General features: G+C 43.9%; 4 protein-coding genes, 2 long non-coding RNA genes, 1 other non-coding gene and 1 pseudogene across 18 annotated transcripts in view; 4 read left to right on the plus strand and 4 right to left on the minus strand.

Moving 5' to 3' along the window:
* Window positions 1–2589: 2589 nt before the first annotated feature.
* On the plus strand, window positions 2590–32766 carry LOC146892052 (uncharacterized). The gene is made up of 6 exons (XR_015005162.2): window positions 2590–2685; window positions 25876–26006; window positions 30005–30121; window positions 30869–31312; window positions 31664–31784; window positions 32547–32766. It is a non-coding gene; the product is annotated as an uncharacterized LOC146892052 (long non-coding RNA).
* Window positions 18136–119529, minus strand: Gfod1 (Gfo/Idh/MocA-like oxidoreductase domain containing 1). Of its 6 annotated transcripts, XM_087896545.1 has the most exons (3): window positions 100804–101010; window positions 65602–65774; window positions 18136–24376 (listed from the first exon to the last, which is right to left on the minus strand). In XM_087896545.1, exon 3 carries the CDS (start codon window positions 24318–24320, stop codon window positions 23457–23459), a length of 864 nt encoding a protein of 287 aa, XP_087752671.1. In that variant the 5' UTR covers window positions 24321–24376; window positions 65602–65774; window positions 100804–101010; the 3' UTR covers window positions 18136–23456. The 6 variants fall into 6 exon arrangements, with proteins under 6 accessions (XP_087752671.1, XP_048274040.1, XP_048274277.1 ...); XM_048418083.3 differs by lacking the exons at window positions 65602–65774; window positions 100804–101010 and adding an exon at window positions 118539–119529; XM_048418320.3 differs by lacking the exons at window positions 65602–65774; window positions 100804–101010 and adding an exon at window positions 118125–118499.
* Window positions 61054–62825, plus strand: LOC125389740 (uncharacterized). The gene is made up of 2 exons (XR_007228524.3): window positions 61054–61409; window positions 62696–62825. It is a non-coding gene; the product is annotated as an uncharacterized LOC125389740 (long non-coding RNA).
* A 65853-nt stretch (window positions 119530–185382) lies between the features above and the next one.
* Window positions 185383–208038, plus strand: Sirt5 (sirtuin 5). Of its 7 annotated transcripts, none has more exons than XM_048417704.3 (9): window positions 185383–185535; window positions 193691–193839; window positions 194658–194791; window positions 197220–197445; window positions 198462–198549; window positions 199260–199313; window positions 201098–201221; window positions 203923–204038; window positions 207594–208038. In XM_048417704.3, the coding sequence occupies exons 2-9, from the start codon at window positions 193725–193727 to the stop codon at window positions 207667–207669; spliced, it is 933 nt and encodes a 310-aa protein (XP_048273661.2). In that variant the 5' UTR covers window positions 185383–185535; window positions 193691–193724; the 3' UTR covers window positions 207670–208038. The 7 variants fall into 7 exon arrangements, with proteins under 7 accessions (XP_048273661.2, XP_048273612.2, XP_048273958.2 ...); XM_048417655.3 differs by lacking the exon at window positions 185383–185535 and adding an exon at window positions 185542–185647; XM_048417937.3 differs by lacking the exon at window positions 185383–185535 and adding an exon at window positions 185618–185722.
* Window positions 208039–210957: 2919 nt separating this feature from the next.
* Nol7 (nucleolar protein 7) lies at window positions 210958–215102 on the plus strand. The gene is made up of 8 exons (XM_048417545.3): window positions 210958–211229; window positions 211313–211373; window positions 212245–212303; window positions 213362–213390; window positions 213613–213694; window positions 214208–214329; window positions 214596–214673; window positions 214871–215102. Exons 1-8 carry the CDS (start codon window positions 210976–210978, stop codon window positions 214948–214950), a joined length of 765 nt encoding a protein of 254 aa, XP_048273502.1. The 5' UTR covers window positions 210958–210975; the 3' UTR covers window positions 214951–215102.
* A 693-nt stretch (window positions 215103–215795) lies between these two features.
* Ranbp9 (RAN binding protein 9) overlaps window positions 215796–288358 on the minus strand; it is an 81854-nt gene continuing 9291 nt past the window's right edge. The window contains exons 2-14 of the mRNA XM_048417438.3: window positions 280850–280961; window positions 252524–252576; window positions 251092–251259; window positions 246633–246655; window positions 242742–242926; window positions 240498–240610; window positions 239097–239205; window positions 237092–237282; window positions 233820–233964; window positions 230750–230871; window positions 229085–229236; window positions 219790–219901; window positions 215796–216787 (exon numbers count right to left, since the gene is read on the minus strand). Coding sequence (XP_048273395.3) covers window positions 216657–216787; window positions 219790–219901; window positions 229085–229236; window positions 230750–230871; window positions 233820–233964; window positions 237092–237282; window positions 239097–239205; window positions 240498–240610; window positions 242742–242926; window positions 246633–246655; window positions 251092–251259; window positions 252524–252576; window positions 280850–280961 — 1616 coding nt within the window. The 3' untranslated portion in view covers window positions 215796–216656. The remainder of the gene's footprint in view (window positions 216788–219789; window positions 219902–229084; window positions 229237–230749; window positions 230872–233819; window positions 233965–237091; window positions 237283–239096; window positions 239206–240497; window positions 240611–242741; window positions 242927–246632; window positions 246656–251091; window positions 251260–252523; window positions 252577–280849; window positions 280962–288358) is intronic.
* LOC125398116 (U6 spliceosomal RNA) lies at window positions 243482–243582 on the minus strand (annotated as a pseudogene).
* On the minus strand, window positions 262200–262306 carry LOC125398132 (U6 spliceosomal RNA). The gene has a single exon (XR_015005269.1). It is a non-coding gene; the product is annotated as a U6 spliceosomal RNA (small nuclear RNA).

A 288358-nucleotide genomic window follows, 5' to 3' on the forward strand; every position in this document is an offset into this window, starting at 1 on the left:
TGCAGAGGACCTGGTTTGGTTCCTATTACCCGTGTGGTGGTTTTAAAACACCCATAACTCCAGCTCTACGTGATCAGACACCCTCTTCTGATCTACATGCCACCAGACACACGTGTGGAGCACATACATACATACATACGGGCAAAACACTCATACACATAAAGGAAATCTTAAAACAAAAAACAAGGAGGCTAGCGTGTTTGGGGTGGAGAGGGAAACAGCAGAGCTGCAGTGGTCATCGGGAAAGTTCATGGGAAGGGGCAGGTCAGTTTAGTTCAGGTGAGAATGTGGCCATTCCTCGGCTGAAATGAGAAACTCTGAACAGAGACTTGTTCTGCGCCGAGTCTTGTTTTCAAGGCACTGTGTTGGTTGCTACGCTGAGAACAGACTCAAGGGCACTTGGATACAAGCTCCCGGGGCTACTCTAGACAACTGGACAGAGGATGATGCTGACAATAACTTGGACCAGGTAGATAGCAAGGTCACCGTGTGTGTGCAAATACGGGTACACATACATGTCTGTGCAGATGTTTATGTGTTTGTGTGTGCATGTAGAGGCCAGAGGTTGGTGTCCTGTGCCTTTCTCAGTCACTTCCCATCTTAGTATTCGAGACAGGTTCTCTCACTGCTCCCGGAGCTCACCAGTTTAGCTAGACCGTGCGGCAGGCAGGTATCAGGGATCTTCCTGTCACCACCTCCCGACGCTGGGATAACAGGCCTGTGTGTCTCTGCCTTGCTTTTGCATGAGTGCTGGGGACCAAATAGGCCCTTATGTCCCCTGCCCCTAGATATACTTTTAAGCCAAAGTCAGCTGGATGTCCTCTCGATTTTGATATGAAATGTGAAAGAAATAAGAGTCAGCGAGGTCTAGTGTTGGGCCAGAGCAACCAGAACAGTGGGAAAGGTTGCTGAAGAAGACCTTTGGAATACCAGTTCCAAATGGGTGGAGATGGAGTTAGTGGGCCATGCGTCTGGAGAGGATAACTTAGGTACTTCCAGTGGCAAGCCCACCTTCATTGTCTGTCTACGGTAATGGAGCTGGCTCCTGTGAAGCTTTGCACTTTGTCTTCTAGCATGCTATCCTAGGTTCTTAGCAAAATGTATCAGAGGGGTGAACACAGCGAGCAGGAATGAATGCATCCCATAAATGTTTCACGGCAGACCCCCGCAGTAGAGCGTCTACAGGGCACAGTGCCTGCAGAGGTTGACAGCCCACAGAACGTGGCACTCCCTGTGGGTAGCTTTCTCAGATCTTCCTGTGTTATTCTGTACAAGTTCTTATGTGACGCATCAACCAATGGATAGTTTCCCCCAGTGCCTAAAAGGACTGTTCTCCCTGAGTCTAATTAAGGCAACAGCCCTGCAAACATCATCCTATAGAGCCGGTTGGTGGTAGCACACACCTTTAATCCCAGCACTTGGGAGGCAGAGGCAGGCGGATCTCTGTGAGTTCAAGGCCAGTTGAGTCTACAAGAGCTAGTTCCAGGACAGACTCCAAAACTACAGAGAAACCCTGTCTCAGGAAAAAAAAAAAAAGCAAAACAAAAAAAAAATCATCCTATGGACTACACCTGCACCCCCAACTGAACCTGGAACTCAGCCCTGGGATGTGACTAAAGGCACCGGCTTCCAGACATGTATCTTCTTTTCCTGCTCCATCTCAGCCCTCGGGTGGGGGCTACTCCCCAATTCACCATTCCTTTTTTTTTTCTTAGTGTTTACCCACTGCTAGCCAACTCTCTACCACTCCAGTCTCCCACAATAATTACATTAAACTGTCCCTGTCCAAATGACTTAAGGACTCTGTCTCCTGGTTAGGTCTTGACTGGTATGTCGGGTTCAGCGGAGAGATTCAGGAAGGCTGGAGACGATTGAGAGCCGCCATCAGATAAAGCCTGCTTAGCACCATGTGGTCACCATGGAAGAGACGCCAAAGGGAAACAGGAACATTTCCACAAAAGTCAAGAAAGAAATAACAACACAGAGGGATGGAAAGGAAGGTTTTCCTGGAAATCAAGATGAATAAGTTTACAGGGTAAAAGTAATCAGTGGGGTCAAATATTACTTGATGGAGTCAAAGCTGTTAAGCTCTGTGAAGAGTTCATTCTGGACGGGTCTTAGGCTCCTGTCTGGGCATCTGAGCCTTCTGAAGGGGGCTGGAGCCTGGTGAGTCAGATCAGAAGCTCTTCAGGTGAGAACAGGGCATGCAGCCGGCTGACTGCCTTTCTCTAGAAAGGGGTTTCTTAATTAGGACCAAAAAGAAGGCAGCCACTTATTTATTTACTTACTTGCTGGTTTTTCTAGACAGGGTTTCTGTATGTAGCTTTGGAGCCTGTCCTGGCATTTACTCTGTAAACCAGGCTGCCCTCGAACAGAGATCCTGCCTGCCTCTGCCTACCGAGTGCTGGGATTAAAGGCATGCACCACCCCACCTGGTTTAGAAGGCAATCTTAATGAGGGACAGATGGGGTAAGAATCCACCTGGAGCTGAGCCCGCAGCAAGCATGCCCTAGACACACCTGGAGGCTTTCCTCAGGCCCTGCCCAATGTCTCAGCCTCTGTTTGTTTGCTCCACCCCCATCCCGCCAGGGCTGGAGAGCAAGGACTTGTCTGTCCGCCATCAAACTCCCTCTGCTGTTCACCTCTGCAGCCACTGGAATCTCATGGACAGCTGCCAGTCTTAAGGTAACCTCAAATTACTCTCGAATGGTCGCTGGAGACGTTTGGTACAGCAAGGTGTCCTTGGGGTGTGGAGGTAGAAAAGTGGCTATTTCTGGTTAAGCGTCTGGGCAAAATGATTACAGAATAGAGAGCTCAAATCATAGAGAATGTGCTGTGTCTCGCTTACCTGCGGCAGAACAAGGTGGCCAGCCTGTGACCCAGGACAGAAAAGCAAGAACAGTATGGATTTTATGTGTTTCCTTTAAACACACACCACGTTATTCATTTGGTGAGCGTGTGTATACACTGGGGAAACAAAGGAGGGTGCAGCAAGAAGTTAGGCGTCAAGGACAACTTGCAGGAATCAGTTCTCGCCCATGTGGGTCCTAAGGCCCAAACTCGGGTCATCAAGCTTGGGAGTGCACACCTGTACCCACTGAACTAACTTTGGGAAAACAGTTTTGCAACAGCTGTAAGCAGTCTATGATCAGCTCGATGGCAGGCAGCAACTGGAGCAAGACCTTTCTCTTCAAAAACATCAAGAGATTCAGGGCTGTTTCCACCTCTGAAGAGCTTGGCCCCCCGATGCTGTCTCTTACCTAGGGCCGGGACTACAGACGCAAGGGGAGGCCAGCCTGGGAGTGGATTTCAGCGATGTGCTCTGAAACAGCTTTTTCTTCCCTCCATCCTGCCCTGCTCCTGAGGCTGTGGGTCAGTAGAGCTCCAACGAACCGAGACGTGAGCCGTGCGTCGCAGGGGATTTAACTTATCTGAACACATCGCTTGTGAAAGGGCTTTTTGTAAGCCCTTTATCTGGGTCAAGGATGCTGAATCCCTGCTAAAGAAAGTACGCGAAGCCTTCACAGATAGGGGAATCACAGGTTTCCTTGCGGAATTGGCTGCTGCAGACTCTGGCCTCTGTGGCCAACCTTGAATGACTCTGGCCTCGTTTCTGCGGCTTTCAATGTCGGGGATGAAAGGCAGTTCAGAGCTGGAAAGGGTTCTGTCGTGGAATTCCTAGCTGTCAGTGCTAACGAGCTGTCTGCAGAACTCTGCCAGGCTTGGAAGGAGCCTTTCCTGTACTCCCCGTGTTAACAATCACTGTGCAGTGGCGCATTTGCGGCCCTAGTGGAGTACGACTGCCCTTTTTTGCTTTGAGGATCTCCAAGATAAGAGGGTTCAGAATGGTGGCAGAACAGACAAAATGAGAATATCCATTCCCAAAATGTTAGCCTGGCTGCCCTGGCCATGGCCAGAAGGGGGCACTGTGGTTCAATTGCTTGAGATGCTTTCATACTGGGGTTTCTCCCACAGCAGGAAAATATGCATAATGAAAGTTTCATTATTTTAGGTGTATAGTTCAGTAGCATTTACTAATTTGTATTTCTGTGCAGCTGTGGCTCAAATTTCTCCAGAACCTTATGTTAGCTTTGTTTTAATGAAGCTTTTTGTTGTTGTTAATTTCTTTGCATCTTTGCACTTTGATAATAACCTTGGCCTAAGATTCTTCGTCAGAATCCTTAACCACTACACGGCTGCAGACAGCCACATAGCAGATCAATTTTGCAGAGGAGAGGATTCTCCTAGTTTCTTGGTGTCATCATCTTAATTGGGTTGACTTGGTATTCTGCCCAACGGGCCTTCACTAAACTGACATACACAGGTTCATCACACAAAGATGGGCTTGGCTTCCGGATCCCACATGCTAGACCATCATAGATGAGGGCAGTCTCCCACACCTCTCGTAAAACAGTGCTAATACATCCATCACATCTCTAGCAACAATGCCTTCCTTAGCTACGGTGGCAGGTAATGGGTAACATGAACCCCAAGCTTCCAGGTCTGCTCCACTTAGGAATGCCATACAAAGAGCTGTATCTTATTTTTTTTAATTATTTTTATGTGTATGTGTGTTTTACCTGCATGTGTGTCAATGTATCACATGAGAGCACTGTCCCCAGGGACCAGAGGAGGGCAATGGAGTCTATGGGACTGGAATTTCAGGCTGTTAGGAGCCTGTGGTGCTTTGACTAAGAACTGCCCCCATAGACTCATATATTTGAATGTTTACTCATCAGGGAGTAGATGAAAGGATTAAGAGGTGTGGCCTTGTTGGAGTGGGTGTGGCCTTGTTGGAGGAATTGTGTCCCTGGGGGTGGGTTTTGAGGTTTCTAAAGCCACAGCCAGGGCCAGTGACTGTCTCCCTGCTGCCTGAGGATCTGGTTATAGAACTCTCAGCTGTCACGTCTGCTGCCATAGCAATATGCTTGGAGATACTGGACTAAACCTCTGAATCTGTAAGCAAGTCCTTTTTGTAAGAGTTGTCATGGTCATTGTGCCCCTTCACAACAATAGAACACTGACTAAGACAGAGCCACAGTGTGGGTGCTGGGAATTGAACTCAGGTCCAGCGCTTTTCACTGCTGAGTCAACTCTCCAGCCCCAGCATTTTCATTTTTAATGAACGTGTAATTGTACAAGTGTGTACAGATGAGGTCACCATCTCAGATATTTATCATTTCTTTGTGTTTGGAACTCTAAAAATCGCATTTTAAAATACTCAGTTACACACACACACACACATGCACACAAGCACACACACACACACACACACACACACATGCACGCGCTAGCAGATCAAATGGCAGCTCTCTCTATTCTGCTTCTCCGCAGCACTCAGAGTGTTCTCTATGATAACTGTGCTAATTTACATCCCCACGCAGCGTATTATAAGACTTGGCTTCACTTTCGTCCTCATTGCCATCTGAGCGGAGAGAGAGAACCTAGGGCGAGTTTCGCACTGCTCTAATAATGAGCAGTATTTAATATTTTGTCAGGTACCTGCTGGAGATAGATAGATAGATAGATAGATAGATAGATAGACAGACAGACAGACAGACAGACAGACAGACAGACAGACAGACGGACGGACGGACGGATGGATGTGTGTGTGTGTTCTGCTGAGAAATAAATATCTATTCAGGTCATTTGTCCATTTTTTAAATCGTATTGCTGGCGTTTTGTTTTTGTTTTTGCTGTTGCATTGAGTTTTGACGATAACCCCCCCTAGAGAGACATAGTTACAAGTCTCCCATTCTATGTGCCATCTCCTCACTCTGTTTCCTTTGCTCTCCAGAGCTTTAGTTTGATGAAATTCTATCTATCAGTTTTTACTTTCATTGACTATACTTTTAGGGTCATATTTTAAAAAAAAACAAAAATAATTGCTCTAACAAGTGTTCTGAAGTTTGTCCTCTGCATAAGCTTACTAGTGTTGTAGTCTGCATCTTCCATGTGAGCCTCTAATTGTGTGTGTTGAAGAGACAGCTCCACTTATCTCCATGGCAACGCCATTTGACAGACAAGGTGCAATCAACCTAGAAAGCCACCAAGCCTATGTCTTACAGATAAAGAACACTTGGGTGTGAATGTGTAGGGCTGTTCTGTGTGCTCTGTTCCCTTCTGTCCTCATGGTCTCTTTGTGTGTGGGTGCCACGAATCTCTGGTTGCCATGATTTGTAGTTTGTCTTGAAGACAGGTACGGTAATGCCTCCAGGTTTGTTCCTTTTGCTGAGAATTGCTTTGGTTTGGCTGAATCTTCGGTCATTCCATACCAATTCTAAGAATGTTTTTGTTGCTTCTGTGGTATTTTGGCAGAAGTTGACTGGAGTTCATAGACATAAGGATATTTTAGTTTTTACTGTTTTTAAGGTTAGTATGTGGTGCCGCGAGTTTCATCATAACGTCATACATCTGTGCCACTATATCTCCTCGCTTGCTCCCTTCTCCCACGTCCCTCTCCCCACTCCAGCTGGTTGCCTTTCTTCCGCCAATTAGTTTCTCCTTCTGCTTTATTATCACATGGATTTAGTTATCCTCTCTATTTCCTGCCTCCCCTTAGTTCTCTTTCTAGAAAGATGGCTTAAGTGGTTAAGAATGCTGGCTGCTCTTTGAGAGGATTCAGGTTGAATTCCCAGCATCCACATAGTAATTTGTGACTTTTTATAACTTCAGTCTCTAGGTGATCCAACACTTCTTTCTGGCCTTTGCAGGCCTCCATGCTTGTAGTGCACAGACAGACAGACAGGCAAAATACTCATACATATAAAAATAGCAAATCTCAAATTCCCCTCCCCCCATTTTTTTTAAAAAGATCTCTTTCTCCCATTTTATAATCTTTCTAGTTTTGTGACCTATATACACACAGTCACACACATACACACATAAATATAACACATGAAATTGTAAATCTAAATTCTATGTAGAAAAGAAAACATCACATCTGTCTTTCTCAGTCTGGCTTGCTCCTCTTAGCACAGTAATCTCGATTTACATCCATTTTTCTGCAGTTGCTATGATCACAGTTTTCTTTATATAATCCCATTGGATGTAAGTACTGTGAATGTTACTCAATCACCTCTTGACTGATACCCAGAATGGTTCTATTTCCTGACTGTTGTGAGCAGGTGCAACAGTCAACACGGATGTGCACGTATCTCCGTGGTGTGCTGACTTAGAGTCCTCTGAGGAATCTCCCTGCCTATTTCCATAATGGCTGCACAAGTTTGCATTCCACTGGCAGTGAGTAAGGGTTCCTCTCTCATGTTCTCATCATTTGATGCCACTTGATATTTTAACCATTCTAACTGGGGTGAGATGGAACCTCAAAGCAGTCTTAATTTTCATTTCCCTGATGGATGAGAGTGTTGAAAACTTTTTAAAACATGTTTATTGACCATTTCTAGTTCTTCTCTTGAGAGCCGTTCATTAGTCCATTTATTGGCCAGGTGATTCCCATTTTCTCGTATTTACCTTCTGCAGCCCTTTGTGTACCCTAGATATTAATTCCTTGTCTGATGTGTAGTTGGCAGAGATTCTCTCCAATGCTGTAGGCTGTCTCATCTGGAAGTTTCCTCTATTGTGTAAAAGTCTTTTAATTTAATAAATACCATTAGTTCTTGGCACTGTTTCCTTTTAGAGTCCTTTTCAGAAAGTCCTGACCGATACCTAAGTCTTTTCCAATTTTATGGGAAACTCTAGCAGTTTCAGAATCTCAGGTCTTATATTAAAGCCTTTGATCAACTGCGAATGGATTTGTATGCAAGGTGAAAGATCCATGTCTCATTTCATTTTTTGATGTTTGACTAGCCATTTTCCTAGCATCATTTGTTGAAGAGGCTCTTTTTGTTTTTTTAATGCTTACATTAATTAACTTATTTGAGGAGTGCGTGTGTGGGGGTGTATATACGCCACAGCTTGCAACTGGAGGTCAGAGAACAACATGATTGAGGAAAGGAGTTGGTTCTCTCCTTCAACCATGTGGGTTCTAGGGATCGATTCTAGGTTGTCAGGATTGGTGGTCCCAATGTATGTTTTTGAAAGCTTTGCTAAAGGTTTGATGTCTGCAAAGATGTGAATTTATTTCTGGCTACTCTGTTCTGTTTCGCTGATCTGTATGTCTGTCTTTCTGCCAGCACTGTGTTTTGTCACTATGGCTCTGTAATACAGTTTGAGATCAGGTATTTTAATACCTCCAGCTCTATTCTGTCTACCTAGAGTTACTTCCATATGAACTTTAGGATTTTTTTTTTAGTTCTGTGAAGAATGCCATTAGCAGTTTCATGGAGATTACTTTTGGAAATAAAATTTTCACAATATTATTTCTACCAAATCCATGATCACTGTGAGGTTTTTTTTTCCAAATCTTTTAGTCTTTTCAATATTTTTTATTTAGTATCTTTAAGTTGTCATTGTAAAAGTCTTTCATATCCAGGACTGGGAGATGGTTCAGCCGTTTAGAACTCTTTCAGAGGACCCAAATTCGATCCCACGTCCCTACTTGGTAGTCCCTGAAGTCATCTGTTATTTCAGATCCAAGGGCTCCAACACCCTCTTCTCATCTCTGTGGGCACAAGACACAGGGTGCACAGACACACAGGCAGTCATACAAAACACTCAAACATTTTAAAAAGTCTTTTATTTCTCTGCTTAGGTCTATTCCTAGGGGTTTGGGTGGTTTCGTTTGGTTCGTTTGTGGTTTGTTGTTTGCTTGTTTAGCTGCTGTGAATTTTTTTTTCCTGATCTCCTTTCTCAGCAAGTTTGTTATGTAGAAAAACTACTTTCCTTGCCTGTCAACTTTGTATATTACCATCTGACTGAGAGTGTTTATCATATTCACTAGTTTGATGATGGAATCCTTAGGGTCTTTGAAATACAAGATGGTCTTCAAATAGGGATAATTGGAATTTCCCCCCCATTTGTATCCCTCTTATTGTTTTGTCAAATCATTGCAAGGCTTTTGAGTCCTATATTTAAAGAGTGGGGAGGCTGACTCCCTTGTCTCCTCCTACCTTTTAAAGGCCCTGTTCTGTTTTTACCATTAGTGTTGGCTGTCCCTTTGTCATACATGACCTTTATCATGTGCAGATATGTTCCTTTTAGCCCTAGTTTCTTGAAGTCGTTTTTTAATTTGTATTTTTATGTATATGGATATTTTGGCTATATATATGTCTGTGCACCATATGTATGTAGTGCCCATGGCCAGAAGAGGGTATTAGATCCCCTGGAACAGAACTTAACAGATAGTTATGAGCCACCATGTGGATGCTGGGAGTGGAACCCTGGTCCCCTAGAAGAGCAGTCACTGATTTTAACTGCTGAGTCCTCTTGAGGTCTTTTATTATGAAGGGCTGTTGAACTTTGTCAGAAGCCTGCTCTGCTTTGAAATAATCAGGAGATTTCTATCTGTAAACATAAGGATCAGTAAATGCATACTGGGTTGCTTTTACTGACTCATGAATCAAACTTGCATCTCTGTGACAAAACCATGATCTCAGTGTGCCACTGAATTTGGTTTGCGGGCGTTTTATTGAGAATTTCTGTGTCTTCATTCATTGGAGAAGTTGGCATACAGTTTTCTCCTGTGTCCTTATCCAGTTTTGTTCTCAGGGCAATTCTGTGGGATGGTTTTAATGATGTCTCTTCTCCTTCTGATTTACAGGGACAGTTTGGTGAGTAATACGGTTAGCTTTTCTTCAAAGATTTTGGGGAGGTTTATTACTGCCTCAGTCCTATTGGTTGGTGTGAACTTGCTTGTTTATATCTCTTGATTTAATTTTGATAGGTCATACATACCTGTGAACTTTTCTATTTCTTCTTTAGTTCTAGTGGTTTTTGTTTGTTTCTGTTGTGGGTAGCAGTGGTGTTGTTTTGTTTAATTAAAGTATGCCCTCTAATGGCATTTCGCTAGACTTTGCAGTAATATGGAGGGGATTTTTTTGGTTGTTTTGATTTTGGTCTCTAATTTTATTCATTTGGATCTTCTCTCACTTTCTGTTTTTGTTAGACTAAGGATTTGTCAATCCTGTAAGGTAGGTGTGTGTGTGTGTGTGTGTGTGTGTGTGTGTGTGTGTGTGTGTGTGTGTGTGTGTGTGTGTGTGATTCTCTCCCACCCATCACCAAATACCAGCACTTTGGTCAATTCTTTTAATCTTCATTTCATTCATTTCTGGCCAGACCTTTTCAATTACCTTTTTGCCTCCTTCATGGGTGGCCAGAGTTCTTCTCTGTCCCTTTCTTTGGGACAGCTTTCATTTTTCTTACTCTGGCTCCATCCTTCACCAACTCATAGAAGCAGCCCCTAGCCCTCAGCCATCTTCCCTGGCAGCGTGGACATGTTAACAATACCACTTCTCCCAATCCACTAATGTGAGGTATCATTTTGGCTTTGTATTTGTATACTCATTAGTGTTTGTCATTTTTATTGCCAAGATCATCAGTTGTTCGGTTAAATTGAGTCCTAGGTTGTCGGTTTGTTTCTTTAAAACTATCATGACTAGGGTTCTTTTCTGGATTTCTTTCTCAGCAATTTTGTCATTATTTTAAAAGTTACTGGTTTGTGCTTGATTTTATGATGTTGGCTATGATTTGTCATATATAATGTATATTGTATGTTCCTTCTAGTACTAATTCTTTTAGTTTTGATCATTGTCAGTTTTGATTGAATGCTTTTTTCGCATCTATTCAGATAATTGTGTGATTCTAAGCAATCACTGTGTCAACTGTGTTCTCACAGTGTTCTCAGTGTATAATCTTTTTGATGTGCTGTTGCTAGTATTTTTAAAAGTATTTATTAGTGTGTTCATTTATATGTGTATGTGTATGATGTACACGTGTGTGGGCATGTGCATGCTGTGATGGTTCTGTGAAGGTCAGAGGACAACTTTTGGGAATGTTCTCTTCTTCCATCACTAATGTCCCAAAATTGAAGCTTACTGTTTTCACTGATGAAGTGGCCTTCTCATAGGCAGTATGCCACTGGATCGTTTTAAAAGTCCAATCAGCAAGTCTGTATATTTTTTCTTGGGAGATTTAATTCATTCAGATCAAGGTTATTATTGAAAAGTATAGACATACTGTCATCATTTTTGGTTGTTGTTGCTATTGTGGTTTTTTTTGTTTTGTTTTTTGTTTTTTGGTTTTGTTGTTGTTGTTGGTTTGTTTTTTTTTCTTTTTTGGAGACGTGGTTTCTCTGCGTGGCCCTGCTCTCCTGGATTTGCTCTGTAGACCAGGGTGGCCTTGAACTCAGAGATCCACATGTTTCTGACTCCCAAGAACTGGGATTAAAGATGTGTGCTGCCACTGTCTGCTCATCATTGCTTTTATTGGTGGTTTTGCATACCCTTTGTTCCTTTCCTGCTTTATTGTCTTTGTACTTTCCTTTATTGATAAAGGTTGATTCTCTTAACTAATTAAACTTTTAAGGTAGACGTCCTTCAATAAAGCCATTCATAACAATGAGACCAATCTAAATTCTGATTTGCCAAAACGTTAAGTAATGCTTAGTAAGAGAAAACGAAGGGGCCACACAGAGCAGTGTGTGCAGTGCACAGTATAAACATTTGTGCCTGTGCAGCTTTAGGAACAGAACACACATCACTGAGGAGGGTTGCCTGTAGAAAACAGGAATGTGGAGCTGCAGAGAAGCCTCAGAGGTTAAGGGCTTGCTGCTGTTCCAGGGATCCCAGGCTTGATTCCCATCGCCCACATGGTGGCTTGCCACCACCTGTAACTCTGGCTCCAAGGATCTGATGCCCTTTTCTGGCCCCCATGGGCACCTCTGCTCACATGTGTGCATCTACCTACCCACAAACATATGTCTGCTTAGTTAAAGATAAAATTTTAAAAAAACCTCTAAAAAAGGAAAATAGGATCACATTTCTGGGATAGAAAGGATTTTAACTTTATTATGTGTTTTGTGCTGTTTGGATTACTTAATTGATCACTGTGTTATTTGCATTTAAAAATTTTAACTCTTGTAATTTTTAGTCTCTATTTTTTCTTTAATGTTTAACATTTCCACTAATTTCAAGTTTCATTTCTTTTAGTTTTCATGAGTTATATTGTCAAGTTCTTTATTTGAAATTTTTTCTCATTTTTTATGTAAGCATGCAATGCCATAAACTTACTTCTTAGTATTAATTTTTTGCTATATCCCATAAGATGGTGTGTTGTACTTTGAAATTTATTTATAGAAATTTAAATTTCTTTTTGATTTCTTCATTCATTTGTTAATCACTCAAGAGAATATGCCTAGTTCCTATACTTGTACAGTTTTCTAAAGTTTCCTTGTTTAAGTTTTCTAGTATTATTATATTGCTATATTAGAAGAAGTACACACAATGGTTTTCATTTTAAATATTTTCATGAGTACATTATTATTTGCACATTACACAAAATTGTATATTATAAAATTATACATTTAATTTTGATATTTCATACATAAATATACCATACTTTGGTTATAAAAATTTAATTTTTGTTTTGTTTTTCGAGACTGAGTTTCCTGTGCCTTGCATGTCATAGAACTCACTTTATAGACCAGAATGTCCTTGAACTCACAGAGAAATAACTGCCTTTGTCTCCTGAGTGTTGGAACTAAAGGTATGTGCCACCATGCCCAACTTAGTTTTTAATTTTTTAAAAATTTATTGAGACTCATTTTGTGACCTAAGATATATTCTATCCTGGGCAGTGTTCCTTGTGTAATGAGAAGAATATCTTCTCCACAACTGTTGAATGTCACATTCTGTATCATGTTTTATCTTAGCCAAAAGGCTGAGAAGTGGCAGAATGCCATGTTCTGTCAATGTCTGTCTGGTCTGTTTAGTCTGTAGTATAATTTAACTCTGATGGTCTTTGTTGACTTATGTAATCGCTTTGGATTTTTCATAAGTCCATTGATAAACGTGGCTGCTTAAGTTCCCAACAGTTGTATTAGCATCCATTTCTTCCTGTAGATCTAATCATGTGTTCAAGAGGACAGGGACTAGGGAAAGAGGTGAGGTGAGGAACTAAGGAAGGCTGGGAAGGAGATCCATCAAAAGCAGGGAAGGATGATGCTTACTTTGTTTCTCTATGTAAAATGAAGTGAGAGGGTACACCTTGTGTCAGGTGAGCAGGAAACAAAAAAAAAGGGACTTACTAAAATGAGCTCAGTTTATATGGGTGGATTAGATGCATGGCTGGATGCATGGCTGAATGGATTAGATTAATGAATGGGTGAATTAGATGCATGGCTGAATGGATTAGATGCATGGTTGGATACATGGTTAGATGAATTAGATACATGGTTGGATGGATTATCTGCATTGCTGGATACATATAGATGGATGGATTAGATGCATGGCTAGATGGATTAGCTGCATTGCTGGATGAATTAGCTGCATGGATGGATACATGACAGAAGCCTAGATGAATGAATACGACCAAGTAAGAGAGCCTTCTTACAAATAAGGGAGAATCTGGATGTCACAGGAAATCCAGCAAGACAGGAGATCTAGACCCGACCCAGGGACAGAGTTAGGGAGTTCAAGAAAAGGAGCCAGAGACTCACCTGACGAGCTTCCAGTTTGTGGATCAGGCCCGCTATGCTGGGAACTTTCCCGGAAATGTCTCGTATAGGAAGAGGAGGGAGACTGGAGTGACAGGCTTGTGGGCAGGTTCTCTGAAAGCCAAGGAGGGTCCAGAAAGCCCCATGAATGCCAAAAGACCCAGGACAGGGTGACAGGAGAGGGTGAAATGGCAGCCTTTGTGTCCTTGCCAAGTTTGGGGAATTCACAATAGGAAAAGCAACAAGAAAGGAGGAAGCGCAAGAGGTGTCCCTCACTTAAAGCCCAGTGGGAGATAATGAACATTTTTCCGTAAATGCCAACAGCTTGTAGCTTTAGACAGCCAGATTTCATAAACTTCCTGCAGGAACTCCTCCGCCATTCCTTCTCGTCGCCATCCTCCTCCTCATCCAAGCTGTTCTTAGAACACAGATTACGGCCTGCTATCTGCAAGGGGCTCTTCCTCCACAGCTCGCGTGGCAATGGCTTATCTTTATAGCCTTCCATAGCTTGAGTGCCTCACTCTCTGGCCTTTCATCTGCTGTCTCCCTTCCCATCTATTTTTACCCTTGCCATGATACTATCATTTTTCTACTGCCCATCCCCCTTACTGTCCTGTCATTGTCATTCCTCCCCTATTCCCCTCCCAATGCGGCCTCTTCCACGATCTGAATAGTGCTGTCTTTTCACAGCTGGATTCCCACGCAACTGCTACTTTGGGGTTAGTTCTGTCTCTTGTTTTGTGCCAGAAACCTGAGTATCAAGCCCAGATTCCTCATCTTAGCACACAAAAGAGCCACCTCACCTGTTGGCAAACTTGTCCCAGATGGAGCCCAAGAACACAGTGGTTCTCTAGGCTTACTGTCTTCCCCAGGGTGACCTAGATAATAGATGTGCTTGGTCTTTTCTGGTGAGATAGCTGAAGTGATTAACCCTTTTCCCAAGAGGGTAACGTCTTACCCTAACCTGACCGAGACCCTTTCATTCTAAGAATTAGTGACTTCGAGGTGGTTTTGACTGAGCCTTGACTTTGGATGCAAGCTCTGTCCAACAGATGATTCACGCAGGGTCATCTGGTGGTTCCTTCTCCTTAGGGCGCTGATGGCCAGTAAGAAATGGGTGAAGACAATGGTATAGATAAGATTGTGGTTTTTATGAATGAGACCCATTGATGATCAAGAAATGAATCCATCTGTACCTCTTGTTAAACTGTGCATTGACACTTCGTGGGGTCACCTAACTGAATATACTGGCCACCAAAACATGGCAACAGTAAAGGTTTATCAATGTGCTATCACCAAAACTTAATTCAAAACCAAGTCCAGGTGTTCTGAGCAGTACTCACCCACATAGTACATTGAACTTTACTGCCTTGGTTCTGAGCATACAACATGTGTACTTTACACAGAGCATGCTCTCATCATGCTACATGCTACTAAGGAATGCTGTTCAAAACTCTCAGCTTGGAACCAAGGCTGTCCTGTGTTTGGGACTGCAGTGTTTCCATCGCGCAAACATTTCTGCTTATAGAAGCAGTGGTGTAGGCACAGAAAAGGCGACTTTTAATGTCTCCTCCTATCATTCTTCAGCAAGTAAATATCAAATTAGCTTATCTTTGGATTGGATTGTAGTAGAATTCCAGATTGCAAAAAATCAGTTTGAGTTGCTGATCATGAAATGTGGGCTGGCCATTACAGATTATCGCATTGCTATTCCTTATGCAATAAGACTTAACAGTTATTTGCATAGCATTGACATTGCCTTTGATATTTTAAAACATTTGAGGTGTGTGTGTGTGTGTGTATGCGTGTGTGTGTAAACATGCACACAGATTATGTACCACATCATGCATGTGGAGGTCCAAGAGGACAACCCTTGAAAGTTGGTTTTTCCCTTTTACCATCCACATGACCCTCAGGAATCAAACTCAGGTCGCCAGGCTTAGCAGTGAGCACCCTCACCCACTGAGTCATCTCAGCCACCTCTGTGTTTGGTATATAAGTAACCCAGGAACGATTTAAAGTGTATGGGAGGCTAGTCTAGGTTCTGTGCAACAGCATGCCATTTTACAGAAGGACCTAAGCACTCGTGGGCTTGGGTATATGTAGGGATGCGGACCAAATCCCCTTGGACACTACGGGACACCTGTAACTGCCCTAGAAAATCTCCCCTTATTTCATCTTCTGTTTTCACAGATAACTGAAGGGAAAAAAGTATGGTTTGATCCAAGGCAATCTGAATCTGTTTGTAATTAGGAGATAAAGGTATTTCTGTAATTAGTACAACATTTTAGAGGAAATCCAGGCACACCAGGTTAGATTCTGAGGGGTTTATCTTGCAGGCCTGTGGTTGGGTCTCCGTCTTGCCACAAAGGCAGTCATAGCTCAAGTCACCTCTCAGGAATTTACCCAGCAGCTGCAGACTCAGAGATAAGAGTCAAAGGAAGCCCAGACTTGAATGAGAGGGCAGAGGCATTTGAAGGGTTTCCACTGGCACCAGCTTTCTGGGAACAAGGTTTGGTGGCAGAGAGCTGTAAAGCTGTGTTCGTGACTTGGCGCCAGCTCTGTGGAAGGATGCCCTTTTCATCTCATCTAGGTGTCTTGAACAGCCTTTCAACAGGGCATGGGACAAAATCTGGGGAGACCCAGGCAAAGGGACCTTTTCTGCTCAGGCAAGAATAAGGCAGACATGATTCAGTAAGTGGGACCTTATTGCTTAGTGATTTTCCCGTTTTAACACAGATTTCCACATACTATGTTTACATGTAATTCACCATAAAATATGGCAATATGATGTTCTTAAATGAAACCAACCAGATTTGTCATAATAGATATTGAAATACAGGATGGTGATGATGATGATGTAGGTTAATCCCAGTACTTAAGAGACAAGCCTGGTCTACTTAGTGAGTTCCAGGACAACTAGGGCTATGTAGAATTAAAAAAAAAAACAAAAACCCTGCCTCAAAAAAAGTTAGGAAAGGAAAAATAGAAGGTGAGGCTATTTGTAGGGCTGGGATGGGGTTGTCAGACAGATATGGGAGGATACACGGAGTTCCCGTTTGGCCTGTGAGGAACCTGAATAGAGTGCTGGAAAACTGGCTGTTGCATAGGGCAGTAGTCAAGAGCCTGGAAGCAGTCCTAGTCTACGGCTCAGCATGACGCTTGACAGATGGAGTAGTCCTAACCCATGCTTGACCCCTGTGGACTTCAGATTCTCGGACGTGCTTCACTTGTTGGCTTTAGGGGATTGTTTTGGTTGATGTTTACAGATTTGGGAATACGTGCATACTGGTTGAACATCCCTAATCTGAAAATCCAAAGCCGAAATGCTGCAGAGTTCATCACGCTGGTGCTCAAAAGGTTTCAGATTTTTCCGGCTAGGAATGCTCAGCCTCTATGATTCTGGTTTACAAAGGAAGAAATGATCCCAATTTGGGAGCAGTGAGCATCACACAGAAAGCAAACAACCTGGGAAACAATAATTAGCCCCTAGACTGAAAATGTTTAGAAGTGCTTAGGTTTACGATGTGCAGAGTGCTGGTTCCCAGGATAGTTCACTGGGAGAAGAGGAGAGGCTGGAGTCCTGTCTCAACAAGCTCCATGATTTGGGCTCTTTAATTTTTTTGCATTGCCTTGATTAGGAGTGGAGAGGTTCACTGAAGAATCCTAAGGTGTGGTACCGTCCTGGGGGTACCGTACTCATGTGTGTGGATGCAGAAATTTGCTGCTTAAAAAAAATGTTATGAGGATATGGATTTGTGTGTGTGTGTGTGTGTGTGTGTGTGTGTGTGTGTGTGTTGGTATCTGTGAATAAGGAGGTTTTGGATTGTGTGGTCCTAATTATCTTTTTGAACTGGTCAAGTAAAGGGTGCTACAGACCAGAAGAAATGATTGTGCACTTTCTGCTAAGACACAGCAGAGGGAAGGCCAAGCCCATCATGAGATTCCATGCCGCACAACGTTTCCAATTAAGTTGAACTCAGTCCAAAATGGCCACTCTCGGATGCTCCTAAAACACAAGGCAGACAAAGCCGCTCTTAAGAAAGCTTGTCAGGAAATGCCTTTTCATTGGTTTGGGGGTTTTTGAGACAGGATTTCATGGAACCCAGGCTGGCCTCAAACTTGCTTTGTGGCCGAGGTTGGACTTAAACTTTTGATTCTCCTGTTTCTATATCTGGAATACTGGGATTATAGGCATGTGTCACTAAACCAACTTTATTTTATTGAATGAGAAAATTCTAAAAATCTGCTCCTCTGATGTAAAAGCTGTGCTTTTATCTTCCCTAGTCTAGCCCCCCCCCCTCTCTCTCTCTCTCTCTCTCTCTCTCACTCACACACACAGCTATGCATACATGCCCAAAGTCTAAGTAGTCTCTATTTTAACAATTTCAGAATAATTTGAAGCAGATTGCTCCAGTACATACTCAATGATTTCCACACCTTTGTAGCTTCATGAATGCTGACAGAGCCTCACCCCAAACCCCCCATCTCGAATGTACCCCCTTTCTGCTTCAGAGCCCACACACTGAGCTGACCCCCAAGTCCAGAGCATTTGGGGTTAGAAGAACACGACCAGGCAGGAATCACCTCTTCTTTGAAGACTTTATTTTCCACGTTCATCCTTTTTCCCACTGATGCTCACCCCAGCAAACCCATTCATGAACAGCTGGAAGCAATGTCGGCACAGCCCAGACAGCTGGCTGGCACGCCTACCCTGGGCCAGAGCATCGTACAGGCATCAGTGGGTCCCATAGACTCAGCCTGGAACTGCAGAGGGCGGTCAGGCCACCTCCATCTCCCTAATGGTTTGCCTTAAAAATACTGAGCACTGTTGCATTTGTTCTCCTGTATCTTTTAAATACCTTTTAAAATTCTTTCCTTTTTTTTCATTTAATAATAGAAAACAAAAAGTAAAACCTTCTATAATTTATAAGCTATCATTTGCTATCTACATTATATATAAAATATAGACTCTGTTTTACTTTATAACACACATCTTTTCCCTTTGATAAATAACTTTAAAATATCTAGTATACATGCCTCGACTTTTTATATATAGGTTTGGTTTTATACATATACATACATATATACTCACATTTGTAAAACAATAAATATACACTTGACAGTGACAACCAAACCGATGCAATTTTGGTTTTAGAAAAGGAAATGACATACTATAAAAGCACCAGGCAGCAAACAAAGCCATAATTGCTAGAAAGTTCTCCCTCCCCTAAACAAGGGGCAGGGCAGACTAAAGGGGCAGGTCAGGTCATGGGCTTTTGCTTCTTCACCTGGATGTCACTCAGCACTACAAATAAGCCATTGCATTTCTTAGAAGCTAGAGGGCTCATTGAACAGCCTAGCCCTTGTGGTGGCTGCAGGGGACAGCAGAGAGCTGAACAGGGCACAGGAGACAACAGTGACACAGTGACTCCACGGCCATGATGACTTCCCTGCTCCACTGGCCCAGGCAAGCTTTGATCGCTGCACTAAGCATCAAGCATTTCCGCTATAATGTTCTTTTTATCACCCTGTTCTCTGCTGGTGTAAACAAAAGGTTGCAGCAGATTTGAGAGTATTCAGTAGTGCAACATGTCAGTAGCTTGGAGGAGAGCCAGAGGCTTCATTGGCTCTCTCAAGAACTCCAGCACATAAGACCCTGATGCAGGGGAGAAAAGGCCAGTGGGGTTGGCTACCATCTCTTTACTGATGCCATCATTCACATCACCAAGCTCCAAGGAGACCACCAACCTCTCACTTTTACAGAAGTACAAGGTGGCATTAACAGCTCTGCAGAGAAGTTCTGGAAGCCCCAGCTAAACTCAGAGCATAGGCCAGGGTGGGCCAGCAGAACAGCGTAAGTGCTGAAGACCCTGGAGCCACCCTGCTGATGCCTGAAATGGTCCCTTCTTCACCCCCTTCCCTTGCCCAAAGGAAACGAACAGGATGGTCTGGCAGGTGCTGTTTTCTCCAACTAGTTCCCCAGTGTCATCACCCTGCCCTGCAACCTTCAGGGATTTGGTGGGCAAAGGAAATCAGCAGTGGATGGAACAAGAGTCATAGGCTAGTCAGGGTCAAGCTTCATATCCAGCACGGCACAGCAGGCAATGATGGTAGAGTGGGCCTCAAGTCTCCCTCAAGGAGTACATCTGACTCTGTGTTCCCTCGCCTCCATAAAGGCGCAAAGTTAGAGATGACCCTTCTGCTATAGTCACAAGTTTTTTGAATACTTCCAAGACACAGCTGAGGATGGGTGGTAGAGAGCATGCCTAGTGCACAAAACCTTGGGTTCTGTCCCTAACACACACACAGTCTTGTATCACATTTGTAAAATATGGGCTTATCTGTCACAGCTCAGTGAATACTGTCCGGTGTGGGTCTGTGCTCTCACCCTGGCCTCTCTATCACCTAGCCAGATTGATTGTCTGGATGAGCCTCCCTTCCCTGTGTGGTAGCCCAAAAGGGGCAGTTCAGTCAGGAAGGAACCAAGACTCAGGAAAATGGGCTTCTCAACCCTGGCTCTACCATGAAAGAAGGGGACGACCTTGGCCATTACATTTCTCTCTGGGATTTCAAAGGAAGAACCTGACAGATGCCACCCTGAAGTCCTCTCGTGTGCTATTGGGTTGACTTTCTCCTCAGGGCATCCTTAACACAGCCTAGTTCCTCCAGTACTCACTGGGAAAAGAGACCAGATCAGAAACCTAATTTATAGCCACAGGTCAAGCTCAATAGCTACAGTCATTTGGACAAGATGAAGTAAGAGAGTGTTTGATGGAATGACACACACAGCTTCAATCCAAGTCCCAAATAAACCCCGAAGCCCCGTTTTCTGGGAAAAGATGTTTTCCTATGCTACACTAAGGCCCCAGCAACAACAAAAGCCAAGGCCAGCTATCACAGCCGACAATGCTTAGAAAGTTCCCCGTGTCCAGGGTGGCTGAGTCATTCACATTTAAAAATCAACATAGGAAATCCATCTTAAAAGAAGCTGAGTGACATTTCCACTTGGGAAGCGGAAGACCAACCAGCTGCATCTGCTGGTAACTGTAATTGTCAACTGGCTGGCAGGACATCACAGTTTGCATCCTGCTCAACAAGGAGAGCCCTGTGGATCTCAGACCATGCCTCTTACATTTGCTCCTTGGGGTGGGAGCATGCCCCCTACAGGGCTTCATGAGAAATGCTTCTCCTGGCAAGAACAACAGAAGTGCACATTGTGTTTCGCTCACTCATTTGTGGCTTTGGACATGGTACATCGTCATATATACAGAGAGGGAGTGGGGCAGTACCCAATACTATTTTATAGATAATAAGATGATGCACCTACAATACTCTGCATTTGGTGGGAAGGCCAGGTGACGCTGTACCTTGAGTGTTTACAGGACCTGACACTGGGGGATATGCTGCCAGAGACAAAGGAGCTTTGAAGGAACCCCAAGATGCAATTTGCAATTTTACCAATGAGGGGAGAAGTCTTAGCGGAACTGACAGTAGCCACAGAGGAGTTCTAGATTCCAAACTTTGCAGATAAACCTGGGGCATTCCCAAACCCTTGTTTTAAAATCTCTGGGAGTCCAAACTTTCATTCATATATATATATATATATATATATATATATATATATATATATATATCAAGAAGGAAAGGGAGAAATGAATAAAAAAGCCCCAAACAGCTTCCATTCCATCAAGCCTTTAAACCATGTAAAAGAAATTAGGAGTGGCTGGGTTGCTGCCAAGACTTAGATCAAAGTCTGTTTGCAGAATGTTGTGAAAAGCTTGGGATTCCAGCCTTACATTGCTGCAGCCGATCAAGAATCAGCACGTGGGACCCCAAGGGCCGAAGGAACACTTCAGAAGCCCCTGAAACCATCTGTTGTCGTTCAGATTCAGAGAAGCCCCTGCCTGCCTGCCTCTCCCTCCTGTTTCCACCTCTACCACATGCCTTCCAGGAGAAACAATTTCAGTCTGCTTCCTACTTTCCCATGCTGCCTTCAAAGAACGCATATTCTTTCTGCAGCCCCTAGCCTCAAATGAGTTCTAGTTTTAGACCCGGCATGTTTATTACAGAGATCAGGGGTCTTTGGAGGGAAAGCCTCCAAAATCATGGGGGAAGGAAGGAGAGAAACAAATTGAACTCTCAAGAACATCTACTTAGATAAATGATTTGGAAAAATGAACTCCATGGAGTCATCTACCATGCCCCTGATTTTACCTTCAATCACAGTTGTTCAAGGTAGATGGGGGGAAATTACTTCCTAGAGAGCAATTTATGAAAGCAGGAACCCCCCTAAAAGTCTATAATGTGGCCCTGCACACAGACTCCCAGTTTCAGCTGACCAACTTTATCATATTGCAGGAGGTTTCCCTACCAAGGCAACACCCGCTCCTTCCTGCTAAAAAATGACCGCCATTCCACTGGTGTGTGGCTTCCAGTATGGCGGTGCCCAGGAATTATTACCAAGAAGGAGTACTGATTGTTCCAAGAACCAGTCTACACATCCAGCCTCAAAACTTCCCCACGCTGGGTGAACATTAGCGAGGTCAACCGAGAAAAAGACAAGTCCCTGTTTTCAAACTGGATGTGACTGACCTTTCTTTCAAGACCGGACTCAAATTTTAAGGACTGCTTTAGTGATATTTGAGGATAGCGAACATTTACAAGGGTGTGTCTGTAGGCTTGGACTCTGCCTATTTCTAAGCCAGTACTTGGTCATCTCTAGTTTCTCACGGAGGGTAAAAGGACAAGGGGATTTGGAGAGGAAGATTCCCCCACACACACAATGTGAACCTTCTCCACCTATGTATACCCCCTCTTGGGGATCTCAAGCCCCATTCTAGAAACACTGAGAATATGATCCTTGTTGACTTTTTGTCTTAATACCTAGTCAAAAGTTTCCAGCTATCGGAATCCTGAAAACCAAGGCCAAGGGTAAGGGAAAGAGCCCGACTCTTAAGGGAAAAGGATTCTATGGGTGTGAGGCGCATGGCTTCCTATCTAAACTCACAAATGTCTAATGTCTTTCCTCCGCTTGGCGGCTGGGCTTACAGCAACTCTGGGGCTGGGCTTGTGATCCCTTCTTTTGGAGAGCTCATACTGTAACACCCAGGAATGTAGCTGCCCTGACCCAGGCAGGCTGCTACAGTCAAGCCCGTGCTATGTGTGGCATTCTTCGCACTGCCTAGAGAGTCTTGTGGCAGGACGGGTTGACTGCCACTCATGCTAGCTCCACCCCCTTCTGAAGGGGCTCCTTAAGCCTGTCTGTGGTCTTGGTCACCTCAGGGGTTCAGATTACCACTTGCTTGCTCTCCGTTACAGACGCCCTTTACCAAGTAAACAGCATTGAGCCGGTTAGGCCCTAATGCTTCCTAGGACACAAGGCAACCAAGGAAACTGAGCACTTTGCTACCAAGTACTTTTCCTTCACATCCTTAAAGTAAAACACACAGTGGCTTCCCCAATGACAACTTTCTCACCAGCCCCACCCACCTCCTCTACCTCCCTACACCCCCCCCCCAAAAAAACCTTGAAGACATTTGATGAAGTGCCCTCTCCTGCCAGTGGGGGGCGCTGACAGAGAGCCTAGCTCCCACAGCCTTGGCTTGCAAAGATGGCCGACATGGATGGATGAGGTAGGGTGGGAGCGGCCCCTCCTTGCTTCTCACAGTAATGGACAGAGGTGCTAGTTATACCCCCTTCCTTTCACACGCCTTCCTGAATACGAAATCTTGGGGTCACCACCACCTTGACTGGGGCCCTCTACCTAGGATGGGGACTACCTTCTTAAGTGCTGCGCATTCATGCTGCCCCTCCCACAATCCCCACCCACGGCTACCCTCTCCACAGTGCATTTCCCCCTAACTGGCACCATGCAGCAGGTCGAGTTCACTAGGTCCCAGTGCTAACAGTAGAGGGACATTCTGCTTCTGCGCATGGCCTCGCTGATCAGGTAGGCGGGGCTCAGCTCTGGCTCCTCGGTCATGATGGCAATGTTCTGCCACTCTCCAGTCTGGCTGGACCTCTTGATGGTGTCTACCACGCAGAGCGCATACAGGCAGTCGTCAAAAGTGGCGGCCATGGTGAGAGGCCGGCCATCCCACGTGCGCCGGTCATCCTGATCCTGGAAAGCCTGGCGCACTGCCTGCATCATCTTCATGGTGCCCCGCAGATAGGGCGAGGGAATGTCACTGAATGCCTTCTCGGGCAGCAGGGAGTTGCTCACGGATGTAGTGTCCTGCAACAGCAGCTCCTGCTCCGGGGCGCTATTGCGCTGCCCATAGAGGTCGGTGCCCACTGCCAGGAGCCGCCCTGCAGAGCCCACCACGGTCACGTCCTGCTTGAACTCTCCAGGAACATTGAAGTTCAGGGTCACGGTGCAGCACACGCCACCCTCCAGGACCATCTGGAAGGTGCAGAAGTCGTCGCTGGTAATCTGACGGATACCCTTGATGTGGTCCGTCTGCTTTACAAAGGTCTTGAGCAGCCCGTGGACTTTAACCGCCTTCTGGCCAGTGAGGAAGGTGAGCAGGTCGATGATGTAGGTGCCCACGGAGTGCAGGCCGCCGCCGCCCATCAGGTCGTCGCAGCTCCAGTTGTACTTCTTGCCCAGCAGGCTCCCGCTGTGCACCTGCACCTCACACACCAGCAGCTCGCCCACATAGCCCTCCTCGATCAGCTGCTTCATGCGGACGAAGGCTGGCAGGAAGCGCAGCACGTTGCCCATGATGCTCATGAGCTTGGGGTAGTAGTGGGCTGCTGACATCATGCGGAAGGCGTCCAGCGGCGTGGCGGTGCGGTCACAAATGACATTCTTGCCTATGCCTGAGGAGAGCAAAAAAAACGGTAGATCAGAGTGCTGTAGAGGAGAGAGCCACCCCAGGGGGAGCAGAGCCCTGTGTCCGTTTTCACACTCTTTCCTAACATATAAAAGTAATTCATCCAATGACCTAGCATGTGCAAGGTTCTGGGTTCGATCACCGGCACCAAACACACAATTTCATCCTACATATTTCAATGTTACTTGAATTATTCTTACCATTAAGCTATTGACATTGATCTAAAGAGTAATGCTTAATATACTATATCACCTGCCTGCATTTAAAAATATGCTGAATTTCTAAATGAATATAAAATGCCTTATTTGATGCTTTTACAAATGTGTAAAGAATAAAAAATGTTTATTTGCAGCTGGGCGGTGGTGGCACACACCTTTAATCCCAGCACTTGGGAGGCAGAGGTAGGTGGACCTACAAGTTTAAGGCCAGCCTGGTCTACAAAGACCTGGGACAGCCAGGACTGCATAGAGAAACCCTGCCTCGAAAAAAAAATTCATTACTTACAAACTGCTTTTGAAATCTTTAGTTACACAGTATCTTTTTCCGTGTAAAATATATTTCACTAAAATTATCTCATAGGTAAAAGTTATTAAGTTTATATGTTGCATGAAGTTTTAATAAAGTTATGTTATTAAAAATGGCCTTTTCGGGGGCTGGTGAGATGGCTCCGTGGTTAAGAGCACTGACTGCTCCTCCAGAGGACCCAGGTTCAATTCCCAGCACCCACATGGCAGCTCACAGCTGTCTGTAACTCCATTTCCAGAGAATCTGACATCGTTATACAAATGCACATGAAATAAAGTTAAATAAAGTTTAAAAAAATAAAAAAATAAAAATAGCCTTTTCCAGAAAGGAAAGAGAATACTGTATAGAACCAGGGTATGTAAGTTCAGGTCCTAGCCAGCTAAGGCAAGTCCCAACATGAGGATGCGCTTCCTTTGGAGGAGAGAAAGCTGACACAGGAGTTCATGCTGTAGCCCAAGCCTGGCCTGGATACCTTCCTGCTTCGGCCCCCAGGGCTGAGATACCAGGCATGAGCCTCCAGACTCAACCAAGGGAGTCTTAATGGCACTCTGAAAACTTTGTGGCTGACTAGAATCCTAGGGTGGGGTGGGGGAGGAACAGAGTTTAATTTGCATTCTGTTGAAATGGTTGGATTTGGTCACTGGCAATGCTTAGTTGAATATTTTTCTCATGCCATCAAGAGCCCAGCATTCATTCCATTTTAGGGGTGGGTGGTACCTGCTTCCTCTTCCATCCCCATCTGTCTCTGGATGGTCTTATTGCTTTCAGCCAGTAGAGCTTGGCCAAGTAAGAATGGGCATCCTACTATGTCAGTAGTGGGTGTATAAATTATAGGGCACGGCAAGATGCCTCTTGGAGCCCTTTATAGACTAAATGCTTCTGGGTCTACAGCAGAAACAGATCAAAGGAAGAGAGAGAACCACAGAGACTGAGGTTTATTCTGTACGGTTTATTCTGCAGAAGTCAGGAACCTGAGAGGAGGAACAACTCTGCTGGACCTGGAGAAACGGCAACCGGAGTGTGAGCACACAGACCTGCTAACCATCCAGATGAGATGTAGAGGGAGCTACCGAGTCAATGCATGGCCTGATGTATGTAGACCCTCAGCTGGAGATATGGTCACTCAAGCTGCAGAAGAGAGAGGGACCCCAGGGGAAGAGGACTCTGATGACTCACAAGCCCAAAATTCACTTGTCCAGACTATGGGTTTCGCAAAATCCTTGATCTCCTTAACCAAGCTGAGTTTGTGGAAGCCCTGTAATTATAGATGCCTGAAATACGGGGTTGCCAGGACAAGGGGTCCTCTCATTTTCCCTTTGGACAAGTTAGCCAAACAGAAGTGATTGTTCTGTGGTTTTTTCCCCCACCTTGTGCCAGAGACCCATGATTGTAGTGTGAATTCTAATTGGTCTTAATAATAAAACCCAGAGTCAGATATAAGGGGGAGAAAACTGAAAGATCAGAGAAGTCAGCCACTAGAGTTCTTTTTACCTCTACCAAATCCTCAGATGGAAGGGGGCGAGATTCTGTCTCCCTGAATCCTCAGACTGAATGCCCTGAGCTCCTGTCTCTCCTGCTTTATATTCCTCTCTTTGCAGAACCATATCTCTGCCTGTCTCCACCTCCTTAGTGCTAGGATTAAAGGAGAGTGACTCTCAAGTACTGGGTGAGCCACCACCACCTGGCTCTGTTTCTCTTTTAGACTGAATCAATCTTCACGTAGCCCATAGTGGCCTTGAACTCAGAGATCTACCTGCCTCTGCCTTCCTTCCGAGTGCTAGGATTAAAGGTGTGCACCACCACTGCCTGGCCTCTAGGGCTAACTAGTGACTAGCTCCACACTCCGATCTTTAGGCAAGCTTTATTTGTTAGATCACAAACAAAGTATCACCACACATGATCTTCCACACGCACACCGAGTTGCAGCCCTCAGTGCCAGCATTGAGCATGGAGAGTGCCTGACTCTGCTTGCTAGTTCCATCTGGCAATTTGGCTGTCCCTTCTGAGGATGGAGGGTCCAGTGGTGGGATGAGGTAACCACAGCTTGCATCACCAGATGCCATCTCCGTATATCACACAGTGTTCTGACAACAGGTTCGTGTTTCCAAGGACGGATATGCGTGTAAACAGATTATCCCTTCGAGGATGGGTGACAAATACTGCCAACATCTGTATTACTCCTGTGGAGCATGGGTTCTGGCAGATGCTAGACCCTACCCCCAAGTTCCCCAGAATCAAGCCATCTCTCTTGCACGTGTGAATGACACTTTTGGAAATGGTTTCTAGTGTGAAAACAAAACCAAATCCACTTCACCACATGTACCCCAAATGAGCCATGAAAGGGCACCTGTGTAGGTGAAAGGCCTCCGAGGAGTGTTCTGGAAAACGGAGGATGAGTATACACAGAATACCACCCCATCCCCAAATCCGCAGATAGATCCTCGTGGGTACAGCATCCCTCCCATTGGGCTATTGCTGCAGGCCATGGGTTCCCACATCCAGTAAGATCCTCAAGGCTATAAACTTAATATTGTCAATGGTATGGTCATACCTAGCCCTTGGCCTGCAGTCTGGGACAGCCATGCTTTGCAGATGGGTTTTAGTAACACCTTTGTATACTGTCCTTGAACATTGTAAGCAACTTCTAGAAATCAAAGAAAAAAATCCAAAGCACAAACAGTTGCTGCTCCAAAGGTGCTTTGTACGTTTTATTTATAGAGCAAAAACCTGGGAACTGCATAGGTGACCAAGAATGGATAAGGAAACTGGGGTGCAGCCTTGCAACAGAATAGCGAGCACCCACAGGAGACGGCACCCACGAGGTTCAAAGACACGCAAGATGACTGCGCTGCAGCAGTGTGTGAACAGGCTGCATGCTATGACACCATCGCCCTTGAAGGAGACAGAAGCGTGCATTGGCAGGGAACCCTCACAGTGGTTTACTCTTATTTTGTTTTTATTTCAGTGGTTTACTCTAACTCTGGTCACTAGAGTTTTGTAGTCTAGAGGCTGAACGAGGGCTTGACACAGCCATCGTGGGTACTCTCTCCCTGAGCTGAAGTACTTCCAATTTTATTTGTTCTTCGTTGCCTGCAATGATCAGGGGAAAAAAAATGCCTTTTTTTTTTTTTTGGTTTTGTTTTCTACACTTGAAGGAGACAGGGAGACTCTACTCAGAGTGATGGGAAAAGACCCTTATCTCTTGGACTCCTTGAATTTACTGAGTTTCAGAGGCTCAGGCTCTGTGCATGCTCCCCCAGCCCTGCTCCAGCTGTTAGAATCTCTTTGCATGTGGTGCTGGTAGGTAAAATACAAGGTCTCATGGCATGCTAGGAAAGACCTCTGCCAGTGATCCAATGCCCGCCCTCCCTTCCTTTTTTTGAGGCAGGGTTTGGCTAGGTTACCCAGGCAGAACTTTAATAGCCCCGTTAGTCCACTGAGTTGATCTTCCTGCCTCAACTTCCCAAGTAGCTGGGATCAGAGAGCTGCATCACCAGAGAACATGCTGTTTTGGACTCACCATATGCAGTCAGACAGACTGTGCCTTCTCTAAGGAAAGGATGGGAAAGCCATGGCCACCACCCCATATCCTTGTGGCAGTATGCCACATAAGGTGTAATAGCACACCTCATAGCGAATGTATCTGCCCTCAAGGGCAGAGGACCCCGACCCTGGGAACGTCCAACAATCTCCTAGAATATTCATACTGTGGTGAACTCAACAAAAGCACTTGGAACACATGGATTCCATCTCTCTGCACACACAGGAAGGGCAAAGTGGATGAAAGGCAAAAGAAGTGACTGAGAAGAAGTCTTTGTGGTTTTGCAAACCCTAAACATTTTGCAAACACTGGGAGAGTTCCATCAAAGTCCTCTGGTGTTCCCAGCAATGGGATCCGGCAGGCATTCTGCATGCCCACTGCAGCTGTGACCAATACTAGCCACCCTGTAACTTCACCCCAGTGGCTACAGACTGTTCTCACAGCTCCAAACTCAGCTGCCTCACTGAGAGACCTGTCCCCATGCCCAGAAATAAGTAGCTTGGGATACTGCCACATCTGTCCATGTGGTTCTGTGTGACCAAGAGTTAGTGTGAGAACACATCTTGGTCTTCTGGGGAAGGCTTCTTAACTGTCCTTTTCAGAATGATGCAGACCTTAAGACAGGTCTTTGGAGACCTCTGTATCTAACCTAACTTCATTTTTAGGACTGGAACCCCCCCCCCCACACCAACAAATAAGGTGAGAGCTACATGGTTATTAAGGAGAAAAAGTAGGAACCTTCCCCTGTAGGCATGGGGCTGAAACCGGGAGCCTAATGGATGGTAAACATACTCTTGGCAGGAGGTGGGAGGGGCTCGTCATCAGAAGCAGAAGCTTGATGCCCTCCTAAGGTCCCTCACAGTTTCTTCCAACCCGCTGAGTGTGTTTCCTGTCACTGGGCTAAATGCCCATGGCCTTCACAAGGAATTGATGCTACAGATGGAAGACATTTCCAACTGTAAGATACTAAAGCCATCTGTAAGCAGCGGTTTCCCTCATCTCCTTCATGCTCAGGATCTCCAAGTTGTGACTGAGTTCTGACTCAGGTCTTGACCACCAAAAGACCAGAACTTCTGCGGGTCATCCTTTATCAAATAGTGCCTACACATCCTGGGAACCTAGGTGAGGAGTTTCCCATGGACACTCTGGGGAAAGACGCCTACATTCTGAGCTCTTGAGGAGCAGGCAGAGGATGGTGGCCACCCAGGAACCAGAGTCATCCAGGCAGAAGCAGCCAGGATCCTCAAAGTACCCCAACCCCACATCTACTGCCACTGGCATAGTTCCAACTACGCAGTCCCTTATCTAATCGGGTGGAATCTTCAAGACCAATGCCAGGTTCCCAAGCTTCTTCCTGGTCATTCCACTCGTGCTGACGGCCGCTTATGATCTGGAAGTCCTGGGCAACTGTCACAGCAGACTGGCAAAACCCCCAAAAGACATTCCACCAGATGGGCTTTCCTCCCCTTGTCAGAGGATATAGAGCAGTCATTTTTGCAGATAACTCCTTACCCTAACTTATACCCTGACTCTTGACCTTTTCTGCAGGTAACACTTTATCCTAACTTATAGTTGAACCTTCAACACTCCCAGACCCTGGGACCAAGAAGTGAGGAAGATGGATAGGAGCTCCCAATCCAATCAGCAGAGGAAACCAACCAGGCAGTGAGTGATTACAGGGTGCAGGTCATCCAAGAGATGAGCAAGCAATGCAGTATGGCATGAAAGAGGGGCTGTCCAACTGTTCTGGGCAAGTGAGAAAGCTATATTCAAGAGGTAACATTTTGGCTGGGTTCTGAAGCTTGTGTAGGAGTTTGCCTATTCAACCTTAAGATGATGGCTCCTTTAAAAAATGATCTAAAACAAAGGTTCTTATTTGAGATCCTAGCAGCCACCAAATCTGGATTGTTTACAAAAACACTGTGCCTATTGTGGAGTGCAATTTTCTCAAGGTTAGACTCATTAGATTCCTAAAAGAACCTGTCATTCAAAAGTAATTGTGTTGGGGGTCTAGAGAAATGGTTCAGTGGTTAAGAACATGGACTTCTCTTCCAGAGGACCTGAGCTCAGTTCTGAGCACTCCATGCCAGATGGCTCACAACAGCCTGTAACTCCAGCCACCCCCCGGGGGTGGGGGACTTGACACCTCTGATTTCCATACATACTAATACACATAAAATTTTTGTGTTTTTTTTTCCTGGGTTTTGTTTTGTTTATTTTGAGACAGGGTCTTCCTATGTAGCTCTGGCTGGCCTGGAACTCTCAATATAGACCAGGCTAGCCTTAAACTCACAGAGATCCACCTGCCTCTGCCTCCAGAGTCTGGGACTGGAGGCATGCATGCATGCATCGCCACACCTAGCACTATTTTTTTTTTTAAAAATAAAGTCTTTCTGTTGTTATTTTTTAAAGGTGAAGCAGAACCAGGTCTTGAAGTGAAGGAGACAAAGGAGTGAGAGCCAAAGTCCTGGACACAATAGATGCCAACCTCTCACTGTCTGTCACCCAGAGGTGGGGCAGGTGGGACAGGTGGCCAGCTCCCGCTCACAGCAGCTTGCCCTTTAGTCTAGCTTTGTCTCCATCTATCCTTTCTCTCCTCTCCCAACTCTTCCCCGGCCCTGCTCCACCCCCACTTTCAACCCTCCAGCCTCCCTCACCCCCCACATACTTTAAGAAGTAAAAGCCTCAACACAGGTGGCTCATCCAGTCCCCCTCCCTGCCCCGACCTCTTCCCTGTACAAACTCCACTGAAGAGACAAACCCCACTCCTCATCTGCCTGGGCATCTGACAGGGGCAACTTCCCGATTCAGAAGACTCATCTGATCCTGGAAAACAAATGCCACTGCTTTCAAATAGTAAGTACACGGGACTGGAGAGCTGGCTCAGTGGTTAAGAGCACATACCGTTCTGGCAAAGGACCTGAGTGAGGTCTATCCCTAGCACCTGCATGGGGCAACTCACAACTGCCTGTCACTAACTGTAGGGGTCTCTGAGGCCTCTTGGCCTCTGCAGGCACCTATAGCCACATGCACATACCCTACCCCCTGACACACACGTCATTTAAAATATTTTTAAAAATAGCAGCCGCCGCCTTGAGTTAAGCATTTACTTTCTGCCAGAGGAGCCTCCACGCTTTACTTACACTTCTACAGTTCAGCCTGTACCAATCCTGGGAAGCAGACACAAATACCATCCCCTTCTTACAGATGGGATCTCTGGAGGTCACCGGTCAGATCTGGGATTTGAACTGGAGCCCATCTGATCTTGTACACGACCCCTGTCTCTGAGCACCCCAGTTTAAGACTGGAGTGGTGGTTCTTTGCACAGGTATGCACCCTGCTATGTGTTCCCCATCATCACTGGTTATGGGGGGGTCTATGCGCACAAGCAATGTCTGCAGCATGCAGCCCCAAAGGACGCTGGGAAGAGAGTGTGTGACTGTAGTGAGCGAGCATCGGAAATCAGGGCAGAGGGGGCTGGGGAGCCTCATGCAGAGCTCGGTGGCATTGCAAGTCTCAGAGCAACTTGATTAAGTTTCCACCCTAATTCTGAACTTGAGATGGAAATGGGTCAGGGTGACCCATATTCAGCTCCTTTGTCACAGCCCTGGGTGCCGTCGCCGGGCTCGGAAAGAGGGTCACCATTAATGAAAGGAAATGGGTATGGTTGACAGTGATGGGGCCTGGAACTGAACTGAAGTAGCCGTGTAGACTTGTCTACACTGGATGCACCCCAAGTCTAGCGTGTGTGTGTCTCCCTCCACCCCGTATTCATTACAGACCCTCCCCACGGAGGCAGGATAGAAAGATGATGGAAAATTCCGGGGACACGGGAAGGGCAAGCAGCCCTCTACTCTGGAGTCTGCTTGGAGCTGCTCACCAGCACAACTCACAACGGTTGCCTGCACACAATATTTATGTAGAAATCCTGATAAATAAGAATGCTAAAATATCAATAAACCCAGCTCAAGGCCTTAGTGGATGTAACCTAAGGAAGGGCCTCACGCCTTGCAAACAAGCCTATTAATGTGTTGATAGTGGAGGGGCTCTAGCTTCCTGCACCCCAATGATCCAGAGTTCACCTTTATAGCCCCGTCAGGTGCCAGCACCTCAGGAACAAAACTGCGATTCCTAACCAGAAATAACTGAAATCCCACGCATAACTGTTGTAAAGACGGTGCCTCCTTCCAGAAGCCCACACCTGGGTAAGTCGCCTTCATTCCCTAACACCTTCCTGTTGACTTGGCTTCTTGCATTTACTAAAAAATGCCTTTTAATAAACTCCAGCTGGGCTTCTTACTGGCTCATCCTGAAATTCTTTTCTTCAACAAAGCCAAGGATGGGGCTTTACCCAAGCTAAGATCTCTAAAGGCAGACTCCTCTGGTCCTGGTGGCAGCACAGAGTGGGTCTCCATGCCCAACAATGCTATGACTCCAGTCCGTTGCCCCAGTTCCCTTTTGAACAGGCGCCCTGTGTGAAATAGAAATTTCCTATGCTGTTTTGTGAGCATTACTATAACAGAATGAGTAGCGGGGATCATACCCCAAACGCCAAACATCTCCACGAGGCAACAGTAACACTAAAAATGTGCTGCTGGGAAATCTCCAGACAGCTCCTCCCAGCCTGGACATTCCCAGATGTTTTGTTTTAGATGTGAAATCTCTCCCTTCCTCTGTGGGCTCACGGTGTTTGTTTGGAAGGTTGTGGAACTTTGGGAAGTGGGACCTAGCGAGAGGAAGTGGGTCATGGAAGGCCTTGAGGTTTATAGTGCACTTCCGCTTCCTGCCTCATCTCTGTTTCCTGTTTCTTGGAGTTCCACTTGCATGCTCCCTGCTGCTATGCATTCCCTTCCCTAAAGGACAGAATCCCCTCAGACTGCTAACCAAGATAAGCCTCTCCTCCCTTAAGTGGTTTCTGTCAGGGATTTGGTGACAGCAACCAGATGCTGCTTCTGGCCTAGGGGAGGTGTAAGAGAGGTGTGGAGACCGCAGGGGAGTCTGCCAGAACCAAGCTCTGAGTAGTGGCCAGGTCCCCAGGTAGGCGGATCTGGGGAAGTCTTTCCATGCCATCAGGTTACAGATGTGGACTCGCCTAGAAGGGCAGAAAGATGGAGGGGTGGAGTACGGAGCCGGCCAGGACTGTGGACACTCAGCAGTTGAGGCCTGCTAAATAACCAGATGATGCCGAGGAGCAGCCACTCACGAGTCTTGACCACCATCCCCCACTCAGACAGGACAGAGTCCAAGGCACCCGCTGGATCTCAGGAACAGAGAAAAGAAAAGCGATGGCGGCCATAATTTCCTCTATCGAAGTAGTCACTCGGGGCAGTGATGGAAGATGGGGCAAAAGGCAGAGTGTCATCAGTCAGTAGAAAAGAGAACAGAAACGGATGGGTTCCGTGAGGTTACCAGGTCCGACAACAATTTCATTCCCCCTCCATGGGTGGAGTGTGAGTTCTCACCGCAACTCCTGGTGTCTCCAGAGGCCCTCATAGCCTTTAACACAAACTACCTGCTGCTTGAAGCCAGTGTTGTCAAGAGAAACACTATCCTCCCTGTAGGTAAGGAAAGACCATAGACTTCAAATTAGGCAACATCTCAAAGAAGGGAGGCTGGGGGAGAGCAGCTGCTTAGCATGGCCTTCGCTCCATCCCCAGGACTGAAACAAAAGCAGTAAAAGAAGGCTAACTCCTCCTCCTACTGGCCATCTGACTTCCTCTGGAGCGCTGGCTAGTTGGAACATTCTGCCTTAGACACGCTTCAGTTAGATCAGTTATTGTTACCCAAGGTCTCCTTTCTGCCACTGAGCTGGTAAAGGGAGTGCTACCGAGGGGCAGAGGTCATCCACCAGTGGGCGGGTGGAGGGGCGCTCTCCACCAGTGACTCCCAGCTGTCTGCTCATTTGCACCTCCTGCGGGGAGCTCTAGGGAGCAGCTCTGAGGCTGCAGTCATAGGAAGCATGGAGCCTTTGGCATCTGCCAGCGTGGTGCCCCCTCCCTGCGTCTGTCTTGCACGCCCTTCCCAACGCTAGCTCTTTCGGGAGCTGTTACTCCATCAGAGAGACACAGTGAGGTACTCCAGGGTTTTAAAAAGAACCTATTATTAACCTATTATTAGTCTCCTTGTTACCAAGGTGACTGTGTCCCCACTCTGGCTCTCTCCACACAGCATTAGCAGGTGCTGGGTGGGGCAGCAGTAGGAAGGAAAAGAGAACTCGAGCTACTCTGTGCCCGCAAAGCACCACACTAGTGCCATGTGGCTTGCTTCTGGCAGAATGGGGGAAAGTTGAGGCTTTCCAATTGTGGCTAAGACCAGCGATACACACCAGGTCCATGCTGTGTGGCAGGGTTATGATCTCCGAGACCTAGGCTTCTCATTAATTTTTAAAAAGGATTTTGTTTACATTCATCATTTGCTGGGTGCGCATGTACCATGGCACAGTTGTGGAGGTCAGAGGATAACTAGGGTAGTTGGTTCTCTCCTCCCTACCACCAGTCAAGCCAGGAAGTTAGGCATGGTGGAGGGCGTCTTTACCTGCTGACCCATCTCGCCAGCCCCAATGCCTCCCATTTTCTGGCTAGACAGTGGCTGCTTGGGAAAGGATTTGTACCAAATGTCGGAGCCTCGGGGCTGCCAGAAGCATTCAGGAAGAAGTTCCCAGCTCATGAGATGTGGGTGAGGGGCCACGGAGGTGGCAAAGCCTGGGGCTTGAAGAGCAGAGGGGGAAAGTAAGAAGGAGAAAGAGGTTGCCCACAGGACAAGAGGGCCGTTGCTCTGTCTTCCTGAGGTCAACTGTCTGATTACTCCACATCTGAGGCAATAAACTGGCCAGATGAACTGAGAGATTACTCTCAGGGAGGAGGGTGGCTGAGGAGACCGGCCATGGTGGTGACAGGGCTCCACAGCAAACACACGCCAAGGCTCTGCCCTCCACAAGTCAGCACTAGCTCTCTTGGCCAAAGGTGCTTTGTGACTTCATCTTTGCCCGAGGCTTTACCTCAAGGCTGGGTCCCATGAGAAAAACATTGCTGGGTCATGTTCATAACACCTAGGGCATCAAGACTCACAGTATTGCAGGCCCTTGCAAGAACCAAAGCACCTCAGGTGGCCAAATCCTACCCAAGGAAGTGAAGAACCCTCATTCTCATTCCTCAGTCAGGGGAGACAGGTGACATACACCGTGAGGACCCTGGGCCTTATAGCCCCTAACCCAAAAAGAGCCTTAGCTAGGAGACGGCCACAATCCCCTCCCATAGCCCCAGGCAAACCAGAGCCTGCGCCACTCAGGACAGCTGGGGATAATTATCAACAAGCCACCTCCTAGAGCACCGTCACCGACATTGTCAGCCCGCGGCTGTCCAGTCTGGGACCAAGCTCAAGGACAGTCATCCAAGGGTATGTGTGCATGTTTGGACACCCAGGAAGAGTCGTTTGGGGAGTGTGCCCAGCCCCTCTATCTTCTTGGTGTGTTGGGATGTGCCCCACACCTAAGGTTCTTGGTAGGAGGCACAGTTGCTGTATGTTAGGTCTCACAAGAGGTCCGAATATCCAGAAATGAGCTCAGGCTGGACTACAGAAGGATTTCTGTCTTGGATAAAAGCCAGCCTTCCTCAGGAACTTGTGAAACAGGTTTTCTGTTCCCCCCCAAAGGAGTCAGTTCCCTTACTTCTGGCAGAGGGGACAGATGGCTCTCCAGCTGACATATACCTGTGGCACTCAATAGTGTGTCAAAACCCATGCTGGCCTCCGGGCTCCCTCAGCATCACAAGTATCTGGTCCACATTTCATGGTCCACAGCAGCATCCTGGCCTTGCAGCCTCTCTCAGCTACTCTTCTAATCCACAGGATTTGCCCACCCCACGCTCCGTCTATAGCTCTTCTTGGTCTATCTTTTGCTATTCTCTCTCTCTCCGCCCACTCTTGTTCTCTCTCTGTGCCGCATTCCCTATCTCTTGCTATCTTTCTATCGCCATTACTCTCTCCCATGGCCTCATGTCCAGTCTGCTTTCTTCTTTCTCTGCCCTAGACTCTTCTAGATGCCCCTGAATATTTTCTCTCTACTCGTCACAGTAAAAAACCTTCCCCCTCATAATGGAGTGGTCATGTCAGCAGTGTCTTTACCATTCCCCCTCTCACACACTGTATTGAAGCCAAGCCAGTGGCTCTCTTCCCCAGTAGCCTTTGCCGTGAAAGCGGGGGCACACCCGTGGGTTTGCCCAATCACAGATCTCACCTGATCCCCATACATGAGGAGGGAGGGAGAAAGGTGGAGACCCATGCTGATGGGGGGGGGGGAGGCAGCCATAGCACCTCATTTGCAGGCTGAGGTGGCAGGGATGCTAACAAGGGCTTTGGATGCTCTGTACCAGCACCACTCCCTGACACAAATTCTATCCTTATTGGTTGAGGTTCTTGGTGGGTTGGGGACTGTCATTCTAGCCATCTACTTCCCCTGCCTCCTGGAGATGTCTGTAAAAGAACCACCCCCTCTTTAAAAAATCCCAGTCAGCTAAGCTCAGCCCTCTGGCCTCTGTGTGGGCAGGTAAAATGCTCCTCAAATACCACATGTTTCCTAGCTTTCTAGAGCCCTCCTGGGATTAGGCAGGGGAAGCACTGCACACCTACTAAAAATACAACATGTGCCAAGTGGTGGTGGCGCACGCCTTTAATCCCAGCATTAGGGAGGCAGAGATAGACGGATCTCAGTGAGTTCGAGGCCAACCTGGTCTACAGAGCAAGTTCCAGGACAGGTTCCAAAGCTACACAGAGAAACCCTGTCTCAAAGCCCCACCCCCTCCCCGCAAAAAAGAACCCAACATGCAGAAGACAGAATAGAGAAGAATGGGGGCCATGTGATACAGGCTCCGGTTTGCAAATGCTGTAAGCACAGCCACTGGACACGGAGGAAGCTTGCTTGGTTGCTATGTGTATAAAGTTAAAGTCCTTACACCCATTTCTAAGGGCTGCAGTGAGCACAGAGCAAGGGCAACCGACCCGAGGCACAGAAATGCTCCTAATGGCCTGCTGAGGTCAATAAGGGATGCAAAAAAAAACTGCACAAGTCAGCGGTTACTGCTGGAATTCAAAACAAGTCATTGGCTGAGCGCTAAGGGAGTGACAGTGTAGAGGAGGGGGTGGGAGGGGAAGGTCTGTAAATCCCAGAGCTCCTGGGACCTGGCTGCAAAGACAATAACAGGTGGCCTGCAAGCTCCCTAAGAGGCTGAAGAGGGTGAAGTGAGCCACATATAAGAATTAGACACGGTAACCAATGCCAAGTTCACTTTACGCTATGCAGAGCCCAGGCAGAGGCTTTGAAAGCTTTACTATCTGTCTGGAGTGGCCACGGGGAGGCCAGGCTGGCCAAATGTAGGGCAAAGGTTGCCCATTAGCTGCTTCTGGTAAATAAGGGAGGCTTGGCTAGCTATGAGAGAGGCAAATTTCTCTGGCTAAATCATAAAACTCAGCTTGGGTTGCTGCTCATGATTCGATCTGTTTTGAGATGGGGGTCTCCGGCAACTCAGGCTGGCCTCGAGCTCCCTGTGTAGGGAGACCTTCCAATCCTCCTGCCTCCACCTCCCACGCTCTGGGATTACAGGCACACACCCACAAACTGTGTTTATACTGGGGGTCAGACTGCATGCCCCTCAATAATTATATCCTGCCAGCCGAGCTCAGAGCCTTAAAAACTGAAGGTGAGGGGGCTGGAGAGATGGCTCAGAGGTTAAGGGCACTGACAGCTTGCTCTTCCAGAGGTTTTGAGTTCAATTCCCAGCAACCACATGTTGGCTCACAGCCATCTGTAATGAGATCTGGTGCCCTCTTCTGGTATGCAAGCATACATGGAAGGAATGTTGTATACCTAATAAATAAATAAATCTTAAAAAAAAAAAAAAAACTGAAGGTGAGGAATGGCTTGAGAGGGTTTTCACAAAGTACTTGACTCCAGGCAGCCCGGAAGCCAGTTGATATCTTCTCTTCTGTAGCCTTTATCTCTTAAAGGGACAGCACTTAATTTTCTCCCTGAGGTGAGAGTTTGGGCAACCCTAATCATCCAAAGGAAGGCAGACCACCTGGGGGAACTGAGAGGAGACTCATTGCCTTGGCACAGGCTAGAAAGAGGCCTGGCTGTTTGTTTTCTTTTGCAAGCATTTCCAAGCACAGCAGGCTGTGTGGTGTAAGCAGTCCCTAAAAAACGAAGTGCCTGGGCTTACATGGCCCCAACAAGTCTCCTTCAGAGCTAGAGCAGCCTGTGGCCCTCATGTGACTTGTCAGGTATGGAGGACCCTACCTGTAGTTGAAGAAGTGGGGTAGGAATAGACTATTTAAAACTAACTCTCTCTCTCTCTCTCTCTCTCTCTCTCTCTCTCTCTCTCTCTGTGTGTGTGTGTGTGTGTGTGTGTGTGTGTGTGTACACATGAATGCATGACATGGCACACACATGAAAGTCAGAAGATACCTTGTAGGTTCAGTTCTATCCTGCCACCTCTTGGGTTCTGGATATGGAACTCAGATCCTCAGGCTTGGTGAGAGTCATCTTGCTAACTCTGCAATGCCATGCCATTTTTGCTTATTTATTTTTATTGTGCTTGTTTATTTGTTTGTTTGTGACAGGATCTCTTTACATAGCCCTGGCTGTCTTGGAACTCACTCTGTAGACCAGGCTTCCCTGGAATTCAGAGAGATTCACCTACCTCTGCCTCCCGAGTGCTGGCAGTAAAGGTGTGCACCACCACACCAGGTCTGGAGTGACAGTTTAATACTTTTTCATCCCTATGATGCTCTGAGGCCCTTAAAAAGAGGTCAGGATGAGAAAAAGACAGGCTCTGTCCCCAGAGTCCCAACAGGGCTGTAATGCTCTCCTGCATATTAAAAGGCACAGTAAATAGAGACTAGGAAGCTGTGTTCTAGAACATTCTGTGTCACAGCACCTACCCACCTATCAAGGCACAACAACCAATTTTTTAGAAAGGAGATCGTTTTATGCCAGTCAGTACTTCAGGTTGCCCCTACTGTAGTATTTGAGTTTCGCAGGGGCTCTTTAATACTTACTGGTAATTTATAATAAAACTGGGAACTTGGCTATAAGAAGCTTAGCAATGAGTGGAGCTCCAAGGAGGCGTGAGAAAGAAGGAAAACAATGACTGTGTATGCAGGACCCCTGAGGAGGGAGTCTGATGAGGTTAGCACCTTCTTGACCTCCAAAATAAAGTTTCCTGAGCTCTCTGGTACAAAGTAAAATAACCAGCTACCCTTTGGGTGGGTTTTTAATATAAAGGAAGATAGAGAATTTTGTTGTAAATCATCTTGAATTCCTCTATAATTAGTAAACTTCTTGGCCCATGTAGTTAAAGTTTGAATCGATCATTTCATAACTCTAGAATTTTCCACCATGTCAAAAGGCAGACCCAAGCCACAAGAAGAAGAAGCCCCTAGGAGCTCAGATGTTAATACGCAGCAGAGTTCACGTTCCAGCCCCTGGGGTATCTCACAGCTGGAAGTCTCTGATAGGAATTGTGGTGTTGGTCTTGTCTTCTGCATCTGCTGACCAACCAGGCACTGCTACAGATACGTTGTTGCTTAGCAACTACTGCAACCCAATGCCAGGGGAGAGCAGAGAAGGTGAGTGTTGGATGCAAGGTTGATGGTCTGATGTCAGGCATGTGTTATCTCAAGATAGGACAGTCAAGAAAAAAATTCCACACAGGCACCTGCTCCTATGAGCTTACCGTAGAAGAGATCAGGCAGCCAAGAGTACCCCTGGAAACCGTCGTCCTCAGTACTGTCCTTCACAATGGGAAGAGTGGCTGTGATGGGAAAGGCCCTTAAAGACCATCCTACCTTCATGATGAACATGGAGTCCACAAAGGACTCTGATCCTGCACTTGAGCTTAGAGAGAGAAGCATTGCTCTGCTTTTATCAGTGGTTTTGTGAGAACTGGCAGGATCGTCCAGTTCACTGAATAGCTGTGTGCTTGCTATGTGCAGGCTCAGACTCCACAGGTATTAAACAGAGTGCTATAGGTGAGGCATGGTGTGGGCAAATCAAAGCACCTGAGATAAAGGCAATTCAAGCCCCCTCCCATCCTACCCCTACCCCCACGTCTAGGACTTAGGTCCTAGAACAATTCTGGGTATGATGCTATCTATACACCTGGAGTCCCAGGTCAAAAGTTGAAGGTCACCCTCAGCACAAAGCGGGGATTTCAAGGCAAGCCTGGGCTATACGAAACTCTGTCTTAAGCCTCTTCCACCACAATCAAATAAACAAAATCCTAAAGAACACTGGCTGAAAATTGAAGCACTGTTCCAGAGAAGAATAAGAGCTAACAGTTGGTAAGAATAGCACCACGTTGGCAGCTTTCTGTTCCCATAACAGAGAGCTGAGATGAATGACTTATAAAGAGAAATGTTGGCTTTGGCTCCATCTTGAAGGTTTCAGCTCACAATCAGTTGGTTCCGTTCTCGAAGCCTGTGGGGCACATGATGCCAGGGACACATGGAGATGTAAGGCTGTTAATATCATGACTGGGAAGCAAAAGAATCAAAGAGAGGAAGGGCCTGGAGTCTATCCCATTATCCTCCTCACGAGCATATGTCCCAGTGACTGGGCCCACCCTATGAGCCAAACAGTATACACTGTCCAGCCCCAGGTGTTGTGTTATAGCAACACAAAATGGACCAAGACGGGGCCTGTGTTTTTAGAGGGAATTGTCAAAATGGATTAAATAGGAAAAGGACATATCTATCTGATGAAAGGCATGGCCTTCAGCGCTGTCCTCAAACAGGAAGCACGGGCTAGGAAATGAAGAGCCTATAAACCCCGATAAATTATTACAGCCTTGCCATAGAGACAAAGGGGGCAAAACTAAAGGCAGAAGTTCCCAGACCTTAACAACCAGACCCTGACTATCTGGAGCCTGACCTCAATGCCTCGAGATGTTTTTAACACAACTCTTTAGAGTCTAGCTCCTCCAGACCCATGACCCTTACCCCCATCAGCCAATCTTAGTAGACAATGGGAGCTGCAAAATTATGTGACAAGATAGCACCCTCATCTATCTGGATAAGGACCCCATAGAATCATGAGACAAGATCAAATACTTTCTCTTAACTGTGGCAAGCGAAGGCCTAGTCCTTCCCAGAATCAGTCACCGCCACCCTGTTGCTCTGCCCACCGGCTATAGCTCTGCCTCTCCAAGCGGTATATTTTCCTTAATAAATTTTCTCCAACTAATCCTTTCTATACTTGTTCTTGTCTGGTAAGATCCCTCTCCCATCCCCAGTGACATTTGTCTCCTACAGGGGTATCTCGTTTTTCCTTTCTTGTAGTGTAACACGAGGTTCCTGGCTTAGGCTGGCATTCAGGCACTAGAGAAGCCACACTTGACCCTGGGAAGGCAGATGAGGAAGTCAGTCCCTTCCTCAGCTTCTAGCTTCCTCCTAGATAGGCATAGAGAGTAACATCCTGATTAGCAAAGCCAGCTTACCTAACACTGACGCACAAATGTCAGCCCCCTTCCACTTGGCCTAAGGACTCCAAAAGGATGCGGTTTGGAGACCTTGTGACCTCCTTCCCCTTCCTTCCCACCAAAGAAACCTTCCCACATAAATGTTTCCATCCAATGTACAAACCCTGGGGGGAGCAAGCAATCATGTCTGCCATCTGCCAAACACTGTCCACCAGCCACTGTGCCAAGTGCTTCATCTTTGAGCGTCCCCGCGGTTAGATCGCTGTCTCCGTTTTATAGGATGAGGAAATTGAAGTTCAGGGGTCATATATTTACCCTGTGCCACATCACAGAACCAATACAGCAACCAGGTCAGAATTTGAACTTGAGTAATGGGGTCAAGGTGTGGGGGTGATAATAACATAGCAGCACCATCACCTGCAGGGATAGGGACCTTTTCCCAAGAGCTGGAGACACCCTCAGTCCTACTGAGGGTGAGAAAAAGATACCTTCCTGACAGGACGGCTAGCACAATAGCCAACTCTGAATCCAACATCTTCCCATCTCCCATCTTCTCTTGATATACACAGACACAGACACAGACACAGACACACACACACACACACACACACACACACACACACTGCTTCTGGGACAGGAATCGACTTTCTTCAAAGCTTCCTTATCTGCCTGCCTTCAGGCTTCTTACTGGAAAGCTAGTGACCACAGAAGACTGGACCCAACAGCAGACTCATCCACGCACCTGGACAGAGTCCTATTACTCACTATGATCCTCAATTCCTCTTCTACAGGACCAATACGCTGTCTCTAGTCACCGAATGGTCTCCAAGTCCATTGAGTTCCCCTAAAACCCACTAACTCTTATCCTAAAAGTTACTGACGTTTCTCCCTCCCTCCCTCCCCTACAGAAAGGGTGTATAGTTTCCCAAGAGATGCTGGACCAAAAACATTTAACAGCCTACCCTGCCCCCGTGAGTGTAATACATTTGTGAGTCTTCTGTGTCTCCTTGTCTCGCTCTGACTGTTTGTTCTAAAAATCCTTCAGACTGGAGGGGACAATTCCTTGTTGTCCCTACAGTCCTGAGGTAGTGCAGGTTTCAGAGTGTCAGTCAGTATCCTAACCCCCAGAACCTGTGAGCATTCCCCTCTGTGAGGGGGAGAAAGGGGACTTTGCGGATGGGATTAAGCCAAGGGTCATGAGAAAGTAAGGAGCCCAGATTACCCAGGTGGCCCACTGTAATCACAGTGCCCAGCCCAGGAAGGAGGCGAGAGATGAGCAGGAGTAACCAGAGGTTGTAGAGCAAGTCACTGGGATGAGCTCACACAGAGGTCACAAGTCAAGATGTGTAGGCGGCTGCTTGAAGCTCCCGGAGCAAGCCCGGTCCGCCACCATGCTATGGTTAGAGAACACATCTTTACTGTTTCAAAGACACCACACCCACAACAGCAGCCAGAGGAGAGTCAGAGGTAGATATGGGGATGTGTTGTATCAGGGGAGAGGTACTCACCTCCCAGGAATGGACAGGGAGCTGAGCGGTACCGACCGCAAATGTGCATGGTGGCCCTCAAAGACCCACACTTGCAGAGTCACGGAGAGGCCAGGTGTCAGAGAACACTCCAGGGAAGGGGCAAGGGCACCTGAGACAGGTGGCTACCTGGACAGGGCCTAGAAATAGGCCAGGGAGCAGGCTTCGGGACCATGGTCTCTACACCTGAGGACAGTGGCCTGCTGTGAGAAATTGCCCCAAACTTCCCAGGTGACCTTTTGCTTTCTCTTTCATTTTCAGTCCTTGGCCTGATCCTGAAAGGCTGGAAGCTATATCAAATCATAAATCAGAGAGACGGCTGGGGAAGGCCTGAGGCCCTAGTACCAACTGGTGAACAAGCATCTGGCTTCATTCTTGGCTAGACACTAAGCCAAAATAAGAGGGCAGGGTGGGAACAGGAAACACCTCTGGCCAAGGGCCAGCAAAGGCTTGGGAATCCTGAAATGGCAGTGGTTACCTGCAGCAGAGGTGTCAGGAAAGACACATGGCCACTGGCATCCCTCCAGAGTGTCCTTTGATGAGTCTGATGAGTTTCAAGACAGAAGAGTGGGCTTTGGCTTTTTTTCCCCTTTAATACAATGTATTTTATATGAAAAGGAACCAAATGCATTTGGAACTAAATCGAAAACTCTGCATTATTACTATTGGGTTTTAGAGCTAGGATCCCATTATGTTCCTGGGGTTGCCCTGGAACCGCAGTGCAGCCCAGACTGGCCTGCAAATCTAATTCCCCTGCCTCAGTCTCCTAAGTGCTGGGATTATAGGCCTTTGATATCACCCCAGTTTTGCATTTATTATATTTTCAGCAGTGTAGTGGCACGGGGTGGGGTGGGGGGCAACAGATAGGCCTAAACGTACAGTTTAGACTGACTTCAAACCCACAGCAAGCTTCTTGTCTCAGCCTCTCCTGAATACTGAACTCTGCATTAGTCTCATTTTTATTGTATATGTATGTATACCTGTGTGTGTCCAGGTGTGTGTGTGTATGTGTTAGAGGCTGATATTCAGTATCTCCCTCCATCACTCTCTATCTCTTCCTTTTATTACTCTTATTTAGAGTGGGCGGGTGACACACGCCGCAGCACGTAGCCTGTAGGAGCTGGTTCTCTCCATCAAGCCATCTCAAAGGCCCTTATGTTTACATTTTATGGTTTATTTGTATGTCTGGACACGTATGCACACATGGAGGTCAGAAAAGGACAACCGGGTCCCTCAGAACTAGAGCACACAGGCCCTCGTGGGATGCCAGTCTATTAAACAGGTGCCGGGACCTTCACTTCAGTCCTCATGATTGAGCAGTAAAGGCCCTGAACCTCTGACTCACCTCTTAGTCCTACCAGCTTGTCTTTTGAGGCAGGGTCTCTCAATCGAACCTAGAGCTCACTGATTAGGCCAGACTGACCGGGCTGCAGACGCCATCTCTGCCTGCCTGACCCAAGCCCTGAAGGCCCACACCACGGCAGCTGCACTTTATGTGAGCACTAAGACTGAATTCGGGTTTTATGCTTGCACAACAAGGCTGTCAGTGACTGAGCCATTTCCTCAACCCCTGCATTCAAATTTAAAAACGGAAATGTTTGGGGGCTGGAGAACGGCTCAGCAGTTAAAAGCAAGGGCTGCTCTTCCAGAGGACCCAAGTTCAATTCCCAGCACCCACGTGGCAGCTCACAACTGTCTGTAATTCCAGTTCCAGGGGATCTAACACCCTCACACAGACATACACACAGGCAAAATACCAATGCACATAAAATAAAAATCAATTACTTAAAAAAAAACACAAATTGTTTAGAGAGAGAGGTCAGAATCTAAGTCACATCCTCAGACACTCTGTCCTTCAAAGGACACATTCCCTTTTCTCCGTCCTCAACAACATTACAAAAGAAAACAAGAAGCAGCTAGAAGGAGGCACAAAGCACAGAAGCTGGGTGCTGGCCAGGTTTACCTGCAGGCTCCGCAGGGGACGAGCCCTATCTCGCTGGCTGCTGCCCTGTGCATGTACTGGTCACTGGTCCAGTTTGCTCTGTTCTGTTTCCACGTCTACAGAGGAGAAACGGAACTCTGACCTCACAGGCCTTGTCTGAGCACTGAATGTGATCAAGTACAAGGATGCCCCATGCTGCTCCCAGGCACTTTGGTTCCTATCAGTCGGAGGTTTGTGGCAACTCTAAATTGGCTGAATCTATGCATGCATGGCATTTTTCCCAATAATTCACATGACCAGGAGCAACTACGTTTTTTTTAAAATTTATACTTATTGTGTGTGTGCACATGCATGTTCCTGTGTCTGTGTGCATACATGCCATAGTATGAATGGAGGCCAGAGGACACCTGCAGCGAGTTGTTTCTATCTCATGCACACTAGGAATCAAACACAAACCAGCACACTTGGTGGCAAGTGCCTGTAATCTTCTGAGCATCCCTCCAGCCCTCAGTAGCATTCTCTCTCTTTCTCTCTCTCTCTCTCTCTCTCTCTCTCTCAGCAATAAAATATTTTTAAGTTAAGGCATGAACAGTTTCTGAAATTCTGCTAATAATAATGTCTCTTTTCCTTTGTGTATGCGTGCATGCGTGCACACCCATCAGTGTCTGTTCGTGTCCACATCAACGTGTGTGCTCTCAGGTCAGAGGCTAGCTAACCTGCAGAAGCTGTCGTCTTCTCCCTCAGTCTCTTCTTCCTATCCTTCTCTCCCCCTTCTCCTTCCTGAAAGAGTCTCTCACTAAGTCCTAGGCTCCCTTGTCTTGTCTCCCTATCAATGGGATCACAAGCATGTGTCACCATATCTGGCTTTGTAAGTAGGGGCTAGGGATTGAACTCAGGTCCTTGTGCTTGTCCAGCCCAGCAAGTCCTTTATTGACAAAGCCACCTCCCCAGAATGATCATTTGGTAATGACATCAGGCCATTGCTTAACAGACTGCAATAGACTATAAATATAACTTTTATAAGCCCTAGGAAACAAAAACAAAAAGCAAAACTATGTAACTTACTTTATGGTCATAAGCACTTTACTGCACTTCCTAGAGCAGAGCCCTAAGTATCCCAGAGATACGCCTATCCTAAACAGTTGTCCCCATGCTCCTGGCATTAACTAACACCTGAGTCAGATCTGTCACAAGACTCACTTCCCCTTTCAATCCTGGGCTGGCAATGCAGGGATCAGGAAAATGCCTGGTCCCCGAAGTCTACGTGTGTTCTCCTTTTCAAACGTATCCCTTTGGCATATTAATATGACTTTTATTTGCTTGCTTGTTTGTGAGATAAGAATTCACACTATGGCCCAGGCAGGCTTGGAACTCAATCTTGCTGCCTCAGCCTCCCAAATATTAGGATTGCATATACCAATCACCTTGTATAGTTATAGATCTGTTCAAACCTTGACTGGAGTTGTTATTTGAGTGTATATTTATAAAAAATTTAAACTTTACACTTATTACCTTATATTTCCTTGCATGCAAACTCGCCTCAATACAATTATTTTAATGTTCCTTTGTTCTCAAGCATGCACTTAGCATGTTTAGCACAGGATGTTCCCCGTCACTGCACAAATTCAACATCCAAGGAGCTCACATCAGGTGTCGAGTTTTGATTAATGGGCTTTCCCTGAACTCATAAAAGAAAGTCATTTAGACTCTCAGTGCCTGGAGGCAGAGCAAGGTTCTGTAGAACAATCAGACACACACACACACACACACACGTACACATGAAATATACATGCATGCAAGCATAGGCAACAGATTCTCTCTCCTAGTCTTATTGGCCATCACCAAGAGTAACACGCAGGTGGGACCCAGGAGCAACATCCAGAGACGTAGGGCTGTTTCTCTGTTTAAACCACCGTGAATATAACTGAATCCACTCCTCTCTATTTCAAGCATAGGACAGGAGAGTTAGTTCCAGGAACCCTGCACATTTGGAAGAGATGCGCTAGTCAGGTGTGGTGGTTACATCCCTGCAACCCCAGCATTCAAGAACCTGAGGCAGGAGAATTGCCATGAGGATTGAAGGCCAGCCTGGGCTAATGAGTGAGTACCACATCAGGCAGGATATAATATGTTGACCTGTCTTAAACAAAAAAAACAAAAAAACAAAAAAACTAAAAAAATAAAGTAAGGCCGGGCAAATAGCTCAGTGGATAAAGTGTTTGCCACACAAGCCTGAGGACTAGAGTTCAGATCCCCAGAATTCACATAAAGACTGGATAAGGCACCCTAGCCACCTGTTATCTCAGCACTGGGGATTAAGACAGGAAGTCCCAGGTCAAGCAGGCTAGCTGGAGCAACCAGAACTGATGAACTCCAGTTTCAAAGGGAGATCCTGACTCAATAGGATAAAGTGAAGGGCAATGGACGAAAACACCTGCTATCAACTTCGGGTCTCCACATATATGAACAGCACATGCATGTGAACATAAACACACAAAGAGATAGACAGGCTGTACGACCACTTTGGCAACTAGACCAGGAACACCGAGTATCCACTCAAAAGCTCAACAATTTCACTCCCAGGAATTCACTGATGAAAATGAACGAATCCAACCACCCAATTGTGCAAAGAATGAAGCTAGACCCACCCCCACCCCCCATGTCACATACCAAAGGCATAAATTTATATAAGGAGAAAGCATGAAGGGGATGGCTGATATCTTTGATGGTTGCTCTTTCAGAGAGGCCAAAATGACATGCTGTCAATAAGGAAAAACAGCAATAAAAGTAGGAAGCAAACTCTTCAATTTCTCTCTTCCTGAGCTCCACTTTGGTCTTAACTGCACACTAGTGTCTCTCTTTTAGATATTAAGGAAAGAGTCTTGGAGGACCGGCGAAGGGCAATGTCTGGAGTTAGAGGAAGCAGAAAGCATGGACAGGGAGGCCTTGAATGAATAACTCTTTCCATAGGGCAGGGTGGGTGGGGAGTATGGTTCTAAATATAGAACCACCCTATTAGCACCCTATTAAAGAAGATGAGATGACTGAGGTCTCTCTCCATCACTCTGTATAACAATTCCTCATTGATTCAAATGCTGGGGGTGGAGAAGGAGAGACAATAGGATTCTATCCAATGTCTTCAGTAAGGATTATGATTCCCTAGCAGGTGTCAAAGTGGTGGGGGTATCAATCACAGCACCATCTACTTAAGTAGCCAAGAACTAGGAGAGAAAATAATTCCATGTGTTGAGTTTCTTCCTGTGGAGTGAAAAGGGGAAAAACCAAGATCAGCAGACTATAGGTGTTAGACTATGCGAACACACGGGCCCACTGTGCCCAAATAATAGGCATTTAAATAGGCAAAGCACAACAAAGGAAAGGAAAAAAAAAGGACTACCAGAGAATGGAGGTGAGTTGAGCTGTGTTGTTCTGGAGTATAAGACATGGGCTAATTTAGATCCTAACTGAGGGAAAAACAGCCATACATACACCGTATCTTCAGCACAAATCAGAGAAATGAGAAAAGATGAAGGAAACAAAGTCTATACTCTGAAAACTGAAGTCATTATTGAAAGAAACTAATAGTGTTAATTGGGATGCATAGTGAATAACTGTAATGGCGTCCTGTGTCGATGAATCAGAAGACTTAGTAACGTTAAGGTGGTAGTATTTCCTGAGCTGAGTGACACATTCACCGTGGTTCCTACTTACCAACTTGCTTTATGCAGAAATTGATTAAAATGGCTCTAAATTTCACACAAAAATACGGAAGATGTAGCAAAAATAATCTTGACAGAGAATTAAGGAGAGCTGGGTTTTGTGATTTCATAGCTTACTACAGAGCTGCAGTCAAAAAGATGAATAATAGATCCACAGAAAAGAACTAAGTCTATAAATGAATCCTAGCTTTTATATCCCCCCCATTTCTTTCATCATTTTGTGTGTATACGCATGTGAGTAAGCACAATCTATCGTGTGTGTGTGTGTGTGTGTGTGTGTGTGTGTGTAAGGCCAAAGGGCGACCAGTGCGAGTCCGTTCTCTCTTTCTGCCATGTGGGTGGGAGTCTCAGGATACCACTCAGGTTACCAGGCTTGGTGGCAGGAGTCTTTACCAATTGAGCCATCTCTCCAGCACCCAGCAACTGATTTTTAATAAGGGTGCCAAGAAAACTCAGTGGAAGAAGAGTAGTCTTTTCAAGATATAATTCCAGTAAAACTGGGTATCCACATGCAGAGGAATGGCCCTGGATCCTTCCTTATGCCATATGCAGATAAGTACGTAAGATGGACCAACAGCCTCCATATAAGAGCTGATGCTCCAAACTCTTGGAGGAAAATTTGAAACCATGGGTAAGGGAAACCCTTTTTAGACTTGACACCAAATACAAGGGAGAGGGAAGAGGGAGGGAGTGAAACTGGGCTTTTTCAACACAGAAAGTTTGTGCTTGGAAAGACATCATCAAGAAAACAAAGCAACCGGAGACAATATTCCCAAGTCATACATCTGAAATGGAAATAGTGTTCATAATATACAAATCCTTCTATAATTTCATAATAGCAAGAAAACCCAAATAAACACTGATTGAGTAAAGGGCCCAAGTAGATGTCTCCAAGAAACACCTAAAAATAACCAACTCAAATCAAAACACAGTGAGATACCAACTCACATCGACTAAGGTGACCAAAGCTACAATCACAACCAAAGTCACAAGTGCTGGCCTGGCTATCACTAGAATATCCAAACCCTGCTGGCAGGATGGATGACGGTGTACTTACTTGGGAAACATTCCAGCAGTCTCTCCAAAGGTTAATGGTACTATGACTCTCTGGCCCATTAAGTGCATTCCTGGGTGTATATCAAAAAGAACCCAAGGCTACACTCTAGCACACACTTGCACGTTAAGTCTTCATAGCCCCAGTTTTTATTGTAGCCAGCATCTGAAACCACCCCAATGTCTCCCAGCCAAGGAATGCATAAACAAGACAGTTTATCTGCACGGCAGAATTCGAGCAGCCACAGAGAGGAATGAGGTGCTGATGCATGCTACACCATGGATCAACTTTGGAAATGTTATGACATGTCCAAGGCCGTGCACACTCAAAAACCCACATGTTACAGGATGATTTCATTGATGTGATTTTTCCAAAGCTGGCAAACCTGTAGACACAGAAAAAACCTAGGGTTTTCTAGGATTTCAGTAGAGGGAAGTTGAGAAAGTAGTTGACAATGGATATAGGGTTTTCTTTGGAGAGGATAAAATGTTCTAACGTGAATTACAGTGATGGTTATAAACTGAAAACTGGTTGGGGGTGTGGCACAGAAAAGTGGAAAGCTAAAAGATAAAACACATATAGCAAAATGTTTGACATTTTCACATTTTTAAAGATCTATTTTTATTTTATGAGTGTTTTGCTTGTGTATAGGTCTGTGTATCATGTGTGTGCAGTACCCACAGAGGCCAGAAGAGGGCATTGAATATTCTGTAACTGGAGTTATATTTGTAAGTGGCCATGTGGGTGGTGGAAACTGAACCTGGTCCTCTGGAAGAGTACCCCGTTTTCTTAACTGGAGCCACCTCTCCAGGCCCCATGTTTTCACATTTTTTTAAAAAAAATTGTAGGGTGCTAAACAAAATAGTTGGAAATCAAAATCTAATTCTAAGTGAAAGTTGAAATAAATTTCTATGGAGTGAGAGATGCTGACTACCGTGTAATGCACAGGAGAGGGCTCTGTGAGTGCCATATAAACAAGCTGAGGGGTTCCCAGTGGAAGGATCTCCTCCAATACAACATTTTCTTTTTAGGGGTAAGGATGTGGATACGGGGCTATGAAGCCCAGGTTGATTTCAAAGTCACCATCCCCCTGACTCAGTCTCCCAAACGCTGGGGCAAGGCAACATGTGTGCACACCACCAGGCTAGCCCTTTTCTCTACCTCGGAAGTCACAAAGTCACTAGTTTAGCATACATGTAAGTCTATCCCCTTCTTGGAGTGGAGGGAAATCACAGACAGACAGACAGACCATGAGAGAGAAGACTGGCCTGAGCCTCCTACCTTTCACAAGGGCATCTGTAAGGATCCATAAGGTCGTGTATGATGAAGCTTTTTAAATCCTTGTGATTAGGGCACTGGCATCTAAAATATGTAGGCCTCAATCCTGGGTCTACTTTCTCACATTGATCAAATAAGAAGTTTAGCTTCCTGAGCCCCAAAGGGTAGCCAATTGGATTTTTTTTTTTCGGACAGTGCACTGTCTTTAAGCCAGTATACCCCTATTTTTTAAAGGAGCATGTAATCATATAAACATTTGAGATATATGTGCGGCATCCAAACTATCCCTTGGAAATCTGGTGCCTATCTTACACGTATTGTGTGTGTGAAGGTGGCCCGCTCGAGTGCTCAGGAACCACATGTGGCTCCCAAACTGCACAGCACAGATGAGGACACAGGCATGTGCTATGTGACCTTGGAGGAGGAGATAGAGCAGTTCAGGAAAAAGACCACCACCCCAGAAGTTGCTCACACACCATCTCTGTGGTGACTAAGGTGCCGTATCTCACTATCCTAGAAAGAGGGTAGGGGGAAGGGGGATGGTTGTACCCAGGCTTTTGCGTTTTGTTTTTTCGTTTGTTTTTGTTTTTCCTGCTGCAATCCTTCCTTCTGTCATTACTTTTCTCCAAGTAACCAGGGTGTAGAGGTCATAAGATGAAGGTGGGCATAAACTCACCGTTCCTGGTCTACCTTCACTTCAAGCCCTGTCTTCGGAGGCCTGAAGGATTCTGGGAGGCCTGAGAAGGCTGCTTCCTGTCACTTCCACACACACCCCCCCGCCCCGTCCCCAGCTTCTGAGGCAGCATCCTCTATCACCAAAGAACAGGCCTCCTGTTCTGCTATTCATGGCATACTCTGTTCTCCCAACTGTGATATTTTGGGTCCTTTCAGCAGGAGGTGGGGATGGGCAGGGGTGGAAAGAACCCCCGAATGTTCTCGCACGGACATCTGGTGCTTGGATTTTGCTGGCTCCAGGGACAGCATCATAAACCCACTAACAGTAATTGCTTTCCTGTCTGCCTCCATTTCTAGTGGAAATAAAATGCCTCTCTAGCTAATGGAAAACGAAACGCCCATGCACCGATTTACCTCCTTACATAAGGGCTCTCGGCATCTGTTCGCCCTCCCCTTCCCCCTTCCCCCGCCACCCTGCCCCTGTCTTATCCAAAGCCCTCAAGGCCTCTACAGGAACAGCAGAACAGGGCTCCAAAAGGGCACCCCGTGCCTTTAAGGACTGTAGAACTGCACCCTAACCTGTGTGGGTGGCAAGGGAAGAAGAGGTGGGCAAAGGGAGAAGGGAAAAAGAGGCAAAAAAAACCCCTCTTTGTTGTAAATTCAAGCTTCCAGGAATATTTTGTCTATCCCGATTTAATGTTAATATAAAAAGACATAAAAACGTTTACGGACTGTCCTCCTCCAAGTTCAGCTGCCTGGTAAAAGGGTAAATAACAGAAATCACTGAGACTGAGGTTCAAGAAAAGGTCCTGGTGTTAGGTTTAATACTATGGTCATGGAGCCAGGTGGTGATGGCGCACACCTTTAATCTCTGCACTCGGATCTCTGTGAGTTCGAGGCCAGCTTGGTCTACAAAAATGAGTCCCAGGACAGCTAGAACTGTTGCACAGCAAAACCTTATCTTGAAAAACAAACAGACAAAAAAGTTCTAGTTGATTGCCTGTTTTAGATCTCACCACAAAAAGTGGAGGCCAGTGAAGAGACACTCCCATCCCTCCTACCCTTGGCTATCTATCGCCCACCCACAATAAGCCACTTCCTGCTTCACTAACAAAACTGCGCATTTTTAAAGCTGTCAGCAATAAGAACTACACTTCCCAGTTTCCCTTACAATAAAGAATGACCATGTGACTAAATCTGGCCAGTATGATGTGCCAAGGAAAAGCTCCCCTTGAATTCTACCAGGAATGAGGCCATATTGGACCCCAGAAGGCAGGCCAACGCAGTAGGATGGTGGAGCAACAAGACAGAATCCTGATCACCGATGCTGTAGAGCTGCTTGCCATACTGCACACAGAGGGACAGCAATGTGCAAGAAAAAGTGGGTTTGGGTCTGGGTTATGAGAGCTGAAATCATATCCTTGGGTTTTTGTCTGCTGGAGAGAATAAGGGAGGATACTCTTGAAATAGATGATCCCTCCACCCAATTTGGCTTCCTCCCTCCAGCCAGCATCTAGCTCTTGCCGCCTTCTATCCCGAATGAAGAGTCTTTCCTTTCCTGACTCCTGAGATGCAGAGACTCTCGTCAGCCTCACAGCCTTCTTCATCCCCCATCTCCCTCTGCTCACGAGAGCATCACTCTTTGACCAGCCCAGCTCTGGCATTTAGAATAAAGGTTCTCGTTAAAAACAAAGCCCTCTGTCAATGTCTCTTTGGCCTGCCTTTGAGGCACCCAGTTAAAACGGCCCAGACAATAAGTTTATCCAGGAAGCTAAACCTTCAGAGCCAACACTGGGTTTTTGTTTAAACACCGCTTTCTGCGCGTCTCTGAAGTCAGTCGGAGCAAGTGTGGAGGGAAATCGAGATCAGATGGGTGCAGGGAATCAGCTATTACAACAGGACTCACTGGGTACCTTTGTCCGAGTCACTGGGTTTCGTCAGCAGAGAACTACAAACACAAGCCCTTTGTTTAATGGAGCTGGCGATGAAGTAAGCGGGTGACTCCCAGCCCCACCACTCCTCTCGCCAAGCGCACCCAACTGACTTTTGGAGATTGATCAACCAATGAACACAAGTTCACAGAATCTCCTCTTGGGTCAGCTCCCAAAGGATAGGAATGCTTGGCTCAGCTCCCAGAAAAAATAAAATAAAATAAAAATAAAATAAAATTTAAAAAAAAAAAACCAAACCACTGAGGCTGCCAAAGGTATGTGAGAAATGTCTCCTTCCCCACTGAGCACGGCAGAAGAGAGTAGCCTGCAGCCCTGTCAAGTGGCATTTGTCCTCCACGTGGAGAGTGCCTGTACGAAATGACAAGTTCTCTCTCCCAGCTCCGGAAATAGCTGCCTGACCCAGGACACAATTGAATGCAACCTTGAGCCAGGCTGTGGCGGGCAGAGGTTAATGTCCCTTCCATCTGAGGGGCAGGACCCAGTTCCAGTTGTTTTGTTTTGACTAATTAAATTTGCTGCACAGCATAGCAAGTGCTTTAGCTTGGGTGCGGAGGCCAACGGCTCCCCCAGGCCCCGATCTTCACTGTGATGTCAGGTGCAAGTGAGACGGCGGGCACATTTGGTCTCACAACCAACATTGATTTCAAACAGAGTGGCTCTTGTCCGTTGGTGCTGCTGGCCTCTAAACACTGGTGTTGACCTGTAAGGACCTCCCATGTGGCCTGACAGAAAGAACAGTCCTGTAAAGGAGCTGAGGTGAACCACTCAGGCCCCAAAGGAAAGTAGGCCAGTGGGTCGAAATAAAATCCAACCAGAAGCAAACAAAAGCTCTAGTACACATAGGTGCTAAGCAGATGTCCAGCACAGCCCTCAGGCCTCTGCCCTCCGTGACTTCATGGCTGACTCACTCTCAGGGCCATTCTAGTTCTTTGTTTTTAAATATATTTATCTTAGAATGACTTGTTTTGAGAGAAATGACATTGCCTCCTTTTTCTCCTCCTCCTTCCTCCTTTTCTTCTTCATTAAAGCAATGTAAGCACATTTGAAGAAAATTAATATAGTCCCCAGATCCCAGCACCCAATCTAGGATCTAGCACTGGGTTTCTTTTTTTTTTAAGATTTATTTTATTGTGCACACAGTGCTCTGTCTGCCATTGTTTCTTTGCAGTGCAGAAGAAGACATCAGATCTGATGGCTGTAAGCCACCATGTGGTTGTTGGGAACTGAACTCAGGACCTTTGGAGGAGCAGTCAGTGCTCTTAACCTCTGAGCCATTTCTCCAGCCCTACCATTAGGTTTCTTAGCCACTGATCCATCTCTCCAGCTTAGCATCAGTTTTCTAAAACTGTGATTTGAGTTACTTCTTCCTCCACAGACACCTGGGAAGATGGAGATGTTTATAGGCAGAAACAATTTTAAAGGGGGTATACTACATTTTTTTTCTCCAATAAAGAAGAGTCTGTTATTAGAACTTAGGTAAGTAAGAAACTGACAGAAGACTCCACAGGGTTTCTGTAACCATATAGAGATAGACACGTCCAACCAGTCTATCCCAGGATAGCTGTGGTGGATGATACACCATATCACAGTGTCACAAGGCTAACAACCTCCCCTAGCCCCACCCTGAGACGTCTAGTTTTTTTCTAAACTGACAGAATCCTGAAGGCGGCGGGGTAGAGGTCACAGTCAACTGAGGTCACCAGAAAGGCTGGTAACAGAAGAAATAAAGCCCCCAAGCCCCAGGGGTTTGAAAATATTTTCCTTGGCATTCTAGCGAGATGCCTGAACTTCAGACGAACGTCACAAGCGGCGTTGGAATCTGCACTCCAACAATGCAGCGCTTTGCTCTAACAATGCAGCGGGCTCACCCTCTGCGCTCGACTGGGTTATCGGACTTTTTCAGGAAAGAGTGTACCTCTCATATTTAGGAAATCCTTACAACAGCAGTTGGAAAGAAAGGGCATCCATCACCCTGTTGGTTGGCAGGAAAGCAGTGGAGGCCGAGTTACAAGCTCAGGTCAACTTCACCAGGCTCCTGGGATAGACCCGGGTAGGCTTGACCAGAAGAAAAGGAAAAGAGGAAAGAGAAGGCAGAGCAGAGACCCACTCCGAACATTGACCGTGAGAACCAAAGCATCCCCTGCCCCACTCTTCCCAACTTTCCCGTGGCCACTGGCTGTGACAGCAAAGCAAGACTCAAGGACATGGTGGGAACTCTCTTAGCACCACAAGGAACACTGACACAATTTTGTGGTGACGCCGTAAGTTCTTTCTAGAAGAATCCACGAACCTACAAACAGCCTAGCATGGATGTAGCCCTCATGTTCACTGTCAGTGCTTCCCAGAACAACTCGCACCAGCAGAAGCATGGTGAAAAGCAGGAGACTCCAGGCAGAGCAGCCAACTCAATCCTGATAGGATTCGCCCGAGGCAGCTGGGTCTGCCTCCTCTGTGTGAAGATGAATGGACACATCATGGTCATTCTCATCCAGCTGCAGTCACTATCGGAGAGACTCCTGCTTTCAGGACTGCTGGCCTCACAGAGGAATCAGCTGAGGCCACAACAGGAACCAGGTAACGTGGAAGGGCGACTCAACATGCCCTTCTCACCAAGGGGCTTGGGCCAAGCCTTTCTATGGCTAGCACCGGCAGGGTACCCGAGAGAGACCCGGGTGGAGCGCCAACTTCAGAGGCCACATGGCAATCTCAGGGCACTAGCTGTACAGTGTGTGTGGCTCTGTGAGCAAGGCCATGCGCAGACCCAGATCTGGGAAGCCATTGAGAGTCCTGTCTGCTTCACAGAGAGTGTGTTTTGAGTACTATGACAGGGTCACAGCAATGATGACCACGGTCGTGTTTGCTCAACACTGCTCATGCTTGAATGGCCTCAGTGACACTCACTGTCTTCATAGAAAGTCCAAAGGCACACCCCTCCCTGGGAAAACCCCTCACCCAGACTGTCACATAAACCCAGGCTGACAGTGGAACGGCCATTTCTGCCACTAGACAGAGCTTTGCCAACACATCCCCTCAAATGTCTGCATCTAAGATGTATGCCCCTCAAGCCTGATAGCCCCCCTCATTTTGTACAGTACAGAATTTGGTGGAGCATCTGCTGACAGTGGTCCAAGCTTCCATGGTTTTCTGGGGAGCAGGCAAAAAGGAAGAGAGGATGTTTGTCTTAAACATCTGCCTGGGGACAGGCACCATGGCCAAGGTACCCACTGCCCTGTCTCTGGCCTGCAGTTCTGTCTCCTGCTACTCAGCACTTGAGTACAGCCGGAGCTGGCACTCATGATGACAACCAATAAGTATATGTTCCCCATTCAAGGGTAATCAAAAGACAAGAGACCTGATCTAAGAAAAGCCAATAAAAACCCTTGCTAAGGGATAGGACCCTTAGGGCTATTTGCCTCCAGCAGGACCAAAAGAGCTCCCCTACTGGGTGCGGCTCAGACCTTTACTTTCCTCCAGTAAGGTAAGCCCAGGGTGGTACAGGCAGAAAGACAGGGTATTCCTTACCAAAACAGAGGTAGAGACACCCCTCCCCTATGGAACCATTGACCCATCTCTTCAAGGCTGCACCTGCTACTAGCTCCGGGGCCATCAGACAGCCTGGCTGCCGTGTTAGACAAGCCTGTGTGCAAAGCAACACAGCAAAGTCAAAGGACAACCTGGTAGATGTGTCACAACCCCCTGGGAGGTTTGACCAAGCAAACCAGGTTCATCTGTGGAGCGCCCTCTGGTTCTGTCCTCGGCACAGAGTAGCAGGAGCAGCAGCCCCCCTGGATGCAATGCAGCACAAAGACGCCTGCTAGAAAGGGTGCAACACAACTGCACACAGAATGGCCAGGCCCCTGCAATTCACACAGAAACCAGGGCTGGTGTTTTGTCTCTGCCGTGCAGTTGCCGAAGCAACCTCCTCTGTTCTCAGAGGAGATAAGAGCTTCTCATCCCAGACGCTCTCCAGGCAGGCTTTTATCTGCCACCACAGAGCTGGCACTTCAGAGCAGGCCAGTCCATTTCCCAGCCGAGCTAAGTGTCATGAAAGTATTTCTAGGGACTAGGACATGTATGTGCATGCATGTGCATGTGTAGGCATACACAACGGGGGGGGGGCATGCTCACACCTTTAATCCCAGCACTCGGGAGGCAGAGGCAGGCAGATTTCTGAGTTCCAGGCCAACATTGTTTACAGAGTGAGTTCCAGCACCACCAGAGCTACATAGAGAAGCCGTGTCTTGAAAAACATATAAGATAAAATACAGTTTTCCCATGTCCTCTTAAAGCCAGTCCTTTCCCCCTCCCATCTTTTCCATGACTTGAGCACACACACGGCTATAGAACATGCTTCGCTATGAGAAACTTGACCTTTCTCTATTTGCTCTGGCTTTCATCCCCCAAACCCCTTATCTGAGGCAGGGGGCCAGCTCAGCCTTCCCAGTGGGTGCCTGAGACTAAGATAGCACTAAACCTACACACGCCCTCCTTTCCCCTACACACATATATTGCATCCATGATAAAGCTTAATTTGTAAATTATCATATGAGATGCGTAGACGGGGCAAAGGGACATGTCACACCCAGAGTGGTACAGAGTCAGACGGTGTGAGAGTCCATCATATGGCTCAGAATGGCACACAATTTAAGACACGGTTTACTCCTGGAATTTTCCATGCAATATTTTTGAACTGCAGCTGACTGTAAATAATTCAAAGTCTAGATTTGGAGGGGGGGGGGAGTGAGCGGCCTACAGTACTGGAGAGCTCCCTAGCACTCTATGCTTGGAGATTTGTTACCCACTTCTGGTGGCTGAGCCAAGCAAAAACTGTTCCTAAAGAACGTGACAGCTGTTCAATGGTCCGATTGATTGAACTTGGCTCCGAGGACAAACAGAGACTTCGGCTCAAGACACAAGTACTAGTGTTGTCCGCCGACAGGGATGGTGCCGTGGATGCAGCCAGCAGAAGTGAAGGTGGCGGGGCACTCACTGCTTCACACACCTGTCACACAAACACCGGGGACAATGACAGGCTCCAAACAGGAACAAAACCAGGGACACTTCTCATAATTACAGCAGGAAAAGAATTGCCGGAACACAGCCCTTTCAGCCGCAGCCTGAATAGCCCTGTCGGTGGTCACGTCATTGTTTAGACAATAATAGACATTTGCATTCAGAGCCTGCTGGGAAAAGATTAAGCTAAAAGAGAATAACACGCCTCAGTGTAGAGACATGTGGACACACCCCCCAAAGACACGTCCTTAGGTAAGAATCCATTCTGGAAAACACTGTCCCTTTAACACGCGGGAGGATTTCACAGCAATATTTATCAGTCGTAGCAGGAAACCAAAGCAAAGCGAGAGGAGAAAGAGCCCTCAATTCCCCTGTCTCTCCTCCAGCTAGACCTGAGAGGAAGGTGTTAGCGTCCAGGTAAGATGAAAGGTATCGATCTGGTTTACCAGACCGAACTCCGCCCAGGCTGGACTATGGCTCTCATTTTGGAAGTTAGCCATTTTCCTACTTCAACTTTATACAGCCAAGCACCTGCTAGGGACAAACAAGACCAACAGATAGAACGAGATGTGAACCAAAAATGCAATCTTAAAGGCTGGTGCTGATGGGAGCAGACCTGCTGGGGGGAGGGTGGGGGCTAATTGTGCCATTTTCATGCATCATTACCCTCAAAGGTGAACCGGCAACCTCGACTGGCAAGACCAGGATCGGATGCAGAGCATATAGCTACCAGGAACAAGTCTCCTTTCACGGAGGTTCACTTTCTTTTCCTAGCCGTGGGTTTGCTCATCTTTTCAACAGAAAACACTCAATTGTACAGAATTAATATCCCAAGGGGAGGGAAAAATGTGGAGGATTAATGGGTACCGAGGAGCTGCTCGGAATTCGAACCTGGGCCACCCCTGTCAGGAACCTCCCACGGGAGTGTGTCGGTTCCATCTGCCACCTCTGTTCCTTATTTCTTATTTATACTTATCACTTAGAATTGTAAGATGTTAAAGCTGGCAGCGTCTTAGAAATTTAGCTGGCTGGGACTCATGTTCAAGTTGAAGACAAAGTCCCCAAAGGGATCCATGTTCCCAACCACACACCTGGCCAACTAACAGAACAGCAATGGGAATCCAGACTCCTGAGCAGGGCTCTAGTAAGGGCTGCCGTCACCCTGGGAAATGTTCCTGTCTTAGTTACTTTTCTGTTGCCATGAAAGAATTTTGTGTTTCCTGGCTGGACTCTTCGATATGGGCACCCCTGCAGGTGGTTCCTGGCTTTGTGACTTTTCTAAGTTCCTGTCCAACAGAAGGTTTGACACGGAGGACAAACAAGCCCTGACTACCATGTCGGACATCCACCACAACTGCTCATAAAGAACTTGGTGGGGCTGGAGAGATGGCTCAGTGGTTAAGAGCACTGACTGCTCTTCCAGAGGACCCGGGTTCAATTCCCAGCACCCAAATGGCAGCTCACAACTGTCTGAAAATCCAGTTCCAGGACATCTGACACCTTCACACTAATGTACATAAAATAAAGTTAAATAAACCATGAAAAATATAAAAAAAAAAAAGAAAGAAAGAACTTGGTAAGAAAGGCATGCGCCCATTTGAAATGGTGAGCTTCTCTCCAGAATGGCTGAGAGGGAGGGGTTGTTGAAAACTGTGATGGAGACCCGGAGTCAAGATTCCAAGGAGCAAGCTGACGATTACACAAGCCATTACTCCTCCCTAGGGGAGGGGAGGCTGCCAGAGAAGGCCACCATGTCTACTCCTAGCTAGAGCTCTCCCACAGAGTACTGAGAAGTCTACAGCATGCCCTGAATGGGCCACTTCGCACACTCCACAACTCCCACTGCCTCGCCTCTACAAGCTATCAAGAACCAACACCCCTTTGCTGCCATTTCTGCCAACTATTAAGGCAGAGCCAGACCCAACCTCTTCAAACCACCTCTTACTTACCATCAACATTCTGGTCAGTGTATTGTAGAATATAGAACCCCAAGTTCTCATAATGGCTTTTTAGGCTTTTACCCACAGTCCCAAGCCTCCACTCCTCTTCCTTCTCCTTCTAGTCTCCTTGCTAGGAAGGGAAATCCTCCTGTACTCTGGTGGCCTTTGAGCTACTGTTGCTTCCATCTGGAACCTGCTGTCCCCAAATACTCACGCCTCATGCCCCAACTCCCTTCTCGTTTCCACCTGTCAGTGCTACCCTAATACCTCAACCCCATTGTTCCCTATGACCCCCTTAACTGCATGACTTTTGGTCACAAGCTTAGCTTCAGCAGAGGGAGACAAGCCTCTCTTTAGTGTGTATCTTCATCCTTCTAGAAGGTGGGTAAGTATCATGTGGTCAAGACATGGCCTGTCTGTTTCAGGGTTCAGTGTGTGGTTCAGAGAAGACACTCAGTGCATGCTTCCTGACCATGTGGTTCAGAGAAGACACTCAGTACATGCTTCCTGGCATGTGTACAGCCCCTTTCGTGCTTTTAAACTAGATTTGCCGGGGAGAAAGTTTCTTCCGGGGGAAACCCAAAGCCAACAGGCCCCAAGCTTCTTTGTAGACACAGCTTTGAGTCTGAATGCACATCCTCCAACCTTTCAAAGGTAACAACAAGCCCGGGGTGCACTGCAGAGGAGGCTGGCAGGGGCCCGAGAACACCGAAGCAGCCATTTACTTTGGGGACAGGGGTGTTGGAAGGTTAGGGGAATCATCTAGATTCCCGGGCATCTCCTTAGAGAGGAGCCCATATCTGAGGCCTGCCAGATACAGCCAGCTGAAAGGGCAACATGCCAGGCATCTGGAGCAGAGAGAAGAGCGGAGGGGAGGCAGGAATGAACCTGGAGCAGTGCACTTCCTCTTTTCTCTGTGATACCTTGAACTTGCAGCTGAAAAGAATCCAATCAGAGGGCAGCTCTTCCTAGTCCTAAGTCTCTAGGGCAGTGGTTCTCAACCTTGGGGTCACAACTCCCTTAGAGTTGACTGACCCTGTCACAGGGGTCACCTAAGACCATCGGAAAACACAAATACTAACATTACAACTCATAACCGTAGCAAAAATGCAGTTATAAAGAAGCAACAAACATAATTTTATGGTTGGGGGTCACCATAGCATGAGGAGCTGTACTAAAGGGGTTGAGCATTAGGAAGGTTGAGAACCACTGCTGTAGAATAAACGCAGCTGGGTTTTTGACTTAAATGACCAAGACGCTGAGTCATACAACTGGCTGACGGCTCGCTGTCAACAAAGGGCTGGTTTCTCTAAGTCTTTGGGAGGAAGTAGGCATGGGTGTGCTCTTTCGAGTGGGACTGTAACATCACACTGAAGCAAGCCTGCAATGCATTTCAAGGTTTTTTTTTTTTTTAATTCCATGCCCAGTAATTGTGCTTGAAAGAATCAACTCTAAACAGGATGCTGTAAATCACACAATTATATGAAAAGATATTCATATATGTACTACTTACAGCCAGAGGGGAAAAAAACCTTGAAAACAACCTAAGTATCTAAAAATCGGGATGATGATGTACAAAAAAAATCCTAGCCCAATGCCTGGCCAGATATCACATTTGCGTTTTGAATCATTAGAGGACATTTTTACCACCATCTCTACTTGCATTTTCAGAAGGTCCTCATCAGTCTCCCCATCAATTTTCCCAACCTCTGTGTTTGACAATTGCGCAAGAACCACGGACCACCATCTACTGCAGTCTTTGTGAGTCTTCCCCGTGAAAAGAAAAAGATCCCTAATTTCACTGACACTGTTTTATTGTTATTGTCATTTTAGCATCTGTGGGGAATGTATATATGTACGTATGCAAGGATGTATGCATGCATGTACTGTGTATGTATGTATGTATGCGGGCATGTATGTATGAACTTAAACTTCTGATTCTCCTGCCTCTACCTTAGTGTATATGTGCTACTATGCGCTATGCCCAGCTTACAAAGTGCTGAACATCAAGCACAAGGCTTCTTGTATATTAGGGCTCAACCCTGGGATCAAACCCAGGGCTTCGAAGCATACAGCTGCGCGCATCTACAGTATTCTGCAGAGATAAACATTAACAGAAGCAACTGCTCGAACTATTGGGCTGGAGGCCAGATCCATCGACAGAGGTTTCTCAATGGAGGAGGGGGACGCAAAGGAGTTTTCTGGGAAAGCATGGCCTTCTTCCAGAGCTGTCAGTCAAGCACATCTCAATCTGTAATGGAAAAGACAAGCGAGAGTTTCTCCCCTAGGAGGCACAGTGAGCTCAAACACGAAATCAGGGACTATAGTTCCTTTAAGGAGAAATATATCCAGTGAAGGAGGGAAAGAAATCAATAGAAAACTGCGATTGGTTAGGATTCAGTCCCTTTTCACCTACCTACACACACACACACACACACACACACACACACACACACACACAGGCATGTACACATGCACACATATGAGCATGCACACGTGCACCCTCGAACACGCCACACGCTGATACACAGATGCACACGCATAAACACATGCACGTATGCTCTCCATCCCCTTTCATCAGGCCTGTCTTTCATTTAGGCTGCCATTCAGTCTCTAGAATCTGGGGACAATAAAATGAACAAGAGGCTCCCTCAGATGGCAAAGTAAACATCCCCAAATGATCAAGAGGTCCACGGTGTACAAGTTGCCAGGCTAGGCTTTTAAGAGAGCTAAGATGAGCCAGGCATCTTTAATATCAGCCCTGGGGAGGTAAAGATGGGGAAGTCTCTGTAACTGTGAGTCCAGGCTGCTCTATCTAACAAGTTCAAGGCTAGCTAATAAGACCCTGTCTCAAAACATAAAAAATAAAGAAAGCAAGAATGAACCAAGAGGATAACCCTAAAGATGCAGAATGACATGGCCAGAAGGGACAAGAGACCACACACTGTGACAAGGAGCAAACTGAGGTTCATTAAACAATTTCAGTGTCCCCCAAACTGCTACATGGACACCTCTCTTTCCTCCTCATCCACAGCCCCCCCACTCATCCTTTCCCTGTATATTCTACTTACTCACAATTTTTTTTTAAGTAATGCCTTGAGAGCACAGGTGCAGAGAGCACATTGCCCAATAGTAGAGATGCCTGTGTTTCTACACCACGACCCTTCACAGCGAGCCACTAGCGCTCAGAGGTGAATGAGGCAAAGGAAAAGGAAAGGAAGGAGAAAAGACTCAGGTCATTTCTATCCGGGTGGGAAGCCTGTGCGAATCCAGATACCCAGGACTTGTTTCTTTGTCAAACAATAGACTCCCCCCCACCAAGGCTGTGGGAACCAGGGGCAAGACTTCCCAGCACAAAGTTTCCCTTAGGGAAAGAGCATGGTGGGATGCCTTCACCTGGTTTTGCGATGTTGGGAGTTAGGGGCTTCAGGAAAACTTTGGGTGACTGTGTGTGCTGAGCAGGCACATTGGAAGCAACACTTGCAAACCTGTGTGCCTTAACTAGCAAGTCTTAGCTGGCAAGCCCATGTCATTTTAGGTGCACATGCTCAAGGTGGAAGAGCACAGTTGGCAATGAGCACGGTGTACAGACAGTGCCGCATGCCCAAGGGTGGCAGAGATACCCCTGCAGCTGGATTGCTGGACACTTAACCAAGGGAAGATGAAAGTCTGTTCTCCTTACAAGGTAAATGATGGAAAGAAACCCCACGTAGCACTATATTTGAGATTAAATAGGTATTTGACATAGAGCCTGATATGGAAGAAAATAACATGCAAATACTAGGGCCGGGGTGTGGCTCAGTGGTAGAGCACCTGCCTAGAACACAGAGAAAGGCTGGAAGGTGTGGCTCAGTGGTAGAGAGCTTGCCTAGAACCCACCTTGGAGGGGCTTGGGGGCATGGCTCTACAATGGAGAACTTGCTTAGCATGCACAAGACCCAAGGTCCCTATTCTACCTCTTCAACAAGCAAACCAATCCCAGAACCTTGAACTCCAGCACTGAGATTGGAGTGCTGTTGACTGCTGAAACTACTCACAGAGATCACAGACATGGGCTTGCCTGGGGAACAGAATAGTTGATTCGGGTATTGAACACTGAGGAGGTAGATACAAGACTTGCAGGTGGCTAGCCACCTCCCATTGGCGTCACACATCACCCCGAGGATATGCTCAGAGCCATTCTATCACACGGGGTTGGGGGGGGTATTCCAAAGGCACCCAGATATGGAGCCATGGATACTCAGAAACTAAGAACAGATTAAGGCCGGCTCTACTGCTGTCTGGAATGTACATCTTCCATATCTTGCACCATCTCCCATAAAGCATATCTTGCACCATCTCCCATAAAGGAGCTTCATGAAGTATCTCAGAGATGGGCCCTTTCTTTGAGACCTGCCTGCTACCCGAAGTAAAACCATCTCCACAGAATCCCATTCATGTTATTCTGAAATAAGGAGTGACGGTGGGCTCAGACAGTCAACACTCCATCACTGAGTTGAGATCTAGGAGCCATTCTTAGACATGGATGAGAACACAAAAGCCAGACAAGGTCACTTTCCCAAGGCCCCAGAACTTACCAGAGGCAAGACTTAAACCCGGGTAGTCTGGACACAAGAGGCCATGTTTGAGCCACCAATTAGGGATTGTTTTCTCCAGGGCTGGGCTAAAATGGATAGGAGTCAGAAAGGCAGGAAGCAGCTCCAGACCCCACCTGGAAGTTGTGAGCTTGTTAAAGTTCTTTCTGGAGCAGCTGGAGAGAAAAAGCAGAGTCAGCAGCCCTCATTTAGACCTGAAAGCTTCAAGTTCTCCATTCCACACTGCTTCCTGACGGTCAGATATTACCTAATTCCCCCACCCCAGCCCCTGCCGATCTCGCCAGAAAACCAAGCACTAAGAGGTCTCCATGTAACTCTCATAAGAACTAAAATTAAGGTGACAGTGTGTTCACCAGTTGTTCCCTGAAGGAGGAAAAGGACTCAGACCTTCCGGCTCACATACAGCAGGCACAACCCAAGGACCACGGCTGAGGTTTGGGCCCCTATTATATGGCTCCACTGCAGATACGCAGGACACAAGAAACACCTTCCTGAAGCCCAGGAGGCGGGCTGAGGCAGTCTTTCCTGCTCTCTTGCCTTCCTTTTGGTTCAGTGGGGCCTCTAGGAAAGTTCTGGATAAAAAAAAAAGCCACTTGTCCAAGGCTATACACACAGCTTGATGGGTCCAGGCTTGACCTACAGTGAAGAGAAGCAATTGCCAGGAAGCCATAGAAACAGCCAACAGTGGGGGTTGGTGTCCCCAACACAACACCTGATTGATCCTACTGCTGCTGTTCTTCCTATGTCATGTAGGCTACCACAGGAAAGCGTGAACAGAACTCAGGCCTGGCCTGTTCCTGTCAATGATGGGGGCATCTCCTTCACTTTTGGGCAGCCTGGCAGGATACAAGTTTCTACCCATCTTTATGACTTTGTGGTCCTGGGGAGGGGGTGGATGGATGGATGGATGGATGGAGAGAAGAACGGACAAACAGATGGAAGGTTCTCAAGGGTGAACTCTGTAGATCACAGTAGTTATATCAAAAGTTGGAACTTAGTAGGGTGGTGCCTCGGGTCACCCTCAAAATGGACAGGGTTATAGCAGAAAGTGAAACCCCTCTGAGAACCCAGAAGCAGAGGTCTGGGTCACTGGAGAGGGTAATCACTTGAGCTGGGCACAGAGCTTTCAGGCAGAATGGAGACCAAGAGAGAAACCTGGTGACATAGCCATTTGCCAAATGCTTCAGAGTCTCCTCAGATTTCTTTTGCTCTGGCAAAGGCTGGCTGTGTCCATTGGGAAGAGCATGCTTGTCTTAGTGGCAGCAGACAGGCTCTGTTTCATTATCTCTGTCTTGGGACACATCCCTACACTTCTCTGCCCTCCCATCTTTGCCTCTGTGAAGCTCTGTCTATGTCATAGTTGTGATAAACAAAACTGCACGGCAGAGCATCTTTCTGTAAACCACGAGGAAGTCGGCAATACCATAATGTGTTCTGACAACCCACTGGACACAGCAGAGGTGACAGAGGACCATAATACACCAGTCTTTGAAGTTGGCTTTAATCGTCTCCAAAGTCACACTTTCAAGGGCACACACTCTTCCCAGAAGTCACGACATGTTTACCCCAAGCCTCTGAGAGAGGACATGCCTACAGAAGGGCTTGGCTCTCAGAAAATCCAACACCTTCGCAAACATTTGACAAGTGGGAGGGGTAAGTAAGGAGATGGGAGGGAAGCAGAATAGTTTAAAACATAATGATAAAAAAACAAAATCAACCTACCACTGTTGCAAGCTTTTCCTGTGTCTTTCTAAACTCTGTTCGCATTTTTGATAGCTCCATTCATAAAGGTCACATCCCATGGACTAATAAAAACTTTACCCCACTCTCTGCCAGGCCTGATGCTTCCTTGGACTTGTGCATCAAGACTCCAAGCGTCCCTGGCTGGTATCTTTCCAGACTCCAAGGAATCTTTAACAGGCCCCAAGTCACCAGGATAAGCCTCGTGACACTGTGTCCACCAAGTGTGAGAGAGAAGACTATATTTTGAGATCAGCTTGTCCAAAACAGAACATGACCAGTCCTGGTGGGAAGCTATTCATTACACCCTTTCCAGAGGCTGCTACCTCTTGACTGAGAACTGAGGCCTAAAAACTCTCCCAAGCTGTTTGCACACGAGCAACATCTAAAGACTGGGAGGGCTGGGTACTGGTTGGCTTTGTCAACTTGACACAAACCTAGACATAGCTGGGAGAGGGGGTCCTAATGGTGAAAGTGCCTCCATAGGAGTAGCCTGTAGGCAAGTCTGTGGGGTGTCATCTTGGTTAGTGATTGGCACGAGAGGGCCCAGCTCGCTATGGGCAATGCCAGCCTTGGGCAGGTAGTTCTGGTTGTATAAGAAAGCAGGCTGAGAAATCCAGTAAGCAACGTCCCTCCATGGGCCTGCTTCAGTTCCTGCCTTGAGTTTTTGCGCTTCCCTGGACGATGGATTGTTATCTGGAAGTGTAACCCTTTCCTCCCTGAGGGGCTTTTGATCGTGGTGCTTTACCAAGCAACAGAAAACTAAAAGAGACTGTGTACCTTGGAGATACAAACTGCTGATGGAAACAAGTGGTTTTTCGCTTTTTTTTTTTAATGCCTTACATATTTTGGGCAGGCATGCTACCTCAGGGCTGTATCCCCAGCCCCAAAGCAGCCTTTTCCTATGGGCCGCATTTGAGTTCTGAAAACAACTTCTTAGACTCAGAAAGAAAACGAATGGCCGCTCTCATCTCAAGTGGTCATTAGGAGACCAAAGTCCTTTCTGTAACCTCTCAGGCTCACATCGATGGTCCCCCGTTCTGGTCCTATTGACAAGATGTGAGTTTCCCTCAGCCTAGAGAGACACTAGGCACCGTGCCCTGTGAGGACTGGGGGCGGAAATGAGGAGAGGAGTCCACCCGAGGCCCTTGGGGCTAGCAGTGGAAACACCAACTTGACATTTACATTTTCCTAAGGGCTGATCTCAGGCGCCAGGGCGGGTCCATGTGAGCTGCTCATATCCAGCACCCTTCACACCTCCACTGCTAATGAGGGCTGTGAGCTGAAGTCTTAAACCATGAAGCCAGCACACAGCTCCTCTTTCAGGAATTCCCAGCGGTCTCCTGACCTGCGGGTGGTGATGGTGGAGGACTGAGCTCTCATTTTTAAAAATGCTTTCCCACCTACATGCATAATCTCATTTATCATCTTTGTGTTTTCTTATATTTATCCTGCCACTCTTTCGTGTGACCGTCCATGTATGTGTATATACATTTGTGGACAACCTCAGCTGGGAGATGTCAGTCCCCTTGGTTTTGGAGACAAGTCTCTCCTTGGCCTGGTACTCACCAAATAGGCCAGACCGCAAAGCAAGCCCCAGGGATGTGTCTGTATCCACCTCCCCAGTATTGGGATTACAAGCCCATGCCACTGTGCCTGGCATAGCTGTGCTGTGTGGGTTCTGGGGGATCTTGTACAGCAAGCACTTTACCGCCTGAGCCATTACCCAGCCCTCATTCATTACATCTTGGGTTCATTAAGCATTTACACTTCTAATGACCGATTTTTATGACCGACACTTCTATAGCACAGTTTGCCATTCTCATTCTGAATGCCACAGCCTGCTGAGTTCCTGCTGGTCCTCCCTCTGGAGGAGTGGACTTGCTGATTATTCACACATCCCAAGATGGAAGGAGGGTTGCTGGTCTGATTTTGTTCTGAACTGGTTAAAATGCACTGTGTTGAGCATTCATCCTCTTAGGCACGTGAAAAAAAAAATGGTACCAAACATTTTCATTGACACCAGGGTCCCTGAACATGTACCAACTTACTGGAAACTCATATAAAGTCCTAAGAATCTGAACCCAAGTCATCTCTCTCTTTTTTAATTTTTCATTTTTCTGAGGATGGACCCCAGGGCCTCACCCATGCTAGGCAAGTGCTCTTCTACTGAGTCACATCCCCACTCTCTCAAGCGATGTTTATGAAGCAGCGTTCAGGGAAGGGGCCCCAAATGAAACTTTAGGAAAGGGCGCCAACAAAAACTTAAACACAGAGATCTGTCTGTGAAAGACAAAAAATTAGGGTTCTCTCTCTCTCTCTCTCTCTCTCTCTCTGCAACAGCAAAGCCAGGGGAGATGGGATAAGTAATGACTATGTCCTAGGGTCTCTTCCATCAAGTCTTTCAGTAACTCACACAACCCTGGACTTATTAATAGGTCCTAAAAATCACCTAACCCTAATCCACCTCGTAAGATGGAACATCAGAGAGGAGACAATTGAAGTGGCCCCTGTGTAACCGAGCGCGGACCCAAATCCAGCACACCAGCTCCCATGTCAGCCCTTCTCGCCCCACACCACCCGTGACGTGCTTCGCAGACCCAAACAATTTCCTTCTAGAATAAACGACACAACCCAGTGCGGGAGGTTGGCCATCATGGAGTCATCTCTCGGGTCACACAGTTTATGCACCAGTCCAGCCTGGTGAGGGACCCAGACTTTCTTCCGCCTGGACCTTCCCCAGGCCTAGCTAGGGTGAAGCAGCTTGTAAAACAACTCAGCCACATACCTGCCCCAGATCCCTGCATGCCTGCAGAGTCTGTCCTCACACTCCCAAAGGCCTGGCTCAAGTCTCACAGCCTGTTCCCCACAGCTTCACCTACTATGATGTCCCCAAGCCCCCAGGCCTAGCTAAGGTCACCAGTCTAGCCAGGCGAATGTGCCAGATCCCTGCCAGCAGCCCTGTCCTTGTCCCCACACGGCTTGTATACTAACTGACCCAGTCAAGTGAGTGACCCAGATCCCCAGCTCCCTGTGTGGCCCCCTCACTTCCAGAAGCCCTGCCTCACCTCAGGTGAGGGGGCACAGCCTGTACACCAGCCTGTTCTAGTGAATGACCCCATCCCTGCCCACCTGACCCTTCCTCATTCTCTAAGGCAATGGTTCTCAAACTTTCTAACACCACGACCATTTAATACAGTTCCTCATGTTGTAGTGACCCCCAACCCTAAAACTATTTCCTTGTGGGGGGGAGCAAAACTCTTCCATTGCGACTTCATAACTGTAATTTTGTTACTTTTGTGAACTGCAATGTAAACATTTTTGGAGACAGAGGTTTGGCGAAGAGGTCATGACCCCTGGCTCTAAGTCCTAGCTGGTAGTACAACTTACACACCAGGACTGCCAGAATAATTACCCAAATAAAAAAAAATGAAATCACAAAACTTGCAAACAAATGGATGGAGCTGGAAGGTGTATTGAGTGAGGTGACCACAGGACCGGGAAAACAAAGGCTGCAGGTTCTCTCTTGTTTGTGGTCCCAGCTCCAAACCCCTGGGTTTGTATAGATAACCAATAGCTGCAAAAGCCGGGAAAGCAAAAAGGAAGGAGTGTGGGGGCTGAGGCGGAGGAAGTAGTTCTAGAAATGGGGGCAGAAGGACACTGGTGTGATGAAGGGGGAAAGAGAAAACCAGGGATGGGGTTTAAGTAGGAAAACGGAGAGGGAGAGGGAAATGGAGTGGGGAATGGAGGGGGGATGGAGGGGGGAAGGAGGGAGGGAGAGAGGGAAGGAGGGAGGGGAGATAAATAACACCAAGGACGTCTCTGAAAGCCACAGGGAAACCTATTATTTTAGAAGCTTACCTAAAATACATATAAGGGTCTCGCTGTGTAACCCTGGCTAGTCTGGAACTTGCTATGGCGACCAGAATAACCTTAAACTCAAACAGATCTGCCCCTCCACCCAAGTGCTGGAGTTGAAGGTATACACCACCAAACCCGGCTACCTGTTTTATTTCTAGAGACAGGGTCCCTCAGTGGCCTGGGACTTACTAATTAAGCTAAATTGGTGGGCCAGCAAGCTTGAGATCTGCCTGTAATCTGTCTCCCCAGAGCTGAGATTACAAACACATGCCACTGTGTCTGACTTTGTTTTTTTAGCATTAGTTTGGGGTATAAAACTCAGGTCCAACTGAACAATCTCCCAGTCCCTGTGAACCGCATTTTAAGAATCCTACTTTTCATTAATTATGAGGAAAGTCCCAAAGTAATAATCCCACACCTCAATACAAACTTGAATGGCCATTCCCATGTGGCTCCTGGTTTGTCCTTAGTGAAGCATCACCAGCTAAGGACCACTGATAAGACTCTTCTCTCCCAGGTTCTCCCAACTTCCCTTCTGAAGCCTGACAGAAACAGCTGCTTGCTCAGTGCCTGCGGCATAACGACACATTCCGTTTAAAAAGCAACTCCCCCCTCCACAGCAATACTCAAAACCACTAAACAAGACCATTCCCCTGGTACACCCAGACTCTCTCTTCCTGTAGGTGCAGGAGGAGCTTCCTGGCTTCTAGGTCAGTCATTCCCAGCCTGGCTGGCACTGCACCGTGGTTTCTGAGCCACTGCACAGTTGGATGGCCAGAAGTCAAAACAATGAGCCCAGGGACCACGTGGATCTATCGACAGGCAGAAAACAGTCGTCATTGCCTGACCTTGTCACCGGACCTTAACCCTGGTTACATGGTGTCTGTCCTAAAGAAGCAAGTGACTTTGGAATAGAGCAGAAGAGAAGGCAAGACAAAAGACCCATTTCCGCATCAGCCATGATGATGCTTCTGCTAATGTACTCTTTCAGGGATGGGAGAGAAAAAAGTAAAAAAAATAACCTGCCCACCCTCCTCTCACAAGCACCCCTTCCATCCTGAGATCTCCCCTCACCTTCTCTTCAGCACCCCTCTATCCTGGACTCCCCCACCTTCTTCTCTTCAGCATCCCTCCTATCCTGAGATCTCCCTGCAACCTTCTCATCAGCACCCTTCTATCCTGGGCTCTACCCCCACCTTCTTCTTACCAGCACCCCTCCTATCCTGAGATCTACCCCACCTTCTCACCAGCACCTCCCTTCTATCCTGGGCTCTCCCCCACCTTCCTCTCATCAGCACCCTCCTATCCTGAGATCTCCCCCACCTTCTCACCAGCACCCCTTCTATCCTGGGATCTCCCCCACCTTCTTCTCTTCAGCACCCCTTCTATCTTGAGGTCTCCCCCACCTTCTTCTCTTCAGCACCCCTTCTATCTTGAGGTCTCCCCCACCTTCCTCTCTTCAGCACCCCTTCTATCTTGAGGTCTCCCCCCTAAGGCTCCAGCCTATCACGTCCCACCCCAGCACCACGGCTCTTGCTGGAGGGGCAGCAACAGGAGGCCACAGCCTGTCCTCACACCCTGCTCTGCCATCGCAGCGTCTTCTCTCACACTCTGACCACATCTTCCACCAAAGCGAGACCACTGGGGAGGGAAGGCCGACAGCCCAAGCGAAACAGCACCTCCGCCCACACCCACTTCCTCTCCTTGTGTCTGGTCAGAAAATGCTCCCCGGAGAGCGTAGTCAGTCAAACACGGGCATGTGTTGGCTCGAAACATTCTACACAGAAGCCCCGTCTACGTGGATTCTACATTGCTGGTCTCCCATCAGCTACACACAGCTGCCCAGTTATGTGGCTATGATGATGACCCTTGCCTGGGGTGCCTGTCGGGGACTGGAGGCCACAGACCAGTGGATGTCCAATAGGGTGGGTGGACAGGATAAAAAAAAACCTGAAATCTGTCTCCATACAGGGCACTTTTTGTTTGCAGACTTAACCATTGAGCTAAAGATGCCTACCAACTGCCATGGCAGGAACAGCAGACCATAAACAGAGGGGGGGAAAGTGGCAGTACCTGAGTTTGCAGAAAGGGTGGGAGAATGTCCTTCCTCTTTACTAGAAAGCCCCTCTCCCACTTAGCGGGCATCTGGCACAGCTCGACTATGGAGCACAGAGGCCGGTTTGCAAACTGAGGCTACTCCTTGGCCACTCTTCAGATACAGATTAAGCGTTCACCTCCTGTTACCACGCCTCCTGAGTCATCGACTTTATCAAACAGCAGAAGAATCGAACCCTTCTCTCCTTGCATGAATACCAAGATGGAGTAAGCGCAGCCGTGAACAGTTCCCGAGCCAAGGAGAACAATAGTTACAGACAGTGTCCCGCAGCCTGGTGCAGAGTGCTGGGCAGCACAGGAGAGCAGAAGCTGAGCGCAAGGCATCATGGGAACGCTGATGGTAAGTTCCAGATTCTTAGTATAAGGGGAGAGGAGAAAGAGTCAGAAATAAAAGCAGGTGTACAGCCCAGACCTTAAAAGATCACAAGGAAGCAGGGAAGAGACGGAGTAGGGTAGACATTCCATGAAATGGGTTAAATGAAGCATAGTATGTTCTCAGAACAGCAGGATAGCACCCAGGAGGCAGCAGGTCAACCAAACAAACGTCAGGATGAGATGTGGTGGGAAAGTCTGGGAGGCAGCTCAGGTGATGGAGGGCTTACTGGCTAAGTGCAGCCATGGGTTTAATCCCTGGCACCACATAAACTTTGCCGTGGGGTTCACACCCATAATCCCAGCACTTGGGAGGTGGAGGCAGGAGAATCGGAAGTTCAAGATCATCCTTGGCTACATGGTGAGTTACAACCCTGTCTCCTGGAATTGTCATGCACTCAGCAGGCATCCAGCTCACCTCAGCAGAGCGTGTATCACAGCAGATCGCCATAGAGCACAGGCTCAAGCCAAACATCCCCAGGGTGTCTTCAGAGCTGTCACCTCCCACATGGAGTTTCTCTATGTAGCTCTGATTGTCCTGAATTTACTCTGTAGACCAGGCTGGCCTTGAACTCACAGAAATCCATCTGCCTCTGCCTCCTGAGTGCTGGGATTAAAAGCATGTGCCACCACTGCCTGGCCAGAGCTGCCTCTTCCTAGAACCTGCTTTGTCTGGGCACCTCTAAGCACACAATCACCCTACCCTTCAGTTCCACATAAAAAGATGCTTTGAGTCTGCAACTTCCTACACGGATTTTTTTCCTCTTTTTTCTAATATTGTTTGTTTTTATATTGTGTGCATAGATACATTGTGGTCACGTGTGCCATGGCACGCTTGGAGGTCAGAGGACAGCCAGTAATACTTACTCATGCCTAAGCCTGACCACCTGATTTCAGGAGTCACACATTAGACCGAGAGAATCATTTGGTGGGAGAATTCTAGCCAGAAAGGCAGACAGGCAGATCCCCAAAGCTTGTGGGCCAGAAAGATAGCCTCGCTGATATGGCAAGCTCCAAGCCCACTGAAAAGACTCTATCTAATAAATAGTAATAATAATAATAATAAGAAGAAGAAGAAGAAGAAGAAGGACACTGCTGATCTCTGACCTCCCAGGCACACACAGAGATGTGCTGCTGCATACACACACACACACACACACACACACACACACACACACACCACAAACACACCAATGAGTAAATGGCTCAAGTAGCCAAGCCTTGTGGCACAGGTCTGTCGTCCCAGTCACTAGAACCACAAGTTCAAGGTCATCCTGGACAATTTAGTGACATTGTTTTCTAAAAAGAAAAATAGGGGGCAAGTCGGTGGTGATGGACACTTTTAATTCCAGCACTGGAGAGGCAGAGGCAGGCAGATCTCTGCGAGTTTGAGGCCAGCCTGATCTACAAGAACTAATTCAGAGCTAAGGCTGTCCTAGAAACCAAAGAAACCCTGTCTTGAAAGATAGGACTGGCATACAGTTCAGTCGTCAGTGGTAAAGTGTCATCTAGCATATATGAGGTAAAATTCCAGGAACTGAGAATAAGCATCATCTACCTATTTGAAATTTCAGATCTTAAGTTTCCTCATAATATGCCTTAGGTGCTGTCTTAGTTATTTTTCTAATGCCATGACCAAGGCCAACTTATAAAAGAGTTTGAGACTCATGGCTCCAGAGAGTTTGAGTCCATGACTATCACGGTGAGAGCACAGCAGCAGGCAGGCATGGTGCTGGGGCAGTAGCTGAGAGCTCACATCTTGATCCACAAAGCACAGGCAGAGAGAACTAATGGGGAATGGTGTGGGCTTTTAAAACCTCAAAGTCTACCACTAATGACACACCTTCTCCAACAAGGCCACACTGCCTATTCATTCCCAAACAGTCCCACCAGCTGGGGACCAAACATCCAAACCTAAGCACCTATGGGGGTCATTCTTATTCCAACCACCACAGACACCTTTTCATGCCAGGATATGCAAATCTAAATTCTAGTTTTCTGGCCTCTGTAATCTTATACACAGGTCACTTAACCTGCTCTCCTACGCATAGACACAGAGGGATAACGGCTTCAATTATTCAGTATCATAACCAATGTTGCAATAAACAACTGCATTCAAGCAGCTAAGAAAATTCCCAGGAGTCGATTTGCAGTAGTGGAGGGCGGTGTGATTTTCACCTCTGACAACGATTCCTACTGCCCACTTGCCAGGCACCTACTTCATTATTCTGTGGCTTTATTTTCTTCGTTTGTAAATGAGAGAAAGTATTGACTGGCTCTTTGGTTACCCCTATAAATATCTGGTGAGCCTAAGAAATAGAAGGACGATGATAGGGGAGTTCAGCCAATCACGTTCTGTTTGGGGGGCGTGTCGCCCTTAGACTAAAGCTTGCCTATAAACCTGCTCTCTTTTTTTGCCTGGCTCCTGCTTCTGGAAGGATTGCTTGGACTCTGGTGTAAGCTGTTGTAAGTCTTACTTATGTTTATTAAAGTTGTATATTTTGTATCAAGATAGTCTGGGGACCTTTCATTACCAAGCGCCCTGCTGCTTCATCTGGCGCCCAACGTGGGGCCCCAAGGCCTTTACCCTGAGTAGCCAGTTCCTAGCTTAAGTGTGAACCATATTCGCGCAACTGCGGCCGAAACAGTAGGCAGCTACCTAAAGCCTGCACTGGATCCCAGCTCCATTCAATAGAATCGGGGCAGGGACTTTCCGGCTTCTGCAAAAACCGCGGAACTCAGGCAAGCGGCAGCTCTATCCCCCCTTGGGCAGTATATTCCCTGCAGCTCCGGCTGAGTTTGGCATGCGTCACCACTGCCTGACCAGTTTTCATGTTACAGGACGATATTCCCACAGGACGTTGTGTCAGAGATGTTGTGTTAGTGCAAAACCTCAGCTCAAGAACCCTGCCTGGGTCAGCTCACACTGATAGCCGAAGGGAAGACTTCTAGTCCCATCAGTCTCAGGTGTTCAGGGCAGGTAAGCCTTGTGCATCCAGAATCCTAGAGGACCCCACACTTACTCCTTCCAGTCATGTTCAGTGAAAACCGTGCAGTCATGAGGTAAGAAGAAGAAGAATGAGGCCACCCTGAAGGGCAGGTAAAGGTCATGCAGCAAGGATAGCTCAATAGCCCACCTTCAGATCCCAAGCTTGTCCCAGATTTCTGCTGCTCTCCTTGTCCCTGCACTGGGACATATCTTGACACACCCTTGCTCCTCTGCAGGAGACTGGCGTGCAGAACAGTCTGCAGACTAGAGCTGTTTTCTATCCTAATGGCCCACCTGGGAGCCTCCAGCCCACATAAACACTGAGTCCTAGGAAGGTCACTACTTGGAATGAGGCAGAGAAGAAGCTGAGTCTTTCACCCTAGTTTCTTTTGATTAATCACAATGTAAATGAGTATAATGACAATCTGTGGCTAGCAGCTCCTGCTGGGCAGAGCCATTTTACTGGTTCCTAGAGTGTAGGTGACTTTTCAGTCCACATAAATCAAGGTCAAGGTACCTAAAAGAAGAACTCAATTAGCAACCCCACCCTTTATTTGGTGACAAGATCTTATCCCAGGCTGTCCTTAAACTCACTAGCCCAGGATGCTCTTTAAATTCCCCCCCCCCCCACACACATACACACATACACACACACACACACACACACACACAAACCAAAAATCATAAAAGCACACATATTATACACAGGGAGATTAAAGAGAGAAAGAAAGGAGTGAATGAAAAAACAAAATGAATAAAGATCACCTGCCTTTTCAAAGAGACCGCGGTGTGCCCCCAGGCCTGAGAAAGCCTGGACACAGCGGGTGGCTGTCCTCAGGAGGCCAAGTTCATAGACACTCAAGAATTCAGCTCTCTAATTCAACTTCTCTACAACATCACCACAGGCTTAGAGTCTGTTTGTCTGTCTGCCAGTTTCAAATAAACCTTCACGCCCTCCCTTTAGTAGATACGAGACATCTTGCTTGCATTTCAGAAGCTTCATTTGAACTTAAGAGATTCCAAGTGAGTGACGTAGGCCGGGCTTTGCCCCGCATTTTCCATGCGCTTGGAGGTGGATGAAGTACCACGCATAGACTGTCTCCTCCAGCCTACACAGAACCACCTGTATTGGACAACAGATTCCCTCTTTCCAGCGAGCACTGAGCTGTGAAGTATCATTGTCTAACATAACCAGGGTTTTTCAAGGCATCAGCCTCCCCCGCCACGGGAGGTCCCCATCGTCCTGGCTGTAGGATGCAGAGTGGGCAGCCGGCCGTCGGGGCAGGAGTTCTCAGGGTGACTTTTAAGTTAATCCGTGTTTGGGGAACGGGGCTATGACTAACCAACCAGAAAAGGTTCCCAGTGCCAGACTGGCTCAGAAAGTGTCCCCAAAACAGAAAACAAAACAAAAAGACTATCAAAAAACAAACACGGCTGGGTTCCACCCAAGCAGTGGAGTATCAAATGGTGAGGTCAAAGAAAAGGAGGCACAACTCTGTGCATCACACAGCTGCCCACATCTGCAGAGCAGTAACTGCACAGTGAGACATCACATGCATAGGGGCTCACCCTAAGAACCGCCGAGGACGGAACACCGACCAATCAGGGCTGCCTCCATTGACATGGCGGGAATTGTTGCTGAAAAACTAACGCAAAGTGACTCTTCTAACCAAGTCAACATGGACTCCTCCAAAATGAATGCCTCCATGCCCTGCCCACTGCCATATATCTGAGGCTTTCCTGAAGTGTGTACTAAATAAGCTTAATTTCTTTCTACTGGGTTTTCAAGGGTGACATTTTTTCACCAACCACTAGAATCCCTCAATCTGATTAAACTCCAGCTTGCCTAGCATTTGCAAGGCCCTGGCCTCCATCCCCAACATCACAGTGTGAAGACTGAGACTCACTCCACAGGACCAAGCCTGTGTGGGCAGAACTCAGAGCCATTCCACAGGACCAGGTCTGTGCAGACAGCACTGTTTGCACCAAGGTCTCTCCAGTCCCCATCCAAGACCATTACTGCTGGCCAGACATTGCCCTCCGGGCTGAAATGAAAAAACTCTGGGCTCTAGAAATCAATGAAAATAGTTCCAAGGAAAGTAAGGCCACCACCACCACCTCAGGCTACCTGACGTTCCTGAGTAGTTGAAGCCTATACCACAATTACTGTAAGTCCTTTACTATTAGAGCATCCTCCTCCTGGACCATCGCCCCATGGATCCTGGATGATCCCAGATCATCACTGCCCACAGAGCTCTCTGACCAGCTGTCCTCATCTCCAGAAGACTTTGAGTTCAGACTGCTCCTTTTCTAGGGCTGGCCTGGTCTGCTGGAAGCAATTTTGCTAACAAATGTTTTCGGAAGTCAAAACCGGACATGTTTCCTATTAAATCAGAGAACAGCTTTCAATGTAAACAGTGCTGAGGCTTTTATCCAAGCATCGCTGGCTCACTCCAAGACATGCAGAGCCCTTGAAACACTTCAGAATAGATGCTCCTGCTGTTATCTTTTGCCCAGATCAGCCTGGTATGTGTCTGTCCTGCACCGGACACATTCCCCAGTCTTCTGAGCCTCCTCACAGGAAGGCAGGAGCCCTGGCAACTATTGATGGTCAGGGTGAAAAAGAAGAGCTGGGCCTGGTACAGCTCAGCTGCTGAACATACTCCAATCATAGGACCCGTTCTACAGTCCATACCTGCTCGGGCTGGTTTCATAATGTCACTAACATTTACTGCGAAGCTCTTCTGAACGCCCTCTCCACAGGCTGGCCTAGTGGCTGCCCCACAGTAGGACTCGCTTCCTCATGGACTCTAAGATCCATTCCCACTTTTAGCTCCAGAGCACTACAAGACCCACTATGACGTCATCTCTCCGTCCTCTGCAGCCATGCTACCAATACAGACCTCGAGATCTGGACCTTCCTTGTTTCTGAGCTGGTGAGAGCTGGGATGAAAACGGCCTATAGGAGCAAGAAATCTGATGTTCTTGCAAATGGCAAACCTCATGCAAATGACATGAAGCCCACGTTACTGACGTGTCCCATAGATAAACACCTAGGCCTGTAGAAAAGAGGGAAATATCTGAGCTTAGAGTTCTTTCCGATTTCATGCTTTATATATAAAAAGTACGCTATTTTATGAAAACTGCTGAGAGTTCTTGACAGAAACAGGGGCTGGGGAGGGAGAGGAGAGAGAGAGAGAGAAGGAGAGGAAGAGAAAGGGAGCAGTGGGGCATTGTACATGTATTCCACAATCATGACACACAGACAGACACACACATACATACATACACACACACACACACACACACACACAGAGAGAGAGAGAGAGAGAGAGAGAGAGAGAGAGAAGGAGAGGAAGAGAAAGGGAGCAGTGGGGCATTGTACATGTATTCCACAATCATGACACACAGATACACACACACACACACACAGGGAATGGGAGAGAGAGGGAGAGAGAGAGAGAGAGAGAGAGAGAGAGAGAGAAGTAAGGTAGAGTATTCCACAATGGATGCATATTTCAAAGCAATACAGCGTGGCCCAGCAACCCCCATTTCTAGTCACATGCTAAAGAATCTCAGCCATCAGGCTGGAGACCTCTGAACAATGCTGAAATGAAATGCAGAGTGCACAGTCAATACATGAAACTAGCACTGATGAACAAGTCCACAAAATGAGGTATAAATAACAGGATGCTATGTGGCTTGCTTTCTTGCTTTTTTGGGGGGTTGGTTTATTGTTGTGGTGGTGGTGGTGGGTGTTTTGTGGGGTTTTTATTTTGTTAGCTCTGGCTGGCCTCAGACTCACAGAGATCCACCTACCTCTGCCACCCACATGCCAGGATTAAAGGTGTGTGCCATTACATCTGGTCATATAGCCTTTCAAAAGGACATTTTTGGTGGGACTGGAGAGATTGTTCAGCAGTTAAGAGGACCTAATGCTCTTGCAGAGGACCCAAGCTTGGCTTCCAGTATCCAGTTTACAACCATCTATAACTCTAGCTCCAGGAGAATGGAAACCATAGGCACCTGTGTTCACACACACACACACACACACACACACACACACACACACACCCTACAAGACAGACACACATACACAAAATTTTTTTTAAAATCCTGTTTTTTAAAGGACTTCTTGATACTTAAGACAATGAGTGGACAAACTGGGGGACATGAAGCTAAGTGACACAGGTCAAACCCCAAAAGACAGGTCCCTTACTTAAAGCTGGGGCTACAACGAAGCAGTGTTGTAGAAAGACTGTTTTCAGAGGTAGGGGTGGGGAACAAGAGGCAGGGTAGGACAAAGGGGAGAGGCTGCTCAAAGGAAGCACAGTCCCCACTAGACTGGAAGGAGCTGCTTATGAAGAGACTGTCTTTAGTGTTCTCACCACAGAGGTGTTGATCAGGTGATGGAGACACTAATTTGCTTGACTGACTTTTTTTATAACATGTACAAAGATCAAAGCCATGTATTGTAGCCCACAACAACAAGAACAAAACCATCTTAGAAATAACTTTGTCAGTAGGAAGAGGTGTTATAATACGTGTATGTATGTATGTATATATATGTGTGTGTATATGTATGTATATATATGTGTGTGTATACATGTATGTATATATGTGAATATGATTTGGATACACACACACACACACACACACACACACACACACAAATACCAATCCTGCTATGGCAGCACTGATGTCAGTAATAGGATGACATAGGGACACCTGCATCCATGAATTGAGACTAAACACAGTAAAGGCAACAGGCTTAGTAGCTGCCACAGGGGGCACAGGCGAGTAAGGGGTAGTGGTTAGCATTCCAGTGTCCAGGGCTGGCAGCCTTAGGATCTTACAGTAGATCCTGTCTTCCTAGGGGGCCAGACTCCCCGATACTCTTAGGTTTTCTCATGCTTACAGCTGGACAAGGAGGAAATGATATGCATCTAAATGAGATCTCCAAGCCACCCTGACTGTGAGCTTCCTCAACTGTAGTATTAATGTTCTATTCTTGCACTGTGCCCATAATCTAAAGGGACTAAGCTCCTGTCCGATGTATCCCTATATCCAAATAGCCACAGAATTAAAACAGTCTAAGGCTGTTGTTGCTGCATACTTCCCAGAGCCAAGAGCAGGTATCTCCTGTCCTTTGGCAACACCCTAGCTTCTATATAGCCAAGGAGCAGGAGGGAGAGTGAGCAGAGTCTAGACTCCTGCTAACAGATCCGCTTTACATTGCCCTTAATTTTGTAGAATCAAGGTTTAGCCTACACCAAGGACTCTTCCTGCCTCTTAGACTCCTATACCCCGGACACCTGTCTAAGCTTAAAGAGACCAGCAACAATCAGGCTACATGGGGCACAGCTTTGCCCAAATGCCCAACAGCAGACCGTCTGAACCTCTGGAGTGTGACACTAATGTGTAATCTGATCGCTCAAGACAGCACCCCTGGAGAGGGGCAGAGCATAGAAGTCATGGAGAGAAGATGTGTGCCAGTCAGGAGGGAGAAGCAGGAGGAACGGGAGTTCAAGGCCCTAAAATAAATGAATGAATAAATAGATAGATAAATAAATAAATAAATAAGCTCAAGCATGTATCTGTTTGCCGTAGCTTCCAGAACTGTGCCCTAGAACTAACAGGCTGACTGCCCCTGCAGGACTTCACAGAAGTGAAGTGTTAGCTTGTGGTCACGTGGGGAGCTGACTGGGATCACACAGTGGCCCTGGGCTTTAAACTAGAAGCCGTGCAGCGCAGGGAGCACAGACTTTCTGAGAAAGTCATTCAACACAGAAGAACCTGGGGTGCAGGTATAGCCAGACCAGGCCTGAAAAGTGGGGAGAACAGTAGCCAATGGTCACACCAGGCCGGTGTGGCCATCTATGAGTCTCAGAGTGACCTTCATGTGGGCATGCATGTGGGTACATGTATGTACAAACATGCGTGTGCAAATGTATGTACATGCCCATGGAGGCCAGATAAGCTCTGGTGACATTCTTCAGGTACCTTGGCTTTTGAGACCAGGACTCTCGCTGGCCTGGATCTCACTCAGTGGGCTAGGCTGGCCAGCCAGCCCCAGGGTTCCATCCTTTTCTGCTTCCCTAGCATTGGGCATTACGAGTGTGTGTGTCACCATGCCTAGCTTTACATGGGTTCTGGGGATCAAACACAGGTCTTCATACTTCTTCGGCAAGCACTTTAGAAATGAGCCATCTCCCCAGTCCATCATGGTGGCCTACTTAAACAGTGTCATCTGTCAGACACACCCCCACCGTGGGCCATCAAATCCCATCTACCCCACAAATGTACACGTCTGTGAATGTCAGGGAAGCCCTGTGTGTAAGTCTCTCTTGGTCTAACCCAAACACCTAGAGCATTCACTCTCCAGAGGATTTATTTATTTAGGCTCATGGCTTCAGGGGATTTTCATCCAGCATGGTAGGGAGAACATGGCAGAAAGGCTGGGTCTGTGGCATCACGTAGCATGGTGGAGTACGTAATGGACACTGTTCAGATGGTAACCAACCAGGTGGCAGAAATCATGACAGAGCCAAGTGTAAGGGTACAACCTTCAAAGGCCCCCCATAGTGACCTGCTTCTGCCACCCAGATCCCACCCACCCCCAACTATCACAGCCTTCTAACACAGTGCCACCAGCTGGGAGAACAAGCATTCAAAACATGAGCCTGTCGGGGGCATTTCAGATCCAAGCCAGAACAAGGAAATGGGATTCCAAATAGCAGGAGAAGTCTGACATGACGTCACTTGTCTGTCTTGCCAATCAGGGTAAGGGATTTCGGAAACCACACGTGCCAGCCAAGCCTTTCATCTCACCACTGGCCACTGCCACATCCCCTCTTTTTCCCCAGACTCTTCTCTGCCCACATTCCAGCTGTCCAAAGCTGAAGCCACTTCCAGAATTCTGGGGCCACCCAGCTTTAGGTGGCAAAGCTAGATTTGTCCATCCGAAAGGAGGATTTTTGGAACCCGTGTGCTAGGACTTGAAGCCTAGATGCTAAAGTAAGCAGTTTGCTGATTTTTCCACCCTTGCAAAAAGAACAGAGAAGATTCGAGGTGGCAGACAAGTTAGTTGTCAAGGGCTCCTAGGACAAAGCACCACAGTCTCATAGTGCTAGAGAGCCAGGAGAGCCTGTCAGTGTGGGCCCATATGACTCCCCCTGGGAGATCTGAAGGGAAATCTGTCCAGCATCTCTCCACAGCTTCTGGAAGGTTTTTCATCTCTTTCCTTTTTTCTTGTGGAATTGAATCCAGGACTTTGTGCGTGCCGGGTAAGCACTTTACCACTAAGCCACACCCCAGCCCAAGCCAGCCTTCTTAGTTTTCACACACTTTGATCATGTGGTGGATGTCTTTCTGTGCCTGGCATAGTCCACTGGCCCGGCTGCCAGGCCTGCTGACCATGTTGCCACACGTGACGGGAAGTTATTCCTTACGGCTGAACACGTTCTAGCCAGTGTGTGTGAGTTTCCCAGGCAAAGTCGCTAGGAAGAAATGAAATAGATGAGCAGAACAGGGGCGTGCAAGCAGCGTACGTCTGAGGCGTACCACAAGCTAAGTACATCCATGATGGCAGCAGACAAGGTCAGTGAGGGGGAGGGGTCAGCCAGCTGAAGAAGCACAGAGGACCTGAGACAAGGGGATAGGTGAGTTCCTTCTTGAGGAAGGAGATACAGAAACGTGTATCTGTATTGTAATAGTCTTTCCTGTACCTTTAACAGACAAGCCCCGCCCACTTCCTTCCCTGTCCACCAAGGCAAGAGGATCTTCCTTCCCAATCTTCCTTCTGCTTCCAGCCTAAGCCCCTTTTCGTTTTTCCTGGCTCTTTCCAGAAGACACAGCTTTTGCCTCTCTCCCTTCTCCCCTCCTCTCTTCTCTCTCTCTCTGGCTCTCTCTCTCTCTCTGCTCTTCTCCCTTCTGCCCTTCTCCCCTTTTCCTTTCCCCTCCATAACCCACTAAATAAGCACCCACTTTCTCTGCATGGCATGCCTATCTGTCTCTGTCTCTCATGGGCCTTGTGGCTCCCTGCCTGGGACCCGCTGCCCCTGTGGCTGCGGGGCCCTCAGGAAATGGCACTGGTTTTAGTTTTACCATTACATGTATCCCTTATCTGAACTTGGTCTCTGCAGTTTCGATATTCATGGCTAACCACAGTCCAAAATATATTACATGGAAAATTCCAGAAATAAACAATTTGTGTGAGTTTTAAACTGTGAGCTGTGATGGAACCTCGCAGCATCCCACTCCATCCCACCCAGGATGTGAGTCATGCCTCTGTCCGGCAAACCCGCTCCGTCTTTGCCACCTGCACCTGCTTGTCACTTGTATGTAGGAAAGGGGCGCCTTGAGTCCCCACCCCATCACTGCTTTTGCTCTTACTGGTCTTCCACCAAATAAGGATATTGAGAACAATTCTAAAAAGGAAATGGAAGTTTCCAAATGCCATAGCAACATGCAGCCTTCCTCACAAATGCCAAGAGGGGCAGTCTCTGCCGCCTCTTTGTATGTTCCTAATAATCACTTCGACTATGACTTCACCACTTCCTCGGAGCACTTATAGGCAAACTCAGTGACTTCTGCTATTCAACTGTCCTGTAATATAAAAACTCTCATCTCAGTGCAACCTTGGAGGGCAGGCAACACTTCTACCTGGGGTTGGGGTGACAGCCTGGTTGTCCCTCGGATGCCTTCTGGATAAAGCAGCCAGCCAGCCCCGCCTGTGGAGATGGAGCCAATGGCTCTCTACAGCAGAGCTAATTTTAAATGCTGGAATACAAAGCCTCCTGGAATGACTCCTTCTGACCTTGGAGAGTCAAACATCAGGGCAACCTGGGACAACTTGGACCAACTACAAGCAAAAAAGGGATTGCCTGAAGAATCAACCTGACATTCCTCAGCTTACAGAGTGCTGACGTCCTGCCCTGTATCATCGCTGTAAACTGAAAATATCCTAAGGTGAAAAGTGCACCATTTATTGTGCCTAGCCTGTGGAACATTCTAGCTTAGACCCTCAGAAGATAATCCTGCAGTGTCATGACTGTGTGACTGGCCAAGAGCTTGCTACGACCACTCTGGAGGGCCAAAAATGTGAGCCTACCTCTACCTTGTCTGATGGTTAGAGAGTTTGGAGGTTGCTCAAAATGGTTGACACATGATTTGGGAAGTGATTACTCGGTTCTTTATAGCTCATACTAGTAGATCCACTCCATCCTGACAGATGGTCAGGATATACAAGCATACTTCTGCTCCTTCTTTTGTAATATGAGGTTACTTGGGGAGTGGCTGCCTTCAGGATACTTGGTCTAAAGTGGCTTCACTGCCTAAACAACAGAATGCTAATGACTTGATGTCTCAAAGTGTTGAAGCAATTGACTGTTCAAGTTGTCCTTTGTATCATGTTAAAGCAGTCTTTTGTTGCCTTCTTCCCCCTTTGTTATCGGGTATAAAAGTGTCTGGAAAATTAGGAGCAGATGATTTCAGTACTCTCTGGACCACCCTTCCAGTACTATCCTGCAGTTTCTGTTTGATTATTTTTCATGTGTCTTAATATTCTTTACTTATATTTCTAAATCCCCACACCCCTACCCTGGCAAGAAGTGTTTTTGTCTAGGTTGGCCCCGACACACCACCCAACATCACAGGAGAGGCCTGGAGTGCTTATCACTGCCTGGGAAAGACCTCAAACCAAAATTCTACGTACCCCAAACCAATATTCTATGTATGCATCTTACTAAATGTGTGCTGCTTTCCCACCATAGTAAAGTTAAAAAAAAAATCATTAGGCGGGACCATTAAGCCATGTACAGTCCCTGCCTATACTGAAACTTGGCTTCTTGTGGTCCACAGCCAAATGTGAGGGCCTGAATTGTTCTCAACAGTTCCTGTCACTCTAGGCACAAATCTTACCCTTCCCTCACCGCACTCTCACTGGGAGCAGGTATGTGATTTAGTCAGAAGTCATAGCCACTGCCTTAAGTGTGCTTAATGGCGACACCACACTTGCTCCCACTGGTCTTCCAGCAATATTACTCCCTTACTTACAGGAGGCTGGGCTCCGGGGCATAGATAGCCACTGGGCTGCTAAACAATCCTGGGGTGACTTGAAACTCATCCCCCAGAGTGAAGCAGGGAAAAAGGCAGGTGAGAGAGAGCGTGCACGCACACATCACCACTGTCCCCCACCCAGTTCTGTTCCAGACACATCCCTCCATGGTCGAGAACGTCCAGCTGGGCCGTGACTTCCTTACTGATTTCCCCCTGGCATTTCCCCACCCCATTTGGAGGTGTGCTGGGGGTGGAACCCAGAGCATCACGCCTTCCAGGCAAGGACTCTCCTAACTGAGCTGCATCTCCAGCCACACCAGCACACTCTTTAATAAAGCTGAAGTTCCCGTGAGAACAGGCCCTGACCACAAATCCACTCCTAACACTCCCACTGGATGGCTTAGCTCTCCCAGCACCCAGAGGTGACCAAGAATGTGAAGGGCTGTCTAATGGCAAGCTTGTCACGAATCCAACTCTCTTATCACAGACCCAGTTGTTGGGGTCTTAATGTGTGTCTGCTCTGCTTGTACCAGCCCTGGATTCCAGACTCCCACATGGAAAGCGAATGAAAGCGAGTGTCCAGCAGACTGTTTGCAGGATGGAGGCACAGGGAGCTCTGCGTATTGTTTAGCAAAGGGAACCGTCCACCAGTAGCCAGGTCTCGTGCCCCCAAGCAGGTTGCTCCAAGCACAGTGTCTTACTTAACCAGGTGGGTGAAGTCCAAACACCAGGTCGTGTAATCATCTTGCCACACCTTGACATTAGCGTGGCTCTCACCTGTGGCTGGTTCAATCCAATGCGATGCTGGGGTGATGCCCATGCTAGGGACCAGCTTTGGCAATCCTGGCAATCCTGACCATCCTGACCATCCTGGCAAATCGTTAATAGACATTAAAGCTTCTCAGAACCAGAGGGCCCCGAAAGGAACTCAGAGTCATTCCCCTGGGAATACAAAGGAGGAACAAATTCAGGTGTGCCTAGTGTTGAAAATCTTTCTCCTTTGCCAGATGCTTCCAGCCCTCAACATGTGAAGGACTTTGTGTGAGCTGGTTAGTATGTGTGCACTGTATCCATGTGTAAACACACATATGTGCATGTGGAGGCCAGAAGCTGACTTCAAGCGTCGTCTTCTACCCACTCTCTACCTTCACTGCTGAGATTGAGATTGAGTCCCTTACTGACCCTGGGGCTCACTGTTTGGACCATACTGGCTCACTAGTACATCCCAGGGATCCTCCTGTCTCTGCCGCCATCTCAATCCCTTCCCATAGTGCCGGACTAACAGATGAATGTTGCCAGGCCCAACTTGATATGGGTTCCTGGGATCTGAACTCAGGCTCTCGCGCTGGAGTGGAAAGCAATTGACTCACCTTCCCCACCTTGGAAGGGATTTTGACGCTGTCTAGGCCCTAATCCACGGCCCTCAGCATGACCCAAAAGATCTAGGAAGAAAGGAATGGAAAAATAGCACAGAGGCCTGGTTGAGGTAGTAGCCTGGCTGGGCAACTAACTGGGCCTGCTGAGGTCAGGGAGAGGAGCTGGGAGTTCAGCTGTAAGCAACAAGAGGTCAAAGAGAACAAGGGCTCTGTCAAGATCACTCCGTCATGAAAAACACAGAGCCCCAGGAGAGCTTGGGACTTGATGGGAGAAAGCCTCCCAGAAGCTTAAGGGATGAAGACAATCAAAGACCAACCTTTCTTGTCATGGACCAGGAGCACAGTCTTCACTACTGCGGCAGTTTGAATGTCATTGGCCGCCATAATATCATAGGGAGTGGCACTATTAGGAGATTTGGCTTTGTTAGAATGGGTATGGCCTTGTTGGAGGAAGTACGTCACTGTAGGGGGTAGGCTTTAAGGTTCCTTGTGCTCAGGATACCGTCCAGTGTATCTCAGTTGACTTCCTGTTGCCTGCAAGGTGTAGAACTCTCAGCTCCAGCACCACGTCTGCCTGCATGCTGCCATGCTCCCCACCATAATGATAAAATGAACTGAACCCATGAAACTGTAAGTGAACCACCCCAAATAAATGTTTTCTTTATAGGAGTTGCCATGGTCACGGTGTCTCTTCACAGCAATGAAAACCATAAGACAACTGCCATTTCAGGGGACGGTGGTACAAGACTAACAAGGGAACCAACGGCATCAGTTAGAGCAGTGAGAACCAAGGGCAGGAATGTTCACTCCAAAGATACTGGACACTACGCTAAGGTCAGCAGGTTACACTCACCCCAGGAGTGAGGGTACTACATGGAGACCCACGCTGCGTGTTCTGTCCACTAAACCACACCCAGAACCTCTATTTTCACCCTCTCAAGTGAGAGAAACAGGCATGTATCACCTCAGTTTCACCACAGAGAACTTCCTGAACATTCTATGTCATGCAGGAAACAGTAAAACAATACCCTGAGCCCTACTGGAGTTGCCTCCAGTCTTGTGAGCATGTGTTTGCATCAAAACTACCAAATAAAAAAATTCATTTCCAGGTGACTTTCTGTCACGTTTTTAAAATGCAGGTTGAGGAGAAGGGACTGTATTGCCCTCCATGAGGTTGTTTCCAAGACTGCCTTGATTGAGGCAGAGCCACAGGGCGCAGCCAGGCTCCCCGCTTCGGTACCCACCTGGCATTGTGTCTCCTGCACTTGGCTACAGGCATCTCAAACCCAGAGACAATAATATCTTTGCTATTCCGTAGTCACCTCAGCACCGAGCAAAGTGGTTTGCGCTTAGCAACACTTGAATAAGTGTTTATTAGATGAATGGAGCAAGTTACAAAAGGTAATCTTTTTCAATATCCAAAATACAATGGGTCCTTGCAGATTCCCTGCAGGGACAATTACTGAATCATTTGCCGACGTCTAGATCTAGACACACAGGCAGCAGTGTCCTAACTTCTTTCAAATCACCACTTCTTAAGGTTTCCCCAATAATAGTATGTTTTCATAACTTCAAACAAACAAGCAGACTAGCTGGGGGTGGGGGGAAATCCCAACAGGAAGCCAGGCATCCCACCCGGTGCATGCTGCAATTCTGCCCTTGAGAGACTGAAGCAGGAGGATCATGAACTCAAGGGTAGCCTAAGAGCCATAGTGAGACCCTATAACCGTGGGTCTCAGCCTGTGGGTCTCGACCCCTTATGGGGAGGGGCAAATGACCCTTCCATAGAGGCTGCCTAAGACCATTGGAAAACACATATTTACATTACAATTCCGAACAGTAGCAAAATGACAGTTATAAAGTTGGGGTCCCCACAATATGAGGAACTGAATTGAAGGGTCGCAGCATTAGGAAGGTTGGGAAGCACTGCTCTATGCCAAAGAGTAAAAATAAGGTAGCAGTAGGAGTAACTCAGACTTAGGTCAGAGCTACACTAAGGCAAATATACAGAGAGAACTATACACAGAGAAAGAGAAAGATTCGAGAGAGAGAGAGATTATACAGAGAGGGGAAAGAGAGAGACACGTACACACCACACACATACAGACAAACATACCACCCACGTACACACATACAAGCGCTCACGTACACTTATCTGAAGCTGTTAATCATTTTCTTTTTAATCTGCCCGTTTGCTGATGTGGACGCATGGCAGGCACACTGCACAGAGACACAGTCTATCAGGGGCGGCCATCCTTCCCTGGCCGTCGCCCTACAGCCTACATCTCCATGGCCCTCTCACATAAGGAGAGCATGAAACTCCATCTGTCCTCACTATCAGCTGGATTCGTGCCTCTCCCAAAGCTGCTGGCACCCTAGCCCCTGACATCCGTGAAGGCTACCTTATTTGAAAATGAAGTTGCCCCAGTCAGAGTGGCTGACATCAGGGTAACAAATGATGGTGAGGCTGTGGGGAAAGAGAAAATCATATTCAGAGTGGTTGAAAGGGCAAACTGGTACAGTCATTACAGAAATCAGTAACAGGGTTTCTCAGATGCTCAAAACTGAGCTACTGCATGGTCCAGCCACAGCACGCCCGCACATACACCCAGAGAAAGCTAAGTCCATCCACCACGGAGATACTTGGGTATGCATGTTTATTGCTGCTACAGGCAACGATGAACAAGATATGGAACCAGGCTGATCAAACAGATAGATGCGTAAATAAAATGTAATACACACACACATAATTAATTGTAGGCATCTATAATGAAAAATGAATTCATGACATTTGCAGGAAAATGGATGGTACTAAAAATTTTATGTTAAGCAAATTAAGCCAGACTCAGACAAATAATGCATATTTTCTCACACATGCAGATATCACTATTTTAATGTGTGAGTATGTGTACACATGCATGCATATGGTAAAGGTCATGAAACTAGAAAGGGGGCCATGACGTAGGAGGATATGATTCTGGGAGCAGGAGTCTAGGGCAAGGAGGAAATGTAATACATGTGACAGGAAAGTAGAAATAGGTTCAGCAGGGGGTTGGGGAAAAGCAGGAGTTGAGCAGGGGACCAAGAATGCTGACAAAGAAGACAAATAAGAACAAAGTATAGATAAAAATTCCACTCATAAAACCCACGACTTGGTATGCTCATTTAAAAAGCTAACCGAAAAAAAAAAAAGGTTGTCACAGGCACAATTAGCTCAGATTAAGTCCTTAAGGTAGGCCCTATCCAATATGACTTGTATTCTCATAAAAGGGGGGAGATTCAGAGACAGACATACACACCAAGGAAACACCATTTCAAATTAAAATAGAGGCTAGGCATGGTAGCGTACATCTTTAACCCCAACACTCAGAGGCAGAGGCAGGCAGATCCCTGTGAGTTAGAGTCAGCCTTGTCTACATAGTGAGTTCCAGACCAGTTGAGCTACACAATGAGGTCCTGTCTCAAGAAAAAGAAGAAGAGGAAGAGGGAGAAGGAGAGGGAGATGGAGATGAAGATGAAGACGACGAAGAAGAAGAAGAAATAAACAAAATTAAAAACAGGCATAAGTGGATGCTGCTATGCACCAAGATCCCCCACAGACCCCCTCAGTCCTGAAGAGGACCACCCTCAAAGCTCCTGGATTTCCCTGGCTCCTGCCTTGCAAATTTAAACCTCTGTTGGTCAAGCACAAGTCAGTCCCTCTACATTTTGTTACAATGGCTCTTAGAAAAGAATACAAGCCCATCAAGTGGCTAAAACCTTCAAGAGCAACGTGCAATCTTACAGACAGCACATGCAAAGGATAATCCTTCCACCCTGTCACACTACAGGAAAAGAGATGGGACACTAACAGAGCCCTCCCCTGTCCTGCCATCTACGAAACCAAATCAAACCAAACAACTCCTGAGCCCACTGGTACAGCTCTGTGAGCTTAGCCAATTTAGGAGGCTGAGACAGGAGGATTACACATTCAAGACCAGCCTTGAACTACTTAGTGAGAGAGTTCATCTTAAAACGGAAACAGTAAAAACAAGGGCCAGGGATAGACAGGGCTCAGTGGCAGAGCGCATGCCTAGTGCGTGAGGCCTTAGGTTCAGTCAATCCCCAGTATCTCACAAACGAAAACAAGAAACAATTTTTAAAAATAAATAAGAAGTGCACACCAGCTCCTCTGAATGAGAAAAGTACAGCCCTGCCCGCCTGGGATCACATGGGTCCCCACACTCACATGTCATTTACAGAGCGGACACCTCCCGCTCTCCAGTTCACTAACAGTGTTCTCCACCCACCCACGTGCCACCCAGGTGGACAGCTGGCAGCCAGGAATGGATGTCAACACTGCCCAGTCCTATGTAGGCTGCAGAGAGGGAAGCGAGGGGACTCTAGGGAAGGAACCACAGAAGCTCCTCAGACCCCAGGGTCTTGACTTCACCTCTAGCTACCACTGACAGGAAAGTTCTAGTTGCGTGGAGGTGAAAACCCTCAAATACACGATGAATGCATTTAGGGGAGACTTTCTGCCATCTGATTCTGGGGCTCTCACTGGAGCTGGGGAGTGAATCATCGGAGGTGCTCAGACCTAGATCCCTCTGCACATGCACGATACACACATGCACTCGTGGCCCCAAGCTCTTGTCCTTGCAAGCATCTAGCAGGAGTGTATGCCTCCTGAGAATTCCGGAAGCTTGGCAGTGAGTGGATGAGTGTAGGGGTGTGTGTGCGGTGTGTGGGGGGGTCAAGTTTCTGACCCAGTTGAACTGAGGGCACACCCACAATTGCTTCTCTCAGAAGTCCCTATCACTGAATCACCTCAGTAATTCCAGACGCCACCCTTTGCCCTTCTCGGGTTTGGTTTCCTGAAAGGGAAAGCCAACCCCAGGCTCAGAGAAACTCAGAAGCTCCTTGTGAGTAGGAAGGAAAGCCACCTTGTCACTGCCTTTGCAGGCAGGCACCAAAGACCAGAGCAGTGTTATTTTAAAGAGGAAACCCCACCCTAGCTCACCGATGCTCTGACAGTTTGACAGGGGTGACAGAGATGAGAAGGGCTATCATTAAGCCATAACCATTGTAAACACCAAGTCCCCCACGGATGCCTGTCAACTGTCAATGCGTCACCTGACGTCCTGTCTGAACTCAAGAAGCCTGTAAGAAACAAACAGTTCTGCCCAATGAAGCTCAGACGCCCACACACAGAGCTAGAGATGAAACACTCAAAGGTCAAATTGTGATGTCACCTGCCTACACTACCTGTCCCCACACCCACACACTAGAATCTACCCCATCCATCACCGCCTGCATTCCCAGCTAGTCAGCCCTTGGGGGGCCATAGGAAAAGACTCAGTTTCTCACTCACTAACTGCAGAATCCTGATGTCAGGCGTGGGTGGGGTCTCCCCACCCATAACTAAGCCACAGCTGCAGCAGCCAACGCCAGCTGGGTGTCCTTTAACATAATTTCATTTTGACAGGGTGAGCCTGGACTTTGTGGCAGGTCCCATAGGCTGAGGGCTGAGCCCCAGGACTTTCTCCACATACGAACACACATGCTTTAGATGTTAACTACAAGCCCAGGCTGTCCTGTCTGCCTCTGGCTCTCCTGCTTTAAAATAGGGCTCTATTAAAAATAGTAAAAATAAAATAAATAGGCTATGAAATAGCTTAATGGTAGTGTACATAAACAGTCCTGGGCTCAATCCCCAGCATCACTTAAAAAACAAACAAACAAAACCAAATGAATGAATGAATGAATGAATGATTCCCGATTCTATATCTGAGAGTGATAGTGCGCATGTGTAAATCCCAGCATTTGAAGGATGCAGACAGCAGGATTGCATGTTTAAGGCCAGCCTGAGCTGTGTAGGGAGAGTGCGGCTCAAAATTAAATTAATTATTCAAACCAGGATTAGTTAATTAATTAAACCAAGGTTCCTGTCACCTCTTCCTCTGGTTCAATTAATATGCTTGAACAGTTCAGAGAACCCTGGGAAATGCGTCTAGTGGTTTATCAGAAAGGGTTGCAGGGCTAAGTGACAAAGTACTTGCTTCGTGTGAATGAGGCCCTAAATTCAACTCCTAATACACACACACACACACACACACACACACACACAAAGAAATTACAAAGGACACTAATCCTGGGGCGGGGGTGCTTGGAGCTCCTCCATGCCGTTCCGGAAGTGCCACTCCCTCGATGTGTTCCCCCCAGAAAAATGGGGGTCTATAGAGACTTCATTACAAAGACTTGGTGATAAAAGCCATCAAGAGTCAACTTGGGCTTCACCCTTTCTCTCTTTCTGGAGGCAGTGGGTAGAGCTGAGAGCCTCACCTCTAACCCTGCCAGTCTTTCCTATGACCGTCCTCAGCCTGAAGCCGTGCAGACGCTGCCAGTCTTTGGTCCATTCATTCGCTTTCAAAAGCCACTCAGCACTGTGTGATTCTAAGGCTCTTAGGACGTGTGCCAGGAAAAAAGAAGAGATATCAGATATCTGTGATCTACACTACCCCAGGATCCTTCGGCAGGACTTCCAAACAAGACAGGACTTGGCTCAGTGACTCCTCTAGCTTACCTACTATTCGGATCCATGAGTGTATATTGCTGGACATGATCTGGGCACAGCTGCCCGGGGCTGGGAGTTCTCTACACACTCGGCCCAGTTCCCACCCAAGACCATCCTCGGCTCAACACTGCTTGCCCCAATATGGATGTGGGGTGCAGGAGAACACAGACAGCAGTGCCTCCACCTTGCAGTGAAACCCCACAGTGTAAAAGCGACGTGAGGTTTCTGGGCTAGAGTGTAGCTCAGTCGTCCTTCAGCTGACTGGCATGCACAAGGCTCTATTCTCTAGTCCTGCGAAAGAAAAGTGGAGATTTTAGCTGAGCATGATGGTGTACGCCGTTAATCCTAGCAATCAGGAGGCCAAGGCAGGTGGGTCTCTGAGTTGGAGGCCAACCTAGTCTACAAGAAAAGACAGACAGAAAAAAAAGGAAGAAAAAATGGAGTTTTTAAGAAAATGCTCTAATCTTTCAAATATATACATATATATTATATATATATAATATATATATAAAACCAAGTGTGGTTGTACATACCTGCCATCCCAGCATTCAAGAGGCTTGGGCAGGCAGACACACATACACACACACACATGAGGGAGAAGGAGGGACAAGGAGGGGGAGGGAGGGGAGGGAGCGGGAGGGAGAGACCCTGTCCTGCTCCCCATCCACTCCTCCATCAAATTTTTGTTTATCAGTATTGCCATGGAGACAGATGTAGGCTTGTTTCACTTGCTTTTGTCCACTGGACACAAGTTAACTTTTTAACTACCCAGTGAAGCAAAATTGAAACACAGATACAGGCAGAACTTGAGTGTTCTTTTGCGACAGATGTTAATGCTGAGCAGCTGTTGACTCTTGACCTATGACCTCATGGGCTTTATGGACTGTGGTACCCTTACCATTCCAGAGTAGGCCTTAGAAGCCAGGACAGACTCCAGGGGTAAAAGCTGTCCCATTCAGTCCTCCAGGTACTAGTAAAAAAAAAAAAAAAAAAAAAAAAAAAAAAATTCCCAGATAAAATCAGGAGACTCAGAAACAACAAGGCTAACCCTGCAGGAAGCTGAGCTATGTCCTGCCCCACTTAGGGATCCAAGAGCAGGAAATGGGGAGCCCATCCAGAGCATTCTGTTGAAATATGGGGAACACTTCAGCCCCTCCCTGCTCCCAGTAACTAACAGGTAGGTTAGCAGGCATGGGGAAATCAAAGATGGAGTTTTCTGTCACAAATAAGAAACACATGGCCAGGGCTGCTCTGCCCACAGCTCAGTGGAGCACAACCTTGGGGCCCAGCTGAGGAAGTTGGGAAGGTGGCAAGGACAGCGCAACCTTCCCAGGCACACTCCCCACTGTGCATCCTGACTCAGACTTCGCCAGAAGCAAATGGGCACTTGCCAGGGATCTGAGCCATGGCCTGGAATTTTCCATGGCCTAAAATGGAAGAACGATGGCTAGAAAGACTCATGACACCAGAACTGCAGTCTGCAGATAGCAGGTGCTTGGTAACTATTTGTGGGTGAGGGTTAAAGTGGCCTTTCATTGAGCCAAGAGCCAAGGAGAGGGCTTGACTGCTCAGGGGCCAGTAGCCCCCAGTGGAGGGATGGAGAGTCACCGTCACACCCCCAGTCTAAGGCTTCGTGAGGTGGCTTGGGGTGCACCTGAGAAGCCCCTGAGCATGAGGGAGCCTGGTCTGGATAGTGCTTGGTTCTCTTCTTGGAACCATAAAAACAACTGATTATCGATAGAGCCAGGGCATCACTGCTATCTCTAACCTAAAGCTGAATATGACTCAGAGCAGGCAGCTGATCCTCCATGCATAGACAACCCCATGACTGATGTTCTCCACAGCTCAGGCAGAGCCAGTTCTTGCAAGAAAAACTGAACCTGGGGCCTTCCACTGGCTTGGTTGTGGGTGTCCTCAATCATTTTCTTGACTGTTGGGAGGACGGTGAAGCTGGGCTCTGGGTGCTTCTCACCCTTCCCATGAGGCATCTCTTTCTCTTAACTCCCATGCTAAACTATTACAGTCTCTCCTCCAACTCCGACTCAGCCCCCTAGGGTTCATCCTGAAATCCTGTTCTGCAGCAAAGTCAAGAATCCTGGCTTCACTTGAGTGGTGTCTCAGACAGGAACCTCATTCCGGGCTCAGTTCTTCCCAGCAAACACACCAAGCCAGACTCAGCCTTTGCCGAGCAAGCGGCAGCTCAGAAGACCAGCAGCCCACCTCTCAGAATGGCGGTTACTGTGACTGTCACACTGCCACATGAGTGTAACAGGGACAGAGAATCAGGGAATGCTCATCAGTGCTCCAGGCAGGCTTCAGAGAGTCAGGACAACACTTCAAAATCCTCAGCAAACAGTCTGAATTCCAACTGCCCTGGGGTCTAGAACGCCAGGTGTCTAAGTAAAACACTGGCCAAAAGCAACTTGGGGAGGAAAGGGTTAGTTACAGTGCCACATCACAGTTCCCTTCTGAGGGAAGTCAGGGTAGGAACTTGGGCAAGAAACCACCAAGCTTTTTGGCTGTGTTTCTAACTCTTCCATAACCACCTGCCTAAGAATGGTATCACCCACAGTGAGAGAGGTGCTCCCATCAAGAATGCCTATAGAGCTGGGAAGTGGTAGCTCGCCTCTTTACCCTGCACTTGGAAGGCAGAGGCAGATGGATCTAGCCAGGACAGCCAGAGTTAAACAGAGAAACTCCGTCTGGACAAAACAAACAAACAAAAAGGAAAGCCAACAGACACGCCCCCAGGCCAATCTGATAGAGGTGATTCTTCACAGGGGGTTCTCTCCGCCCAGATGACTCTGGATTGTGAATGGGTAACATAAAAGCAAATAGTACTGCAAGCAAAATTCTAGAGCCCCAGGTCGTCCCATCCCAGGTGATCTACTTCTCCTCCCTGAAGGGTCCGGTCTGTTTAACAAAGTGACAATAGGTAGATTAGCAGGAGAAAGGAGAGAGCTTCATTAACATGTGTGGGGACATCACTCAGGTGATTGCCCGAGAAGCAGCGAGATTCAGAAACACACCACCCTCCCCCATAAGCAGAGGGAGAGATGTGACATCCTTCATAAGAGCCGATATGTAGCACCTCCTGTCACTTCTGGCCTGGATGAATATTATTGTCTTCACACCACTTGCCAATTCACCTTCAGTCAGGTCAAACATGAGGGCTGGGAGCAGAACCCACGCAAGCTCTGCCAAAACCAAGCCTTGGTACATGGGGCCAATCCCTCATTTCCCCAACAGGATTCTGAAATCATCGGGAAACCTGACCAGGCTGGAATTTAAACAAACTCAAGTTCAAGCTGAACCACTGGCTTACAAACGTCATAGGACACCAACAAACATGTGGCTCAACCCGGGCCCCCAGTCCCCACCCTCATCCTCCTGTCGGTCAGCCCCAGTCCGGCCAGTAGACTTGCTCCTTTCAATCAGGAAGCAACTGATGGGCTGCTGGAGGTGTGGCTCAGTGTAGGGAGTGCTTGTCTAGCAAGAAACAGCTAGGGCTTGCATGTAAGCCAGGCAATACATAAACCAGGCAAAACGGCACACACACACACACACACACACACACACACACACACACACACACACACTGCAATCCCAGCACTCAGGAGGCAAAAGTAGAAAAATCAGAAGTTCAAAGTCATTCTCAGCTCCATAGTGAGTATGAAGCCAGGCTGGGCTACCACAAAAGGAGCAATCAGAGCAAAACATGCCCAGCATCACCTGCTCCTTACAAGTTGCCCTCACAGAGTTCAGCAAGTCAGTGCCCAGGAGCTGCCGAGATGTCATTAGGTGGAGAGCACCCATCTTTCCGAGCACAGTCTCACATGGTGAGCAATTAAGCAGCATGAACGGAGGAAGAAGAAGGTCTAGGAGCATTCAAAGAGGCAAAGCACAGTTACCTGCAACACAGTCCAGCACGCTTCCCTAACTGTATCATAACATAGCATAGACATCTCCAGCGGGGTTTTTTCAGACCCCCAGGATGTAGAATAGAAGACCCGGCAAGGAGTGTTGCTTAGAGGTTTTGTATGGACGTAGGCATTATTGCCTTTTTGCTAGGCAGTACCCTGAACCTTGCCACGGGAGCCACAGGTTAGTCTAAGTGAAACTTTAAATAATTTAGATGAGCAAAAATTTACATTTAAATGAACTAAAACTTACGTCCAGCTCATCATTTGCACTAACTATAACTGGGGGATCTAGGGCGGGGCTCCTCTGGACAGAACTGTCCGTCATCACAGAAGCATCCGCTGGGCAGCACTGTTTCAGCTCGCAGGACTGGGCTCTCTTATCTCCCAGCAGGTACCCGCACACTTGGCACTGTAAAAGGGGTGCAAGAGGTCATGGCCGGTACCTCTACTTCTTAGTAAAATGGAAAAACTAGGATGTTCCATAGGCCATCATATGTCAGGGGAAGAAGGGTGCATGCCATGAGACCTCGATCCCTCCTTATTCATCTATTAGATACAGGCTGCCCTGCCCTGGTGCCTGAGTGATCCCGTGCTTACTCCTTTTCCCCTTTCCATATGACTGATCCGGAGCACGAGTTCTCCTCCGTAAGTGAATGTTCATGTGCTTCCCCTAGAATCCATTTCCTCGTGGCATAGACCCGGGCAACTGGAGAGCTTCATATACTCATCGGGGCTCCTGTCTCCATAGGTGGGAAGTGGCACATACACTCAGCTGAGCCCATGCCCAGCTGTGTGAGAGAGGAACAAAGGCTCACCATAGCATCCACAGCAAAGACCATGAAGTGCCCAGATATGAGTCTTGCTCCCCTGGATCATAGGTCTTCCCTTGCCAGCTATGGTTATATAGTACTATAGTGTGTGGGCACACGCGCACACACATACATACACACACACACACACACACACACACACACACACCATAGAGGGCTTGTTCCCCCACTATGATGATTCCATGTCTATGTGGACAAGCCACAATATTCAAACATATAGTCAAACCCATTTCTAAATGTTTTCTTCTTCTTCTTCTTCTTCTTCTTCTTCTTCTTCTTCTTCTTCTTCTTCTTCTTCTTCTTTTTTATGGACGATTCTTGTTGAAATCTGAGTAAAGTAGATTCTCTGAACCCCGTGGGTGGACCTCATCCAATCCTTAATTTAAAACGTTTTTTAAAGGCTGACCTGTGAAAAGACAGCCTGTGGACCAGCAGGGCAATTCTTCCCTAGGGCTGGAGTGGCCCACTCCACTCCCAAGCCCACTGGCTGTGTTATTCTCTTTCCCCCAGTTCTCTCTGTCCTTTTCCCTTCCTACTTTGACTCTGTTTCCCCTGGAGAGCCCAGGTTTCCTTGACTTCTCGCTTCATCATTCAGTGCTCTCTCAAATGCCTCCTCCTCTTGGTAACCATCCCTGATATCCTCCACCAGAAATAAGAGTTCTTCCTCCTGGGATCATTCTGGTATTTTATTGCTGATATCCCTTCTGTGAATGCATATCTGTATGCTAGTGGGGGTGCATGCTTGCATGTGTGCATGTATAAAGTGCATACCTGCATGCTAGTGGGTGTGCATGCCTGCACGTGTGCATGATGCACGTACCTGCGAGTTTACGGGTATATATGCCTGTATGTGTGCATGTATAAAGTGCATACTTGCATGCTTGTGCATGTGCATGTCTGTATGTGTAAATGTATGATGTATATACCTACATGTTTGGGGATATGCATGTGTGCATTATGATATACATACCTGCATGCTTGTGGGTATGCATGCTTGCATGTGTGCATGTATGAGGCTGGTGATTGAACCCAGGCCATCCGGTGTGCTAGGCAAGCAATTTAACACCAACTACATTCCAGCCCCTATGTCACATTTTCACAAACAGCACTGTGCCTCATATTACTGTTAACCGATCTATGCTTATTTAAAACCCAGTCTTCAAAGCCCGGTTCACGAATCAGCTACATCCATCTCTTATGATGCAGGCCAGAGATGCTTCTTGGGCCACCTCGAACCTACAGAGCTTAAATCTACAGGGGGCGCCTCTGTATGTCATACTTTGTAAACTCTGCAAAGTATGGCATGTGCCCCTTGCAAGTGAGTGCTTCTTGATTCAGAGAGAAAAAGAAAAAAAATCCATACCTTCTGCTCTATCGTGAAAGAATAGGATCCTATCCCAGGCGGGACAGTATGCTATCAACATACCCAAGGATCTCACAGGTAAAGAAGCAGCATCAGAGGTCACTAGCATAAAAAGAATGACTCCGTTTAGGATGGATTGTAGGAAGCCAGGTCGTACACAAAAACCATCGAACACTGAAACGATGTGTAAAACGAGTCCTGGGAAAGATCTGTGCCACCCCTGGCGTAGGGTGACCCAAATGTGACCTGCGTGGCAGCAGATGAGCTTCCATTGGCTCCTCGGCTCTCTGCTGAGCCTCATGACTCACGGTTACATAACGTTTTTGGAAGCTACGAGGCAATACTGTGCCTTCTGTGGGTGGCCATATGGCCTGGGTTTTCATCATAGTCAGGAGAAGGCAGATGTAAAAAACAAGAGAAATAAACCTGATCGCTTTCCCTTCAAGTGAGCTGAGTGATTAGGGGTCTGAATCAGTAGAAAAGGCTTCTCATTCCCTGAATGTCCTCTGGCTTTTAGAACAGTGAGGGCATTCCTGAGAGCCAGCTGCAGCAGAGGGTGCCAGGACAGCACCTACTAGCTGCAAGCACCTCTCCAACTTCAGTTGTTATCAGCTATCTGACCCGGGCTTGGCCACCACCACTCTGCTCAGGACGTGCCAAGAGCACATTGTTCCCTAGTCTGGTGGAGCCCATACTTACGGAGGATCTAACAGAAAATACTAACACATCTCCAACACCTACTGGGCTGATAAATTTGTGCCCAGAAATTATACAGAACCCCCACTGAACTGCCGGTCTGGCAGTGGGTGGGAGCAGCTACCCACACGGATGCGTTCTCAGCAGTGTGCTTAAAGAAATTCTACAAAAACACCACCGAGGGCACAACACACATGGGCTGGTGTACTGTGTGCACATGTATGCTTCTACCACACAGGTGCATGCATGCACACACACACGCATGCATGGACAAGCGTGTACACACATGCACACACCACAGACACACGCACACAGTACTAACAAGCAGCCTTTCCACTAATCCTCATAAGTCCTATGACTTTGCCCTGGGAATTCATCTCCTCCCTCGCAGAGAGAGGGAAGGTCGCTTCCTGGTACAGAGCCTACGGAGCCAAACTGTTGTGTTTATCTAAAGGACTAAAGAAGAAGCAGCAGCCAAACTCATCAACTACATGACAGAAATGGCAACGAAACTGCCCCTAAAAATAGCTGCAGAACCAAATGATTGGGTCCATTGGTGCAAGTTATTCGAATTGATATTCAAAGTGGGAACTAAACTAGAGAGGTAGTTTTAAAATCTACTCTAGCACCTGCCTGTTACAGGAAAAAAACAAACAAGCAAACAAGCAAACAAACAAACAAAAAACTCAGTTGCAAGAAGGCCACCGGCTCAAGGTGTGGGAATGACGACCACCACCCTTCCAGCCTCCCGCACCACCTTTTCTGTGCTCGGCTTGCTACCCAGGACTGTCTTGGCTTGAGGCTCTCATTCTATGGTTTTTGGTTTTATTGCTTTTGTTTTAATGTTTTAGTTGTTTAATGGTCTCACGCATCCAGAGAATGACTCTTAGCCTTCTTCACCACGCTCTCCCCTCTCACTCCCCACCTTCTCCCCCCTGGAATTCTTCTCAATGCCCTACTCTCATGTCTTCTTGGGTGTGGTCCGCAGAATTTAGTAAGAGTCGTCCCCAAGTGTGGGTGGGAGGGGATTCAATGAATCAAGCGCATTTTGGTTGCACCTACATCATTGAAGAGAATGGCACCCATCCCCTCAAAACCACTAACTGCCAGTGAGAGAACTGGGACTTCATGTGCCCCTTCCCCAGCAATGATGAAGATGTGATGGCCCAATCCCAGCAATTAACCACCTGCTGTTATTGTCGGTGTCTCGTGATGCCCAGGCTGACACTAAATCTGCAGTGTGGCTGAGCATGGCCTTGACCTCCTGATGCTCCCATCTCCACCTCCTCAGAGCTGAGATTACAGAGGTACACCATGCCCTCCCCCCATTCCTATATCCTTCGAAGGCAGAAGCTAATGAAACCTTCATTTTTCATACAAGTTCCAGCAGCAAAGGAAAGGCTGAAAACAGAGCAATACCCTCCGGCTGTGCTCGGGTTTGGGCCACACAAAGCTAGGGTTCTAAGCAGTCACCCTTCAGCCAGGAGTCTAGGCTTCTCCCCAAAGTGAGGGGCAGGTACATATCACTCACCTAAACACCACAGGCCCATAGTCACCCTTGTGCCTCTGCAAGTCTGTCTACGCCTTTACGTTAGATTCACATTCCTGTGTTAAACACATGTGTGCGTGGGTTGCCTAGCTGTTCCAAGCCCAAAGGGTACAGCATCAGCCAGGGGGTCCCAGCACTGGGGAGGCAGAGGCAGGTGGATATTGGTAAATTTGATGCCAGCCACAGAGTGAGTTCCAGGACAGTCAAAGCTACATAGAGGAACCCTTTCTCAAAAAACAAAAACAAAACAGAAAAGGAGGATACAGAATCAAAGTGCTAGGGAGGGAGTCACTCATTGTCACCCGCCCTGGTTTCTGGGCTTTGTTTTGTGGTACTGTGAGCACTGAGTCACATCCCCTGCTTTTTTCTCCCTGGGGAAAAAAAATGTATTTTTCCCACTATTCCTGTCCTACTTAGGTTTCTACTGCTGTGATGAACATCATGACCAAAAGCTGGGGAGGAAAAGGTTGATTTGGCTTGTCCTTCTGGATCACAGTTCATCCCTGAGAGAGGTCAAGGCAGGAACTCAAGCAGGGCAGGAACCTGGAGGTCAGAACTGAAGCAGAGGCCATGCAGGAATGCTGCTTACTGGGCTGGTCCTCAGTCCTTGCTTGGCCTGGTTTCGCAGGACCACCTACCTGCCCAGGGATGATTTCACCGACAGTGAGCTGGGCCTTTCCATAGCAACTGTCAATCAGGAAGGAGCCCCACAAGCCAATCCGATGAGAGCATTTTCTCATTTGGGGTTCTCTCTTCCCAGAAATTGACAAAAAGCTAACTAGGATAATGGCCATGTTTTTATAAATTCAAAATCTAGGGAAATAGTCCATATTTTACTACTTTACAAAACCATCCTCAGGATTTGCGCTGATCACCTACCAGGCTTTCCTTGTATATTGATTAAGGGTGTGCAAGTATGTGGGGTTAAGGGGATTAAACAAGGTTATCACTGTCAGGTCCAAAGGAAACTCCATTCCCCCAAATTCCAAAAGGCAGAGGGGAAAACGGCTGTGGTGCCTCTTAGCAAATCAGAGTGCATGCCAGCCTCCAGGCCCCCTCAGCAGCACAAGTACCCTTTACACATCCCAAAGTCTACCCTGGCTCTTCTCACCTTCTCCCTTACTCTAAACTCCCCGTCCCAGCTCAGGAAATGCCCCCACCCCCAGCTCCCCACTTGCCTCATAACTGCTATTTCTCAAAACCCCTCTCTGCTCTCCCACGCTCTCCCTCTCTCTGTGCTTCTTGCTCTCTCTCCGGTCCAGTTTTACTGGCTATGCTCAGCCTATTACTATCTCACTCTCTGCTCTGGTCTTTTCCAGTCGCCTCTGGCTCTTCTCTCTTTCACATCAACAACAAAAACCTTCCCCTTAACCATACCATGGTGCAGACAAGTCAGTTCATTCAATCATCGATACACACAAATATCTGTATTCTTTTTCTTTTCCTATAATTATAAAGTGTTTCATTTTTGCTACCGGCTTCCCAATAAAGAATTCCAGTGGCTACATGTAGCATATAATCTGTGCACTCCCCATGTTTAAATAAGTGTCCCCACCACAAACCCTAAGCTTCTAGAGATCTACTAATTATAAACAAGATTCACTGAAGTGAAGTACTGACTAGGGAGACGTCTTTTGTTACTGTTACTTTGTTACATCCTTAGAAGAGCTTCCTAGAAGTCAGCTCCTCATTTTCCTCCTTGTTAGAGAAGCACACGTGCCAACTGACAAACTAATCCCATAGCGTACATACGAGGCTCCTCTCAGGAGACCTGGGTTTGGTCCTGATGTGATTGTTAGAGATTAGGTATAAGAACACTGACAAGCCACTCAGCTCTTCTGAGACTTGGTTTCCTGAGGCATTAGTTAAGAGACAGGTATGACAGCACCCCTCCCCCAGCCCCCAGGACCTGCCTGAGGTGCCTGACTGTCAGCAGGCTTCTCTTTCCACTATTCCATGGGGTCTCCTGTCTGAGGCACCAGATCTCATATCTACCCTCCCTTCTTGGCTGGCTTTTCCTATAGCTGTCCGGGAAAATGACTTAGACAAAGCCCACTGTAGGACTATGCTAATGGAAGCATGGCCCTGCAAGTCGAATCAAGGGTGTACAAAACCCAGGGGTGGAACTGGCTGTTCCTCCTCTTACAGCCTCCTAGCTGCTGCCTCCTTAACCCAGAACAGCTCTGGATTTCCACAAGCTTCCATCTGTCTGGAAGAGATGGCCCCAGGACACTGTGGCAATAAACACATTCAGGCCTTCACTTGGGAACTTCCCAGAATTCGACGAGCAAGGAAGGGAGTTGCCTGTGTCCCTTCTCATGGCTATGTGCCCCATAGCTCTGTGTTCCACCTTGATCCTCAGGGACAGTAAAGCAGCACTAGCCAAATCCCTGATAAACCCAACAAATAAAATCCCCAAACTTTCCCCTAGAACCTGGTGCAAAGGGAGGTAAACATCAAGCGGCTCCGTTTGTACTTTACACAAATGTTGGCCATTTAATCGAGCTTCTTTATAAGGGGGACTGGGTTCAGTTCCCAGCACCCACATCCTCAGCTCACAACTGCCTATAACTCCAGGAGATCCGCTGGTCTCTTCTAGCCTCTATACAGGAACCTGCACATGCCCATAAACACACACACACACACACACACACACACACACACACACACACACACACAAATCAAGAAATGTAAAAACTGACAAGCTCCCAAGCCAGGGACCAGGAAATTCAATGCAGGTCTCCTCAGGACCCAAAGGAGACAGTATAATCCCACTAGAGGCCAAAAGGCTAGAAAGAGCCAATAAGGACTCAGGATACAGATGACTCTGGAATCCCCCAAGCCCTGGGCTGTGGATGGAGGCAGCTGCATTCAGTCAGGAAGGAGTGGCTAAATCTCACTTCCACAGACAAACATAGCATTGTGGTACCCATGGGCCTTAGGGGGAAAGCCAGGCTCTCTGTACTCTGGACGTGAATAGCCCTGCATATTAAATCAGACAAGCGCATCCCCTAGGGCTCCAACCTTGTCTCCCAGGACTCTCTGAGAGCGACATCATGATGGGGTGTAAACAATTGTCCCTCTCACTGGAGCCGGAGGAAACAGACGCCTTTGCAAACGCAGCGTGCAGCATCTCCCTCCTGCTTTTATGGCTACTGTTCTTCTCTCCTCAGATGCCCTAACTCTAAGAGCAGAGAAGCAGAAATCATTTTCTACCACCCGGTTATTCATATTCCTAGAGGAGACAAGCAGAGTTCCCTCCAAACAGCCAGCAATCCAAACTGAGTGCTGTCCACTCGGCTTCAGTGGAGAGCCACTCTACACACACTCAACTCTGTCACGTGTGTTCGCGCTCTCAAATACACACTTCTCTCCTCCACCACCCCCACTCACCCCGCACCTCACATGCAGGCTCTCTCCTCTCTGCTCTTCTCTTCTACCCCCTCCAAGCTCTGACAAGCTAGGATGCAACAGCCTAGGTTCCCTAAGGAATGTTCACACCAATGGATCGGGCTGCCTTGGCCTTAACAGGACTCAAAGGGGGAGCGGCGGCGGGGGGGGGGGGGGGGGAGGAGCCATAATAATCAAGCAAAATAGTGATGACCCTTCAGTTGAGGCTCTGTGCTCTAGATTGCTAAAGCCTCTCCCCACAGATGAAGGATGGGGGGATGGAGAGAGGAAGACCAAAGATAGAAGCCACGCTTTTCCTGGCATCTTCCAGTTTGTTGGCAGGAGGCAAGGATGAAGTTACTGTGAAGTCTAATTTCCCTCAGCCCAGATCCCAGGACTTGGCTGCCAAATATGCTCACAGGTTCTTTCAGGATCAAGAGGCCTGGCACTAACTGGGCGGTGGTGGCACACACCTTTATTCCCAACACTCAGGGGGCAGAGACAGGCAGGTCTCTTGTCTACAGAGTGAGCTCCAGGACAGCCAGGGCTACACAGAAAAAAACCCCATCTCAAAAAACAAACAAACAAAAACCACCATCACCAACAAAAGAGGCCTGGCAATGAGCTGGGGAGATGTTGCTAAGTGAGGCACTTGCCATGCAAGCCCAAGGACCCAAGTTTGATCCTCAGAAGCCACTTAAACAGTCCCATACCATGGTACACTTGTAAGCCCATCACTGGAGGAGGTAGAGACAGGCAGATCTCTAGGGGCCCACTAACCACTAGCCAGCCTAGCCTGCATAGAGTGCCAGGTCAAGTGATAGACCTTGCCTCAAAAACTCGGAGTGGACAAGAGCCTGAAAGTTGAGCTCTGACCTCCACATGCCCACGGGGGGACCACGGGGGGTTGGGGGAGGCGCTGGTATCTGCCCCCCTGCACATGAAGTCCCTTTGTTCCTCTGCTTCTCTCTCTAGTGACTAGAAAGCCCAGTCCTTACAGGTTTGCTAAGTGTTCCCAACATGGCAGCCTTCCTTGGGTACCCTTGCTACTAAAGTCCTATAGTGCTCAGGGAGGGTGGAAGAATCTATTTTTAAGTTCATTCCCAATATCTCAGGGTGAATTTAGGAAAACGCTTCAGAACATGTTTCCTTCTGATTAATAATAGAATCCTTGCTAATAAACTGAGAGGGCTGCACCCAGACCTTGTGAAACCGCCACTAATTAGTTCTGAGACACCAATCCCCCAATGTGTACACTCCCAACCACCCTGTCCCTTGGAGAAGAGGAAGCACACATGAATGGATTAATTTTGCATGAAGGCAGGGCCCCAGTTCTCTCTGAAAGATCCCACATGGTCCAGCTTCTTACACTCCTATTATGGAGATTAAATTTCAATGGGCGTTCCCAAGAAGATATTCAACCTCAGCAAAGCTCGGGGCAGCAGCACGGGCCGGACCGAGCCCCTTTGCAGCACCCTCTCTTCCCCATCCAGCACCCCTACTCTGCCACACATGGAGCATTGCCTTGAAGTCTTTCGGGGTGAATTCATTTTTGCAGGGCTTTTCACACTCACTAAGGCAGCCACTTGGGCTCCTCTCAACCCAATTCCTCCCAACGCTCCTGCGAGCTATCGCCCTAGCTGACCCTAGAGATCTGTCACCAGCTCCCATCACAACTGGAACCTGAGCAGAGAGAATGATGCAAGTAGCATTGACAGTAGCTCCAAAAAATTTTTTTTTAATTTTGGATATTCTTTAAAATTTTATGATTATTAGCAAATGACACGAATATTTAAGAGACACAGAGTGGTAATTTGACACAGGTCTACATATGTGATGCTCAAGCCAGGGTAATTAGCATTTCTGTTGCCTCAACTCTCAACCATTCTGCAGGTGGGGAACCTTCAAACTCTTCACTTCTGACTTTTTTGACAAAGCTGGACATTCTCAATCCACTGTGTCCTGGGCGGTGGGGATCATACAGAGGGAGCTCAGCAGAGTTGGACAGGGCCTCTGGGTGACTCTACTCATGGGGCCTTTTCTTTCTTAAATGCATTTTTGTATTCTCATTGTTTACTCATTTGGGATTTTTTTAGTGTATTTGTCTATATGTGTGCATGTGTATCGTGCATACAGTGCCTGCGAGGCCAGAAGGCTTCAGATACCCCAGAAGAAGAAGTGCAGGTAGATGTGAGCTGCCATAGAGGGGCTAGGAACGAGATCTTCTATAAGAGCAGTAAGTGCTCTTAACTGCTGAGCCATCTATACAGCCCCTCGTGTATATATTTATTCATTTATTTAGAGAGAAGGGTCTCGGCATGTAGACTGATGGTTCTCAACCTGTGGGTCGTGATCCCTTGGAGGGGGAACAAATGGCCCTTTCACAGAGGTCATCTAAGACCATCAAAAACACAGAGATTTACAATACAATTCATAACAGTTGCAAAATTACAGATATGAAGTAGCAATGAAATAATTTCATGGTTGGCGGTTACCACAACATGAGGGTCGCAGCATTAGGAAGGTTGAGAACCACTGGTGTAGACCAAACTGACTTTGACCCTCTTGCCTCGGCCTCCTAAATCCTAGAATTACAGGCAAGCATACCTTTCTTTAAATTATTTAAGTCCTGTCCTCTCTTCTTAGTCAAAGGGAAGCCCAAACTCATCCCAAGCCCGCACAAACTAGGCCCAGCCTTCCATGCTCTCTGCTCCAATTAAAGAGATAGGCAGCAGTGAGGAGCAGAGAAAGGAGGCCCCGCAGCTGGAGAGAGACCAAAGGCAAGAGCACTGGCTGCCTTTGCAAAGGGGTCCGTTCTCAGCACTCACATGGGGGCTCACAACCAGCCCTAGGGGCTTCAACGCCCTCTTCTGACTTCTGTGGGTACCAATACACACTGAGTATACACACATACATGTAGGCACACTCTCACACACACACAAAATAAAAATAAATAACTCTTTTGAGAGGGGGAGAAGGAGAGAGAGAGAGAGAGAGAGGGAGGGAGGGAGAGGGAGGGAGGGAGAGAGAGAGAGATATCTATTCAATGTGGCCACCTGAGGAAGAGGAACAAAAGGAGGTCCAGTGACAGCCGCCCTACCCCTGCACATCCTTCTTCCAGGTTCTGAGATGGGTATTCAATTTAAATACAAAGCAAGAGGCATGCATAACTAAGCAGTCCTGGCCAGGTGTGGCCATGCCCATCACGAACAAGCTCCAGTTTCTCTTGCAAGGTGGTCGGACAGGTTTTCACAGCTGTGTGAAATCCCTTCCTGGGAGACAATTTCCCACTCCGGCTGGCTAGATGTCAGCCTTCTCCTTCCAACAGGAATTCCTAGAGATATGCTAATTCTTTGAGGGCCTTTGTTTGAGTACACAGACAGCTGAAGGCATAAGCAGCTTCCTTTAGATTATCCCCCCAGGACAATTACACTGGATTAGAGTGCTTAAATCCTGGGTCTCAGCCTCAGTACAGTATCTATGTATGCGTCTATGTTATATATGTGCATATATAAGACATATACATGACCTTATATTAGCAATAAGCGGTCTCACCGGATCTCACATACATCAGTTCTTTTTACTGTTTTGCTATGATCAACTAGAAAGGCAATGCAACGATGCATTTCATTAAGTAAAGGTTGAGAACCACTTCTCTATCCAAACACTAAAGGTAACCATAGAAATGACAGCCAGGAGACAGCACCAGACAGAAGCAGGGAGACGTGGGAAGAGGGGAGGGGCAGCATTTCCCAGGTGGCTGAACCTGTAATGTGTGTAGCAGGCAGCCAGACAGCTTTCGTCTACCACATTAGAAGCCGAGGAGGCTGCTGCGAGCAGAGATGAATGACAGTGTTGACGCATGTAGAGAAGCAAAATTTACTCTAGGAATACACAGCCAAGGTGCCCAAGATCAGCTCTTGGATTCCGTGAGATGCCCTCCAGCCCTGTCACAAGCAATAGGCAGAATGAGGATATGGTAACTTCCGTGCCTCCTGCTGATCACCGTGAAGCTAGTATGGCGGTCCCTCAGATCTTCAGCGCGGGCTTACTGTCCTGGAGAATGCCAAAGTCTTTGCTCAAACCCTCTTTGTGAAAAAAAAAAACCCAAAAGCAGAACATTGTTTGCACAGAACCTACACATATTCCCAATGCACCTGAATCCCATCTAGATGTAAGCACCGTTTAAACTGGGGGATAATGACAAGAAAAGGTTTGTGTGTTCAGTACAGATGCAATTTCTTTTTATGGATAATTTCCACTTGTAATTTAATTGATCTGAGAGTGTGGAATCTGTAGACCTTGAATGCTGACTGTACTGAGTTTGTAGCAAACACAAAATGGAAAAAAAAAAAACTTGGCTTAGATATCTTCCCTTTGGGGAAGGGAGGAAGGGAGGATGGAGGGAAGGAGGGAGGGTGAGAGGGAAAGAGGAAGGAAGGAGGGAGGGAGGAAAACTTGCAAATGTTATTTTCTGAATCTGGCAGAAAATATAAAAAAAAATTTCAAAAGCACCATGGGGCTTGGTAGAGTACCCACCTGGCATGCACAAAGACCTGTGTTCTATCCCCTGCACTGCATAAAAACCAGGCATGGTAGTGCATGTCCGCAATCTAGTACAGGAGGTATAGACAAGAGATCAGAAGGTCAAAGTCATCCGCAGCTACATTGTGAGTTCAAGTCCCACCTGGGATGCACAAGATGAGGTCTCAAAAAGAGATGTTTTTAGTTGAAAAATAAGAACCATTCACTCTAGGCACGGATGATGACTGACACCTGTAATCCCGGTACCCAGGAGGCTGAAGCAAGGGGACTGCCCCAAGTTCGAGGCCAGTCTGCACTATAAGGTGAGACACTATCTCAACACCTACCCCTCCCCGGAAAAAAAAAAAGCATCATATATATAAGTCAACTAGAGAGTGGATCACATGAGACAAAACGAAATGAATATTTGTTGAGCCCATACATATAACCGAATGGAGACAACTGACCAGGTCGGGACATAATCCTCCTCATTTTAAATGCTCCATTTCACTGGGGAGACTAACGGAGGCTCAGGAGCAATAGATACTGGGTGGGGCTGATGAGAAGGCTCAGTAGGTGAAATTCCTTACTGAGTTGGATCCTTAGAACTCAAGGTGGAAAGTAGAGAACTGATCCCCAACAGTTGTGTTCTGACCGCCACATGATTGCCGTGACACACGGATACCCACACACAGTAACAACTTCCAAAGGGCTGGTGAGATGGCTCGGGGCATAAAAGGGCTTTACTGCGCAAGCCTCGAAACCTGAGTTTGACCCCCAGAACCCACGTCACAAGTAGAAAGGGAGACCAACTCAAAGTTGTCCTCAGACCTGCACATACACACGATAAGAATAGTTTTGAATTTTTAGTAATCATTTTGAAGACGACTACCTCGCCCAAAGTCACACAGGAGTGGCCCGCCAACCGCTTCTCTAACGAGTTACTTTAACCATTCACGACATGTTAAGTGGTAAAGCTCCTTCCTAGGTCACAGCTAGCAAAAGTGTCACCATAGGCTTGCATACCAAACATGCCTTTTCATTTCCTCTTTCCTGCCACTCTCCCAGCTCAGGTATCAAAATGCTCAACTTCTTCATCTACTTTCTCCTTCCATGATACACTGCAGAATTATCCACCTCCAAAGTCCAACACATCCGGCAAATGGTCATTCAAGTGCACCTAATACCAGTTGGATGCAATGAGCCTGGTCACGCTTGGGTTTTCCTAACCATAAACAGAGTAATTTCTCTCATTTACATAAGACCCAAGGGCTTCCTCAATTCTGCACCAAACTGATAGACCAAAAATCATTTCCTGCTGTGCACAGGGGCAGGAACCCGGAGAACACAATCACTTCTTCTTCTTCTTCTTTTTTTTTTTTTTCAGTGTTAAGATAGGAAGAGATCCAAAAGAAACTCCAGGAAAGAACTGGAAATTCAGGGGCTGCTAGAATTTCAGAACGGCTCCCCTCAAGTCCAAGTCCGCCCTTGCCGTTATCTGCAGCCCGGATGAGCACTGGACAGGCAACAATGGGCCTGAGACGTCAATCCTCACCTCTCTCCCCCCCAGTCCCCCTCAGTGCCAAAGTCTCCACTGCTGCCAGGAAGCAGTGGACTGCTCCAGGTCCTTAGCTGAGGATGCCAAACTGCTAAACAAGTTGAGGCAAGATTCAGGCGCGGGAAGATCAGAGAGCTCAAGGAACATCAGCCTCCAGCCTTACCCGCCGCCCCAGGGAAGCCTTCCATTCCCATGGGTCTTCACAGCCACCTCCAACCGTGAGGACACGGAGCATGACAGCAAGTGTCATCACATTCCACACAAGGCAGCAGGTATTTCTGGTGCAGTCCTGTATGATAATTACTCAGGGAGGGGAGGCCCCCTTCTGTTCCCAAAGGCGGAGTGTCTTAGTAACTCCGGTGTCTAGCTGGTCCAGGATTGCAACCATGAGCTAGGCAGAAATGGTTCAGCTGTTACCTCTCAGGAATCTATATTGTGAAATGTTCCCCAGAGAACACTAGTGACCAGTGAAGTGCCCACATAGGGCACAAAATATTCTGTTGATAGGTGTAGCCTATTCCTAATCTGTGACTCCTGAGGTCACATGTTCATACAATGAAAAGGTGCCGCGTTCGCTGGTCATTTAACAGGTATTTCAGCCTGTGTGCTAGATGGCTGGGTATGTGGCGCTGTCTAGGGGGTACGAAGAGTTATACAGGGAGCAAGACAGACAAAAGCTCAGCCCTCAAAGAGCTGCCTTCCAGCAGAGGGACAAAGAGCAGTTAAGAGGACACCGTGAGGCTCCCCAGCTGTGAGAATGCCACCAAGAACAGAAAAGAGGCAGCAGGGACAGAGATGAACCCAGAGGTGGAAGGGGAGGCCCGAAAAGTCACTCCCTCAAAATACAGATCTGTAGAGAAAGAGTTAGCCATTCAAAGGGAGGGGAGGGAGTCGTCCAACCATTCAAAGGCAGGGGAGTGAGCCATCTAGACAATCTTCAGAGCCAGTGCAATGATCCAGAGAGTCAGATAAGTGGCTGGGGAATTCCAGGAACATAACAGAGGCCTTAGTACGGGCGGGTGGGGCATCCAAGACTGAGCCCCAATTTCTTAAGAAGTAAGAGGCAGAGAGGAGGCAGGGCAACTTGAATCCAAATACCTCCTAAGTATGAGTCCAAGAGAACCATGGACATGCCATTTGCGGCTGTGATTATGTCCAGACTCCTACACATTCACCTCTCCCATGCTACAGAGAATCCCCTGGGCCTACACAGGCAGCCAGACAGCTTGCCACATTACCTAAGGGAAGAGAACCGTTGCAGGGGGACAATGTTTTGACAGGCTCGGACTGACCCAGGGCTAGCTAGAAGGTGGTACTGGCTTGTGATACTGGCCCGAGCTACTAGTCTGTCTGGACTGAACAATGTGAACCAAACTATACTAGACCTCCAGGGACCTGTAAGTCCAGGGCCTTGCTGGGAGCAGCTCAGGAGACTGACAAAATGCAGTATGTCAGATGCTGGCTCATCTGGCAGTATCTATGTCACATGAAATGAGACTATGCCCCGCTGACCGGCTCTCAGCTTGTTTATTTATGCTACAAATACATTAGTGTATACAAAATGTCAGCATCTCACGATGACTCATTCCACGCTTGTGTAAGACAGGAAACAACCTAAATGTTGAATAACAGGGAACGGGTCAAATACGCTCTCATTTCACCCATACCATGAAACCCCATATAGCCCAAAATATGACAGGGATGGATTCACATTCTAAATATATGTATGTGTATGCATATATTTGTGTATACATAAATATATTACATACACAGACATATGTATTCAATTACCCCTATTTCCAAGTATTGGTTCCAGAATCCCCAAGGGTACACAAAGGCTCATGGATGCTCAAGTCCCTCACTTAGGACAGCTTGGCATTTGTGTGTGACCTGCGTGTATGCTCCCTGCTTTCGCCCTCTCTAGATTGCCTAGAATAGCTATTAGGGTAGAAAGTATGTAGTGGTCTTGCTAGGTTCTTCAGGGGGAGATGATGAGACAAACATTTGCAGTTGTTCCGTGCAGGCACAATTTTTTTGGTTTTTGAGTATTTTTGATTGCTGGTTGATTGAATTCATATACGAGCCAACAACGTCACGATAAAAAGCAGGTTTCCAGTAGCGCGAATGAGACTTTACCAATCACCCAAAGGGGACATGAAAACTCTTAACACTTTTTGTTGTTGTTGTTGTTGTTTTTGGTTTTTTGTTTTGTTTTGTTTTGCTTTCAAGATGGGGTTTCTCTGCAGGTTTGGAGCTGGTCCTGGAACTCACTCTGTAGACCAGGTCTCGAACTCATCTGTCTCTGCCTCCCAAGTGCTGGGATTAAAGGCATATGCCACCACCACACATCCAATATGAAAATCTTACATATATATTTACTACTGTGGCCAGAAAATCTTGAATAGAAGACATTGGAAGAAGTAGTAAGGTTGATTGCCTCAGAATGGGGAGCACTTACTCTAATGTAGTGTGTCATTTATAGTGTTTGAAATTTATACCATGTAAATATATAACCTATTCAAACTAACTGAACACAATTTGGGTTTTAAACAAACACATTCAAATGGGTTCTAGAAAGTACAAGGGTTCCTGGTACTGAGAGCTTAGAAGGGAGCGCAGGGGAAGGGGTGGGATCGAGAAGCAGACGCACAACACTCAGGAGGTGCCAACAGATGATCGGTTTTGAACGCTGCACAATTCTTAGTCCAACTACAGGGACAATAGAGATCCTGACGGAAGCTTGAGCAGATGAATGGACCAAGAGTCTCTCCAAGAACTCCCCACTGGTAGCTTAACTGTGACTCACGAAGTTCTACTGTATGTGCGTGATGAGTTCTAAGATATTAGGGAGAAAACCTGATAAAGCAAAGCAGTAGCAGAGGAGCAACCAGCTGGTCTTCTCTCCATACTTCCCAGATCAAATAGGACCGGGAATCTTTTTCAAGCTCCACCCTACTCCTTCCTGTGCCTCTCTATCATATCCTGGGTCCTCCAAAATCTCTATGGTCAATTCTTGTCACTGACCCTGCCCTGCTGATTCTAATTTAACTTTTTTAAACACAGGCTCGGCGTGTCACAGTATGATCAAATATCCCTAAACGTGTGTGTGTGTGTGTGTGTGTGTGTGTGTGTGTGTGTGTGTGTACACTTATGCTACAGTGCATACATGATAGAGTCAGGGCATTTCATGAAATCAGTTCTCTCATTCTATCTGCTTGTGGGTTCTAAGGATCAAACTGATGTCTTCAGACTTGCATGGCAAGCCATCACTACCCAATGAGCCATCTTGATGACCGAAGCTCACAGGATTCTGAATGCCTTACAGGACATAAGCCTCAAGTCTTATCAGGGACTTGTTGGCCAGTCTCATCAGAGGCCAGTTCTTGAGTGTCGTGCTAAGGCTTTTCCTAAAAACAAAGACAATGGAGCACTATCTATGGTGCTGTACTATAACCTGAAGCACTGTGAAGGATGACTCAGCAGGGGTGAGCCAGGACTGTCTGAAAAATTCAGAAACTAGTCGAGGACCTTGACGTCTATAGTGGGATGCAACTCAGCAAAAAAGGGTAACAACGACAGAAGGATTCAGGAGATAGCAGGGACACAATGTGGGGAACTGATTCCAGCGGCGCAGTAGAAAGCAACACTGGACCTCCCCAGCGATCTGCGACAGAAGGAACTGTGGTAATGGAGCAGGCTTCAGAAAGAACTGGAGAGGCTGGCTGGTGGGTGCAGCTCTCAAGGTATATGGCCATAGGTAGCTCGGACTCAGCTTTCTGAATCAGGGTAGCCTCATTTGTAAAATCAGTCAGATGTCCACCTTAGAGACCCGTTTTCATCACAGGGAATGTTTTCTACACAGCAAACTACCACCCAGGCCGGCCCACAAGAAGTTCTCGTTTAAAGACAGCCCTGAATGGTGTACAAATTGTGTGTGACAGAAAGATCTCTACAGCAGCTACACCACTGAGGCAGTGTAACTGGCCTGAACAGAATGAAGCTGTTCTACAGAGACAGGCCTCACTTCAGCTATCAGACGATTAAAACAATAAACCCCCAAGAAGCTGGAATTCCCCTCGGAATCTCATGATCGGAGAAGAGAAAGCCTAAAACCTGAGTCAGCCAGAGGGGAAACTTTTCTCAAGGAATGAGGTGAGGTTCGCAGCTTGTTAGTCCACCTGGCAGGAGGGGGTGGAGCCAAAACAATGGATAGCCTAATTTGGGTGTTTTGATTGACTTATGGAGGACAGGTGGTAGAACCTGGCTTGCTGGGGAAGGGTGTGACCCAAAGTCTGGCAGAGGTAGGGCTTTGGAGGAAGTTTCTGGAACTCAAAGGAGAATATGTGTGATTCCACTAACTTCACTTGTCTGGTGCCCTCTCCTAATCGGGCCATGGCATGGACTGAGCCACACAGGTCTATCACTTTTGCTGGCTGTGGAAAAAGAAGCACAATTCACCCGGACTTGTTGAAGGGTGGCTCATTCAAATTCCAGGTAAACGTTAGTATGTGTAAACCCCCCAAAGGCCAAGGCCAGACTGACAACTGTTTGGGGTTTTCCACTTCCTGTGTTGTGTGTGTACAACCTCCTAACCACGACTGTGGAGCCAGTCAAGAACGGCCTCCAAGGCACAAGCAGGAGGCACCTCATGGGGTTTCCAGGGAAGTCGGCGAGCGCTTGTGCGGCCACTTCTAAATCCAGTGCCACTACGTTTTCCATCATCATAGACTACCTCGAGCCACAGGGAAACGCGCTCACAAAGGAAGAGAAGAAAGCCTGCAGCCCATCACGAAAGCACGAAGCCTTGGCTATGCCCCTATCACACAATAAACTCCGATAATAGGATAATAGCACCTCTGCTTCATTAAGAAAATGTAACTCACCTCGGTTTTGTCAATAACAAAAACTTAGAAAATTCTTTTCTCCTTGCTGAGAGTTGAAACCGAATGCCTTGTGCATGCCAGACAGGTGTTCTACCATAATGCAACACACACACACACACACACACACACACACACACACACACACGTTCAGGAGCTTTTACTCTTTCTTCACCAATTAAGACTTTAACATCCAAGGGTGCGCAATTAACGCCTGGGACTCGCCAAGTGGGGTTGTTTTAGGTATGGAAGAGAGCTGCTGATGGACAGGCTTGCTCAAGACATTCCTCTGAGCACAGCAGAGTCCCAACCTACTTGTAAACACAGCGTCTGGGAATATTCCGGAGGCAAAACACGGAGGTGCCATCGCACGTTTCCAAAGGAAATTGCAGCGTCTGGCCTGTTACCACACAAAGCATCCCTGCCTCTGAAACAGCAACGCCCATCTCCCAAGAATATAAGGTATATTATTCCCAATTGGAGCAGAAGACAGCTCTGGGAGGCTCTGCCCAAAGGTTAAATTACAATCTTTACTAACCTCTGACACATCTGAGAATGTTCTAATAGACCCGCCCACTCTCACTTCCACCGTCCTTCCTTGCTTGCTTCCAGAGCAGAAAAAGGTCATTCCGACCAGCTGTCACGTCTCTCATCTCACACTAAACTCACTTACAGTGGAAACAAATGACCCAAATAGGGTGCCACAGCTGCTGACAACAGGTACCTTGGGGAAAACCCCTGCCACGTGTGCGGTCCTTTATTCAAGGGTTCCTGGCCGCGCGCTTGCCTCTCCCAGGCGCGCACGCACCAAGACACCGGAGCACTAACACACAGCTGGGGACCGAGTTTCCTCTCCCGGAACAGCAACCCATCTTCAGATCTCTGCATCTGATCCACCTGGTTCCTATACCTGGAACCCAAGCCTATTCCAGCCTCCGCACCACACACGTGGGGATAAGCTTCCAGGTGGTGCCAGGAGCGAAGCGTGGAGGTGGGGAAGGCCACGGACTGGGAATGATAAAGCTGGGAGTAACATGCATGGGTTTGGAATCCCTGGGGTGTACGCTTCTGCCATTGGAGAGGGTGCGAAGCGAAGACCCGGGCTAATGAAGAGAGGGCTGGAGGAGGGGTCGCTCACCCAGGGTTTTGACAGCGATTTGCCTGGTGAGCGGCGGCGGCAGGTTGATGCACACCAAATCTACATCCTGATGCAGCAGCACCTCATCGATGCGGCTAGTGTAGAAAGGAACACTCATCTCCTTGGCCAGCTCCTCGGCTTCTTCCTGAGTGCGGCCCCACAGTGCCTTCACGGCGAAGCCCTCATCTTTCAGCAGCGGGATGATGACACGGGCCGTGAGGCTGGTGCCGAACACGCCCACCCCGGGAAGCATGGCTGCTCAGGTCCGTCCGGCTCTGCTTCTGCCGGGATCTCCAGTCGAACACCCGCGCGCACGCCTCTCCGGCTAGTCCCGCAGTCCCCGGCTCCTGCAGCCGACCTCCCTGCGCTGCGCCAGTAGCCGAGCCCCGGGCAAGGCGCCCGCGTGCGGCGGTGTGACAGCACACCGAACCGCAGACCCTGTAGGCTCCGAGAGCCTCAGTGCTGTGAGCGCTGCAGTGTCCGCCACGCAGGTATCGTGTCCTTCCCGGAGACAGCGTCAGGGACTCCGCTGGGACGCACGAGGCCCCGAAGTCCCGTGGAGCCCGGGCTCAAGCAGCGGTCCCGCCGATGCGCCGGCCGTCTCCGTGCGCCCCGCCGAGGCCGCCCCATGGCCGGCTCATCCCCGCAGAATCTCTCCCAGGTCGCGCTCCCGCTTCCTAGCTCCCTCTCTGGGCTACGGATCTCCCTTTTCCGCGGTCCTTGGTGCGGAATGAAATAACCCGGAGGCCGACTAAGAATGCTGTTCGTGGCGTGCCAAACGCGGATTGCGAGCTGCAGCACCGCAGCGGCGACCACCACCCGGCGCAAGGCTCCTCATTCTGCTGCCATATTCGCTTGCTCGCAGCGCGCTTTGGGCGGCCTCAGCCCCGCTAGGGCTCGGGCTCCGGGATCCCGCGGGTACTAGGGCGGAGTTGGTTACTTTGACTGTCAGCGGCTGGGGTTCCTGCACCGCCCTTGCGGTAGCGCCGAGCACCATTGGCTGACAAGCGTCGCCCCCGCCCCTGTCTCCGCCGCCCGAGGCTCTCGTTGCGCGCAGCGCCGGGCGGCTGGAACCCGGCTTGACTCCTCCCCAGCCCCGCCTGGCTAGCCTGCTGCCCCGGGGTGGCTTCCCTTTCTCTGCGCTCTCCGCCTCCGCCTCCTCCTTGTTGTGCTCCAAGCTCCGCCCAAGCAAGCAAATAAATATATGAAAGCGGGACTCGCCCTTAATGGGCTAGGACCGGGTCCTTTGAAAAAGATTGGCTGTCGCCGGGACCCCGGGGAGGCCGAAGAACCCCACGAGGTGTGAGCAGCGTGGTTCACTGCCTCCTTTCCCGAGTATTTTTCTATATGGGTACTGCGCGGGGGAAGGTTTCCAGGCACTTAACCCTAGGGTTGTTGGAAACCCATTTCACTGATATAGAAAATGAGGTACGGGAAGGTTAAGAGATTTGCTCAAGATAACACACATAAACAACAGTCCTGGAATCGGAATCCACACACCAGCATCTCAGCCCTGACTCCCTAGAGTTTTGACTCCTAAATGTGCCCAGTCCAAGCCCAACCAAGCCAATTCTGGCTGCGCAAGCTCCACCGGTTTCCCATGCCATGCTTGTGACCCATGTAACACGGGCGGGCGACCTCACCCAGAACGGGGTCGTCGCACTGCCTGTGGAGTCTGGTTTCCAGAGACTTAGGGCACTCCCTGCCCTCTGCTTCGGTTCCCAGTCTCTTATCTTCTTTACTGAATCTGAGGCCCAGAGGAGGCTGGAGACCCTCAGACAGAACTGCATGGTAAGTCCTAACGGTGGTGGTGACTGAGTGGGCCTCTTATCTCCCGCCATATCCTCCGCATTTATCACACGGCCTAACTTGTCCAAAGTAGGTGCTCAACTAGATAAATGAAAGAATAATCACCACCTGTCCCTTGGTGTCCACTTAGTGCTGGGAGGAAGGAATCAGTGTCAAAGGGCAAGGGCACCTGCCCTCTAGCACAAAGTTTCTGGAAAGATCAGGTTACTACTGTCTGTCATGCTCACCCCAGCCTTCAGCTCTCAGCTAAAGAGGCACGTGGCCTGCTTCAACAGAAACGTGGAGAACATGACACTCCGCAGCGTTCAAAGCAACTTGTAACAAACGGCAGCGAGGCAGGGCTGGTAGAGAGAGCTAGACGCCATAAAAAAAAACTTGTGTGTGGCAATGGGAGGAGGCAGAGCTGACCTCAGGACGTTAGTAGAAGGGACAAAGTGCTCCAGGACTGGTAAAGGCCTGAGCAGGGTTGAGACAAAAGAGAAAACAAGATCTGCTGAAGGCTGGCTGAGAAGCGTTAGGGGGAAAGAAAGGAGGGTGTGCCACCAGCCCTGCCAGAGCAAGAACCACGGCAGGAGCACCCACTGGGCCGATGCTGGCGTTAGCAGCAGACAGGAGTGTTCAGCGTCCTGCGTCAGAGGCGGGGAAGCTCACTCGCTGTCTGGTGTGTGTGTGTCTTGAAAGTCAGAGGTGGAAGCTGATTCTTGGCTCTGCCATTTACTAGCTGTGGGACCAAGGACAAATAACTTTGCCGTGCTCCTCTGCAAAGGGGGGACAGGATTAACTATGGAGTACTATGTAACCTGACATTCGTAAAGTCCTAAAAAGGATACTCCCTAGAAAAATGCTTCATGTGATATATATGCCCTCTATTTTGGTATTCATTTCTATTTATTACATCTGCCCTATTTAAAAATATTGGTCTGTGTACGTAATCTGTATGGATTCTGTTATAATTTTGTTGTTGTTTGGGGGTTTTTGTTTATTGGTGGGTTTGGTTTTCATTTTTTTTATATGTATAGGTGTGGGTTTGTACAACTTGAGTGCATATGCCCTCGGAGGTCAACAGAGGGCATTGGCGCCCCTGGAGCTGGAGGTGAAAGGTAATTGTAAGCCACCCTGTATGAGTGTCAGGAACAGAACTCAAATACTCTGGAAGGACAGTGAGCACTTTTACTTTCTGGGCCATCTTTCCAGTCCTTAGTTTGGTTTTTTCAAGATAGCGTCTCATGTAGTCCAGCCTGGCATCCAACATACTCTCTAGGGGAGGATGACCTTGAATGAACTTCTGGTCCTCCTGTCTCCATCTTCCGTATTACAGGCTTGTGCATATACACCTTCTCAGTCCCCTGATACACCAGCAGTTCCTGGTGTCCACAAAGGAGATAAGAGGGCCTTTTGTTGATGTCTTTTAAAAGAAGGCTAGGGCTGGCAAGATGGCCTAGTGGCTAAGGGTGCATGCCACTAAGTCTGATGACTTAACTCCAATCCCTGGAACTTCCATTGTAGAAGGAGAAAACTGACCTCCATGAGTGTGCTATAGCTTGTGTGTGCACACATATACACACAATAGTTAATAAAATTTATTAATTAAAAAAGAAGTATAGTCAGGCCATAGTGGTGCATGCCTTTAATCTCAACACTCAGGAGGCAGAGGCAGGTGGATCTCTGTGAATTTGAGGCTAGATTGGTCTGTAGACTTGTTCCAGGACAGCCAGGACTATAAAGAGAAACTCTGTCTCAAAAAACCAATAATAATAATAATAATAAATTAAAATTAAAATGTGTTGTACAAAACTATCTCCCAAACCTTACTGCCTTCAGGAATTTGGCTGGGTCTGCTAGAAAAATATCAGTATAGCTGAGCTTGTTTCCTCATAGAAAGAACAGGTATTTGGGGGATCATTAAGGGTCACCTAAGTATATAGCCTACCCTGCCCTACTGCATATAAGTCTACCCTAACAGAATGTAGCCTTGGGGTCTTTGGGAAGGACTGGAGAACATTTAGGTGGGAACCAAAAAGAAGAGGAACCTCTGTCCACACAATTAGGAGTCACCACCCATGCTGAACACAGGCTGTCCAATGTGGCTATTTTAAGAATACCCACGCTCCTTCTGGTGACCCCTTGCCCATGGTTCTGCAAGTTGGCCGAATAAATTCATTGGTTCCCACCTTGGTTTGTCACTGGGACAACTTCTGGCTACAGACTCTGTAGCCTAGCATGTTGACCTGCTAGCTGCACACCCAGAAGGCAGAGTTGCTCTTATCTCGGTGCCTTTACACTAGCTGTTCCCCCGACACACACACACACACACACACACACACACACACACACACGGTGTGGGGGGGAGGGGCTAACTACTCACTTCACTCAGGTTTGTGTCCGGGTATCTCCTCCTTAGATCAGCCCTTGCCTGACCACCTCATCTGAAATGATGTCCTTGTCACATTTCTTCCTTTATCACTGCCTCCCACCACGTCATCTGCTTATCCCCCCCATTGCCTCACAGATTACAGACTCCCTGAGCTCATAAGTACACGCGTCTCCTTCTAAATGCCCGGCGGCTGCAGACAAAGTGTGGCCTTTGAGAGGTGACGAGGGTTTGATAAAGTCATCAGAGGAGAGTCCCACAATTGGATCCCGGAGACTTCATAAAAGGAGAGAAGCCAGGAGAGACAGACATGTGTGTTGTCTGTCTCTTTCCCCAATGACGCCTGGAACCATTCCAGGAAACTGCTAGAAGGCGGCCAGCATCCCCAGATGTGGCCCTCACCCTGGGATCAAACCCTTTTTCTTTATATTGACCTGTTACATATCACTGCATTATTACCCGGAGATTACTATAGCTGAGAATATGTAAAATCTTTAGGACTAAGCCAAGCACATGCACAAGAGGGACATGGGCACTGGAAATGCCAGACCGCCTCTCCCTCGGGTGCTAACATTGAGAGGCTTTTGGTTTAGTACACAAATTGAGACAACATAGGGCTGCAGGGGCTCACAGGGGTGGGAGCGGGTGGGAGTAGGTAAGGCCTTCCAAGTTGAAAACGAGAGATTGAGAACATGTGCAGAAAAAAAAAAAAAAAAAGGGAGCTGGACCTGGGTTTCAGGAGGCACGCTGGAGTTAGGAGGGAGAATTTTCTAGACTGATGGAGGCTATACTCGAGGTGGAGGAGCCTGTGGAGTCTGGATAGGACCCAGAATTGCTGAAAGAGTTAAACCACATCTTTGAGCCTCCAGTATGGGTAGCTTGCGAGGGGCCTAAGACACAGCCCTGAGAGAGACCCCTGTAGGCACCCAGGTCTGAAGGGAAGAAAGGCCTGGGAAGGGATGAACGTGCTCAGGGAGTGAGAAGTGGTTAGATGATTTCTCAGAAGGGGATGTCATCTGGGCGTGCACTTGTGTCCTACGGGTTTGGCAGGTCTTGCTTCATCTGCTCCAGCGCGGGATGACTCTGAGTATATCCTCCACCCAGGCCGTGAAAGAACCAAATGTCAAAGAATGGACAACGTTAGCGCACGCGCAGCTTTTAAAGCGATCGGTGTGGTCTTACATGAAAGCCTCGCCCTGGATTCCACCCAATACAGCCTGACATTTAGACATTTCCAGACAGTGCCGACAGGGACTGGAGAGCGTGCACTTGTAGAGGCCCTGAGTTTGGTGCCCAGTGATCATATCAGGCTCACAATCACCTTTCACTCCAGTTCTGGGGGATTCAATGCCCTCTTGTGGACTCAGTGGCTCTGTGCACATGCTTGGGCACATGCAGGCACACACACAGGCATGCATGTGCATGTGTGTGTTGAATGTCCTCCCCAAGTTCCATTGTGCTTAAGGCTCGTTCCCCCAGAGTGGCATTGTGGGAAACACTGAAATCTTTAGGAGCTGCGGCCTAGTGGGAGGTCCTTATGTCACTCCTATAGGGAGTGCTTCTATAGGGACCTATGGAACCCTGGCCTCTCTCTCCCTTTATGGTCATAAGATGACCATTTTTGCTCTGTGGCATCTTCCACTGCCACTCCACCAGTGACCAAAGCAATGGATCTTCTTGACCACGGTCTAGAGTCTCCAAAAACCAAGAGCCTAGCTCAATCTTTTTTTTCTTGACTCATTTCCTCAGGTATCTTAATATGGTTTTTAAAAAAAACACACACACACACACAAACACACACACACACATTGTGTAAAAAAAAAAAGGCTCCACCCTTTTCCCCAGGATTCACCTCCCAACCTCTGTTCCTTTCATCTGGTGGAGAGTTTAGCCCCCTTTGAGTGTAATTTAAAATAATATGGGATTGGGGAGATAGTTGTTCTTCCCATACAAACACGAGGCCTGGAGTTCAGATAAAAACTGGCTGTAATCAGGGCTGTAGCTGGTTGTGCTTGTCTGTAACTCCAGGGCTGGGGAGGGTAAGGCAGAAGATCCCTGGACTAACTGGCCAACCAGCCTAACCAAACTGGTGAGCTACCGGCTCAGTGAAAGACCTCGTCTGAAAAGGTAGAAGGCCTGCAGAGACTACTCAGGGAATAAGAGTGCTGACTGCCCTTCCAGCGGTTCTGAGTTCAATTCCCAGCCACCACATGGCAGCTTGCAACCATCTATAATGAGATCCAATGGCCTCTTCTGGTGTGTAGAAATGTATGCAGACCAAGCACCCATTGACAAACATAAATACATAAGTGGATCTTTTTTTTTAAAAAAATATTTACTTTATTATGTATACAATATTCTTTCTGTGTGTATGCCTGAAGGCCAGAAGAGGGCACCAGACCTCATTACAGATGGTTGTGAGCCACCATGTGGTTGCTGGGAATTGAACTCAGGACCTTTGGAAGAGCAGGCAATGCTCTTAACCGCTGAGTCATCTCTCCAGCCCCATAAGTGGATCTTTAAAAAAATAATACCTGAGGAAAACACTCCACTCTTGGGAACATTGAGTTACAGCCTCCACGCACATGTGCATATACATGGATACTACATGGGTACCCCCCCACGTGTTTACACACAAAACACGTGCACACATCACACAAAAGTAATTGTCACATGACTAAATTTCAGGACCTTTTGCAATTTTAGAAATAAAAATGGAGAATTGGCTCAGTGGCTAGGAGCATTTGCTGCTCTTCTAAAAGATTCGATTTCAGTTCCCAGCACACACGGCCAACAGCTTACAGTCACTTGTAACTCCAGTTCCTGGAGTCGGACATCTCCTGGCCTGTGCAGTCACACACATATACCCAAACACATATAAAGGTTAATCCAAAAGGTTCAGTAATAATTTAACACACCTTTCAGTGCAAAAGACACATTTGTAAATATTATGGCAATTTCTGAAAAGGAGATGTGATGGCCAGATAGGGTGATGCACACCTAAAATCCTTGCCTGCTCTGAGTGAAGGCAAGAGGGTCACAGGTCAACACAGGCCACACAGTGAGATCTTGTCTCAAGAGCAAAAGCAAAACCTACTCCACCTCCAGAAAAGAGGGAAAATGGGACATGCCACTTCACACTGACATAGCCAAGATAAACAACTGGGTTTTTATGCTCGAGGATTTTAAGAAATATGTTAGTATTTTAATAAAACACAAAGGAAGAATGCCTTGCTATTAGATATGGTTTTTATTCCTTTTTGACACAGAATGAAAACAGGCTTCGGTTATTTTTAACCGAGTGGCCCCAAATAGGCAATAACTTCATAAATAGTATCTACCGCGTGACATGGTTTTGGCCTTTGCAGAACGTAAGCTGTATCAGATTGAAGAGTGGAACTAAGTTATGACACTGGAAGCCATACAGCAGATCTACTGAGCAGTTTACAAGCTCGGTCCTGAAGCAGAGCGCTAAGATGGTTTGCAAACTCGGTCCTGAACTGAGTGCTAAGACAGTTCGCAGTAGCTGAGTCTTTTAAAGTAGCCACCCATCTTTAACTTTCAACTCTTTTCCCCTAGATTGAAAGCAGCTGCCACTTGCTGAGGACTTGCCATGTGTGGGGCACTAAGTTCAGCTGGCGGAATGTGTCATTCCTCCTGGCTCCTTCAGGCAGGCACAGCTCTCTCCATCATTACACCCAAGAAACTGGTTTTGAGATTTTAGTAACTTGGGGTTGGCAGCATAGCTCAGTTGCTTTGCTTGCCTAGTACACACAGAATAAAGCCAGGAAGAACAGTGACACACACCTACAATCCCAGCTCCCAGCAGATGGATACGGGACCAGGAGTTCAACATCATCCTCATTCTTGGTTATGTGATAAACTGAAGGCTAACTTGGACTACAAGAGACCACGCAGGCAAGTGCACAAGCCTGGGTAGCAACCATCTTGCCTGCCCTGGACTCCTCATAGGACAGCCCTTCATGCTTTTGCTCCACCAAACCATAGGTAATTTGAGAACTTTACAAAGCACTGGGTAGCCGCTGACAGGTTTAAAGCCCCTCTTTCCCGTTGCAATCCGTTCAAATCCCCCAATAGATGGAGCAGGTTCCATGAGCTGCCCCACCACTCTGATCAATACGAAGTACTTTTGCCCCAGTGACTCTTCTACTCTTGTCATATTTGCGCCCTTTGGTCCCTCGGGCTTACCCGGTTCTACTGCAGGGCCTTTGTACTTTATGCTCCCTGCCCCAGGAATACTCTTTCTTCTGCCCTTCATCTTCAGAACGGGTTCACTTTTAGCCACAGGACTCGCTCAGTGTCTCCCCAACCATTGGTGGTGGCCAACTGCTGTGGTTTAGATATGAAATGTCTCCCATAGGTTCCTATGTTTGTACACCACATGACCAGCAGGTGACCCAGTCTTGGGAGCTTGTAAAACACTTAAGAAAGGAGATTTCCTACAAGAAGTGAGTCACTGGGGACGGGCCTTCAGATGTCTTAGCATGGTTCTACTTCCTGTCTGTTCTCTGCTAGCTTGCTGCTTGCTGCTTGCTTGATTTTCATTTTTTTCAGGTTGGAAACTGGTGTCTCAAAAACATGAACCAAAACCAGGACCTCACTTGGGGATCTTTAGGACTAAGCAGGCGGCGTCACATTCCCCTCCTTATAGACAAAGAAATGTCCTGGGCCCATCGGTCCTTTTTGATGTCACCACTCATTGGTACACTAATGTCTTTTTTTTTTTCCCTTAGTTTTTTGAGACAGGGTTTCTCTGTGAGCTTTGAAGCCTGTCCTGGCACTAGTTTTTGTAGACCAGGCTGGTCTCCTACTCACAGAGATCTACCTGCCTCTGCGCCCCAAGTGCTGAGATTAAAGGCGTGTGCCACTACTGCTTGGCTGGTACACTAATGTCTTAAGTAGGATGAACGATTCCTAGAAATGACCTCAGGGTGAGTATGGCTGGACTAAAAACAGTATCTAGGGAGACATCAAATCTGCAGAGGCCTTGAAGCCGGAACTGGTCTGGTTTTGCAGGTGTTTGATGCGCACCATCTTCTTGGCAGGGGTGGGGGGGTTACGGTTATGGACGGCGGCTGCGGCTCTGGATAGGACCTTGAGCTGCAGTTGGATCGAGGAAGCGGGAGAGAATACTAGCTCTTATCGCAGGAGCTGAGTCTGCGGTGCCTTCAAATGGCTACAGATTGAACTGATTCTGCGGCTTCTGTTGATGGAAATGGGCCTTGAGTTGCTGCAGCCCTGGCTTGGCCAGCCAGCACCACACCCAGAAATTCCCCCGGGTTGATCAAACCTGGAGAAGGGCTGGGAAGACACTAGAGGAGCTGACTTGAGGAAGGAAACCAACATCTGGCAGGCCTGGGCACACAGGATCACTGGCGGCAGGGGCGTTGCCAGGAACACAATCGCTGGGGCTGGCACACTGAGCGGGGGTCTTCCACCTTATTTCCCGGGATTTTCTAGGTGTTCTTGGGGATGCTTCTGAGATTGACCACCCCTGCGTCTGGCGGTGAACCACCCCTTCAAGTGAATCTTTTTGTCCCTTCCACACGTTGTTGAAGGTCAGATACTTGTACACTCTGAAATCAGATGCTTTCAGCTCACGCCTTTGTTCCCTGGTGTACCAGGTACACTTTCTCCTTTATTGGAGCCTTGAGGAGATTTGTGACCTCGGAGGGACTTGAGGACCCAGAGCGGGGAGACATAGGGTGCATCTGAGAGACATGGGTAAACCTGGAGGCATTTGGAGACCTGTAGGTAAGTGGGAGGGGGACTTTGGGACATTTTGAGACAATGGGGCATTAGGATGTCTGGAGGCATTTGGAGACTTGGCATTGGAGGTCCAGAGAGCAAATGTGTATTTGGAAACATTGATGGAGCTTCCTGCATTGGAAAGCGTGGGAGGTTAACAGGATTCTGCGTCTTGCCACACTACGCTCTGGGGTTTGAGGATTCTGTCACAGGACCTGGCTTAAATCACCTCTGATTGGTGGACTCTCCCTGCCCATCCACTCCGCAGCTTCCCCACCCTGCAGTCCCTGACACTTACTCTCCGCTTTCCGACTGGGATTGCAACGTGACCAGCCTTCTCGTGTTTCTGCCTTCTTCTTCATCATGAACCTAAACTGTGGTGATGATGGTGATGATGATGATGATGATGATGATGATATGATGATAAAAAACTGGGTGTGGTGGCACACACCTTTAATCCCAGCACTCAGGAAGCAGAGACCGGGGGATCTCTGTGAATTTGAGGCCAGCCTGGTCTACAAAGCAAGTTCCAGGACAGCTATGGCTTCAAAGAGAAACCCTGTCTCAATAAACCAATAAATAAATAAATAAATAAATACTAGATAAATCCTTCTGTCCTTAAATTGCCCCCTGACTGTGTTCGGCACAGCCCATAATTAGTACATAGCCCTTTCCAAGCCCCAACAACCGCTGCCCAGCCACACCCTGCTTAGTTCCATTTGCAGCACTTGCCACAGTGTTTGGTTTGCTGCGTTGATGGTGCATTCGCCCAGATGGAATGCAAGCACCTTCCAACAAGAACTCAAACTGGTTGCCTGGTAGCTCTACCCAGAGCCTCAGCCAGTCAGCCCTTCCTGCCTCACTAGAGGACAACACAAAAGCTGTTGGAGGGACAAATTAGCCTTAGAGGCCTGAAAAGCCAAGTGGTGGGATTTGGTTCTCTCCTTCCACCACGTGGATCTGGAGTATGAAACTCAGGACATCAGTTTACAAGCTCCTTTACACACTGAGCCATCTTGCTGGCCCTCTTTCTTTCTTTTGAATTAATATTTTTTGTTAGTATACAAAATAATGGGTTTCATTATGGCATTTGCCTACATACATGTCATCATCTCTCTCTGGTGTTCAGAACTCTCCTGATCCCTTCCCCCACCCAGTGGTTCCCTTTTCTCTCCAGACAATCTCATTTTTACTTCCATTCACCTGTATACAGTTACATTGCACATATGAATTCATATATATATATATATATATATATATATATATATATATATATATGAAGGCGTAAGTCACAGACAATCCCACACCAGTTTGGAATTATGATTAATAGAATGGTTATTTATTCAAAGGGGAAAAAACTTACAGATTACCGTCCCAGACAACAGCCCCTCCGCACGAACAGGAAAGGAGTCCAGGGGCCGGAAACGGAGCCGGAAGACAAAGAGAGAGTGGAGGACAGCCGCTGCTTTTTTTAAAGGGAGAGACCACGCCCCAATGGGCTGGTAACTCAGCGGAGATTGGCTGAAGGAGCTGAAGGAACTCCCACAGCATCTCCCCCTTTTGTTTAAGTAAGAGAGTTCTAAGCCTACTACGCAATTATATACAATAAGTACAAACCTACGAAATTATATACAATAAATACAAATATCCTATTCTAACTAGCTTAAGTCTTGTATAACAAATAACTTGGCCAAGTCATGAAAGGAAAGTAACTACATTTATATAATCTTCAATCCCATCGAAGATCTGAGAAGGGAAATAATGTTATCTGAGTAATTAGGAAGTGCAATCAAACAACTTCCAGAACATGTACCAAATCGCAGAGACAACTGGCTACCTGGACAAACACCCAAAGTCACATTTGCAGCGTTGAAGCAACCAACTTTGGCTAAGGCCTGATGTAACTGACATACCATTTTCAAAGGCAAGAAACTTCAAAACTATCTTACCCTGTCTTGGCAGGATATGACAGTCTTGTTTTATCCATTTACGGATATTCTGTAACTCTGTCAGTAGTTGAGGTATGAGCATTTTTTTACCCAAAGGCCAGTTCTGCCAAGAAGAAAGGCTCCAGGTGGAGTGTCTTTGGTGCTCAACATTCTCTCGGGCATAGATCAGTGTTGCCAGGAGTGATTGTGTCTCCCTACCATAGAACTCTGAATTAGATTAAAGGCCATTTTCTACAGCTCTTTGAAGAGGTTGAAGATTATCTATCTATACTGAATATAATCTCTATATATCTAAAGAACCTGATTAGTCTAATTATAAATGACAAACTTAGATGACTGTTGATCTATATAATTCTCAATATCTATCTAACTTAAAGACTGAGATAATAAACAAGTGTGCAATAAATGAGGACAATGAGACCTCCAAATATAAACAATGTGCAAGTATACATTGCAATATGGTAAATATATATCAATACATAAACAATATATAAGTATCTTAATCAGAGGTAGAAGTGTACAATGCAATATGGTAAATATACATATATCAATACAATATATATATACAAATACATAAAAATGTTTTAAACAGAGGTAGAAGCATGAAGCATGCATGCATAAAATAGTCAACATAATTTAACTTTGTATCAATATATAAGAATCGATACCAATATGTTTGTCTAAAAGCAATAACTCACAAGTACAAATCTATTTATCCCATAATCCAATTATCCCTCCTTTTTTTTTTTTTTTTTTTTTTTTTTTAGGATTCCTGTGCTTATAAAATTCCTCCCCCAACCCTCAACCGTATACTAATTATAACCAACCCCTAAATGATGTCCCTAAACCCAAGGACAAACTTTATTGGGAGAGGGGACGTCGTTCTCTAGAATTACTTCCAGCTGTCATGGGGGCGACGTTCTTTCTGGGGGATCCTGTGAAAGTAAAATGATGGTTAAATTTCAAGATCAATGTCTTTTAAAATTGCAAATAGTCTCTGAGTATTTTGTGGAGGTCTGGCCAGAATGTTGTACAAGATGTGCACCATTTCAGCACGTTGGAACCGTCTTGTGCAGCTGGTACCCAAAACAGGTCTTGTAGTAGCGCTATCAGTATCATGACGTCATATCAACCAGGTGGAGTTGTTGTTATGGGGCCCCATCTTCTTCCTGGAAACTTCAAATGTCACTGTAGGAAAAACTCATTGTTCATTGTGGAAAACTTAAACATTAATTATATAGACATATACATGAATACCTATATTCAATGAGAGACATGATAGATATATTTAATGAAGGTATGATAGATATGAAGAAAAGTAAAGATGTTTTCTAAACTCATATTTCTTTCTGTCCCATATCATGGCTCTTGACATGAGACAGAAACTCCAGAAACTCTGGGTTTTTCTTTAAACAACAGGCTTGGAATTAGAGAGGGACTGAGCCAGAGTCCAACTCTAAAACCAGCTCTATAAATTTAGAAATATGATTTGGTATATGGTACTTACAGAACCTATTCAGTTTTCTTGATAGTCCCTATTGGGCCGTTATTTTCCATCTGTCAGTATTCAAATATCCAGGGTCCCTTGAACTTTTCAAAGATCAGTGTTTTCCTGTGGAGATAAGAACAGAACCCTGCCCCCATTCTATATGCTTTTCTTACCACCTGTATGGTTATCATCATTGTAGATGCTGTCATTTCTCCTTTCCAAGAGGTTTCTCCTCTTCAAATCGAACCTTTATTAATTTTGATGGTATCCACAATTTTTCTTCTCCTGTGGAAACAAGAGCAAAACCCCTTCCCCAACGTAGCACATCTCCTGGCTTCCATTGAGAGGTCAGCACGTCTTTGAAATAAACAGGTTGGTTTAGTTCAGAAGTTTTTTCCATTATCCAATGCCTCTCTGCTGCTGTTGTTCCTTTCTCATTAGCATTAAGAAAATTCAAGGTTAATAAAGCATTATGCAATCTATTTCTGGGGGTATCTTTCATCCCTTTCTGTTTGTTTAGCATATCCTTTATAGTACGATTTGATCTTTCTATAACTGCCTGACCTGTAGGATTATTTGGTATACCTGTAACGTGTTTTATATTATAATAAGCAAAGAAGCGTTTCATTTTCTTAGATACATATGCTGGACCATTGTCTGTCTTTATTTGTGCAGGTATACCCATGATGGCCATAACTTCCAATAAATGTGTGATTACCGAATCAGCCTTTTCTGAGCTCAGGGCAGTTGCCCATTGAAAACCTGAATACGTGTCTATGGTGTGGTGTACATATTTTAATTTACCAAATTCCATAAAGTGGAACACATCCATCTGCCAGATTTCATTCCTTTGAGTACCCTTTGGGTTACTCCCTGCAGGCAATGGTGTTTGATTATAGAAAGAACAAGTAGGACATCTCTTTATAATGTCCTTAGCTTGTTGCCATGTAATGGAAAACTCTTTCTTTAAGCCTTTACTATTGACATGATGTTTTTTATGAAATTCTGAGGCCTGCAGAACGCTTCCAATCAATAATTGGTCAATTTCAGCGTTACCTTGTGCTAGAGGCCCAGGCAGACCGGTATGGGACCGGATGTGTGTTATGTACATTGGACAAAGCCTATTCCTAATTATGTCCTGTACCTCGATAAACAATGAAGTCAACTCTGTGTCATCTGGTATGAATTCAGCGGTTTCAATATGCAAGATAACTCTTTCTGCATATTGTGAATCTGTAACTATATTAAGAGGTTCTTTAAAATCCCTTAGCACCATAAGAATGGCATATAATTCTGCCTTCTGGACAGAATTATAAGGGCTTTGTTCCACCTTACTCAATTCTTCTGATTTATAACCTGCTTTCCCTGATTTATTTGCATCGGTATAAAATGTCCGAGCTCCAGTTATTGGAGCATCACGTACAATTCTAGGAAGAATCCAAGAAGTTCTCTTTATGAGGTTAAGTCTATCACTTTTGGGATAGTTGCTGCTAATTTCTCCCAAAAAATTAGCACAAGCTCTTTGCCATGGTTCATTATCTTCCCATAACTTTCTTATTTCCTCAGTAGTAAAAGGCACTATAATTTCTGCTGGGTCTATACCTGCTAGTTGACGAAGTCTCAGTTTACCTTTTATAATTAATTCTGAAACCTTTTCTACATAAGTTTTTAATTTTTTACTTGGTTTATGAGGTATAAATATCCACTCTAAAATAATATCTTCCCTCTGCATTAAAATCCCTGTAGGAGAAATTCTGGAAGGCAGTATGACTAGGATGGAACTAAGATTCGGGTTGACCCTATCCACATGTGCCTCCTGTAATTTTTCCTCAATCATTGTTAGTTCCTTTTCTGCTTCAACTGTCAATTTTCTGGGACTATTCAAATCCTTATCACCATCTAAGGTTTTGTTTAAATGAACTATTAGATCAGGTGTTATCCCAACAGCTGGTCGTAGACTGGAAATATCTCCTAACAATCTTTGGAAGTCATTAAGAGTCCGTAACCGGTCTCTCCTAATTTGTGCCTTTTGTGTTCGAATTTTCTCTAACCCTATTCTGTAGCCTAGGTAATTAATAGAATCTCCTCTTTGAATCTTTTCAGGGGCAATTTGTAATCCCCACCTAGGCAAAACTTTCTTTACTTCTTCAAACATACTTTCCAAAGTATCTTTATTTGAATCAGATATTAAAATGTCATCCATGTAATGATAAATTATGGACTTGGGAAATTGCTTACGAATTATTTCCAGTGGCTTATTAACAAAATATTGACACAATGTGGGACTATTGAGCATCCCCTGTGGGAGGACAGTCCATTGATATCTCCTAGTAGGCTGAGAATTATTATAAGTAGGCACTGTGAAGGCAAATTTTTCTCTATCCTTTTTTTGCAAAGGTATAGTGAAAAAACAATCTTTCAAATCAATAACTATAAGAGGCCATCCTCTTGGTAATAGAGAAGGCAAAGGAATTCCAGATTGTAGCGGACCCATAGGCTGAATTACCTTGTTGACAGCTCTTAGATCTGTCACCATTCTCCATTTACCAGATTTCTTTTTTACAACAAACACAGGAGAATTCCAAGGGCTGGTTGATTCTTCAATATGGTTAGCATCTAGTTGCTCTTGTACCAGCTGTTCCAAAGCCTGTAACTTATCTTCAGCTAGAGGCCACTGCTTGATCCATATTGGCTTCTCAGTTAGCCATTTTAAAGGTAGGGCTGTTGGTACCTCTAAAGGTTTGCTATTGGCTGTGTGTTCTTGTACAGCCTGAATGGCTGGTGACCTTTTTCCATAATACCTCATTATATCCTTCCCAGAATTGTGAGTTCCTGGAACTACAGGAATGTTAATCTGAGTATTCCATTGCTGTAGCAGGTCACGGCCCCATAAATTTATTGCAATATTTGCTATATATGGCCTTAATCTTCCTATTTGCCCTTCAGGCCCTATGCATTCCACCCATCTTGTGCTTTGTTTTACACGAGATAGGGTTCCAATTCCCAGGAACTGAACATCTACCTCATGAAGAGGCCAATTCGGATGCCAGGATTCTGGAGTAATTATACTTACATCCGCACCTGTGTCTAATAAGCCTTCAATAAAAATGCCATTTATACAGACTCTTAGCTTTGGTCTTTGATCGTTAATATACGTTTGCCAAAATATACGTTTACTCTGTCCTCCTGAATTTTTTGACTCATTCTCCACATGTAATTCATCATTTAGACCAGTATTACTTTTTACGGCAGACATTGGAGTTTTTAATTTTCTTGGTGAGACACATTTTCGACTGTAACTGGGAATGACTGGGCCACTTTTGGCTTGGGGGCCTGCGAGAGGCCCCTCAAGGAGTTTCCCGATGGTATCGGGTTGCCTTGTCTGTCTGTTGTTGACCTGCATTCGTTGGACCAATGTCGGCCTTTACCGCATCTTCTGCATATACCTGAAGGCTGAGATCTCCTACTTTTGTCATTCCCAGAGGAGATATTATTCCTAGGATTTCTTTGCCTGCAATCCCTTTTCAGATGTCCTAATTTACCACAATTAAAACACCTGGTAGTTTGATGTCTCCTCATAGCTTTGGAAATCGCTTCTCCTACCCAGGATTCATCGTTATAGCTAACCATCTCAACATTCATTGTATGCTGTATCCATTCTTCCATTGGTGCTGATCTAGATCTTAAAGGCCCAATTATCTTTTTACATTCAGTATTTGCATTTTCAAAAGCTAGAGATTCAAGAAGTATTCGTCTAGCTTCTGGGTCTGTTACCCCTATGTCCAGAGCCTTAATTAATCTTTGCACAAAGTCAGTAAAGGGTTCTCTCTGTCCCTGCCTAACCCTGGTATATGATTCGACCCTTTTTGCTGGATCTTGTATTCTATTCAAAGCATTCAAGGCTGCTTTGTGACATAAGGACAGCACTTCTTCATCATAAAGAGCTTGGACCTGTGGATCAGCATATGCTCCTACACCAAGAATTTGATCTTGGGAAACCTCCACACCTTTTGCTCTTCCTTGCTGTTCCATATGTTTGGATTCTTCTCTGAAATAAATTCCAAACATCAAGGAAGGCCCATCATCTAAAACTGCAGACACTAGCTGAGAGAAATCATGGGGGGTAGCTCTGACATTAGAAGCCCAAGTCCTTATCATTTCCTTAACAAATGCAGAGTGCAAGCCAAAGTTAACGACAGCTTGCTTAATTTCTTTTAAATCATTCATTGCTATTGGTGTCCATCTAGCTTCTTTAACTCCCTTTGAGCCTTTGGAAGTTAACCCTTTGTCAGAATAAATTACAGGGTATGTTGTTAGGACCCTGGGTAAGCCAGTTCTAACAGCTGGTGGTGGCATTGTATCCTGTCCTTGTGCCTTCTTACTCTGTTCATCAGCTCCAATAGTTTCTTCAATCATTTCTAATCTTTTTATCATTGTATCCCTTAAATCCTGAATCTCCTGACCTACCCGTGTTTCTAGTAATTTCACTAAGGTATCAGTTTTTTGGTTCCCATTCTGGAGGTTCATTCTATCTGTTACCTTATCAAAACTTTGTGGTAACATCTGAACGTCAAATTCAACAGCCTGTACCCTTTCAGGTAACTTCCTAGTACCCTTGGACATGGAGTCAATTTTGTCTATCATAGTATCCACTTGTTCAGATAACCCCTGATTTTCAATAATTTTAATCCTTTCAACTAGTTGTTCAATATTAGTCCGTAAAAATCGTATCTTTCTTAATGATAAAATATTGAAAAGAAAACTGAAACCTAGTAACAAGTAAATTAATATATTCCCATAGTCATATAAACCTTGCATGACATAATCCATTGTATTAATAAAGAAAACAGTAAAATTGGCGTTGGAAACAAAAACTGCCATATTACCTCTTGTCTAGTTGGTGGCGCTGTTGCCAAGTTGCGACTAGAACCACTGCAAAGGTGACTTAAACAGGTCCTGTTTCAGTGTCTGCCTTAGTATTTGTTAAAAACTAGGAAATATAAGTTGCTCAAGAAAGAAAGTTTAATTAAATCAATTCCATACACGGAACCAGAAACCCAGAATCCAGGGGTAGAAAAGAGCAACCCGGAAGCCGCGTATGCCTCCACGTGACCGAGTCGTTCTGATTCACGCCACTAAAGCGCCGCACTTACAAGGGAAATTTGAAAACAACTCAGAAAAGAGCAAACCAGGCAGGCAGAGACTGTCCCGAGCCTGTGGAGCTTGGGAGGCGTGGGGTTTAACTGAACTGCTGGCTCCACACACAGGGCACAGGCCGCAGCTGAGGGAGGTCTCGTGACTAGCCGAGCTGGTAGCAAGCAGTTGAGTGGGGGGGAAGGGGGGGTTCTACAACCAAACGTGGGGCGCCAGATGAAGGCGTAAGTCACAGACAATCCCACACCAGTTTGGAATTATGATTAATAGAATGGTTATTTATTCAAAGGGGAAAAAACTTACAGATTACCGTCCCAGACAACAGCCCCTCCGCACGAACAGGAAAGGAGTCCAGGGGCCGGAAACGGAGCCGGAAGACAAAGAGAGAGTGGAGGACAGCCGCTGCTTTTTTTAAAGGGAGAGACCACGCCCCAATGGGCTGGTAACTCAGCGGAGATTGGCTGAAGGAGCTGAAGGAACTCCCACAGCATATATATATATAAAACTTTTGATTATGCATATGAGAGAGAACGTGATATTTGTCTTTCTAAGTCTGGCTGCTTTTACCAAACATGATGCCCTCCAGTCACATTCATTTTTCTGCAAAATTTATTCTTTATGGCTGACTAAAACTCAAAGAAGCCGGGTAGTGGTGGTGCATGCCTTTAATCCCAGGCAGATACAGGTATATCTGCATGAGTTCAAGGCCAGCCTGGTCTACTAATGGCGAATCAATCCCACACCAGTTAGGTTTTAAAGGGGTATTTATTTTGGGGGGTAAAACTTACATACACACAAACCGTCAGGAAAGGAGCCTAGTTGCTGGAGCAGGAGCTGGAACCAAGCACCGGAACCAAGAGAGCAACCCGAGGCTTGCCGCTCCTTTTTAAAGAGAAATATACCACACCCCAGTGGGCTCGCACTTCAGCGACTATTGGCTGAAGGAGTGGAAGGTACTCCCACAGCAGTCTACAGAGTGAGTTCCAGGACAGTCTTCAAAGTTACAAAGAAACTTCAAAGTTATAAAGTTACAAAAAAGCCAAAACAAACAACAACAACAAAAAAAAACAAAGGATGGATGGATAGATAGATAGATAGATAGATAGATAGATAGATAGATGGATAGATAGATAGATAGATAAGCAAATAAATAAATGAATACATGCCAGCAATGGCTCAGTAGATAAAAGGGTTACACCAGTGTCGGGTCCCAGGAACCCATGAGAGAGAGAACTGACTCCTGAAATCTGTCTTCTGACTCCTGAAATCTGTCTTTTGACCTCCACACACACTTGACACAGGCATGCACACACATGTATGCACACACACACACTAATAGATAAATTAGCAAATTTTAAAAAGGCATTCCAGTACAATTTAGCTCCTTGTTTTCTTTGTTTTTAAAAGTACAAGTTGACATGGTTACATATGTTCTCTGTTGTGTGGGCCATATGTGTGTGTGTGTGTGTGTGTGTGTGTGTGTATGATTAAGAAGAAATAGAATAAACAAAAAAGTAGCATCTATCTGCCTGCGTGTCTGCATCCCTTTTTGTTTTACAGTCACGATAAAGAGAAAGAGCATTTGAATGTGAAGGCGACTTCCCAGTCCCTGGCCCTGTGGCTAGAAGCCTTTTGCCTCCAGTCCCAGCTCAGGGCCCTGTCTGTGGCCGCATCATGCAGAGCAGTCTCAGGGGTCCTCCTGTGTCACACTGGATCCTGCTGGTCACAGGGAGCCCATGGATGTCAGTCTTCAGCCCACGCGTTTAAAGTCCAGCAGGATCCCATGTTGGGATTCAGATACATCCAAGGTGCTCCGTGAAGGCCTCAGAGCTGGGATGGCGCTGAGCTCTATACGGTACACATACACTTACCAGGAGATAACCTCCTACAGGAGGCACAAACAGTAACTAATAATAACGGTGACGATAGCATGCTGGACTATAAATTTCTTAAAACTTAGGAACTGTTTTGTTTCTGGAATTTTCCACTTAGTGACGGCGTAGGAATATCCTGGGAGCTTCTGGAAAGACATTCAGAACTTTTCATACTGAGGTGTGAAAGTCTTCAGCACACTTGGTCCTTCCCAGTGTATAATTTCTCGGATTTAATGCTGTTCTGTTAACTTTTTTTCTGCCTCAGTCTGCCGGGGAGGGGGACAGCACCATTGCTGTGTAAGTAAACAGGAAGCAAGTGTGGCGTGCTGTCTCTATAGATCAGTAAGCATCAACAAAAGCTGCTTAGAAAACCATTAAACATGTGGGGGAAAGTGAGAGAGGAAAGAAGAGAGAGAGAACAGAAACGAAAACATATATACACGCACACACATACATATGAATACATGCACAGAGACAGACAGGCAGGCAGGCAGGCAGGCAGATGGACAGGCAGGCAGAGGTTTTTATTCTGCAGCCTTTGGCTGGCCTGGAATTTGCTCTGTTGACCAGACTGGCTTCAGACTCACGGAGATCCTCCTGTCTTTGTCTCCCAGTACTACAATCAAAGCACACGCCACTATGTTCATCTGTTTATGTTTTTTGTTGTTTGTTTGTTTGTTAAGGGATAATCTTTTTGTTCACTGTGAAGGTGTGTCTTTGCCAAGGGGTCTTCTGATGGGATAAATAAAGAGTTAACTGGCCAATAGCTAGGCAGAAAGAAGTTAGGTAGGAAAGTCAAACTGAGAGGATGCTGGGAAGAAGAGGGCCGAGTCATGGGATTGTCAGCCAGAAGCAGAAGCAGCATGAGATGAACATATCATGTTGAAAAAAAGGTATTGCCATAAGGTAGAACTTAGATAAGAAGTATGGGTTAATTTAAGATGTAAGAGCTAGTTAGTAACAAGCCTAAGCTGTCGGCAAAGCATTTATAGTTAATAATAAGTCTCTGTATGGTTATTTGGTGAGCTGGCTGGCAGGAAAGAGTTGAGTAGTGGGACAGAAAAACTCTGCCTACATTTGTTTTCTTGTTTGTTTGTTTGGTTTTGGTTCTTTTGAGACAGGGTTTTTATGTGTATCCCTGGCTATCCTGAAACTCAATCTTTAGGGTGGTCTCCAACTCGAAGATCTTCCTGCCTCTGCCTCACCCATTGAATGGCTCATTAAGGGCCTGTAACTTTAACTTTAGCTCCAAGGGAAGCCCTCCTCTGACCTTGCAAGATACCTGATCTCATGTGCACACATAAACACACATGCGTTCGTGCACACACATACACAATTTTAAAATAAAAATTTTATAATATATATATACACATTGTTTTAATACATATATACATGTTATATAGAAAGATATATATATATATAAATTGTTTTTAAAGATTGTTTCTCTGTGTAGCATTGGCTATTCTGGAATTCACTCTGTAGACCAGGTTGACCTTGAATGAAGACCTTAATTGATTTGTATTTGTAGTGTAGCATGAATAATAAAAACCCACAGACAGAAATTGGGGTTCAACCTGAAAATTAGAAAAGCAAAACAGCCAAACCACTAGAGAAGTCATGTTTACCAAGGCTGGGCAACTGCAGATTAAGCAGACTAAGCAGAGCCTCTCGCTCCTCCCATTTTATATTCCCTCTAATACTGGGATTAAAGGTGTAGGCCACCACCACTTAGATTTATTTCTGCATTGATCTTGCTGATCTTGTGCAACCCAGGGTGGCCTTGAGCCCACAGAGATCCATCTGACCCTAACTCTTAAAAACTGGATTAAAGGTGTATTCCACCCCTGCCTGACCTCTAGTGGCTTTAGCTTTGCCTCTGGTCTTCAGACAAGATTTATTTATCAAAATACACATAATATACCACTACATTGTGGTTCTATAATCAGGCAACTTATCCAATAGAATTTGTTCCACTAAGTCAGGCAAAGGAATCTGTTTTTACAGACAGAAAAAGGGAGAGAGAGAGAGAGAGAGAGAGAGAGAGAGAGAGAGAGAGAGAGAGAAGAGAGAGAAGCAGCTGGTCACTTGAAAGCTGTTTTCCTTGTAAGGTTAAAGTAGAGAGGCATTCTCCTCTTCCTGCTGTCACTTCTGGGAAGGACACTTAAGCACCCTAACTTAGGCTTCAGGATGTTGGCTTGCTCTGTTTTCCTCTGTGTCTTGGTTGTCCTGGAACTTGCATGGTAGATAGACCAGTCTGGCCTTGAACTCACTGAGATCCACAGGTTTCTGCCTCCCGAGTGCTGGGATTAACAGCGTGTTCACCACCACCACACTGCCAGGATGTTGGCTTGCTCTATAGGGCCCAGGCCAAAACTTTGTCCAAATCAATGACTCCTATCATTTTATGTGTATTTATGTATTTATTTTATGTGTGATGGTGCTGGAAACATAGTCACTGACGGAAGCTATGGTTCTTTGGAGTCTGTCTCTCAGGTTCATAGCCTTAGATATCTGTCTGTGTCCCCTGGAAGAGGCCTCTTGACTTCCCGGACAGATTATCCTTCAGGTTCTAACTCTGAAAGCCTTTTTCTGCTCCTGATAAGGCCAGGCTCCTAAAAGCTACATGTGTGTTCTTTCTTTTTTTCTTTTTTTCAAACAACAATACTGTTTGTTATGAAAGCATGAATTTCAGAAAGGCTATTCCCAAAACAAATAAGCAAGATACCTTTAAGGGACTGGGAGTTAGATTCCCTAGTAGCCAAACAACTAGAAAGAGCGGCCACAACTTGGTAATAAAGATAACAAACTTCCAAGATGGCTGGCTTCTTTTTCCCCCTTCTGACCCAAGAAAAAAGCTTGGCAGTTTAAACAAGGACTTGAAGGCTCTTTGTCAAGTGAGCAGAACCCCTGCTGATGGACTGGCCAAGCAAGTTCAAGGCCAGATCAGGAAGTGTCACACAACAGTTGTGGACCTATCGGCCAGCTTCTTTCTTCAAAGGGAAACTCTAAGTTAGGGGAGGGAAACCTTCGGGAATTTAAAAAACTCTGAACCTTAAATCGAGACTGGAGTTTTGACTTCCCAGGTCCTCCCTGCTTTGCTTTGCAGAGGGTCTTTATGTCTGTGTTTCTGCTGTGTGTGTGCATGCGTGCGTGTGTGCATGTGTGTGTGTGTGTGTGTGTGTGTGTGCATGCATGTGTGTGTGTTGTTCTCACCTTCAAGGCAATATACAGCAAGCCAACAGCCAACGTCAAATTAAATGGAGAGAAACTCAAAGCGACCCCACTGAACAAGACAGGGTAGTCCATCTCCATATCTATCCAATATAGTACTTGAAGTTCTAGCTAAAGCAATAAGACAACAAAAGGAGATCCAGGGATACAAATTGGAAAAGAAGAAGTCAAACTCTCTCTGTTTGCTGATGATATGATAGTATACATAAGCGATCACAAAAATTCTACCAAGGAATATCTACAACTCATAAACACTTTCAGTAATGTAGCAAGATACAAGATTAACTCCAAAAAATGAGTAGCCCTCCTGTACTCAAATGATAAAAGGCCTGAGAAAAAAAATAAGAGAAACATCACCCTTCACAATGGCCACAAATAACATAAAATATCTTGGAGTAACTCTAACCAAACAAGTGGAAGACCTGTATGACAAGAACTTTTAATCTTTGAAGAAAGAAATTGAAGAAGACACAAGAAAATGGGAAGCTCTCCCATGCTCTTGGGTAGGTAGAATTAACATAGTAAAAAATGGCAATCTTACCCAAAGCAATCTACAGATTCAATACAATGCCCAGCAAAATTCTTTATAGACCTTGAAAGAACAATAAAAGCCTTTTTAAAAAACTGTCATTCCCTCGGCTCCTGTCTGCTGTGTCTGAGATTTTTCTGACACTGCCCGTTAAGCAGAGAAAACATACCTGTTCAAGACCCCTAGACAGGAACACCTTTTTCTAAATTGTTGCTGGCCATTGAACCCAGAGTCTTGCACCTGCTCAGGACATGCTTAACCATGTGCTATAACCCAGGCCTTGGAGGATACCCAACCAGAACATTCATACACTTGGTCATTTATCGGACCACAAAGGAAATCACAAGACATTCCAAAGGAATGATGTCATTGGTTCACGTTCTTTTACCACAGTACACTGGAAACAGAAACCAAGAATAGAAATGCATTCTTCTATCCCGTGACTCTGACAATTAAAATCACCCCCTAAATAGTCTCTACACTGCAAAGAAAACTATGATGAAAAGAAATATTTAGAATGGAATGCAATGAAATCATGCATACAAAAATGTCCATGTGTCAGCTAAAAATTGTACCCAATGAGAGATTTAGATCTTAAACACATTCTTTAGATACAAAATACACTTTAAATTTAATGAGTTAAATGTTCACGTAACTCAGAAGGAGAAAATGAAAAAAAAATCTAGGAGAATAGAGAAATAAATATAAACACAAAAATAATAGACTAAAACCCAAGAATATAAAAATTGTCAATTATGCTAAAATATTGTTAATTAAAAGACTAGTGAGGTGTGGCTCAGTGGGTAGAAGTGCTTGATGTTCAAACCTGACCACCTGAATTGGTCCTCTGAACTCATATGAATAGAGGAGAGAACCGACCCTTACAAAACTGTCCTCTGACCTATCCACACACACACACATGATGACATGTACTTCCCAACACACACACACTGATATGCACCCCCAGCACACACACACACTGACATGTACTCCCAACAACACACATACACACACTGACATGCACCCCAACACACACACACATATACACACACTGACATGCATTCCCAACACACACATACACACACCGACATGCACCCCCAACACACACACATACATACACTGACATGCAGTCCCAACACACAAACACACACTGACATATACTCCCAATACACACACACACACATACACACTGTGATATATACACTCCAACACACATACATGCTCAATAACAACACACAAAAGTAAATTTAAATTACTTTTGTTTCAGTCTGCCCAGACCCGAATAATCACACAGAAACTATATTAATTACAGCACTGTTTGGCCTATTAGCTCAATCTTCTTATTAACTAACTCTTATATCTTAAATTAACCCATTTTTATTAATCTGTGTATCGCCATGAGGCTGTGGCCCACCAGTAAGGTAGGCCTTACATCTGCCTCCTCTGACAACTACATGGCATCTCTCTGACACCGCCTACTCTATATACCTCTTCCAGCCTGGCTATATTCTGCCCTGCCATAGGCCAAAATAGGTTTATTAATTAACCAATAAAAACAACACATATACAGAAGGACATCTCATATTAATTTTTACAGATTTATTTACTTATTATGTATACAATATTCCTTCCATGTATGCCTGCAGACCAGAGGAGGGCACCGGATCTCATAGATGGTTGTAAGCCACAATGTGGTTGCTGGGAATTGAACTCAGGACCTCTAGGAAGAACAGTCAGTGCTCCTAACCGCTAAGCCATCTCTCCAGCCCGACATTCCATATTATTAAAGGAATATACCACCACTGCCTGACTCTATAAAATGTTTATGGTTTAAGCTTAGAAAAAAAATGTATCAATTTGTTCAAAAATATGAGATGTTAGCCAAAGGAAACCTACATGATTACCTTAACAGATATTTTTTAAAAGGTAGAAGATGAAATTCAACATGTTCCACTGGGGCTCAGTGCTTACGAACTGCTGCCGTTCTGGCAGGGGACCCAGGTTGGGTTTCCAGCACCAACATGGTGGCTCCCAACCACCTGTAACTGCAGTCCCAGGTGATTCACTGCCCTCTTCTGGCCTCCTTGGGTACTGCACACACATTGTGCACAGATACACAGGCAAGCAGAACACCCATACATGTGAAATAAATTAAAATAAAATTAAATAAAAATAAGTATTTTTAAAAAGGAAATGCCAGTCTGTGTCAGTGAGAAAAGGGCGGACTTTGAAAGCAAACTGAGTAGGGGTGGATTACATCGCTTTCTACCAGGAGTGGGTTGTAAGCATCATGGCTCTCTGCCGATCCTTCTTCCCCCACCCACTGAGTGTGGCTAGACAGTGACTCACTAAGTGAGTAGAAGGGCTAGTGTATGACTTTGGAAGCTATGTCACAAGCGGAACTGCAGCTTCCTGCTCACTCATCCTGACTGGGAAGCCAGCTACCATATCATGAGGACTCTTGGGGGGGGAGGGGGACCCTGGGAAAGAGAGGAGAGTGAGTGCCTGTGAGTGCATCTTCTTCGAAGTAGTTCTCCTGTGGACTTCAGATGTGCCTCCATCAACTGGATCTGCTGAATAAAATGTCACAGCCCAGATGGTTAAACATTGCACACACTCCTCAGAGCTCTGGAAGCTGAGGGTCTGAGATTAGACCTGGTATCTAATGAAGACCTGTTTTTTGGGGGGAGGGGTGTGGTGTGTAGGGAAAGGATCTCTTCCTGTCCTTCTGAGGGTATTAATCCATCACATGGCTCACTCCCATGGTCTCATCTACACCTAATTACTTCCCAAAGATCCGACTTTCTAATACCATCATGTTTCAGAGTGGATCTTCAATAAGTTGGGCCTATAGAGGATAATTGATGTATCATGTGCAATTTATAGCCTTGGGAGAGGAACCAAGTTGCCTTCAGATTTCTGCCTTCCAGAAGCTATGGGATAATAAATGTAGCTCTAAACTGTTAAATTTGGGGGCAATTTTTATGTAGCAGTGGATAACTGATATATCACATATCACACCAATAAAGAAAAAAGAGTGGATTCTCTCTTCACATGCAGAACTTTATATTTTTTGTTTGCTTATTTTTTTATTTTTGTCTGGTTTTGTTTTTTATTGTTGCTGTTGTTTGTTTTGTTTTGTTTTTCGAGAAAGGGTTTCTCTGTGTAACAGCCCTACCTGTCCTGGAACTTGCTCTGTAGACCAGGCTGGCCTTGAACTTACAGAGATCCATCTGCCTCTGCCTCTCAAATGCTAGAATTAAAGGCATGGTGGTATACACATCTGCCCAGCAATTTTAGACCTTTGTAAAAAAGACCAAATGGGCAAATTGCTACAGTCATAGAAATTCTGATACATATATAGACATAAAAAGACCTGACACACACATATTTTATTAGATTTTATTGTTGTAACAAAATGTTTGAGAAAACCAACTTAAATGAAGGAAGATGTATTTTGTTTTGTTTGGTTTTGGCTCTGGTTTTGGTTCATGGTCTTTTGGTCTCTTTGCTTTGGGCCTGAAGTGGGGTGTGCCTCATGGTGGGGGTTGTGTAGCAGAGCAAAGATGTTTATCTCCTAGTGGACAGGAAATAGAGACCAACTCTACTCTTCAAAGACACACTCCCTGTGACCCACTTCCTCTAATTATGACCCACTGCTAAAAGGCACATCAGGGTAAGAGCTTATCAGTGGGTTAGTATAACAGTGGCTGGATCATGACGACCCAAAGAACGGTTTCATGTGGCTGAAGCCCCTGTCGGACTATCACTCTGAAGTGTGTTACTGGATGTTCATAGTTCTAACACGCGAGTCTTGGGGGCGGGGTATTTCATATCCAACGCACAATACACAGGAATACCATAAATGCAAACAAATTGAGGGGCCGGAAAGATAACTCTGCAGTTAAGAGCACTTGCTCCTCTTACAGAGGACCCGAGTTTGGGTCCCAGCACCTATGTCACAACTGCTTGTAACTGAGGCTCCAAGCTGATGCTCGATTCAGGTTCCATGACATCTGCATACACATGTATATGTATATGTATATGTATATGTATATGTATATGCTCACACAGAGACACATGTTTAAAAATAAAATCCTTTTTTAAAAAATTAGCAGATCAGGATGTGAGCAAAAGGAGCTCTCAAACATTGCTAGTAGAAGCACAAACCGTGACGGGCAATGTGAAAGCCATTAGGTAGGACGCAGGAAAGCTGACTATGTACACACTCCATAATTGGACAATCTTGAGCAGTCCCAGCTGTTCCTCTGGGAATACTGAGATTTCCCATGAAAAGGCCCAGCTCACGATAGCTGTAGCTGAGCTTACTGTAGCAGGGAAATGCCAATGGACTAGAGGAATGGACTAACAAAAGATGTTATGTTAAACCAATAACACACCAGGGCAAAGGAATAAAGAGCATTTTGCATAGCAAGATGGTTGGTCTCAGGAAAGTAACTTTCCCCGGACACTTCTTGAGGTTTATAATTGATGAATAAAAATTGTATATGATATTGATTAAAATTAAAAATTTTAATCAAAAATTGCTTTTACGTTGATTTTAAAACCATATGCTGCCAGGTGATGGTGGTGGTGCACGCCTTTAATCCCAGCACTCAGGAGGCAGAGGCAGGCGGATATCTGAGTTTTGAGGCCAGCCTGGTCTTCAAAACCAGTTCTAGAACAGACAGGGCTACACAGAGACACCAAAAACAAAAACACTGAAAACAACAACAACAACAACAACAACAACAAAAACACAAAAAGAGGAGCTGGAGAAATGGCTCAGTGGTTAAGAGTACTGACTGCTCTTCCAGAGGACCTGGGTTCAATTCCCAGCACCCACATGGCAGCTCACAACTGTCTGAAAATCCAGTTCCAGGGGATCTGACACCTTCACACCAATGCACATAAAACAAAAGATAAATAAATCATAAAATTTACAAAAAAAACCCCACAAAAACAAAAACGCACTACAGACTAACAATTCTATGTTCTTTCGGGTATGTGATTTGTGTGTATTTGAAAAATTTGGAAGAATTCCCAGGCCTGTGCATTTAAAACTGTGTGTGAATTGCTGGGCCCAGTGCCAAGGGTCTGTGGTCCCAGGGACTCTGGAGGAGAATGTGGGAGGATCCAGTGGATCTAGGAGTTTGAGACCAGCCTGGGCGAATCAAAGAGACCTAGTCTTACAAAAGAAAGGAAGGGAGGGAAGAAGAGAGAAGGGAAAAAGAAACAAATTAAACATTAATATTTCCTGCTGGGAATTGTAGTTCAGTGGCAGAGACTTTGGCCAACGTGCACTAGTTTCTACATTTCGGTCCCTGGTAGGAGCAGATAAATCATCAACCTTATTATTTAATGTTTTAGAAGGACTGAGATGACCTTGGCAGTCAGCCTTCTATGTGCACTTGATTGGGCCACAGGGTGACCAGGTATTTGGTCCAAGTTTCTGGATGTTTCTTTGAAGTTCACACTGGGAGCCACAAGCTGTTTTTCATATTGCTCTTCCTAGAGATGAGGGCAGGCCTCTTCCTACCCGCTGAAGACCAGGCTAGAAAGTAAGGAAGGGCTAACTTCCCCAGAGTAAGAAGGGATTCCTCCTGCCAACCCTTCCCCTGCCTCAAACCAAATCTAACCAATCTTCCTCCTGGGTGTCAAATGTGCCACCCTCTGACTCCCTTGTCTCCCAGGTCTTCAGACTGAAGCTCACTCCTTCAAGGCTTTTGAGGCTTCCTTCATCTTGTTGATCAGTCTGGAGCTTTTGGGGCCCGCCCACCTCCAGAATCACATCTATCACTTCTCTCTGATCAATCTGTTCCTATCTACATTGATGTACAAACACACACGGAGTCACTATCAGTATCTATGGTGACTGGTTCCAGACTTCCGAGGATACTACATGCGGCTGCTCGTGCCCCCTCATAATATGGCATAGTGTTTTCACAGAGCCGGCACACCCTCCTGTAAGATAAAGATTACTTATGATCCCTAGATTACTCTAGATTACTTATGATCCCAAATATAATAAAAATGCTATGTATAAAATTCTTCAATTGCAGTTCTTAGGGGAAAATGACTAAAAAGTTTGTATGTATTCAGTACAGCTATATTTTTTCCAAATACACACACACACACACACACACACACACACAATATTTTCACCTGCATTTTCACGTGGAGGGCAGAGATAAACTTTGAGTGTTGTCCCGAGAAACTGTCCACCTTGGTTTTTGAGACAGGGCTAACTCACACGGCCTAGAATTCTTCCTTCCCGGCACTAGGACTACAACCATGTGCCACAGCTTCCAGCTCTTTAACAACCTTACTTGTTTATTTATTTTATGTGTATGGGTATTTTGCCTACATGTCCATACGTGCACCACTTGTGTGCTTGAAGAAGACAGAAGAGAGCATCTGATCCTTGGAACTAGAGTGAGCTGTCATGAGGGTACTGGGACCAAATTAAGCAAGTATCCTTCCCTGAGCCATCTTGCCAACCCCCACATCCAGCTTTCCTTTGACGGTTCCGGGGATCAATCTCGGGTTCTTCATTTGCTCAGCAAGCACTTTATCAAGTGAGCTATCCCCCAGACTCTGAAACCCAGGGTTTTGGTTCACAGTTGTTTGAAACCACAGACACAGACAACTGAACACACACACACACACACACACACACACACACACACACACACATCTTATTGGTCCTGTTTCTCAGGAAATACAGGGAACATAAGTCACAGTAAAGATAGTGATGGGATCTTCAGATAGGGAGGGGGATGGGAGCAGCAACATGAACTTTAATGTCTTTATTAAACAGTGTCGGAAGCAGGTGTAATGAAGTGCTGGCACTCAGCATTCCTGGCTTGTGGTTATCAGATTGCTGCGCTATTATCCATCTTTTTCTTTATTTTTTGGGAAATGTCTCCTCAGATTGTGTTCATTATACAAAATTCGGGGAGTAAGGTACAAAGATGAAAATAAATATGCCTCCTGACTCCACCGGAACTGACATTGTGGGTTACCTGTTCCTAAGCATACTGCACACACACTTTATTTTTTGAGACCAAGATCTTGCCGTATACCCCAGGCTGGCCTCAAGCTCAGGAGTCTCTGCTCTTCCCCGCTGGGATTATGGCTGTGTGTCATGCATCCAACTATTCACTACACTTTGTAACAATGAATTCATCCTGCCTCTTCGAGAGACCATGACATGAAGGTAGGGTCTCACTTGGCCTGGATCTTGCTGAAGAGGCCAGGTTAATCTCAAACTCATAGTCCTGCCTCAGCCGTCCAAGTGCTGAGATTATAGGCATACACCACCACACCCAGCGCCATCTTGTTTTTCTCGGTGTGTTTTGTTGTTGTTATTGAGACAGTCTCTGGTGTATCTTAGGCTAGCCTTGAACTTACTTTTGGCTGAGGATGACCTTGAATTTCTGATCCTCCTGTCTTCAGCTCCCAGATGCTAGAATTATGGCTGTGTGTCATCATAATTTATGCACTGCTGATGACCAAACTCATGACTTCATGCATACTGAGCAAGCCCTTTGTCAACTGAGCTATCCTCAGCTCCATCTTTGTGATGATCTTAACAACCATCTATCACAGCAATATCTTCTCAGACTGGGTAATGTTTCAGAGAGTGTTTTGAGTTGAATATATTTAACAAATCTCTTATTTTTAACTTAAAATTAGTGTGTGTGTGTGTGTGTGTGTGTGTGTGTGTGTGTGTTTGTCTAGCAGTGGAAGCCAGAAAAGGGGGCATGTCATAGCCTCTGGAGCTAGAGTTACAAGCAATTATGGGCTGCTCAATGTGGGCTCTGAGAACCAACCCTGGTCCTCTGCAAGAGCAGCCAGTGCTCTTAATATTGAACCGTCTCTCCAGCCCCAGCAAATCTCTTATTCATATGGCCGTAAGTTGTTTCCTGCTTTGTTAGTTTGGCTTTGAGTAAGCAGATATTGTTGCTCGGCAGAGGCAAATGGACCTCTGTGTGTTTAAAGGCCGGCCTGGCTCACACAGTGAGTGATGCAATGAGACTCTGTCTGAAATATTAAAGAGAAAACCTACAAACAATATCACAACGAAAAATTTTATACATCGTATTTATTTTTATTGCTCTCTGAAGTAGAATTGCTTAATCCAGGAACAGTTCCTCTTGAATAACTTTTGAAACCCACTGCCAACCCCCACTGCCCTCTGGGAAGCGGTACTGGTTTACACTTTCATCCCTCTCAGATCCCTTCAGACTGTTTGACCAACATCTCTGTGGCTTATCCATCACCTCCAGGAAGGGTCCTGCTTCCTGGCGACTAATAAAACCTCAAGCTTTTAACGAATAACATAGGCTTTCATTTATTTAACTTGCTCTTTTAACCTTACGTGCAAAACTGAAGATTGTGACAGGCAAGCATTTTAACTCCTACGTAAACTTTTTATTTATAGCCATACCGATTTTTTAAAAATCACACCAGTATGTGTTGCATTATATTTCAACAATGGGTGGGTGTATATTGAGTCAATGTTGTGCTTGTTTATAGGTGCTCTGAGTCCGTTTCCTTCTAACAATTGGACTGTCCTCCTGTTTAGGAGCTACGTATTTTCATTTCACATCTTCTTTGAAAGTATCCAGCATTGCTCAGCATATTCAGGATCCTTTCTGAAACAAGACTGGCATTCACGGAGGACATAGCATGCCCAGTGTTCTGTGCCTACCTGGGCACCCTGTGAGGTCTGTAATCTCTGAGCACTTACAGGCAGGGGCTCACCCAGGATACAATTGCTACCCTGTGGGCTGCAGAAATAGAAGCGCCCATTTCATCATTAGTTAATCAGTCCTCCAGTGGCCCAGGATTCCTAACCCCCTCCTGACAAGTTTTGGCTTTGATCATTTTCAACCTTTGAAAGCCTCTCCTGTAGCTGAGTCCTGAGCAGGTGGCCTAGCTTGTTTTGCCCAGTTCACAGAAATACAGAGTTGTGTCTTTGTTGCATGGCACAAGAAGAATCAGTAAAACACATGTGTGCATCCCAGCCCTGTGGAGAAGACAGGAAGACTCCAGGGGTCACTGACCACATGGCCTAGACATTGTCTCAAAAAATGAGTTGGAGGGCTGGGGAGATGCCTTGATCAGTAAAGTACATTACAAGCATGAGGTTCTGAGATTGGAGCGACAGAGACCAAATGGAAAGTCAGGCAGGCCAATGCATACTTGTTATCTGGCATAAAGGGGACAGAGACAGGATGACATGGGGCTTGCTGACCACCACCCAGTCTGGAACTGGGGAGCTCCAGGTTCAGTAAGAAACCTTATCTCCAAAACGTGAGGTAGACAACAATCAAGGAAGACACTGATACCAATTTCTGGGCATGCGTGCACACAAGTGTATGCACACACACGCACACACATACACACATGCACTCACATGCACGTGCTCTTGAGAAATGACACCCATGATTGTCTTACAGCCTCCACATGCATGTGCACCTGCCCACATATGTGTATAATACACACAAACGCATAATACAGGACATTTGCTCTTGTTTTTGTTTTTTTGAGATAAGGTTTCTCTGTGTAACCCTGGCTGTCCTGGAACTCACTCAGTAGACCAGACTGACCTCGAACTCACAGAGACCTGCCTGCCTCTGCCTTCTGAGTGCTGGGATCAAAGGCGTGCATGCATCACCTCTGCCAGCAGTACAGAAATTTTTTTGGTGGCATTGTAAATTGTGGCTTCTGAGGCAAGCTTGAGAATGGGAGAGTGAGAAACTTCTCAAGGCATCTTCTTTATGCAGAACTGGGCAGTGGAAGCAAGGATGGAAAGGCCTGAGCAGAGGCCTCCGCCAGTTAGAACTCACTTCCTAAGCCCATATGTACGCCTTACTCAAATGTCCACTAAGAACTGTGCTGGGCACTATGCACATGGCGGAAGGAGAGAAACTCAGATCGTTGAACCAACTTTCCTACCCAGTGCATCAGCCGTCAACCCTACCCTACCCAGTGTTTCAGCTGTCAGCACTGCACTACCAGCAAGAAGATGGAAGCTGATCAGCCAAAGGTCACAGCATGCTCTCTCCATCTCTATGGCCAGCTACTGTTGACTGACCTGGCCTACAGACCCCTTAGCTGAGAGAGGAGGGGATTATGGTCGAGGGCGTCTACTCAGAGAGTGTTCATAAACTCCTAGCTGCTACGCCACAAACAGCAAACACTTTCCGGCATCGCAATGGACCATTCTGCAACTTCAAGCATCTTAGGAGAAGAGAGGAGCAGTGAAAGTCACTGAACCAGTCCATTTTAATGAACATTTGCATTGTGTGTGTGTGCGCATGTGTGTGCGTGTGCGCGTGCTTACATGCATGCGCATGTATGTGTGAATACAGCTGTGCATTTGCACACCTATGTGTAGGTCAGAAGACAGTTCAAGGGAGTTGATTCTCTCTTTCCATCAGGTGAGTTCTAAGGACAAAACACAGGTCGCTGGGCTTGGCGGCAAGCACACTTACTTGCTGAGTCATCTCTCCAGCCCTGGATTTAGAAAAATAATAATATACATAAAAGTATAGTCTGTGGCAGATATCCAGATGGACCCTGACCTCAGTGGAGAAGGCACCAAGCTGCCATTTCATTTGTTCCCTGTGGCTCCGTCTGGCTGTCAGGTCTCTCTAACAGCTGTGTGTACACAGATTGGTGGCCCAGTGGAGCACACCTTGAGAGCTGGCTCCCAAGCACTGCCACCACCTTTTTCTCTGAGAACAATGGAAGCACTTATTACCATGTCCACGGCGTAGAGAGCTAACCACACAAAGACACCAGGACCCGACACAGTGCCAACATCATGAAGGCACGCTCTCTCCAAAGATTCTAGAACTTTGAAGGAAGACTAAAGAACTCAATAAGCAGCCGGGTGGTGGTGGTGCATGCCTTTAATCCCAGCACTTGGGAGGCAGAGGCAGGTGGATCTCTGTGAATTCGAGGCCAGCCTGGTTTACAAGAGCTAGTCCCAGGACAGGCTTTAAAGCTACAGAGAAACCCTGTCTTAAGAAAACAAAACAAAACAAAAGAACTCAATAAACACCCTCTTATCAAGAGTGTGGCTCAGAAAGCAACTGTCACACACAGGATTCAAAAGAAATTCTCCCTATCCATGCAAGACTGGTCCCACACACATCCCCAAACCTGTGGATACTCACGTTCCTTACACAGATTTATTTTTGGTATGTACACAAGTGCAGGTGCTCACGGAGGCCAGGGCATCAGACCTCCTGAAGCTGAGCTACAAGAAGCTATGAACTGTGCAATATGGGTACCTGGAATTGGGTTGAGGTTCTCTGAAAGAGCGGTACTGTTCTTAATCACTGAGGCAGCTCTCCAGCCCCTCAAGTCCTTTACATAAAATGTCATGGTGTGGGGCTGGAGAGGTGGCTCAGTGGTTAAGCGCACTTGCTGCTCTCACAGAGGACCTGGGTTCAGTTCCTTGTACCTACGTGGTAGTTCACAACTTTCTCTTATCTGCAATTCCAGTTGTTGGAAATTTGGACCCCAGTCTCTTTAGACACTAGCCATGTATGCAGTATACATACATAAGTACATATTCAGGAAGCATAAAATAAAATAAACGATCGTTTTTAAAATGGCATGGTATTTGTACTGAGCCCTCACACCTTCCCATACATTTAAGACATCTCTGGGTTACTTACAGCACTTCATACAATGGAAATGTTATGTAAATCTCTATTCTACTACATTGCTTAAGAAATAATGACAGGAAGCTGGGAGATATTGTCACATGCCTTTCATCCCACCACTCAGGAGGCAAAGGCAGGCAGATCTCTGTGAGCTTGAGGCCAGCCTGGGCTATAAAGTGAGTTCCAAGACAGTTGGGGCTGTTATACAGAGAAATCCTGTCTTGAAAAACCAATTAGGAAATAAATAATGACAAGGAAAATAATTATTCAATAAAAATGCACACACCAACTACTGTAGGTCTAACCGTGGAGTGCAAGGCTGAGGAAATGTTCAAACACAGGCAGAAGGGGAGTGTGGGTTTGGAAAATGTATGAGAAGCATTTCTGCATACTCCCTCACACTGTGGGGTCAGAGCTGGTGTCTTAGTAGAGTCTTTTATTGCTGGGAAGAGACACCATGGCCACGGCAAGTCTTATGAAGTAAAGCATTTAATTGAGATGGTGGCTTACAGTTTCAGAGGTTCAGTCCATTATCACCAAGACAGGGAGCATGGTGGCATGCAGGCCGACTTGGTGCTGGAAAAACAGCTGTGAGCCCTACATCTTGCAAGCCACAGGAAGTCGGCTGACAGTCACACAGAGGGAAACTTGAGCAAAAGAGACCTTAAGGCCCGCCCACACAGTGACACACTTCCTCCAACAAGGCCACGCCTCCTAATAGTGCCAAAATCCTTTGGGGAGCCATTTTCTTTCAAACCACTACAGCTGTGCTCAGAGAACAGCAAATTCAAGTTTTACTTTCTGGAATTCTTCTTTCAACTGTTTTTGGTCCAAGGTAGTCCAATTTGTAGTGTGGATTCTGGGGGATTGGCAGGTTGATTGTACCGATGTCATTGTTTGACGATGCAGACCTTTTCTTTATATATATCTAACTTTATGGCAAGATTCAGAACACTGTACTGCATGAGACAAGAGGTGAATTTTCTAAAGGTCAGTTCTTTTCAACTAAAAGAAAAAGAAGTGCTTTAATGAATTATAAAAAAAAAATCATCTCTAGGGCTGGAGAGATGGCTCAATGAATAAGAATACTGGCCGCTCTTCCAGAGGAACCAGGTTCAATTTCCAGCACACACATAGTGACTCACAATCATCTGTTAACTCCAGTTTCAGACACAAGACATACACATGGTACAGACATACATGCCCACAAAACACACACATGTAAATTAGAAATAAAAGCAAAGAACACATTAAAAGATGAACTCTGTGTCAGGAGCTGCAGTGGGCCTTAGCTAAACAATGATAGCCAGGCTATGAACTATTTTGTTCTAATCTAAACTGAACACACTAAATTATTTATGTTTGAAACAGAGACTATATAAATACACATGTGTTCACTTCTGTGTGTTCACATACAGCACAGTTATGTACTTTACCGTGAAGACTATTGTCTATTAGATAAAGGGGATGGGACATGAAGAAATGAATGGATTTTCTCAAACTTATGTTTATCTCTAAAAATATTAATACTTATGATATTTAATGTACTTTTTGTTTTTACTGTTTTTTACTATTAAAAATGCTTTTAAAAATACTATAAGTATCCTAGAGACATAACTGTTGTTAGAATGTATGTGTGCCTCCCACCATCTGGTGGTTCAGTCCCCAGCACCATATAAAACTGAGTGCAACAGCTCTCAAGCGATGGAGGCAGTTAAGTCGGGGGCATCCGTGTGCTTGCTGTGTAATATTTCATCCTACAACTTATTCATTCGTCCTGTCATTCACGGAGATCTGGTTTCTTTGCAGTTCGAGATTGCTACGGTTTGTGCATGCAGGAAGAATCAGACGCATGCCGTTTGGTGCACCTGGCGCTGCACCTACTTCTGCTGAGGGTGTATACACTGTGGAATACAATGGCAGGGTCACAGGCTACACAAAGATTCAATTTTGAGAAATAATGCCAAATGGTTTTACAAAGTGGTCGTGAAGCTTTATTTATTCTTGGCAGCCACTTTCTGTGTTTCTGGCAAAGGTAACAGTGATTTTTTTAATGTCTTACAGCTTTCTTGGAAGTTTCTTTTCTGCAAACACCATTTGAATGAATGAAGTGGAAAGTTAACCAGAGGCCTAGGATGGAATTTCTTTCCAAACGACAGACTTGAAGGAAAAACAAAAAAACAAAACAAAACAAAAATCCAAACCAAACCCAGAAGTGTAACAGTGCTCCAGGCAAAATACACTGGGGATTGTCTTGTTGCCAAAATAGCTGATAAGTGATTCCAGACGGTCAGCTCAGAATGCGGACAGCTGAGCTGGCCAGTCCGGGCCTAATCTCCTCCTGTGGTTTTCAACAGAACAACAAAATACATAGAGAGAGTGTAATCACCAATATCACGGCACTGCCACTCACAGACACCTAAGCAAATAATTAGCCCTCCAACAGAACCACAGCTGCATCAGGAAGGAGAACAGGTTTGAGAGAGGAAAAAACCTAGCACCCGACTTCATCCCTACCACTAAAGCTAAGACAGATACCAAACTGGAAGCTTCAGTCCGTGTTCTCAAAACGCCGTTGGAAACGGAAAAGGAAGACGTCTTCCACAGGACACTAACACTGCCTTTGCAGTGACCTGGGAAGAACCGGGCATCCGCATCACTCCAGAGAAGCTTTGAAGGCACTCTTTCTCAGGACTGGGCAAGAATGAGCTCACCAGCGTCCCCAAGGCTCTTCAACAGATGGGTAAGGTCTCCATATAACCAATTAATTTTGCTATGGAAGGTGGTATGGAGGCTAATAGCTAGCTGAGAAAATTGTCAAGATATCCCAGTGTCAAAGGTAAATATCTGCCTGTCCTGGTGGCTCAGGCTTTTAATCCCAGCACTAGGGAGGCAGAGGCAGGCAGATCTCTGTGAGCTTGAGGCCAGCCTGGTTTATATAGTGAGTTCCAGGCTGTCTAGGCCTACATAGTAAGACTCTGTCTCTCTCTCTCTCACACACACACATAAACACACACACACAAGGGAATAACTTTTTGGAGTTTGCAATTAAAAGCATTTATTCGTAAATGTTAATACTTGCAAAAAAAAGTGTATGATACAATAGAACAATAAGTAGCAATGAGATTAATTGAGCTACTACTATAGGGAAGGATGTGGACAGACCGTAAACACGAGTTAAAGAAGTGAGACATCTTGCAAGCCTGTACTTGTTTTTTCTTTGCTTTTGTTTTATTTAATTTTTGAAGATACTAGAGTGGAATCAAGGTCCTGCCATAGACTTAGTATTGAGCTACACTCTTAGCCCTGGGCTGTCTTTAGTTGTGGGTTTTCAGTTTTGTTTTGTACTCCGAGTAGCTTGACATAGCCAATGCTTGCTCAGGAGAACTAAGCTGCCCTGAATTTTGGGTGGTAATAATGACTATTTTATGGAATTGGGAAGTTAAGAACTAGTTGTAAGGACCCAAGTATATAATACTAGCATTTGGAAGGGGTCCAAAGTTTGAGGCTATACTGTGCTATACAGCAAGTTCCAGGCCAGTTTGAGATACACAGTGAGACATCATCTTAAAAAAAAAAAAAAAGAATTTATGTGAGATGTCTCTCTGTAGGCTGTGAATATGTTTTATTTCCATTGGTTAATAAAGAAGTGGATTTGGCCAAAAGCCAGGCAGAATAGAGCCAGGCAGGAAATCCAAACAGAGATAAAGTGAGAAAAGGGCGGAGTCAGGGAGATGCCAGCAGCCATTGAAGAAGCAAGATGTAAGGTAACAAGCCATGAGTGTAGATTAATCGAAATGGGTTAATTTAAGTTGTAAGAGATAGTTAATAATAAGTCTCAATTAATAGGCCAAACAGTTTATAATCAATATTAAACATCAGAGTGGCTATTTGGGAACTGGCAGGTGGGAGAGAAACCTCCAATTACAAAGAATATTAGGTATTTGGCTTTATCTTAAATCTTAGATCCTGTCCATCCCATATATCCAGTCTTCAGGTTTATTTTGTGTGTACCATATGAGGGCCTAGAGTTATAGATTGCTGTGAGCCACCATGTGGGTGCTGGGAATCGACCCTAGGTTCTCTGCAAGAGCCATAAGCACTCTTAACTGCTGAGCCATCTCTCCAGACCCCAGATCCAACCTTTAAAGCAGACATTCCCAAACAGGCAATACTGTCCTCAGTTTGGACAGGAAAATTGAGCTCTAAGATGTTTAGCCATTTGCCCTGAGCCCTGCAGCCACTAGGTGTCTGAACTGATGCCAAGGTCTTTTTTAAAGCATACGCCCTGCAAAATTCCCCTGTGGGCAGCTGTCCCACCCTGCTTGCCACTGTGGGCAACCGGGGTGAGTTCAGTTTCCTTAAGCCACACAGAAGAAAGCACCCACAGTCTGACACACAGGTATGCTGGAGCCCCCACTGCCAACCTCATTAGTATTGACTAAATGCACAAAACTCAGTTTCTGTGTGTGGGTGTGTGTGTGTGTGTGTGTGTGTGTGTGTGTGTGTGTGTCCCCGCTCAAAACGTGTTACTTTGTTCTTCATCGCCTTCCAGCTGGTGAAGAAGTCCTTGGTGAGGCGTAGTGGTTCGCAAGTGGGCCCCAAAGATGGCGTGGGACATACGGTTTCTAAGTAAAAAAGGAAATCAGAACGGGCAGGCAGTTTGCGGGGACACCCTCCAGGTGCCTAGTTTTGACATTTCAGTCTTTTCCTCCATAGCTGACCATCTTTCTCTGTTCTGGAATACGTGCCATAAACCAAGAGTTACGTCCTGCCCAACCATGGGTGTACTTCCTGTCAACAAATCTCCTGTGGTGTGTTACCAACAGGGGCTGCATGAACGCCCAAGTTACAGACACACAATACTCAGCTTCTTCATCAAATGAAAAAGCCATGTCTGTAATCTCAATACTTAGGGGAGACTGTTTGGATTTATACATTAGTCTGGACTTAAAAGTGTGTGTGTGTGTGTGTGTGTGTGTGTGTGTGTGTGTGTGTGTGTAAGAGAAAGAGACAGAAACAGACAAACAGACACACACACAGAGAACACACCTAGGAGGAGTGAGTCAGAGTAAGATCCTGTCTGAAAAAGAAAGGAAGGAAGAAAAGAAAGGAAGGGAGGGTGCTGGAGGGTTGTGGTGCAGGAGAATCTGTATTCTGTCCATCATATTTTAATAAAACGCTGATTGGCCAGGCAGGCAGTATAGGCGGGAAAGCCAGACAGGAAGTAGGGGTGGAGCAAAGAGACTGGGAGTATTCTGGAAGCAGAAGCTCCCTCAGCCACTCCTGTGCAGACCACCAAAGAGGCAGCATGTAACCTGACCAGCTGAGAAAGGTACTGAGCTGTGTGGCTAACATAGATAAGGATAATGGGGTAACAAAAGTTATAAGAGCTAATAAGTAGCCTGACCTAATGGGCCAATCAGTTTATAATCTTATGGAGTCTTGTGAGTGATTTCTCTTTGGGATTTGCCGGTTGTGGGGTACTGGGCGGGATGGAAACCCCAACAAGCCGGCCCTCATGTTACAGGGTTGGATCAGTGGTTGAGAGTACGAAAGTATTGGTTTTGCAGAGGATCCTGGTTCGGTTTTCAGCACCCATGTCAGGCAGCTCACAGGCACCTGTAATTCCAGCTCCAGGAGAATCCAGCACTCTCTTCTAGCTTCCAATAGCACTGCACTCCTATAGAGCAAATCTACACACCTACACAGAATTAGAAATAAAACCAAGCCTGATGCAGTGGTGCCCATTCTAAGCCTAGCGCTCAGGAGGCAGAGGCAGGTAGATCTCTGGGTCCGAGGCCAGTCTGGTCTACAAATCAAGTTCTGGGACAACCAAAGCTACATAGGGAAACTCTGTTTTGAAAAACCAAAATCAACCAAACAAATAAATAAATACAAAAATCTTAAAAAGGAAGAAAGGACAAAGGGGGAAAAAAGACATCTAGGAAGGAAGGTGAGTCATTCAGTGGCTACAGAGAGTGGCCCTATCTCAAAAGAAAACTTGAAGAGAGATAGAAAAAGAAAAAAGGATTATGGGAAATAGGAAATACATCATTCAGCTACCTTTTAAAAATACCTAAGCAGGGCCATAGACTCCTCCTGTCGTCCCATGGCAAGAGGAGATGCACACACACAGAAGAATATGAGAGGGGAGGAAGAGCCCAATATGTATTTGGGTCACTCAGATGCTGGCATAATCGTCCTGAAGAGACAGAGCTGGTAGAGCCACATAAATGCCCTTGGTCGCTTGCCAGTCACAGTATTGTGTCAGGCCACTGGCACCTCAGGAAGACAGACGGAAGTCCCATGGTCTCAGGACACATGCGGGGAAGTCAGCAAGATCGTAGAGGAGCTGAGGCAGCAGAATCTTCCAGAAATCTTCCTGGGGATTTCTTCCTGAAGTCTCTCTGTACCCGCAGTGTGTATAGGCAGAGTCACCTGGGGACACGGCGCCTGTCCTCCCCACTCGGCATCTTGTAAAGAGAGTCCCACTTAGGAGGAACTGTAAACCCCAAGTTACATGGGACAGGGCCTGAGACTCCCATCCGGTCCTGGGTTCCACTTAGGCTAAGCCACCCATGAACTGCCGATCTGGTACCATCAGTTAGCCAGAATGGCCGCTGCAAGCCCTCTAACTCTCTATCCAGTCCTGCTGGGCTGGGCTGTCTCCATCCTGACCACCAAACGTTCAAGGTCTGCTCTGGGTCTACCATTTCTGGTCCTCGTGGCAGACAAAGTCAGCGAGCGCCAGCTTCAGGCTTCTAAGGAACAAGGGATCTTCAGGGAGCTGCCGGAGCAATCGCACCTTACCTGCCATTCCCTCCATTTCCGTCACAAGTGCCCTCATAACCCATAACCGCACCCCCCCCCCCGTTTTAGTCTCCTCTTTGGCCAAGGAGGAGCCTGAGAAAACACCCACTTACGGCACGAAAGGGATCTGGGACCGGTGTGTGGGCAGGCCGCCTTCTATTTGCACAGCGTTTTAGTGTCTACAAACATCCCACACGGGATCATATTTTTGTCTGCCGACCGATAAGCGAGCCAAGTAGTGCTAGCCCCACCCTGCGAATGTAGAAACTTAAACTTGAAAGGGCTTATGCAACAGCCCTAAGGTCAACCCACTACTTGGTGCCAAAGCTGGAAGGCAAACCCTGTCATTTAATACCAATTATAATCCTGTCTCTGATAAAATAATAGCTGCCATAAATTGAACACTTGCTCTCATGGCTATGCTCCTGCCTTATATGTTAAATTTAGTTAGCTGCCATGTAAACCCTATCAGTAAGGTAACTCTAATTGTGTCCATTTTAGGGATGAGGAAAACTGAGGCTCAAAAGAGATTAAGCAATTGCACGAGGTCACATAGCGACACTACATATTGCTACCTAAATTTTTCCTCTTCACATTTTTTTTTTTTTTACAAATCAGGAGCCCAGCCAGGAAAGAAAGTAATAAACAGATGAGAATCCTGAGAGAAAAACTGAAAAGTACAGAATCCACAGTTAGCAACTGGGCCCAGGAGCAAGGGCTGTGATCTCTGTTACTCATGAGATTGAGGCAGGAGGATCTGAAGGTCAAGGTCCACCTGCCTTACAACGGGGGGTAGGAAGAGGTTGTTCAAAATAAAACACACAAAAGGCACACAGGAGGCACAAGGTGGGGTGGAGATGGCTCAGTTAGCAAAGTACCTGTGGACAAGCGGAGGATCTAAGCTCAGTCCCCTGTATGTCCCCCAGTATGGAGGTGTACACTTGTGACCTCAGTGATGGGGAGCAGTAATGGAAGAATTTCTAGAATTGCTGGCCAGCCAGCCTAATGGAATGAATTCTAAGCTTGACCTATAGCTTGCAAACACCACACACACACTCGCGCACACACACATACACACCACACACACATATACACACACCACACACACCACACACATGCACACACCACACACACACGCGCGCACACACACACATACACACCACACACACGTGCACACACACACCACACACACACACATACACACCACGCACACACTACACAAACACACATACACACACCACACACACATGCACATGCGCACACACACACGCACCACACACGCACACACATACACACCACACACACACACACACACACACACACACACACACACGGACCTTGTCATAGGCTCTTTATTCGGAAGTGTGGACCTCAGCAGGAAGCTGCAGGCTACATCTATTAAATCTGCAGACAGACATCCCCAGGTTACTGTAAACCTGAATGAAAAGCACAGTAGTGACAACGGTGGCCAGAGCCTGATAGGAAACAGATGGAATATTTCAAAGTATTTAACTGCAGGAAAGATATTGAAAGAGTTCCGTACAGAAGTGTGGGCAGGGAATGGCTACCCCCTCTAGGTCTGAAGGGGTGTGGTAGTCAGTTCTTCCACACTATGACAAAACAACCGACCCGGTCACATTATAAAGAGGAAAGGACACTTAGCCCATGGTTCCAGTGGTTTCGGGCTGTGGCTGGTAGGCGCTTACTTCTGGGCTCACGGTGAACCGGGATACCACACCAGGAAGTAGTCGTTCACCACAGGGAAGCTGGGATGAGCTATAAACTAAAACCCCCCGTTGGGCGCCACCTTCCAAAGGCCCCACTGCCTCCCAGAAGCACCAAGCCAAAGACTGACTCTTCGACTCACCGGTCTCTGGGGGACATTCCAGACCAAACTACATCAGGGCAAAGGACAAAAGTGTCCTACTGGGGACCAGTGATTGCTGGAACAGGAGCTGGACAACCTCCTAGGTGATGCTCTTTTTGACCCTTCTGTCCCCTACAGAAGCCTCTGTCAGTAGGAAGCTGTGGGAAGCCAGCAGGCAGTGAGCAACCCAGGAAAGATGCCCCAGAGATCTTTGGGACCACATCATTGCATGCAAAATGAACAGGAAGCTGGGAGCGTGGAAAAACAGCCAGGAAAGTTCTGGGTCTGACCCTCTTGTGCACGGAGGGCTTCTTCTGGAGAGCTTCTATGCTTCTGCTCCTGCTGTAAATGCAACTGATTTGCATATACTGCATACTAAAGAGAGTGCTGATATTTCCTGCATTTCTTTTCCCAGAGAAAAGAATTCAGTGTCCCTCTTCTTGGGGCAAGTGCCTTCAGAGTTTCTGGCCAAGCCTCAGAAGACAAAGGGGAGTTCATCCACTGCCTCCCCCATCAGACCACTCAGCAATGCTACTCTAGGGCGCATAGTTGCACTTTGATTTACCATGTGCATAGGTCCCTATGAACTGATGGCAAGTTGACAGTGTCCTAGGTTGAACCGTACTTAATCCACCGAACCTTCTAGACATCCTAACTTGTGGAGCATGGCAAATTGCAGTATTGGGTAGCTATCGGGCTGACAGATGGCTGGGATCTGAACTTCCTGAATCATCAGTCCAGGAAAAGACCCAACTCCAAAATACGAGTACAGTTTCTACAGAATGTTTACCATCTTTGCGTCTTTATACCATCGCTGGAAAGAATATTAAAGCCATCATAAATCATCGAAATCTAAATCCAAAGGGATGAAATCAGTAACTCCAAGACATGTCTTCACTTCCAAGTTCATTGCAATACTAGACAGTAGCCAAGATCTAGAGTCAACTTAAAGGTCTGTGGACAGATAAATGAATAAAAACCAAGGGTATATGTGTGTGTGTGTGTGTGTGTGTGTGTGTGTCCCGTATAATGCCATTCAGTCATCAAAAGAAGGAAACCTTGTGACGTGTAACAACATGGACGAGCCTGGTAGGCACTATATAAAGTGAAATAAGCCAGACTCTTCAGGGCACATGTGCTGCAAAATAATCCTTTTGTGCACTGTGAGCATCTGTTGCTCTCATTGGTTTAATAAAGGGCTAAATGGCCAGTAGACAGTTAGAGGCTAGGGGGGACTTGTGGATAAAAAGAGAACACGGGGAAGAAGGGGGCAGAGTCACCAGCCATATGCAGAGGAATCAGGTTAGCACATGCTGAGAAAAGGTACTGCCCCTGCTAGAGTGTAGATAAGAGCTATGGGTTAATTTAAGTTGTAAGAGCTAGTTGGCAACAAGCCTAAATAAACTATTGGCCAAGCATTTGAAAGTAATAATAAGTCACTGTGTGGTTATTTGGGGAGCTGGAAATATTTGTTTTATTTCCCAACAAAAACTCTATATACAACAATCTCATTTATAAGCAGAACCTTAAATAAATGTTCAGAAACAGATAATAGAATGAATTACCAGAGACAGGGAAGAAATGGGGGAAACACTGATCCCAGTGTCTTGCTTTCAATGGTAAGAATATCAAGAGCTGGAGATAGAGCTCACTGAGCAGATTGCTTGCTTAGATGCATGACGTCCTGCTGTTGATACCCAGCACAGCATAAACTGGGAAGTAGAGGATCAGAGATTCAACCATCCCTGGCTACTCAGTGAGTCTCAGGCAAGCCTGAGATGCATAGGACCCTGTCCTTAAAAAAAAAAAAAAAAGACAAAGGAATAACCTCCAGACTCCTAGTACACAGTCTGGTAACTGTGATTAATAGCTCTGTATTGTGCCGGGCAGGGTGGTGTACATCCTTAACCCTAACACTTGGAAAACAGAGGGAGGGCAACCTGGTCTATAGAAAGAGTTCCAGGGCTGGAGAGATGGCTCAGCGGTTAAGAACACTGACTGCTCTTCCAGAGGTCCTGAGTTCAATTCCCAGCAACCACATCGTGGCTCACAGCCATCTGCAATGAGATCTGGTGCCCTCATCTGGCCAGCAAGCATACAGACAGACAGAACACTGTATACATAATAAATAAATAAATCTTAAAAAACAAAACAAAACTTTAAAAAAAAAAAAAAGAGTTCCAGGACAGCCGGGGTTACATAGAAAGACCCTGTTTAAATAAATAAAAATATTGTGTTGGTAACTTGAAATTCACTGAAGTTCATCTTAAATTCTCTTGTCAGCGGGCACTCTCACACACAAAAATCACAACCTCTGCACTGTGATAGACACATTAATTATCTTGATTATGGCAATCATTTCACAATGTATATATGCATCAAATTATCACATTGTATACCTTGAACGCATACATTTTGTCAGTGGTATATCAACAAAGGCAAAAATTAAAAAACTTCTCCAAAAGAATGAGACAAGCAGAATCCAGTGCTGTCTTCCTCCTCTTCATGGTATTTAAACCCTCCGTGTCTCTACCTTTTCTCTCTTAAAAGGATTCATTGCAAGAACTCAGGGACAGCGAACATGTTAGTTTCCAGGCTGTCTGTGCTTGCAGCTTCCTGGGGCCTCCAGTATCTGGTTGTCATGCAGGCAGAGGTGACAATATCTGCACCAACACCTCTGATGGGATGACACCCGACAGGTGATACTGTCAGGTCTTTATGCTACAGAAGGAGGCAAGAGGGCAGGGTGGCTCCCACACCATGTGACCATGGGAAAGCGAGGAAGGGCTTTCTGCTGATAAACAGGAAAACGGAGTGGAAGGAGGCCTAGAAACAAAAGGCCGGCTCTGGAGATGACTCAACCTGGTAAAGAGGTTAAAGGTGCTTTGTCGCCAGCCTGGTGGCCTGATTTCCATCTCTCCAGCCTGCACAGTAGGAGAGAAATGACCCTCATAGGTTGTCCTGACTTGTGTGTGCATGTCATGGCACATACATACCAAATCACACACAAAATAACAACAACAAAAAAAATGTAAATCAAGACAAAAATTCACCTCCAAATTTCAAAATAAAGGCCCTCACAACAGAAGGAATGCTTGGGGCCAAATTAAAAGGCCTCAGAAATTTGGTGACCCACCCAGGATTTTCTAGAGCCCTTAGGAGACCCAGTGTCTCAGAGCTTAAATGACAGTTGCTCACAGTGTCACCTGGGTAGACTGAGGAGGGAGCAGAATGGAAGAGGAGTCTCTCTGTGTGTATGTGTGTGTGTTCTTTTCTCTCTCTCTCTCTCTCTCTCTCTCTCTCTCTCTCTGTGTGTGTGTGTGTGTGTGTGTGTGTGTGTGTGTGTGAAGGAAATGCTTGTATTTCAACTGTAGACAGGGGCTTCATCTCCTGAGGCACTTTTACGCTTCATGTCAGAGCTCTCACACTGTTTGACAAGAACAGCTCTCAGACAGTATTTTTGCAAAATGCTAAAACAGAATGCAGCCCGCATTTAAGTACCAGAGAGTCTCAGATACGCTGTTGTTTTCTATGGGCACAGTGGCTGTATATGAATCTACTGCTGGTTCAGCCAGTACTGTGACTCCACTTCTCAGACAGTGGCCCAGTGGAACTTTTAAAGTCCCCCCAGATCTGCCTCCTGCCACTGCCATCAAATGCAGTTTTTAATTAAATCTCTAGAGTTCTATTTATCAATAAGACTTGAGATCAGAGGCTGGGGTGAAAACCTGCTAGTTCAAAGAGGTTGAGGAGGGCTGGAGAGATGACTCAGTGGTTAAGAGCATTGCCTGCTCTTCCAAAGGTCCTGAGTTCAATTCCCAGCAACCACATGGTGGCTCACAACCATCTGTAATGAGGCCTGGTGCCCTCTTCTGGCCTGCTGACAGAAAACTGTATACCTAATAAACAAATAAATAAATATTTAAAAAAAAGAGGTTGAGGAGCAACCAGCTGACCTTCCCTCTTGTCAGTATTTCAGAAAGAGAGCATCCTTCCACTATGCCAAACCAAAAAGATCACTACATTCAAAGTCCCTCCCTACTTCCTGTGCGTCTCTCTATCCATCTTCCAGACTCCCTCTGACTCTCTATGATTACATTCTGTCCACTAATTGCTGGCTTTGCCTCCTGACCTAAAGTTGGTTTTATTTAGTTAATGCAAATGCAAACTTGGGGTTCACAGGGTGATTGAATATCTCACAACAGTATGCTAGCCTATGGGGCGAGGTGGGGTGAAGGATTGCAAGTGATCAGTCTCTGATTTTAGCCCTAGTCTTGGGGGCCCAGCACGTTTTCCTTTATGGCTTTTACCAGGCTCCAGGGGACAGAGAAATAAATGGCCCACTGTCAGACTGCCCACTGGGGGCTTGCTGGAAAGACGGTTCAGGAGTTAAGAGTGCTCACTGCTCTCCCAGAAGACTCAAGTTCAGTACCCAGCATCCGTGAGAGGTGCCTCACAATCGCCTGCTATTCTAGCTTCAAGAGAGCAAATGCTATCTTCTGGGCTCCGTAGCTACACACACACACACACACACACAGAGACTTTTTTTTGAAAGAAAGAAGGAAAGGGAGAAAGGAAGGAAGAAAGGACTGACGGATGGACAAACGGACAAACGAAAGAAAGAAAGAAAGAAAGAAAGAAAGAAAGAAAGAAAGAAAGAAAGAAAGAAAGGAAGGAAGGAAGGAAGGAAGGAAGGAAGGAAGAAAGAAAGAAAGAAAGAAAGAAAGAAAGAAAGAAAGAAAGAAAGGAAGGAAGAAAGAAAGAAAGAGAAAATACCCATTAGGAGTCTAAGGCCTGGAATGTTCTATTCTCTGGTTTTGCTCTTCTCAGGACACTTTGCTCTCCTCCATCTGCTCTTTCCTATCTAAATGGTAGCCAGGCTGAGGAGCCAGCAGGCTTATCAGAAGAGGCAATAATAATCATGTAAGTCCGTTTATCTCAGATTGAGTGGCAGGTAAAAGAAGTCAGGCTCGCTCTTGTCACAGAACAGACTTGAGGGGTATATGAACGACGGCTCAAGAATGTCAAGGGCTGGGGCAGTTTTTGGCTACTAGTTGTCTGGCCTGTGCCCATGGGAAGGTCTGAGCAGAGAGGAGGTATTTGGCTGCTTCTCTGGGTCACCACATCCTCATTCTTCATCTCACCTAGGCCTCAGAAATTGTGGGCAGCCAGGCAGCTGGTCCTCAGGGGTCTTGTCTAGGCAATGGAATGTATTTGATGACAGGGCCCTGTGGCTGATGCTTGATTGCAAAGAGAAGGCAGCTGTAGATACTTCACACAGCCCTTTAAAACTTGTGGTGTCAACCCCAGAACTGCTTTTGGTCTTAATCTTTAGCCACTCAGATCACCCCACTTTACCTATTCAGATCATCACCTCTTTAGAAACAACGGTTCCATACAAAGCGGCTTTCTCCCTTTGGCCTGTTTAATCTTCTTCATCCCCATTAAGAATTTTTTTAAAATTTGTTTAGCTTTAGCATTCTTTTTCTGCAGTCATTCCTCTGAATCCCAATATGAACAAAGACCCAACTCTCATACCAGACCAGCTGGCTGGAATTCTCTAGGGTTTGGGACCTGGGCATCACCATTGTTAAAAGTTCCCAGGGAGTAGGCAGAAGTTGCTCATTGACCTATAGCAGAGCTGAATACAGACTTACCCAAGGCAAGTTTTGAAACCCTGCAACCTGGGAGCCCTCTGCTAGGACTTAGGGTCACCTGCTTGCCTGAGGACCTTCGTGTTTCAAAGGTGCCTGGGTTAGCCTGCTGTACAGTCAGGTTTGAGTTCTCAGGTCTGCACTACCTCCTTAATTAGGGTTAATCCAAGCCAGGAAAGTTGCCTCTCCCACATCCTCTGGTCTTCTGTAGTCTCTGGCCTGCAAAGATAGGACATCACAAACCTTCACTCCTTTTTCTGTTGTAATTTGTATGTGAATTAAGACTGGCACCGCCTTAAGCTGGTAGATCTAAGTGTGCAGAGCAAGGATAGCCTTAAACAAGCCAGGCTTGTGGCGCTCTCCAGAAACAGTTGCTGGGGATTTGAAAAGGGAAAGTCCCTGGACCAATTAAACCCAGCAGCGGGTTATCTGAACATCAGACAACAATTCACAAAACTGGGCAGCTCCCAAGCCAAACCAGAGCAAGGGTCTGTAGAATCGCAGCCAACAACAACGCAACTGGACGGCATTTATAGGAAAACAGAGCACAGACAATAACTTCATTGGCTGCAGCCCAATCACCCACTAATCCACTAGCTTAACTGGTTGTTTAGAGCCTAATCAGTTCATTGACTACAGAGCCTCTTGCAGCCAACCAAAGTCCATTTACTAAGATTGAACTCTATACTGCTGGGCCAAGCATAGGGGCTCAGTCCAAGATCAGGGCCTCCTACAAATGGCACTCGCTAGTAAGGGCCGAGGGAGCGGAAGGCATCGGTGGGGAAGGGGTGGGAGTTGCTATGGTGGGACTCGAAAGATCCCCCACAGGCTCCTGTTTTGAGTGCTTGGCCTTCAGTTTGTTAGAGCTGTTTGGAGCGGGCAGTGGGACATAGGTAATGGAAGTAGTTAACTAGGAGTAGGCCTGAAGGTTCTAGTCTGAGCCCTAGTTCTGACTGTTCTCGCTTTTCTGGTCTGCCAAGAGCTGAAGCCTCCAACACACTGCAGCAGATGGAGCGGCTCCACCAAGCCTCCTCTGCTAGGATGGGCCAAAGCCCTGAAACACAAAAGGGTTAAAGAAAGCTCTACCTTAAGTTTCCTGAAACTTTTTCTGGCTTCTATGAAGAATCTTGGTCACAGTTGATACAGAAGGTTATTAGTCAAGGAGTGGAGTTTATACATGTCAATCAGTCAAAACTCCACAAAGTAGATGACAGGTTTAGATTCAAAGCTAGGAATCTATGAAACCAAACCTGGTTGTTACTTCCCTGGGTTGAGCTAGCATCTTATTGACATAAGCCCGTGATTGCCAATGTTTTATAGAAAGTTGTGGATGTTGGAAGGGTAAGTTCATTAGTATTCCTCTGGCAGACAGAGCAATGTTTACACCAAAGGGGACAGAGCCACACATCAGCCTCTTGGTAGCTCATTTCAGGCTATATGGCCAGATTTAAGGTTTCAGAGTCTGACAATTGCAGATTGTTGGCATGAGTGTCAAAGAATCATATGTAACAGAAAAAAATGTAGTAGATAGGTGTGCTGGCTAGTTTTATGTCAATTTGACACAAACTAGAGAAGCAAACAAACCCTACTTGAGAAAAATACCTCTGTGAGATTGGGATATAGGTAAACCCATAAGGAATTTTCTTAATTAGTGATTGTAGATGGGACCATCCCCGGGCTGGTGGTCCTGGGTTCTATAAGAAAGCAGCTGAGCAAGCCGTGAAGAGCAAGTCAGTAAGCAGCATTCCTCCATGACCTCTGCATCAGCTCCCGCCTCCAGGTTCCAGTCCTGCTTGAGTTCCTGTCGTGACCTCCTGCAGTGATGGACTACAGTGTGGAAGTGGAAGCCAAATAAACTCTTTCCTTCCCAGCTTGCTTTAGTCATGGTGTTCATCCCAGCAATAGTGGCCCTCAGTAAGACAAGGGAATGCCTTCCAGACATTCTGCTAAGCTCTGTGAGTAGGTGGACTCACAACAGGCTTTTATGACAACAAGCTTCATGATAACTGCTGTTAGAGCCCTTGATCTAAACCAGGAAACTGAGGCATGAACAGATTAATCAATTTGCACAGAGTCCCATGACAAATTTGTCCACTTTTTTGCTCAGTCTCGATTTCAACCAAAAAAAAAAAAAAAACAAAAACCCCCCAAACCCAAACAAAACATAAGCAGTCATGGTGGTGGAAGCCTGTCTTCTCAGTTACCTAGGAAGCTGAGGCAGGAGGATCACAAGTTGGATGCCAGCCTGGAATACAGAGCAAGACCGCGTGACAAAATAAAACTGCTTAAAAGGGGTAGAGATACAACATAGTTCTTGCCAACATGTGTGAAGGCCTGGGTTCATTACCCAGTATGGAAGTACAGGTGAGAGCATGCAGTTATACATACATATGAAATATATATATATATGTATGTCTTTTATTTTTGTTTTTTTACTGGATGGTAGACTATTTCTAGAATGACTGGCAGAACATTGGGCGTTGATCTACAAGTCGTAGCTTTACAACTTCAAATTTTCCTTCTCTGCAGGAGGTCTGGGGCTTGCTCCCAAAATATAAAAGTAAAATTTACTTTCCCATTTCATTATTTGTCTTATTGCAGCGGCAGCCAAGCCACACAAATAGTTGTAGGCTCACCCTGTGGGCCCTGTTTGTAGTCTGCGGAGGGTGAAGAGGAACTCTTACCATGGATTAGGTCATATGTGAGCTGTTTGCCGAACACCCACAGAAGGCTGTCACTCATTTTACCAAAGTTCGACATACTTTGCATAAAGTAAAACACAATGTGTGGGCACCCATTGATGTAGTAGGGACTGGAGAGATGGCTCTGAGGTTAAGAGCATTTGCTGCTCTTGCAGAGGACCTACATCCAAGACAGTGAACGACCCATAGATGAAAATCAAATCAAATCAAAATAATACCATAAAAGGGAAGCTGGGCTACTGGGGAAGGGTTTTCCTTAGCCCCGAGACTATGTAGAGAACTTGGCACCAACAGTGGGCTTTGCCTTCAGCCTAACTAACTCAGCTTCCTCCTGATCCCAAAGCAATCTGATAATACTCCCAGAAGCGCTTTCCTGTCATTGTGCCTGACATTTTCAGAGTGCACTTAAACTCTCTCAAAGATTTATCAGAGAAGCATCTCTTCTTATCTTTACTGCAGGAGAAAGTGTTGAAATCACATCCTTTCAGAATTCTAGAAGAACTGTGAGCTTCTTTAGTCTTTAATTTTGCGCCTCTCTAGGACTTAAAACTGTCGTGCAAAACTTGGGGGAAAAAATCTGCCACTGTTCTTTCACTTTGTGATGAACTAAATTTTTTCATTTCAGAAAATTAGAAAAAAAAATGGTTTTCCAGAAATGTGTTCTTTAAAGAGTAGCTACAATCTGAAGAGTGATTTTATTCTGCTTAGGCATGGGCAATGTCCAGAGAATGAAGCCCAATGAAGAAGAAGGGTTTCTCTACAGAAATACAGTATTGGGGGAAGGGGGAGGGTTGATACAGGATTTCTCTGAATAGCCCAACTGTCCTGGAACTTGCTCTGTAGAGTGGGCTGGTCTTGAACTCAGATCCACTTGCCTCTGATAGGAGTGCTAGAATTAAAAGTGTGAGCCGCCACACCCAGCTCCGAAATGTAGTCTTAATGTCAGCTTGGAACAAATGTATTCTTTCCCATTTGAGATGCTGGCACTCCATTCCAGGGCCTTGCACACACACAAGGCAAGTGCCCTGAAGTGCACTCTCAGTCCTTTGATTCATTCTTATACAGACAATGATAATGTCCTTCTGCTGGCCTGGCTTGCCTTAAAATATGATGTTTTCTTCTTCGCAAAGGTTCCCCTAGCATTTAGCGAGCTTCAATTTTCCCCGACTCTGGAAATGCAGACTTATAGCCTCTTGCTCTAAACCAAGGAACCTTGGAAGAAAAGTGACCTTGAAGAAAAAACAACCTTAGAAAAAAACAGGTCATTCAGTGCTCAAACTGAAATCTGCAAGGGACGTCACTTGGTTTATCCTTGGTCTCTTTCCATTGCTCCGTGCCAGGTGACACTCTGATGCTATGGTCACACTGGTGGGCAGATGGATATGGTCCATCTTTTATGGTGAGAGGTTCTCAGATGTCTGTGTGTGTCTCAGAATCACTCAGGGGACAGGCCAAAGATTTGCTGAGTACAGGCAGGCCCTTCCCCAGGGTCACCTGCTCTTGCTTTCAGCTTCCCTAAAGAAGCTGATTCAGATTCTCTAAATTCTAGTCTCCTGCCTGACACTTGGGGCCCAAGGTGGGACTACCTGAATTTCTTCCTTTTGTTTGTTTTGTTTTGTTTTTCAAGACAGGGTTTCTCTGCGTATCCCTGGCTGTCCTAGAACTCATTCTGTAGACCAGGCTGGCCTCAAACTCAGAGATCTGCCTGCCTCTGCTTCCCGAGTGCTGGGATTAAAGGCGTGTGCCACCACTGCCCAGTTTCTCCATCTACTTCTTAAAATTTAGCATGATCTAGTTCCCATGGCCACAGCAAAGACTACAGTGTTCTTTCTTCTATACCAAATAAACATTCTAAGGAAATGCTGGCCAAGATAAGATACCATTTACACAAAGCTGAACAGCTGACAGGCCAGCCTGCCTATGGCCTGGGAGCCTTCCTTTCCTGGTAAATGCCAGTCAGAACTAGCCTCACAAAGAGGCTCTAAAGAGTTGGGGTGGGGGGTTGAGGTTGAGTTGCCTTGTCTCCTTCAGGTCGGGAGAGCCACCTTTCCTGAGAGAGCCACACACAGCTGCCTTCTCATGAACAGGGCCTTTCTTTGCGCTTCAGGGAGGCGCGCAAACAGCCTGAGGTGGGGATGGGATGGCATGGCTCTTAATCAAACAACTTAGAAATGAGCAGGAGAGGAAGGAAGCTCGGGGTGGGGAAGGTCCTGAATGCCTTCTGCTTATGAGATGGGTATGACTTCATGAGAGGTTATTTGAGGATATTTAGCCCAAGCCCTATCCACAGCTGTCCTTGAAGGGAATACCAGAGCATTAGAAATCAGGGGCACTTACAGCTTCCTTCATGCTGGTCCCTGTTTTCAGCCTGATATGTAGAGCTCTGTGCCACACATGTGGTTATGTGGAGACAGAATGAACACATACTGTGATCCACCCAGCCTGGGGACTTTGATATTCCCAGGGAAAGAATTACTAGGAGAGTCCACCGTCCCTCATTTGTTTATCTTTACGAAGACATGTGCAAATGCGAAGGAACCAAATCACTCACCGTTGTTGGCTCAAAGGTGAATCCTGAGTTTGGAAGGGGGGGAGATGGTAAGAATAAAAATGTATTTGAACATTCATTAAGAAAGCAAGATAAATCAAACTTTGGTTATATAAAAGCATTGCTTTTGTGGAAAGGGATCTGTCAGAGCAGTTTTGGGCTTGCTATCGAAAAGAATACAAGAAGGAAGGCATCGCAGAATAGCAAACACTAGGAAAGTCTGCTTGGGGCTAGGCTGTGGGCCGGCATGGCCAGGCAGTAAAATATGGAAGAGGGGTGAGACAGCAGTTTCCTCCTTCTTTGTAACCAGAAATCGCTGCATTTGAACCTCTGTAATTTCTATACAAATTTCGGTGACCACTGGGTCTGTCTTCGGAGAGTGTTGTAAGCAAGAAAATATTGTTGAAGCCGGTTCTTCTTGTGAGCTACAGTTAAGTGTTGTGTCTGTTCATCACATCTGTTCTGTCCCCAGCCTTGTTTTCTCCAGCCTTCATTTCAGTTTAGAACACATCAGGGGTCTAGTAAGTTCCTTTCTTACTGCTGTAATCTGGACTTCTGCCAAGAACAGTCTACAGAGAAGACTGGCTTGTGGTCGAGAGTATGTCCATCACAGTAGGGAAGACAAAGCCGAAAGAGGCTTAGTGCAGAAATAGGCTTGCTCTCAACTTTCCCAAACAGCGCCACCAACTGGGGACCAAAGGTTCAAAACAAGTGAGCCCGTGGGAGAGAGTTCACATTCAAACTGTGTGTGTGTGTGTGTGTGTGTGTGTGTGTGTGCGTGTGTGTGTGTGTGTGTACGGTGGCAATGCTGAACAGTCATATATACAACCTCCTCTACTTACTGTGAACAGGTCAAACTACTGGCAAGAGTGCTAGGGACACTTAGCCACCCATGGGAGAGCTCCGGGGCAGGGCTGAGAGGAAGACTGGTTCTTTTCTGTCCCAGCTAAGGAACTTGACTTCAAGAGAAACAGGATCCCTTGAAAGTAAGAAATGGGAAGATGATACACTAGTTTAAAAAGAAAAAAGAAAAAAAAAAGCAAGAAAAGATTGTCAGCTCTTCTTAGCTGGAGTGAGGCAGCCTAAAGCAGCTGTAGGCAGAGATTAAAATATCAACATTAATCATGAATTATTTGTTGAGAGTCGGCTGTGTGGGCAAATGTTAAACAAAGAAAAAAGCTCATTCCCTGGAGACAGTGCCTTGTTGTTCTGTCTCCACTGAGCACGCACGATACAAAAGAAAATGAATTTTCATGGCCATCTAAGAGCTCCAAATGAGCTGAAATGAAGGTTGGTTCTTTGTTTTTTGAATGTTCTATCATGAGAGCTGTTAGATGCTGGGCGGGCTTGCCAAGAGATCAGGGAGCCAGAAGCATGCAAAAGTTGGCTCATACCCATGGGTTCTGGATGGAGGGAGACCTGGGGCTCACAGCAACCAATTGTTCAAATAAATCTGGGTTTGAGATGGCCATATGTCGTTTCTCTCTGCCTGTGTCACTTTGAACCTTGGATTTCACTGGGAAACCTCTGGGAAATGTTGAAAACAGTCCATCTGGAGAAAGGAAATGAGTATCTGACCCGCAGATGAGAGATCCCACAACAAGAAATGCTGGGTGTTTTCAGACGCTAGGAAAAGAATAGAAGCAGGGGCTGGAGAGACCACTCAGTGATTAAGAGCCCTTGCTGCTCTCCCTCAGGACCCTGGTTTAGTTCCCAGGATCTACACTGGCAACTTACAATCATCTGGAACTTTAGCTCCAGGGAATCTGATGCCTCTTTTGAAATCTGTTGGTACCTGCATACATGTACACATATACAACAAAAATAAAGAAAAATAATAGAATCAAACAGGAAGGACATGGCAATTTGAAAGAAATGAGAATATGACAAATGACAAAAAAAATGCCATCCAGTTATTCATTCTAGTTGGTTAGGTAAACATTAAAAGAACAACAATAAACCACACAGAAGACTGGCATCCTGCCAGCAAGTGAATGAATGAAATATTTTCTTGTGTTGTTTTTATTGAGATTTTTTCCTGCCCCCCTCCCTTCCTCTCCTCTCCCTTCCTATCCTTTCCCATAGTCCCCATGCTCTCAATTTACCCAGAAGATCTTGTCTTTTTCTACTTCCCATGGAGATTAGGTCCACGTATGTCTCTCTTGGGGCCCTCATTGTTGTCTAGGTTCTCTGGGATTGTGGACTGTAGACTGGCTTTTCTTTTTTGCTTTATGTTTAAAAGCCATTTATGAGTGAGTACATATGATATTTGTCTTTCTGGGTCTGTGTTGCCTCACTCAATATGATGTTTTCTAGATCCATTCATTTTGCCCACAAATTTAAAGATGTCATTTTTTTCTTCATTGTGTTAAATGTACCACATTTTCCTTATCCGTTCTTTGGTCCAGGAGCATTTAGGTTGTTTCCAGGTTCTGGCTATGACAAACAATGCTGCTATGAACATGATTGAGCACATTTCCTTGTGGTACAACTGAGCATCCTTTGGGTATATACCCGAAAGTAGTATTGCTGGGTTTTGAGGTAGGTTGTTTCCTAATTTTCTGAGAAATCACCACACTGACATCCAAAGGGGCTGTACCAGCTTGCATTCCCACCAGCAATGCAGGAGTGTTCCCTTTACCCCACATCCTCTCCAGCATAAGTTGTCATCAGTGTTTTTGATCTTGGCCATTCTTACAGGTGTAAGATGAAATCTCAGAATTGTTTTGATTTGCATTTCTCTGATGGCTAAGGGTGTTGAGCATTTCTTTAAGTGTCTTTCAGCCATTTTAGATTCCTCTGTTGAGAGTTCTCTATTTAGGTCTGTACTTTACAAAGTACTCAGAGACTATTTGTGAAGGTTTGATGTTGGCTGTTGACTTGCTGTATATTGCCTTTATTGTGTTTCGGTATGTTCTTTGTATTCCTGCTCTCTCCAAGACCTTTATCATGAAAGGATGTTGTATTTTGTTGACGGCTTTTTCAGCATCTAATGAGATGATCATGTGGGTATTGTTCAATTTGTTTATATGGTGGATTACGATGACAGATTTTTTTTTTTTTTATGTTGAACCATTCCTGAATCTCTGGGATAAAGCCGACTTGATCATGGTGAAGGATTTTTCTGATGTGTTCTTGGATTCAGTTTGCCAGTTATTTTATTGAGTGTTTTTGCATCGATGTTCATGAGTGAGATTGGTCTGTAATTCTCTTTCTTAGTAATGTCTTTGTATGGGTTGGGTATCTGCTGCGGGAGTGCCTTCTGCTCCTTCAGCCAATAGCCGCTGAAAATACCAGCCCACTGGGGCGTGGTATATTTCTCTTTTAAAAAGAGCCGCAGGTCTCCGCTTGGCCTCTCTTGGTTCCAGCACTTGTTTCCGGCTCCTATTCCAGCGACTAGGCTCCTTTCCTGACGGTTTGTGTGTATGTAAGTTTTACCCCCCAAAATAAATACCCCTTTAAAACCTAACTGGTGTGGGATTGATTGGCCATTAGGTATCACAGTAATTGTAGCCTCATAAAAAAAGTTTGGCGATGTGCCTTCTGTTCCTATTGTGTGGAACAATTTGAAGAGTATTGGTATTAGTTCTTCTTTGAAAATCTTGTAGAATTCTGAGCTAAAACCATCTGGTCCTGGGCTTTTTGTGCTTGGGAGACTTTTGATGACTGTTTCTATTTCTTTGACAGTTGTAGGTCGGTTTAATTTACTTTCTGATCTTGATTTAATTTTGGTAAGTGATATTTATCCAGAAAATTGTCCATTTCCTTTAAGTTTTCAAATTTTGTGGAGTCCAGATTTTCAAAATATGACCTAATGAGTCCCTGGATTTCTTCATGTCTGTTGTTATGTCCACCTTTTCATTTCTGATTTTGTTAATTTGGATATTCTCTTTCTACCTTTTGGTTGGTTTGGATAAAGATCCATCTATTCTGTTGATTTTCTCGAATAACCAACTTTTTCTCTCATTGAGTCTTTGTATTGTTTTCTTTGTTTCCATTTTGTTGATCTCAGTTCTCAATTTGATTATTTTCTGCCATCTAGTCCTCCTGGGTAAGTTTGCTTCTCTTTGTTCTAAAGTTTTCAGGTGTTCTGTTAACTCACTAGTGTGGGATTTTTCCACCTTCTTTATATAGCCTTTTAGTGCTATGAACTTTCCTCTTAACACTGTTTTCATTTTGTCCCATAAATTTGGGCCTATTGTGTGGTCATTTTCATTGAATTTTAGGAAGTCTTTGATTTCTTCCTTTGTTTCTTTCTTGACCCATTGATGCTTCAGGTGAGCACTGTTTAATTTCCATGTGTTTATGGGCTTTCTGAAGTTAGTGTTGCTGTTGAATTCTAATTCTAAGCCATGGTGATCCGATAAGATACATGAGTTTATTCCAGTTTTTTTTGTATCTGTGGAAGTTTGCTTTGTTATCTAATATGTGGTCAATTTTTGAGAAAGTTCCATGAGGTGCTGAGAAGAAGGTATATTCTTTTTAAAAAAAAAGGTATATTCTTTTATGTTTGGATGGAATGTTCTAAATATGTCTGTTAAGTCCATTTGATTCATAACATCTGTTAGTTCCCTCATTTCTCTGTTAATTTTTTGTCTGACAGACCTGTTCAGTGGTGAGAGAGGAGTGTTGAAGTTTCCCACTATATTAGTGTGAGTGGTTTAATGTATGATTTAAGCTTTAGAAGTGTTTCTTTTACATATGAGGGTGCCATTTTAATTGGGGCATAGATGTTTCAGTATTGAGATTTCCTCTTGATAGATTTTTTCTGTGAGTAATATGAAATGTCCTTCTTTGTCTCTTTTATTTTAGTTTGAAGTCTATTTTGTTAGATATTAGGATAGCTACACCAGCTTGTTTCTTAGGTCCATTTGATTGGAAATTTTTTCCCAACCCTTTACTCTGAGGGGATGTCTGTCTTTGAGGTGGTGGTGTATTTTTTGTATGCAACAGAAGGATGGATTCCTTTTTCGTTTCTAATCTGTTAACCTATGTCTTTTTATAGGTGAATTGAATCCATTTATATTAAGGGATATTAATCACCAGTGATTGCTAGTTCCTGTTATTTTAGTTTTCGTTGTTGGTGATGCAATTGTGTGTGCTTTTCCCTTCTTTTGGATTTGCTGCTGTGAGATCATCTATTGTCCTAAAGACCTTCTGGCTTTCATTGTTTCCATTGATAAATCAGGTAATTCTGATAGGTCTGCCTTTATATCTTTTTCCTTTGCAGCTCTTAATACTCTTTTTTTATTCTGTATGTTTAGTGTTTTGATTTTTAATTAATGGCTTGCTCTAAGAATAATGGTTTGCATTGCTGCTGAGGATACAAGGACAATCAGGCTATTAATGCAACTCTAACTGCACACAATCAGTGGATAATCAGGTTATTAATGTGACTCTAACTGCATACAATTGGTTCATCTGCATCTCAGTGGGTGAACACTCTAAGCAAGCACATGGACAAGATATAAAAGCGTAGAGGAAGTTTGGTCCCTGTAGGTGAAGAGAGCTTTTGGGGTCATTTTCAAAGCAATGCCCTCCTCATCGAAGGAAGTGTAGGGATTTTCTTACAGAGTCTGTTCACGTGTACACAGGGGTTGACTCATTCTGAGCATGCTCAATGAAGCAGTATATTCTTGATCTTACTGCTGAAAGTCAATACAATATACACAGCTCTTGCCTCAAAGGGAATACGTTGTTGGTTTTTGTTACTCTTTTTTTTTCCCTTTGGTAGCCCACCACCCAGCTCCCAAATAAATACAAAGAGACTTAGTCTTTCTTATGAATGCCCAGCCTTAGCTTGGCTTATTTCTAGTCAGCTTTTCTTAAATTATCATGTCTACCTTTTGCCTTTGAGCTTTTACCTTTCTCTATCCTATAAACCTTTCTTTACTTCTTACTCTGTAGCTGGCTGTATGACTGTGTGGCTGGCCCCTGGCGTCCTCCTCTCCTTCTCCCTTTCTCACTCCTCCCTCTTCTTTCTTTCTCTCCCATTTATTCTCTCTGCACACCAGCCCTGCCTATCCTTTCTCCTGCTTAGCTATTGGCCGTTCAGTTCTTTATTAGACCAATCAGGTTTTAGACAGGCAAAGTAACACAGCTTTACGTAGTTAAACAAATGCAACATAAAAGAATGCAACACATCTTTGCATCACTACATGAATATTCCACTGTATAGACAAACGTAACGCATCTTAAGCTAATATTTCACAACAGGAACCAGAAACTCTATTCTGGAGTGAACCAGAGAGACCACGGCTCAGGAACAGGGACCTTGTTTACCTCAGATTTTGTGTTTCACTGAGGTAATGCTTTTATCACAGTTTCATAGTAACAGTACAAAGAAATTAGTAATTCAAGGCACTTTAAAAATACACAGGTAGGCTGAACAATGGCAGTGTATGCCTTTAATCCCAATAATTGGGATCTGGCACCTCTGGCTCCCTGGGCATCTGCTGTCGCCTGCACATACCCATACACTGACACACAGACACATAAAAATGATAAAAATTAATCGTTTTAAAATGATTTCTGTATTAAGATAAGAAAAAATTTACAGACAGATCTCTCTGAGTTCAAGGCCAGCCTGGTTTACAGAGCCAATTCTAGGACGGCCAGGGCTACACAGAGAAATCCTGTTTGGAAAAACCAAAGCAAAACAAAACAAAACAAAAAACATTTAAAGTATCAAATTTAGTTAACTCTGGGCCTAGACCACCTTTTCTATTAACCTCTAGCAAAATTGTTTTGAATAGCCAAGACTAGTGGCGCATGCCTATTGGGAGGTAGAAGGAGGAGCAGGATTTGAAGGGCTGCCTGTGTTGCAAGTGAGCTTGAGACCAGCCTGGGCCACGTGAGACCCTGCCTCAAACAACAAACAAAAACAAGCCCTTGCTAGAATGTAAGTGCAAACACTATAGAAACATCCATACCTGCGTCGGGGGCAGTTTTGGTGTCCGTAGTGGAGGGGCCCTGTTGTATGCAGGCAGATAATCAACTTGGGCCAAGTTTTGAAAGGGATTAGCTCAGCATGCAATTACTCCTCCTCTTGCCTTTGACGTTTAAAGTGGCCTGGCTGAGTCCAGCCTTTTTCCAATGAATAATAATACAGTGTTGGATTTTCCTCTTTCAGACGAAGTCTGCGGCGTCAGACTCACCACTGTCTCATTCTCTAACCTTGGGCCACTTAACCCTGAGTCTGAACAGCTGTGCTGGATGCGGCCGATGCCGATACTGACCTGGAGATTCATAGAGGGCAGCTGGCCATCACGCTTCACTTAGCTATCCATGCATTATCGCAGGAAGATTTTTACAACACTTGATCAAGCCTAAGTGCTTTCAAGTCATTAATAAGCTATGGCTCGATGAAGAGATGTATTTGTCCTTTGGCAAAAAACCTTGTCTCAAGTGAGGGTTCCCCTCAATGCTTTAACTTTCACAGTATGCCGAAACAGCACCTAAGTTTCCAATGAGGACTGACAGTCAGTGGCTCTCCAGGAATCCTCCAGGCCATTAGCCTGCCCAAGCATCTGACCTCACGCACTGAGCAGCTTCTGGGTTCTCAGGCCCTCTGTGGGCAGACAGCCATTGTTGAACTACCCAGCCTCTACCATTGTATCAGTTTGCTCTCTGGTGCTGCAGTAGAACGCTTTGACCAAAAGCAACTTGGAAAGGAATGGAGTTATTTGGCTTACACTTCCACACCACGGTCCTTCGTCGAGGGAAGTCAGGGCAGGAACTTGAGCAGCCACCATAGGGGAAGGCTTCCTGCTGGCTTGCTCTTTAGGGTTCACTCAGCTTGTTTCTTACATATCCCAGGACCACATGCCTATGGGTGATACCACTCGCAGTGGGCTGAGTCCTTCCACATTAATCATTAACCAAGGAAATGCTTCACACTTGCCTACGGGCCAATCTGATGGAGACATGTTCCCAGGTTAGATTCCTTCTTCCCAGGTGATCATAGCTCGTGACAAGTTGACAGTCTAATAAACCCCTACTTTGATATATATTCACTCTCTCGCTTCCTCTGGAGAACTCTGCCCAGTAGAAGTTGTTTCCATTTGGGGAGGGGTAGGAACAGCTGTTAGCTAGGATTAACAAAGTCATTTTTCCTAATTAAACCAGCCCTTCAGCGTGGGTTTCTGTTGCTTGCCCTGGTCAGACTGCTCTCCCTCTGGAGCAGTGGTTCTCACCCTTCCTCACGCTCTGACCTTTTAATGCAGTTCCTCATGTTGTGGGGGGTTCCAACCACAAAATTATTTTCATTGCTTCCTCATAATTAATTTTGTTAGTATTATGAATCATAATGTAAAGATCGGATATGCAGGATATGAGATCCCATGAAAGGGATGCTTGACTCCCAGAGGGACTGCGACCCACAGGTTGAGAACCGCCCCGACCCCCAATAATGTCATCACCTGTGGAAAACAAGAAAGGTCACTTGTCACTTACATAACTTTCTTTTTATCTATCAGACACCGCATCTTCATTGGTACAACCTCCTAGGCTTTGTTTTTATTTTATTTTTCCAATGGAGAGGGCCAGAAGCATCCTCAAGCCCTGAGCCACTCTTCTGCTCGGCAGTTGTCTCAGGCAGTGTCCCCCGAGCCCTGCAGAGTGATGGGTAATGAGTTACAAGCTCAGCTCATTTTAAGCTTATACTCTCGAGGCCCTGGGCTAGTTCCTCAGCATCCAAGCTTGGCAGAGCTTAATGAGCCAAGTGCTTTCATCTTATATCAGCCGTTTCCACTCTCAAGCACTCATGTTGTCAAGGGGCAGGGGCAGAAATCATAACTGTACAGTGCCTGGAACGCGGCTGCCCCCAAACTCCAGAACCACCACAGACTCTTTTTCAGTTGCTCGGTGTGCCTTCCTGTCTTCCCTGAGAAGGGATGGCTTTTCAGGGCTCTATAATCCTTCCTTCTGCTTACGAGACTCTTCTCTATTGTCCTCCCAGCTTACTTACCAGCCAGACCTCTTTTAATGGCATCTTCGACCATGTGCTCCTATCATGGTGTGAATGACCAAGTTTGAAGCCTGAGTCGGGAAAGTCTCACCACCGACATTACACTTTCCTGTGAGTCCTGCAATGTACTTTCTGGACCACCGATTCCGACGGAACTGATTCCAAGGGAATGTTTCTTGAGTGGTGAGGCTGGAAAAAGCTGACCTTCCCAAGCCTAGAACAAAGGCTGGAGTGGACAGTACATCAGGGGTGGGCCATGGGGAAAAGTCCCCTGGACGTGTATGGAATAGAGAGCCGCAGAATTGGCAGAACCCATGGGTGATGGAAGACTACATATCAGGTCTGTGGACCATGGAAAGTTGCAATGAGGAGCTGTCTCTCCCCCAGTCCTCCAAGTATTGAGAGTGAGGGGTTAACATATGGTGGTCACTATCATAAGCATGAAAAGCAACAAAAGGGCTGGAGAGGTAGCTCAGTGGTAGAGAGAGAGTTTGCCTAGCATGAGGATCAATCCAGGGTTCAATATTCCCAACAGCAAAAGAAAAGAAAAAAAAAAGCAAAGTACTGGAATACAATACTTTGCCCAGGCACCATAGGCAGTGACTTGGATGTAGTAAGCTTTCTCATGTGGACCACAAGCCCACAAATAACAACATGGAAACTTTTAATTATGAAATCTTGACCTTAATCTAAGTTTTTTTTCTAAGTAGCTCTTATAACTTAATTAACCTATTTCTATTAACCTACGTTCTATCACATGGCTCAGTTGCCTTAGCTCCAATATCTTTCCTCTGTTCCTCATGTCCAACTTGTTCTGTATTGGCTGCCATTGCTTGTGCACGTAGATTGGTCCCTCTGATGTCCTCTCTCCACCTGGAAGTCCTGCCTATTCTCTCCTGCCTAGCTATTGGTTATTTTGCTTCTTATTACACCAATCACAGCAACACATCTTCACACAGTGTATAAATATCCCACAACACCTGTCTCTGGAGCACTTAGGCCATAGATTGTTGCTAAAGGAACAGCGGGCCACTTCCCGCCACCCAGCTACCTTTACCTGAAATAATTACACAGAAACTGTATTCTTTCAATCACTGCCTGGACCATTACCTCCAGCCTCTTATTGGCTAACTCTCACATATTGATTCAACCCATTTTTAATAATCTGTATCTCACCACGAGGTCGTGGCTTACTGGGAAAGATTCAGCATGTCTGACCTGGCAGCTTCATGGCGGGCAGCTCTCTGCCTCTGCCTGACTCTGCTTCTTTCTTCCAGCATTCTATTCTGTCTTCTCCGCCTACCTATGTTCTGACCTATCAGGCCAGGCAGTTTTCTTTATTAATTAACCAATGAAAGCAACAGATAAATAGAAGACTCTCCTACATCAATAGATGAGTTCAGAGGTCACCAGCTGGGATTCCAGGGTCTCATGTCTCAGGACAAAGGGTACAGGGCCACATGGACAGTGTTAGAAGCAGAGACAGTTTACTAAGAAGGGGAACTTCTCCAAGTACTGAATAGTCTAGAGAGGTGGAAAAGGGTGGAGACTCTTAACCGCTTCCAGCCATTAGGATAGTGAGCCTTTGTGGGTCATTTAAATAGTCCTCGCCCTCTCTGTTATGTTGCATGAAACCCTGGTAGGGAAGGCTTTACAGTCTGTCTTCCAGCTGGCTTCCTTCATGGTAACCTTGACGCCTGTCTCCTGTGCCCTATTGTCACACTTAGGTCCAAATCTCAAACCCACGAATCAAAAGCTTTGTGCGTTGGACAGTTTCTTGACTTTCCTGGGCCTCAGTTTGCTCTGCTGGGATGTGAAGACAACAGTATCCATTTCACAGATAACGGGGAAGATTTAAATCCATCAACACGCTTGATTTGATCAGAAGTACCCGGCACCAGGCAAACACCGTGCATTCGACTAGGAAAACAACAGCAACCTGACGTTAAACAGCCAGATAGGAAAGCCTGCTTCGTTTTCTTTTTCTGAAAGTTCTGGGGTGCTGATAGATCTTAAGGGGGGGGGCTTCAAAGTGGGCAGAATGTCCCGCCAACAGGGCATTTGAGGTTTAAGCTGGGAAAGAGAAAGATAAACGTGAACCAATCTGCTCGCAAGTTCTCATACTATTTCCCTTTCTGGTCCATCACCAGCATCTTAGAAAGGCGGAGAAGCCCGTAAAGCCGGTGGATCTTGGCACCAGCAGCCGTGAAACAGAACCTCTCAGGTTAAAGAAGTTGGAACCGACTCGCCAGGATTTGCCACAGAAATTCAAGGGAAATGATTCTTTACTGAAACTGTCGTTCCCCCAGTGTGCTAAAGGAGGCAACAGAGCAGGCGGTAGCTCATGACTTATCTTGGAAGTGGAACGAACCTTGGAAGGTCATAAAGAAGCAAGCAAGTTCCCGCGCCTTTCCCTGATTCCTGATCCCACAGAAACTCGCAAAGAAAAGGAGAGCCAAGGCTGGCCCGGGCCTCGCTCCGGGTCTCCGGCAGAGGCCGCTGCAGCCGGGGAGGGACACTAGGATGCCGAGTGCTCCGCCCCGCGGCCTCTCCTGCCTGCTCGGTCCCCACCACCTTCTGCAGGTGCGTCTTATGCCTGACTGGGGGTGGGGTGGGGGTCCTAGCTTTGTCCTGGCTCTGCGCGCCCCACCCCGCGCATGCGCGGCCGGGCGTCGGTAGGGAAGCCTGCGACTGGGTGGGTAGCGGAAACTCCTGGGAGCAATTGGGCCCCCGGAAGGCAGTGACCTGGAGGAAGGGCACTTTGGCTAAGGTGACAGGGGCAGGCTGTAGTGGTGGCGATGGGAGTGCAGAAAGCAGCGGCTGGCGACACAGTCTGAAGATAGAGAGGTAGAGCCCGTAGGATTTGATGATCATAGCAACAGAGAAATGGGGAAAGGTTAAGGCCAAGCCAGCAGCCGGAGGATGGTGCCCCAAAGTTTTGCGAGTCGTGTGGAGGTTAGGGCGGGGGATGGGGAGTAGAGGCGCAGTTTTCAGCTCTGGGAAGATGGGAGATCAGGAGCGATCAGCTGCAGCGAGGTTGGAGGAAAACCCTCAGAGGGTGGGGGCTGGAAGCCCTGCACGCACGTGTTCGGAGAGGTTGGGTCCTAGGCTGTACTCTTTCTTAGGTTTTAATGCCAGGTAGCCTTGACAGGAGCGGGTGCGAGTGGAGCCAGTCCGCGTCAAAGTCTGGGTCTGGTGTTTTGATCTCAATTGTGGAGCTTTTGGTGTCCAAAGAGTCTTTGCTGACAACCTGTGAACGTTTCTGCCAATACAGTTTCATATATTCTAACCCAGGACTTATAACGCCTGCATTTCAGTTGATAAGAGATAACGGTGTATATTTCTGGGGTGCGATGGGGTGTTTTAATTTATGTATTATATATAATAAGAGTAAGTCAAGCTAATCAACCATCTTGTCTACCATCTTACTTTTTTTTAGTGGTAAAAACTTTTCTAGTTTACTTGTTTCATAATTTTGAAGCGTGCAGTCCATCATTATCTACTATGGTTACTGTGTATTCCCTCTTGACAAACATCTCCATGCCCCATATTGTCCCCCATGCCCAGTCCCTGGTAACCATCACCCTGTTCTTTGCTTCTGTGAGTTTGACTTTATATACTCCATACGTCAGGTCAGGGTGTCTGCCTGGCTGTGCTTAGTTTATTTCACTTATTTTAATAGGATCATCCACTTTGTCCCAAGCGATAGAATCCTTTCTTTTAATATTGCATTGCATATGCATAGGCTACATTTTATTTATTCCTCTGTTGATTAACACCTAGATTGTTTCCATGTGGATAACACAAAATTTAGCATTCAAGTGCAGATGCTTCTCCTACATATTGACCTTCAGTCCCTTTAGAACAAGCTTGCTAGAATGTGTGGTAATTCTGGTTTGAATTTTTGAGGAATCTCCTTGTTGTTTTCCAGAATGGCTGTGCTGACATTTCCTCCACAACCTTGTTAACATTAGCTTTTGTCCTTGTGATAAAAGCCACGCCAGCAGATCTGAGGTGATAGTTCATTGGGATTTCATTTTCCTTGCCTCAATATCTTCTTTTGAGAAATACCCATCCAGGAGCTCTGCTCATTTCTAAAACTAGGCTGCTTTCTTGCAACTCAGTTTAAAAATATATAAATATATTTTATATATGTAAATTGTGTGTATGTGTGTGTGTGTTATGTACAGGAACATGACATGGCACTCAGTGGAGATCAGAGGACAATTGCAGGAGTTGGTTCTCTGCTTTTATCACCAGGATTGAACTCAGGTCTTCAGGCTTGGTGGCAAATGCCTTTACCCCCTGAGTCATATCACCAGCCCTCCGTGTATTTTATTTAAATTACTTACAACTTTTTGAGATTTATTTTTTTTTAACTTAATGTGTGTGGGTGTCTTGCCTGTATATATTTCCATTTAGCGCGTGTGTGGTATCCGAGGAGGCCAGAAGAGAATGTTGAATTCTCTAGAACTGGAATTATAGAGAGTTGTGAGCCACCATGTGGATGCTAGGAGTCAAACTCTGGTCCCCCGGAAGAGCAGTCGGTGCTCTTAACTTCTGAGCCATCTCTCCAGAAGCCCTCCATATAGTTTAGACATTAGCATTTATCAAATGTATGGTTTGAAGTATTTTCTCCCACTGTGTAAATGACTGATTCTTTATCAGCCTGTTTGTGTTTCTGCTTCTATTACCCGTGTTTAGGCTCTAGCTAAGAAATCACTGCCCAAGCCATGTCAGGACTTCATCTCTTTTTCTCTTGGCGTGTCAGGTTCAGGTGATGTGTTTAAGTCTTTAATCCATTTCTAATTGATTTTTTTTTTATGTGTGATATGAGGCAAGCAACAGTGAAACCTGGGCTTGGTGACTCACATCTGTAATCCTAGCTATTATAAAGTTGGAACAGAACTGTCATGACTTCCAGGCCAGCCTGGACTGCATGGTGAGTCCTAAGCCAGCCAGTTTGGGGTATGTATGAGCCCCTGTGTCAATCTTCTTCCTCATTCGCCAGACTCAGATATCTATTCTGGCTCCCTTTTCCCCACCTTTCCAGTTTGAGCATCCCAGGCTTCCTGTGCGGTGTCTCTACTCACAACAGAGACAGGTTACCCTGGAAATGTCAGTATATTTGCATCTGATTTCTAGTTGGGGGTTACTGTGATACAATGCACACGCTGTCAAAATCAGTTTTTATTTTACAGTTCACAAGCTGTCAAAAAAAAAAGCATAACAAAAATAAGGATGCAGAACTTTCCATTGTGAGATGGCTCCTGTCTGCTGATCTATGACCGAGACCCAATAATGGGATTTCTATCCTTATAGTTTTTCTTTCTCAGAACATCACAATAATGGTCTCAGAGTGCAACTTTTGTGTTGGCCTTCTTAGCATTGTGTGTGGGTTTTTTTCCATTATTTTTATTTCTGTATATGAGCGCTTGCTTACGTGTGTGTACCACGTGTGTGCTGGCCTTCTTAGCATTGCGTGTGGGTTTTTTTCCATTATTTTTATTTCTGTATATGAGCGTTTGCTTACATGTTTGTGTACCACGTGTGTGCCCAGTGCCCAGGAGGACCAGGATAGGATCTCCTAGAGCTAGAGGTACCGATGACGGTAAGCGACGGTGTGAGGGCTGGGATGGAACCTGGATCTTTGGCAAGTGCAGCACATGCTCTTACTGCTAAGTCGTCTCACCAGCCCTAACACTGTGTGTTTGCTTCTTTTATAGAAAGTCCCGGAACTTTCTCTGTAGACCAGGCTAGCCTCGAACTCACAGAGATTCACCTGCCGCTGCTTCCCAAGTGCTGGAATTAAAGGCGCGCGCCACCACCGCCCAGAGTAACTACACTTCTCACTAATGAACAGATGGCCCCGTTTTGCTAGGTGTCTCACGAAGGTCCGTTTTCAAGTGTGTGGCCCCCTGGAGATAGCTTCACCCTTTACACCTTGGCTAACCGTGTGGCGACTGCTGCTGATTGTGCTGGGCAGTGCTCTTCCACTGGGTTTGTATGGTGTTTCTGGTAATCGCATAATGTATCTCGGGAGAGAAATCACACACAAGCAAAACTTTGCCCTTGCATTGCATCATCTGTGGGAGGCAGTTGAGGTTGCCATGTCTTGTTGCCGGTCATGCTATTCTGGATTGCTTGGCGTAGGTAATTGTAGCCATGGTTTTCATGGTGAAGCCGCTGTTGACAAAGCATTAAGGAGTCCTTCATGGGGTTGGGTGTGTGAGCGGTTTGTTCTTTGTCTTGCTGAACAGTCTTCATTGTGTAGAGAATCATTTGTTCAGTGATGTATAAATCTGCTTCTGTTTGGAGTCAAGGACTCTCTGACAGGCCTTGCTGTTCTGTTAAATATAAACTGTGCCACAGAGCACCAACATCAGGGAAGGCCAACGTGACCACAGTGGATCAGGAGAAAATCCAGACCACTTGGTTATCCTTTGTCAACTGAGCAAGAACATTATCTAAACCACAAATCCAAAGGCCCATGACTTTCCAACAACAACTCATCAATGATGTCCCCATCAATGTGCAGTCAAAGTGGCCTGCTTCCTTACAGCAGCCAAACATTTATGTGACCTCTCCGCCATGCCCTCACAGGAGCCTGAGCCGCCCCCATCAGCCCTTTGAGACACTTGGGATTCTTACGGAACCTGCAGCCTTGGGTGTGCTGACAGCCAATTCAATTTTCCACGGAGCTGCTCCTTTATCTCTGTAAAACAGGGCTGGAGAGATGGCTCAGAGGTTAAGAGCACTTGTTGCTCTCACAGAGAGCCAGGATTGGTTTCCAGCACCCATGTGGTGGCTCACAGCTGTTCATAGCTCCAGTCCCAGGGGAAGTGGCACACTCCTCTGAGCTCCTAGGCACCGGGTATGCAGTGCACATAAATCCATGCAAGCAAAGCATTCATGCACCTAAAATAAATGAGTTAAAATAAGATAAAATAAAAAGGTTTCACAGTTAACACCTTAGGAAACACTGACAGTTCGAGCAAGATGTTCACATAGATATTGAAACCCTGGCTTCTCTTTGTATTTCTGTATATACTGTTTCCCACTCACACCTGATTCTTTCACTAATTTCTTAGGAATTCTTAATTTTAAAATACACATCCTCGTAAGTACCAAATTCTTGCCATTCCTATCTCTTATGAAGTACTAATTAGCCTTTTGCTTCCAACCATGTGTTCTGGTGATCTCTATCAGTTGCTACCAAACTCTCTTATTTTGATTCTTAATAACTGGCCCAAATCCACAGAACATAAAGGTCACCATCTGTATTAATTCCTTTTCTCATCGCTGTGACAAAGCACCTGACCAGTCAGCTGACGGGAAGAAGAGTTCGTTCTGGCTCACAGTTTGAGGGGACAAACCATCATGGCAGGGAATGCAGGGTGACTAGAGCGTGAGGCAGCTGGTCGCTCGGCATCAGCAGTCAGGAAATGGAGAGAAAGAATGTTGGTGCCCGGCGAGCTTTCTTTTCTGATTCAATCCACAATCCCAACCTGTGGGATGGTACTACCCACCTTCAGTGTGGGCCTTCCCTCCTCAGTTTCACCTTCCTGGGGCACCCTTATAGGTGACCCCAGAGGTCTGCTTCCATGGTGATCTGACTGGAGTCAAGCTGACAATGAAGATAACATCACACCGTCCTCACCATTTAAAAGTCACAGTGCAGTCATGGTTGGTGGCTGAGACATTCTTCCCCAGAAGTTTTTTTCATCTTCTAAAACGTAAACTTTTTATCCATTATTTTTAAATATACCTCAAATACAATAAAATTAACTTCTTTGAGTGTAGACTTCTGTAAGTTGTGTTAGGCATTGCCATGTAACTGCTGCCATGGTGAGGACACAGGATACTCTCGGCGCTCCCCTTCCCCCTCTCTGCATTTCCTCCCCTTCCATCCCGACCACAAGTACAGTCTTGGTTTATTTTAGAATGTTTTAAGAATACAATCATGAATTCTTTACATAAATGTTTGTGTATATGAATGAATGCATATGTACATAGTTGTATGTGTACATGTAGGGACCAAAGGCCACTGTTGATTGTTTTCCTCTATTGCTCTTTTATTTTTAAGATTTTTTTTTTTAATTCATGGGGGGGCATAAACATTCACACCACAGCACACTCTGAAGGTCCGGGACAGCTAGTGGCCGAGACAGTTCTCTTGTTCCACCATGTGGGTTCAGAGATCAAACTCAAGCCATTAGGCTTGGTGCCAAGCACCATCTCACCAACCCTTTATTTCTGGAGGCAGGGTTCTCATTGAATCTTGAACTTGCCTATTTAGCGAGGCTGGCTGGCTGGCCGGCCAGCCATTCTAGTCTTTCTCTGTGTGTCCCCTCCCCTCAGTGCTGAGGTTACAGGCATGTGCTGTCCACACCTAGGTTTCTATGAGTACTGGAGATTTGAACTTACATCCTTGTGCTTGTTTGGCGAGAATCTTACTGACTTAACCTCTCCCCAGCCCTACTTTCTTTGTGAATAACAGCAGTATTGCACACTGTGAGCATTTTCCCTTGCTTATTTAACTTGTTTCTATGGATGGGGATTTAGGCCTTTTCTGGGCTCTTCTATTAACCCAATGCTCTAATGTGTGTAGATAAGTCATCTTGGATCAATCTTGGATAGAACTGTTGTGTTCTTTCTCTATTCAAGTCGGTCTACTCTGTAGCCTGGGCTGACATAGAACTTAGTAGTCTAGGCTAACTTTGAACTGGTAACAATTCTCCTGCTTCTGGCCTCTTGAGAGTTGTGATTGCAAGAATATGCCTCCATATCCAGCCCCTGTTTTCCTCTTATGAAATTTTTCAAGTATAAACTTCTGCTAAACATGCCTCTCAGCTTACAAGTTTCAATGATACATTGAGACCCATGTCTTACTTGTGGCAGTATACATAGCCCATCTAGTTCCGTTTCCAAAAATCACTTTGTCTTCAAAACTCTTGGATCAGAAGTTCAGGAAGGGGACTGGAGGAATGGCTTAGCATGTCAGGCAGCTCACAACAGCCTATAACTCCAGCTCCTGGGGATGCAATGTTTCTGGCTTCCATGGTTTTGCTTTCATGTGCACTACCCCCTCCACACATATATATGCACACAGAGACATAATTAAAAATGAAATGTACATTTGGAAAAGGTAGCCAGATTTTAAAAAGTATTTTGTACTGTTACAAATGCACCAGGGTTTGTTGTTGTTATTGTTTTTAAGAATTCTCATGTTTGGGACTTGGGAGATAGCTCAGTCAGGAAATGTTTGTCTTGCAAGCTTGAAGCTCTAACTCTGACCCCAGAACCCATGTTTAAAAAAAAAATCTAGGTGTGGTGGTGTGTGCACCGGGGAGGCAGAAATTGGTAGATCCCTGGGTCTCTTAGCTTTCTTGGCAAGTTCTAGATCCCAGTGAGGAATCCTGTCTCAAATTCTGAGGATCAACACCTTAGGATGTCCTTTGGTCTCCATTTCACACACACACACACACACACACACACACACACACACACACACGCACACACACACACACACCTCTCACATTTAACCCCCTCCCAAGCTATGATTCCAAACACGAATGGCCATCAAGATTATCAGTGGCTTGTGGGCTAGGCCAGGTGTCGGACTGTGGTCTGAGGTGGAACTGGAGACCTCCCATTCCTGAGGGTCTCAGACGTGACCTGAAGTAGACAGCCCCACATGAGAGATGCTGCATACCCAAGCAGCAGTCCAGAGCATAAATGAAAACAACCAGGCTGAATAGCATGGCATTCTGTTGCTAAAGGCTTCAATTAGGGTGTTCTTTTTGTTTTATCTTTCTTCTTTCGTTCTGTTTCATTTTTGTTTTGTGGGTTTCTGTTTGTTGGTTGGTTTGTTTGTTTGTTTTAAGACAGGCCTTCAGCTGAGTGGCAGTGGTGGTGCTGGTGATGCACCTTTTATCCCAGCACTCAGGAGGCAGAGGCAGGTGGATCTCTGTGAGAAGGACAGCCTGGTCTACAGAGCTAGTTCCAGGACAGCTAGGGCTGTTACACAGAGAAACCTTGTCTCAAAAAACCAACCAACCAACCAAACAAACAAACAAACGAAAAAATGACAGGCTCTTGTGTAGCCCAGGTGTGGCTCTGAACTCCCCAGTTGCTGAGGATGACCTTGAACTCCTGCCCCCCCTGCCTCTATCTCGTGTTATAGGGCATTCTTACCAATATAGTCCTTTATTCACCAAGACCTAACTTGGGAGTTTTCAGCTTCACCATTGCAATGTTCCCTTTGTAGTTCAGTGTTCAATAAGGCACGAGATAAGAATATGGTGTGTAGCTCCAGATGCTGCCCAGTATGCCTAGGTTTTACCCAGCCCCAAAACCTTAAAAAAACATTCCTCTTAGCATGGTGACATGTGGGCTTGTAATCTCAGGCTTTGGGAGGAACATTATTCAAGGCTACCCTGTAATATATAACTAGACTCTGTCTCAAAAAAAAAACCAAAAAAAATAAAATTAGAAATCATAATATGTTTGGTCTTTATTCTAACAGATTTTACACTAAGTGGTGTTGTGAGTACATTTGAAGTAGGCTAGACTAACAGTGTTCTGTTGGCTGAGTATATTTATGAGATTTTCCACTTAGGACTAGTTATCTTGAATCAAGTAGCAAAATGTTTAGACTTATATACAGCAATAACTCCTCTAAGGAGACAAAGAATGCTACGTATTTAAGCTACATCGTTTTGTAACTTTTCTATAGCCTGCTGGAGAAGCAGTACTTCAAAGAAACCCTGATGCGACCGCTCCAGATCGTTCCCGGCCGGCTCATTTCCCAACTGTGTTGTAGACCGAAGCCTCCAGCCTCCCCGCAAAGCAAGATCTGCCTCACCATGGCTCGTCCAAGTTCAAGTAAGTCATCCTTATCAATGCCTACGTTGGTCACGGTGCTGAGGAAGCTGTAGCATGATTTTCACAGGGCAAGTGAGCACGAGGAGAATTTTAGATGCTTGGTGTCTGGTGGGCCTCAGGTCAGGTTGCTCACAAGCACAGAGGCTTTCTTGTCTTGGCTTTCTACAAGAAATCTGGATCCATCAACTCTTTTATATTTACATGACCATGTTCTAAGGTAAGAGCATCATGCATGCCAAGCAACCCACAGAACTGAGTATACATAGTATAAGCCCTTTAGATCACACAGTGGGCTGGAACGTGGAGCTGAGATGCCATGCTAGGTGTGTGCCCAAAGCCCTCATTTCCTTGAGATACCATACACTTACCCATCAAGTGTACACGATGATGTCTCCATGGTACAGGGAATGTTTTTTTAAACCTTATTTATTTGAGAAATAATCAAATCTCACCAGCCCAAAGGAATACGTTTTATTGGGATATCTTAAATCTTTCAGTTTTTGAAGATTTATTTATTTAATGTGTACGAGTGTTTGCCTGTATATGTGCATGCCTGTGCCTGGTGCTCACAGAGGTCAGAAGAGGGCACCAGAAATATCTGGAACTGGAGTTAGAGATGGTTGTGAAGTACCAGGTAGGTGCTGGGAACTGAACGCCAGTCCTCTGTAAGAGCAACAAGTGCTCTTGATTGCTGAGCCATCTCTTCGGCCCCTATTGGAGTATCTTACAGTGTAATTTTATTCCAGTTTCATGCTATAGACAATCGGTGTGGAATATAAGTGTCCACTGGGTTGACACAGGTTTTATTTTCTGTTTAGATATGGCAGATTTTCGGAAGTGTTTTGCAAACGCCAAGCACATAGCCATCATCTCAGGGGCTGGCGTTAGTGCGGAGAGCGGGGTTCCAACTTTCAGAGGAGCTGGAGGTTATTGGAGAAAATGGCAAGCTCAGGTGAGTAACGCTTCCAGAATTCCAAAGGCTTTTCCGAAGGAAGCTATTATGGCGATGGATTCCGCATCCACATATATACCTGAAGCCCAAGGGCAGTGTTTGAATTTGGCAGTAACCATTTTGTCCTCTTGGTTTTGGTGTCAACACAGTCTCTCTGATGATGATGGAAGCAAATTTGGGGCCAGGGAGATGGGTTTAGTGCATAAGAGCACTTGCCGTGCAAACATCAAGGATGGGAACCTGAGTTTGACTCCCAGCATGCTCATAAAGAGCGGAGCACACCTGTATGCTCGAAACCCCAGCATTGGAAAGTGGAGACAGGAAGATCCTAGAAGCTTGCTGTCCAGCCAGCCTAGCCTAAATGGCAAGCTTCTAGTTCTCTGAGAGACCGTGTCTCAAGGGAGTAAGGCAGACAGCACCAGGGAGACATCTTCCTCTGACTTCTGACTACTCATGCACACATGTGCACATCTACATGCTCATGTGTATGAACCATGAAACACACACACACTTCACCTCCTAAAGGGAGTGCAAGACTGACCAAAGTCAGGATTGTACCACCGTCCAGTTGGGTGAAGTACTTTTACTGGAGTTATAGCAAGAGTCCGGGTGAGGAGTTATTGTAAATAGCAGCATACATGACGTCCACAAGCTGTGGCCATGGCGCCTAGGACCCCAGAGCTCCTCCATGAGGTTTGCAGGCAGCCCTGTAGCCTGAACATCTTTCTCTCTGGGAGGTCAGAAGTCAGCATCTCAGATCACAGCAGCTGTTTGATAGGCTTCTTTTCCAGATTAACACGGTCTGAAATGCTGTGTTTGTTGAGTGCATGGTTCCATATGGACCCAAGGTACCACAGGCAGGATACAGAACATTTCCATGACTGTTTAGAATTTCCTGTGCACTTCCTGTCAGCGTCCAGCCCAGACAGCTGTGCTGTGCTCTCTCTCACGGGAAAGACCTGTCTTAGAAGAGGGCCAGGACCTTAATTATAGATCTTTCATGTATTCTGTTAATATGTATTGTTTTATGTATGCATGTATTTAATGTGGCTTATATGTGTGTATGGTTGGGTCCATATCCATTTCTGTCTAGTCTGTAAGTATGTATGGCTGTATGTGCGCATGTTTATGTGCTGGGTATCTGGGGTGAGGGGTGGTCACCTAGGGTACCAGCGAGTGCATTCCATAGGACCAAGAATTGTATGTCCTGGAGAGACTCAGATGGGAATGTCAAGTAACTGGGAGACAGAGAAAAGCCACTGGCTGTGTGACAGTCGGAGAGAGATCTGAGGCAGGGACATGCCCTGCCCTGCCCTGCCCTGCCCTGCCCTGCCCTGCCCTGCCCTGCCCTGCCCTGCCCCAAAGTGGAATCAGAGACCCTAAGGGTTCAGAGGCAAAGTGGATTATCATCCTGGGGGCAGTTGACGGAGTGAAAGTAAGTTACAGATTGAAGCAGAACCGGAAGGACCTGCCACAAGAGAAAAACAGCAAAATGGACAAACTTGGTTATAACAAACAGCTCCTATCAAGGGCATGGGCGGGGCCCTGGAGGTAGTCTGCCAGAGACTCTAGTTTGGAGTTTTCATAGACTCCTAGGAGTCCTCCCCCTGCTGGCCATTTTATAGCAGGTCAGTCTCCTGGGGTGGGGGTGGGAAGGTGGGAGGGTAATGGGGTGCCACCCCTACCTTCCAAGCAAGGAGCAGTCTTTATTAAAGGGGCTGAGCTCTGTTTTCCAGATTGGCCCAAGCTCTCTTGACCTTCCTTTATATATGTATATGTGTGTAGTTTATAAATACATAGCCATATGCATGTGTGTAGTTTTTATATGTAAATACATACATGTGGTTTGTGTGTAAATAGATGTATCTATACAGTTGTATGTCTGTCTGTATATATTTGTTCATGTGTAAGTATATGTAACTAAATGTTTATGTTTAGTTGTATGCATGTACACGTGTACCTCTGAGTACATGTAACCATATGTACATAGCTAGAAATATTGTATAGTTATGTGTAAGCATATATATTTATGTGTGTGTGTTGTGTGTGTGGTTTACATGTTATAATATGTAGCTTCATGCAGGTAATTGTGTATATGTGTGTATATGTATCTGATTTGCATGTAAGTATGTATAGCTTTGTTTGTATGTAGTTATATATGTACGTGCATATGTGTGTGGCTTACATACAAGTGCATGTAGCTGTATCTATCCAGATACTTCCCACGTGTCTCTTTACTTCCTATTTATAATTTGTGAGATGAGTGAGGTAGGGTTCATTGCTTCTGTCTCATCAGTAGGGAAGTGGCCTAAGTCCTGGGTTAGTCCCAGGGCTGGGATCTAGGCCAGAGCTACACAGTCTAGCCAGACCTACAGCGGCCCCTCTCCACCTCCACAGGTCCCTCTCTGACTTCTGCCTCTCCCCTCAGGACCTGGCGACTCCGCAGGCCTTTGCCCGCAACCCATCACAGGTGTGGGAGTTCTACCACTACCGGAGGGAGGTCATGAAGAGCAAGGAACCCAATCCTGGGCACCTGGCCATTGCCCAGTGTGAAGCCCGGCTACGTGACCAGGGCCGACGGGTTGTAGTCATCACCCAGAACATCGATGAGCTGCACCGCAAGGCTGGCACCAAGAACCTGCTGGAAATCCACGGTGAGGCAGACCAGATTTATTTTTGTTGTTGTTTTTTACAAGACAGGGTTTCTCTGTGTGTAGCCATGGCTGTCCTGGAACTCACTTTGTAGACCAGGCTGGCCTCTAACTCACAGGGATCTGCCTGCCTCTGTCTCCTGAGTGCTGGGATTAAAGGCGTGCACCACCACCACCCCTGCTGGAGACCAGATTTTAAAACAGCCTCTCCACCCTACGCACCTCCTCACACCTGTCCCTCCTGTAGGACGTTGTAGCCCTTCCCTGGGGAACATGCTGGTGCCTGATAGCACCTGAACAGCTTCTGCTGGCGGCAAGGGACGTCTTGCTCCCTGGCGCCCCTCCCTCGTTATGTCATGTAATCTGCTAGTTGGGGTGGTTGCTTCCCTCTCGATCCCTTCAGTTATATCTGAACATCACCCCAGGGTCAACTAGGAGAAGTCAGCCATGTGGTTGTTTCCCCTCCAGGTCATGACATCTTTGAAGGAGTTTGGTTTTGGCTCGTCAAACAAGTCGTGCATGTCTGGCGGTTGGAATGATTCCCATAGGCCCATATATTTGAATACGTAGTCATCAGGGAGTGGTACCATCTGAGAGCTAGGAGGTGTGGCCTTGTTGGAGGAAGTATATCACTAAGGGTGGATTTTGAGGGTTCAAAAGCCCAAGCTAGGCCCAGGGTGGCTCCCTCTGCTTGCAGATCAGCTACTGCTCCAGGGCTGTGAATGTGGTCATGCTTCCGCTGTACGCCGGGCACAGTGATAACAGATTAACTCTCGGAAACTGTAAGCAACTAAATCCTTTCTTTTATAGTTGCCTTGGTCATGGTGTCTCTTCACAGCAATAGAACAGTGACAAAGACAGCATGGGTTTATATTTCCCATGATTCCTAGCGTAGATCCACTCGTTAAATAAAAATGAACATAGGAAGCTGAGTTGTTTTCCTGCCTCTCAAACATGGAGACTTTGCTCTCAATGATACTGAGTTCTGAGCTTGCTTGACACAATGTCTTTTCTTTCAGGGACCTTGTTTAAAACTCGGTGCACCTCATGCGGCAATGTCGCTGAGAACTACAAGAGTCCAATTTGTCCAGCGTTAGCAGGAAAAGGGTAATTACATCATGCTGCAGAATACATGTCATTTCCCCTTGAACTGGACGTAAATGTGAGGAAATTGAATATTCACTGATGATTCTCGTGGGTATTTCTAATGCATAAGATTGTCTAGTGTCTACTGTACAGATATCTGATGAAAGAAATATTTGACTCATAATTTAGCATGCTAAGGAAAAGCTATCAGATGCCAGAGTATTTGCTGTGTGATCTGATCCCCAAATTTTATTTCTACAAATTCACATTCCCTTTTCATGAATTCGTATATTAGCTAAAACATCACAAGGAAAGACCAGAAAGGACTAACTGTAACTGTGAGGAACAGAGAGATTTTGGGTAATTTTTATTTCTCATTCATATCATTGGGAATTTCCCAACATTTTTATGATGAATGTGTATTATTGTTATAAGTAGGAAAAATTAAGGAAACTGCTGAGAAAAAAATTCTTCGGGACCATTTCAGAGCAGTATAAACTTACCAAAGTAAAAAGCTAACATAATTTCATTAGAGAAGCAACAAACATCCCGTTGAGACTCCCCTACACAAATTCCCTCTTGAAGCAAAGCCAGTGGTCAGTGTTTAGGGTCCATGCTTCTATAAGCCTTCTAAGTTAGCATGTGCGAGCAAGTTTGGCACCATATACTGCTGGGCACTACACAAATGACTATGTCACATTCTTCCTTCTCTTTCTTGCTATTTACTTTAGGGCTCCAGAACCAGAGACCCAAGATGCCAGAATCCCAGTTGACAAACTTCCCCGGTAAGTAAGAAAAATGGATGTATAGCTGGTGTTCAAGGTTGCAGAAAAGAAAAATTAGAAATCAAAATCTCAACTCTTTGTGTGTATGTGAGATGCCTTTGAAATGTCCAAATGCAACCATCAGCCCCAACCTCTGAGTCCAGGGGCAAAAGGACCAAAGATGAAACACTTTCCAGGTTTTTTGTTTTTTGTTTTTGTTTTTTTTTTTTAAAGAGCCTGTTTCACTGCATTGCCCAGGCTGGCCTCAAATCCCTAGGTCTGAGGGATCTTCCTGCATCAGGCCCCACCCCCCAATAGTTACAAATACATTGGCCGACTTTGATCTCTCTGTGTTTTAAGTCATGACAGATGAGGTCTGGGAAGTTCAATGACTTATCTCCGCAGATAACATGGAGAGCAATGGGGTAGACGCCCAGGTCGACCTCTGATCTCCACATACACACGTGCACAGGCAAGAGCATCAGTCACGTGTGCACATGTGCACATATACAAAACAGCAAAGTGTGAGCTCACGCCTTTAATTCCAGCACTGGAGAGGCAAAGGCAGGTGGGCTTCTGTGAATTCCAGGACAACCTGGTCTATACAGAGTGAGTTCCAGGACAGTTTAAGCTACATATCAAGATCCTGTCTCTATTATCTCTAAAAACCAAAAAAAGGTTTAAGTTTTAAATCTTTGTCTATGTGTGTATGCCTGCATGTGGGTATGTATTTCGGAGCAGTACCCTTGGAGGTCAGAGGTGTTTGGATTCCCATGTGAATCAAAGGAATTCACAGATGATTATGACCCACTAGACTAGTGAGGGTCCTCTGAAAAAGCAGTAAGCTCTCCACTACTGAGCCATTCCTCCAGCCCTGAATCAGTTCTTCCTAAAACGTGGTTATGCTATATTGATACTTCTTTGGTTTATTTTAACCATAGACCCTTTTCATTTCTTTCTTTTCTTTTCTTCATCTTTTTAAAATAAGACTTTTCATTAATAAATTCTGAAGTTTCAATAGAAAAGATTAGGGATTCTAGAAGTTTCCTTAATAAGATGAAGCTGATAGTAGGCAGAAGATTTTAGAACATCAACCTAGACCATATTACCTAGAGGTAATAGGGAGTGAACGAGGAGAAATCCCCCACCCCAGCAAGGTTTATCTGTCTAACCCTGGCTGTCCTGGAACTCACTCTGTAGACCAGGCTGGAAGACTGAGGCAGGAGGATCACAAGTTCACGGTTAGCCTGGCCCACAAGTGCATTCAAGGTCAGCTGTGGCGATTTAACAAAAGTGTCTCAAAGTCAAAAGTCAGAAGGAAGCTGGGGAGGCCATCTGTTGGGAGAACCCCTGATCTACTGTACACAGAGCGCTGGGTTCCAGCAAGAGGCAGAGTGAGGTGGAGAAGAGCGAGAACTTGGCCGCAGGCCAGTCTCGGGAAAGACGTGATCTGCAAGAAAGCGCAGGAGCCGGCTCACTGGTGGAGACAGGTGGTTCGGGTTGGGGCAGCTCTGAGGTTGCTGTTGTGCCCAGCTCTGGGCAATGGGAGTGTGTTTGAGCCAATGAGTGCACCAAGGGGAGAGAAACAAGCTTTTAGAGCTAGCAGACCAAGCTTAGCCGAAACAGTGTCTACACAGCTCCGTAGATGAAGACAAGATAAGGGCCCACTAGGGCAAAGTCACCTAAGTGCCCCACATCCAGGGCAAGTTCCCATTCCTGGCCTGAGTAGCAGCCCTGCTTTCCTGGGATCCTGGGCAGTCCTGGCCCAAGCAGTTAGAGCTGATTCAAGGCTGACATTCTTCCAGGTGTGAGGAGGCAGGATGCGGTGGCTTGCTGCGACCTCATGTGGTGTGGTTTGGAGAAAACCTGGATCCTGCCGTTCTGGAGGAGGTGGACAGAGAGCTCGCCCTCTGTGACCTGTGTCTAGTGGTAGGTCATGCCCGTCCCTAGTCTTCAGGAACTGGAAAGACTGGGGTGGAGTCTTCTGGTTGCCATCTTCCTCCCTTCTTCCTTGTCCTTCCACTTCTCTTCCTCCTTTTCTCCTTCACTCTTTCTCTTCTTCTTCCCCTGAAAGATGTGTGTAGGTGGACTTTTCTTTCCCACCAGACAGTTCCCAAATAGCCACACTGAGACTTATTATTAATTATAAATGCTCAGCCGATAGCTCAAGCTTATTACTAGCTAACTCTTACATTTTAAATTAACACACATTTCTTATCTACACACTCCTACATGACTTAGTATCTTTTCTCACTGTGGCACGTTCATCTCCTTTTCTCTGCAACTCCTGGAGATTCTGAGACTCCTCTCTTCTTCTTTTTCACGCTCTCTTTTTGTCTGTAAGTCCCACCTAACCTCTACCTGTCAGCTTCTTTATTAAACCAATCACTGTAACATATATTCATACAGTGTAAAGGACTATTTTACAGATTTGAGTGAAAGTCTCATAGTGTCCTGCAGAGAAAACCGAGAAGTAATCTCTTTAAAAGATTGGTTTCCTTATTTTGAATTACGTTTAGGTGTGAGTATGTGCACCTGAGCTCAGCAGCCTCGGAGGCCGGGGCTTTGGGTCTCCTCGAGTTCCAAGTAGTTGCGAGCCACCCGGCATGGGTGCTGGGAACTAATTCTGGGTCCCCTGGCAGAGCAGCAACTGTTCTTAACCATCTCTCCAGGCCCAAGACCTGATCTTAAAGAATGAAGCTATGCATAAGCATGTTCTGAGCATCTTTAAAAGCCTCACGTCCCCCACAAAGTAACAAAAGGAACATGCTTTTATAGTGCAGTATAAATTTAGAGATGTAATGAATAGACTAGAGTTTCTTACTTATCTGTCACATGTGTGTGCATGATGCCTGTGTGCGAGTGTGCCACACATGGAGGTCAGAGGTCACCGCTGTAGAGTCAGCTCTCTCCTTCCACCTTTGCATGGGTTCTAACGGACACACTTGGGTCACCAGGCTTTTTCAGCAAGGTCCTTTATTTGCTGGGCTATCTTGCCAGCCCTAGCCTAGATTTTTAAATATAATACATGCTCATTATTAAATGTCATTGATAAACTGTGAAAGAATCAAAACCTAAGAAGGAAATTAGAAACCAGCGCATTATAGCATCTGGAGACAATCACTGGTAGCATTTGATGTTTTCTTCTAGACCAGGAGTTGAGTCCTTTTGGCAGAGAGCAGATGACCTACAGAACCTAGCAATTTTAATATATGGCTCTTTCCACAAAAAGTTGACTACTTCTGATTTAAACCCTTCCATATATATTATATATAATACACATTCTGTTTTGAGACTGTTTTATTCATATAATAATTCAGTTGGCATATCCCATGCCAATATATCCAAAGCTGCCACATTTTTTAGTTTACTATATGATTTTTCTAGTACACACATGATAATGAAGCACCATTAATAAAAACTCAGAGAGAGAAATCGGGTTCAACCTGAAGACCTGAAAAGTAAAATAGTCAGCCACAGGCTCACCTTGACCTCAGTCTGAAATGGCAATCTTGCCTCCACGAATCTCAGAATGAGACTGTGTCTGAGAGCAGTCTCCTCCTGTTTTATAATCCTCTCTAGTTCTGGGATTAAAGGCGTGCATCACTGGGATTAAAGGCATGCACCGCCCAGTTTCTATGGCAACTAGTGTGGCTACTGGGGTTAAAGTGTGTGTCACCACTGCCTGGTCTGTAAGGCTGACCAGTGGGGCTGTTTTAGTCTCTGATCTTCAGGCAAGCTTTATTTGTTAAAATATAAATGAAATATCACTACATGATATAGTGAGAAAATCCTCTATTACAGGACATTTGGGTTGTTTCAGGTTGTTTTTTGAATAGTGTCTAATGTAGCCCAGGAGGGTATCATATCACTGTATAGCCAAAGCCAGATTTGAATTCTTCATCCTCCTACCTCTACCTCTCACATGCTAGGATTACAAGTCTGTACTCTAGGTCCAACTTAGGCTGTTTCAGATTTTGATATTTGAAGCAATGTTGCATGAATACATGTAGATGGGAATCTTAGCATGTTCCTCAAGCAGTTTCCTTAGGACACAGTTCCTAAAGGTGGAATTAACTAGAAAGAGCATGCAGAGTTCAGAGTTTCTCTAATATGTCTTTAAAAGCAGAGGCATTTTGTGCTGGGGCTATCGCTGTTCTGTATTAACTATGCACAGCCCATGTTGAGTGCCGCCTCAGTGGTCATGGTGGTCACTAGTGAGAAAGCTTGGTTTGCAGCATGTGCTGTGGCCTTTCCATGCCTGTGAAGGGTGTGTGTGCATGTCAGAATATTAACAATGATTACTCCCAACCGTGGACAAAAAACGTGGATCATTTGCACAACTTCAAAGACCAAAACCATAGAGACCCCTAGTCATGTCCCTTGGGCCATTTCTTTGCTTCTTTGTCTACTTATGTAATTAACTGTTCTTTTGTGTCACATGGCTCTTCCCCACTTCCAGTGATTGGCCAAACACCAAAGACAGGACATGGCCTTTACCTGTCCCCAAACTGCAGTTCTGTCATCTGACTGGGCTTTCCTCACACACCCCCATCCACACCCCGGCCCGAGTAAGTGTCCCTCCCCTTTCGTCTCACCTACCGGCACTCATTGTCCAATTGCCTTGTAGGTGGGAACATCCTCTGTGGTCTACCCAGCTGCCATGTTTGCCCCTCAGGTGGCTTCCAGGGGAGTCCCAGTGGCCGAGTTTAACACGGAAACCACCCCAGCCACCAATAGATTCAGGTATAGTGAAGGATGACCAAAGCTGGGTGACGGGAGGTGGAGCGCGGGCTTGGAGATGCCATCCCAATAGACTGTACAGTCCTGGCTTCTCTGGAGGAGGAGACGGGAGAACGGGGGCAAAGAAGGGAGTTTGTGATCTTCTGTTTGGTTTGTAGCTGACTGTTTTGGAAGAGCAGAATACCATTACCTGCAGGCTGGGTCACTCTTTCACTACATGGGAGTTTCCATAGAATTTCTGTTTTCACCTTGGCACTTCATGGTCTTCTCTAGACTTTACACTTGCCTTTGTGGTTTTTCAAGTAGGTGTGGTCACAGCATTTACCCATAGGTGAGAGGCACCATTGCCCCATTCGGATGGCTTCCCTGGGTGATCACTATTACAGTAAATGTGAGGCATTTTCTGATTACCTCAACATTTTGACTGACGGAACCTCAAGGGTCCGTGCGATGCCAGGATTTGTACTTGGCTGAAACAGAGATGGGCTGTGTACTCGCCACTGCTCGGTTTGGGGCCTTTTAGTACTTGGATCCATCGGTGCTCTCAGCCGCCATGTTGTCTTTTTGTCCCATCTTCAGAATTTAACTGAAGTATGTGGTGTACCAAACACTGCCATAGTCCCACAGAGAGGATAGATGAGTAACAAAACCCAAACCTACCCTGTGAAGACGAGACACTAGTGGCGGCGGCTAGCAATCAGCGCTGTACCTGGTGGGCACATTATTTGGCTTTTGAGGCACAGAGGCAGTGTGAAGAGCCGAGGTGTAATTGGGAGGGGGGGCGGGGCAAGCGTCAGTCCTTAGAGGAAGCCTCAAGAGATAAAAACAAAGAAAACCAGCCTATAATTCACAATCCCAGAGAACCTAGACAACAATGAGGACCTTAAGAGAGACATACATGGATCTAATCTACATGGGAAGTAGAAAAAGACAAGATCTCCTGAGTAACTTGGGAGTGTGGGGACCATGGGGAAGGGTTGAAGGGGAGAAGAAAGGAAGGGAGGGGAGCAGGGAAAAACGTATAGCTCAATAAAATCAATTTAAAAACTTTAAAAGAGAGAGAGATAAGAGTATGCCGAAAAAAACTTTCCAGATTCAGGGACCACCTGATACAAAGGCCCGGTCAAGGCAGATGCACAGCTGGGCAGTGTGAGGACCGCAGAGGAGTCCACCTGCTGCAGGATAGTCAGTGGGCAGAGTTCTAGGAGAGGCGATTAGGGCCAATAAAGTTTGGTTTCGGGGTGGAGGGAAAGTGGTGGGGGAGGAGGCTTGATGCTGAATACTAATTACTGGTGCTTAGTCACCTAAGAAAGCAGCCTGGAAACCATGTAGGTAGTGATGTCGCTTATCAAAGGTTTGAAGAGCCCTTGCTTTTAAGTCACAGTTGAATGCTCAACTGGCTGTGCCATCCAGTAGGGAATTTTACCTGTGTAGCTGAGCTCCTATTGATCTCTCAGCCTAAAAGTTTCCTTAAGGGAAGTCCAAAGAAAAAGGACACATGCATGCCTTGAATTATATAAACATATATACTTATATATCGTATATAAATATTTTAGTATACATATAGATATATAAGTATAGTATATTTTATATATATGTTTCAAGCACAGTGAGTGCCCCTTAGCTTTCTTTGTGTATTTGTTACTCCTAGGCCTTCCATTTGAAATGGGATCTACTAACAGGGCTCACCTTTCCTCGTCCCCATAGTTTTCCTGGTGGTCCTTTAATATTCCCAGCTCTTATGAATAAAACAAAGCTGCCACCCAAACGTCCTGAGTTAGCTTTCATAGCTGGAGGTAACTGTTTATACTTTAACAGTATAAACAATGGATTCTTCCCAGAAACTCTCAATATGTATATTTCTGTGTGTCTGTGTGGGGGTATGTGCGCACAAGTGCAGATGCCTGTGGAAGCCAGGGTTTGGATCTCTTGAAGCTGGAGTTATAGGCTGTTGTGAGCTGCAAGATGTGGCTGCTGGGAACCAAACCCTAATCCCCTGCAAGAGCAGTATCTTAGTACATGCCATCTCTCTAGCCCCTCCAATTTATTTCTATTTTATTTTGTAATGCTTGGGATTGAACTCAGAGCCTGCGCTTGCTAGACAATCTCTCTAAATCTAAGACAAAACTTCAGCACTAAATATATATCTTAGTTTAGTTTAATACATAACCCAGACTGGCCTCAAACTCATGATTCTCCTGCCTTGGTCTCCTAAGTACTGGGATTATAGGCATGCTCACCAACCCATCTAAACACAGCCCATAGCATGCTCTAGTAATTACTTCTTCCAATGATAGGGCTGTAGCCTCCGGTAGCACAGCACAGAGTGCAGCCACTGGGCTAGTCTCCAATCTGATTTTAATTTTGCATAATCACATTTGTCTACTTTTGCTTTTGTGACCTGTGTTTTGAGAATCAAATCTAAAAGTCTATTGCCCTGACAAGTGTCGTGTGTTCCCCCGCCATGCTTTCTTCTAGTAGTTTTGAATTGCTTTTGTCTGTTGTATGAGACAAGGGTCCGATTTCATTTCTCAGCGTGTGGCTATCTAATTTACCAACACCGTATATTTAAACGACCTTCCTTTCCCCATTGTGTCTCTGGTAGCTTTGCGAAGTCAGTTGACCGTAGACCTTTAGATTTATTTCTGTACTTTTTACTATATTGTGAGGAGGTCATTTACTGCAGAGGTGCTGACTTTGTTCATTATGCTCATGAGTTTATCAGTTATTGAAGTTTGTGTATGTATCTAAGTGATTTAGGATTGTTTTATCTATATCATGAAAAATGACACTGGAATTTCAATAAGGATTATATTATAATATAGCTATTTTAAATAATATTAATATTTTCAAATACATAAACATGGAACATCTTTTCACCCACTTGTGTCTTTATATATATATATATATGGATGCATATATAATTTCATTTATGAACTTAGCATTATAATGGTAAAATACACTGCAATCATACACCATGGGAACTCCTTCAGCCAATAGCCTTTAAGATACCAGCCCACTTGGACATGGTCTCTTTTCCTTTAAAAAGCAGTCGTAGCCCTGCATTCGCTCTCTTGCTTCCGGCCCCCACTTCTGGCTGCTAGACTCTACTCTGTTCCTGTTCGCTCAGAGGGCTGTTGTCTAGGACATTGATCTGTAAGTTTTCCCCGGAACTGGTATGGAATTATTTTGTGACTTACGCCTTCAATCATGCTTTCTCCACCTGTCACAATAGCACAGACTTAAGACAGTTGCCTATGACGTGTTACATTTAGTATTGTCATAACTTGGATTAAAGAAGTCCACAAGCTAGGTTTGGTGGCACACATCTTTAATCCTGGCACCTGAGAAATAGAGGCTGGCTGCTCTGTGTGAGTTCAATGCTAGCGTGGTCTACATGGTAAGTTCCAGATCAGCCAGGGTTACATAGTGAGACCCTATACAAAAAAAGTCCATTAAAAATTCAAACACCATTAGTTGTATGCTATCAGCTGCAGTTTTGTGTTCATTTTGTTAACTTGTACCCCTTAATTCTGCTCTATTGCTCCTTCCATTTAGGTTTCATTTTCCAGGACCCTGTGGGACAACACTTCCTGAAGCCCTTGCTCCTCATGAAACTGAAAGGGTTTCGTAATTGTCTTGTGGAAAGAGGAGAAGAACATGTAGTGCATAACCAGGGCGCCAACAGAAGAGGTTTTGTGGATGACAAGCTGAACTTTGGAAAATCTAATACCCTTTGAGCCCCTAGAGGACAATCTGTGAAGGGATTGGGCTTCAAAATACCAACAGCAAGTGTGTTTTCTTTGGAGAGGCTGATGGACTGTCAAGTTCTTCCATCTTATTTGATTTCAACTGAACTATGAGTATTTTGGATTTGCTATTCTCGATCAGTTACTGGGAAGGAAAAATTTGTACTTAAATTGCTTGAGAAGAAGGTAATTATCCTGTTTGTTTGCATCTTGGGCAAAGATAGAAATAGAGAATTAAAACCCTAAAAGTTAAACCCTAGTAATTTTTTTTTGGCCCAAATTTTGGTGGAAATGAAACCATCCTTTATAGTAGGTAACTTATTGTATAAGGATGCTCTTCCAAGAGATGCCTTTGTTGGGGGCGTCTTTCCCCTTTTCTTTTCAGTACTTACCTCGCTTGGATGCCTTACTTTAAAGAATATACAAGAACTCATGCAAGGCAAGAAAGGGAACAACCAAGTAGAAACGTCAGGATGAGAAAAAGAATAATGCTAATCCAGGACGAAGCAGATGAGCTGCCTCTGAGGGAAGGAAGTGATGGATGATCATTGCTGAAGGTCACAGATGAAGGGGCACATCATCTCTGCTGGTCTACATCATCGCTTAGTGTCATAAGCAAGAGGGTATGTGGTTTCTACTGGTCTAAGAGCTCCATTGGACCCTGAAAATGACCTTTTTACCTTGCATTATAATAGCAAGAATGCTGCACTCTCTGAACCCCACCTGCTGATACAGCCCTGGGCCTGAACTATGGCAGGGATGTGAGACCTAGAGAGGAGCAGTGGCCACTAGCGAAGAGGATAAAGGAAGGACATACATAATGCTCTCCCTTGGGTCCAGTCGGTTCCCGAGGTCACTATGCACCTGGGCTGCCTCCCCTCAGCCTGTCTCAGAACTCCTAGTACTCTAGGCATCTGTCAATAGTTAACTTTCTCATGACTGTGACCAAAATTCCTGACAAAAATTAATTTAAAGAATGAAAGGTGTATTGGAGAATGCTTCTCCATTTCCCGGCTGCCCAGACCCGAATAATAATATAGAAACTATATTAATTACAACACTGTTTGACCAATAGCTTAGGCATATTCCTAGCTAGCTCTTACATCTTCAATTAACCCATTTCTATCAATCTGTAGATCACCATGAGGCTGTGGCCTACTGGTAAGTTTCTGGTGATGTCTTCTTCCTTCAGCAGCTACATGGTGTCTCCCTGACTCCACCTAGTCTCTGTTTCTATTTCTTCCAGCCTGGCTATATTCTGCCCCACCACAGGTCAAAGCAGCTTTTTTATTGGTTCATCAACCAATAAAAGCAACACATACAGAAGGACATCCCACATCATTTTCCCTTTTCTTTCTAAATAAAAAGGAAAATCTTAACTTTAACATAGTAAAATTACATATACAAAGCAGTTATCAAGCAAGAATTATAGTTACAATATTTAGTCCATTTACATTTGGCAAATTAAGGATAATATTCTATCATCTATCCTATCTTTGTGAGGCTAAAGTTTTATATCTAATTTATTTTATCATAACTAAGGAAAACTATAACTATCTATTCTTCAACTCCATCAAAGACCCCAGAAGGATATAATATTACCTAAGTTAATAGGAAGTACATTGTAAGCCGTCTTCCAAAATTAGAACTGACAGAGACATCTCGCTGCCTGGACAGTCAAGTCACCCAAAGTTCTTCTGTAATGTGAGGCATCAATCTTCAGCCTACAGGCCCATAGTATCTGTCAGACTTTTCCACAAAGCAGGAAATTTTAAAGACTATTTCGCCTACATTGGCAGTTTGTCAGTCACTTTCTTCTGTACCCTGCGGAATATCTGGCAGACTCTTTCATGAGGCAGAAACCCTGAAGGGTTGTCTCACCTTTTTTTAAAATTGATTTTTATTGAGCTCTACATTTTTCTACATCCCAGAGAACCTTGACAACAATGAGGACTCAAAGAGAGATATACATGGATCTAATCTACATGGGAAGAAAAAGACAAGATCTCCTGAGTAAATTGGGAGCATGGGGACAAAGGGAGAGGACTGAAGGAGAGGGGAAGAGCAGGGAGGGGAGCAGAGAAAAATGTGGAGCTCAATAAAATCAATAGAAAAAAAAAAGTCTATCTGGGCTGCCAGTCCAAAGGAATGCAGCATAGCAGAGACAGTGCTAGAGGGAGTGACTTGGTCTGCAGCTGCCCAGAAAGCAGAGAAAAGGACTCCCAGTATTGTGCTTGACCCCCATCCCCTTTGTATACAGTCTGCTTCTCACATTCAGGGTGTTTCTTCCCCAGCTAATCCTCTCCGGGAACTCCCCACAGGCACATCCAAAGGGGGTGCCTCATTAATGCATGCAGTGAGCGCTGGTTCGCTGGGTGCTGGAAATGAAGAAACGACATACATGGAACAAACGACAGAAACACATCCAGAAAAGGAGTCGGGTTGGTTGTGACACTGACAGAGAGCACCTTCTGTGCAACCTGGAAACGCAGCAAAGTTATTGTGTGCAGCACAAGGAGGAGGAGTTCAGCTGTCTCCGTGGGAGGTCTCTAGGGGAGCTGCCTCCAATTGCAACCCCCCAGGAGGAGGGAGCTGTGGTTGCCAGTTTTTGCACACAGTCAATATTGGCACAGGAAGGCTTTGCCATTCCCATGGGTCTGAGGCACTGGGGTCCTTGACACTGACAGGGCTCTGCCCATGTCAACAATACACATTCACTCAAGACTCCATGACTCCCCACGGATGTTTATTTAACCAATCAAGTCGACAACGGAAATAATGTACCACAGACAACAAGATACAGTTCCTGAATAGGGAATGCAGAATCATTTGTTATTCTAAAACGGATAAGAGACAGAGAACACAGGGCCGTGAATGGCCAGAATACAGAAGGCCATTAAGCATTTATTTCGCCTTTGCCGCCGCTGTTCCATAGAAAAGACCAACGTGGGAACAACAACAGCAACAACAAAAATAACAGGGAACACACTGAATAACGCGATGTCCGTTCCCTTTCTACCTAGATGGTCTTCCGGGTCGCAACAGCCTTAGGGAACCCCGCCCTCCTTCCGCGCACGCGCTTCAGCGCGTCTTGTGGCCTCCGAACCAACAGGGGGCATGGAGAGCGCGCGGCGCGCACAACTAGCGGCTGCTTCCGGGTCAAGGGTCAGACAGCCTTCTTCCCGTTGGCCATGGTGCAGCTCCGGCCGCGTCCGTCGCGGGTCCCCGCGCCGGCGGAGGCGATGGTGGACGAGGACCAGCCGGCCTCGGAGGAGGAAGAGGCGGAGCATGGCCTGCTCCTCGGGCAGCCCAGCAGCGGCGCCGCCGCCGAGCCGCTGGACGAGGACGAGGATGGGGACGACGAAGCCCCCGAGGAACTGACTTTTGCCCATGCTCAGGCGGAAGCTAGGGAGGAGGAGCTGCGCGTGCGTGAGAGTGCACGGAGGTGCGATGCCCGCGGCGGGAACGGGGTGACCGGCGACTTCCTAGGCTCGTCCGGCGCTGACTACCTGTCCCCTTTTCTTCCAGGGATAAAACGCTGCTGAAGGAGAAGAGGAAGCGGCGCGAGGAGCTGTTCATCGAACAGAAGGTTGGGGGCGGGCTGTGTCGCTTTGGAAACACGACGGGGCGAGAGTTCCCTTGCTCGGGACTTTTTTTTTGGGGGTGGGTGGAGGGTATAGGATATTGGAGCGGGGCAAGGGCTGCTGATGTTTCTTGGTGTCTTGCCCTAGTTCAGCGTGGGCGTGGAAGCGCTGACACTCACCTGGCCTTGAAGTATTGGTCTTTTAGGCTTCCAGAGGTTGTGTTTTTTTTTTTTTAAGTCTAAAACTAGAACTCCAAAGATTTAAGTGACTTGTAAAGTAAAAATGGCATACACAGACGATTCCTTATTTCATATCCCAGAGATTTGACTTCAAAGTGGCCGTGTCTGATACCTTTCTATTCATAACAGGGACACCTGAACGTTGAGCTACTGTGGGCACAATTACAAAGAATGTTTTGGGCTTTGTAAACCCAGTCTTGGCTTAGAAGTCGCAGGGCAATGTTGGTCTGGATGCAGTATTTGAAACGAGTAAATTTTTTTGTCTTGCTTTTTTGAGACAGGGTTTCTCTATGTAACAGTCCTGGAACTCACTCTGTATTTAAGACATCCGCCTCCCGCGGCCTCCAGAGTGCTGGGATTGAAGGCGTGCACCACCGATGTTTGGCCCAAATGAATAACTTTTTTGTTGTTTTGTTTTTATTTTTTCAGACAGGGTTTCTCTGTAGCTTTGGAGCCTGCCCTGGAATTAGCTCTTGTAGATCAGGCTGGCTTCGAACTCACAGATCCGCCCCACTGCCTGGGTTATTAAAGGTGTCAGCCACCATTGCCAGACACCGAAATGAGTAACTTTAAAAGCAACTCTGAGAATACCTGAACATCACTTTTAACTTATCTCCAAATGTCTTTATTCCAAAAGAAAAGAAAGCTGCTTCCAGATACTATTTTACAGCAACTAACTACAGCTTCAGAGGCTGAGTAAGTAATAGGCTTTTACTTCTGTAAGGCAATCTTTGATTTGTCCAAACTTAAAAGCTAGAGTCGTTTTGGAGTTCCCAATCCCAGTCCTACAAGTAAACATCTTGTCCAGCACTTGTCCTGGGGCAGAATCGGAGGTCAAGGTCAAGTGACCTTTTCTATTTAGTGGTCCAGCAGGCACTTAACCACAAACTCTTAAAATCCAAACTTTTCTTAAGCTGGTTTTACCTGCTACCACCCTTCCTCATTCCCATTTCATTTAGGAGCTTCACCCTGAGGTCTGTGCTTATACCCAAAGCTTGAGCTATGGCTGTCTATTTCCATGACATTTAAGCTCTATTGAGTTCACTCCTCTACTTCTTGGCACTCCTTGGTACATTCTTTGGTTTTCCTAGATATGGTTTCTCTGTGTAGCTCTGACTGCCCTGTAACTCCATCTGTAGACCAGGCAGGCTGTCCTCGAACTCAGATTTGTCTGCCTCTGCATCTTGGTGCTGGGATTAAATCCAACACCACACCTGGTTTTAGTGTAAACGCTGAAATTTTTTTTAAACAGAATAGTTGGTTATCTTTCCTATTATTTTGAATTCTATGAGGCATGTAAGCAGATGTTTGGTAACACCCTTGTCTTACATAACCAAGTGTCACCCTCCCTCATCACTTTCTCCTCTGTGATCAGTACAGTTCCTTCTGTAATTCATTTCTGAGGCAGTTTTGCCATTTGATAGTTGTCTGAAGCTCACCTTTTGTCTCCAGTGTCCACACGGTTGAATGATCTGTGATTTCTCATTACTGAGATAAGCACCACTTGGTACCTGGAGTGCTAAGTTATGTTTCAGAATCTTGAGCATACTTTTAGATGCCCACTAACAGATTGAATTCTGAGAAGACATTCTATGCTAGTGTAGTTACTGAGTTGGTGGCATGCTGTGTGGCATGATGAGTGAAAATTAAGGGTAGTGGTCATGAAAGTCGGAAGGGGATCTTATGTGTTACTTGTTTTGAGAATTCTTACTGTCTGCCATTCTGAGCTTTTGTTGTTTTTTTTCTTTCCATAGACTAAAGAAATCACCAGGAAATGTAAAAGGTATGAATTGTTCTCATTTAAGTAACTTTCATGTAAGGGTGAGGAATTGCAGGTATTCTTGGCTGTTTGTGGCCCTTAGGCCTGGCCAAAGTTGGCTTTACACCATTCCCCATTTTTTCTTCCAAATAAAACCTGCACTCAACATGGTATATGAGTCACTGAAGTGTGTGCCATGGAGTGTTAATTTATATACTATTAATAAAATGGATCTTAATTTTTCAGTTAATTCGAAAAAGAGAGGCGAACTTACTGCAAAAGGAAGAAACTCCAAGAAAGTTAAAATACAAAAAGTACAGTCTGACAGGTAATGAGTTTTGTTCTGTTTTCCCGGTGGGATGTGAAGTTTCCTTTGAAAAGCTTGAGGAGATAGTAGTGTATCAGATTGGGTTGTTTGTAGAAAAATATTACTTGCTGCCTTAAAATATGTTAATGCATTTTCTTATTTTCTTTTCTTAGCATGTGATTTATCTGTATTGTATAACTCATACAATTATTTAAATACAGTTGATAAGAACAAAATGACTATTTCAAAACGAAGTCATGTAGGAGCTAGGCGTTCTAGAGTCCCTGCCCAGCATTTGTGAGGCCCTGGGTTTGACAATCCTCTCTCCCTATCCCCAAGTAAAAAGTTGGGTTAAGGATGTGGTTGAATGGTAGTGTTTGTTTAGTGAGACACCTTGGGTTGACCCTCCCCCAGTACTACACGTGTGTACATACATATGTATATACACCCGTGCATGCAGACACAGACCCACAATTACATAAGAGAATGAGCATGTGCCTTCTAATTCATTTTGACCTTTTGTATTTTCACCAGTCAAACTAAAAGCTACTTGGCTGTAAGACTAAAAGATCAAGATCTGAGAGATTCAAGGCAAGAAGCAGCCAAACACTTTATCCACAATTGTTTATATGGTTCAGAATCCAAGAGGACTACTGGTAATTCTTTTTTTTTAAACTATTTATTTATTTATTTATTTATGGCTTTTCAAGGCAGAGTTTCTCTGTATCTTTGTAGTCTGTCCTGGAACTAGCTCTTGTAGACCAGGCTGGCCTCGAACTCAGAGATCTGCCTCCCAAGTGCTAGGATTTAAGGCGTGTACCACCGCCCGGCTGGTAATTTTCTTATAGACTCCATCTGTCTGATTGTTGATTGTCTGGCTCTCACGATGACAAAGAAATGATTAACTGATTCTCCCCTTTAGTGAACAAGTTCCTGTCCCAGAACAACAAGAGGCTACCAGTGAAAAGAGCTGCAGCCCAGTTTCTCAATAGCACATGGGGTAAGCTGGAACGTCCTCTCTTGACTCTAGTTATTTTACAAAGGAAATGTTTTTGGAAGGAGATGGGTCATTATAAACTAAAAAAACTACTTTTATAGTGTATCCATTTTTGTAAACTACACTCCAAAAAATCTGAATTTTATGTTTCTCGGGGTTTTAACTAATACTTATTGAATATTCCTCTTGTCCTCTTGTAGGTGCTAAGAAACAACAAAATGCCAAGAGGTTTAAAAAACGCTGGATGGCCAAAAAGATGAAAAAGAAAAGTTATAAGTGAAATGAAATAAAGCTAAATGATGATGATTTATATGTATATAATTTAAGGTTATTTGGTATGGAGAACACTGATTTTTTTTCAAAATCTAGTCATTCATAAATCATTGTAAAGGATCATTAAGAAAAAAACCATAAACCTTTTTGTCTGGGAAAGCAGCTGGCTATATTTCTTTATAGAATACTTTTGATCATCTTGGAGGGAAAAACAGTTTTAAAAAGGTATTTTCATCCTTGTGGGCACAAGAAGAGGGATAAAAAAGAGACTGTCCATGAAGTTTTCAGTACAGCTGAAAAGTTACTCTGGTATTGTAGATGTAGTTTGTCATTGTTAAAAACCATGGGGGGGGGTGGAGAATCCCAAGAGTAGGAAAATAAATGTGTGTTGGGGCTTAAACTTCAGCCAGCACCTTTGTCTAGCAATGGACTAAATCTGAAATATGTGGGTTTTTTGTTGTTGTTGTTGTTGTTGTTTTTTTTAAAGAAAAAGGTGTGTGCATGCATACATGCATGGTGTGTCAGAGAACAATTTCTATTTCTGTCTCCTACCATGTGGGTTCCAGAGGTTGAATTCAAGTCACCAGAAGTGGTAGCAAGTACTGCTGAGCCATCTTGCCGGCCCTGGAACAGCTTTTCAAATTTTAATTAGTTTGGGAGTTTGCTTGGTTGGTAGTTATAATACTTGATAAATTCCTGTTTTTCTTTGCACACACAGTATCAGGTTTGACTAGTGCAATCACCTGAAGGCAATTTTAGACTGTTAACTTGGGCTGATAGGAAGAATCATTACTATAAATTGCTCTAAAAAGTATATGAGAACCTAATACATAAATTCAACTGACACTAATATCTGTAGAAGTAAATTTTTAATGGCTGGTTAATTATATCACTACATTTTTATTGCAATATAGTACTCATTTAAGCACTTAAAAATGGAAGGTGTACAAAGATTAAATTAAGACACGGTAAATTGACTAAATATTTGGTTTTTATATAAATAAAGGTCATAACCACACTGTTGACATGTAATACTGTTATAATACAACAGTTAAACTTGTGAGTCTACAACAGAAGTCATCTGTAGTTAAACAGGAAACAAAGTTGAAAAAGACCATGTTAAAACAAAATTACTGGGACTAACAGGTCGGGATTGTAAGTAGCAACAAACATACTCACTCAGCTCCTGAGTATTTCAAGTTTTACAGTACACATTAAAAATGATTTCTTCCATCAACACTATTAAATTCAAACTGTCGGATGTTTATGCATTTTGCAAGTTACACTGATTGAATGCTTACACAGGAGCGGGGGTCGGAACAGCTCCCAATTTGTAGTTTACATCACCCACATGCTAACACAAACACAACTTGTTCCATTTCCTCCCCCCTTCTCCCCCCAACAAAGAAGGCAGGATTTTTGGTTTCTTTTAGGTAATTGTTTAAAGGATTTCTGATGATCAATTTGAACGTCTGAAATTCAGTAATATTTAACTCTTAGACAACTAAGAGGTTAAAAGATGGAAAATATTTTCTCCTAACACTAAGTTAGAAAATCATTTGCATCATGCTGTAAACTAGGAAGCAATGTAAAGCGACAAAAACCTGTCCCCAGTACATAATTAAAAAAATCTAAATTTCAAATCAGCAGAGCCGGTCTACTTCCATGTTGACTATTTGCCACAATGTAAGTGTGAGCTCCTGAAGTGCATAGCTAATGTAGGTAGTCTTCCACTGTGGCAAATGCACAGGATCCAATTCCTGATCGAGCCATCAGTCCTAGACATTGTGTGGCCTGTCCCATTGCTAGGGCAAGTGGAGGTTGCTTTGGCAGATTGTGGGTTTCTAAGGAAAAAAGGATTAAAATATGGAAATAGCAATTAACAAACCATTTTAAAAACCATCTTTCAATCAGGGAAATACAACATTTGCTACATCAGTGCCTTTGAGGATCGGAACTACCTGATGACAAGGCAGAATGATATTCCTAAGAAAAGTTCTTGCATAACTAAGTTTTTTTTTTCTTTTTTAAATTTATTTTTAATAAATTATCTTACTTCATATTCCTCTCTGGCTTGGAATTCAGAGACCTACCTGCCTCTGCCTGATGCTAGAATCAAAGGTGTGTACTACCACACTGGCCAGAACTAGATTTTTAAAGAATATAACTCAACTTTTTCATTCTCTGTTTAACCATGATAGGAAAGATGTAACCTAGCTGACATTTTGGGCTGAAATAAGGAAAATCCTACTACCTATTTACTTAGCCAAGACCAGCTAACATTAGCAAGAAAAGGCAGTTCCACGTTTATATTTAGTTTCCAAAGTCCAGAGAGGGCTGCAGAGCTACCTCTAAGGCACTCTGGCAAATGTTATTCAGAAGCAAGTGAACGGCTGTCAAAATACAGAGCAAAGTTCACCCTAGAACTGAAGAGATTAACTTCTAATCATTAGTTCCAACGTTTTAATAAATAGAATATTTCTTGGGAGATACATATTAACCTTCAGACAGGTGTAGTTTTGTTTTGTTTTGTTTTTGAGATAGGGACTCACTATGTAGACCAGTCTGGTCTGAATCTCAAGAGATCTGCCTGCCTCTTCCTCCTCATTAAAAATGCAGTAAAATTCTGATGCACCAAAGATGAAGTGAACTAAGGGTGACAGAACCCACCCCTAAGCTAGTAAATCTCTCTGGAGATAGTGTCCAGATCAGTTAGGGAAACTAATCAATCCTCTGCAGGCAAAGTCTACAGGGCAAAGCCATGACAGTGGCTGTCAAACTCTCTGATTACCTACAGCCTCAGTTTAGTTTGCAAGACATCACAAAACAAAAAACAAAATTGAATGAACCATAAAAACCACAGAAAAGTAAGCTAAGGGCTTAATGTACAAGGGATAATAAATAAGTCATGAATAAAAGCATGGAGCAGGTTAAAAAGTGATCTGAGGGTTAAGAGTTAAGATTATTAAAATACTGATTATTGATAAATACAAAGGAAAAATGATTACTATTTTTAAAACCTAAGGAAGGTTCAAGTGAGCACCAAGTTCATGATTGTACTTTGATCAAAGGAGGCCTCTGGTTTTAAGGATCTTTAAGCTTTGAAGATACATAAAATACATAGTTAATACATTATGCATTACATATAGGTCTGCTCATTAGTAGCACAAAAGATACAGTCATCCACAAGATTGTTTAAATTTATCATTTTTAATGCAAGCATTATTTATAGCTTTCCCATGCCCAGGGTCTCACTGAGTCCTGTCTGGTCTAAAAGTCTTATGTAAAACAGGCTAGTTTTAAGCCTCCAGGCCCAGCCTAGCAATTCTATCTTGGATAATGTTCCTAAGCATTTGATTTGAAGAACTCAAGATGTTAAATACTGCCACAAGAAAATTGGCAATCAGATGTTTGTAACTACCTGCAATGCAGTAGTTTCAAAAAGACAATTATAGTAAGCCACTATTCCTGTCAGCACTGTTACTAGATTTTTACTTTTTCAAGAGTTGATCTTATATGGCCACTGAAAATACAACACACAAACCAAATTCATATTATTCTACATACAAACCCTAATTTAAGAAGCTAACACAAAGGCCACTATTCTTATTCCCAAATGGTAGTATTGACCCTTATCAAACTTAGGATAAGAATGAGCATTCATGGATTCATTTACATTCTTGCAATGAATATTAATTAGCCTTCAATACAAGTACTGATGTCCACATTAGTCATGTGACAGTGCTGTCTGTCACCTTTTAAAAACTGAAACACGTGACTAAAAATCTTCTAAATTTTACCAGGCCAAGTAAGAGTACAAAGTTCAAAACTGGAATGAAGTCTTATTGGAGAAGAGTCTAAAGTCAGATGTAAAATAACCCTTATCTAAATTACCTTTGACGAAAACAGCTCAGAAATTAAGCTTTATGTGCAGATCAACTTGGTAACATTTACATGGGAGCGCAACTACAGAATCTGCATAGAAGTATTTGTTCAGTATGTAATTACTATCACAACTGCAGTGACATATTGATAGGAACAGAAACTTACCAAACAATAGGTTCCCATACACACTGATAAAGCCTCTCCACCTAAGTGACTGGTTAATCTGAATGCAAATGTTTGAGTCCAGGGGTTGGTACTGCTTTTATCTTAAGACAGAAGCTATGATGTGGGGAACTCGGGTTACCCTCATTCCTTTTTTAAATACCCCGAATCAAAAAGAGCAGAATGCAGTATTCAGGGTAGTACCAGCTCTGACTCCTGAGTACTCAGTCAAGTGACACCCTTCTAGTCTCACTTTCCTGTAGAGCAACTATCAGAACTCTTTATAAAATGCCCAAATTCCTTCCCCAGCAGTCAAAACAAGTTTTAATCAACCCACTAAACACAGCTACTGAGATAGGAAGGTTCTGTACTTTCCTATATTATCAATATAAAGCCACCTTTTTCACCTGGGTCGGTCAAGATCACATATTTTCTCCAATTTCAAATCACCCCAATAATGATACAGGAGAAGGAGCTGGCCTAGTACTTGAGAGAATTTAAAAGACTGTTATTCCCAGGCCCAGAGTGTGGGCTATTGGCTACAGGGTGCCTCTATGGTAGGGTTTTTCACTTAAACACAAAAACTACTCAATTACCTAATCCTAAGTGCTTATATATGTGCAGACAAAAACTATTTTGAAACACTCCAAGATATAGTTCAGCATCTTACCATATTTATTTCATCAGAATTCATGTAATCTGGTGTAGAGGAAATTTTCAGTATTTTAAAAAGATTAAAATGTTCCGAACTGTTTTGCTGAAACAAATGTTAGGGCAATGCCTTGCTTTAGTTACTTACCTAATATTGCACTGTTGAGAGCCGAGCACACAGGTTCTCTCTGAATTGGGTCTAGCTGATTTCCAACTGGACTGTTCCAAGGATCTGAATATGCTAGTAAACTGAATGCGTCCTGTTGAAAACAATGTCAGTTCAGGTGATGTGTTCACAGTGGTTCTAGGTTGAAAGGTTGAGGTACACCAGGCGGTAGTGGCACACGCCTTTAATCTTAGCACTTGGGAGGCAGAGGCAGGCGGATCTCTGTGAGTTCGAGGCCAGCCTGGGCTACAAGAGCTAGTTCCAGGACAGGCTCCAAAGGTACAGAGAAACCCTGCCTTGAAAAACAAAAAGAGAAAGAAAAAGAAAGAAGAGATCAAACATCCAGGTGCTTTACCACGTGACCATTGATGTAAAATTGACATTAATGAGTAAGACTGCCTTAATTCTAAACAAATGTGAGAACTGGACAAATCTCATTGAATAGCCTTCTCAAGTTTAGTAGTGGAAAAAAATAAAGCCAAGATGGATCTTGTAAACATTCAGTATATTATTTGCAACTACACTGAAACAACTTCTCTTACAACTTTAAAACAATTGGCATATAGCTTTCTTCTCACTTTCTCTCTTACCACGGAAGATGTGATAGTTTCAAACACTGGCTTCAAGTATAAGCAGTACTACCTGCTTGCTCTCTAGCTCCTAGGATAATAAAACAGTGTCTTAAAACAACAGTTTTCATCATTTGATGTGATTACAAAGAGATGCTACTGCACAGACTGTATAAGAACTAATAAAGTTAGTGATGTCCTGTGGTAGTCTGAATGAGAATGGTCCTCCCTAGGTTCTTATATTTGAATGATAGGTACCCAGTAAGGGAAACTGTTAGGGAGGGGATACGGTGTGGCCTTGTTAGAGGTTGTCACTGGGAATTTCAAAAGCCTACACCACGGCCCAGATTCTCTGCTGCTTGCTGCCTGTGGATCACGATGTACAGCTCTCAGTTGCTGCTCAAGCACCACACCTCTCCATTTTGTGAGCAAGCCCCCAGTTGAATTCTTTTCTAAGAACTGCTTTGATCATGGTGTCTCTTCACAGCAATAGAATCGTAACTAAGACAAATTTTAGTGCTTCTGTAAGTCAACAGACTGACCCAAAGTAATATTCTACACACATATACAAATGAATAAAAACCAACTATGAATGAACAAGAGACTCCATTGCCAACACAGACATACAAAGGGTGGCACAGAGTATAAACTCACGAACTGGTAACCTCAGCACTCTGAAAATAGTGTGTGCTACAAATTTCTGAGGAACATCTCTAGGTTTAGTTGTTCAAGCAACTCAATTCCCCTTATCCAATATTACTAAACGTTTGCTAAAGCAGGGTGTGGGGGTGGGGGGATACTTCCTGGTCAGTTGTATTTAGTCTCATGTCATTCACACAATCCATGACACAATCTGAAGTTGGTCTGAGGCTACAAATGGAATATATATGCCACTAAGTACACATACGACTGGCTTGTATTACTGAGTATTTCATTCAGGTTAGATAGCCCCAATCATACCAAGAGTTATAGAAACATAGAAATTTCTTAATAAACCATTTAGAGTTACCAGTAACTACTCATAGGTGTTGGATGTAGAAAGCCTCTATGGACCTGATTGACAACAATAACTGCTTCTTACAGTACTGACTATGCTTCTGTATCTAACAACTAGTGGTTATGTTTCCTATGCCACACTCCACCTCCAGCTATTCAAAGAACAGTCCATATCCCACAGACCTAACTTACTATTAGTCATCTTATTTCTCAAGACTATGCTCTCAGCAACACTAATTTACCAGGCAAACCACAGCCATCTAATGAGGTGTCATTGCCACAATATAGGTACATTTTATAAAATATACCAAAAATATGTCCAATGAGTGACTAGTACAAAGAACTAAGTATAAAACTAGTCATGGATCTACACCATGACACCACCAAAAAGGCAGATTTTGAAGCCTCAAAATCTCAACCTCCTTTAGTATTTAAGAACAAAAACTCACAGAAGAGCTGTAATGAATTACTGCTGGCCAATAATCTATAAGACAACATTTCAGACACAGATCACCTCAACTGCTTTCACCTGAGGCTGGTGTGCCCACCCTACAGATGCAAACTGAGGCACAGTGAAAGGTGAGGATCACACAGTACATTAAGATCGAGGAGGGTCCCTTAGAATCTAGGCATTAGTAAGTGTCAATTTTTCCTTTTATTTGGGTGAGCACAGCTGCAAGACAGGGCACACAGCAACGACCAGAACCTAATCACTGCATTTAGCATATTTCTACTGACCTAACGGAAACATGTAAATGGTGGCTAAGAGAAAGAAAAATGCATGGCTAAGGAGGAGCTAGATTCTAAAATACTCCAAATACCGCATGATGAAAACATGTTTTCCATAAGGGGGGCAATGGAACTTTAAAGAAAGAAGCCTAGCAGGGATTAGACTTGACTTGAAAAGACTCACAGAAAACATCACAAAATACAGCTTAGTGCTTCTCAACCTTTCTAAGGCTGTGACCCTTAATACAGTTCTTTGTAGTGATATTTTATTTGTATATTAATAAAGCTTGCCTGAAGATCAAAATGCAAAGTTAAGGCACTAGAGGTCAGGGAGTTATGGTACGTACCTTTAATCCCAGTATTCAGAAGTCATACACTTTTAATTCCAGCACTAGGGAGGTGGAGACAGGAACAATATAGCTAGGTGGAGAGAGGAATATAAAGGGGAAGAGACAAGAACTCACAGGAGTGTGGAGTCTGAGGATTCGTGAAGACAGAATCTCACCCTTTTGGTCTGAAGATTTGGTAGAGGTAAAAGGTCTTTCTAGTGATTGGCTACTTTGCTTTTCTGATCTTCAGTTTGAACCCCAATAGCTATCTCTGGGTTTTTATTATTTGTGCTAGAGTTCCTCATGTTGTGGTGACCCCCAACCACAAGATTATTTTTGTTGTTGTTTTGCAACTGTAATTTTGCTACTGTTATAAATCATAATGCAGGATTATCTAATATATGATCCCCAAAAGAGTCACAACCCACAGATTGAGAGCCACAGGCTTAGAAGCAGAATAAAGCTCTAAGCAAGAAAACCAGCATCAAACTCTCAAGCATAAACACCTAGAAAGTCCAAAGTTAAGAAACACAAATGAAATTAGGAAAGCAATATGAATGTTTTTGCCCTGCAATGCTATGAAAAGTACCAATTCTAAAACTGTAATCAGTGTTACCCTAGGACAGGATGAAGGCCCTACCTCACGCCACTTCTGTCATCCATTACCACCACTGTTGCTCACTGGTACAAAGTTTCTGGGATGCAAACTAGCATCAAGCAGCATGAGTCAAGGTAACACTAATAGCCTTTCTCAGTAATTTCTAAAAAATTTTCTCAGTGGAAAAATCTTTAAAGAAACAAAGATGCATGTATATAAGGTGTCACAAAAACGCCTTGACATAAAATCAAAACAGCAATGCACAAAGGACAAGTCACATAACCACCTCAAAACTATCTATAAATAAGGCATAGAATCTGGAAGAAATACTTTCAGATACAACAAAATTAAACCAAAATCTCACAAGTCATGGAAGACAGCTCATACTTGGGAGGCTGAGGGAAGAGGTCTGAAGGCTAAGAGGCCGGCAGGGACCACGTGGTGGGACCTTGTTTTAAGAAGACAAAAGAGAACCACCGTAATTATTAGTCAGGTGAAATATGTGCACGTGGGAGAAAATATGATGCCATCCCAGGTTATGCTTCATTTTAAAGAAAAAAAATTGCTTCAATGGAAATAACTTCTGAGGGAAATGCAGAGTCTCAAACTACTCAATTCTGACTAAGAGCCAGAGCAGCTCCTCCATAGTGTAAATCTGAGCTGGCTCTATTTCTCTCTCAGCTGCTGGACTTAAAGCACCTTGAAGCCATGATTACACATCTGAGTCACAAGGCTGATCAAAAAATGGTTGCCAAACCAACCAATTGAGGCAGCTTCCCTGGGAGCTACTGGAAAGAACAGGCTCTCAGGAACAAAGAACAAAGATGACACACAAAGAGGAAAGGAAGACTGGAGACGCTGTGGGCTGCCCACAGCTGCAAGACCTGACCATTTAGAGTGGGACATGTGAAGGGAAAAAGAAACAGTGCCCCATCATCAAAAATTATAGAAAAATTTTACCTTAACTTCAAACTATTCTGTGTGTGAAACTGTTCCGCATACAGGGTCTGCATCACTGACAGTCTGCACATACAAGGTGATCCCTTATGATTATGATGTAGCTGGGCAGTTTCTATTACCTACTGACATCACTCGTCATGTCAGTATGACTCGTGTGTGAGGAAATAGTAAAGTATAAAGCACTGCTAGCCACAACACACACCGTATAGCTAGCTGTGCAGTAGACTACACCATCAAGGTCTGTGTTAAGTGTACAATGATGTTTGCAAAAAACCAAAATTGCTAGCTGGGCACACAGGCCTTTGTGAATTATTTTGTTACTATCACCTCAAATTACTGTTACTTTCTCTCTAATGACTCATGGCCTTCCTGAGGCTTAGCTGGAACCTCCTGGGCCCAGCAGCTCTTTATCTGAGGATGCATGCTCCTCTATGAAGTTGGGATGGTTTGTTTCCCTGCAGACTGTGATGAACTGGTGCATTGGGTTTGTGGGTATCAGAAGTCTCCCCAACAGTAGTTAAATGGTGTTCTGTCTGTAAGTTAATGAAGGCCAGAGAAAGCTGGGCGGTGGTGCTGCACGCCTTTAATCCCAGTACTCGGGAGGCAGAGGCAGGTGGATCTCTGTGAGTTAGAGGCCAGCCTGGTCTAAAGAGTGAGTTCCAGGACAGCCAGAACAGAACTATACAGAGAAACCCTGTCTCAAAAACCAAAAACAACAAAAAAAAAGATACCTTAAAAGTTAATGAGTTTAAAATGTTAACTTTCTTAACACTACTGATCAAGAGGCTCTAAAGAGCTGCACAGCAATGCTTATCGGAAGTGTGCATTACAAATGTACTCATGGGAGACATACTTAAAATGGAAGAGTAAGCAAACATATATCCGGCCATTAGAAAGTCTTCTAATTTAAAAATGATAATCATTTCCTGATATATGAATATCTGTTTCTACCAATTCTTTTATATCTAGTATGAAATAGTAATTTAACTCTTTCTCTCAATTTTGAAGGTTACCACTAGAAACACAACGGTTATATTACCCAAGGATGGTGTTGACTACACTTCTCTTCCTAACTTAGCTACTGAAATATAAGTTGTAATCATCCTAACTGAGGATATCATGCAAGTAGATATTTACTAGCAAGTAGATACCTTGATATTAAAAGTTGCTGATCACTGAGTTCTCAGTTCAGGTCCAGAACAAATACCAGCCAGCAGTCATTTGCCCTTTCCTGTAATATCCAACCTTTACTCACGTATCAATTACATCTCCCTTTGCTTTCTAGGCTAAACGTTTCCTATAGGCTTGTAAGTTTAATGCTTTGTCTCAGCAGGTGGTGCTACTTTTGGAAGCCCTGAAAACTTTAGGAGACAGGACCTAGCCACAGGAAGAAGGTCACTGGGACCATGTCTTTGAAGGATATAGATGATCCTTAGTTTCTTCTTTGTTTCTCTCGGCCATGAACTCCTCCTGCTCTTGGTATTCAAGGGGCCAGAATCAATACGATTATGGGTGGAACACACGCAATAGATAGGAATTATGAAAGAGGATATAAAACAAATTATTTTTCTAGTTCTACTTCTTTTGTTTTTTGAGACAGGGTTTCCCATTAGCTATGAAGCCAGTTTTGGAACTTACTCTGTAGAACAGGCTGGCCTTGAACTCACAGAGATCCACCCGCCTCCTGCCTCTGCCTCCCGAGTGCTGGAATTAAAGATGTGCGCCACCACCTCCCATCTCTAGTTTTACTTTTACATAGATTTATTTTGTTTGTTTCTGGTGGTGGGTAAGTACATAAAAATATATTTGATAGTGAAAATGTTAAATCCAATGTGAAGCCCCACAGCTTCAGAATGGCTGTTCTAACTATATGGAAGTTTAGAGATGTATTATAGTCTATGGGTCTCTGTAATTTTGGTGTGTGATGTTTATCTTTAACAATTTAAATTTTAAATATTCAAAAATCAATACAATTAAATGTAATCAAGCTTAATAAAGCAGTTCGTCTTCAACTGACACACAAAACTGTGGTTAACTTATTACTGAAATTTTATCCCTCTAATCATCAACCACTGAGATATCCAGAAGGTACTTCAAAATGATTTTAACCATTCCGGACACAATAGACAATCTACTCCTTCACTGATCCCCATAAAATCCATTTAATTTGTTGCAACTCTGGAACGATGTTTACTAAAAACCACACCTCAAGTTCCTGGTTCAGCAGCACACTACAGTTACACAGCATGGCACCGCTGTGCGGAACAACTGGCACTTAAGACTGTGAATGTGTTTGTGGTCTTGAACATTCTTCTAAATCAGAGCTGCCTAATGCCATCACGAGTGTTGATTAACAAATGGGCAAGGTTCTGAGGGGAAATTCTATGTACAAATTCCTAAGAATTTCTAAGACATTGCTCAATGTTTGAAAAACAGTATCTTGGCACCTCTAACACATTTCTAAGTCTCAAAGGAAAACATATGATATGGTTTGAATGTGAAATATTCCCCAAAATCTCATTTGTGTAAGACTTGGTCCCTGCCCCAACAAAGAAGAAAATAAAAATTTTGAAAAGCTGGGTGTGGTGAGTTCGAGGCCAGTCTGGTCTGAGTTCCAGGACAGTCAGCACTGTAACACTGAGAAACCCTATCTAAAAAAAGAAAGCGAGAGAGAGAAACAGGAGGAAAGAGGGAGGCAGGGAAAGAGAGAGGGAGAGAAGGAAGGAAGGAAGGAAGGAAGGAAGGAGACTTGGTCCCCAAGTAGAAGTGAAGTCATTGGAAGGTAACTGAACCATGAGTGGCATTCCAATGTAGGCCCCGGAATTTCCACATAAGACCTAACAAAGCTTAAAAAAACAAAACAAAAAAGCACACAAACACAGAGCCAAACAGCTTCCTGATAATCGACTTTTCTTGGGTAGGCTTGATATTAACGACAAACAGAAGATCCTTTAAGAGGCATCTTCTTTGGCTCACTGCTAGCAGCTAGTAAGTCCAGCTCTTTTAAGAGGCCCTGCTACCAAACACTTAAGTGGGGTTTATGAGCAACATCTATTTGGTGGTTTATGAACCCAACAACTTCTCAGTGCTGGGGCAGTAAAATGGCTCCTGCCAATACCTCCACCGTGAAGCTAAGCTCTCAGAGAAGCAAGCGGGAAAGGAGCTAGTGGCCAATGCCATTTGTTAAACTGAATCATGCCAGCAACTAATATAACAATTTAAGAATCATCTAATGTAATTAAAAAACAATACAGACACTCAGTAAAGACAGAACCAGATGGAATAAAAAACTCTAAACAGGTTACAGTGTGTTTAAAAATATACATAGGCTTAGGAGAGAAAAGAAAATGAACATAGACAGTCATAAAAAACACACAGTTTAGCCAGGAGGTGGTGGCACACCCCTTTAATCCCAGCACATGGGAGGCAGAGGCAGACAGATCTCTCTGAGTTCAAGGCCAGCCTGGTCTAGAAGAGCTAGTTCCAGAACAGTTAAGACTGTTACAGAGAAAAACCCTGTCTCGAAACAAAACAAAACAAAAACCACAGTTTTAAAATAAAACAATAAAAGAATGAGTAAAGTAATACAAAAGAAAAAGGCCACATAAAGATGGAAAAATGTACAGTCTGGATCGTATATTTTATTGTGTTGTCTTTCAATTTTTTGGCTGCTAAGAGACACTGGATTATTAAAGCTACTAGATTAAACAAACCTATATATTTTAAAAGTATCTTGATTTCAAAATGGAAGTCAAAAGGTATGTTGCTTTGGGGGAGAGATTATGTTTTTATTTCCACAGTAAATGAGAAGCTGTGGATTCATTCCAGGTTAAAGATGTTTAGGTTTGACTGAGGAAGACCCCCTGAAAATCCTGACTATAGACATAAAGAAATAAATCTCAAAAAAAAAAAGAAAAAGAAAAATTACAAAACATATTAATGTATATTTTACATACTCAAGCATAAAACAAAAAATCATCCTTGGCTAACTTGTGTACAACACACAGTCTACACTTGTATTAATACAGGCATGTGTATACCTTTAAAAGTTTATGTATTTTCAGGACAAAGGGACCAGACACCAATGAAAACAGATGGCCCAGGTGATCTAGCACCTCAAAATGCCTCTATTACAGTCAGCATCCAAAACAGCTTCAAGCCGCTGGCAGAGATGACCCAGGCTCATAAACTGCTCCAGTCAAGACCCAACAAGTATCCTGATTTTCTCAAGGTTGCCACCAAAGATACCAACACCCACAGACAACAGGAAATAGACTAGAGAATGATGTCCCCATTCCCAAGAGATGGAGTATCAGTGAGTTTTGGTTATTCAGTGATGTTTGTCATTGTTTGGGGGGGGGGTTACAACTAGTTATTGGTAACGGTCATGGGAAAAAAATTGAACAAAGGAGATTAGATTCTAGGTTCTCATTCTGAAAAGAAAAAAGGGGATATAGAAATGATAGGATAGAAGGGTAGATTACTGAATCTACTTCGGATGATAAAAAAGCTGACTGGCCAACAGCTGGAAAGGATAAGGTTAGGCGGGAGAACCAGAATAAAAACCATGGGAAGAAGAAGGGAGAAAAGAGGAGTCGCCAGAGACACATGGAGAGAAAACAGGAGGTACAAACGAAAGAGAGGTAACTCCACGTGGCAGAATGTAGACTAATATAAATGGGTTAATTTAAGTTGTAAGGCTAGCTAACAAGCCTGAGCTATTGGTCACATATTTAAAATTAATATTAAGTCTCTGTGTATTTGAGAACTGATGGGCAGGAAAGAAAGTCCACCTACACATGAGGGCTCTAATTTTATCGATGAATTAACCTGACAAATGGAAACTGGAGAAGGCGGCGCCTCCTTGGAAGGAACAGGTTACTGCAGGCTTGCCTGAGAAGGGTGTGTCGTTTGTTCCTGCCCCATCCTTTCCCTGTCAGCTATGCTCTATTGAGCTCCCTGAGATGAGGTGCTGTCTCAGCACAGACCCAGGAACAATGGAGACAAAGTGGGAACAGATTGGAACCTCTAAAACGACGAGCTAAACAGCCCCTACTCCCCGGTATGTTATCATAGAAAGCAAGCAACATTCTTACCTTCAGCATTTTTTTATTTGCTGTGTTCTTGCCACATTCTCTCCTCAGCTGCTCACTCATGGCTTGTAGCTCTCGACCAAAGTGGATCATTCTTTCTATGGCAGCCTGACTTCCTCCACACAGCTGGCGTCTTAACTGACTGGAATCAACTTCTATAAGCAAAACAAATAGCCATTTCATTATTTTTTGAAAGAAAAACAATAGGAAAAAATGGTTTAATTTTTTAATGTAACATTTGTATATTCTTTAGTAATTGTGTCTCAATAGTTTATCTACACACAGATGTTTGTCTGTTCTTATTAGGCTGGCCCTGGCCTCCCAGGGGTTAGTGTTACAAGCAGGTACCATCATGCCTGGCTGCTAAACACAAAAGATTCAAAATTTTCTTGTATGGAACTTTGTAACTCAAAGCTATACTTTGTCTGTCTCAAGAGTCTGGGATCCAACACTTAGTGCCGCCTAGAGGCAAGAACCTTTAGTGTTTGCATAGAAAATTAAGTGGAACTCTCCAAAACAATATGAAACGAGAGAGAAGAAAAAGGGAGAGGAGAGAAAGAGAATGAAAATATGAAACAGTTATTCCCTATCAGGCTTTAATCTATAGGAAACAGAGATAAAATGTTCTTAGAAGTTAAGACCCCAATAGAAACATTGATGATATTGTATCTTATTATGAAATAATTTATACTATTAAGAAAAATTAGAAGTATTTTATATATTGTTAATACTTAGCAATTGACAACACTGTACCCATAAAAATCACTACTAACAGTATTCATATGATGATGAAGAATGGCTAATATTTACAGAGTAATTGATATAATTAATTTTTCATAGATGAACTCATCTGCTCTTCACAATGACCTAGGAGATTTATTTTATCCATTTTACAGATGAAAAAATTGAGGCACAGAGCAGTTAAGAATTCTGTCTGAGGTCAAGCAGCTAGTAAGTGCAGTTGCAGCTTTCAAATTCAGGTAAATCTGGCTCTAGAACTCTTGCCCCATCCAGTGTGTTTCCATGTCTCTAGATATAGAGCGTCTTACGTCAGCAGAAAAGATCAACCAGGCCACCCCTTAAACAACTTCAGTAATTATCTTTCAGCCTCAAAATAAAAAGATATCTAATAATGAAGCGAATTCCACAAATAATTAATAAGTTTCATTTTCACTGTTTGATAAGGATGTCAGCTGACCATCTAACTTCACAGACATTATCAACAATAAATAAAGTGAGGCATTCAAATTCATCATTAAGATGTTGCTTTGAAGTAGGAGAAGTCACAACTAGGAATAGCACTATGCATGTCATATGCTTGCAATGAATGGATTTAAGAGATTCAGTTTAGCTGAAATTTACAAAGTAATTTCTAACCATAAGGTCTTGCTGACTACACTGGAAATGAGTATAAAAATGTTTTCTATCTCCAGCCTTCACATCTGAGGTAGTACACAGTGTATCACTAGAGCCGAGCCAGCAAGACTGGCACCTCCCCTCAAGAGCCCAAAAGTGCCTGCTCTTTCCAGCAACCTATGCTCAGAGTGTTAAGTGAGATGTTTCATCTTTGAAATCTGGCTTATGCTTAGCTGTGAATCAGTCCAAGTAAAAACATAACCTTGTAGCCACCATTTTTTATTTAAAATGTTAAGAAATATCACTGCAGACCCATTTCGGTGTCACAATCTTCCATTTCGTGGTCATGTTTAGAGCTACCATTTAGGAAACCATTGGATGAAGTTTCTCCAACTCCATTGGAGTAGTGATCTGTTTCCATGTCTACATCATTACTGGAAATGAAAAAAACAAACCTAATTTTAGAAATTAGTTTAAGGTAAGTTACTACACAACACTGTAGCCTATAGAAAACTAATTTTCATAAGACGATAGCAATCTGCAAATGAAGTAAATGAGCTTAAGTCTCAAATGTATTAACACACGCACATAACTGTTCTGTAACAAACCTGAACTCCTGGAGATGAAGGAGCATGGGTGCAAAAGTGTCATGATTCTTATGACCATTCATTAATATGAAAAATTATGCTTTGGCATAATATTTATTTTTCAAATTCAGATCTGTACTTCTTTCTTGTCCCCGAGTCTTCCTGAGACAACCCTCTCCATTGCCCCCAAGAGTCATTTCCAGCATTTAATGGAAAAACTTTGCTCCCCAAACTGATAAGCCTGGCTTAGAGAACCCAGTATGCTGCTTCCTTGCCCTCATTATTTATTTGTGGACTTTTTACAAGTCTCTAGACTTTCCCATACCTAGGTCATTACTGACATTGCTTTTGGTCCCTTTCCTTGTTATTTAAAAATATGCTACCTCAAAAATAGCTAATAAAAAACAAAATGAACAAAATCCAAACTATTCTGGCTCATCACCTTCCAGCTTAGACCTAAACAGCACTGCTACTCTCCAGATTACCTTTTCGGTCAAGTGACTCTAAAGGACTATAAAATTTTCACTTTGATTTTTATTTTACTGGGATATATGTTGTCTAGGCCTTCAGTATCAATCCCCCTGCCTCCACCTTCTAAGTAGTTGAAATCTCAGGTATGCACCATCATGCCCAGCTCAACAAAGCTTTATTCTTCAACAGCAGTCAGATAGTTTCTGGACAAGTTCTCATGTGTGCTCATCCTGTACTGTATATCAACACCTTTGTGCTACATACATGCCCTTTCAGATCCACCTAGACTAAAGAAACAATAAAAAAAACTTTAGTCTTAGGATGATTCCTATAAAGAGTTAAACAACACTGAACCCAGAGGTAGATAACTGGTGAGAACTGAAGAAATGTGGAAAGGGGCATTTCTCATCATAAAGTAAAATATAATCATTTGCAGGAAAAAACAACAAACAAGCAAAGAAAAAAAAAACAGCAGCAGCAAAATCCAAACCCTAGTACAGATAACCCCCTAGTTAATAGTTGTGGGTCTGTGAGTAGAGGTGAGCACATACACATTACACACCCACACCCACTCATGTTTCCTGTTCAACAAGTCTGGAAGGTAAAGACAGACCTGGGAGATGAAAAAAAGGATTAGGGACTGTAGAACGGCTGGTTCAATATGAAAAAGTCTGTCTATTAGAGAAACCTCATAAACAGTAAAATAAATTTTAAACTTTAAAATCCTTACTGTCAGTTTTTAATTATATAAGCTTTTTAAGATTTCAGACAACCTGATTTAGTATTAGAGGAATTCATTTATTCACCCATCCACTCACTTACATTTAAAAAAGTCTTGAGGCCTGTTCATTGTTGGGCACTAAGGATATTATACCATTCTCCAAGAGTAAATGGCCTGTGCTCAGCTAGTTCATGTATCCCAGAGTGGTCTCCATCAATGCTATGAAGAATGTTAATCATAAGGAGCACGTTGTGTGAAGGTACAAAGCAAGGACAATGAGATGACATCTAGGTTACCTACACAAGTACCACCTGGACTTGGGACTTAGGCAAGAACAGGAGTGGGTGGAGCATTTTAGACAGTGGGAGGGAAAGGCACAAGTTCCTAAGTCAGAAATCCTGGTGAGAACTTTCAGCTCTGCAACTTACTATTAATTGGTGACCTTAAAAAAAAGAATTTACTTTCTGATATTCAGCCACACATCTGTAAAATGTTTAAACAGTTAATGATATCTTTATTGACTTCACAATACTGGTGCAAAACAGTCATTACCTAACAAATTACCTAACAAATAATTCTTACTGGTTAGCAGTTTGAAAGGCAGTTGCTAAGTTTGCTGTCTTTTCCTTCTCTGCTACAAAAGAGGAATGTTGCATTATCAAACTTGCATCTACGCAAGGTTTACTGTGCAACTTCCTGTCAAGAGGGTAGCATCTAAGAGAAACTGCCACACACCAACAGCAATCATACTGCCAAACAAAGGCAGAACTCTGTAAACAGCAAAAATGCCAATTATAAAGTTCTAATTAATATTTACAATTCCCATTCAGAATTGTTTTCTAATAGGTCAACTCCACCATGAATGAGTACCCACCCTCCTCAGCAGTTCTTTTTCCTACTATTCTCAGGTTTCTATGCCTACCCCACGCCCAGATCCTGTACCATATACCATTACCATTTAAGATTTTCATATATGATGGATAACACAGAAATTTCAATCTCTAAATTTTCACATATAAGTTTAAAAAAAGACTCCTTCCTGCAGAACTATATCTGCTGTAAGATTCCAAGATAACAGTTGGTTCTCCCTCAATATGAGATTTAGAACACAAAAATACAATGTTTCTTGTTCTAGCTACAGGACCAAATTAGTATGAACCCAGTTCAAATGCTATATCACTGGGAAGGCTGAATGCACATAAATTTGCTCTTGGATGCTTGTATTCAGCAATTAAATTGCACGGATTTTAAAAAATGCATGGATGTTATGTTAAATCTGCGAGTGTCAAGGCCCATAGTATGTTCATTAAGATATATCTTCTTTCATGGCCCTTGGCAGGAAGACAATGCACCAAGCCCAACATTTGCCCTTATACCTTCTTAGAGGGAAGAACATAGTAGGAAATGGAAGACCTAAGAAGAGCTCTGCACACAAGAAGTGAAAAACCTACAACAAATAGCCTCTACCCTTTTATTTTCTGTCAACTCATAGCTCCAGGCCCCAGTGTGGATCACAGACGTTCTTCAAACATTATCAGTGAAGATGGCATCTATGCCCTGGTCATTTCTATTAATACAAAAGGTAAGGAAATCACTTTATTACCTGGTGAAGTTATTTACTTGCTGTGATCTTGACACATTGATACTGTTTAGCTCTGGTACATTCAAACTGGATAACTGGTGTTTACTATGGCAATATGATTGATGTGCTTTATTTGATATTACACCATTGCTACAGCTTTCAAAACCTGGTAAGAAAACAGAAAAAGATACTACTAGAAACAAACAACCATTTGATTAGGCTGTCAATAATACTTTTATATTTTACACTTCTAGAATGCAAGAAGGCCAATGGGGTACTTAGAAGTATTTTTTAAAGCTTGACAGTGTATTAAAACTTCTTTGTAAACTATTATTTTCTCCAAGTTTCATTACAGATCTTACTTAATCCCCACAATCATTCGTGAGGGTCCTACAGTGTTACTAGCAGGGACAAATTATGAGAACTGGGTTAATGATTCTATTGTAGCGCTAACATCGAGTATTCTTAAAAAATTCTAGATGGTCCAGTCTATCTAGGCAATGTGGGACAGCCTATGCCTCTGAGGCTACAAATCTGGATAGCATGTTACTACACTACATGATATAAGAAATCATAATACAGGGCTAGCAAGATGGTTCCGTAATTAAGAGTTCCAGCTGCTCTTGCAGAAGACCTAGGCTAGAATTCTAGCACCCACATGCTATCTCACAGCCATCTATAACTCAGCTCCGATGCCCTCTTTGGCCTCTCCTGCCAATACACACACGTGGTACATAAGCATACATACATGCAAGCAAAACATTCATAAGAAATCAGAATATAATGGTATGTATTTTTATACTTTGTCATAATAATAATCACAATAGAAATATCATGTGATTTTGTGACGTTTTTCTGCTCCATCAACACCACATGGGGCCACTTTGCATAGCTTGTTACTGATAGAAATGCCGTTATGTGGCATGTTATAATCATCCCCTTTCATATGAATACACTAACTGTCTGATACTAAAGAGGTGGTGGCTGAAGATACAGACATGCAAGCTTGTTCTCATCATATGGGAGGTGAGTCAAAAATCCTGAAATAAAGCAGTACAGAACACAGGGAAGAACAGGGATGACTTGTTGGGAATAAAGCCATTCCATCACTGGGTCTGCTCTATAAAGTAAAGACAGACTTAGCAAGCTGACAAGCTGGTAGGATGCCAGATGAGTGAGGAAGGGAAGAAAGAAGGAAGGGAGGAAGGGAGGGAGGGAGGGAGGGAGGGAGGGAGGGAGGGAGGGAGGGAAGGAAGAAAGGAAGGAAGGGAGGGAGGGAGGGAGGGAGGGAGGGAGGGAGGGAGGGAGGGAGGGAGGGAGGGAGAAACAAACAAACAAACAAACTTGAAGAACAGAATGTAGACAGAGTAAAATAATTTTTTTTCCTACAGAATTACAGGTTATGTGTATGGCTTTGGGAATGAGCAGAATCCTTAACGCTAAATCAATGGATATTACTGAAGAGCTTGTCAGTTCATCACAGAAATTACTTACAATGCAATGTCAACTAGAAGACAAAGGCAAGTGCAAGTTTGAAGATTCTGTCTTCTTAACTAAAAAGGACCCAAGGAAGTCTGCTAGAGTTGAAGACAGACTTACTATGAGTGAAGAATTCGAACTAGCTAGAACAGCTATTGCCAAGCCAATTATGGATCTTGAGACCACCAACAATTTCTGAAACTATGACATTTCCTGTGGAAACTATATATTATAACAGTTTTCTACAGAAATGCCCTGATAGGTATGTAATGAAAGAGGTTTTCAGTTTTAGAATTCTAATCTGAGCCTACAACAGCCTGCTTTATCTGGCCATATTTGAATTGCTTCCTGGGTTTTAATGACTAAACTCAAATTAAAATACTGCAAACCACACAGTTTCATATATAAAGGGTAAAGAAAGGTTTCTGATTTAGGAAGATTTCTACATTACAAGCCATATACATAATATGTGAAATCTAAATGTCCTTTTCAATTTACCAAAGTTGAGACTCAGGCTCTATGAAGCTGATGGTTTTAGAAAACAATGGCCTGAGAGGTTATTAAAGATAATGGCTAGTTTGGTTTTGTTTAATAAGAAATGTTTATTTGTAATAGATCCTTTGCTTTAACATTCCTTTCAAAAGAGTAGTGTTTTGTGTTTTTTTTTTGTTTTTGTAAAGAAACTAAGTTTTATGTTAGTACTTCTGTGCTGAGGAGTCCTTTGATTTAAAATCTTTTGGGTTGATAAATGTTTTCAGCAACAAGAAAGACAGGACAAGCATTTGGGGTAGTTCTTATTGACATAACTTAAACTACTTTGTGTTGGAAAAATATACTTGAATAAAAGCATACATGGTTATACAAATCACTCCTAGTAGTTCAGGACATACAGGCTGTGTGTGTATTTAGCCTATTACATTAAATTATTATTTTTCTTAGCTTATAATAAGAATTAAAATTGCATGTAAAGATGCCAGTCTTTGTGAAACTTGTTGGTGCTTCTTAGCATCTCTAAATCAGTACCTGGGGAAATACTACTTGTTTAATCTGCTAATACAAGGAATAAATAATGAAGAATTAAACAACAAAAATAAAGTTAAATACAGAGAGCTAAGGCTCATGTTGGGAAACAGAATTAAAGAGGCAAAGAGAGAAGGAGGAGAGTTAGAAAAGGATCTGTAGAAGTGATGGCAAGAGAGCCAACAGAAAAAATCTGAATCACAACAACACCAAGAGCTGTACTCCGAGTAGTAAGTAACCTGAAAAACAGACAGGAAAGAAAATAATTTAGGGGACTTTTTCAAGACAGGGTTTCTCTGGAGCTTTTTTGGAGCCTATTCGGGAACTCTCCCTGTAGACCAGGCTGGCCTTGACCTCACAGAGATCCGTCTGTCTCTGCCTCTTGAGTGCTGGGATTAAAGGCATGTGCCATCACCACCTGGCACTAGGAAAGAACATAAATTTGCAAAATGAAAAAAAAAAAAAGATGGAATGAATCAAGAAAAAAAGGAAGCCAACAAGGCTTGGTAATTTGTGGGACAGCATAGCCAGACCACTTTAAATCCTTATTTCATATGATTATTTTCTCATTATTGTCAATGGGTTTAGTAACAACTCTTTTTGAAGATTGACATTTATTTATGAAGCTCTATTAATAATCTCAATGCCTTGTGATACTTCTTGGGACTAATGAATCTGGTTTTTCTTTTTACACAAAACATATACAATTGAAAAAAGAATGTCTAGATTTAAAAAAATTTTTCGAACTCAAAATTATATAAAGAAGAGTAAAAGTTTGAAAGACTGCATCTCACCAGAAAAATGTGCAGTACTGCTTTTGCCTGGTGCTAAACTGTGGATACTCATTCCGTGGCTGGGACTCATGCTTGGACTACTAAAAGGCCGAGGACTGACGGGGTAGCTGTCTTGAGATTTTGGACTTCGGCCTCCCAAACACCGTACTTCACTATCTGTACCGTTCACCATTTCTATAAACTGACGTACTCTGAAAGAAAAAAAGGAAGTTTATTTAGGCACATTCATCAAGTCTGTTCACAGCTATAAAATTTAAAAAAATACTCATTTTAAAACTTAAAATCTGTATTTTTCTTGGTATCACATCAAGTGAGTTATGTAAAACGAGATTTTAGATACACACATACTTAGAGAGGTACAAAGCACAGCCTTCTCCTGTCTTTCCTTACCCCAGGCTTCATGCATTACCAATCTCTGCTGGCTTTTACTGTGAGGCAAAATAAATGATATTTGGCTTACAAAGACTTTCTACTACTTGAAAGACTGAAATCCTAACTTCAGTAACATCCAACTTTCTTTCTTTCTGAAACAGGGTTATACTTTGTAGTCCAGGCTGGCCTGAAACTTGTTATGTGAACACCAGACTGGTTTTGAAGTCTCAGAGATCCACCTATTTCTGTCTTATGAGTGCGGGATTATAGGCATGTACCCCCAGGCCCCACACGTCCATCTTTCTTAAATAAAAAGAATCATCAAAAAATTTTAATGCCAAATTAGGATGTCTATAACCTAAAAAGCAGAAAACAAGTGTTGATGATGTGTAAAGACTGAAAACTTTCTACAGTAAATCAAAGGATTCATCAAGAAGAACAGTACAGGAGGTCCTCAAGATGTTAAGCACAACCATCAGCCAGCGATTCTACTTGTGAGTAAAAGAGAATTGAAAGCTAGGACTTAACTAGATACTCATAAACCTATGTGCACAGCAGAATTATTCACAATGGCAGAGAGACAAAAGCAACCCCAGCACCTATCAGCAGATAGAAGAACAGTGCATCCACACAATGGGATGATCTCCAGCCTTCACACTTAAGGAAAATTCTGGCACATGCTACAATATAGACAAAACTTAAGGATATTATGCTAAGTGACTAAGCAGGCCACAAAACAACCAATACTGAATGAGGGCTCTTGGTTGGCAAGCAAGGAAAAAGCTAGTGTTTAATGGCAGGATGTACAAAACATAAGCATACTTAAACATATAGTAACACACATTAAGAATGGATAAAAAGGTAAAATTTTATGTATATTTTACTATAAATTTTCAATATAGTCATTAAGTTACTCGGGTACCTTTCAGGAGAAAACTGAGATCACTGTCTTCTAAGTTAAGACATTCACATTTTAAGTGAGACTGGATGGATGATAAAAGCAAAGTATCACATGCTTACAGATCTCAGCGCACTCTCTGCATTTGTACACACTGTAAGCACCTGCCCTGTCACTGAGCTGCACATCCTCAGCTCCACATCTTTTTAAAATTTTTATTTATTTAAGGTTTACTTATTTATTATGTATGCAGTGTTCTGCCTACATGTATGCCTGCAATGCAGGGCAGAAGAGGGCACCAGAATTATATATATATATATATATATATATATATATATATATATATATGTGTGTGTGTGTGTGTGTGTGTGTGTGTGTGTGTGTGTGTGTGTGTGTGTATGTGTGTGTGTGTGTGTATATATATATATATATATATATATAGAGAGAGAGAGAGAGAGAGAGAGAGAGAGAGAGAGAGAGAGAGAGAGCGCCACCATGTGGTTGCTGGGAATTGAACTCAAGACCTCTGGAAGAACAGCAGCCAGTGCTCTTAATCTCTCAGTCATCTCTCCTGCCCAGCTCCACATTTTTAAAAATATCATTTAAACGTTCTCTATTATAAAAGTGTATGTAAATATCTGAAAAAAAGCAAAATAAAATATCAAAACCACAAATCATAAAGATAATTTTAGCTACTTAAGATGTGTAGCACAAAAACATTTTACTAAAACTCACTTTAATGTGAAAAGGAGATTGGGATTTCTTTCAAGTAAACTTGGGTATAACTGTTGTGTTGTTTCAATGGCTTCTCCCATTCGTCCTGCCAACACCAACTTCTGAATTCCTATTCAGAAAAGAAAGCAAAATATTAACTCTACAAAAGCAGAGAAATCCTTAAGTCACTCCAGAAAAAAACTAACAGTGAAAACCTCTAAAATAATTACTATTAAACTCTCTTTTTAAACCTTTTAAGTTTAGATTAGGGAATCCAAGGAAATATTTCAGACGTTAAAAATTAGAAAAACAAGTATCTTCAGACACTACTTTAAATATCATGAATGGGTATGTAAGTACTACAGGAAAAATATCCATTGAGCAGTACTATATTTCCAAACAGTAGAATTAGAGGACTATTGACACTTAAAATGTCTTCTCAGACCTTGACTCAGGACTGGAACACCAGACTTCGAAAAGATCAGAACTTTGCTAAATTAGACACTGAGGACATAGACTACTCAAGTAAATGACCTCCTCTGCAGGAGTGTGCAGGGGCGGTGAGAAAGACCAGTATAACATGTACTACAGCATGCTCCAACTGGCATCACTCTGGCCTTCTGGCCTATAATAGGGTCCTCTCACCAATCAGTGTTACTTGTTTGCTCTGTTTCATCTTTCTACTCTTGCCCATCGGGTGGGACCTCCTCTGATGACTAACTTACATCTACTGTCAGCATGCTTTGCCCTGGTTAAAACAATACCAGCACTGGCCAGCTCAAGGCCATAAGCAATAAATACTTAAAACCAATACCACCTTAAATTTCAGAGAAAATCAGAAGATATTTAGATTTCTTTCAAAGAAAAACATTCTTTTATACACTATCGCCATCAAGACTGTCACCAAAGCAACAAAAGAAAACTTTCTTTGTATCAAATGCTTCCTATTTTAAGAAGTTTAAAAAGGCTGTCCAACCCCACCCTCTCCACCTACCAGGTGCTGACAGCAAACCCAGAGCACCAGGTTGTATTGACGACCTCAATTCCAACCACAGGAAAGCAATCTTTGCATGGAAATATGACAAAGGCATTTCTTTCTAAAGTTCTACAAGATTATTTCTATATTTAAAACTCCAGTGTAAATTTTTCTTTAAAAATTTCAAAACTGTCAATGAGTGTGACACAAGAACGAGGCTCAAGGTCACCCTGGGCTATGAGACCCTGTCTCAAACAGAAGAACTCCTCATCCCTGGCACAAAACAAAAACATTCAAAAAGTAAATGAAAATAAATCTGAAGGCATCCACTTTAAAACAATATACTCAGGAAATTTTTAATTAAAAAGAATAAAATTTCTACAAGGTAAAGCAACCAAACTTATAATTTAAAAACAAGTATTTGCTGTGCACCATGATGTTCTTACTTTGTCTATTCTTAATGGAAGCTAATTCTTCTAGAACAGTCTGGTCTGTAGATCTGGCAAAGGCCTCTGCTGTGGCACAGTACCCATGGTGGACTAAATAAGATGAAACCATTCTTAAGAGGAAAAACAAAGAAAAAAAAACATATCTTTTAGTTGGGAGAATACATGTTTCAGATAACAAGCTTTGTTAACAAACTCTAATCTGGTATTACAAAATCAATCTATTTCCTTAAAGCCAGGCTCTATGACTCTCAACTTTAATATAAGTTATGGATAGTCTAAAAGATAATTTAAAATAAGACCAAAGACATTAAATCATTTTTTTTTTAATTCTTGGATCCTTCTCCCCTGGCTCCTAATTCATTTTCCTGTTATCTAATCCTACTAATGATAATTTCTACCTCACCTTAAACATAGATATCCCAATAACATGTTAGTTAGGTGTAAAACACCCAATTTTGAGATAACTGATTAATTCCTGGTATTTTAAAGGTTCAAATACTTTCTGTGCTCATTAATCCAATAAGATGGGATCTCAAAGTTTGAAGAAAGACATTGATGTTAGCCCAGGGAGAGAAATGTTCAGAACAAACCCACAGGGGTCAATTAAACAATAAGGAATCAATCTTGCAATCAACTTGGTTTTGAACAGGAAATTAATTTGCAGTTTACAGACAATACATTACTAAGACAACAATCCTATGTTTTAAAAAGCCACGAATAGCTAGCAAACTGGTAATACAACAACATTAATCAAACATCGGTTACCTCCAACCACTGTCTTCTCTAAATGAAACCCAAAAAGACTTTCTTAGAATTGTAAACTGAAGAACTTTTAAAGCAATTAAAAATACACTTTCGCGACCATGTCACACTGATGCCATCTAAAGATCTTAGCTATTTTCTTGGCCTAGATTATACAATCACAATTTTAACTTTATGATATTTAAGTTTTGTATGTGTACTATCTACTTCACGTTTTAATAACTGTCATTTACTCCTAATGATAGCCAGACAGTGTCTCTGGACTTCTGGACAGATGTATAGTCTAAAAAAGCTGACCTACATAGAAATTCAGTTTCCTGCTGTTTCTCATGAAATTCTACAACATAAATCAAATATATAAAGCTAGTGAAAAGCTCTTCCTAGTAACAGATTTAACACTTACTTTCTTCTCTGCTGCTGGCCATCCTCCATTATTATTAATGAATTCAAAGTATTTATGCTGCACTTGGGCTAACTCCACAGTCAATTGCTCCTTGGTCTTCTTCCCTTTATCTTATCCTAAGTGTCTAATGGTAACTTATATAAAAAATAGCATTAAAAATAGTTACTAAGACTTTTTTATTTTTAAAATTACATTTATTTTTTTCAAATTTATTTGGTGTGCGTGTATACTCACACAATGGCACACATGTGGAGGTCAGAAGACAACCTGCAGGAGTGGTTCTCTCTTACAGTATGTGGGTTCCAGTAATAGAACTCAGGTGGAAAGGCTCAGCAGCAAGGTAACTTTAGCCATCTTGGTGGAGCCATCTTTCTTACTCAAATTTTAAAAATTAATTTAAATTTTAAAGCCTTTAAGGTAGAGGTCTATAGTTAGATTCTTGGATAGGAACAATTATAGTCTTTCTGAATTTAAATGCTAAATAGAAAGAAAAGGAGCTCACTCCAATAATTAGAGGCCCCCTACTGACACTCTCACAGAGAGAGAACCCACACAACTCGCCCTGGGAAACGGTGTATGTGCATTCTGACTATACTCCATACATCTCCACATTGAAGTAAGCAAACAGCCATTCTTCCCCCCCCCCACCACCACTGTACCTGAACTACTGCTGAGGAAGGTGTTCGAGGTCATGTTCCTAAATCACAGATCCCAAAACATAACATCTAGGTCACACCTTTAAAACCTATCTATTTTTTTGCCAACATTATTAGAAATTTGACTGTATAATCTACAGAATCCACTCGGCAATATTACTAAGGTTAACAAAGTAAATGAACAAGCATCACTATTTCCTCCATCCAATTAAGTCAAACAAATACAATTCTCTATGTGCCTTAAATCATTTTATTTTAACTGTCAAATTACTTTTTGAGAGATTAAAATACAATCAATAGTACACACAAATGATTAGGATTTAACCTAGACTTCTAGATACATATCTTTAATTTAAAAAGGAATAGTTTGCCTTATAAACAGTGTTTAAATACTGTATATTCAAAATTCCTTGCTCTTACTTTTGTATCATGGTCTGCCATTCTCCTTCTCGATCCCCAATAGGAAACCGGTCTATCTGGGCCTGTATTTTGGTTCTCCATTCTCGCATGTAGTCTTCTATATCAAATACAAAAGGATGTTGCCCAAAATTGGCATCAACCACTTCTCCTGGTGTCTGAAGCCCCACAGTAGGATACAAATTTGGCTGTAAGACAACATATTTCTTTAAATATCTATTGATTATACACTAAAGACTTCATTTTCTTTGCAATATAAGAATAGAACCATAAATTTACTTCATAAACATTTTTAAATCTCAATCAAAATATTAGTGGAAGACAACTAAAACACCACCTTATGTGTTGGACAAAAACTGCTATTTTCTAAACTCTAATCATCAAGAAAGTGTAAACAACTAAGATATTTACATGAATGATTCTGAGACCCTGTGGCATAATCCATGTAGCACTATATGTCTAATATATGAAAAATCTAACCCATGCTCTTAAAACGTCATATAACAGTTACAAAGCTTTAGGATTAACACACAACTAAGGCTTATCCCAGCTTTTATATAAGCTACATGTCTACAAAATGTACATTACAGCTAGTTCACAGAAAATACCATTTATAATTTACTACAATCATCAACAGCACACTTGGAAGCCCGTCTTTATAAAGTCAGTGGTAAAAGCTTGCATTACGCAAGACATAGTGTCACCATGGGGATTTTTCTTTCCTTTTTTTTTTTTTTTTTAAAAAAAATACACAACGCTTTGTGAATTTATGTGTCACCCTTGAACAGGGGCCAATCTAATCTTCTACCGTTCCAATTTAGAGGATTCTTAATGCAAAATAAAAGCTCAAATGTACAATTTCAAAGGAAGAAGAGACAAATATGAATATTCAAACTGAAATGCATTCAAAAATACCCTAAGATTTTAACCTGGAAAAAAAAATCAAATGTAAAAAGTCAGGATTCCTTCTTTTGCTGTGATTAATCCACTGCTGCATCCAAAAAGAGATCACACACTGAGTGTTCATTAAACCCCAGGTCCACTCATTAAAATCGCCTGTGAGGTACTTGTTGCCATTTCACAGATGTGCAAGTTAAACAACTGCTCAGGGTCGCTCTACTACTAGCAAAGACAGAACAGAGGCAAACAATACTAGATCAAGCCCCATCTTTATTCTGAGACTCCAAACCCTTCCATGCCTTTAGTACGTGGATTTGTGCCTTGTTTCTTTATTATTTTTAACTGTAGTTATCACAAGCATTTTCACAACAAGGTAGATATTAAAGGGGGATAAAATGTGTGCAGAAAAAGATTTTACAGCAGACTAAATATTTAAAAATAACTGTTCAACAAGTAACACAAAACAGAAACAAAATAGTATGTCAAAATAAATACAAAGTCTTATTAGATTATTAAGATATCTAGTGATATAGGTTGACTCATCTCTCAGGTTGTAGGCCTTATCTTCCCACATATCCACCCTTTTTTATTATATGGCAACTCAGTGGGAGCCAGAGTTAGCTAAGGCCTTGTTGACCCAGCCTCAGGAGGGCTCAGCAGCTGACTGACTGTGCCTATCTTAGATTGGCCTGCCAAACAAGCTCTTACCCATCATTGACTATCAGCTGAAGAGCTTTTGTTCCTGGAAGATAAGGCCTACACTGAGAACAGAGACAGGTGGACTGCAGTAGCTAACTGGCTGGGAAACTGCAAGTTTTGGGTTCATGAGAGCAATAGATCTTCTTCTCCTCTGGTGTGCGCACCCTCACCACATATGTATACGCTCCCACACAAAATAATTTGCACCTGTATACTTTGCCACCTTGCTTGTCACCCCCATAAATGCTCTATTTAAAAGCAAATTCCCTCCACTTACACACTTGCTTTTTGAAGAAGATGGTCACTATATTAGTTTTCCTCTCTGTATTATATCAACTTTCTGTTTTCTAGTGAATCACTTAACAATATTCTGCCAAATCTAACTCAATTTTTTTCCTACTCATCTGCTTTCCACCACCAGTTACTGCCCTAAATCTCTACTTTCCCCATTACCAAAGTCATCCACAGTCTCTTATCTACTCTGGGTTCTCACAGACAGGAGACATCACAGCACTGATATAGTTGATGACTCCTCTGATTGTTTGAATAACACTATCTCTCATGGGATTGGTCCCCAGCTCGTGATATTATTTGGAGAAGTTTACGAGAAAACATGTCACTGGAGGACAAGCTTTGAGAATTAATAATCTCTCTCTTTACTTTCAAGTTCTCTCCACTTCGGGTTTGTGGTTGGGAATGCAATCACTTCATCTCCTGCTCCTGTCATAATGCCTGCTGCCAGACTTCCGTGCCATGATAAGACTCTTACCCTCTGGAACATAAGTCAAAACAAATTCTTCCACAAGTCACCTGTGATGGTGATGTTTTACCATCTTACCAACAAGAAAATAGTAATACAACTCCTCCTTAATTCATATCTTCATCAGGCTTCTACTTCTCAAATTTCTCTCTGATAGTTCCTTATTTCCCCTAAACTTACCATGTCCTAGAAATCTGCCCACTTCTCTTCTGGGTCAACACATAGTTGCATGTTGTTCACAACCAGCTTTAAGACTTTGACACCTAAATGCCAAATGGCCCTCAAGTTTATAGCAGACAATTATCTTAATTCCAGTTTGCAACCCCAACTGTATACTTGACCTTGACTCTTACATCAAACTAAATTACTCACTCTGCCCCCAAAATGTTCCAACAAACCCAGGTGTGGTGTCTTCTAGGAGGGCTATGGCAGAAGGGCTGCGTGAGCAATCGCTCAAGCACAAGTTTAGGGGCAGATGGAGCAACATGGAGAATGCCTGTCCTAAAAATAAAACACAAGTGCTGGGTGTAGCTCAGTGCTAAAGCTTTTCCCTACCAAGCACAAGAACCTACAGTTTGATCCTCTGATACAAAGAAAACTTTTCTGCTTTAGATAGGACTAAAAGCAGGCCTATCTCCACCATTCATTCTCTCAGTTCCTCAGGCCTATGATCTTAAAATCAAGTTCTTTCCTTTTCTTTAAAAGATTATTTATTTATGTATATGTATATGAATACGATATTACACAGGCCAGAAGAGTGTGTCAGATGTCCTGCAGCTAGAATTACAGGTAGTTATTAGCTGTCTGGCATGGGTGCTAGGAACTGAATTCTAATTCTCTGGAAGAACAACATGTGTTCTTGATTGGTGAGCTATCTCATTAGCTCCTAAATCCTGTCTTGGACTCTGCCTGACCTTTCCTCCCCGCTGTCTGAAATACTCTTGCCCTACACATTCACTGACTTACTCTGTAAAGTCTCCGCTCAAGTCCCAGTCTGAGTAAAGTGGGCAGCTTCCATGACTCTGGCCAGCATGTCCTATCTCTCTCCAAAGTATATAAACTCCTTTAAAATGTCACAATTCACTATTTTTCATGTGCTTACTTTCTAATTTGGCTGCCAAACGACACCAAATTCACAGCACCTAACATAGCAGGTTTCCAATATTCCTAGATGAATGAACAGTTACAATTGTACAACCCTTCGCTGACATGTTCAAACATAACATTCTAAATGAATGCACAGTAACAAGAGTGTTTTAGGGCTGGGGCATACCCCAGTGTAAACGAGTGCTTATTACAAAGAAGGCCACAGGCCTAATCCACAAACAATCAAAAGAGTATTTTGGATAATTTTATGTTGTACAACAGGATGCCATGCAATTTAGAGCTTAACTTCTGATGCTCCAGGGTAAGCAGAGAAGGACCCTCTAGTTGATGCACAGCACATATACTTATAAGCGAGACTGCTCTACATGTCTACTTCTAGTTTCTTCTAGATAAAAATGAAAAACATCTTTCAAGAAATTATGTCTTACCGGTAAATCGGTGAAAGCAATACCTATAAAGAAAAAAGAAAGGTATTAGTGGCTTTTTTTCAAAGGCAAGTAATATCAAAAAGCTAAATATCTAACTAAAACAAAGGTAGAGAATAGCAAAGGAAGAAAAGGTGAAAGGAAAGCCTAATTTTTCTCACTAACACTAATGTCTATCTGAGTGAATGCTATTCTACTATGGATCATCAGTCTTATTGAGCACACACGGACACGCGCGCGCGCGCGCACACACACACACACACACACACACACACACACGTGCACATACTATATTTTGGGGATATTGGCATTAATCCTAGAGCTTTAGAATGATCTTAGACAAACCTTCAGAGTTACATGAGTGAGAACACTGGTTGCAACAGTGTCAGATTTGATTGTTTCGCCTGCAAGCTGTATTATCTATCTCACCACTTAATTCTTGTCTATATTTAGCTTTTACAAAATTTTAGGTTGGAGCTCAACATTATAGTGCATGTCTGTAATTCTAGCACTCAGAATACAGAGGCAAGATGAGCAGTTCAAGGTCATCCTTAGCGACACAGCAAATTCAAACTCAGTTTGTGGTATAAGAGACACTGTTTACAAAAACCAAATAAATAAAAAGCACTTTAGGCGAAAGGAACAGACATTTTCTCTGTTTTTTTCTAAAGGTAAACAAAAGCAAGTATAATGCTTATGTTTAAAACAAAACATGGTTTCTTGCCAGAACATAATAGTAATGGATGCCTGTTATCCCAGCATTCAGGAAACTGAAGTACAAGGACCTTTAATGAGGCCAGTTTGGGCTACATGCTGAGACCGTATCTCAAAAACAGAACAAAACAAAAGAAATCCATTTCTTCTTGAAGGATGAAGAGTGTTCCTGGATGCCTCAACAAGAATTTCAACACAGTCATGTACCAAATACAGCTGAAATACTGGTAATGGCATAAGTCTACCAGCATTCTTAACTAAAGAACACAACGGATGAGGTGAGGCTTTCTGCAGTACCTCACTGACCTCAAAGGTCAAAGCAATGTCTAGTCACACACTGGAAGTAACTACCACCCCAGCACCAGCATCTCTCCTGCTGTGAAAAGCATCTAAAGTATAAGAGTACCTAGTGCTGTGGCAACAGCAAATCACCCAACCGTAAACTGATTCTACTTATTAAAATAATAAAAAGACAGGGAATATAAATATCACAGTCGGAACAATTCTAAACTGAAACTAATGAAGCTATTAGTGTCAAATTCTACCTCAACACACGTGATAGGTCATATTCAAAATGTAGGCATACTAAAAGTAGGTCATAAAATTACTTTCGTGGTGTGCGTGCAAGGCATATATGAAACCTGAATGAATTTCCTGTTTACACTTGGGTTCCATCTCAAAGATATCTCATTTTATATATGTATATATTACACAAACCCATACAAATATCCTACAATCCAAAATCTGAACTGTTTCTGGCCCTAAGCATTTCAGATAAAAGATATCTAACATCTATTTAACAATATATTAATTACATATTTAATATATTTTAATGTAAAAATAATGCTTTGTGGTCGATAAATCTTTGCTTCTATGACTTTTACCAATAAGTAAACTGTGTTCATCTGTCAAAAAGAAAGCAAAGCTGAAAGCTATTTTGTTTTTGTAATTCCATACAAAATATTTTGACTATATTTAGAGAGCTAAATAGAAAAATTTATACCAAAATTATCAGAAAATTAAACAATACAGAAAATAAGAGAACATTTTAGCAAAACATGACTATCTCATTTTTAATATTTTTTATAATATAGCCTAATTATTTTTCTCAAAAATATGTATTTATAATAAATATGTCCAAATTTACATTTTTTAATCAAAAAAAATCTTGTCAATAATTGCTAAAGTTTTTGTTTCTTATCAGGAATGCTAATAAAAAATCCAAATTAGTTCCAGAGTTCAACAAGTTCAGACATTTGCCAAGTAAGCATTCACAGCATGTGTGGTTCAGGTCACAAAAAGGTGCCTATAAAGAAGCTGGTACAACTATTTAAACTTTATTTTTCAATTTCCTGACTTGTCAAGAAGTTTTCTGAAATGTTATCTTCAGCTAACAAATGATGTTTGATAAGAAAATACATTAAATTTTTTCAAGTTAGTTAAGTTCTATATATGTAAACGTCTCTTACTTTTCAAAATAAAAAGTTCTCCATTTCTCTTTGTATAGTACATTTTGAAAACTAATCCACTAGCTTTACTGTAGAAGTCCCCTCTGCAGATGCCCTTGGCAAGAGTCGAGGTCAGGAGCTGAGCAGTATTTGATCTTCTAGACTCTGGAGTCCAGACTAAAATCCCGAGGCCCTTTTCTGGGAGCGGTCAACTAGTTAATACTTTCTGCTTTCCACCACTCTCCAACTCTGCTACTACAGCCACTGGAAAGATGTAAATGAACGGGTGGAGCTGTGTTTAAGAGCAGCTTTGATTTAAAACAGGCAGGAGGCAGCTTTGGCTGTCAATTCTCGAGAGGTTCTGTTCAGAGGAATAACTTGTTTACCAGTGTCACCTCTGCAGCACTGGCACCCCAGCCAAACAGGGGTGCTCAGCAACTATAACTTTTCAGATATCATTTCAGTTTTCCCTGAAGAACTTACTGTGGTTCTAAACACTGATGTGTTACAGGTAATGTTTTTTATGAACTTAGAAATGTTCAGCAAGTTGCCTGAGGTCACACAGCAAAGAAGCCAAGAGTCAAAAACAGTCAAGACTGACTGAAAGGACCTGGTTAACCATTATTACATTACCTATAAGCTCAAAATTTATTAGATTTATGCACACCATTAAACATTTCAAATTTACAGAAAATCAGAACGTAATTCCATCATTAGGTACCCTTTTCTTAAGCATCTTACCTTTTAAAATGGCTTTCTTATTCAATGAAAAGGTTTGATTTAAATGTTTGTGAAAATCTAATAGGAAAAAAATCACATCACCTGTGATCTTCCCATCTCCCAAAATAAAATTTCTTCTCTGAAAAGTTTAAAAAATTAGTGTTAAAAAGGCTAATTGTGGTTTTCTAAAAATGTCTTGTTTTGCATTTTTGAGCTGTCAAACCTAAAAGCAGACTTCCCTTAAGTTTAAGATCTTAAACAGTTTAAGCAGTCAGAACAAGACTAGTATTATCATATCTGCATGGGGTCATTAACATGATACATGGATGAGAATATAAGACTTTTTTTGATAGACCTGTAACAACTTTTAAGTCATATTTTAAAAAAAAAGAGGCACCTCAGAATTTAAAAAAATAATTCTAAGTGAAAATATGAGGCTGGAGAGAAATGCAAAGCCTTTGCCCATGGCCTGTGCTGGGGCACTACGGAAAACTGCTGCAAGGCAAACTGAGGTGCAGAATTCTCTTCTATGTAATAGAACACAAATGTTTATCATTTAAGAAATTCCATTATAGGTAAGACGACGCCTTTCAAACTTTCAAGCTCCTATCCACAAGTAAAGCTGTTTATGCCCTCTAAGGTTATTTAGTTTTTGCTTCTCTTCACTTGAGCCCATTAGAAATAATTTGCTATGAGCATATTAAATTTCCCAATGAGAAAAATGTAAGGTTTTAAAAGTGTTAGTCTTACTAGCTTTCCTATTTCTTTCAATTTAAACAGAAATGAAGGCTAGAGAGATGGCTCAGCAGTTAAGAACTCTTCCTGCTCTTCCAGAAGATCCAAGTTCGGGTCCCAGCACCCACACTGGGCAGCTCACACCACTAGTACCTCCAGCTTCAGTAGATCCCACGCCTTCATTCTGCCTCCTCCAGCACCCACGCATACATGGCATTCATTCACACAAACATGTCCATGTGTACCCATAAATAAAATAAAAATACATTCTTAAAGGAAAAAAAAACCTAACAACTACACACAAAGCTAATGAGCATACCTAATTCAGCTAAAGTCTTTAATTTCCTATTATTTTTGCAATGTTTCTTTGTTCCATTAACACACTTTAGCCCCCATCTTTTGTTTCTGTTACATATTTAATTGTCCTGTGCCACAAACTGTCTCAGACACCATCCTTCAGCAGTCACCATTAGCATATCTATCTAATGTAATTATGTTCATTCTGATCTTTTGCTAGAAATACTGAGTTGTTCACTGTTCTTAGAACTGATACTATTTTACTAGAGAACTGGATAACTAGTAAAGAATTTTTTCAAACCAAAGCCGGAATTTCTATCACTAGAATGAATGGCTTAATACTAAGCAGCACTTCTACTGTTACGTCTGTACATAAGATAAGTTGTTAGCCTTCACAGGATATGAATTTTTATCACTTCCTTAAATCCATATAAACAGAATTAAAAAAGGTATCTGTTCATCAAACCACATATTAAATATAACCATCAAGCACTAGTAAAATAATCACAATATTTGGTCATTTTGCATGCAATACAACATCTCAGTACCTAAACTATGTCCATTCTTCGTGTAAAAGCAGGTATTGTTGATAAGATTAACACAACAGCCAATGACATCACCAGTTGTAAAAGTTGGTCCATACGGTTGTCCAGTTCCAGAAGAACAAAATGAATGTCCATCATCCCCATGGTAACCATATGAATGTTTATCCCAACCTAGAGAGACAGGTTCAGTATATTTACAATGAACAATAAAGTTCCTCAGCTGTCATTTATTCACTAATGTTTTAAGATTGTGCCAGAATAGCACAACACATAAACCTCCAAATGTACACCTACACTCTTAAGAACTATATTATAAAGAGATTTCAGCATTAAAATGTTGTCTAAAGCATTAAGCAAAATAAACTCACCACCCAGAACACTAAAAAGAAGTACTGAAGAGAAAGGATTCCTACCAGGAACATGAACATAAACACAGCAGTCACAGCTGGGGCATGTATTCCATGAATTACTTCTTTAGCTAATACAGCAAAGGAATTTTGCTCTACTATGAATAACACACATAAACTTTAATGTAAAATAGATTATAATTTTCTTTTTTAAAAAATATTTATTGATTGATTATGTAAACAATATTCTGTCTGTGTGTATGCCTGCAGGCCAGAAGAGGGCATCAGACCTCATTACAGATGGTTGTGAGTCACCATGTGGTTGCTGGGAATTGAACTCAGGACCTTTGGAAGAGCAGGCAATGCTCTTTATCACTGAGCCATCTCTCCAGTCCTAGATTATAATTTTCATTTACCACAAATTTCTCAAGACTGTGATCCATATGTAAAAGTCATGTAACCTTTGATCTCTTTACACACATTCTTATAATTAAGACCTCACTTAAGCCCTCTTAACTTTTAGCAAAAACACACAATGAAAGCACATCAAATTACATAAGAATATAATTAGATGGCAGCAGTACTGGCTTGATATGTTCATGTCTCAGTGTATTTCCTGTAGTTTTGTATAGGCTAGTTTGTATTTTACATTAAAAAAATTTCCTCTACTATTGACTTTTAACATCAGGAGACAGAATCAATTCCTTCTGTCTGCACACTCCTGAACTCACTTCTGTCATTTATCTATACTCTTACAAGGTCACACAACTCCCTTTAAAGATTAAAGGTCAGGATGTGACTGGTGACAACAGAACCGGTCAAATTAAAATGTTTCAAGTGGTTGATACAAGTATGTAAAGTTAAAAAGGACAAAACAATAACAGAAAAACAAGCAGAGGTATTATGCTATGTATGTTCTACAAAAGAACATGAAATTTAAATACATTTAAACTCCACTCAACTTCCACTTAGAATTCATAATATAAGTGACTAATTTAAAAAAAAAAACCTCAGTATCGTTTAAAAATTTTAACCAGAAATATCAGTCCTAAGGCTCTAACAATACTGTAATTCACTTGCAAGTGTACCTGGTAGTCTATTCATGTTCACACCTTGAGCAGAAAGACCAATTCCCATGTAGCTGTTGGAGAACAAAGGAAAGGCAGGTTATTACAGTCAGATATAAACAAATCACTAAACACTCTAAAACATATTCAGAACCAAGCCCAAACTGAAGCTCCTAAGTAAGGTAGTCACAGAAATGTTATTACAGTGTATTCCATAGCAACAAAAAGCACTATTAACTGGCAAAAAAAAAAAAAAAAAAAAACTAGATCCCCAGCAAACTACAGTAATCACTCATAAGCACATTGAAAATATTAGTAAGGGCCGGAGAGATGGCTCAGTAGGTGAAATGACACCCACAGCCAAGCCTGATAACCTGAGTTCAGACTTCAGGATCCACACAGTGATTGTCTCTTAGAAGTTGTCCTCTGACCTCCATATACACAAAGTGCCAATACTACATTCTAAGTGCAAATAAGAAGAAATCTGAGAGATCAAATAACTTCACAATATACCTTAGAGCTTTGGAAAAACAAGAACAAGAAAAACCTACCATCAGTAAGTGGAAAGAAATAAGATCAGAGCCAAAATTGATGAATTAGAAACTAATGATAATACACATCACTAATGCCAAGTTACTTCTTTGAAAAGATTAAGATTTGTTAACCCTTGGCCAAGCTAACCAAAAGAAAAAAGACCCAGTTTTAAAAATGAGAAATGAAAAGGAAGCCTTTACAACATATACCAAAGTAGTTCAAAAGGTAACAATGACAAACCTTAAAAATATTATACAGTCTACTAAATTGGAAAATCTAAAAGAAAAAGAATAATTTCTTCTAAACATGTATGACCTACCAAAATAAAACCAAAAGGAGATGAATATTTCAAACAGATCTATAAGAAGTAGTGAGATAGAAACAGCAACTAAAAAACAAAACAAAACAAAAAACCCAGTTAGTGAGATGTCTCACCAGGTAAAGGTGCTGGGACTCCCATAAAGGAGCAAAAAGCTAACTTCCCATAAACTATTCTGACCATCACATACCACCATTATAAATAAATGTCACAATTGCTTAGCTTAAAAAAAAAAACAAAAAAAACCTAATCAAAGTCTAAATCCAAATAGATTGACAGCTGAATTCTACAGAAACTTCACAAACAAATGTTTCCTAAACTCTTACAATAAATAGGAAGGGACAGAACAGTATCAACTTATTATAAAGCCAGTATAAATTCTGACGCCAGTTACAGATAAAGACATTAAAAAACAAAACCATAGGCCAATGTAGTGATATTTCACTTGTAGTTTAATAAATAATGCTTGCCGAAGTTCAGAGTGAAACAGCCACACTGATCAGCCTTACAAACCAGGCAGTGGTGACACACACCTTTAATCCCTTTGCCACTGAAAGGGGCGGTAGTGGTGCAAACCTTTAATCCCAGCCTTAGAGAGAAATATAAGAAGGGAGGAGACAGCTCTAACGCACAGTCTCATTCTGAGATTCCTGGAGGCAGGATGGCCATTTCAGATTGAGGTAGAGGTAAGAGCCAATGGCTGGCTGTTTTGCTTTTCCGACCTTCAGGCTGAACCCCAATTTTTGTCTCTGGGTTTTTATTAATCGTGCTACAGGCCAATCTCTCTGACAGACATATGTGGTGGTTTGAAGAATGACCCCAATAGGCTCATATACTTGAATGCTTAGTCGCCAAGGAGTGAAACTCTTTCAAAGGATTAGAAGGATTCAGAAGTAAGGCCTTGTTGGCAGAAGTTTGTCACTAGGGGTGGGTTTTGAGATTTCTAAAGTCTATGCCAGGCCCAGTCTACTCTGCGGACCTGCTTGAGGATCAGGATGTAAAACTCTCTGCGACTTCTCCAGCACCATATGTGCCACCATACTCCTTGCCATGATAATGGACCAACTTACGAAACTAAGCAAAGGCTTTCTCAAGGGTTGCCTTCGTCTTGGTGTCTTCACAGTAACAGAACAGTAACTAATAAAAACAAAGATACAAAAAAAGGGGGGGTGGGAGGAGGGGAAAGAAAGGGGAAAAAAAACCACTCAGGAAAATATTTACAAACTGAATTAGAGGAAACACCAAGGAGATTATCATGATCAAGTTGGCTTAATTCCAGAGACACAGGGATGGCTAGTTATAATAAACATTACAAATTATATAAATGGACAAGGACAGAAATCCACATGGTCATCCCATAAAAGGGAGAAAAGGCTTCTGAAGGTACTGTTTCATGATAGAAAGTCTTGAAGAAAATGAGAGTATAAAGAATTTAACACAATAAATACTATGTATAATAAACCTATAGACAACATTACAATAAATGGTGTAAAAGACTTAAAAGCATTTCCACTAAAACCAAGAGTTCTAAGACAAAGCTATCTTCTCCTTAACTCACTCTTATTCAGTATGGTATTGGAAGTCTTAGCTAGAGAGTAAGACAAAAATTAAACAAAATGACACAAATGGGGAAGAAGTCAATCTATTCTTATTTGCAAAGTATAATTTATATATGAATATGAAAGACCCTAAAGACTCCACTAGAACTAATAAACTCTGAAAAGTGGCAAGATACAAAATTAACATACAAAACCAAGTAGCCTCCCTATACCAAGAAAGCTATCAGGGAAATAATCCCACTCATAGCCAAGGTGAATACATACACACCTATGTATATACTTTGAAAAAAAAAAAACAACTAACCAATGATGGGGGATGCCCCTCTGTATGCTGTGAATATGTTTTATTACCACTGGTTAATAAGGAAGCTGTTTTGACCTTTGGCAGGACAGACTATAGCTAGGCAGGAAATACAAAGAAAAATACAGGGAAAAAGAAGGCAGAGTCTGGAAAACACCAGCAGTTGCCAAAGAAGCAAGATGTGAGGTAACACAAGGTCACGTGGTGATATACAGATGATTAGGAATGGGTTGATTTATATGAAGAGCTAGTTAGTAAGAAGCCTAAGCCATCAGACAAACAGTTTGTAATTAGTATCAGCCTCAGAGTGGTTATTGGGGGAACTGGCAGGTGAGAGAGAAACCTCCAGTTACAAACCAAAGTAAAGTGTTCTACAAGAGTTTCATTTATGCATCTTTGTGTGTGCAGGCAGATGTTAAAAGACAACATGTAGGAGTTAGTTCTCTCCTACCATGTGGATCTTTGGTCATGAACTCAGGTATTCAGACTTGCCAGCAAGCACCCTGACTTGATGTGTCATTTCATCAACCCAGGAAAACTTTAAAACATTCAACACTGGGGGACTGGAGAGATGGCTCAGTAGTTAAGAGCACTGACTGCTCTTCCAGAGGTCCTGAGTTCAATTCCCAGCAACCACGTGGTGGCTCAAACCATCTGTAATGAAATCTGATGCCCTCTTCTGGTCTGTAGGTATACATGTAGGCAGAACACTGTATACATAATAAATAAACAAAATCTTTAAAAAAAAAACCATTTAAAACTGAAGACAGGAGAAGACAGAATGACTTTCCATACTCATGGATTGAAATAATTCTGTAAAATGACTCTCCTAACGAAAAATAATCTATGTATTTAATTCAATGTAAACCCCATCAAAATTCCAATGCCACTCTTCATAAAAACTGAAACATCCATCTTAAATCAAAAATTTAAAAGGATTTCACACAGGGGCTGGAGATGGCTAACCAGGTAAGAGTATTTGGAGGATCCAGGTTCAATTCCCAGCACCCATATGGCAGCTCACAACTGTCTGTAACTCCAGTTCTAGGGGACCCGATACCCTCTTTTGGCCTCCATGGGCACCAGAAAAGCATGCAGTACAGGCAAAATGTTGACAAAACATTTAAAAAAAAAAACTCACTCAGCGTGATGCTTATTTTCAACTTGACTGGATCCTAACTGTGGATGCAATTTCACCAGTCACCTCAAACTCCTACTGCCATGACTTCACTAGGCAAGGGATATAACCATCAATTGTGAACCAAAACAAATTCTCCCTACCTTAAGTTGCTTTGGCCAGGTATTTTGTCCTAGTAAAGTGTAAGGTAATTAAGACAGACCTTCAAAGCCATCCTGAGCAAATATAATGCTGAATGTTATCACTATACATAATTTGAAGTTGCATTACAGAGCCTTAGTAAAGCAGGGGCATGGCACTAACAAAACAACACATAGACCAATGCAACTGAGGGGAGATCCGGATACAATTCTTGGAGCTACAGCCACCGGTTTCTGTTTTTCGTCTATCTTTTTACAAAGATGCCAAAAAAATACCCAAGGCAAAAAAGCCTCTTTAACAAATGGCCTTGAGTAAAATTGGATGTCTACATGAAGAAGAGTGAAACTAAATATTTGTTCTCACCACATACAAAATTCAGCCTCAACTATATCAAAGACCTTAACATAAGACCTGAAACTCTGAGCTGCTTAAGGAGAAAGTAAATAAAACACTTCAAGATACTGACTTAGACAAGGTCTTGCTGGGGCCTTGCTCTAGTCACTCAGGAACTAATGCCAGCAAAGACAAATGGAACCTCTAGAAATTAAAAAAAAAAAAAAACAGTTTGCATACAGCAAAGAAAACAGTTAATCAAGCAATCTACATAATGAATCACTGCCAGCTATAATCCACAGATTATTAACTGGAATTATATAAAGACTAAAACATAATAATACAAACAACCAATCAAAACTATGCTATGTGACTGAACACAGTTCTCAAAAGAAATAGAAAAGGCCAATAAAAAGAAAGTGTTCAAAATTCTTAGCCATGAGGAAAATGCAAATCAAAAGTACTTTTCAGAGTCTACGATTACTGAAGGCAAATGATGGTGTCATCCTCTCTATTTTTCAAGACAGGGTCTCTCACAGAACTTAGAGTAGGCCATTTTACTAGATAGAGAGGCTGGATAGTGAAACCCCCAGGATCCACCTTTACTAAAACCCTATCACAGGAGTGACAGACCAAAGCCACCAGGGATCTCAATGCAGGCCTTCAAGTTTGTAGATAAAAACTTTCCCCACTGAGCTACCTCGGTCTGGGGAACGTTTTCTTCAGTGGTACAGCATGCTAACTGCTGTGCTGATAACTGATAATAGGAGTGAGCAATATCACATTATCTCTAGGCAGGAGGTCCCGGGTTAAGTCAATTCTAGACGACTCTAGGCTTTATCAAGCTGATAATAAAGACTTTCTAGGACAACACACAATTTTCAAAATCTTATAAACACCAACAGAAGCTGGGAAGGTTTAAAACAGAAATAAATATAATACACCTGTAAGTGCAAAACTAAGAAGCAGTAAACTGAGTTCAGCTGTCAAATGTCTATGTTGACTATAACTGTATCAAGATTTTAAATGCCATTTGATAATGTTCAGTCACCATTCCTCACAAAACATTCAGTAAAGTAATAAAAGGAAGTTACTTAATATAGTATTCTTTTCCCCCCAACTCCAATATAACCCCCACACAAAACAATAACCGTGAACAACAGCAAAGCCATTGTCTACTACAAACAGGAACAAGGAGCTGCTTGTGTTAAACATTGTTTTGGAGATTCTACAAAACTTAATATAAAACAAAAAATAACCAGTAAAACATTAAAAGGCAATATATCCACTTGTAACTGGTATAATTACATACATATAAAACCAAAGAAACCACTCAAAGCATTTAAAATTAGCTAGGCAGTTTTGAAGGGTAACTGGATATTAAAGAAACCAATTGTAATTGACTTCCAGCTGAGAACAGGAGCAGTGTATTAGTCACAAAACTACACAATATTAATAAAAGTTTTATAGCAATGCTCAAAAACAATGTTGCAAATCTCTAGGCATATGTATCTAAATAACTTGACAACAGATTTTTTTTTTCTAAAATAGCGTTTCTCAACCTTCCTAATGCTGTGACCCTTTAATACAATTCATGTTGTAGTGACCTCCAACAATAAAATTATTTTTGTTGGTACTTCATAAAGTGTAATTTTGCTACTATTAGGATTCATAACATAAATACCTGTGTTTTCTGATGGTCTTAGGTGATCCCTGTGAAAGTTTCGCATACAAACAGTACATTTCAAGGCACATTCCAATCCAATTTCTTAATCCAGAAGAAAATGATTTTAAAGTTTACATATACAAATACAGAATTCCAAGAAAAGACAAAGCTTAGGTAAATAGCAGGCCATTCCCAGCTAATAACTTTCAGTTAATGACAATTCCGAGGAATATTACTAATAAGAGCCTATTGTGAGTGAGGCAAAGGTGACAGAACAGTAAGAAGCATCTGCAGGCTGGCTGAGGACTGCTAAGAAGGCCCACACACCCTGTGCCATTTGAAGTGAGCAGTCCCAACCTAGCTTCCAGAAGAATACAGGTTGTGACTGTGTGTGCTCACTCCCAGGTGCCTACAAGTCTGTTGTGGAAGAACAACAGGAACATTCTGATTTGCTCGCCACAAATACTATGACCTAAACTAACTTTAGGCAGAAAGGTTTATTTTGCATTACACTTCAGGTTAATTACTCCATCACAAAGGAAAGCTGGGGCAGGAACTAAAGCAGAAGCCATGGAGGAATACTGCTTACTGACTTGGCTCTCCCATGGCTTGCTCAATCTGCTGTCTTATATACTCTAGGACCACCCGCTCAGGGGTGGTATCATCCCCAGTGGGAGTTGGCTAGGTAGGTCCCTTCACAGCAGCATCAATTAGTTAATAACAACTAATAAAATGCCCAACAGACTTACTTGCCTACGAGACAACTGATGGAGGCAATCACTCAGTTAAAGCTCCTTCTAGTTCCAAAACAACTAGTCAGCACAAGCGGCATTCGACAAGCCTGCTGCTTAATTACAGACTGGACCAACCACACCCCTCTCATACTAAGGAAGTTAAGAAAACAGGATACCACCTGTTCCCTGAGCTTAGAAGACATCACAGTCTGGGTAGAAGGCAAGAGAGAAGGAGGGAAATTCTGGACAATGATCTAGACCAGTTCTTAACGATCAGTACCGAATCAGCAATACTCCTCTCACATCCCACAGAAGATCTAGAAACTCTAAAGGGAACTCTAGACCAGTGGGTCTCCCTCCACCTAGGGGGTTTTGACCCCTTTGGGGGTTGGATTACTCTTTCACAGGGGTTGCATATCAGATGATTAATTATGATTCATAACTAACAAATTATAAAGTAGCAACAAAATAATTTCATGGTTGGAGGCCACCACAACCTGAGGAGCTAGATTAAAGTATTAACTATATTGAACTGCATTAGGAAGGTTAAAAACCTCCCCTCTTTAGACTCAGGTCCAAGGAGTTGGAACGAGTACAAACAGTAATAAAATAAAAAATAAAAATGCTAATTTGCAAGAAAATAGATGAAAAAGATATATATTAAGCTTCCTAATCAAAATGAGGCCACAAAATTCTAAAATATAAAACAAAATTAACAGTACCATGATTTTATTATGGGTGATGCGACTCAATGAAGAGCAGCATTTATTTGTTGGTCATTAGCGTAGGGTGAGAGCGCACACGTGTTTAAGTCAGAGGAAAAGTTCACACTACTGGTTCTCTCCTCCCACTTAAGTAGGCTCAGAGAGCCAATTCAAGCTGCCAATCTTTGCATAGGTGCTTTTTACCCACTGACCTATGACCCACCTCATAAACCTGGCAGCATCTTATTTTTGTTAGTAAACAGGGATTTTTATAAGGAAGGAGAATCCATAATCACTAGAGAAAAAAAAAGAAACAGTGGAACACCCTCTTTACTGAGATCATTTATTTAGTAGTTTACCAGAGTTAAAAAAGTGTATTGTTGAAATGAAAATGTACACCATTTAAGAAGGTTAAACATTAATTTACATATAGAAAATCAATGGAAGATGCAATGCAAAAAGCTACTAGGGAGGAGAGACACTAACCAACAAGTGATATTTGTTACTGGACATCTACTCTCAACAACTAATGACAAAAATCAATGGTGGGTACAGTTACAGGTAGTAACTGCCAGCCTCAAACTTGAACGCCCAAGGAAAGCAGTAAGACTGAGAAAAAAAAGGTGACAGTATCAAAGCATGTAAAAACTAATCATTTACTAAAAATAGACTTTTTCAAAGAATATTTTAAGGATGTATTTCAGCAGAAACAAATGAATGCATGGGCCAAAGCAATCATCAGCACAGGAAAAAAAATACATATCACTAAAATGGTCATCAGAAACTAAACGTTATTGAGATTTTTAAAATCTATAATTTGCACAATTTCCCAGCTATAACTAACAAAGACTTGATCAAAAAAAAAAAAGGAAAATACGATTGGACACACAGAAATCAAACTGACTGTTAACATGCTCAGGATGAAAGAGGAAAGACAGCTTGTTTTAAAAGAAAAATAGGAAGTCTCAGGAAGAAGAACAAGAGCGGGGAGCGTCTGATTGTTTCTGTCTGTGTTTCTCTTTTGTTGAAAGGTACTTTCCAATGGGATGGTATGAGAGAGGTAGGGCCTTTGAGTAGTGATTAGATCACAGAAACTCTCCCTTTAGGAATAGGGTTAGTGCCTGTAAAACCCATGTCTCAGGGACAAGAGCACCATGACCAAAAGAGGACACACAGCATTATCTATGAAAAACTCTAACCAGAGACCAAACTTGCTGATGCCCAGATCTCTGATTTCTCAGTCTCCATTATTTTAAGTAATAAATGTTGTTTACAAAATAAATTACCCAGTTTAAGGTAGTTTATTAAAGCAGCCTAAACAACAGACTAACAGACTAAAATAAACCAAATCCTGGAGCCAAAAATAACTTGACTATTTCCTGATATGATTAATAGCAAGATAGAACATAGCAATGTACGTAAACCTGAGCACAGATCTTAAAATGGAGGAGAGCCTAGAGGTGGGAGGATGTGCTTGAAACAGTATTAAAACATCTAACATGTATGTAAACCAGAGCACCAGAAAGAAAAGGAATGGAGCAGAAAAAATAATTCACAACGATTTTCCAAAATTGTAAAGACAAAAAATTGTAGATTCAAAGAAAAGAAATTTTTAAATAAGTTAAATACAAAGAGAGCCATAAGGTAGGGGGGAAAAAAAAACAGTTGTTCTCACCGCAATACCCACTGGCATGAACACTATTTTGTGCTATTAGTCATCAAGAAAAGGCAAATTCTAACTGCAGTGAGGTACCATTACATAAGACTCAACAGTTACTATTTATAGCAGACAAAACCATAACAAAGGCACCATGAAATTTCACTAGGAGAAACATAGACATATGCCTACCATGTCACATGTGTCAAGCTAACAAAGCCAACCACTGTAGCTAATTATATATTCAAGACAGTTATAAGGGGTTAAATTTATCTTGAAAAACATCAAAAAAAGAAGATGAATCAAAGAAAGAACAGGAAATGGGATGTGAGATAAAGCAATTACCATCACTTCTATACCATGATATGCGTTCTTAAAAAAATGCACACTATATGAAATTGCACAATAAGAACTAAAGGGCTGGGACTGAAGAGATACCTCAGTGCAGAGGAATCTGTTCAATGCCCAACACCCACAGCTTACAACTGATCTGTAACTCCAGTTCCAGGGGAACCAACACCTTCTTCTGGCCTCTGCAAGTACAGCATGTACATGGTACACAAACATAGATGTAGGTAAAAAATCCATACATATAAAAAAACAAAAACATTTTTTTTTTGGAACGCTTCACGAATTTGCGTGTCATCCTTGCGCAGGGGCCATGCTAATCTTCTCTGTATCGTTCCAATTTTAGTATATGTGCTGCCGAAGCGAGCACAACAAAAACATTTTTTAAAAAAATCTTATAGGAAAAAATGAGATATGGCATGCAAAACCTTTGTCATACATTAAAAAAAAACATGATTTTCCATGTGTCAAAATTATAAAATACTCTGGGCAGTGGTGGCATAAGCTTTTAATCCTAGCACTCAGGAGGCAGAGGCAGGCAGGTCTCTGTGAATTCAAGGCCAGCCTGGTCTACAGAGTGAATTCCAGGACAGGTCCCAAAGCTACAGAGAAACACTGTCTTGAAAAACACAAAACAAAAAAATTATAAACTACAATAAATTAGACACTTTATCTTGAAAACAGTTTGATATTTAGGTAAGAAGCAAGTGTCACAGAGTATGGTGGTGTGGATGAAAATGGCCCCCATAGACTCACAGGGAGTAGCACTATTAGGAGGTGTGGCTTTGTTGAAGGAACTGTCACTGGGGGTGGGCTTTGAGGTTTCAGGTGCTCAGGCCAGGCCCAGAGTCTCTCTCTGCTGCTTGCCTATCCAGATGTAGACCTCTCTGCTCCTTCTCCAGAACCACATCTGTCTGTGTACAGCCAAGTCCCACCATGCTAATAACGGATTAATCCTTTATAAGAATTGCCATGGTCAAGGTGTCTCTTCACAGCAATAGAAACTCTGACTAAGACACAGGGCTACAGCTTAAAAGTTTCTGTGCAGCAATGGGAGGAAAGTTACCCGGCAGAAGAAAGTTTGCAAACATAGGTATAGCTGGGTTTGACTCATAACACACAGATAACCAAACAGTTGATAAATGTTCAGGGTGCTGTGTAGTAGAAAAGGCAGAAAATTCAATGGTAGTAAAATTTGCTTATATAGATGAGCAAGAAATTTATTGTCCTGGCACTACATGTTTATGAAAAGTAACAGTCAAAGATTTCTTCAGGTCAATATTTCAAAACAGAAATTTTCAAATTATTAATTCTTAAGTATTTTTAATTAAGTTATAGTTGTGCTCAACACTGCATACCAGAAACTAGCAGACTTAAAGATATATGCCTATTATCTCAGTATCTGTTCTATATACCCCCTTCCATTTACCTAATTTTTTTTCTTTCTTTCTTTCTTTTGTTTATTTTTTTGTTTTTGCTTGTTTGTTTCTTGAGACAGGGTTTCTCTGTGTAACAGTACTAGCTGGCCTGGAACTAGCTCTTGTAGACCAGGCTGGCCTCAAACTCACAGAGATCCACCTGCCTCTGCCTCCCAAGTGCTGGGATTAAGGCATGTGTCACCACCACCACCAGGCAATCTTTTTTCTTTTTAATTATTTGACTACTACTAAATTTTAAATCTTATAAATTTAAAAATGTATCTTTCATATATTAATTCAAGTTAATGTTTTTATCACATTCTGATAATGTAAGACATAACTTTGAAAAGCCCTCACACTTTATGTTTTGCTATCCTCATCATGTCTTATGTCTTCATGTTATTACTTCCACATAACTGTTATTATTGCTTTAAGCAATTACTGTAATTTAACCTAAAGGGAGTAAGAGTAGACTTTAACCAAACTATGGATGCCAGCTTCCAGTGGGAGAATGTACTCAAACTGCTGGAAGAAAAAGAATGCAAACCAGTAATTCTATGTTCAGCTAAACTATACTTTTAAAAAGGAGAAATTAAAAAGTTTTCAAACAAAAACTGAGAGAACTTATTGTTAGCATTATATACTACAAGAAATAATAACAGGGGTGGGCAAGGTAGTTCAGTAGGGAAAGGTACTTGGCCGCCAAGACTAACCCCTGAGTTCAATCTCTGGAATCAACAAGCTGAAGGAAAGAACCCACTCCCACGTGCCGTAGCACCTGTGCTCACACACACATAAACACAAATACACATACAAATAAAAAAATATCTTAAATATATAGAAAATGATATAAATGCATTTTTAATAATTTGTCTTCTATCTGATTTAAACACAGAGAAGTGACTATAAAATTCAGTGGTCTTACCTGTGGCCCACAGGTGCTGACTGGGCCCAAGCCGAAGCCAGGATCATGCTGCTGTCGGGGCCATACATATCTGACTGCCCTGCACTGCCACCCCAGGCCATGGTGACATCTGGGCCTGGCATGCTGCCAAGGGCCATTCTGGATCCATGGTTCTATCAGAGCTGGGATCTGTGTTGATGTCCATGGCCCGTGTTGCCATCAAAGGCCACAAGAATTCCTGGCTTCTGGGTCACTACCTCTGGTCATGTTGGGGTATGAGGATGTGCTGCTGCCAGGACCAGCTGACCTGAGTGGTCTGCACTGTCACCCTTGGCCACAGAGTTGGCTGGGTCCAAGGTGCTGCCAAGGGCCATGTCTGGGTAACTCCGGCTAGCACTGAAGACAATGCAGATGCCTGGGGTTTGGGCCAACACCTGAGGCCATGTAGGGGCCCGAGGGTCATGCTGTGGTCAGGGCCATATAGATCAGGGTGGCCTGAGCTGCCACCTGGAGTCATACTGATATACAAGGCTGGAGTAGTGGTAGGGGGCCATGTCTGGGTCTGTGGTCTTATCACTCCTGGGGTCTGTATTGAGGTCCGTGGCTCCTATTTTCAAAGGCCATGTGACTGTCTAGTGTCTAGGTTGACACCAGGGACCATGATGCTGCTGCTGGCCATGTCTGGGTCTGTGGTCTTGCCACAGCTGGGGTCTGTGTCCATGTCTGTTGCCTATGTTACCACAGGGGCCTATGCAAACCATGTAAGCAGATGTGAGGGTAGTGTAGAGCTCCCCATGCCCCTCACAGACCCTGGGTTATCTGCTTCCTCCACAGGCATGGGAGACCTGACTCTGCTCCTTGTCTGAAGGGAGCGGTCTCTCAGTCCAACACAGATACCACCCAGACACATATTCAGGGCTTTGAGCTAGCATTCACTAACATCGATCCCATCTATATGACCTGCTGAAGCTTGAGAAGGGACTGGTCCTGCCACAGAATCTCCATGACTCAAGGTAACTGCAGGATACCTGAGAGGAGTTTCAATGAATGAGGGTCCAGTTTTGATAATGTACCAGAAACCAGAGACCTTGGACCTGACCAGCCACACATTATAATATGAACATTTGCAAGTAAAACTGTTTGGACAAAAGGGTGAACTGCATGATACACAGCAGCTCCCAATGTCACTAAGGCGACAGAGAGGTGAGAAAGGCAGAGGAATAAAGTGGTTTGTTTGCTTTTTTGTTTGTTTAATGTTCTTAATTATATTTTTAATTTTAATTTTTATTATTTCTTTTTAAATTTCCATGGGGGGGGCACTACAAGAGTGAAGGACAGATATAGAGGGACTGAAAGATGACTGGAATTGGGGTGCATGATGTGAAATTCCCAAGAATAATTTTTTTTAAAAAAGTCAATTAAAAAAAGAAAAAAATTTGAGGGATATATGTGTGTGTGTGTGTGTGTGAGTGTGTGTGTGTGTATGTATGCATATTTAAATATGTATAAAGATATAATAATACAAAACAGAGGGAGCATATAGGATAAATATAGCCAAACTGGTATAGGGTTTAAGCACTAAAATCTACAATAGATCAATAAAAGAGATTAAAGAGATTCTAAATAAATGACTGACATGATCAAAAATTAAAATATTTAACATGAAGATGGCAAATTGACCTTGGGATTCAAACAGTCCTTACCATAACCTGATTTTTGATCCTAAAATACAGAAATACATGGTATTCCCAAGAGACCAATACAATCTTGAACAAAACTAGAGAATTCAAACTTCCCAGTTTCAAAATATACTACAAAATACAGCAGGCAAGAAGAAATACTCCTATATTTGGACTTGAGAGATCATTACAATAGAATTTAGAACCCAGAAATTAGCATCTAATCTATGTTAAGATGACTTTGTTTTGATCTGTTTGTCTTTGGTTTGTTAAAACAGGCTCACGTGTAATTCAGGCTAGCCCGAAAAATCCTTATATGGATGAATTCTCCTGTATCTACTTCCTAAGTACTAGGGTTGTAGGCCTGAAGGTGTGCACCACAATGCTCAGCACTATGGTAAACTGATCACAGAGAAAAGGAAGAAGTTAGTTCAATAGGGGAGAACAATTTCTAAGCAAGTGGTGCCTGAACAACTGGATGTGTACCCACATAAAAATTAACTCAAATGAAGTAGAAAATAAGTGAGGAGCTAAAACTATAAAATTCTCAAACACTGAACAAAATCTTTTGGACTTTGTCTCAGGCAATGATCTCTTAGATCTAACATTCAAAGCAGAAGCAACGAGAAAAAGACTTCATAAGAATAAATTTTTTGCATTGTTAACCCAACTCCTAAGAAACCTTAAAGACTATTTACCTGGGTTTCTATCACCCAGAAATTAATTCCTAAATTCCAATTCAAAAAAAAAATCACATAAAGGGCAAGAAAAACTACAATCAGAAAAACAAAACAAGTATCAAATCCAACTAAGAAAGATATGACAGATCATGAAACTTCAAACTAGGAACTCAAAACAGCTGACAATGTGCTAAAGATTTTAAGGAGACACTGAACTCATGGGAACTGAGGAATGTCTCTGTTGAGGCATCAGTAGAGAGAGGATGAAGATGGTCATGAAGACTTACAAAACTGAAATGCCATGGGGGAAAAAAATTAAAAAAAAATAAAGTAGCACTAGACTGAGCTCCCAAAGTCCAGTTGAAGAGTGGTAAGGGTGAAAATATGAGCAAAGAGGTCAAGACCATGATGGGGACACCCATGAAACAGTTTACTTGAACTAATGGGAGCTCACTAACTCCAGCAGGACAGGGAAAGAACCAGCATAGGACCAAACTAGTCCCTCTGAATGTGGGTGACAGTTGTATGGCTGGGGTAGACTGTGGGGACACTGGCAGTGGCACCAGGATTTATCCCTGCTGCTCGTACTGGCTTTTTTGGAACCTATTCTCTTTGGATGGACACCTTGCTCAGCCTAGATATGGTAGGGAGGGCCTTGGTTCTTCCCCAAAGCAATGTGCCTAACCCACTCTGAGGAGTGGATTGGGGGGGGGGGTGTAGATGGAGAGGGTAGGAAGAAGGGAAGGAGAACTGGGATTGGTATGTAAAATGAAAAAAGATTGTTTTCTTTCTTTCTTTTTTTTTTTTTAAAGAAGACACACATACAAAAGTTAGTACACAATATCTAAGCAGCACAAGACAGCAGGCTACCATAGGGTCACACTGAAGGAGTCAGCCTAAACAGCAATCCCACTGAGACCTCCAGGGTGGCTAGGATCTTAAAAATAATTTCAGAATGAGTCTGTATGATGCCAAGTTGGGTTATTAAAAGATAAAGAGCAAGAGACAATGTACTCTTCATTTTAAAGCAAGGACTTGAGAGAATTGCCGAAATAAACAACAGCTACTCACAGGACTTGAGGGCTTTTCAAACACTAACACAGCTTAAAAGCTGCGATTTGCAACCAGGTTCAAAGTTTAAAAAGAACAAGCTTGTAGTTATTTCTCACTGGATCAAAACAGAGTCCTGGAAAACAGACCCACAATAATACAGCAAACTCATCTTTAACAAAACAACACAGGTGATTTAGTGGAGAAAAGTTTGCCTTTACAGCAACTGTTGCTGGCTTGTGACATCTATTTGTGAACAACAGATACAAACACAGACTTTGTTTTTGTGTGGTGTGGTGATTTGAAGGAGATATCGTCCATAGACCTGGGCATTCTGGGGAGGCTTAGGAGAAGTATGCCATTAGAAGAAAGGTTTTAAGAGTTTAAAGACTACGTCATCTCTAGTTTGCTTTCTCTGCTTCATGCGTATGGTTCAAGATGTACGCCCTCAGCTTCCTGCTTTTACCTGCGGAAGCATGTCCCCAGTTCATTTTTGGTTTTGTTTGTTACTTGAGATGGGGTCTCACTATGTAGCCCGAGATAGGCCTGGAACTTACTACATAGACCAGGATGGTCTCAAACTCATGAAGATTCACCTACCTCTGCCTACTAAGTGACAGGATTAAGAAAGTGTGTCACAACACCTGGCACATTTGACAGAGGGAGGACAGACCAGCATGCTCATATGGAGGTTAGAGGCTCTCCTTCCACCAAATAGGTCCTAGAGATTGAACTCACTCAGTCATCAGGTTTGGCAGCAAGCACCTTAATCACTGAGCCATCTCACCCATCAGAAGTTCAATTCTTAACTAACTCATTTTTTTCCACACAGCCCCAAGTACTACTCCTCAATCATTTTAAATCATTTCAACCAATCACCAAATCATCCACTGGATTCCTTTATCAAGCACGAAGATCAAGGACAAATCATTTTCCTAATTTTGGAAGGTTACTCTCACCTGAGTCCAGCAGAAGTAAACAAATACTCACGCAACATATAAGATAAACACACTGCTTTTCACTAAAAAGAAAATAAAGAAATAGCACTGCAAGTAATAATTATAAAATAATTATAACAAACTGCAAGTAGTATATCAAAACAAGGTCATACAATGTTAGAAGTTTTAATAGAAAATTATAGGCATCTTGAAGACAGTATTAAAAGGGAATTTTCTCTGAACTCTTAATTAAACTTGTATTAAAATCAACATGTAAGTAGTGGTACACAATAACATTTATTTGTTTATTTATTTATTTTTGTTGTTCAAGACAAAGTTTCTCTATGTAATAGCCCTGGCTGTCCTGGAACTTGTTTTGTAGACCAGGCTGGCCTTGAACTCACAGAGATCTGCCTGCCTCTGATTCCTGAGTGGTGGAATTAAAGGCATGCTCCACCATGCCTGGCTAATGACCTATTTTTAAAGTCTCTCCTTTGTGACATAAATACACCTTAAGCCCTATTTCTCTGACTAATGTTGAAATAAGTTTGAATAGAGAAAAACAGGATAAGAAAACAAGAGTTTTATTTTATTGTAGGCCAACCTGGCCTACAAAATGAGTTCCAGAACTGCTAGGGCTACTCAGAGAAACCCTGTCTCGAAAAACCAACCAATCAGACAAACACACACACACACACACGTCAGCATAATTAATTTGGGTTATAGAACCATAAGGGTTTCCTTCCTTCTTTCCTTCCTTCCTTCCTTCCTTCCTTCCTTCCTTCCTTTTCTTTCAAGTTTTATTATGTATATAATGTTCAGCCTGCAGGCCAGAAGGAGGGCACCAGATCTCATTACAGATGATTGTGAGCCACCATGTGGTTGCTGGGAATTGAATTCAGGACCGCTGGAAGAGAGCAGCCAGTGCTCTTAACCTCTGAGCCATCTCTTCAGCACCCCCACACATCTTTGGGGTTTTCAAGCACATCTATGCTGGGCACAGAGCATGAAGCCATAGGTTTGATATAATTATCATCATCATCACAGTAACAAATATTTATGCTCTTTTCTGTCTCACAAGTTCTCTCCTTTGAACTAAAAATGCTAATACTTTATAACTGAAAAAAATTTAAAGACAGCATTTGCTATGTATAAAATTACTGACAGAGCCAGAATTGAACTGTGATTTCAAGTGTACTGAAAAAACAACAACAACAACTGGAGAATATTTAAGGAATATACTGGTTGCGTATCTCCAGGTCACTTTTCACAAACTAAAATAAAAAATTCACCCTGCTCTCCAACGAAAGTGCAGCTTCCATCCTTCCTTATCAATTCAAAATGCAAGTAAGCAAAAGCAATCGAGAGATTTCCAATCAAAACTTTAACATCATTTATCATAGAAATAAACAACTTTACCTTAAATTAATTTGGAAGCCCAAAAGGCCTCAGACAGCCAAAGCAATTCTCAGAAAAAGAACAATGCATATTTCAAGTCACACTGGAGTTACTGTGACAAACAATATGGTTTGAGACAGATCCACAGAGCAGAGATCAGATGTAAACCTACACAACTACTGCCCTCTGACTTCTAACAATGATGCCAAAACTATTTAAGGAAGAAAAGCCAGCCTGTTCAAAAACAGAATCAGGAAGACTCCATGCCTACACACAAGATGAACCTAGATCCTTATCTCTCACCATGCACAAAGATCAATTCCAAACTGATCAAGCCCTTAGCTTAAGAGGTGATAGATGCTCTGGAACTGCCAAGCAGGGTGAGGGAGGGCCAACACTTCAAGATATTGACATAGGAAGGACTGTCTGAATAGGACGATCAGGCACTCAGGAGACATGGTCAACACTGGAAAAATGGCAAAGGAAATAGTTGGTCAAATGAAGGGACAAGCTACAAAATAAAGACAATCTTTGCCCACTATAAGCAGGACAGAAAATAATCGGATTACACAAAGAATTTAAAAAAACAAAACAAAAAAAAACAAAAACAAAAAACAGCAACAAGAAAACAACCCAATCAAAGCATTGACTACAGAACTGAACAGAAATCTCAAAAGAAAGAATTGCCTCTACCAAGTGGAAAGTTCAGGTACACTGAGATTGATTCCATTGTACCTGTCAGAATGTCTATCATCAAGAAAACAGTGCTGGCACTGACATTGGAAAAGGTAACACTTATTCACTATTGATAACAGTGTAAACTGGTGTAGTCACTAGGGAAATCCCTGTGGAGCATTCTCAAAAAAGCTAAAAGGACAACACAGAATATGCCCAAAGGACTCCATAACACAGCACAGAGACACTTGAGCATCCATGCTTATTGCTCCTCTGTACTCACAATAGCCAGGAAACAGAATCAGCCTAAAGGTCCCTCAAGAGATGAACCAATTTTTAAAAATGTGGTACAAATACACAATGGAATTTGACTCAAACACGGAAAATGAATGGAACTGAAAAACTGTATTATATAACTCTGGCTCAGAAAGACAAACAACACATGGTCTCTTTCATGCTTTTAATTTTTATATATGTGCATTTATGTGGGAGTATTATAGAAGCCAGGAAACCAGAAAGGGGTTCATGAGAGACATAAAAAGAGACTTCATAGAAGAGGATCAAAGAGTAGAACACAAGATATGAAAGTAAAAAGCGGACTACTGGGAATGGAAAGATGGGAGGAGCAGGAAGCTGTGAAGAGTCATCAGTCAAAACTAAGTATGAAAATCGGAAAAGAAACCTAATATTTTACATGCTAATTAAATAAAATTAAAATTTGAGTTTAGTTTTGTAGATTTTTTGTTTTTGTTTTTAAACAGGACTTCAGTACAAGGGCTGGCTGGCCTAGAGGACTCGTGTGGATTAGGCTGGCCTTGAACTCACAGAGTTCTGCCTGTCTCTGTCTTCCAAGTGCTGGGTTAAAAGTGTACACCGCCACACCTGGCCCTGAAACTAAACATAGAGCTGATGAGATGGCTCACTGGGTAAAAGCTCTTGTTACCAAGCCTGAAGATTGAGTTCAATTACTAAGACATACATGGTAAAAGAAGAGAGCCTACTCTGTAGGCTGTCTTCTGGTCTCTAAACACATGCAGTGGCACACATGTGCCCACATATATGCACATACACACATATAAATAAAAGTAATTTTTTAAAAGGGTAAAGATATTTCAGAGTGAAAGGGTTGAATGACCAATAAAAAATGTGGGCTGGCAAGATGGTTACCTGGGTAAAGCACTTGCAGCCAACAGTAACTATTTAGCATTCAATTTCTAGAATCCATGCATGAAGAAAACAAACCCCTTCAAGTTGTGCTCTGATCTCCTTTACACACACAACATGACATAAACGCATCAACACACGCCCGCGCGCGCACACACACACACACACACACACCCCACAAACTAAATGGAACAAAAATTATTTTACTATTTTTTTAAAATGGTCATACTTGATCACATACACATTCCCCTTCCCCAACTACTCCTAGATCCTTACCCTCAACCACCCAACTTGATATTCTCTCTCCTAAAACAAAAAAGCCATGGAGTACTTCTGTGTTGTCCTGCTCCTGAGGATGTAACCTGCTTCAGAGTGTGACTGATAGGCTTACTGTCATGCACTGAAGAAAACTGACTTTTCCCCCTTTCTTAGCAGTGTCCACACACATTTCTAGAATTCTGACATACGCTTGTGCAGGACTTGTGCATGCTGTCAGATTCTATGAGTTCATATATGCAATAAAAATTCTTTTTAAAAACTATGTAAGAGCCTGAAGGTGGTGGTGCACACTTTCAGTCCCAGCAGTTACCAAGCAGAGGAGGCAGATCTCTATGAATTCAAGGCCAGCCTAGCTTAAAGAGCAAGTTCTGGGACAGATAAGAAAAAACAGAGACAAACGTTGTTTGGAGGGGGGGGGGGGGAAAGGAGGAAAGATTTCCCACCCCCCAAAACAAACAAATGTGCACAAAGAGGTACTCAAAGTCCATAGCTTACAATTTTACTCATTCAAATTATGCAGTGTTCACAATTCTAGCATTGTACAGAAGAAAGGATTACTCCCTCATGTTGGCTCTGGTATTTACCTAGGATGTTTTGCATCCAGATACACAGAGTGTGCACACACACACACACACACACACCCTCTCAGGAAGCTTTGCTTCTCTTCCGTCATTCATTGTTTTGTGATGTATATCCCTGGCAACTTTAGCAAATCCACCTCAATCCCACCCACCCACAAACTTCTTAAACCTTACAAAAAATAACAATATATAAGTATCTCATTTGGTTTGAATCTCTCATAGTTTTATTCCTTCCTTACCCAGTCTGAACTAAAACAATCCATTTACACATTCTCTCATCAGTAATCTCAACTGAGACTGTTTTTCCAGTTTACCGTAATTCCCCACTCTGCAGCAAGCACAGAATTCTTACCAACTGAGTACAGACAAGTACCTTGCATATGTAAACTGCTGACACAACAAATTTACAATTTTACTTTTTTGTTGTTCTTATTTTTGAGAAAGGATCTCACTATGTAGATGAGACCTAGCCTCTAACTCAAAGGCAAAGGTAATCATCATCACATACAGTTCAAATTCAAGGTTTTTAATCTCATAATACTTTTGCTTCTTTGACCAGGGAACATTTACCATCAATTTTGATCTGGTAGTCTGAATAACTGACCCCTATAAGCTCAAAGGGAGTGGCACTATTAGGAGGCGTGGCTTTGTTGGAGTAGGTATGGCCTTGTTGGAGGAAATGTGTCCCTGTGGGGGTGGCCTTTGAGATCTCATATATGTTCAAGTCACACCCAATGTCTCAGATCACTTCCTGTTGCCCACATGTCAAGATGTAGGACTCTCACCTCCTTCTCCAGCACCATGTCTGCCTACATGCCACCATATCACACCATGATGATAATGGACTAAACCTCTGAAAATACAAGCCACCCTAGTTAAATGTTCCCCTTTATAAGAGTTGCCATGGTCATGGTGTCTCTTCACAGCAATAGAAACCCTAAGACACTAGGTATGAAACAAAAGAAAGCTTTGAGATAGTCAAATATAAAAAGGATTTCCTCTAAGTGCCAACACTAACAAGAAGGTAGATTTTTAAACACAGTAATTAGGAACATGAACACAACAAAATCTACAAAGGAAAAGCACAGGATGGGGTCGAGATCAATTACCAAGGAGCATTATCTGGTTTGGAGATGGAAAGGCGGTCAGACAAGCTTCCAAAGTAGCAATGCTTAAGCCTAATCAATTCCAGGTCATAATCCACGCTCCTAATTTTTCACTTTGTTTAATCACACCTCTACCTATTTAGTTCTCTAAGCCAGAGACCCCGGAGTCATCATGCTTACTTCTCTCCCCAGCTACCTCTACCACTGCTCACTCACATTTTGCAAGGTGCACTAGTCAGGTTTCTCGAGAGTCACAGAACTTATGAATATATATATGGGATTTACTGAAATGACTTACAGGCTGCAATTCAGCTAATCCAATAATGGCTAGCTGTGAACAGAAAGCTCAAGAAACCAGTAGCTGCTCAGTCCTATAAGGCTGGATGTCTCAGCCAGTCTTCTGTTACATTCTGGAATCCCAAAGAAGTAGACTCCAATGCCATGATGGAATGGATGTGCTAGCAAGGCGAGGGCAAGCAGGCAAAGAGCCAAAGTTCCATCTTCTATGTCCTTCTATAGACTTCCATCAGAAGTATGGCCCAGATTAAAGGTATGTCTTCCTGCCTCAAAATTCATATCAAAGGAGTGTGTCTTCAATCTTAAAGGTACAGACTAAAAGTGGATTCACCCAGTTCAAACCAAACAGAAAACCTCTCAGAGGTGTATCCTCCATTTCTGGATAAGTAGTTCATTCCAGATATAGTCAAACTGACAATCAAGAAGAGCCATAATGTGCCAGAGAATACACTGGTCAACAACCAATGTGCACGCAAAGATAGTCTGTGATGATCCCACTACAAAATCACATAAGGACAAATTTCTAAGAAAGTACTACAGTCAATGATGAAGGATGACTTGTTAGCAACTTTACTAAAGACCCGCTATACACCCTCAATATTGTTACAACTATTTTCACACTTTCCATAACTTCAGAAAAGACTACTAAAAACACAAGTCCACCCATATCACTGCCTTGCTTTTAAAACTAGTACCTGAGAGGTAACATCAAGACACCCCTCCACGCTCTTCTCTAGGCAACAATTACTATGCTCGGGTCCTCCTCAACAGCAGCATAGCAGCAGAGGTGCAGGGTTTTTTGGGTACCAGGCAGCTGTCACCAACAGCATCAATGAGTCATGAGCTGCCATGAACTGGGCACTCTAATAATGTGTCAAATGCATTATTTAAGTTAGTCCCATGAGGTCAGCAGTACTGTTTCCTTTTCAGGACTGAGACTGAAATCGTTTACTGAAAGTACAAAAATCACAGAACCAGTGAACAGCAGAAGCAAGATTTAAATGTTCACTACGCTACTCAGCAAAAGTAACCCAGCTTGTAAAGCAGGAATCTACCTTTAAAATCACACACATCTAGAAAAGGATGCCCAAGAAGCTTGTCTGCGGCGGAGTGTAAAGGTGCCTGAAGGACCAGGTATTTGCCTATTTCCTCTTCTGCAGTTACAAAGATGTTACAAAGTCTGTCCTCATCACCACCATCTCCCAGGAGCTGGTCTGCAGTCCATCAGTTTGTTCACCTGTATTACTACTATCTTACACTAGATTTTATTATTAATTAAATGTCTATTTATCCCCTTTCCTATAAATTTCTGGACAGTAGGGACTCTATTTCAGCAATGTCTACAACTCTGTCTTTATCCTTCTAAAACCTTGTTAGTCTTAATTCTTACCCTGATGTGGGATTTCCCTCTGTGTGCTGTGATTACCACTGATAAATAAAGGAACTGCTTTGGACCTATAGCAGAGCTACAGGGGAACAAAGCTAGGCGGGGAAAACTAAGCTGAATGCTGGGAGAAAGGAGGTGGAGTCAGAACTTTACCTAGTAATCCACAGCCACGTGGCGATATATAGATTAATGGAGATGGGTTAAATTAAAATGTAAGAGTTGGCCAATAAGAATCTAGAGCTAATGGGCCAAGCAGTGATTTAATTAATATAGTTTCTGTATGATTATTTCGGTTCTGGGCAGCCAGGACGAACAAGCAGTCTGCTGCTACATTACCCCAGTTTGTAGTACATATTAGGTAATCGACACATAAACCTCTTCTTCTCTTATCATCCCCTACTGTAATCTACTCCTTGGCCATATTCTTTCTAGGTACCCTGCAAACTACCATTACACATAGTACTCATTCCCAGTTCCCAGCTGGTGTTGCTGAATATGGATATTCTCTCACTTTCCTATTAAAAACAAAGACGATCTGCTATTACTATAAAGTTTAGAACTGCCATCAAGGCTCTCTCATATTTAAGTCCATTCTTTTTTCTGTCTGTTTCCATTACAACCCCCTAAATCCCAGCAGAGTATGAGAGCCATAATGCCTCTGCCAAAGACCACACAAATTCATACTCTACCCATTACGACCTTAGTCATTTACCACCTTATGGAATGTTTTTCTACAGCAATGCCTCTCAATTTCTTAATTATATTAAAGGGCTAGCATATACTACTTCCTTAATACATGTGTTTCCTTGAGCCAGAATTACTCCTCAGTTCCCCCATATACGATCTCAATCTTTATTCAATACAGACTGTCTTAATCTAGAGGCTTTTTTTTTTTTTTGCATAATGACTGCTCTCTGCCCTATCCCACTGTACTTTCTAAATACCAGCCTGGATATGTTTCCTTAAGTTTTCTACTACATGTCAGAAAGTCCCCTAGACAACCATGAATAAAGTAATATTGCAAAGGCTCACTGAACTTCTAACCATGCAATGTATCCAACAGACATCGGTTAAGCTGACAGCCATATTGCTTGCTTACATTTACTTTCTCTTTGCTTACACCTTCCTCTGTAAGCATTCAGTTGTTGATAAAACCAAATGAAACTAGGAGATACCCTTCTAGTTTTGTTTTTTTTTTAATCAGTGTAAATGTAAATGTGTCTAAATGTGGGTTTGTGCACTTGAGTCAATGCCCAAGGAGGCCAGAAGAAGGTGCTAAAACCCATGGAACTGGAGTTAGAAGGCAGCTGTGAGTGTCTGACACAGGTGCTGTGACTGAGATGGGGTCCTCTGCAAGGGTAGTACATCCTCTTCCCTGCTGAGCCATCTCTTCAGTCCCAGTCCTTCTGGTTTTTGGATAGTCTCAAGGCTAGATAGGAAACTTTCTTTCTATTCTTCATAAAAAATAGCTTATAAAGTTAACAAGCATAAAAGGAACGCTCTGAGAGCATACTATTACCAGTAGGAAAACTGAGGAATATAATACAGACTGAAGCACTTGCCAATTCTTCCAGAATCACTGTCACACAGTGGTATGAATATTTTGTTTGAAGAGTTAAAAATATCATACGCATAATAAATTATAATTGAAAGTTCTCAAATAAAATATTATCTCTCACAGTTTGAATTAACTTTCTCTACTACCTCTATGTCTATTGGCATGTGTAATTTAAAAACTTGAATGAAACTCCTAAGCTGAAAGTACATTCATAAAGAAAATAATTTTTAAAAATTTCTTACCAGCCTTTGATCAATATTAAAAACATAAAGTGAAGATATACCCTTAATATGTCTCCTAAAAATATGGTCATGAACATAACACAATTTAATTTTTTGTTATGAAATGTGTTCAGATTTTATTTTTAAATTAATAAATTGACAGGTTACTGGTCAGATAATTTACCCTTATAAACTTATTTTTATGACTACACATAAAATTATACTCAATTTAAATAAAAAGCTAACTCAGAAAATAAACTATATTCTTTCATACAGTAAAACAAATTTCCTTCAAGCCTTATTTTCTAGGCAGAAGAAAAAAGTCCCCATCATAATCATGCTCCTAATTCTCCTCACCAGACCTAAAAACAATGCACAGGGCAGAATCCGCACAGCATTTCCACACACTCGACACTTTAACACCATACTCGCCTGTTAGCTTTCACTGTCCAAAGACACAATCATACTAAACTCCTGCCATTTCATGAGTAAACTCATCAATGACAATTTTTCTAAAAAGCTAAGATACTAGATACAAATAATTTTACCTGTTCTATTCTTAAACATGGTCTAAAGAAAATTTTACTTAAAATGAAATAAACAGATGGACACTCCTCTCTCCAAGGAAACTGGGGAGCGAATAAGTGAACCAGTTTGCGCATCCATGCCATCATCTCAATATATGCTGCAGCAGAACTACATCTCAAATGCACTATGTTAAGCTGAAGATGCCACACTTAAAAGACTACTTAAGTAGTATTTATATGCCATTTTAGAATGGCAGAAGTAAAGACAAAAACTAATTACTCATCTAAATTCAAGATTTGAAATATTCCTACACTTAAATCAGTAGTACACAGACAATTAAAAGAGTGTATGTTCCATCATTAGCCTGATCAAAAGGTAAAGGGGACACAATATTATTCTGGGATAAAGGCAGTCACACATACAGAAAAGATACCCCAAAGTTAGACCTTAAAAACTGATTTGTTGAAATGGCAAATACGAAGAGAGAACAGGAAGCTAAGTGGGGGGGGGGGGAGAAAAGGGCAGATATGAAGAACTAAAAAACCTAAGCTTACATGTGCAGAAAGAGTCAAGAAAGTGCTTTATAGATGAAGAGCAGATGAGAATTAAGAAGCAGCCATTTGGAAAAAGAGATACCATTACAACAGTGAAAACCATGAGAACATTGAAAACAAGGACAAAGTAATTATGGCAGGTATTTGTGTAAGAAAGTGTCACAGTGGTTTGTATACTTTACCAAGATAATTTTTAAAGAGGTGGAAAAATAGCCAAAAAAAAAATTAAAGCTCTGACAACACAACAAAATATGCCACTGAGGCAGATCAGGAGGAATACTCATACACTGTTGGTGGAAATGCAAATTAGGCCTGCTTCTTTGCAAAAATTATCTCACAGTTCCTTATAGGGCTAAAAATAGGTTTTAAATACATTTTGGCAATCTTGTTCCTGGATACTTATCCAAGTGAAATGAAAAGTTGCATTTACAGAAAAACTTGTACATATAAAAAATATTGAAAACGGTTATATTTATTATTGTGAAAACCTACCCTTCAGTTGAGGACTGGGCTAGCGTACTGGTTTAATCTTCCACACCCTCAGCAATAAGGACTGTTCTTCAAAATATACAGCAGCAAGGATGGATCTCGAATTCATTAAGAGTTATGAAGAGCAAATACAGGCAAACTTAGAAGGTTTAATATTATGATTTCATCTATATGCCATTTTAGAAATGGCAAAGGATAGGCAGAAACCCCATCAGTGCTTGCCAGGTTGGAGATGGGAAAGGGTCATCTACCAAGGGACAGAGAGTGAGGGAACTAATCTACACACTTGTTATAGTGTTTATGAGTGAACATATTTGCAAAAGCTCACAGAACTCTACATCAAAAGGGACCAAATTTACTACATGCAAAACATATACAATCTTAAACAAAAGGAAAAGAAGGGTGAGGACTCCTGGTTACAAACAGGTAAGAATAAAAAATTACACAGGATCCAATCACATCATAAACTCTGGTAAAAAGTTTCCCATTTTAGCTTCTTAAGGAAGAGACAGAATCAAGTCAGGTTTAAGACACTGGTAACAACTACAAACATGGAGTACCTGGAAGGCAATTACCAACCACCTGGGGGAACTCCAGAGCTAAACTGTCAAGACCCATCCAACTACAGAAGATGCAGCGGAGACAAGAAAAAGATAAGAGATTGGAAATCCTCAAGTTTACACCAACAGTGAAAACACTGACCCAACTGGTTTTGAGAAAAGCATTTCAAAGAGGCTAAATTTAATGACTGCGGAGCAATTCAGTAGATATATCTATCTGAGTGGAGCTTAGGAGAATAAATGAAACACAGCATTAGATTTAAGGTTCCAGGTACTTGTAGCCAAGAAAATATAAGGTCAAGGTCATTTACGGATGGACTACACAGAATGAAAGCTAGAGAAACCTGGGAGTCATCATGACAATGCCAGCATTATGTAGCTGAGTAAGGCAAACATACAACTACAGAGTTAGGCCAATGTCTCTCTCAGAAGCTTTCTCTTGGGAATTTCTAGTTTTACGTTCTGTGTGATCAGGTGGCAAAACAGGACACTAAAGCTCAAGCTTTCCCTGTCTACTTTCAGTACTGCTGGCACTGAGCACATTCAGCAAAGTGAAGAATAATGTATTAGACACCTTTTTAATCAAGCACAGGTAAACCAACAAGAGGAATTCAAATACAGGTCAACTTACTTACTGGAAGAGCCCAATATCTTGATAGCTGGATGAATGACTCTATGATTGCTTAAAGGACTCTCTAATATTCCACTGAAGTATCAGAAAATAGTATGACTTGAGAGAACCAAGAAGAATATGTACCAAAATTCCCCCTGGACTTTTCTCAAAATGCCTTTACAAAATGTAAAACATCTTTACAAAAGCTCTACTTCTGCGAATTCTAATAATATTTCAGTTAAGGTCCAAACTATATTTTAACAGTCCCATAAGTAGTTCAGATGTACACACATATCACACACATCAATACTAAGACTAAAAACTATAAACAAAAGCTGGTTCCATAATCAACCAGCATTTTCACTCTGAAGCTTCCATACCACATATTAAACTAACCTCCTAGGAAGCTTTCTAATCAAGAACACACAACACAAACATCAATCTTCCAAGTATCACCTAAAACTCTAAACACCACACCCTTTACAATACCTGCAAGTTGCTTACTGGCTTTGTTTTTGTTCACCATGAGTTAGTTAGATCTAGCCTCTTGGCAGAACTCAGAAAAATGAGTCACTCTATAGTTTAAACCTCAACTCTTAGTTTTCATAATGAACCTGCCAGAAAAGACTGATAAAAAGCATGAACTCAAGCTTTAGTTCAACTAGGACTTAACCAGAACCAGAACCAATCTGCTATACTGTAATATTTAGAGTCTATTCTTCCAAAACCAAGATTTAAGATTACAACTTTCCAATTATATCATAAACATTTATGAATCATTTCAAATGTAAGTATCCATGAAAAATTGTCATGCCCACCAAAATTTACACTTACCCATCTCTTCCTTTACTGACAATTTTTACTTCAAAATAATAAATCCCACAGGCTGCTGGTATTGGATGCGTGGCTCGAACAGATGCTGCATCTTTGGGGGTTTTACCATGACCTGCATGGGAAATAAGATGGAAAGTCGGAAATAAGATTTCCATGTGAAAATCTTAAACAATTCAAGAAAACAAGGCACTTGAACGAAACTTAATTTCAAGTAACTGAAGAGGTAATGAAACATTTATCATTACAATGAATCCAATATGCAAAACAGCAGAAGCCAGCCAAAGACCTCTTCATACTATCACTAGTTGAAGAGTTCAGAGTCTGAACACATGCAGACACCTACATACAGACATATACACCTAACTAAAAAACAAAAATAAAAAACAACAAGAAAACAGACAGAAGCTGGCAATGGTCCATCCATCAGAAATCTCAGAATGTGAGTCAAACCTCCTCCACCCTCAGAAGGACTGTTTGAGAAACGGTCTCGATCACTATTCAAGTGTTCTAGGTAGGTACATGTCACTCAGTGCAAAACTGTCATTTACCATCCTTCACAGACAGTGGAGTTTTCCATCTCAAAGTCACCATGGTTGCTCGACAATGAAACACTACTTTCAAGTAAAAAACTCTTATCATATGACATTCAATATACACAAATGAGGTATGTATCTCAGCATTCAGTTTACCAAATTACTAACATACACCTTATTTAAAAAGTTACATTGACAATTGCAATGCCAACCTAGTACATGTTCACTGGCCCAAAAGAATGAATTGAATGGACTCCTTTCTTCCCCTGGTGGTGGCAGTGGTGGTGGCAGCAGGGATTAAAGCTGGGCCTCTCCTTTTCCTTTCTATTATCATGAAAACAAATTTTCTTATTACTGTGAGCTTGTATGATAGACATTAAGAGGGAAGTGAGTATGTATGTGCACAACACTCGGGAGTCAGTTCTCTCCTTCCACTGTGAGTCCTAAGGACTGAACCCAGCTTATCAGACTTGCACTTATTTCACCAGACCACCATGAAACTTCTGATAACGGCAACAGACTCAGCCCCATGACCACAGAGAGCTAACAAGTTAGCTAGAAAGACAAAAATGGAAGCATCAAAATGCAGCCTCTTCCTCCACAGCCCAACGATTTTAACATCTGTACGCTGAGTAGCAAGAAAAAAAGTGCAAAATATGAGAAACAGTCACAAGATTATGTATGTTGATGGTGTCCATGTGTGAGACATGTGATCTCATAGAAGCCAGAGATCACCTCAGGTATTGTTCCAAAGGTGCTACCAACCTTGCTGAGAAAGAGTCTCAGTAGCCTAGAATTCAACAGCGTAGGATACGCTGATAGGTCAGGGATATGCCAATCTCTGCAATCCTGGGGCTGAGATTACAAGTGTATGCCACCATCTACACAGTTGGCTTTTGTAAATGTGGGTCCTGAGGATCAAACTCAAGACCTCATGCTTGTGTAGTATGCACTTTACCAACTGAGCTATCTCTCCAGCCCCATTATGTAACTACTTAATATACAGACATTTATTGAATTGTGGTAACAGTGAACTAACTAGCTTCTCAGTAAAATTTATTTAAATAATCAGGTTACCTGATAATACAAAAGTCATGCGAACTGAATGCATATTTAAAAATTAGACAGTCATAGTTAAGCCTTTTTTCTGTGAGTTAGCTGTTGGCCAGGGAGGTCTATATAGCCCCTATAACAATACAGGCTATTTGCCCTTGCTTTTAGTTGCCCACCAGAACTAGATGGCTAAGATCCTATTGCCAAAGACAAGCTTTAGTTACAGTACATAAATAACCAAGCTGAGCTAACTTCCTCCCTGATAACTAATGTTAAATAGTGCCAAAAGATGTTACATGGGCTGCTGGAGAAGTCATCAGCAGTCTTATTCAACTGTGGACACTATATGCTATACACTACTGACCTACCAGTAAAGTTATGCCTACTGGCACAATAAATACTAGAGGCATGATCAACCACTTTTTGCTTCAATTCGGGGTCAGTTCACATCTAGTTCTATAAACCTGACCGAAAGCCCATAGCTGAGGTCACAGGCTTTAGTAAAGAAGCTACTACTATTGTTTTGCTAAATGGACCATGATGTGCCTGACTTCTAAACGTTTATGTCTAGCCCATAAACTAGTGCTGCTGTCAGCTTTGGTCAAACAGCTTCTTTCCACAGTGGGTGGCAGTTACTGGTCCAAGTGTGGAGAATAAGTGACCACAGAATACTCAATCCTAAGTGAGCATCTGCAGTACCCTCTCCAAGACTCAGGGGACATCACAAAAGAGATATGGAGAAAATGTTCAGAGCCAGAGGATGGAGTGGAGTGTTGGGGAATGCTGTCTTCCAAGCATGGCACAGACAACGCTTGCATTCTCAGCTGACAAGATTATCTGCACAAGCTTGGATCTGTCAACACTGTGAAGGACCTACAGGTTATTAGGTGAGAGAGAGACACTTTCTTCAGGGGTGTAGCTACTAAGAAGTTGTTCTTGTTCCTGTAAATAACCTATCATCCAAGCTCTGTAACAAGTTTAATGAAACTCACTGTGTTAAATACACACACACACACACACACACACACAAGCACATGCATGCATGGTGGTGACAAGAGAGATTAGTTGGACAAAGAGGGGGGTTAGTGTGAGTATGAAGACTCTGACTGGAATTATTATCAATTATCAAATTATCGGGTTTTTTAAATAAATAGTAAATTTTGGCAGTGACTTAAGCTTTTTTTTTTTATTTTTCCATTCAATTATTTACACTTCCTTCCCTCCTCCCAATCCCCTCCCGTTCCCTCATACCCCCTCCTCCCTCTCCCACCCTGCTTGAGAGAGGGCAGGGAACCCTGCCCTGTGAGAAGTCCAAGGCCCTCCCCACTAAATTCAGGCCTAGGGAGCTGTGCATGCATATAGACTAGGGTCCCCAAAAGCCAGAACATGCCGTAAAAACAAGTCCCAGTGCCTTTATCAATGGCTTCTCAGTCAGCATCCACTGGCAGCCACAATCAGAGAGTCCGGTTTGATCACATGCTCATTCAGACCAGGTCCAGCTGGATTTGGTGAGCTCCCATTAGACTTAAGCTTATTTTAATTTACCAAAAAGTTTATACTAACAATGAATAAAATTTCTGGTGGTAGCCACAGCTTCTAGGAGTAATTTCAAGATTTAAGAAATAATTCAGTACTATAGGAAAAGCACTGTTTTGAGTGAATTGTTTTTAGTAATTCATTCAATATTCAAAATAATCCAAAGAAGGAAATACTAGGTAGTCTCATTTCACAACTAAGGACACAAAGTGAAATAAACCATGTCCATTTTAGAACCCTGCTGGTTACTGAGAATTCCAAGTCAGGATATGTGCTGCAATTTAAATTCAAGGAGCTTGAATTTAATCCAGCAAGAGCTCTGACCCCACATGAAAGATTTAAGGACACCGAGAATTCTGGGAATCACTCCACATTTATCCTTATCTATTCTTCCTACATCAAGGCAGACTAAAATGAGAACCAATACTGAAAGGCACACAACTTCCAGCAGTGATAGGAGCGTTTGTATGTAAGTTTCTCATTCAACATTTGTAACAGGTATTTTCTAACATCTTTTTTTAAAATTAAACTTTTATTGAGATATTTGTTCCAAATTGTTAGATTTATATTAAATCCATGCAGATTAAAATGTCATATATGTTCTCATTATTTAAAATATCCATAAGTTCTTCACAATCTTAAATCTTTAAATAGCCTTTGTTTATTATGCTTTTCCAAAACACTATAGAAAAGTTCTGTAAATGTGAAAATTAAAAGCATTTGTTTCACTATTAAATTTAAAAGTTACAGGGGGTTGGGAGTATAGTTCAGTGAGGAGCATTTGTCTAGGCCAGTGGTTCTCAACCTTTCTAATGCTGTGACCCTTTAATACAGTTCCTCATGTTGGGGTGATCCACAATCACAAAACTATTTCATTGTTACTTCATAACTATAATTTGGCTACATTTATGAATCATAATGTAAATATCTGATACACAGGCTATCTGATGTGCAAGTCCTGTGAAAGGTTCAATCAAAAAGTAGTTGAAAGCCACTGCCCTAGGCAATCCCCAGTTCCACTAAAACAAATAAAATGCAGGAGGTATTGGGGTGTCTCAGTTTATAGAGCACATGCCTAGCATACTCAAGGCCTAGGATCAATTCCCAGCGCAGAAAATAAAGAGATAAACAAAGAAAGCATAAATAATTTTTTTTAAAAAAAGTACCATCTCTTAGACAAGGTTGGTAATATCATATGCATAGGGCTTACCTCTAGCTATGTTCATCAAATGTAAGATTATTATTTCAAAGTCTATAGCTTTAAGAAAGAAAAGAGGGGGTGGGTGGAGCCAAGCCCAGTAGTACAAGTTTATCATTCCACTGAAGCAGGAAGATTTTCATTCAGTGCCTACTCAGACTAGAAAATGAATTCCAGGTCAACCTGATCTACCTGGTGAGATCCTAGCTCAAAACAAAATGTAAAAGGAGGCTGGGGAGACAGTGGCAGAGTGCCTGCCTAACATATGCAAGAAGGTCCTAAATTCAATCCCTGCTGGGGGATGAGATCGAGATGAGGACCACAGGCATCCCTCATTCTTTCTAAGAGTACAGATTTATGAGTCTCACTTTAAAAGATTTCTTTCAATCTTCTTAAAAAATGTTTAGGGACCGGCATGTCACGTATATGGGTACAGAAGAGTCACAGGGCACCTACGGAGGATCAGAGAACAACTTTGCTGAGTATGTTCTTTCCTTCCACTTTTGAGTAGGTTCCAGGAATCACGTTATGTAGAATGCCCCTTTGTATGCTATGATTATGCTTTATTACCATTAATAAAGAACCTGCTTTAGCTTGAGGCAAGGGAGAGACTACAGCTAGGCAGGAAATCCAAGCAAAGATAAAGGGAAAAAGAAGGCAAAGTAAGAGAGACACAGCCATCGGAGAAGCAAGATTTGAGGCAACAAGTCACAAGTCTCTTGGTAAAATATGGAATAATAGTAATGGGTTAAGTCGAAAGAGCTAGTTAATAATAAGCTTGAGCTAATAGGTCAAACAGTTTGTAATTAATATTAAGCCTCAGAGTGGTTATTCAGGAACTGGTGGGCGGGAGAGAAACCTCCAGTTACAATCACACTCAGGTCTTCAGGTTTCTTGACTAGTGCTTTTATCTACTGAGCCTTTGTGCTGATCCCCCAAACTTTAAAACTGGGTTGTTGTTTTGGGGGTTTTGTGTGTGTGTGTGTGTGTGTGTGTGTGTGTGTGCGCGCGCGCGCGCGCGTGCATGCACATGTGTGACAGGTTCTATGTAGCTCCGGCTATCTGTCTTGGGCCTCACTATGTAGACACAAACTCAGAGATCCGCCTGCCTCTGCCTCAAGTGCTGGGATTAAAGGCATATGTCAATATACCCTGCTAAATTTAAATCTTTGTAAATTCAAAATCCTCAATGCTAACGAGACATTTATAGCTCTAGAAGAAAATTAATATATTACTTATAAGTTTTAAAGTCAGCAAGATTAGCTCTTGTTAGATTGTATTCTAACAATCTGATGATTCCATTTAACTGAAATGGAATGTTGAATAAAGCCACACCACACTCATCTACTCTCCAATGAGCAGCCAGCCAACTAATACCTTTCTGGAAATAGTAGGTCCCTTAAGAGATACTACTGAAAAACTCCCTGCAAAGCCTCCTCCATTAGCCTAGAAGACACATTTGCTACAAACCTTGTTAGACTTGTCATTCGGATGCATCATCACCTCTTTTACTGCCCAGTCTTGTTAGCTCTGTTATAGTCACACAGCTAGTTTATCTGGGCACTAACTGAAAGGGAAAGTTTGTCTTCTCTTAGGCTGCTCAGTTCTTCCTCACTCCTTAGATATGAGCTCTATCTTTTCTGCCTCAAACACCAGCTAACTTCTCTGACTTGGTCTAACCTCGTTTTTTACACACACTCCCAATAACACGCCTCTCTCCTATATGATTCTAACATACTAGCACTTAACTGTGATTATCATGGGCTTCCTACTCCAACTGAAAGTACTCCTTCCTGGACCCACATTCTAGACTCTGGCACTTACAACTATTCCACCTCAGAATACTAAATTCTAACCAGTACTGTTCTACTAACAAAATACATTCCTTAAATACAAAATGGCTCACTTGCATTTAAATATGGGAATGGTGCTAGCATAATAAAAACACCACTTGGTCTACAGCACAGTTTTTTTCAATATACTAATAAATTTTAGAAGTTTAGCAATATGCAAAAGCCCTGAGTAGAAAGAGCTAGGATTCCTACAGAAGTATGTACAGTGCACAAAACCATCGGCAACAACGTAAGGCCACTAAGGTTTCCTCTGTGAGTGCAGACTCATGCATCTCACTTCCAGCACACATGTACAGCAGCATGAGAAGATAACAGTATGACAATTAGCATGAGAAAATTAGACCACAGTCACACAGGATGTGACTTTTATCAGCTAGAGTTCAGTATACAATTTACTTTGCCTTTACTTAGTCTTCATTAGTTTACAAAGTTACCGAGGTCACTTTCCCCTCTTCCCTGAGGTTATTTAAAACATGTGGTACCCAGTTAAGATTATTTTATCATGGTGGGTGTGGGGGTAAACATTTATAATCTCAGCACTTAGAAGGTAAAGACAGAAAATCAGGAGTTCAAAGTTGTTTTCAGCTACACAAAGTGAGCTCAAGGCCAGCGTGGGCTACTACATGAGACCCTATCACAGTGGTTCTCCACCTTTCTAATGTTGCAACCCTTTTTAACACAGTTTCTCAGGCTGTGGTGAACCACCCAAGCATAAAATTAACTTTCATTGTTACTTCATTAACTACAATTATGCTACTGTTATGAATCATAATGCAAATATCTGATATGCAAGACATCTGATATGTGACCCTGAAAGGGTTGTTTGACCCCAGGGGTCATGACCCATGGGTTGAGAATCATTCCCCTGTCAAAAAGAACAGCAGAGAGGTGAGTGAAAAGGAAGAAGGGAGGGGGAGGAAAATGAGGGTGGATAGAACCTAGACTACTTTGTCAAGCTGGGCCCAGTGGTGCTGGCCTGTCACCCAGCCACACAGAGTTCTGAAGGAGGAGGACTGCAACTCAACAACTACTCACCAGCATGAATTGAGATTCTACTTTTAAAAAAATGAATCACATTCTGCATTCTACACTGGGATTTTACCTGTCTCCTAAATGACTTTTTAACTCGAGTTCACTATAGTTCTTGGTATTACAAAGTTCTATGGTTTGCTTAAGACCATGTATCCACAACTATATAGTAACACACAAGGTGTTTTCATTGTCCTAAAAATACCCTCCATGCTTTATCTATTTGATCTCATTCCTTGGACAATCAGTTTTTTTTAACTGTCTCTACAGTTTTGCCCTTTATACTTAGACCTTTTTTTTTGTTGTT

This window comes from Myodes glareolus, chromosome 14, assembly GCF_982192425.1.
Source record: "Myodes glareolus chromosome 14, mMyoGla1.1, whole genome shotgun sequence".
Lineage (NCBI taxonomy): Eukaryota > Metazoa > Chordata > Mammalia > Rodentia > Cricetidae > Myodes > Myodes glareolus.

What these genes read in the sequence shown, in the direction of transcription:
- Gfod1 (XM_048418083.3), bottom strand. Translation starts at nt 118,791, where the DNA reads ATGCTTCCCGGGGTGGGCGTGTTCGGCACCAGCCTCACGGCCCGTGTC. An exon ending in AATCGCTGTCAAAACCCTGG is followed by an intron (nt 24,377 to 118,538) that starts GTGAGCGACCCC and finishes TGCTCTCCTCAG; the next exon opens with GCATAGGCAAGAATGTCATT.
- Sirt5 (XM_048417655.3), top strand. Translation starts at nt 185,610, where the DNA reads ATGCGCGGCCGGGCGTCGGTAGGGAAGCCTGCGACTGG. An exon ending in CCAGCGTTAGCAGGAAAAGG is followed by an intron (nt 198,550 to 199,259) that starts GTAATTACATCA and finishes TATTTACTTTAG; the next exon opens with GGCTCCAGAACCAGAGACCC. An exon ending in CCAGCCACCAATAGATTCAG is followed by an intron (nt 204,039 to 207,593) that starts GTATAGTGAAGG and finishes CCTTCCATTTAG; the next exon opens with GTTTCATTTTCCAGGACCCT.
- Nol7 (XM_048417545.3), top strand. Translation starts at nt 210,976, where the DNA reads ATGGTGCAGCTCCGGCCGCGTCCGTCGCGGGTCCCCGCGCCGGCGGAG. An exon ending in GTGCGTGAGAGTGCACGGAG is followed by an intron (nt 211,230 to 211,312) that starts GTGCGATGCCCG and finishes CTTTTCTTCCAG; the next exon opens with GGATAAAACGCTGCTGAAGG. An exon ending in CAAAAAGTACAGTCTGACAG is followed by an intron (nt 213,695 to 214,207) that starts GTAATGAGTTTT and finishes TATTTTCACCAG; the next exon opens with TCAAACTAAAAGCTACTTGG.